Source organism: Rana temporaria, chromosome 6 (assembly GCF_905171775.1).
Source record: "Rana temporaria chromosome 6, aRanTem1.1, whole genome shotgun sequence".
Lineage (NCBI taxonomy): Eukaryota > Metazoa > Chordata > Amphibia > Anura > Ranidae > Rana > Rana temporaria.
The window spans coordinates 98,417,812-98,685,807 of record NC_053494.1 but is presented as its reverse complement, the minus strand read 5'-3'; the positions used below and the strand labels follow the sequence as shown (position 1 = coordinate 98,685,807).

At 44.2% G+C, this 267,996-nt stretch overlaps 2 protein-coding genes across 4 annotated transcripts; one reads left to right on the top strand and one right to left on the bottom strand.

The window, feature by feature from the left end:
* Nucleotides 1-65,199: 65,199 nt before the first annotated feature.
* On the bottom strand, nt 65,200-155,614 carry KPNA7 (karyopherin subunit alpha 7). 2 transcript variants are annotated; one of them, XM_040357057.1, is made up of 11 exons: nt 155,527-155,613; nt 128,141-128,243; nt 123,809-123,943; nt 116,248-116,333; nt 115,627-115,895; nt 99,521-99,603; nt 97,980-98,243; nt 79,453-79,686; nt 76,160-76,342; nt 75,889-76,038; nt 65,200-65,367 (listed from the first exon to the last, which is right to left on the bottom strand). In XM_040357057.1, exons 2-11 carry the CDS (start codon nt 128,204-128,206, stop codon nt 65,272-65,274), a joined length of 1,566 nt encoding a protein of 521 aa, XP_040212991.1. In that variant the 5' UTR covers nt 128,207-128,243; nt 155,527-155,613; the 3' UTR covers nt 65,200-65,271. The 2 variants fall into 2 exon arrangements, with proteins under 2 accessions (XP_040212991.1, XP_040212992.1); XM_040357058.1 differs by lacking the exon at nt 97,980-98,243 and having other exon boundaries at nt 155,527-155,614.
* A 244-nt stretch (nt 155,615-155,858) lies between these two features.
* ARPC1A (actin related protein 2/3 complex subunit 1A) lies at nt 155,859-213,378 on the top strand. 2 transcript variants are annotated; one of them, XM_040357059.1, is made up of 10 exons: nt 155,859-155,968; nt 168,738-168,834; nt 176,010-176,114; nt 177,426-177,648; nt 185,005-185,112; nt 188,432-188,644; nt 191,542-191,617; nt 192,346-192,539; nt 195,878-195,968; nt 213,022-213,378. In XM_040357059.1, exons 2-10 carry the CDS (start codon nt 168,771-168,773, stop codon nt 213,058-213,060), a joined length of 1,113 nt encoding a protein of 370 aa, XP_040212993.1. In that variant the 5' UTR covers nt 155,859-155,968; nt 168,738-168,770; the 3' UTR covers nt 213,061-213,378. The 2 variants fall into 2 exon arrangements, with proteins under 2 accessions (XP_040212993.1, XP_040212994.1); XM_040357060.1 differs by having other exon boundaries at nt 155,869-155,968; nt 168,744-168,834.
* Nucleotides 213,379-267,996: the final 54,618 nt, after the last annotated feature.

Below are 267,996 nucleotides of genomic sequence, written 5' to 3'. Positions count from 1 at the left end.
CTGAGCAGTTTGTCCCTCTAGATGGGCTCCCCACCCCCAGGAACTTGCGTCTGTTGTGAGGCGCCTCTCTACCGGAAAGACCCAAGGAAGGCCCCTGGTCAGATTGACAGGATTTCTCCACCACCAGAGTGCTCTTTTGACGTTTGATGTTAATCTGATACGTTTCTCTAGAGACTCCTGGTGTGACCAGGTTTGAAGGATACTCTTCTGGAGAGGACGAGAGTGAAACCTCGCCCATGGAACTGCCGGGATTGAGGATGTGAGTAGTCCCAGGACTGCCATTGCTGTCCTGACTGACATCCCCAAGTTTGTCTGGGCCTGAGCTACAGAAACCAAAACCTTGTCTATCTTTTCTTGGGGTAAAAAGACCTTCTGAAGGATAGAATTTATGGTATATCCCAGAAACCTTGTCTCCTGAGAGGGTACCAGATTTGATTTCTCCCGGTTTAGTAACCACCCTAGACCTCCGAGATGGACCTGCGACACCTGGAGATTCGTCGCAACTTGATCCCGGGAGTCCGCGAAAAAAAGCAGGTCGTCCAGATACGGGACGACCGAAATCCCTTTCAGCTTCAGCGGTTCCAAGGCTTCCGCCATGATCTTCGTAAAGATCCTGGGGGAGGAGGAAAGGCCGAAGGGGAGAGCCCTGAATTCAAGGTGCCATACCCTGGACCCCAGGTTCACCGCCAGCCTGAGAAATTGCTGGGATGCTTGGGCAATCGGGACGTGTAAATAAGCATCCCTGAGGTCCAGGGATGCCATGAAACAGCCAGGGGTCAGTAATTTTGCTATGGAGTAGATGGTATCCATGCGGAAATGTTTGTATCTGATCGACTTGTTTAACACTTTTAAGTTTAGGATCAGGCGAAATTTGCCCGAGGGCTTCTTTACTAAAAAGATGTGGGAATAGAAACCCTGGCCTTCTTGATGTTTTGGGACTTGGATTACAACCCCCTGACTCATCAGATCCTGAAGCAGGATCGTCATTGCAGAAGCTTTCTCTTTGTCCCTGGGAAGGGCTGTGATATAGAACCTTCTCGGGGGACACTCTGAAAATTCCAGACTGTACCCTTCCGTGATGATTCTCTCCACAAAGGGACTGATGGACATCTGTTTCCACTGTGGGAGAAAGGCAGACAATCTTCCTCCCACCGGAAGCCGATCGTCACTTATTTTTGGTAGTTTGTTCTGAGGGGCTTTTGAAAAGGATACCTCCTCTACCTCTACCTCTTTGGGACCCCCAACGTTTTTTTATTTTCTTCCTTGTTCTTATAGGGTTGTTGAAAAGGCCGAAAATTCTTTTTGGGGTTTTGACCCTTTTTAAGGGGAAAAGCCTTTTTCTTATCGGCCGTTCTGTCAAGAACCTTTTCCAGATCCTGACCGAACAACATATCTCCTGAAAAGGGTAGACCACAAAGTTTTACTTTAGAGGGTGTATCACCCGACCAGGTCTTTAGCCATACCGCTCTTCTGACTGAGTTTACCAAGGCTGCAGACCTTGCGGCCATTTTAATGGACTCCGCAGATGCATCTGCCATATATTTGATGGCTTTTTAAAATTAACGGAAAGGACTCTAGCAGATCCTTTCTTGGGGTGCCTGCCTCTACATGACTTTGTAGCTTTTCAACCCAGCACTCCAAATTGCGGGCAAACACTGTGGCGGCTATGGCTGGCTTCAGGCTGGTTGAAGCGGAATCCCAGGCCTTTTTTAGGAGGGAATCAGCTCTTTTATCCATCGGATCCTTCAAAACCCCCATGTCCTCAAATGCCAGATCTGTATGACGCGAAACTTGTGAAAAAGCGGCGTCTACTTTAGGTCTTTTGTTCCATAACTCGGAATCACTGTCTTCAAAAGGAAAGCTTCTTTTAAGGGTCTTGGAAAAAAAAGGAGCCCGTTCAGGGTCTTTCCATTCCTTTTTGATTGTTTCCGAGAGGACCTTGTGGACCGGGAAAACCCGATGTTTGGTTTCATCCAGTCCTTGATACATTTTATCATGTATGGATAACTGGACTTTTTCTTCCTGGATATCCAGGGTAGTGTAAATTGCCTTAAGTAACTCCTGAACCTCTTCTAAGGACAATTTAAATTTAGAAGTTTTGCTACTATCATCTTCCTCTTGTTCCTCCTCATCTGAGTCTCTGAGGGAGGCGAGAGTACTAGTTCCTTCATCTGCTGAATCCCCATCTGTTTGCCTAGACAACGGGATTTTCGGGCTAGGTGGTGGCTGCTGAGGCTCCCCCTGACTTGCGGAGCCTTGTGCAATCAGATCCTTGACCAAACCTAAAGAGCTTGCCAGTTCCTGAACTGAAGAGAATAGGTCCTTATACTGTTGTGAAGTTTCCTCTTCTACCAAATTTTTAATACAGGATCTGCACATGGGTTTTTGCCATGAATCCCTTAAAGGATTCCTGCAAGATGGGCATTTCCTTGGAGCATCCAAGTGTTTGGTTTTGCCTGCAGATTTTTCCTGCAACGAGATGACAAACCAAATTACTAACCCAGAAAAGTTTTTTTTTTTTTTTGTTTTTGTTTTTTAAACACCCAGTGCTGCCACCACCAGAAACAAAACAAGGGGAAAGTAAGTGCCACTACCCCTTACGGCTATACAGACCAAGAACATTAAAACTTGGTCTGGTAACCACAGGCTCCCTCAGGGAGGATCACAATACCACACAAATTAGCCCAACAGAGTAAGAATAAAAGGCACCATTGTACCCCTCTTACCTGGGCCTGACCGGTGCCTGCAGCGCCTGTATCCGCTGGTGCTGTCTGTCTCTCCTCCATCGTAGAGCGCAGCGAATAGTAGCTGAAAAAAGCCTCGTTTTTCAAATTTTCCCGGCGTCCCGCGTCATCATCGGGGGCCGGAAACGGAAGCGCCGGTCACCTGACCTGTCCCACAGACGCTGCGTTCCAGGCGCCGAGAACCACTGCGCCACGCCCTCCCAGGAAGCAGCGTCACCGTGCGCGACGCACTCGCCGGCCGGGACCCGGAGCTGGAATGCGGAACACCGCCGACCTGCAGCAGCTACCGCTCGGCCACCAGGCCCTACCGCAGCACCCGGGCACACGCCGCCACCTCCTGGGAGGTCGGATGCTCCACTGAACCGGCGCGTCTGGGGACTCCTGAACGTCCCCTCCCCGTGGAGGGGGGCCGGGATGGTCACTGCAAAAAACAAAACGAGGTGAGCCAACAACCCCTCCGCCTTGGAGAGAGCACAGCTCCCTGGTTCCCTATGATGCTTCCACCATGGCGGAGGAAACACAATAACTGAGGCCATGGTGGAAGAGGAGGGATCTTAAAGGATCATGTGTGTTTCCTAGAAAATGGGCGGAGCTGCGCTCTCTCCAAGGTTGTCCTGAAAGGCGATAAGAGAAATTTTACATCTGAATGAATGAATGAATGAATGAAAACTTATATAGCGCAGCACATGCGAATTTAATCGCCTCTGGGCGCTTAAATTCATCTTAAATTCATCTGACATTAGTGGGAGATGCCAACATGTACTAAGAGCACATTGTAAGATTAAATATGACAACTTACTAAGATTAGAGGTATAGAGCAAGGAAATAAGAAGCCACACATTGTTGTATAAAAACATTTTTACTCCAAGCATATTCACAGGTGCTTTAAAGGCGTTATAAATAAAAAAAAATGTTATGCTGAAATTACTGTTTACAGGGTATAGAGACATAATAGTTAACCGATTCCTTTTAAAAACGATTAAAATCAATCATATAATGTACCTGTAGTTTCTAGTTTCGTTTTTGCCGTTTCCTGCCTCTGTTGTACAGAGCCACAGAGCCAATACAGGGCAGTGATGGTTTGGAAAACGAAACTGATTGGTGCTGAGGGGTTTTAGACACACAGTAATCACACCTCCTTGATTAGTGACCACAGAGAGAAAGCTCCCAGTACTGTGGTTATCAGGAAACAGACAACCAGGAAGTGTGGAAATAAAGAAGAATTACAGAAACTTGAGAGCAAAAACGAACAATGAGGACATAAAAACAACAGTACTGCATTAAGGTAAAGGAAGCTATTAAGATAAAAAAAAATCCTTTACAAACCCTTTAACAGCGATCTTTGGGGAGAACATGTAGTTTCTTCCACATTTATCCTTGTGAAAAAACATTAGCTACACTTAAAAAAATAAAAAAAATAAGAAGTCAGTCACTTCCATCACCAAGTGGTTTTATAAAGTGAAGGGCAACAGGGACATCAGTATCCCAAAATTGGGTGGATATTGCCTTTCTCAGATGGGTTAATCTGCCATCAACTCCCAAAAACAGAAGGTACGCACACCTAGTGCCTTAGCAATGCCATTTAATACCTGTTCAAATTTTGCCTATGGTGGGTACTCCCAAACAGCAAATCTTCTAAGCCTAAAAATCATAGGGTCTAAACATGAGGAAAGGGGTGTACCCCCTGAAACGCAACAGTTTAGACCCCATGACGGGATATAGCACATGTTTAGACACTGTGTTTAAGGCTTAGAAGAGTTGCTGTTTGGGAGTACCCACTTTAAGAATTTGATCATGGATTAAAGATTAACCACTAGGTGTTTGCACCTTTAATTTTTGTCTTTTAGGTTACCAAAAACAGCAAGAAATATTTTATGTTACAACATTATGCAGACTTTGGGGCAGATCCTCATGCAATTAGATGGGCGCAGCATATGTGAGATACGCTACGCCGCTGTAACTTACTTTTGGCAGCTTTGAATCCACAAAGAATTTGCGCCATAAGTTACAGCGGCGTAGTGTATCTCTCGCGGCGTAACGTCGCCTAATTCAAATCGGCGAGTAGGGGGGCGTGTTTCATTTAAATGAAGCGCGTCCCCGCGCCTAACGAACTGCACATGCGCCGTCCCTAAATTTCCCGCTGTGCATTGCGCGAAATGACGTCGCAAGGACGTCATTGTTTTGACTTGGACGTAAATTACCTCCATCCCGCGATTCACGGACGACTTACGCAAATGGAAAAAAAAAATTCAAATTAAACGCGGGAACGACGGCCATACTTAACATAGCAGGTCTAACTATACGCCACGAAACAGCAGCTTTAACTCCGGAAAAAGCTGACTAGAGACAACATAAAATAAAGCGACGGCCGTTCGGGGATCGTCGGAAATAGCTAATTTGCATACTCGACACGGAAAACGTCAGGAACGCCACCCAGCGGACGCCGAAGAATTGCATCTTAGATCCGAAGACGTACGCCTGTCGGATCTAACCCAGATGCCGTTGTATCTTGTTTTGAGGATTCAAAACAACGATACGAGGCGGGAAATTTGAAAGTAGATACGCCGGCGTACTCTCTCTGTGGATCTGCCCCAAAGTTGTTATTGTAACATGTCAGCACTAAGCTAGATGGGAAAACAGAACTACCCAACTAACTTGCTAGTAGAATTATAAAGTGAAGAATAAGGCGCTATACATGTTCATGTGAAAAACTGGCACAAAGAAAAACACTGCATCAAAAACTTAAATGTGCACATAAATTAAAAAATAAGCCAGCATAAAGTCCATAAGTGAATAAATCCCAACTCCAAAAACGGAATTCTCTGAGATAAAACTTCTAGGTCTTCCACCACGAGTGCTCAGTATGAAGATGACCACTCACCAGAGCCGTTTGACCCTTTTATACAGGACGGTCAAAAAACGCTTTGGAAACACCAGATTGGTTCTGCTAATGGCATAAATCCACTCCAATGGCTACTCAGGAAGGGCCTAGAATGTAAAAAAGGACTCCACAGGAGACACTGAAAAGTCTCTGTAGTAATTTTTTAATAAACGAACAGCAGCAATAATAGCAGTAATGCCGCGTACACACAACAATTTTTAATGGTCTAGAAAAAACAATGTTTTTTTCAACCCGATTATTGTTATGCCGCTTACACACCATCACTTTATGTGATGGAAAAAAACGTCATTTTCTGTGAAGTAAAAAACGACGTTTTTGAAACTTCAATTTTCAAAAACGACGTTGCCTACACACCATCGTTTTTTTACAATACTCTAGCAAAGCGAGGTTACGTTCACCACTTTTTTCCATTGAAGCTCACTTCATAACTAGCTTCTGGGCATGCGTGGGTTTAAAAACGTCGTTTTTTGCTACACACGGTCAATTTTTGTGAAACAAAAAAACAACGTTTTGAAAAACGACACAAAAAATTGAAGCATGCTTCAATTTTTTTTTGTCGTTTTTCACAACACATAAAACAACGTTTTCCCCCACATATGGTCATTTAAATTGACGTTTTTAAAAATGTCGTTTTTTTTCATCGCATAAAGTGATGGTGTGTACACGGCATTAAGCCTGCCTTGCCTACACACCAACCTTAAAAAAAAAATGCTCTATCAAAGCACGGTGACGTGCAACACGTACAACGGCACTATAAAGCGGAAGTTCCATTCGGATGGCGCCACCCTTGGGGCTGCTTTTGCTGATTTTGTGTTAGTAAAAGTTTGGTGAGAGACGATTGGCACTTTTCAGTCTGTTACAGCGTGATGAATGTGCCATCTCCATTACAAATGGTAGTTTTACCAGAACGGGCGCTCCCGTCTCAGAACTTGCTTCTGAGCATGCGCGTTATTTTCACATCATTAAAGCCTACACACGACCATTTTTTAAGACGTTAAAAACGACAACGTGAAAAACGATGTGAAAATTTAGAGCATGTTCTAAATTTTTAATGGCCATTTTTAACGTCACGAAAAATTCTCTGGAGCCCACACACGATCGTTTTTAATGACATTAAAGCGGAGGTCCGGTCAAAAAAAAAAAAAAAATTAAAAGTCAGCAGCTATTAACACTGTAGCTGCTGACTTTTAATAAGGACACTTACCTGTCCTAGTCGCCAGCGATGTTGGCCCCCGCCGAGGCCAATCCTGGCAGCTCCAGGCGCCACCATCCACAGTAAGGGAAACAGGCAGTGAAGCCATGCGGCTTCACTGCCCGTTTCCTACTGAAAATGCGCGAGCAGCGCAGCGCTTTGTGAATGCGCCAGCTGCTTCCTGGTATACACAAAGTTCCCAGAATGCAGCGCGCCCCATTCACAAGAAGAAACTGAGTGTGGGAGGAGGAAGAGAATCCACCGCGGAGGATGAAGAGGCAGATTCGGCACTTCCGCATTGCAACAGCTATTTCGGGTAAGTAAAAACATTTTTTTTATTTATTTTTTTTGTAGATTTTTGCCGGAATTTTTTTTTTCACGGTGGAACTCCACTTTAAATTTTTTTTGGAATTTTTCACATCGCTAAAAACGGTCGTGTGTACGTGGCATTACACTTGCATGGTGTAGTGCCTGGCCTGGCACTAGGTGTACACAGCGTGCGTATGAGTCAGCCGATTCCCTAGGGGTGGCGTGCGTTCCACGTCTCGCTCCGAAGGGCAAAGCCTGATGTGGGGCATCAAATATGGACCTGGAAATGATGGATCCTCTGCTCCAGCATATATTTCGCCTTGATTGGCTCTTCACTTCACCTGAAGCGCCTTATTCTTCACTTTATAATTCTACACAGTTTTGCGATTTGTTCACTTTAAAGGGGGCAGCTGTTAGTTTATATGTTCTTATCCCCACAAGGCGCCTTTTTTGGTATATATTTATTTTCGCCCACCTTACTAGTGTAATTCGTTTAGAAAAGTATATCCCCACAAGTAGTCATAACTTCACTTGCACTTTCAAAAATTCACATTAGTTAGGAAAATGTTTATAAACTCCAGTCGTCAAGGCACAACACGGCATGTTTTCTTGATTTACGTTATTTAGCACATGTGATTTGAAACAGCTGTGGGAATTCTTAGGCACTGAAATTGATCAAATGTGGAAAATCCTGAAAACATGATGCGTTACTGGAGGACTGGAGTAGATAAATACTGAGGTATGGTATAAAAACTTGTACCTAAATATTTTGAAAAAACACTAAATAAACACAACAGGAACAGAAAAATAAACAAAAACAGAATAAAAGTCAAGAGGAAACTAGAATTTAGCCAGCATGTCCACGAAGTCTTGCATTCTGCGCTGTAAATCAGTACTAGCCTCCTTGAGTTGCTCCAGTTCCATGCAACATACAGTATCAGCACTCATTCTGCCTATTGTACAAAGGGGAAAAACATAACATGACCTGGGGGGAAAAAAAACACACAAACAAAAAAAAACTATTAGGGCAATGATAGGCAAGTGACTGAGGCCCTACATCAGGGGTAGGCAACCTTGGTACTCCAGCTTTGGTGAAACTACAAATCCCATCATGCCTCTGCCTCTAGGAGTCATGCCTGTGATTGTCAGGGTCTTGCAATGTCTTATGGGACTTGTAGTTTCCAAACAGCTGGAGGGCCAAGGCAACCCCTGCCCTACATACTGGTTTTTGGACAAGCCAATAGTAAACATAATGAAATACCTACCCGGTGTCTTGTTGGGTGTAGCCCGCTTGACCTTATGACACCTACACTACTATGAACGTACACACTGCAAATACTGTTATCTTGTCCCTCATGTCTTTGTAAACACAACAATGCTACCTGTCGACACAGGAAGCTCTTTCCACCTCTTCCTTCTCCATGGTAATGGAAAGGCACTACCTACTTCGCGAATGTAGTGAATGGGTGTTTAAATTGTACCGTAGCTAAAAGAAACTCGACATGTCAATACAGAATAAGCAATATTCTTCACACGCTTACTTGGGCAAAAAACAGGCTCGCAAAAACGTTGGTCTCTTACTGGCTCGCTTTGGCCCTCACTGCGAGTCATGTCTGGGGATGTTTGGCCAAGTCATGCCCCGTACACACGATCGGAATTTCCGTCGGGATAAACTTAGACAGATTTTTCTGACGGAATGCCGTTCAAGCTGTCTTGCATACACACTGTCACACCAAATTCCGACCGGCCAAAACGCGGTGACGTACAACAATACAACGAGCCAAGAAAAATTAAGTTCAATGCTTCCGAGCATGCGTCTACTCGATTCTGAGCATGCACAGCTTTTTCTCCAGATTTCCTTACAAATGGAATTACCGATAGAATTTATTTTTTTCAGCAAAAAAATATAAAAAGGAAGAACATGTTCTCCAAGTCAGTCAGAATCTCCGATGAAAAAACTCAGATGGGGCACACACACGGTCACAATATCCTTTGAAAAAAATTCCGTCTGACTTTTTCCATCGGAAATTCTGATCGTGTGGTACAAGGCATTAGACAATATCCGAGTTGGGTCCTGGTGACAGAGCCCATGGCTCCAAATTGAGAACTTGGGGGACATCTTCACTGTCAAGTTCCTCTAAAGAAGAACAATGCAAGATTTAGTAATACCCCCAAAAGCCACATCCAGGCATGGACTGACCATCGGGACTGGGAGATTTCCGGTGGGCCGATCGGATGTCCGTGGCCATCTACCCGTCAAGCGCCAGTAGCTGGCGCTTGACGGGTAGATCGAGATTTAGCCACTTAGCCAGCATGCAGAATAGCGCGGGCAGGAAGCGTGTGTAATAAGTTCTCTCTCATGTCTTGCTGCGGCGACTCCCAGCCCCCAAGCAGCCCCTCCTCTCTTCTCGTCCATCCCCATTTACTTGTGACATCATCTAGGATGACGAGAAGAGAGGAAGGGCTCCTGGGGGCTGCCGCAGCGAGACATGAGAACTTACTACACACGCTTCCTGCCTGCGCTGCTCTGCATGCTGGCTGGCAAACAATGTGCCCTGATGTGCGCCCTGTGCCCCCCCGTGTCCTGATATGCCCCCCCCCCCGTGTCTGATATGCCCATGTGCTGATGTGCCCTGAGCCCTGTGTCCTGATGTGCCCTGTGCCCCCTGACGTGCCCTGTGCCCCCTGTTTTGATATGCCCCATGCCCTGATGTGCTCTGTTTCCCCGTGCCCTGATGTGCTATGTGCCCCCTGATGTGCTATGTGCCCCGATTTGCTGTGCCTCAATGTGCTGTGATGGGCCCTAATGTACTGTGCCCTGTACCCTAATGTGCTGTGCCCTGGGCCGGTCTGGATGAAGTCCAGGGCCACATTTTTGTCCCAGTCCAGCCCTGGTCACATCCGAGGTGAAACTTTTGAAGTCTGCTTGGAGCAGTGGGGGCATATCATGCAGGTGCTGGGGACTGCAATGGGCCTGTATCTTCTGTCTAGGACACCGATGTACAGTACCACATGTGTGACTGCAAGCACTGGGCAAGTGGCAGTTCCCTGCTCTGTGTAAAATCAGCAGCTATCTCTCCATGGCTGCACTGGCAGGGCTGTATTGATGGGCACTGCTGAGCGAGGCAGCAACCAGCAAGTGAGATTTAATCCTCAACTTCGGCCTTAAAGCGGTGGTTCACCCTAAATAACAAGTTTCTACCATAAAATCCAGCATACTAGTGTGAGCTACAGTATGTCTTTATTTATTTTTTTTGCGCCGTACTCACAGTTTAATCCCGTAGTTAAGTTTCAGACTCCCCGCGGGGGAATGGGCGTTCCTATGCAGAGGAGAACATGATTGATGGCCGGCTTTGGCGCGTCACGCTTCCCGAAAATAGCCGGAGTAGGACTCGGCTCTTCACGGCCTGCGCACAGACTAGGAGCTGACTGCGCAGGCGCCGTGAAGAGCCAAGTCCTATTTCGGCCATTTTCGGGAAGCGTGACGCGCCATAGCCGGCCGTCAATCATGTTCCCCTCTGCATAGGAACGCCTACTCCTCGTGGGGAGTCTGAAACTTAATTACGGCATTAAACTGCGAGTACGGCGCAAAAAAATAAAATAAAGGCATATACTGTAGCTCGCGCTAGTATGCTGGATGACATGGTAGAACCCCCCCCCCCCCCCTGCTTTAAGCCCCTGGGCTTTCCCACCTAGCAACACCCTCTGGATTAATGATTTAGGGGTTAAAGTTTGCACTACCTGTTTATTGTGAATGTGGCCTGGCATCTGGGAGCACTTTATGGGTTTACTCTAGTGTTGGTAGATTCCCTTGCAGTGGCTTTGCTGGAGCTGCATTTATTTTCTCTTTCCTCCTTCAAGTGAGTAAATACAATAATTAAAAAAAATAGGAAAGAAATATAGCAAAACAGTAAAGCTTATATGAAGATTATTATTTGTTAGATTAGCTTCATCTGTTCATATATATATACACACACACACACACATATATACATACATACATACATACATACATACATACATACATACACACATACATACACACATACATACATATCAAAAATCGATTATGAACTTGGAATTCTCTCTGGCTACTTTTACAAAACATACTTACACAATTTACACATATACATATTGTTCAGACACAACTATTGCTTACTTTTGTGAAGAATATGATCTGTCTGGTTCCTGATGCTTGAGGTCGGACCATCTTTTTCTGATTTGGTCCTGCGATCACTCCACACCATATTTTTCCATTTAGAAATTCAATCAATCAATCACCTTCTCCAGATTTCTTTCCTTTCTGGTGTTGGGCCTTTCAAAATTTTGCAGCTTGCAGCAGTCTATTATACACATTCAATTTGCAACACCTAGGAAAAAAAATTGTTGTTTCATTGATGACCAAATTACAAAAAAGAATACTAAAGGTCACATATTCATACACAGGAAAGTGTCAATGTGAAGGAGCAATCTGGATGCACTGTGCCAGTGATGCCCACACTACCTCCTGCAGCCAAAAGAACGAACCTGGAGGATGCTGCCACCTCCTTTTTAATCCACGTCTCTACAGCCCCCCAACGTAATCCTGATGAGGCCGATTCTTTTAGATCCCTGACCGCAAACATATTGCACCAGATGGCAGAGGACCAACGGCAGCACATGTGTGAGGCCATCATACTCCAGGTGCTCAACAAGGGGATCAAAGGGCGAATGACAACACCCACTGTCAGACTTTTTAGCTACCACAACAGCAGGGCCCTCAATGGTAATATCAGCCATGTGATCCCACATTGGTCTCAAGACTATCATTATTCCCAATAATTTAGATTAATTTAGGATTTGTTCTTTTTACATTTTCTATTGTTTTTTTTTAAAACAAATTGAGCATGGAATGCAGTCAGGGGCGTTGCTAGGTGGCAAAAAGACCAGGGGCTTCAGCCCGAAGTCCAAAGCTGGAACCGGGGGGGGGGGTGTCTGTTGTCGGGGTGTGGCGGAATTGTATGTGTTGTATGTGGAGTACCATTTTTTTGGGGCTGGGCGGTGGGGTTGTGTGACTTACCAGTGCCCATCAATGCTGACCACTGACCTACCTACATTGACCTACCTGCACTGACCTACATACACTGACCAGTGACCTGCATGACCTAACACACACTGACCTGCTGAAAATGGCATAGATACACACACACACTGACTTACCTGAGCTCAGCCATGGTGTCAGTCACTCGTCACTGTCAGAGAGGAGCTGCCATGCCGAGGAGAGGAGCTGCCATGCTGAGGAGGAGAAGAGCTCCCATGCCGAGGAGGAGCTGCCATGCCAAGGAGAGGAGCTGCAATGCCGAGAAGGAGGAGAGGAGCTGCCATGCCGAGGAGGAGGAGAGGAGCTGCCGAGCCGAGGAGCAGAGGGAGGAGAGCCGCCCGCCCGAGCAGGGATATTGTTCGGCGGCTGCATTTTGAAATTTCTGCTTCTGGGGACTCTGCAGGCTATGAAGGACGCACCACGTCACACGTCCCATGGTTCTCCTGGATTGGCGCTGCAGGCTCCAGAAGGCGGGACCTATGGCACTAGGCCGAACTCTGTCACAGCCGCACTCGGTCATCAGATCGGTCCCGGGCCCCAGTGCTCTGGGCCAACAATACAAAGCATAGGTAAATAGATTTGGGTCTTTTCGAGGGCCCATTCGGGACTCCAGCCCCCCAAGCCCAGGCCTAACGACGCCCCTGAATGCAGTGTTACTGTAAAATGTGATTTTTTTATATTCTTTTATTATCCAAAAATATTACACATTTCCATGTTTAAAATCCTTGTTACATACATTTATTCTCCCCAAGTCCCCGTTCCCTCCCCCCCCCAAAAAAAACACCCTACACCCTACCACCTCCCAGACAATGTCTCACTCTCTCCCCCCTTCTCCTAAACCTCCATTATGATCCTATATCCAATATAAAAATATCAGATATAATCCTAAAATTACTCTAATCCCAGCGCTCAATGGTATAATCAAAAATGTCACAATGTTTACAAGGTATATAGCGGCTATTATAAAATCAACAATTACTAAAAAAATATGTGTTATCAGAGGTAAAAACTTAATAAAACATTAACAGCGCTTTCAAGTCACTGGCGTGACTTATGAGTTCAAAAGAATCTCATAACCTTAAATGAGATGATAAAAAAGCTCTCAGGGTCAAAACATTTGTTTGGCAGCTCCTATCAGTCTCTTTATATAAACAGCTCAGTCAAAAACCAAACTGTATGTGTGATGAAGTGTCCATTCACATATTGCTGCCAAAGCAGAAATTGTAGATAAAAACTTCTCCAAGCACTACAGGACTGTGTGCTTCACACTGATATCTTCCCCCTATAGGTAATGTACTCACCACATATTAGGTGAAAGACAGCATAATGAATCCTGGATCTCTGCTTGTTTCCTCAAAAACTCTGGATGGATGTCAGCTGTAATGGGATCCTGGTGTGGAATCACTCTTGCTGCAATTTATCTCTCTGCAGTTGTAAAGAGGTGTTTCCTTGGAACATTGGTGCAGCACAACGGTCATGCAGGGAGAAAAAGGGAGACTAGATAGTGTAAAACCCTTTTATTGTTAGTAATAAACCCCTGCTGCCCACATATGCTTACACGCTTTAAAATCATAAAAGGCTTGTCACTCAAAACTAGGTATCAGCTCACGCAGGGAGGATGTTCACAAATCTCTATCCCCTGTTTTGTAAGTCCCGGGTAAATACCAGCATCGGTGCAAGAAAGCTTGTCGTGTAGACACGCCCTGACGCGTTTCGTGATTGGCTCACGTCTTCAGAGGGCGTGGCTACACGATACGACTGCTTCTTATTTATGGGAATGGACAGGTCTAATTGCCCGCCCCTCCCTATGTGTGATACGTCCCAACATAGTCAGCTCCGCCTCTGTTGGACTCATCACGAGCTGCCGTTGCCAATCCCGAGCGTCTCAGGATCGTCAGCAACAGCATGAGTCCCGGCCAATCTGCTCCATCTCCTCGTACCCTCGTCACTGGCTCGAACGGCCAATCGCGGGTAATCCAGATATTTGCATATGTCGATGCTTGGAAGGCTAGATCAGCTGGGACGTACAATTTGTTTATAGCAGATGGTAACCTCCGATGCTACAGCGGGTCCATACTTTAATACAGATCAGCCGGCACCATTGTACCATAAGCTAAAGCGGGAAAATGAACTAAAAATACATTAACAAAGGAAATTACTTCTAACGCCATTACATAGTGATGACTGACATCCCTTTGTACAAAATCTCAGTAATATGCATTAGCAGCCAAACTAATGTGCCATATACTGGCTTATATTGCTCAATTAAAAGTTTTACTTTGACAATAACAACATATACATTTAAAATCCAACATATATATTATAAAAAAGTCTCTATGTACCTTATATTTATTAAAACAATAAAATAAAATATTCATTAAAAATTGATTACTGTATTGTATAAATATACCTAATAGAAACCACATACTGATTAATTAACCTCCTCATGCATTATTGTGGAAGATAAGATTATATAGGGTGTCATTTTCTTAGCAGTGACACATATATATATTAATTATGTCCAAACTTATTTATAGACACCATTGGGCAAGTTTGGACATTTATTAAGTGATCTCAATGGCCTGTAAGGTCAAAAACATGACCAGTGTGATCAACTTAAATTTATTATGCACATCCTTTTTGTGTATGTGTGATATACACCTCAAAGTAATGAGAATATTAATCGAATATTAATCGAATATTCTATCACACAATCAGAAATAATAATATTTACAACAGAAGAGCTCCCCTTACTCCCCTAGTGGTCACTAATGAAACAATTGAGATCTACATCTATGTTGAGGCCATTGGGACTTAAAGTATTAGTCCAATATAGCCACTGAGTCTCACGTTTAGATATCTCACGGACCATATTAGCCCCCCTCCAGTTACGATCTATACGGTCTATACCCCAAAATTTCAATCCGATGGGATTTTTATCGTGTTTGTCCCTGAAATGGAGCGAGACGCTGTGATCTTTGTAACCAATGGTGATATTATAGATGTGCTCCGATACCCTCTTGGTTAAAGTTCTTTTTGTGCGCCCAATATACATTAGGCCACAAGGGCATTCTAGAGCATATACCACATGTGTGGTTTTGCATGTGATACATTCTTTAATCTCGAATTCTTTTCCATTTGCAGTAGATGTAAATCTGGTGAGTCCTCTCAGGTGTGTGGATACTTGTTGGCATGATTTACATCTCCTGCATGCTGTAAATCCTGCTCTGTCCCAAAACATCTTGATTTTTTTGGGTGGATCCAGTACCTTTTTTGCTATTTGGTCTCCAAAAGAAGACGTTCTTCTGTATATGAAGCGTGGATTTTCGGGCAATGACGATTTTAGTGTTCTGTCCATAGTCAGAATGTTCCAGTGTTTTCTGAATATAGCTTCTATTTCATGATATTGTTCATGATAGGTAGAAATAAAGCCCCATTCATGGGCTTGATTTGGTGCACGATCTTTTGGTTCCAACATATTTTGTTGTGTGGTCTGTCCCACCTCTTTCATCCAATTATCTAAATGCTCCAAATTGTATCCTTTTTCCACGAATCGTTGTTTAATAATGGAGGCTTGGGCCCAGTAGTCATCATCTTTAGTACAGTTACGCCTGATACGTGTAAATTGGCCCTTAGGTATGTTTTTGAGCCATAGTGGGTGGTGCCCGCTTTGTATTGGTATGTAGCTGTTCCTGTCTGTTTCCTTGAAATAAGCTTTGGTGTACAGTTGTCCAAGACCCTTGATCACTGTGACGTCAAGGAAATGGATTTGTAATTGATTCCAATTAAAATCTAATTTAATGCTGTTCTTATTACTATTCAGCCAGACTGAAAATGCTATAAGGGATTCCTCCGGGCCCTGCCATATCATAAACATATCATCTATGTAGCGTTGGTAAAAAATGAGCTCCTTTTTCTTGTTATTATAGATCCACTTATCCTCCCATTCACTCATGAATAGGTTGGCTAGACTTGGCGCAAACTTTGCGCCCATAGCTACACCAATCTTCTGGGTGTAGTACTGTCCCCCATACCAGAAATAGTTATGGGTAAGACAGTAGTCTAATGCCATTTTGAGGATTTTTTTCTGGATGAATGGTAGCTCCTCCCTCTTGCTTAGTGCCCAATTAAGAGCTAAGAGGGCATCATCGTGTTGGATGTTAGTGTATAATGCTGAAACGTCAGCAGTAACTAAAAACACTTCTGATCCTACAGGGAATGTAACTTCCTTAACTTTTTGGATAAAGCTGGTGGTATCTTTCAAGAAGGCTTTTGTGGTGACAACGCTACTTTGCATAAAGTGGTCTAAGTATTGACCAATCCTAAATCGTCATTGCCCGAAAATCCACGCTTCATATACAGAAGAACGTCTTCTTTTGGAGACCAAATAGCAAAAAAGGTACTGGATCCACCCAAAAAAATCAAGATGTTTTGGGACAGAGCAAGAGGGAGGAGCTACCATTCATCCAGAAAAAAATCCTCAAAATGGCATTAGACTACTGTCTTACCCATAACTATTTCTGGTATGGGGGACAGTACTACACCCAGAAGATTGGTGTAGCTATGGGCGCAAAGTTTGCGCCAAGTCTAGCCAACCTATTCATGAGTGAATGGGAGGATAAGTGGATCTATAATAACAAGAAAAAGGAGCTCATTTTTTACCAACGCTACATAGATGATATGTTTATGATATGGCAGGGCCCGGAGGAATCCCTTATAGCATTTTCAGTCTGGCTGAATAGTAATAAGAACAGCATTAAATTAGATTTTAATTGGAATCAATTACAAATCCATTTCCTTGACGTCACAGTGATCAAGGGTCTTGGACAACTGTACACCAAAGCTTATTTCAAGGAAACAGACAGGAACAGCTACATACCAATACAAAGCGGGCACCACCCACTATGGCTCAAAAACATACCTAAGGGCCAATTTACACGTATCAGGCGTAACTGTACTAAAGATGATGACTACTGGGCCCAAGCCTCCATTATTAAACAACGATTCGTGGAAAAAGGATACAATTTGGAGCATTTAGATAATTGGATGAAAGAGGTGGGACAGACCACACAACAAAATATGTTGGAACCAAAAGATCGTGCACCAAATCAAGCCCATGAATGGGGCTTTATTTCTACCTATCATGAACAATATCATGAAATAGAAGCTATATTCAGAAAACACTGGAACATTCTGACTATGGACAGAACACTAAAATCGTCATTGCCCGAAAATCCACGCTTCATATACAGAAGAACGTCTTCTTTTGGAGACCAAATAGCAAAAAAGGTACTGGATCCACCCAAAAAAATCAAGATGTTTTGGGACAGAGCAGGATTTACAGCATGCAGGAGATGTAAATCATGCCAACAAGTATCCACACACCTGAGAGGACTCACCAGATTTACATCCACTGCAAATGGAAAAGAATTCGAGATTAAAGAATGTATCACATGCAAAACCACACATGTGGTATATGCTCTAGAATGCCCTTGTGGCCTAATGTATATTGGGCGCACAAAAAGAACTTTAACCAAGAGGGTATCGGAGCACATCTATAATATCACCATTGGTTACAAAGATCACAGCGTCTCGCTCCATTTCAGGGACAAACACGATAAAAATCCCATCGGATTGAAATTTTGGGGTATAGACCGTATAGATCGTAACTGGAGGGGGGCTAATATGGTCCGTGAGATATCTAAACGTGAGACTCAGTGGCTATATTGGACTAATACTTTAAGTCCCAATGGCCTCAACATAGATGTAGATCTCAATTGTTTCATTAGTGACCACTAGGGGAGTAAGGGGAGCTCTTCTGTTGTAAATATTATTATTTCTGATTGTGTGATAGAATATTCGATTAATATTCTCATTACTTTGAGGTGTATATCACACATACACAAAAAGGATGTGCATAATAAATTTAAGTTGATCACACTGGTCATGTTTTTGACCTTACAGGCCATTGAGATCACTTAATAAATGTCCAAACTTGCCCAATGGTGTCTATAAATAAGTTTGGACATAATTAATATATATATGTGTCACTGCTAAGAAAATGACACCCTATATAATTTTATCTTCCACAATAATGCATGAGGAGGTTAATTAATCAGTATGTGGTTTCTATTAGGTATATTTATACAATACAGTAATCAATTTTTAATGAATATTTTATTTTATTGTTTTAATAAATATAAGGTACATAGAGACTTTTTTATAATATATATGTTGGATTTTAAATGTATATGTTGTTATTGTCAAAGTAAAACTTTTAATTGAGCAATATAAGCCAGTATATGGCACATTAGTTTGGCTGCTAATGCATATTACTGAGATTTTGTACAAAGGGATGTCAGTCATCACTATGTAATGGCGTTAGAAGTAATTTCCTTTGTTAATGTATTTTTAGTTCATTTTCCCGCTTTAGCTTATGGTACAATGGTGCCGGCTGATCTGTATTAAAGTATGGACCCGCTGTAGCATCGGAGGTTACCATCTGCTATAAACAAATTGTACGTCCCAGCTGATCTAGCCTTCCAAGCATCGACATATGCAAATATCTGGATTACCCGCGATTGGCCGTTCGAGCCAGTGACGAGGGTACGAGGAGATGGAGCAGATTGGCCGGGACTCATGCTGTTGCTGACGATCCTGAGACGCTCGGGATTGGCAACGGCAGCTTGTGATGAGTCCAACAGAGGCGGAGCTGACTATGTTGGGACGTATCACACATAGGGAGGGGCGGGCAATTAGACCTGTCCATTCCCATAAATAAGAAGCAGTCGTATCGTGTAGCCACGCCCTCTGAAGACGTGAGCCAATCACGAAACGCGTCAGGGCGTGTCTACACGACAAGCTTTCTTGCACCGATGCTGGTATTTACCCGGGACTTACAAAACAGGGGATAGAGATTTGTGAACATCCTCCCTGCGTGAGCTGATACCTAGTTTTGAGTGACAAGCCTTTTATGATTTTAAAGCGTGTAAGCATATGTGGGCAGCAGGGGTTTATTACTAACAATAAAAGGGTTTTACACTATCTAGTCTCCCTTTTTCTCCCTGCATGACCGTTGTGCTGCACCAATGTTCCAAGGAAACACCTCTTTACAACTGCAGAGAGATAAATTGCAGCAAGAGTGATTCCACACCAGGATCCCATTACAGCTGACATCCATCCAGAGTTTTTGAGGAAACAAGCAGAGATCCAGGATTCATTATGCTGTCTTTCACCTAATATGTGGTGAGTACATTACCTATAGGGGGAAGATATCAGTGTGAAGCACACAGTCCTGTAGTGCTTGGAGAAGTTTTTATCTACAATTTCTGCTTTGGCAGCAATATGTGAATGGACACTTCATCACACATACAGTTTGGTTTTTGACTGAGCTGTTTATATAAAGAGACTGATAGGAGCTGCCAAACAAATGTTTTGACCCTGAGAGCTTTTTTATCATCTCATTTAAGGTTATGAGATTCTTTTGAACTCATAAGTCACGCCAGTGACTTGAAAGCGCTGTTAATGTTTTATTAAGTTTTTACCTCTGATAACACATTTTTTTAATGATCCTATATCCACAGGATATTATATACGCCATCCATTTTCCCCCATATATTCCGATATGTCTCCAATAAGTCATCAACTGTATGAATTGTTTCTTCTATGTATTCCACCCTTGTAGCCCACACCTTCATATTCAGGGCTTCTTGATTTCTCCATTGACTCAAGATCAGGCTTTTAGCTGCGTTTAAGGGGCATGGGACCAAGGTATTCTTATATTGGGAAACTGTTTTCCTCGTATCATGGAATAAACATTCCCAGGGGTCGGGTCATTCTAGATCCGTTCTGTTATTTGATAGATCACTTATACGATTCCCTCCCAATAAGGTTGTATCTTTATGCATTCTCACCACAGATGCACAAAGGTCCCCAGGGTATTGCAGACTCTCCAACAAGTTGGAGGTCTGTCTGCCCTGAGCCTATGTGCCCTCTGAATGGTCACGTACCAGCTTTCCAATAACTTATAACACATTTCCACTGTCCTAGCATCACTAGAGGAGAAACAAGCTATTCAAAGATTTTTTTCCTATGTTACTCTTAAGTGAGCCCATTTCCTCTTCCCATGTCCCCAAATAGGGTGGGAATTCGGATTCTACTTCCTTAATCAGAATTTTATATATTTTAGATATACTTTGGTTTAAGCTAAAAGGGGAGCAGAATAAATTTCTCTATTATCACGAGTCCTTTCCCCTCCGCAATGGTTGTGGTAGTGATTGTGCAAAGGCTTGTTTCCCTATGTATGTGTAATTTCAGTGTACATTTATATTCTTTTCCCTTTTCATCACATCTTGCAATAATATATCCTCTTTTTTTTAGCCCATCTAGTGAAATACACGTTCTTATTTCCCTGGTTTAAAAGTAATGTGTGCCTAGTATAGACATTAAGGGTATAATCTAGGGCTGCAACCAACGATTATTTTTATAATCGATTCGTTGGCCGATTATAGATTCGATTAATCGACTAATCGGATAATCAAAAAAAAAAAAAAAAGAAGTGTGGTGTACAATTTAGTTAATATGTAAATGAAAAGAAAAGGCAATTTATTCTTAAATATCCATATGCAGTGGTAAATATAAATAACCAACTACAGTAATTGTAATGCCTTCTATTACCTCCACTTTCTCTGGGTTCAGATGCTGATCTTCCTTGCACAGAGTCTTTAAAGTTTTATTTTTTTAAAACAAACTTGTTATACTTACCTGCTCTGTGTAATGGTTTTGTACAGAGCAGCCCAGATCCTCCACTTCTGGGGTCCCTCACCGATGCTTCTGGCTCCTCCCGCCTTCAGAGTGCCTCAATAGCAAGCTGCAAAGTATAGTATAGAGCGCCCGCTATAGCAAGGTTTAAAAAAAAAAAAAAACTTCTGCCTTTAGAACCACTCACTTCCTGCCCTGGACTACATGTCCCATGATGCATTGCTCCTCACACTTGCACATTGACCAATTCTCAGGCACTTAGTGACATGTATGGATGGTGTACTGAGCTGTATGTGTGCTGCACTGTATTTCCCGATATGTAAACAAATAATGTATTCTATATGCAGGCCAACTAATCAACTGGCCGATTAATCGATAATGAAAATGATTGTCAACTATTTTCATAATCGATTAGTTGTTTCAGCCCTAGTATAATCTCCCCAATCCATCGCATATCTTTAAAGTATTCCTAGTTAGTGGGTTTGTGCTAGTGCCTAAATATCAGTATTGCCGTGGTATCCAGACCATCTTACCTAAAATCAACTGTAGCGCTACCCCCGGAGGAGCCGCTTAATGTATGTTTGGTTCTGTACATTGCCTCTTAACCCCAAGAACACAGTCTCAACCCCTCTGGCACACCTACTTTGAAATAGTGCGAAACACAGCAAAAGAAAGGAAACGATGATAAACCATGAAGTATATTTACCGACCCTGGGTTCCGTCACGTCACAAGCTGCGGTAGTAAATAGACGCACACAAGATCACTGAAGCAAAATCAGATATATTTATTGAGATGGGGAAAAAAACACCGAAAATTGCATAAGTAACTCAGATTTAGATTAACAATGAATATGCTCCCATGTATTATGCATAACTCATAGTAAACACACTACAGAGGCCTATGTGAACAGGTGAGCAAAGGAACACCTGGCACCATTTCTCACGTGTCAGATCTCTCCCCTCTGCCTCCTCAGCACACAGACCAGCAAACTGAAATGTCAACACCACAACTCAAATAATATCTTATATGGTGGCTCCCTGTAACAGTTCATTGCAAAGGTGCGGTGGGCAGAGGATGTTGTGCACATATAAAAAATGTTAAAGCTGTAAAAAATGTTAAAGCGTCGCCTATGTACATTTTTAAGTACCGAAGTTTGGCGCCATTCCATGAGTGTGCGCAATTTTAAAACGTGACATGTTAGGTATCTATTTACTCGGCGTAACATCATCTTTCACATTATACAAAAAAATTGGGCTAAATTTACAGTTTTGTTTTTTTAATTCATAAAACGGTATATATATATATATATTTTATATTTATTAATATATATATTAATGTTTGGGGGTTCAGATTAATTTTCTAGCCAAAAAATTATGACTTTTACATGAAGGAGAGAAGTGCCAAAATAAGCCCGGTTGTAAAGTGGTTAAGGCCCGCTTCTACTTCTATCATCATCTCCAGAGTATGCATCGCGCTCATTTCACATATCCATTCTCCAGTTCAGAGCATCCCAGTTTTTCTTCCAGTTCCGGGCTATAATTGTGCGCGCTGCTACATACATGTGTCTTAGAATTCCCCTCTTTATAGTTTTTATGGACCCAGGAATCAGATGAGAAGCCAATACATCTGGTTGACTAATAATCCCTGTAATTTGATGACGTATATTGTAAATCTTCGTCCAGAATGTCAACGCTTCTGGGCAGCAATACCATATGAGACATTGTACCTTTTGCATTATGACATCTCCAGCATGTCTCGTCATTTTCACTATTAATTTTATGCATATCTACTCGGCATCTATACCATCTTGTTAAAATTCTGTAATTTCTTTCCCAAGATCTACTGTATATTGATAGCTTATGTGCCATTAGGTAAACCCTTTCCCAATCCGACCTGGGAATTATCCTTCCCAATTCTTCCTCCCATCTATTTATACATGTTCGTTCTTCTAGCCGTAATGAGGTGGAACCGAAAACCTCTAACCTCCGGATGTTTTTTGGGAGGAGGTATTGGTATATTACAGATAATACATGTGTTGGTCTTTCCTCCTGTATTAATAACTGCTCTAAGTCCGTAACTGGTCTATCTAATATCCCATTTTTTATTAGTGATTGAGTATATGTTCGAAGTTGTTGATATTGTAGCCACATGTTCCTGTATTCCAAACCAAGGGAGTCTATCGGGGGAATTTTGCCTTCAATCAGGATCTGGACCACTCTTGTATCCTCATTTCAATATCATTTTAGAAAGGTCAGGGCATTCAATGCTGGTGGAAACTCATGGTTTCCAAACAGAGGTGTCATTGGCCCAATCTGTGTGGACCACCTCTCATTTTTTAACATTGCGTCCCATGCCTTTAGTGTGGAGGATACCAACATCGGCATCTCTCTCATGGAGGGTCGTAAAATTAAGATTTATCCATAGTAGCATTTCAGCGATATCCTCCTCTAGTTTCACCCATTGGTTTTTGCACTATGAAACCAGTCTACTATTCTCCCCATGAATACGCCCGTAGATATAGTGGGAAGTCTGGGAGTGCTAGACCTCCAATTTTGGCCCTAACCAGTATATTTCTTCTGATTCAAAGCGTTTTATGAGCCCATATAAAATGCCCCCATCGTTCTTCGGAGAACCGTTCTATCGTATTTTTGAAGTGTCTTAATTATTTTTTGTATTATTGGTAGACAATTATTTTATTGAAGTTTCATTAAGTCCTTGGGAATATACCTTCCCAAGTACTTAACAGCTACCGTCTACCATTTAAAAGGATTTTTTTTTTTTTTTTTTTTTTTTAAGTTGTCAATATCTATACTTAGGAGTGTAATGTTTAAGGCTTCTGTCTTGTCATAGTTTACTTTAACTGTTTCTGTAAGATAATCAACTTTAAAAACTCTTGGATTAAGTTTGGTATGGATATTGTTGGATTTGTTATATAAAGCAGCAGATCTGCATATAGACATTTTGTATTCTATTCCTTTAACTTTTATCCCCTGTATGTCTATATTTATAGCTGTAATCAAATGCTCCATCACTAGTACATAGTGGGGATAGGGGACATCCCTGTCATGTTCCGTTCAATATTTTCACCAATTCTGAGAGGTTTCCATTTGTTCGAATTCTAGCTGTTGGATTTTGATATAGGGCCATTATTTCCCCCCTGGGCAATGGTCCCACTGATCTAGGATTTCTTCAATAAAACTCCATCCCACCTTGTCAAATGCTTTGTAGACAGGGTGGGATGGAGTTCCACTGGGCATATTCCACTAATGTCAAAGTCTTCAATGTATTGTCTCTTGCCTCTCTCCTCTTTACAAACCCTACTTGATCCATATGAACATATGTTGGCAAAATTGGAGCAAGTCTATTAGCAAGTCTATTAGCTATGATCTTTTAGCAGGGAAGATATTACTCTTTTTTTTAATCTAGGACCATGCTTTAAAAATACATATTTTAAACGCCTCCCATTGAATCTGTTCTGAGGTAGTATCTCTTGTATGATCTAGTACAAAGTTGTTAATTTAATTTCTGCTATACAGACCTCATCTTTTAACAAATTGTCATTCAATCTTCATGACCAGCTAGATATAGCCCCATTTGGTATAGCCATCTCCAAGAATATTGAAGCATGGTCCGAACAAATAAAAGCTCCCTATATCATCTGAAGATATCGCTTCCATTCCTATTTGGTTTACAGTGGGGATCAAAAGTTTGGGCACCCCAGGTAAAAAAAATTGTATTAATGTGCATAACGAAGCCAAGGAAAGATGGAAAAATCTCCAAAAGGCATCAAATTACAGATTAGACATTCTTATAATATGTCAAAAAAAAAGTTAGATTTTATTTCCATCATTTACACTTTCAAAATTACAGAAAACAAAAAAATGGTGTCTGCAAAAGTTTGGGCACCCTGCAGAATTTATAGCATGCACTGCCCCCTTTGCAAAGCTGAGACCTGCCAGTGTCATGGATTGTTCTCAATCATTGTCTGGGAAGACCAGGTGATGTCAATCTCAAAGGTTTTAAATGCCCAGACTCATCTGACCTTGCCCCAACAATCAGCACCATGGGTTCTTCTAAGCAGTTGTCTAGAAAACTGAAACTGAAAATAGTTGACGCTCACAAAGCTGGAGAAGGCTAAAAGAAGATAATTGAAATGGGGGGTAACTAGATGCGCTAACCACACTATTGGATACTAAATTACAGATGGACTACAGCAGCAGCCACAACGATTGGGTGTTCACACACTTAAAACAGTAATTAAAGGTAATGTGTTGGGGTACTCGCTAATTAAGAATATTAATAATTAGTAAAAAAATCTAAAATCCCAGAATGAAAAAATCCCATGCAATTTCCGTGCACTAAGTGCATGACAAATTACAACATCAAAAATGTGCAGCACTAAGGTGCATGATAGGTAATAAGTGCTAATCAGGTGCACCTATACATTGAAAATAAATTCAAGCAAATGGCACTGAATGTGCAAAATTTGTCCAATGTAAACAATAAAAATAATATATACCGTATTTTTCGCTCTATAAGATGCACCTGACCATAAGACGCACCTAGGTTTTAGAAGAGGAAAACAAAAAAAATATTCTTAACCAAATGGTGTACTAAAATATTTACCAGTGCCCATGAAATGCAGCCTGACCATTGCCATTAATGCAGCCTGACCATTGCCATTGGCACTGTGTAGCGCTCCTCTTACCTTAACTATGGATACTGTAGCTGTGGCTGGCTCCCGCGTCCTCTGTGGCTGGCTTGCTTCCATGTCCTCTTTGGCTGGCAGGCTCCCGCATCCTCTGTGGCTGGCAGGCTCCCGCATCCTCTGTGGCTGGCAGGCTCCCGCATCCTCTGTGGCTGGCAGGCTCCCGCATCCTCTGTGGCTGGCAGGCTCCCGCATCCTCTGTGGCTGGCAGGCTGGCTCCCGTGTCCTCTGTGGCTGGCTCCTGTGACTGGCTAGCACCCTGGCCCTGCTGTGGATGGGTCACAGTGGCTGGCTGGCTGCTGTGTGTGGCTGGCTGTTTTCCTGGTGTGGGTGAGTCACCCTGTGTGGATGGCTGGCACCCTGGCTCTGCTGTGGGTGGGTCACTGTAGGTGGCTGGCTGGCACCCTGCTGCGGGTGGCTGGCCTGGCTCCCTGCTGTGGGTCAGTGGGTGGGTGGCTGGCATGGTGCAACCTGCTGTAGGTGGCTAGTCTGGCTCCCTGCTGTAGGTCAGTGGGTAGCTGGCATGGTGCACCCTGCTGTGGGTGGCTGGTTGGCATGGTACACTCTGCTGCGGGTGGCTGGCCTGGCTCCCTACTCTGAGTCTGAGTGGGTGGCTGGCACGATGCACCCTGCTGTGGCTGACAGAGAGGGGGCGCTGATAGAGAAAGGTGGGCTGACTGACAAAGGGGGAGGGGGGCTGACAGAGGTGGGGTGGCTGACAGAGAGGGGGGAGGTGCTGACAGAGGGAGGGATGCACTAACAGAGGGGGGCTGACAGAGAGAGGTGGGCTGACTGACAGAGGAAGGGGGCTCCGACAGAGAAGGGGCGCTGACAGACAGAGAGAGAGAAGGTGCTGACAGAGAGGGGTGGCCTGACTGACAGAAGGGGAGGGGGCTCTGACAGAGAGGGGGCGCTGACAGAGAGGGAGGGGGTGTTGACAGAGAGGGGTGGGCTGATAGAGAGGGGGGCTGATAGAGATAAGTGGGCTGACTGACAGAGGGGGATGGGGGCTGACAGAGGGGTGGACTGATAGAGAGGGGAGGTGGGCTGACAGAGTGATCAGAGGGAGACCTCAAGAGACACACAGCGCGCCAGGCAGAGAGGCGGGACTCACACATGCAGCTGGTCCGGTCGTCAAATCTGACGGAACACCACGATCCCTCACAGACCAGCTCTCCTGCGGCCAATCGCAAATTACATCAAATCGGCCAATCACAAGGCGCTCGTCGACCATCGCCAAGCATGGCTCGCAGCGGAACATTTCCAACAGCACAGGTGTTCTGTAGCTTCCGGTCAGTCCGCTCCTGCAATTTCCACTACACGGAGAGGCCGTGGGAGAACGGGTGGGGGGCTCGGCAACTTTCTCATGTAAGGGAAAAAACAGCACCGAGTGGGTTGCTGGCAGTGGTGGGGGGCGTTTTGGGGGACGGCAGTGACAGGAGGCGTTGCCAGCGTCGACGGGGGGGGGGTGCCTAATGTACATTTGCTCTATAAGACAGAGATTTTCCCCCATATTTTTAAGGGGAAAAAGTGCGTCTTATAGTCCGAAAAATACGGTATATATATCTTCATGCAATTGTGCAAAAACGCATTAAAAGGTGCAAAATTCCAAAATTCCGGATCAAAAATCCAAAAAAATTAATTAGGTGCTAATCAGGTGCATCCATACATTGAAAATAAATTCAGCAAACGGCACTGGTTGTGCAAAATGAGTCCAATGTAAACAATAAAAATAAATGTCTTCATGCAATTGTGCAAAAACGCATTAAAAGTGCAAAATTCCAAAATTCCAGATCAAAATTCCAAACATGCAAAGAGATGTAAAAAGTAAAGTCCACAACGTTTTCCAAATGTGCAGTGCTCAGAACTAGCTCAGAAAGTGCTTCACTCCCCACGTGCCCAGTCTCACCAGCCTCTTACCTCTAAGAGGCTTAACCACTTGCCCACCGCAGTACGAAAATATACGTCCTCGACTTTGTGCGGCGATATCTGAATGATGCCTGCAGCTACAGGCATCATTCAGATATCACCGTCTTCAGCCGGCGATTCTGTGCACAATAAGAATGATCAAAGCGGCAGTTCTGCCGCTTGATCATTCTTATAGGCATGATTGCCATCCGGTGCTTCTCCGGGCTCTCCCGTGCCATCGGGGGCCCGGAGAGCGAATCGGCCGGCGATCGCTGAAGAACCATAGAGATGACTGGTGACCAGATGGTCACAGTCATCTCTATGACCGTCGTAGGCCCGGGCGCGACGTTATGACGTCACGCCCGGTACCCGCAAGTAAACAAAGCCACAATCGCGGCTGTCGGTGTGAGATCGGTGAATGTTTTTTCACCGATTTCAGGCTTGTAAGCCTGGAGGAGAGATGTGGGGTCTTATTGACCCCACATCTCTCCATAAAGAGGACCTGTCACTGTGATTCCTATTACTGTAAGTGTAAAAATAAAGAAATGAAGCAAAATAAAAATTAACACATTTTTTTTTTAAACGCCCCTATCCCCGGTAGCTCGCGTGCAGAATGAACACGCATGCAAGTCCCGCCCACATATGTAAACGCCGTTCAAACCCCACATATGAGGTATCATCGCGTGCGTTAGAGCGTGTGCAACAATTCTAGCACTAGACCTCCTCTGTTACTCGAAAATAGTAACCTGTAAAAAAAAATTAAAGCGTTGCCTATGGAGATTTTGAAGTACCGAAGTTTGGCGCCATTCCATGAGTGTGCGCAATTTTAAAGCGTGACATGTTAAGTATCAATTTACTCGGCGTAACATCTTTCACATTATACAAAAAAATTGGGCTAACTTTACTGTTTTGTTATTTTTTAATTCATGAAACCGTTTTTTTCCCAAAAAAAGGGGTTTGAAAAATTATTGCGCAAATACCGTGCGAGAAAAAAAAGTTGCAATGCCTGCCATTTTATTCCCTAGGATGTCTGCTAAAAAAAAAAAAAAAAAAAATAAATAAATAAATAAATAAATAAATAAATAAATAAATAAATTATATATATATATATATATATATATATATATATATATATATATATATATATATATATATATATATATATATATATATATATATATATATAATGTTTGGGGGTTCTGATTAATTTTCTAGCAAAAAAATTGTGATTTTTACATGAAGGAGAGAAGTGCCAAAATAGGCCTGGTGGTCAAGTGGTTAAAGTAAGCCTTATGTGAAATCCAAATGGCAGCTCCTCTTTCCTTCCAACTGCAGCAGCGTTTGCAGATCACCTTCACTTCACAAAGGCAGCGCTTAGCCAGTGTACAAGCCCCTTCATTTGAATCAATGACTCCCCATAAGGCACATATGGAAGGAATAACGCTCACAATAGTGTAAAAACTTCAGCATAATTTTAATATAAACATAGTATACACTCAAATTTCAGTTAAGGCTCTCAAACATTAGACATCAAAACACAGTAGTTTCTCCACTACCGGCCGAGAGCGGAGACGACGTCACCAACAGCTCACTTCCCTCACGCGCATCGTGGCTGTGCACGCCACTTCATCATAGGGTATAAGAAGATAGCAAAGCGTTGTCAGATGTCAATATCCTCTGTTCGGAACGTAATTAAGAAATGGCAGTCATCAGGAACAGTGGAAGTTAAAGCAAGATCTGGAAGACCAAGAAAAATATCAGACAGAACAGCTCGCAGGATTGTGAGAAAAGCAATTCAAAACACACGTTTGACTGCACGATCCCTCCAGAATGATCTGGCAGACACTGGAGTTGTGGTACACTATTCAACTATAAAGAGATACTTGTACAAATATGGTCTTCATGGAAGAGTCATCTGAATAAAACCTCTTCTACGTCCTCACCACAAAAATCAGCGTTTGAACTTTGCAAATGAACATATAGACAAGCCTGATGCATTTTGGAAACAAGTTCTGTGGACCGATGAGGTTAAAATATTAAAATAGAACTTTTTGCCCGGAATGAGCAAAGGTACGTTTGGAGAAGAAAGGACACAGAATTTAATGAAAAGAACCTCTGTCCAACTGTTAAGCATGGGGGTGAATCAATCATGCTTGGGGGTTGTATTGCAGCCAGTGGTACAGGGAACATTTCACGAGTAGAAGGAAAAATGGTTTCAATAAAATGTCATCAAATTTTGGATGGTAGCTTGATGCCATCTGTGAAAAAGCTGAAGTTAAAGAGAGGATGGCTTCTACAAATGGATAATGATCCATTCGGTGCGAGCGACGTGCTGAGGTCATCCCCCTCATCGCTGTACTCTCAACACGAGCGGCTTTTACCTGCAAACATCCAGCCGGCGTTACAGGCTGAAATGTTCTTTTTTATCTGCTGAAATGTGAGTTGTATTCTTACTTGCTGTCGTTTTTAATAAAATATCTCTGGTTTTATGCTATGTGGAGCATTTTGTCTTCCATATACCCATGCTAATTGAGCCCTATGTGAAGTCATACCCTGCTGTGGACACAACATTTCCAGTCCCTTGGTGCAGACATAACATCTAGCCCCTACTGTGGAGTGAAATGCTGGGTTTGGTCCATTAGGACCTTTTCATCTGGTAAGCAGATTTGGATACGGTGGCGGATTCACACGTGGTGGCTGGGATCCCTTATCAGTGACATAATCAAATAAAGGTAAATTGGTGCATTTTAATAAAACCTCATTTTGAAATCCTAGTACGGAAAGTAAAAGGAAAATGCTGGCGATATCCAAAATGTGTGTGTAAATAGCAATGCGAATAAGTGAAAACAGATGAATTAAATTGCTTGAGCAGCTGCGATAAAAACGCAGTTCCAAGTGATCCAAAAAAAACCTTTGGAGTGGATATCACTAGCCTTTGTAGCACAAGGATTTTATTAACCACTTAAGGCCCGCCTCCTGCACATATACGTCGGCAGAATGCCACGGCTGGGCACATCCACATACAGGTACATCCTGTACTAGTACCCAGTCGCGGGCGCACCGCGGGACTCGCGGACCCAATCGCCGCTGGAGTCCCGCGATCGGTCCCCCGGAGCTGAAGAACGGGGAGAGCCGTGTTTACATCGATCGTGTCATCCCTTTTATAGGGGGACACAATCGATGACATCACACCTACAGCCACACCCCCCTACAGTTGTAAACACACTTCAGGGAACACATAACCCCAACAGTGCCCCCTGTGGTTAACTCCCAAACTGCAACTGTCATTTTCACAACAATGCATTTTTTGCTGTGAAAATTACAATGGTCCCAAAAATGTGTCAAAATTGTCCGAAGTGTCCGTCATAATGTCGCAGTCATGAAAAAAAAAAAAAAAGAAAAGCCATTAGTAGTAAAAAAAATAAAAAATATTAATAAAAATGCAATAAAACTATCCCCTATTTTGTAAACACTATAAATTTTGCGCAAACCAATCGATAAACGCTTATTGCCAAAAATAGGTAGAAGAATACGTATCGGCCTAAACTGAGGAAATTTTTTTTTTTATATATTTTTGGGGGATATTTATTATAGCAAAAAGTAAAAAATATTGCATTTTTTTTCAAAATTGTCGCTCTATTTTTGTTTATAGCGCAAAAAATAAAAACTGCAGAGGTGATCAAATACCACCAAAAGAAAGCTCTATTTGTGGGAAAAAAAGGACGCCAATTTTGTTTGGGAGCCACGTCGCACGACCGCGCAATTGTCAGTTAAAGCGACGCAGTGCCGAAACGCAAAAAGGGGCCTGGTCTTTTACCTGCATTTTGGTCCAGGTCTTAAGTGGTTAAGGTGCACTATTTTTTTTATATATATATTTATATTTATTATATATATATATATATATATATATATATATATATATATATATATATATATATATATATATATATATATATTTTTTTTTTTTTTTTTTCGGATCACTTGGAACTGCATTTTTATCGCAGCTGCTCAAGCAATTTAATTAATCTATTTTCACTTAATCGCATTGCCATTTACACACACATTTTGGATATCACCAGCATTTCTTTACTTTCAGTACTAGGATTTCAAAATTAGGTTTTATTAAAATGCACCAACTTACTTGTATTTGATTATATGTCACTGCGTTTTTCACTATTAAGTACAGGCGCCTGTAACACTGTTTACCACATCAGCACTGCACTTTAAAAGCTAGCGCCATTCCTACTTCCATCCTCTCTCAAATCATTATCTCACCTAGGTGAAATAAATCAGGTAGGGGCAGCTGCTTAAAATTAAATAAGGGCGTAAAAACTCTATACTCACAGGCAATATTTGGTCCTATTGCGCGGATTCATTTTTCACTTTCATAATATATAATATGCCCGCATATATTTGGGATTAAGGAAATATCAGTATATGCAGGAATTATGAAAAAGAAAAAGTGAATAAAAAAAATCAAATAAAAAAGAAATTTAAAATTTAAAATTATAAGAATCTATAAGCCACCAATCAATTGACAATTATCAAGAAACCATTTAGATGAGGAAAATGATTGTTGGTATGAATTTTTTTTTTATATAGCATATCAAGCGCAATTGTCGCCCCCTGACAAAGCGATATAGAGCAGAATAATGGCAAAATATGAAATAAATAAAATATATTGGCAAGTAGCGGCAGCTAACAGCAGGCCACGGCAACCATAAAGAACCGTTGGATAAAGAAATATCAAGGTTATTAAAGCGGTGGTTCACCCTCAGTGACACGATTTTACCATCGAGACAGGCATTGTAGCGCGAGCTACAGTATGCCTGTCCCGATTTTTTTACCCCCGTACTCACTGTGTACTCGTACATTATAGATTTGGGCTCCCGCGGGGAATGGGCGTGCCTATGGAGAGGGAGGATGATTGACGGCCGGCCCTGGCACGTCACTCTCCCCGAAGAACGGCCGGAGTAGGTCTCGGCTCTTCACAGGCGCCGTGAAGAGCCAAGCCTATTTCGGCTATTTCCGGAGAAGCGTGACGCGCCAGAGCTGGCCGTCAATCATCCTCCGTCTCCATAGGCACGCCCATTCCCCGAGGGGAGTCGGTATCTTCGATGTACGAGTACACGGTGAGTACGGGGATAAAAAAATCGGGACAGGCATACTGTAGCTCACGCTACAATGCCTGATTTTAATGGTAGAAGAAATTTTTTTTTTTTTTTTTGGGTTTATAGGGTGAACACCCGCTTTAAATATATAGGAGGCGGCTCAGTTACTTTGCAGGTTTCAGTGGCTATCAGCAAGTTGCATCAGTCAACGGGCAACAGGAGCCATCAAAGGCAATTATCAGAATTCATCAGCAAGTGGTAGCAGTTGTCAACAGTTCTCAGCAATTAGCAACAGTTGTCAAACCTTTTTATTCTCTGGGGTACATAAATGCAATTTAGATGGATAAAAAGCTCCCTAATGCTCTCAATGCTATTTTAATATTCAATTAACAGTTCCTTTCTAATAGAACAGGTAGGTAGATTGTTTGCGCATTAATAAGTTCCTACCGCATTCCAGTCGCTATCTCCTCTTGAATGGGGCGCAGCCCCTTGGCATTCAATAGTTTGTATGGAGATCAGTGTCCAGATCCCAGTCTATACTACCTCCAAGCTAAAACTGATCCTGGCTCCAGCCGTGTTGGTGGCTTCTTCCGTTCCGTAGCCCGGTGGGGCTGAAGGATCTATATCCTCCCCACAGAGAGCCCAGTTCAGCCCGCAGCCCCAGGGTCTCTACCTTGGAGTCCTAGTCAGAGCATCCAGCAGGATGGGTCCCAGGATCTCAGCAGCCGTCAAAGCAATAGGACAGTCGGCATCAGGCGCAGCAAACAGTCACTCTAAATAAGGGCTAGATGTTAGGGTGCAGAGGTGCAAGAGTGGAAGCCATGGGCGATCATGCTTCGGATCAGGCCTCTTGCATGGCTCACTCCCACCTCCGGCATTGGTGGGAACCTTCGGGTGGAGATGGGCTCCTGGCGTCCAGCGTTAGTGTGAGCCACTACATGTCAGAGCTCCTCCCCTTCCGCGATTTCATTTCCGACAGAGGATCTGAAAGTTTGTTTATTTTTTGGACTAAAAATTGTAATTGTTGATTACTTAGCTAGGTTTTTTTTTGTTTTTTTACATATTTTGATTTTTGTCGCGAGACAAATGTTTTCTCGATTCTGATTGCTAGTTTACATGCCCAAATTCTTCTGTGTCGTTCTTTGGTTCCGATCATGCAAATTAGTATTTGACATGTGACAATTTCTGTACCGACTATCCAAAAAGCAGACGTTCTGTTGACGCAAGACAAAAAATTATAGTCTGCACATCAGGATTTTTTCCAGACGTAAAGTCTGAATCGACTGTCAAAAGGACTACACCAACCGTAAGAGGGGGAACTCAACGCCAAATTTTTTTTTCCCCCCATTTTAAAATAACGGACTTGGACATACTGGTAACTCTTTCTAGGAGTCTTCCAGGACAGCCTCTGGAGATGTATGGCTCCTCCCTCTGGGACAGGAAACACATGTACCCAATGCATAAAAGGCGGTCCTCCAGGCCTCCTCTTCAGTTTAACCAAGAATTCCTGGAAGGCTCTGAAAAGATATAACACACTAACACAACGTCAGTACACACCCCCAACTCCAGTTAATAATTTCAATACCGGGTGGGAAACCAGGCTGTCCTGAAAGACTCCTAGAAAAAGAGTTACCTGTAAGTCTAACTCCGGTTTTCCCCTTTTGTCTTCCAGGACAGCTTCTGAGATAAGCAAGGAACTTTGTCAGGGCAGGATCACTGCCTGGAGGACCTTTCGTCCAAAAGTCTGTTCCTTTTCAGATAGTAGATCCAGACGATAATGTTTGGTAAATGTAGAGTAACTGGACCATGTTTGCTGCCTTGCAGATCTCCTCCAGCGAGGCGCCAGCCCTCTCTGCCCATAAACTAGAGACTGCCCTAGTCGAGTGTGCCTTAACTAATGGAGCCTGCACACCTTCCAACATAAGTTTCTACAATTGCCATTTTAATCAATCTGGCAATGGAAGATTTCCTAAAGCTACTGGTGACTTCTAAGTAAACTAAAAGGCATCTCCTAACATCTAATAGATTCAGCGATGCTTCCTCTACTTCCGAGGTAGAACAAAAAGTTGGGGAGGACAATACCCTGCGTCCTATGAAAAGTAGATGCTACCTTGGGATGAAAACTGGGGTCTGTCTTGAGTATGACCCTGTCTTCTAAAACCAACAAAAAGGGCTCCCTAAATTAACGAAAAGAGAGTCAGTTTTTCTGAATCCACTGGTTACGTCTAAGTAAACTAAAAGGCATCTTCTGACATCTAACAAGTCCAGCGATGCTACCTCTGTATCCGAGGTGGAACAACAAGTTGGTAGGACAATGTCCTGCATCCTGTGAAAACAGGACGCCACCTTGGGGAGAAAACTGGGATCTGTTTTCAAAATAACCCTATCTTCAAAAATCAACAAAAATGGCTCCCTTATTGAGAGCCTGCAGGTTACTCACTCGTCTGGCAGAAGTGACTGCTACCAAAAGTACTGTTTTAAGTGTTAACCACTTAAAGATAGATTCCTCCAAAGGTTCAAATGGGTTGCCTGTCAGAGCTTTGAGCACCAAGGAGAGATCCCAGGAAGGACAGGTTGACACCCTCACCGGCCTAGACCTTGACAGAGCCTTGAAATTTTTTTTAATGAACTGATTCTGCTGTAGGGAACACTGAAGGAAGACACCAAGTGCAGCCACCTGTACTTTTAGGGTACTCGGGGAAAGCCCCAGCTCCACCCCTGCTTGTAAGAAATCTAGTATAGCTGGAATCCCTGACTGATTTAGCCCTTGCTCCCCCAACTAAGAATTGAACCTTTACCAAATTTTGGTATAGATCGCTCTGGTCACTGGCTTTCTACACTCTAACAGATTTTATTACCCTTTCTGAGAAACCCTGAGATCTCAACAGTTGTTCCTCAGATACCAAGCAGTCAACCCTAGTCTCTCCACCCGAGGATGAAAGATGGGGCCCTGAGAGAACAGATCTTTCCTGATGGGCAGATGAAATGGTGGGAGAATGGCCAACCTCTTTAAACTGGCGAACCAGGGTCTTTTCGGCCAAAAGGGTGTGATCAAAATCAAGTCTTCTGGAGCAGCAACATTTTTATGATTAATATCTATAACTTTTTTAGAATGAATGTTTTTTCTCTTTGTGATGTATTGACAAGTTAGACCCCGATTGCCTTAAAGCGGGGGTTCCGCGGGATATCGTTATTTTTTTTTGCTCTAATCTGCGGCTCTTACCTGTACTCGCGCACTGACGGGTGTCCCACACGTTCAGCCATCCGATGTGCTGTATTTCATTAAATTATATATTAGATTTTGCTCCGATGGATGTTTCCATCTTAGCTGTGGGCATATTGAAGCCGACAGGTCTTCTTCCGGGATCGGGCGAATGCTGGCCTCCCAGCATTCACCGCTCGATCCCGCGCATGTGCAGTGTTGACGGCGAGCGTCGCCGTCAACACTACATGGTTGCCATAACAACGGCCGGCGTAAGAAGTTCACGCCCCGTTGTGCAGACGAGATGTCGCGCGATTACAGCACAGCGCGTGGACGGAGGAGTTCCTGAATTCGATTGACAGGACGGGGGAGAATGGACGTACACGCCCATTCCCCGCGGGAGATATTGATTGACAGATGGAAACATCGACCTGCAATCGGGTAAGGAGCACGCAAAAAAAAAAACGTATGGGCATTGTTTTTGCAGAGCAGTTGAATTGATAGTAAGTTGTAAAAGAGGGTGAACCACCGCTTTAACTTGATGATATGTAGGTTTCACTCTGAGCGACCATAACCTGCCTCCAGGTAACAAAAGTGGTCCCATTATGGGTTCCTGGGGGTGGATCGTGTCCACTTACTATATCGACCTATATGTAATGTGAAATTTTGAAAACTTCCTGTTATCAGTTTTTTTAACCTGTTTGTGTTTAAGCACAGTAAAAAAGGGAAGTCGCGCTAATTGAAATTAATATAAATGAAGTGAAACACCAGTGATTAGTGAAAATAAACAGTTCGTGAGAATAAACAATTCTATGTATAGTGATAAACACCCTCAATAGGGTAGATGCATATTGTGAATAACTACTAAATGGCATAAATGTCTCTTCAGTTTAGTATGGGCAAATTGACAGTCCAGACAAGCCAAGCGGTTATAAAGCAGTCCACAGGTGTAGTGATGAAAGGAATCCTTCGATAACAGTGATAACGACCACTCTGTGTTCAGAACAAACAGGAGACCTCCACCACAAATAATACTGACTCTTACCAGAATTCAGTAAATAATAAGCATAAAGACAAATCCAGCAGCAGCCCACAAGATTATCTTCAACCAGCGGTATCCATACACTAGTAATCACCATTGGAATCCAGACTCCATAGATACAAAGGAAACACCAAGAGAGGGATATAGCGTAATACTGCGCTGGTTTATTGTAACATAGAGCAGCTAAATGCTTACTTACATTTGCAGTGATAAAATGGGCATCAAGCGGACATAAAATAGGTAGCAGAGTAAAAAAACACAGCCGGCCGGACTGTGTGTGGGCGTACGTCCGGATATCCGGATCCTTACACTCAGTAAACGCGGTAACGTCAGGGCGTCTCCTCCCGACGTTTCGTCACAATAGGGACGTGAACACGTCCCTATTGTGACGAAACGTCGGGAGGAGACGCCCTGACGTTACCGCGTTTACTGAGTGTAAGGATCCGGATATCCGGACGTACGCCCACACACAGTCCGGCCGGCTGTGTTTTTTTACTCTGCTACCTATTTTATGTCCGCTTGATGCCCATTTTATCACTGCAAATGTAAGTAAGCATTTAGCTGCTCTATGTTACAATAAACCAGCGCAGTATTACGCTATATCCCTCTCTTGGTGTTTCCTTTGTATCTATGGAGTCTGGATTCCAATGGTGATTACTAGTGTATGGATACCGCTGGTTGAAGATAATCTTGTGGGCTGCTGCTGGATTTGTCTTTATGCTTATTATTTACTGAATTCTGGTAAGAGTCAGTATTATTTGTGGTGGAGGTCTCCTGTTTGTTCTGAACACAGAGTGGTCGTTATCACTGTTATCTAAGGATTCCTTTCATCACTACACCTGTGGACTGCTTTATAACCGCTTGGCTTGTCTGGACTGTCAATTTGCCCATACTAAACTGAAGAGACATTTATGCCATTTAGTAGTTATTCACAATATGCATCTACCCTATTGAGGGTGTTTATCACTATACATAGAATTGTTTATTCTCACGAACTGTTTATTTTCACTAATCACTGGTGTTTCACTTCATTTATATTAATTTCAATTAGCGCGACTTCCCTTTTTTACTATGTTTGTTTGTGCTGTATGGCACACTTAAGACGCGGCTGATAACACATGTTTGCACTATATGTTGGGTCTGCGCAACAATATTTTCTTTTTTCTATTGTGTTTAGGCACACAATCCTGAGACGTTTGTTACCGTCTCTTAATGTATGACAACGCTATACAATGTATGTCTATATTTATCTTGTTTATGATAAACTTCAATAAAAATCTATTGTTGGGAAAATCAAGTCTGTCTTCTGTCCGAAATTTTTGAAGGACTGTCGCAATCATCCTTACTGGAGGGAAGGTGTAGCAGATGTTGAACTGCCAAGGGCTGGCGAAAGCATCTATCCTCCTGGCCCGATCCCCTGGATGGACCGAAAAGAACTGAGCTACCTTCTTGTTCTTCTCGGAGGCGAAAAGGTCCACCTCTGGCTGACCCCATTCTTGCACGATCTGTGCAAACACCTCTTCGTTGAGAGCCCACTCGTCCTGTCTCACGTGTTGACGACTCAGGAAATCTGCCAGTGAGTTTTGAGTGCCCTTTAGATGGACAGCTGTCAGCGAGGACAAGTTCGCCTCCGCCCAGGATAGGATTTTGTTGGCTATGTTCTGTAGAGCAGGGCTTCTCGTCCCTCCCTGCTTGTTGATACGCGACGGCTGCCGTGTTGTCTGTGCAAACCTGCAGATGCCGTCCTATCTTTCCGTGGAACGTCTCTATCGTCCTCAAAATTGCTAAGAGCTCTCTTTGATTTGAGGACCGACTTGCGTCCACTGGAGACCATGCCCCCTGGGCCATGGCTTCCTCCAGACAGGCTCCCCACCCCCAGGCACTGGCGTCTGTAGTCACCACCATGTCCGTAGGTAGGGTCCAGTCTAGACCTTTGTCTAAATTGTGGCGTGCTTGCCACCACCTCTTGACCCTGGATGAGATTGGCATCTGAACTTCTAGATCCCATCTCCGACCACTCCAATAAACGGAGCATAAGACCCTGTAGAGGACGTTTATGGAACCTCGCCCAGGGTACCACTGGGAAACATGCTGTCATCAATCCCAGTACCCTCATTACCTCTCTGACCGTGGCTACCTGGCTTGACTGCAACTGGGCTACTGCTTGATCCAGTTTTGCAATCTTTTCTTTGGGGAGAAAGATCTTCCTCTCTATTGAAGAGACCTTGTATCCTAGGTACAGGACTTCCTGGGATGGGGTCAGCTGTGACTTGTCCCTGTTGATTATCCATCCGAGCGAAGAGAGAAAGCTCTGCGCTTCCCGCAAATCTTTTTCCAGTTGCTGAACTGACTTTGCCACGAACAGGAGGTCGTCCAAATATGGAATCACTGTAATAGCCCTAAATCTTAACGGGGCTAGAGCTTCTGCCAGAACCTTTGTGAAGATTATTGGTGATGAGGACAGACCAAAAGGGAAGGGCTCGGAATTGGAAATGCCGGATCTCCGATTTTACCCCTACTGCCACCCTGAGGAATTTCTGAAATTCTGGGTGAATAGGGATGTGTAAATAAGAATCCCTGAGATCTAGAGTAGCCAGGTGACACCCTGGGAACAGGAACCTTGAGACTGTAAAGATCGACTCCATCCTGAATCGTTTGTATTTCACAAATTTGTTCAAGGGCCGAAGATTCAGGATTAACCTGAACTTCCCTGATGGCTTCTTTACCACAAAGACATGGGAGTACATTCCCTGTCCCTGTTCCTTTTGGGGTACCTGAATCAGAACTCTGATCCACCAATTCCCCCAGTGACAGACATAGGGCCTCTGATTTTTCTCTGTCCCTGGGAAGCTGCGTGACCAGAAAATTTAAAGGGGGCGTTGACTCGAACTCCAACTTGTACCCGTTCCTTATTATATCCAATATGAATGGGCTTAAAGGGGTTGTAAAGACAAAAATATTTTCCTCTTAAATTAAAGTCTGACAGTAGCTGATAAAGTAAAAAATAATGTTTTGCATTATAACTTGTTTGATACCTGTTGAAATCGAGCCATTTTATTCACCTCCGTCACTCCTGAATCGTTATTCTCACTGGTTTGCGGTGCGCATTAATTTTTGGTACGTCACGGCCTAATGGGAACTACAGTTCCCATTAGGCTTAGCCTCCATGCCTGTAAGGGATAAGAGCATCTTCACGCATCTGAGACGTTTTGCATGGTGGAAAGCAGTTCCACCATGCAAAACGGCTCAGATGCTGGTGGAAAGCAAGAGGAGGAGAGACAGGAAATGGCATTTTCAAACCTGGATTACTGTATTTTGGAGGTCAAAAGGAAAAACGAGGTAAGTGATATTTAAATGCTCTAGCTTATAGCAATCAATTGATCTAATAAAAAACAAACCTTTAGTGTTCCTTTAAAGTTGACGCGGTCCATTGTGGGAGAAACTGCCCTAGTCTTCCTCCCACTGGGACGTAGGCGTCATTGAGTTTTTGGGGTGACTTGGAGGATTGAATAAGATTCCTCCCCTCCCATGCCCCTTGTGACCCTTTCCAATGCTTCTTGGGCTGGCCCTCTTTTGGTTCAAGCCACCTGTACCTTGTCTATAGCCTTGAAAAAAATGTTATCCTTCCGTCTTTTTCTCAGGCAATGCTTTCTTCCTGTCCTGAGTCCGTTCCAGCGCCTCCTGGAGGCCGGGTCTGAACAAGTGGTCCCCTGAAAAAGGCAACCCACACAACTTCAACTTGGAGGCGGCATCGCCTGACCATGTTTTAAGCCACACTGATCTTCTGGCAGCATTTATCAGGGCCGCTGACCTGGCTGCTAACTTCACGGATTCCTCCGAAGCATCAGCCAGAAATCCAACAGCCTTGAACAAAATCGGGAATGATTTCAAAATCTCCTGTCTCGGAGTACCTGCCGAGATGTGTACCTGTAATTGCTGGAACCAACACTCCAGATTCCTGGCCACAGCAAGAGCAGGTTTCAAACTTATTGAAGAGGAATCCCAGGCTCTCTAACAATAAGTCCCCTCTCCTATTCATCGGATCCTTAAGGGATCCCAGATCATCGAAGGCTAAATCTGCCTTCTTTGAGACTTTGGCCAAGGGGGGATCCAACTTGGGAACCTTGTTCCAAGGATGAGACGCATCTGCTTCAAACGGGAATCTACGCTTAAAGCTGCCTGAAAAGAAGGGTCTCCTTTCAGGTTGTTCCCATTCCTGCAGAATCGCATCAATCAAAGATTTATGCACGGGAAAAACCCTGGTCTTGCTAGCACTAGACCCCTGGTACATTAGGTCGTGCTTAGAAAGTTGGACCTGGGGCATGGCCTGGACATGGCTGTGTGAAGCCGTTTCTTTCTTGAGCTCCCGGCCTTGTCCTCACCTATACCGGCTAAAACAGCAGTAAATTCGTCATGCAATCAGCCAAAAAGCATAGCATTAGAGCTACCACCCGGGTGACCAGATCTAGCACACCGGCCGGTGATTTACACCGGTACTTCAAGCTCCAACCACAGATTTCACCGGGTGCCAGACCGACGGCAGCACGAGGCGCAGTACGCGAGGATCTGGCTGAGTCCCCGGAACAGAGTGAGTGGACCCTGCAGAACCGGACTTACCTCCCGAGCCTTCGACGACACCGGGACCTGCCGACTTGATCATGGAATCCCCGTCCTTCTGCCCGGGAGGCTCCTCCGCGGAGCGGGAGATTCGGGCCCTCCCCACGCGATCAGACAGAGGCACCAATTCTAAAACTGGAAAAGACTCACCACCGCGACTTCCAAGAAGTGAAAGCGGAGGTGTCCTCCATGACAGAAAGGGTGTCGTTGGGCAGAGCATCGTTCACGACGCTGGAGCAGCGGGTATCGGGCCTGGAGAGAGCGAGAGACCAGCAGCACAGGGACACGGCGGTCGCCCTGCAGCTCCACCTGGAGATGTGGAAGACCGGAGCCGCCGCAATAACTTGCGGCTCCAGGGAGTACCTGAGGCGGTGGTTGCAGAGGCTCTGGACGAAAAGCTCCAAGAACTGTTCCGCGAGATTCTGGAGGAGCCGCTGGCGGTGGTCGAGATCGACAGGGCGCATCGAGCCCTAGGCCCCAGAGCGGCGGATCAAAACAGGCCCAGCGACGTGATCTGCAGACTGTTGAGGCATGCCCAAAAAGAGCGCATCGTACAGGGAGCATGGCGCGGTAACAGTAGATGGTGCCCATGTCACGATTCTGCCGGACCTCACCAGGGCGACGCTCTGTCGCAGAGCAATGCCAAGCCATGCTCTGGAACTAGCCAGGCAACACGGCTTCACCTACAGATGGGGTTACCCTCTTTTAGTAACCTTCAGAAAGGACGGATCGGCCTACACCCTACAGACCCCAGCGGACCTACCTGGCCTATTCCGGTTCCTGGGAGCAGAACCGGTGCCGGACTGGTTACAGATCCTACCGCGCACGCTCGGGAGATCGGGGCCCTCCAACTACAGGATCTCAGCACAACCTTGCCAACGCAGACAACGACAATGGGCGCCATCAGGAGAAGCACCGCATGGATAACGTGAGTAGGCCTTGGGCCGCAGCCCGCCGTTCGTTTCCTTTCTCCCTGATCCCGTTTTTCAGTATTTCCCTTTTTTTTTATGACGTTTTGCGGTTTTATTTTTTATCCTCCCCACATCACGTTAGCCCTGTGTTGCAGGGAGCGCCTACAGGCACTTTATAGACCCATACATGTCCCCATCCGGAACCCACACCAGTTGTTTGATATTGTGAGGGGGGTGGGGGATGGCAACCAGCCCCTTCTGGCTACCTGTGACTGCCCATACTGTGTCGGCCTTTGGCCCACTTGAAATATGCGCTCCCTGCCGGGGTGAAGGGCTCCCGCGTTGTCAGGACGCGCCCGAACATGCTAGAACAGGGATATGCAATTAGCGGACCTCCAGCTGTTGCAGAACTACAAATCCCATGAGCCATTGCAAGACTGACAGCCACAAGCATGATACCCAGAGGCATGATGGGACTTTTTTGCAACAGCTGGAGGTCCGCTAATTGCTTATCCCTGTGCTAGAACTTGCCCCGTACTCGCGCCCTGCCTTTGAGCACGCTGTGACTCGTCTCATCATTACGGGTCGTGTTGGTGCCCACCCCCCTGGTTCACCACCGTACATGGTCGCTCCCCAGGAGTGAGAGAGGGTGACAGCGGTGCCCTCCTTAACAGGTCAACAGGTTGGATACCATGACATTTTGTGCACCGGAGCCCTGGACATGGAACATATGGGGGGTGGTCGGGGGAGGAGGGGGGTCATCATTCTGGAGTGTATCCCGGGGCATGATATGGGAATGTTGAGCAGTTGCTCCAAGGAGTAGAGTTGAGCAGACATCTGGATGGTCGGGTTCGGACCCGAACCTTAAAAAAAAAAAAAAAGTAGGGTTTCGGGAACCCGAACCCCATTGAAGTCAATGGGACACGGACCTTTAGTTAAAAAAAAAAAAAAATGCGGAGGTCCCCCCAAATTCAAATAACCAGGGTCTGGTATGGATATTAAGGGGAACCCCGCCGTCAATTTAAAAAAATTACGTGGGGTTCCCCCTAAATATCCATAACCAGACCCTTCAGGTCTGGTGTGGATTTTAAGGGGAACTCCACCCCAAATTAAAAAAGAAAATGGCGTGGAGTTCCCCCTAAAATCCAAACCAGACCCCTTATCCGAGCACGTTGACCTGGCCATCCGCAGAAGAGGGGGGACAGAGTGCGGCCCCCCCTCTACTGAACCGCACCAGGCCACAAGCCCTCAACATTGGGAGGGTGCTTTGGGGTGCCCCCCAAAGCACCTTGTCCCCATGTTGATGGGGACAAGGGTCTCATCCCCACAACCCTTGCCCGGTGGTTGTGGGGGTATGCGGGCAGGGGGCTTATCAGAATCTGGAAGACCCCTTTAACAAAGGGGACCCCCCGATCCTGACCCCCCCCCCGTGTGAAATGGTAATGTACCCCTACCATTTCACGAAGGAAGTGTAAATAGTAGTTTTCAGGAAAAAAAAAAAACACACACCGTAGAACAAATTACTTTATTAAACCAAATAAAAATCCAGCGGTGAAAAAAATATAATCGATGCTGTTCCCTGCTCCAATGTTATCCTGCGCCGGGTGATCTCTCCAGCGATGGCCGATTGGTCCAGCGATGAGAACATCCATCCGTTCAGAGCACAGCCCAGCAAATGACACGCCGGAGCTTTTGACATTTTTTATTGGGGAGGCGCGCCACATGACCCCGTCCCCCTCTGACGCACACTCTGCTACGTCACTGGGACAGCCCAAACATGCCCCTTGCGTCAGAGGGGGACGGGGTCACATGACACGTGGCCCGCCTCCCCTATAAAAGAACTGTCAAAAGCTCTGGCGTGTCATTCGCTGGGCTGTGCTCTGAATGGATGGATGTTCTCATCGCTGGACCAATCGGCCGTCGCTGGAGAGATCACCCGGCGCAGGATAACGTTGGAGCAGGGAACAGCATCGATCGTATTTTTTCACCGCTGGATTTTTATTTGGTTTAATTAATAAAGTAATTTGTTCTACGGTGTGTGTGTTTTTTTCTGAAAACTACTATTTACACTTCCTTCGTGAAATGGTAGGAGTACAGTGTACCCCAATGGCGTGGCTCCCCATTGCACTAGAGGCTTGTTAGAAATACCACTAATTGCACAGGGTTTAGCAGAGGTCTCTCTTACACTCAGGGATTTCCAACACTTTATACTGAGGAATGCACTGGAGTAATCTGCTGGTTTGAATTGTTATGTGCCTTATTGTTCTGTGCTAGTTTTCTTTTTCATTATTATATTTCTTTTTGGGTGATCATTTGAATTGTAAGGTCAACTTGGGCCCCACCAACATCTGCGGCCGGGGGTGGGGGGGGGGGGGGACAACTGGGACCCGGGAGCTCGCTTTGCTAGTCCTGTCTACCCACCTACGACTGCGCTCAGTTCCCAGTTCATAACTGGAGAGCGCTTTAGCTGTTTGGGCCAATTTAGATTTCTCTTCTTCTGCCACACACTCTAGTGGTGGCCTCCTAATCTGTGCACTTTCCTGTCCTCCCCCTTTCATTTCCCTTTCATTTCCTCTCTGTTCGGTCCCACACACTTGTGAGGACTGACCTCTCCCCTTAACTCTCATACCCATCTGGACCCCTGGGGTCCGCCTTCCCCTAGTTCGCGGGCATGGACAGACTAACTGTAGTATCTCTGAACGCTAAGGGGTTGAACGTCCCAGAAAAAAAGAGGAGAATGCTCCTACATGATATGCGCCGCTTGGGTGCGGATGTGGTTCTGCTCCAGGAGACACTTTAAGGACAAAAAACTACCCATGCCGAAAAATAGGCACTATCCCACGGTGTACCACTCCAATTATACAGCAGCAAAATCCAGGGGGGTCTCCATACTTCTCTCGGCTAGGGTCCCTTGGTCTCACGGGGATGTTATGTTGGACACGGAGGGTCGCTATTTGTTTTTGAAGGGCAGTATTGGACAGACTCAGGTCACCATCGCGAATCTCTACGCCCTGAATGAGCATCAGGATAAATTCCTATCCAGACAATTAGATCAGCTATCACGCTTTGCGGAGGGCCAACTAATCGTAGGGGGTGATCACAAAATACCCCTGATTCCGACTGAGGACACTTCAACTGGGCTTTCCTCTACCTCAAGAGACTCTCGCAAGCGCATACACGCGTCGCTACACTCGGCCCAACTGGTGGACACCTGGCGTCTTTCATCCTGGAGAGAAGGACTACACCTTCTACTCCAAACCACATCTGTCCTACTCACGGATTGACTACTTCCTGATACCCCCATAGGCACCTCTCGGCGGTCGGGGACATCTCGATCGGATCAATCACATGGTCCGACCACGCTCGGGTCACGCTGGTGTATGCCTTGACAGACGCCCAGACGGCCCAAAGGCGGCCCTGGCGACTCAATGAGAGCCTGCTGCAGGACTCGGATACCATGGCGGAGGTGGTGCGGGAGGTGAGACATTACTTTGACTCCAACGTTACCCAGGATAGTGACGCGGGGGTGGTATGGGAGGCACATAAGGCGGTTGTGAGGGGGTTTCTCATCAAACATGGGGCTCGGCTGAAGAAGCTGAGGACCGAGCAACTCAATGCGCTGCTTACCAAGTTGCAGTCGCTAGAGGCCCAGCATAAACTGACCCCGACGTTACAAGTGGACGACCTGAATACCACTCGCAAACAGATTACGGATCTGCTACAGTACAAGGCCGAGGCAGCGATGCAAATCTGTAGACGAAATGTATACGAATAAGGCAACAAGTGCCGGAGGATCCTGGTGCAGGTGATTCGTTCACAAAACGTGGCATCATACATACCGCACATAGTTACACGCGAGGGGAATAAGGTCTCCGTCCCCCAGCAGAATTCCCTGGAATTTAAAAACTTTTATACTAATCTGTATAATCTTCCCTCCCCGCACCCGGACCTTGACCCAGACCAGACGTCGGAATATCTAAATACCTCTTGCATGCCGACCCTAGCAACGGACATGACATAGGCTTTGGAGGAGCCAATCACTATACCCGAGCTCCAGGCGGCACTGAAGTCCTCTAAAACTGGAAAAGCCCCTGGCCCAGACGGCCTCACCACCACATACTATAAAACCCTACTTCCATCCTTAGGGAACCACTTGGTAGGCCTGTTCAACACCTTGGGTACAGAGGGCACATTTCACATATCCACCCTACAGGCGCAGATATCGGTGATTCACAAAGAAGGTAAGGATCCTAGTCAATGCGGCAGCTACCGCCCCATTTCACTACTAAACACTGACATTAAGTTGTTTATCCATTAGCCCTCTAAAAGACTGGAAAGTGGATGCAATTTCATCTTTCACCGAAGATGACATTTGGCGACAAGCAGTCACTGAATCCTCCTTCACTAAACTGCCAACACACTCTGAGCATAGCGGCTTATCCCAACTGGAGCCTATTTTCTCCCACAAACGGCACACTTCTTTCTAGGCGGCTTGGTCTGAGTTCTGTCATGAGTCTTTACCTGTATAAAACAAACAGAAAAGAATAACCCCAGTTACTCCACAGCCCTAGCCTACCACCGCTGTGCATGGCTGCCTAGAAAGTGCTTAAACCCAACACCGAATAGTTCTCCACTTAGGGTGGGTATTTTGGGCCTAAAGTACCCTAAAAAAAACAGAGTAAGCCTAGGTCTGCCTCACCCAGCTTACCTGAGAGGCACCGGAGCTTGCAGAACTCGGATCTGTATGTGCCTCTGCACCGTCCATCGTTCCCGGTGTTTTACTCAGTCTACCTGAGTGTTTGCACACCAGCTCCACGTCCCTGACAGTCACCACCACGCCCGGAAGTAGGAACAAAACTTTTTGGTGCCCCCTGATGGCGCAGTTCCGCCGGGAGTTATATCACTTCCCATCTGTGGAATGCAGAGACTCCGCCCCGCCCTGCACCCGGAAGTTCCAATCATCGTACGGCTGGCCTGGCGCTGTCGCGTGTACACAGCCGACGTTTGCAGGGTGCCGACTGGCGACCGGCAGAGCTCCGCTGACACCTGGGGTCCCGTTCTCGCTGAGCGAAAATGACAACGGTGACTGCAGCACACTTTCTTCCCCACTGTAAGAGGAGTACTGTCAGAGGAGGTAGGTCACCAGGGGGCTCTTCCACAACAATTCCTGAGACATGGAGCCACTTCCCTAGTTCCAGTATGTGCTCCTTCCCGTCCGGCAGGAAACACAAAAAACTGAGGAGGCGGCCTGGAGGACCACCCTTTATAATTTGGGTAAATGAGTTTCCTGTCCCGGAGGGAGGAGCCATACATCTCAGGGCTGTCCTGGAAGACGAAAGTGGAAAAAACTACCCATTTTAAGAAAGCTTCCTCCAAGGGTTCAAAGGTGCTACCCGTAAGGGCTTTGAGAACTAAAGAAAGATCCCAGGTAGGACAGGTCATCATCCTCACTGGCTTAGGAAAACAAAAAAATTGATTCTGCTGCAGCGAGGTCTGAAGGAAAACACTTAATGCTGCCACTTGTACCTTTAGAGTACTAGGGGAAAGACCCAATTCTACCCCTGCTTGCAAAAAATCAAGTATAGCTGGAATCCCTGGATGATCAAACCTTTGCTCCTCCAACCAAGATTCTAATCTTTTCTAAATTTTGGCATAGATCGCCCTTGTCACTGGTTTTCGGCACTCCAGGAGAGTTTTTTATCACTGTCTGAAAAGCCTTGAGACTTCAGCAGCTGTTCCTCATATACCAAGCTGTTAAACCCAGCCCCTCTATCTGAAGGTGCAGGATAGGGCCCTGAGAAATCAGATCTTTCCTGATCAGAAAATGTAACGGTGGAAGAATGGCCAATCTCTTTAGGCTGGCAAACCAAGGTCTCCTTGGCCAAAAAGGGGTTATCAAGATGAGGTCTGTCGCTTCTGTCAAAAACGTTTGAAGGACCGCTGAAATCAATCTCACTGGAGGAAAGGCATAACAGAGGCTGAACTGCCAATGGCTGGCGAACACGTCTGTCCCTCTGGCCTGATCCCATGGATGAACTGAGAAAAACTGAGCTACCTTCTTGTTCTTCTCCGAGGCAAAGAGGTCCACCTCCGGCTGTCCCCATTTTTGCACACTCTCTCTGAACACCTCTTCGTTGAGAGCCCACTCGTCCTGCCTTACCTGCTGACGACTCAAAGTCTGCCAGCAAATTTTGTGAGCCTTTTAGATGGACCGCTGACAGAGGACAGGTTCACCTCTGCCCAGTACAGGATCTTGTTGGCTAGGCTTTGCAGAGCAGGACTTCTGGTCCCCCCTTGCTTGTTCAGATATGCGACTGCTGCCGCATTTGTCGGACAACATCTGCAGGTTTGGACATTCTATTCTTGCGTGGAACGTCTCCATCGTTCTCAGGATTGCCAGAAGTTCCCTCTGGTTTGAGGACCGACTTGCCTCTACTGGTGACCATGCTCCCTGGGCCATGGTTTCTTTCAGATGAGTGCCCCACTCCCAGGCACTGGCGTCGGTAGTCACCACTGTGGCCGTAGGTTGGATCCAAGCTAAACCCTTGTCTAGGTTGTGATGGGCCAGCCACCACCATAAAGTTCTCTTGACCCTGGATGAAAGTGGCATCTGGAGGTCTAGGTCCTGTCGCTCCAATAACGGAGCATGATACTCTGTAAAAGGACACTGATGCGGTCATCAGGCCCAGCACCCTCATTACCTCTCTGATCGTGGCTACCTGATTGGATTGCAGATGGGCTACTGCCTGATCCACCTTCGTAATTTTTTCCTTGGGGAGAAAGATCTTCCTCTCCACTGAAGAAATCCTGTACCCCAGGTACAGGACTTCCTGAGACGGATCAATTGAGATTTGTCCTGGTTGATTAGCCACCCGAGAGGAGAGGAAACTCTGTGCCTCCAACAAGTCTTTCTCCATTTGCCGAGCCGGCCACAAACAGGAGGTCTTCCAAATATGGAATTACCGTAATAGCCCTGACTCTTAATGGGGCTAGGGCTTCTGCCAGAACTTTTGTGAAGATTCTTGGCGATGACAGACCTAATGGAAGAGCTCGGAACTGGAAGTGCCGTTACTCTGAATTTACTCAGACTGCCAACCTGAGGTATTTTTGGAATTCTAGATGAATTGGGATGTGTAAATAGGCATCCCTGAGATCTAGAGTAGCCATGTGACATCCTGGGAACAGCAGCTTTGATACTGTAAAGATCGACTCCATCCTGAACCATTTGTATTTCACAAGCCTGTTCAGGGGCCGAAGGTTCTTGATTAACCTGAACTTTCCCGATGGCTTCTTTACCACAAACATGCGAGTACATTCCCTGTCCGTGCTCCTTTTGAGGGCACCTGAATCAGAACTCTCTGATCCACCAAGTCTCCCAGCAACAGACTTAGTGCCTCTGCTTTCTCTCCGTCACTGGGCAGTTGTGTAATCAGAAAATTTGAGGGGGGGGCATCGACAAACTCCAATTTGTACCCGGTTTTTATTATGTCCAATATGAACGGGCTTGGAGTTGACGTTGTCCATTGTGGGAGGAACTCTTAGTTTTCCTCCCACCGGGATGCAAGAGTCACTGAGTTTTTGGGGTGGTTTGGGGAGGATTGAATAAGATTCCTTCCCTTCCGCACCCCTTGTGACTCGCCCAATGTTTCTTGGGTTGTCCCTCCTGTTGGATCTGTTGCCTGAGACCTCGAATAAAAAAGTTTCCCATCCGCCTTTTTTTTCTTCGGGAAATGCCCTCTTCTTGAGTCCGTTCAAGTGCCTCCTGGAGGCCGGGTCCAAACAAGTGGTCCCCTGAAAAAGGAAACCCACAAAGTTTTAACTTTGAGGCAGCATCATCTGTCCAGGACTTTAGCCACACAGCTCTTCTGGCTGCATTCACCAGAGCAGCTGACCTGGCTGCCAATTTTACAGATTCTTCTGAAGCATCTGCCAGAAATCTGACCGCTTTGAATAATAGCGGGAATGATTTTAAAAGTTCTTGTCTAGGAGTGCCCACCGAGATGTGCGCCTGTAGTTGCGTGAGCCAACACTCTAAATTTGTGGCCACACAAGTCGCTGCGAGAGCAGGTTTTAAACCTATGGAAGAGGCATCCCAGGCCCTCTTTAGCAGCAAGTCCCCTCTTATCCATCGGAACCCAAGTCATTAAAAGCCAAATCTGTCTGAGACTTTGGCTAAAGGAGCATCTAGTTTAGGGACTTTATTCCAGGGGTGAGTCGCATCTGATTCAAACAAGAATCTGCGCTTGAGATTGCCTGAAAAGAATGGTCTCCTTTCAGGCTGTTCCTACTCCAGCAGAATCGATACAATCAATGATTTATGAATGGGAAAAACCCTGGTTTTACTTTTTTCCCCCTCCGAATCGGATGCTGATCCTGCCTGAGAGGATGCAACTGACCCGAGAACCCTCTCCCTGTCTTACTCTTCCTGATTCTGTGATAAGGAAGGCATACTAGATGCTCTAGGTAGGGATGAAGAGGGACCCTGCATCCTATCAATTAGTCCCTTAAATGACTTAAATGTGGATGCAATCTAATTTTTATCGGATGAGAATATCTTGTGACAAGCTGTCACTGAATCATCCTTTACCAAACTGCGGACACATTCTGGACACAATGGCTTATCCCAACCGGAGCCTAACTTTGTCCCATATATAGCACATTTTTCTAGGTGGCTGCATCCGAGTCCTGTCGTGGGCTTTAACCTGTAAGCCAAACAAAACAGAGAAACTATCCTAGTTACTCCACAGCCCTGCGCATACCACCACTGTGCATGGCTAACCTAGAAGTGCCTGACCCATCACCAAAGGTTCCCCACACAGGGAGGGTATTTGGGCCCAATAGCCCTAACCTCCCAGAGTAAGCTATGGTCTGCCCTCGCCATGCTTACCCGAGAGGCACCGGAGCCTGTTGAACTGGAGTCCGATTGTGCCGCTGCACCCTCCATGGTCCGCGGCCATTGCTCAGTCTCTGAGCCTGTCCACCAACTCTGCGTTCCTGTTGGCCACCGCCGCGCCCAGAAAACCGGAATGCTGTTTCACGGCGCCCCCGGATATAACGGTTCCGCCGGTAGTCTCGTCACTCCCTCTAGGTGGAACGCAGAAGCTCCGCCCCGCGCTGTCTGGAAGCCTTCCAATAACCGCACGGCTGGTATGGCGTCTCACCTTCCCACTGCCATCCAGATTTACCAAGGTAATCCACAGTATGGGGCGGAATCTGCCGTCACTCAGGGTCCTGCTCTCTGAGCAAATAACGGCAGCGGTGACTCAGCCACTCTCTCTTCCCCATAGGACAGAGTAGCGCTGCAGGAGAACTAGGTTCACCCAGGGGCTCTCCCAGGACAGTCCTGAGATAAGGAGCTTCCCAAACACTGTCCCTTCATGCGCTCCTTCCCGTCTGGCAGGAAACACAAAAAATTGAAGAGGAGGCCTGGAGGACCGCCTTTTATGCATTGGGTACATGCGTTTCCTGTCCCGGAGGGAGGAGCCATACATCTGAGGCTGTCCTGGAAGACGAAAGGGGAAAACGCCATGGGTTTCCCCTCCAAGAGCATACCAGGCCCTTCGGTCTGGTATGGATTTTAAGGGGAACCCCTGCGCCAAACAGGTTAGGGGGTCCCCCCAAAATCCATACCAGACCCACGCAACCTGGCCTGTCAAGAAAGGGGGAGTGGACGAGCAAGCGCCCCCCCCTTCCTGAACCGTACCAGACCGCATGCCCTCAAGATGGGGGAGTGGGTGCTTTGGGGCAAGGGGGACACCCTGCTGCCCCCCTCACCCCAAAGCACCTTGTCCCCCATGTTGATGAGCACAAGGGCCTCTTTTCGACAAGCCTGGCTGTTGGTTGTCGGGGGTCTGCAGGAGCAGGACTTATCAGAACACGCACTAGACAGGTTTTTAAAGTAATTTATTAGGCAGCTCCTGGGTCTTCTTCCAACTTCGGGGGGCTCTCCGATGCCTTCTGCCTGGCTCCTCTGCCAGCTCTTTTACTAGCATTAGCCCGGTTGTCTCCGTCTTCTTCCGATGTTGACACAACGCCCTCTCCCGCTGTAATGCCATTGCGCAACAATTTATATTAGGCGTGGGGCTTTGTCACCCGGTGACCCAGCAGCTTGTGACATCACAGTCCCACCATGCCCCGGGCGGTGACATCTTACAGGGCGGGGTCACCAGGTGACATCACCCGGTGACCACGCCATGTCACGCCCCATGCCTATATAAATCGTTGCGCACACGGCATTACATCGGGAGAGAGCGTTGTGTCAACATCGGAAGGAGAGAAGAGGTAAGAAGACGGAGAAGACCGGGCCAATGCTAGTAAAAAAGCTGGTAGAAGATAGAAAAAGGAGCCCTGCAGAAGGCACCAGAGAGTAAGAGAAGAACCGGAGAAGTCGGAAGAGACCCCTGAAGTCGGAAGAAGCCTAATGACTTTAAAAAAGTGTCTAGTGTGTTTGACACCTCCCCATGTACACCATACTCATTCACATAAAGCGGGGGCTAGGATCTCTTATTAAAAGGGGGCCCCAGGATTCCGATTAGCCCCCCGCAGACGCTGATAACCAGCGGCCAGGGTTGTCAGGAAGAGGCCCTTGTCCTAATCAACATGGGGACAGGACACTTTGGGGTGGGGGGCGCAGGACACCCCAAAGTACCCACATCCCATGTCGAGGGCATGCGGCCCGGTATTGTTCAGGAAGGGGGGCGCTCGCTCATCCCCACTCCCTTTCCTCACCGGCCGGCATGCTCGGATCAGTGTTGCCAACCGTCAGTATTTTACTGGCAGCCAGTAAAACAGGCAATTTTCTCTTGCCAGTAAAAAGGAAAATGTTGCCAGTAAAAAAATAAAATAAAAAAAATATGGCTGTGATGCTCGGCTCGATCCGAAGCCGGCCAAGACCATCTAAGTGCTTGCTACAGCGTGTTTGGGTGGCTCTGGCGGAGGTGGTGCCTGAGCATTTCGTGTGATCTCATGGTGCAATGGAGCAAAGCAGAACGGCCAGAGCCTCGTGTGCGGGTCGGGAGCAAGGCAGGCCAGAAGTGGGGCTGGCAGTGCAGTTTGGACTGGAGGGACCACCTGGCTTGGAGAGAGACCGTCACTGATGTGTCGTATCGGTGATCTGTGGTGCTGCACAGTGCGGTCATTGTGAGTCAGTTTCATGTGTGTGCTGACCCACTATTTTTTTATCCTCCTGAATCCCGTCCCTGAGCTACTTACTATATCGAAAATATTATAAGAATTATGTCTTGCTCTACCTTAAATCATATTGCTAATTGCATATTGTACTTGTAGCCCAATTACTGAAATTTGCACTTAAAACAGTAATTATTTTACTTCTGGAAATGCCAGTAAAAGCTTGTCTGTGCCAGTAAATTTTGGGTGTTGTGTCAGTAAATTTCAATCTGGTCGGTTGGCAACACTGGCTCGGATAAGGGTCTGGTATGGATTTTGGGGGGAACCCCATGCCGTTTTGGCGTGGGGTTCCCCTTAAAATCCATACCAGACCGAAGGGCCTGGTATGCTCTTGGAGGGGGAACCCATGCCGGTTTCAATTAAAAATTTGGTGTGGAGTTCCCACTCAAGATCAGCAGAGCACAAGTCGCATGCCAAAGTCCGGCGTTCCGACTTAAATGATATTCAATGGGCTGAAGTAGGATCAAAGTCGGACCAAAAGTAGTGCAGGGAGCATTTTCAAAGTCGGACCAGTTAAAGACGGCTCCTATAGGGAAATCTTGATTTTTACACGTCATGCGACATGAGCTCCCAATGTCGGAGCATTTGTCGCACCAGCGTGACCCGGGCCTAAGCCAAGGTTCAAGCCGACAGTGGAAATTAAATCGTGCAAGTTCAGCACGATTTCAGTACCGACTTCTAGGGCGATTTCGGAGACATCTATGCAGGTTACTGCACAGAGGTCAATAGAAATTGCACCACAAAGTCACCAAAAGTAGTACAGAAACTACTTTTGTGAATCTTTGTGGCACCGCACTGATTCGGACAGCGCCATTGCTGGCAATTGCTGACGATTTGGCAGGTCAAATTGCATGCCAAATCGTTTCAATGTGAACCAGGTGCTGGTTCACAAGGGGGCCGCCTGACAAGTCGCCCTCCATGCAGTGCAATGGAGCCATTCTAATGGGAGCAACTCAAGTCGGAAGACTTTGAAGCTGCCCCAGTGTGAACCAGTGTTCTGTCGAAGTGCCCGGCCACCAAATAGTGCCGGGGGGGGGGGAGGAGTGCGCATGCACCGCAGAACAACAGTTTACAATCAACTTGTCTCGTGGCCGAGGCACGTTCATGTAGGTGAGGGGCGGATATTCACTTGGAAGGGGGTCCGAATTATTCAATAATAGGCAGTACTGGGGGTGGAATTTTTATTGATGGCCAAAGAAATGTGAAAAATAAATCTTTATCTGCTATTCATTTTGAACGCTTTGCGGGGCATGTTTAGTCAAATGAAGGGCAGCTTTTTCTATATTGGATAGAGATTTCTTTAGATTTGTTTGGCCATCGTTAAAAATTCCACCCCCAGCACTGCCCATCATGTAAATATACATCCCTCTCCTACATGAATGTGCCTCAGCAACGCGAGACAACTAGGGTGACCACGTGTCCCGGATTGCCCGGGACAGTCCCGCATTTTGCAGGTCTGTCCCGGGCACCTTCATTTCAGCCAAACTAATGCCCCCCCCAAAAAAATAAAAGACCGCCACATCACCGCTTTACTTTCCTGGCTAAGAATGCCTGGAGGAGCACAATCCCTGCCCCCTGCTTGTGATAGGAGAAATCATAAATCCCACCTCTTGTATCCAATCACTGTGCTGTGATTCGTTACAGTACAAGCTGATTTTTGGGAAGGGGGGAGTGTCCCTGAATGGTAGTTTGGAAATGTGGTCACCCTAGAGACAACAACTGATGTAAACTCCGCTGTTCTGAGGGTCCGTGTGGCGTATGTGCGGTTCCGGCTGGGCATTTTTCAATAGTGGGCATTTCTCGACAGGATACTGGCACCAACTTTTACAAAGATCAAATATATAGAGTTTTTACAAAAGATATGTAGCAGTATAACTTTTGGCCAAAATGTAAAAGAAAAGTTAAATTGGCAAAATGTTTAAACCCCCCCCCCCAAAAAATAAAAAAAATAATAGGTTTACAAAATGAGTTTATAGCGCCAAAAAAAATTTTTTTTAATTAAAGTCGCATTGCTAGGTGTGCCAGAGGGGCCTGGACAGTTCATTGGGGGTGGAAAGGCAAAGTAACGGACTGAACAAAAGCAGCTCCCTTTGGGGGGTTGCTATACAAGCAGAAGGGCTGGCAGGGATTGCGAGCACTGCCTTTACAGCCCAGCTCCTTTAATGTTGAAAATTGATTTTAAAGCAGGGGTTCCACCCACGATTTTTTTATTAAGTAGCTGCTGACTTAAGGACGCTTACCTGTCATAGGCACCCGCAAAGTCGGCAGGTCCCCGTGCCGCCATCCTCACTAAGGGAAAAAGGCAGTGAAACCTGCTTGAGTCGTGGCGGCGCTTTGTGAATGGGCCGGCTGCTCTCTGGGATACACACAGTTCCCAGAAGGCAGCGCGCTCCATTGACCAGAAGATGAGTGTAGGACGAGGAAGAAGACCAGCTGCGGAGGATGAAGAGGCAGATTAGGGACTTGCGCAGTTTAGGAACACTTGAATTCCTTCAATAACTTAAAAACACAGGACCCTGCATTCACTATACCAGCTCTCCCACAGGACCCTGCGTTCACCATCTGGTCTCCCACAGTGCACAGAACATGGAAATGCAATTTTAGTAAATATAAACTGCTAAATACTACAAGTGTCTGGTTAACCGTTTTCCCGACTGCTTCATGCACATTTACGTCGGCAGAATGGCACGGGCAGGCAAATCATGCCCCTATCGGGCGCATCACCCTCCGCGACAGTGCCCGTGGGATCTGCCGACTTAATGTCCGCCGGTGTTCTGCGATTTGGTCACGGACCATCAAAACAGGGGGATGCTTTTGTAAAACAAGACATCTCCCTGTTCTGCCTGGTGACGCAGCAGATCTTCTGCTCCCTCTCATCGGGAGCAGGGATCAGTGACACATCACAGTAAGCCACGCCCCCTAGGACACACTTGACCCCTTCCCTGCCCCCAGGTGGTTAACCCCTTCACTGCCAGTCACATTTATACAGTAATCAGCATTTTTATAGCACTGATGTGAATGGTCCCAAAATAGTGTCAAAAGTGTACGTCAGAATGTCAGTGTCACGCAAATAGCAGATCACTGCCATAACAAGTAAAACAAATAAATAAATAAAAAGGTCATAAAACTACCCCCTATAAAACGTTTGCGTAAACCAATCAATATACGCTTATTGCGATTTTTTTTACCGAAAATATGTAGAATACGTATCGGCCTAAACTGAGAAAAAAAAAGTTCGGGGATAGCAAAAAGTAAAAAATATTGATTTTCTTCAAAATGTACGAGTTTTAATTTTTTGCGTTGTAAATAAAAAAATAGAGCAGGTGATCAAATGCCACTAAAAGAAAGCTATTTGTGAAAAAAAATAAAAAAAATGGATGTCAATTTTGTTATGGTCAGTTAAAGCGACGCAGTGCAAAATCACAAAAAGTGGCCCGGTAATTTGGCAGCCAAATAGTCCGGGGCTGAAGCTTGGAGTTTTCATTCTACTTTGACTGTCCTATAAGGCTGCAGGAGTCCTGACCCTCTGCTGATCACATGCACCCTCCAAGAAAAAATAAAATAAAAGCAAATGCACAGCAAACCGAGCCATTGGAGTCACTCTGCTCATGCTCACTTATCAGGAGATGAATTGTGGACAGTGAAAGCAGGGAAGGATCAGAGAAGACAGGATCAAACTGCCTTTTTTCTTCCTGTGTAAAAAAGATAAACCTTAGGTCCCACAGCGAGTATAGAAACCATGCTTTACCAATTATACAGGCAGATTGTACTGTACTGGGTTTAGCAACAAAAGGTTTGTAACAGTCTAGTCCACCCCTACAAGCTTGTAAAATTTCTTCACAGACAAAATTATAAAGACCACCTTGTGCTGCCTGCCATTACTCACATGGTAGTACATTTCCTAATGGCAGTTACGCACTTAGACGCATATATGCAGATGTCCTAAACCAAAATTATTTGTTCATTATCCCAATTTGCTATTGGGAGTCGGAAGTTGAGGATCTGCGACTTCATTATGTCAGGGCTGTGTAGACCAGTAGCTACCCATTTTTAATTCTGTCTAAATTTCCTGATTGATGCACTTGTTCCAGGCAAGGACCTGCAGGGAGGTAGCTTGGCGACCATGATTAAAAGTAGAGCAATTAAGATTTACCAAGACCTAGTTCACACCAATGTGATTTTAAGGAGACTTGAGTTGCACAGAATCACATGACAAAGGAAATCATATTCAATGGTGCACATTTACATAAATTTGACTCCGTGGTTTTGGAACAGGTTTAGGTACCTTTAGCCCTAATGGACTTTAATGTAATCTCACAGAAAAATCACCTTTGTTCAAATTCTTTGGGAGGGATTTCAGTGGGTTTTAAAAAAGCTCAACTCTCCTCCCAGGAACATCTTGCTCAATCAACTGTCTTCCTAACCACATCTTTGATTCCCCCAGCCACATGTGTTCTTCAGACTGCAAGATAGATGAGGCAAGAGATATTGCTGAGGAACAAGGGGTATGATCTCATTGTCAAGCACACCACTGGATTTATGACTTCTTAGACAACAGACAGAGCATGTTTGCTACCGCCACAACACAAGAAACAGAAGTAAAGAGGAGGAGGATTTTGGTCACAGTAGATATGGTTATTGGCCAAAACAAAAAATGCACAAAACATAAAGTTGCATCAAGTTGCACTACATAGTCGTAAATTAACCACTTGCCTACTGGGCACTTAAACCACCCCACCCCTCCTGCCAAAACCAATTTTTAGTGCTCTCACTTTAAATGACAATTAGTCATGTAATACTGTACCCAAATTTATTTTGTCCTGTTCATACAAATAGAGCTTTCTTTTGGTGGTAGTTTATCACTTCTGGGTTTTTAATTTCTTGCGCTATAAATGAAAATTTAGAAAATAACTTTGTGATAAAATTTTGCAAATAAGATTTTTCTTCATACATTTTGGCCACAATTTATACCGCTACATCTCTTTGGTAAAAATAACCCAAATAAGTGGATATTAATTTGGTCTGTATGAAAGTTTGAGTCTACAAGCTGTGGTGCAAATCATAAAAAATGATCACATCCGATGTACTGGTGGCCCATCTAAATTCTTGCAACCGCAAGCCAGGAAAGTAAACACACCCCCAAATGACCCCTTTTTTTGAAAGTAGGCATCCCAAGGTATTTAGCTAGATGCATGGTGAGGTTTTTTGAGGTTGTCATTTTTTCCCCCACAATTCTACGCAAAAACAAAAAAAAAAAAATTCACACAAAATTGCCATTGTTATCTCACATGGCATGTGTATACCACAAATGACACCCCAAAATGCATTCTGCTCCTCCTCTCGGGCATGGCAATACACGTGTGGGACTTTCACAGCCTAGCCACATAGAGGTCCAACATGCAGGGAGACCCATCAGGTGTTCTAGGAGCATAAATTACACATCCAACTTGTTGACTACCCATTACAAATTTTGAAGGCCCTGGAGCACCAGGACAATGGAAACCCCTACAAAATGACCTTATTTTGGAAAGCCAACATCCCAACGTATAATCTATGAGGCATAATGAGTCTATTTAACAGTTCATTTTTCCAGAAGTTTTGGAAAATGTGGGAACACACCCACACAAAATATATATATATATATATATATATATATATATATATATATTTTTTTTTTTTTTTTTAAACACAAAGTTGTCCATTATAACATATTTCCAACTCATAGCATGTACATACAAAAATGACACCTCAAAATACATTCTGCTACTCCGAGTATGACGATACCACATGCGAGACTTACAAAGCCTGGCCACATACAGAGGCCCAACATGCAAGGAACACCGTCAGGCATTCTAGGAGCATAAATTACACATCTCATTTCTCAACCACCTATTACACTTTTGAAGGCCCTGGAGCACCAGGACAATTGCCACATACAGAGGCTGAAAATGCAAGGTACACCGTACGGGGTTCTAGGGATACATGGCATGCACATACCAAGAATTACACCCCAAAATTCTACATTCTGCTTAGCAAAGTGTAAACAAAAGGTTACCTGTGGTTTTAGTAGCGCAGTTGTCCACAGGAGGATAGCACTGGTTCAGGCAGCAGGCAGGGACTTGGTCAGCAAAAGCGAACGCAATTGTCCAGGCAACAGGCAGGGATAATGTCCATATACAGTCCAGTGCAAGCAGAGATGGTCAGCAGTGCCAAAATATTGGTCCTGGTAGTTAGTAGGCAGGAACATGGTCCATGTGGTGTGGTCAGTTCATGTGACAGGCAGAGGCATGACGGCAGAAGTTGGGCCTCGTTCAGGACAGAATGGGAACGGGGTAGGGGCTTCTCCCACCCAAACCTCTTTGAAGCCCCCAGACCCTATTCTAGGATTGAGAAAAAAAAATAGTTTTCTTCATCAAGAAAAAAAAAATCTGGAGCCCCTCACATATGCGAGACCCGTGTTATGAATCCCACTAGTAGGGTACAAGATAAGTCAAAGAGGCAGGCAAAAGGCATGGTCAAACAGTCCAGATCAGGCAGAGGTATGGGGGGGAAAAAAACAGTATACAGAAGTGTAGTCGAACAAGCCAGGGTCAGTTGCAGAGCAAGCAGAGGCATAAGTAATGTGAAGGTAAAAAGGCAGGAAGTGAGGTGTATGGTTACCATACTGCTCTAATAAATTTACTGAAGTATGGCAATGGCAGAAACAGTCACCTATGTAGAGGCCTGGAAGGACATTGGGGACAATAAGTGGTGTCGCTTCCAACTCTTCCTCGAGCACATCTGTCATCTTTTCTGATGTTTTTGGCCTGTTGGTCTGGGAGGGATTTTATCAGGAAAGTGGCATTCAGAGAGTCGGCTAATTACATCGGATCAAATGTTTTCTGGTGGACCATTTGGGAAGATAAGGGCAGTGGCAATTTCCCCCTGGTAGCCAAGGAAGGGTTTGGGGCTTTCAGTGGAGTTGCAATAGATTATGTAGGTGTTGCATATGGCCAAATTAAACAAATAGATATTTTTATACCACTGGTATGTTCGACTTGTGGCTAGGTAGGGTTTGAGTATTTGGTCGTTGAAGTCGACACCCCCCATAAACATTGTCCTCCTGAGCGAAGGAGTATGTGTTGGCAATTGAAGGACCCCTCCTGTTTAAAATTTTGGGGAGTTAACTGTGTACTTCCCAACTGGAGAGGTTCAAATCTGGTGCGTGAAATATCCAAGCGAGAGACATGCTGGATATTTCACATGGATACATTAGTGCCCAGGGGTATGAACGTTGAATTAGACATGAACCGTTTTATAAGCGATTACTAAAAATGACTAAGATCACTAAAATTACTAAAGAGTTGCTAATATTTGCTGCTTCAATATAATGAAATTGGTTAAATTGTTGAGAGACGCACATGGTATGGCAAGAGGGAGATGAATAAGCTATGGTGTTAATCTCACTTTATTTTAATTAGTCAGTATTTTATTGTAGTATAGATTACTTTATTATCCACTCATTGTTGATTACCATATAAATCTCTGGTTGTTGGTATTTATGTATGTATTTCGTTAAGATTTGATATCCCATTCAGTTTTGCATAATATGCAAATTAGATGAAAAGTTATGAGCTTAGATTTTGCTGAATTAACAGTATGAGAATGTGCTGACTGCAGTTCTAAGTTGCTCCAATAAGGGGTATGTAAAAGGTATAACTGTTCAGCCATACATGAGTCAATAGGAGATATCAGGGCCGATGTCCACCTCTTAGTTGATTGGCTATGCGTAAAGCCCCATATAAATATGACAGTGAACGCTACTAGACCACGCCCACAGATGTCAATCAACGAAACGAAACGCGTCTGAGTTGGTGTGTAGTCAGTTGACGTCATCACGCAGATCTCGATACACGGAAGTTTGTTTGATGGTTTGGCTGGACTATGGAAGCATCGCCCTGATATGCTCCCGCTGCACCAACGTGATGTGATCTATTGCCTTTGAATTTTTTATATATTGTAAAGAGCAAATTTTAAAGGGGAGAGGTTTTAAATAAAACGTTTATACGGTATTACACTATTGTGTTTTTTTTAACCTCTATATTTAAGCACCAGTCGCTGGATGTGTTTGTGTAACCTTTAGAATCTGGAGAAGTGGAGAGGCATTTTTGAGTTCATACAATGCTGTATATACAGTACCTTTTGGCAAGAGCAATTACAACAGGGGTGTATTTAGACCCTGAATTATCTTCACGAGTGGTGGTTCTGGTGGAACTGGATGAGCATTTCAAGCCGTTGAGATCTTTCTTTTGAACATGGACTCTTGTCTCCGTTTCTTTTCCTGTTAACGACCATGACCTTCACTTTCAGATATAGTATTTATTAGAAAAAAAAAAAAAAAAATGATATATATTTTTATTTTAGGTAGCACCGCCTTGATATGTAACATGTTAATGCATTGTAGGTTATATTGCTATATATTGTATAAGTCAATGCATGTTTGCTTTTGGATTCGGCCATTCCTCGTGGTGCTCTCCACAAAGGTATTGTGGATCGAAGACAACATGTAGACATCCCTTCTGTCCCTCCATTTCCTCACATTCGCCATCTCCTCTTAAATTTTGGTTGACGAGCCTTTGAGGAAAGCTCTTCGGATTCTTCCTGCGACGGTTGCAGAACAGGGGGCAAACTTGTATAAAATGGTAGCCTCTCTCCAGGAGTGGGTTAATGAGTTCCCAAACGAATTTTCCGCTGGCTCCTATGTAGTCTGGGCAATAAGGGGATGCAGCTGGGTGTTCTTCCCTTTGTATACCATGAAGGCATATGTATACCCTGTGGCTCGGTTGAAAAATTTACACAGCTTTATGACATAGTGGGCCTTTTTGGTGGGAATAAATTGCTTAAATCCCAGCCGGTCAGTAAATTTGATAAGCGACCCACACATACGTGTTAGTCTGGAGTAAACTGGGAAAGATTTCAGAAAAATTTAGCAATGACTGAATTTTATAGAGCTTATCATAATTTGGGTAGGGCACTGGGCATTATAGTGTAGGAACCTCATGCTCATGAAATATCTGGTTTTGGGCATGTGGGGAGGGTTAACTAGTTGCCCACCATCGTTCTACATCGGCACTTTAAAGATGGATTTCTCGGTAACGGCAGCAGCTGCTGCCGTTACCGAGAAATCCATCTCTTCAGTGGGCGGTCCTGTCAACGATAACGGCAGTCTGCGCGGCGGATTCGCCACAAGATAGCCGTTATCAGGAGAGTGGGGGGCCCCCTCCCGCGCCCTCCGCCGCTTGCCGTAGCGGCAGAGGAGATCGGGTGCGCTTGGCTGCTGACTGGGGATGCGAGTGAGGGAAAAATGTCCTTTACCTGTCCCCATAGCTCTGCTGGGCGGAAGTGACGTCAAAACGTCAGTCCCGCCCAGCATTTAAGCCTAAATATGAGATGAGGTCTTTTTGACCCCAGATCTCATATTTAAGAGGACCTGCCATGCTTTTTTTTCTATTACAAGGGATGTTTACAATAATTCTAGCCCTACTCTAACTCAAAAAATGCAACCTGTAGAATTTAAACATCGCCTATCGAGATTTTTAAGGGTAAAAGTTTGACGCCATGCCATGAGCGGGCGCAATTTTTAAGCGTGACATGTTGGGTATCATTTTACTCGGCGTAACATTATCTTTCAGAATATGTAAAAAAAATTGGCCAAATTAATTGTTGTCTTATTTTTTAATTTAAAAAAGTGATTTTTTTCCAAAAAAAGTGCGCTTGTAAGACCGCTGCGCAAATACGTTGTGACAAAAAGTATTGCAATGACTGCCATTTTATTCTCTAGGGTGTTAGAAAAAAAAAATTTATATATATATATATATATATATATATATATATATATATATATATATATATATATATATATATATATATATATATATATATATATATATATATATATATATATATATATATATATATATATATATATATATATTGTTTGGGGGTTTTAAGTAATTTTATAGCAAAATAAGTTATATCTCGTAAACACCGAATCTGAAAAACAGGCCCGGGGCTTAACTAGTTAATGAATATGAATGCAATTCATTTTTTTGGTTAGTCAAACAGAATGTGAGGCCAAAAAAAATAAAAATCAGGGAAAAGATTCCGGGTCCACCTGGACTCCTGGCTGTGAAGTGAAAGAGGGGAATGTTAGCTTCTCCTGAATTAAGAGGAAGCCACAAAGGGGTTCTGAAGGGAATAGGGAAGGCTGGCATGGGACCATAACCCTTTGGAATTGAAGTGACACCCAACTGGTACGTGGCCTTGCCGAGGTACTGCAGTGCTGGTGGATGGCACTGCCTCCTCACCAGAACTCCTCACCAGAATATTGTATGCCTCCTCAGCTGAAAATTATTTTCTAGAGCAGGGATATGCAATTAGCGGAACTCCAGCTGTTGCAAAACTGAAAGTCCCATCATGCCTCTGGGTGTCATGCTTGTGGCTGTCAGAGTCACTCTTGTAGAACTACAAATCCCATGAGGCATAGCAACAGCTGAAGGTCTGCCAATTGCATATCCCTGTTCTAGACATTGTTGGTGGGCACTGGTGACACTGATGACAGAAGGCACTGATGACACGCAACACCAACAGTGAAGAGCACTTTGACACCACTGGGGGCCATTTGGGCACTGTAAATACGCGATTTACCTGTAAGACTAATTTTCTAGATGCACTCACTCTGCAGCATAGAAGCTCTCCCTCCTCACACGTGGTTTCTGTGAGGAGGGAGAGCCGGCAATGAGAGGATCTCATGTTTACACTTGAGATCATCTCTCATTGGGCATGCCGATCGAGTGGTAAATGGCCATTTACCACGATCTGTGATTGGCTGCGTCCAGGGGGACACGGGCAACACAGATTTTCCCTGATGTGTGCCCTTGGCTGCGCATGGGGAACAGGAAAAAAATATAAAGGTACAACCAATGACGCCCTCTGGGCAATTAAGCCCCACACTGTAGCTGTCTTTCGGATATAGCAGGGGAGTGGAGTGGTTAAAAAATCACACCACACACATTTTGTGTGCAGCAGCCCCCCTAATTCTTACTCGAGCCCACCTCTCCAGCGATTTACATTAGTGCCTTGGCTGTCCAGGACTCTCCCTCCTGATTGGCTGAGACAACAGCAGGAGCCAATGGCTCAAAGCAGTTAGCCAATCAGGAGAGAGGGTATGGGGCTGAACCACAGCTGTCTGAATGGACACTGAGATGTGGCTTGGCTCGGGTGCCCCCATAGCAAGCTGCTTGCTGTGGGGACACTCAACGGGAGGTAGGGGCCAGAAGCACTGGCAAGAGACCATTAAAAAAAAAAAGGTCCAGGCTGCTCTGTGCAAAACCACTGCACATGGCAGGCAAGTATAATTTATCTCAACACACAAGACTTTAGCATCACTTTAAGCATTATGAACACACACCAAGTTTTCTATACTAAACAAAATTGTTTGGCAAAGTCCACAATCTGACATCGTAAATAAGGAATGAACATGGGCAAAATTTACAAATATTGCTTTTATTGTGACCAAGTTACTATTTCCAGCTTTTGACCTTTTCCCCAGACCTGCATCAGAAATTGAAAGCCTCCTTTGTTACATTTGGTGCTTGAAATGCATATTTTTCTTTAGTGGCTTCTGGTTCCAGGACAGCAATGTCATCCGCATCCTAAAAAACAAAAAAGATATGCAAACTCATGAGAAAACTTGTTATTGTTGAATCCTTTCTAATGTGAAAAAAAAAAAAAGCCGACATTATGGATAACTGCTTTGCCAAAAATTTAGTGGTGCAGAAAGGTGCAATACTGCTGGGATATTTGTAATATTTTGCCAGGTGTAAGCAGAAAACTTGCTTTGGGAAGAAGAGTCTAATTGGGCAGTTTCAAGGCTAGCTCCCATAATGAATGTTAAGAGTACATTTTGGGCCAGGAGTGTATATGCACACCCAGTTCTAGGTAGGGAGGTCTTCACTATAGAGATGAGAAAAAAAAAAAAAAAAAAAAAAAGAAGAAGAGGGAAGGGGGGGGGGCACTCACATTTGCCACATCCGTAAATTTAGTAGACAAAACAAGGGGGACAATTAATCAAAAATATGTAAATTAATGGTCGGATTTTAGAGGCAAGACGGGAATAAAAAAAAAAAAAAAAAAGATTTTTTTTTACAAAAGACAATTATAAAACCATCTAAGATATGTAGTATAAATTGACAATATCCTCTGTACATAGTCTACGCGATTCGTAGTTGGGCTTCCTCAGGACGAGCAGAAGAGATTTAACAATGTAAGGATCCATTTCATTGTAGCGTCACAATGAATATAGCCATCTCAAAGTATTCCGATTTTTTTTTATAAAAGGGTAGTGTAGAGAGATCCAAATGTAATCAGAGTATCTCCAGGATCCGAAACAAAGATCCACTGAGCCTGATACCAACCATGGGAGGGGACACCACAGGCACATAGAAAGGCACGAGCCAGATCAAAACCTGAAAGATCTAGGCAAAGCCTAAATTCCGGGGCGGACCAATATGGTATGTAATAACCAACAGAAATATATGAAGTCTTGGCCAGGTGCATGGAAATTAAATCCAAATACTATTTGTGTTAGTAGCCAGCCAGATAGACAATAGAGTCTGTAAAGCAGAAAACATCTGGATGCCTGAACGACATAGTGTGCCCCCCGGGGTAATAGCCTGTGCTATACATTAAATTTCATATTTTGTAATATAATAAAAATTTATATATTCCCGTCTTGCCTCTAAAATCCGACCATCAATTGCCATCTTTTTGAGCAATTTCCCCCCCTTTTATGGTCTTCACTATAGTATGCAGCATATAGGGCAAGGAAAGTGAGGGCGTTTCTATGGTAGGTTTGAACTCCAGAGGTCCTTATGGACCAAGAACCTTTTAACATTTTTGACAATGCAGAAGCCCAAGGCCCCTTTCATACTGCTGGACCGTTCAGGTACACTGTCTGTTTTTTCGGCGGACCTGATCAGCCACTCCATGCTTGTCTATGGAGTGTCGGATCGGATGAGATCAGATAAAAATTGACATGCTGTCCATTTTCGTCTGATCTCTCCCATCGCAAGCAGTGGCGCTTGACAAGCCCCTCCCCGCTCAGTGAGCAGAGAGGGACTTGTCATCTGCCGGCTCAGCGGAGAGATCTCCCAAGCGGATCCGCCCCATGTAGGAAGGGGCCCAATGTAGGTGGTGGATGCAGCATATTCAATTTGGAGTTAGTATATGCAACTCGTTGCCATTGTTGCCTAGAGGGAAAACTCAGTGCTCCTACAAGTCACGTATACATGGAGGTAGCAGAAAAAGATGTATGTGGGTCTGTCGAAAATATTGGTGGGGGTTGAAGAAATAAAAACATGGATAAAACAGGATTTTAGTACTCGCTGTAAAATCCATTTCTCCAAGTTAAACTGACACCGTGCTTCCTTAATCTTGACCATTGGGTCATATCGCCTCCACGGGAGTAGGACTAGGCAGAACAACAAACACCTGGCTACGCCCATGGGCTGTCCTCAGTTAGTATAGACCCCGCCCTACTCTAGGTATTCAGTTTAGTAGCAAGCCGTAATAGAAGTATCACACTACATAGAGGGGTGGGTTCTGTGTCCATCAATGAACTCCCATTTTATTTCAGTCATCAACACAGCACCTCCATCTTTACCATTGGGACATCCACAAGAGCCCTAACCAGGTCACAGGAGCCCAATCTGAAAAAAAAAAAAATTTGAACACCCAAGAGGGAACCCCCTCTTTAAACAGCAGACTGCAAAACCTTGTGGCAAAAAGAAGCATCTGCCGATGCCAAAATATCTACTTTATAACCTTTTATGAAGGTATGCACTGTCGACCAGGTGGTCGCCTTGCAAACCTGCGATAGACACTTGATAACAGAAGGTCCAAGAAGTACAAAGCGCCCAAGTAGAATGTGCCATGACAGGGAAAGGAGGAACCCGACCCTTAATAGAATAGACCTGAGGTCAGTGTGCCTGATCTCTCTGGAGAAGGCAGCAGAGGAAGCAGCCAGCCCTTTCCTTGGTCGATTTCTAACAAAAAAAGAGAGTCTGACCTCCGGATACACCTGAACCAAGTTTAAATCCCATGGTGGCAAAAGAGACCATACAGGCGGAGCCACATGCCAGACTCCTTGAATGAAGGTATGAATTAAACAGTGAGTGGCTAGGGGGTCCCTAAAAGACTGACAAGGCAGACACCTGGCCCTTGATGGTACTTAAGGCCAACTTCTGCTCAACCCCCACGTTGAAGAAAAGCCAAGCTCTGAGCCACAGAAAAGGATCGAAGGATGAAAGCCAATCAACGCACACCAAGAAATACGCTTTCCACGTATCACTGATCCTGACAGACCTCCATCTCTCAGTACCTGTCTTTCAATGGTTAGGCCATTAAACCAGTTGCTGTAAAGCAGGATAAAAGCTCAGCCCTCGGTACAACTGGTCCTCTTTTAGCGGTAGCTTCCAAGGGATGTTTACAACCACCAGAATGACCAGAAGACTTTCACCCTCTGTCATTTGCAGGCAACACAGAAGAGGAAGGTGTTGGCCCCACAGTGGTACCAAGATGGGACCTTGCGACAGCCGGTCATTTAGTATCGGTAGACGCCAAGATGCACTAGATCAGCGTACCAAGGCCAATCTGAAGCAATTAGGATCATTGGAATCCCCTCTGCGAAGCAGATGAGGAAGGAAATTCAGAGGAGGGAAGGAATAGATTAGCTGATACTGACTGCACGGTGCCACCAACACATCTGCCCATGGGTCTCTTGACCTGGCCACAAACCTCAATACCTTCCGACTGAGTTGAGAAGCTAGGAGATCCATGTCCGGCTCGCCCCATCTTTGGCAAATGAGCTGAAACACATCTGGGTGTAGAGACCATACCCCTTGGTCCAGCATCTGGCGACTCAGGTAGTCCGCCTGCCAGTTTTCTATGCCCAGAATGCATACGGCCAACAGGGACGGTACGCTCCTTTCTGCCCACCTTAGGATGTGAGCGACCTCCGATGCTGCAGTCAAGCTTATTGTTCCTCCCTGATGGCTGACATGGACAACGCCACGGCGGTGGTGTCCAACTGGACGCCCCTGTAGCCTCTGAGACCATGTGGAGCAGCACAGCCTGATCGCCTGGAGTTCCAGGACATTGATCTGCAGGCGGGATTCCTCCGGAGTCCAGCAACCCTGGGCCGACTGAAACCCCCAGACCCCCCCAACCAGTAAGGCTGGCATCCATCGTGACCACCATCCAGTGCAAAGGAAGGAACGACTTCCCGGACAGGAGTGCCGGTGATGTCAGCCACCAAACCAGGGACGATGGGCACTTGTCCCATCTGGACAGAATTTCCTTCTGCAACACTCGAGTGTGAAATTGAACATACGGTACTACCTCAAAGGAGGCTACCATGAGACCCGCATGCAAAAGCGGAGTGACGGCCATCTTTGGGATGTCAACTGCCGCGCTGCAGCCCGAAGGGTCTGCAACTTTCCCACAGGGAGAAAAACTTTCGTTTGAGTCCAGAATCAACCTCAGATATTCTAGGCGTCGAGTCTGCACCAATACCGACTTCTGAGTGTTCAGCACACACGCCCCTCTAATTCTGAGCTTGAAGTAGCCCTCAGAAGATCGTCCAAGTAGCCCACAATAGCGATGCCACGCTGTCTTAGCAGGGCCAGAATTGGGGAGAGCACCTTGGTGAACACCCTCGGTGCCGACGCCAGGACAAAAGGACAACAGAGCGAACCGACTCAATCCAGGATCTTTGTACCTTCATAAAACAATTAAGGGCCTTGTGGTCCAGGATTGTACGAACCCCATCCTTCTTTGGTACTATGAACAGATTTGAGTAAAACCCCTGAAATCGTTCCTGTACTGGGACAGGAATAATCACCCCGCGTATCAGAAGATCCTGAACCACCCCATGCAGGGCTTCCCGACTGGTCTGCTGAAGCTGGAGTGAAAAAATCTGTTCGGTGGGCAAGAGAAACTCTTGTACCCTGAGGAAACTACTTTGCAAATCCATCGGTCGGAGATCAGAGATGTCCACCGAGTCGCGAAGACGTCCCGCCGCCCGAGAGATAGGCGGGGCAGACCTTCATGAGGACGTAGATTCGTTTGCAGGCTTGTTGGGCTTGCAAAACCTGGGACGTTTCTGTCCCTCAGCAGGCGATTTATCAGCCTGAGATAGTTTACCTGCCGCGCCAACACTTTAGCCAGAGCAGACGGCGCAACACCACTGCATAGCTTAAGGTTCTGGACAGCAAAGGAATAGTATTTAAAGCGGAGCTCCACCCTCACATTAAACTGCATCATCACTTTCAAGAAAAATTCATTAGTGGAGTAAAAAAAAAAAAAAAACACATTTTTACATACCTTAAAACGGTTGTTGCTAGGCAGACTTCCTAATCTGCCTTCTTCCTGATCCGCGGTAGTTTTCCTCTGCTTACACCGCACAGACTCCTGGGATTGTTAAGTCACCTCCCCTCCTAATCAAGCTGTAACACCCCCCTCCCCTCTGAGACTCAATAATTGTTTTAATAAAATGACACTTGCTGCTCCCGCGCGTCCACCCCCCCCCTGCTCAAGATTTTTTTAAATAAATGACTCGCGGCTCCCGCGGACTGCCCCACCCACGCTTCTCAAGAATTTTTTTCAATAAATTACACCCGCGGCTCCCGCGGACTGCCCCCCCCACCTTTCTCTAGATTTTTTTCAATAAATTACACTCGCGGCTCCCGTGGTTCAAAGTCCCCCCCCCCTTCTCAAACATTTTTTCAATAAATGCTTGTGCAGCACTGAGCATGTGCAAGGTCTGCAAAGCTAAAATCCAGGAAGTCATACAGTCTGGCTTCATATGCCCACACTTAAGATGGCCACACTTGGCCATCTTAAGATGGCCACGGCCTAATGCTAGTTTATAAAGTGTCTAAATGCTGTAACAACCTAACAAAATGGACCTTAGTTTACAGACTAACTGTAGTAGAATACATTAAGCTTGTGTATTACAGGGGTATTTATATTTAAAAAGTGAAATTGTGGCCGGAACTCCGCTTTAAGGCTGACTCGCAGACAAATTTTAGGCCCTGTACCAACTGGTCGGCCAGAACTACCTCGTCTGAGGGAGCCTGACATGCTTTTAAGCCATTGTGCAGCATATTTGTCCATTCAGTGAGAATCTGAGACACCAGGGCCTTAACCATCGTATGAACGCACAGCCGAGCCCACCACTGTGTATAGGTAGCGCGTGACCGCCTCAGCCTTCTTGTCCGCAGGGTCCTTGAAAGCAGGAGCCCCTTTTAGGGACCGAAAAAAACCTTCTGTGGTTTGTCCCACTCCTTGTACAAAAGTTTGTCTAGATAAAAACACACAAGGAAACACAAGGAAACACCTTAGCAGTGCCGGTCGGCTTACGGAACCCGAAAGGGACCGACGCCTCTGTTGATTCAGCAGACTCCTCTATCTTTAGAGTATCTAGCACTGCGGTGATAAGATCACCTACCAGAGACTTTTCGCATACTGACCCGGACCCATTTCACTGTCCGGCCGATCTCGGTCCGCATCCTCAGATACATCAGAACTATGAGCCGGAGCTGGGCCTGGCTCCGTAGCAGCTATTCCCAGAAGATGGCGGGGGCACTTTTTACCCCGTGTTCGCGCACACAGCTTCCACCTTGGCAACGAAAGTCTCCATGATCGCCGAGATAGCGTCCGATACATCGGGTGCAGGGGCACCAAATGCCAACTTAGGTGTTTCAGGGGAAGAGGCGTCCCTTTCTGATTGCATGCTGACCCACGCGCCTGACATCCACAGGGGCTCCAGGCAAGGAAACAGCCCACCCTCCTAGCTGCCACAGAGATGAGGCCCCCCCAGAGGACTCACCACCCTTGAATAGTACCGCACAGCTGCCCTCTGCTTCTACTTAAGATGCACTTCGCAGCCGCCTGTGTCAGTCTGACCCTCCGCAGCGTGTGTCTGTTGATTCGTACCAGTTAAATGCACACTAGTTACTACTTGCCCTTCCTGCATGGATTATGCTGGAAGCATCCCAGACAGACCATCTTTCACACGGTAACGGAGGTGACCGTCGGTCTGGCGTGCTGTCACTCAGCCGTCTAGACTGGTCATATGCGTGCCCCGGAGCGTGTAGCTCACCGGCCACCTGTAGAGTGATGGACATGTTGTGGATGACCCAGCGTGTAGCCAAGGTCGGCAAATGCTCGCTGGCCGAAACTGGGGAGACTACAAGGATCTGGGATCCAGCCTGTCACCCAGTCGGCAGTTGATTGCAGATCACAGGAACAAAACAGAAATAAAAATGGAAATAAACCTCCAGGCCTATGGGCCCAAAGGGAGCCATGTCCTCCTTTGCTAGGCAGAAAAAAAAAAACTGAGCTGCGAGATGCAGGGAGAAAAGTTATAACCAGAGGGACCGCCCTATGGGCAGTACTGTACAGTGTGTGATGTGATTAACACTTTCTAACAAGTTTTCTGCCTAGTCACACCTGAATGAAGGCCAATACCCATTTTGTCAACATTGCTGCTGTGTCAGTCCATGAACAAAAGGAGAAAAATGGTTTTGCCTTTAGTAAATAAACCCCTAGGTCCTGACTAGACAGAAAAAAACTAAATACTTAGGGCAGGGAGGGGGGGGGGTTATATAGTGACCGAGGACAGCCCATGGGCATACCCAGGCGTTTGTTCTAGTCCTACTCCTGCGGAGGAAATCTAACCCAGCTTGAAAAACTGACAGGCGGACCTGATCGGACCATCCGTATGAAACCAGCCTTCCACTTGAAGGTTGACATGTAAAGCCTTCAGACAGAAGAGGAGGAGACAACCACCTTTTGATTTTGTAATTGGGAAAAGGTTGGAGTATAAATTGAAACCTTTTGGTTGACAACTCTGGTTCAAAAGACCCGCCAGAGCATCCTGGAGGTTGTAAAAAGACACAGGTTAAACTTGGAAGCAGGGAGGGTGCAGAGCAGAAATCTTGTAGCCCCTAGAAACCAAGACCTTACTCCGACTAGTTTTCTGCAAAAGTTTAGAAATCCCCTGGAACATGGAATTAGGAGGCACAAGGTTTGCAGATGAACCAGTTCAGGTCTGGCTTTGAAAGTGGAAAGCTAGAATAAAAAAGGGACTCTTGGCCCCAGAGGAAGGAGGAGCTTTCCCCAACTTGAGGCCTAATCTTTTGCTGGGGCAAATTAGTACTTTTACCCTCAGTAACATCTTTTATGAGGGTGTCCAGAAGCACAAAAGATGTTCGCAATCAAATCACATGCAGAGCAAGTATTTATATTGGCTAAAGTGATCTGCGGAACACAGGGCCGTCTTTAATATGGTTTGGGCCCTGGGCAAACTTTTTTGGGCCCCCCTCCAGCTTATTTTGGGCCTGGCTGGTTCACATTTGTGCAGGCACAGCAGCCCATTGATTTGAATAGGCTGCCATGCCTTAGTTTCCTGCAGAAAAAAGGTGCATTCAGCATTTTAAAAATACAGTTGCCTTGAAATCCATTCTGCTTTTGCACACACAAACGCACTGTGTTTTTAAAAGCGTGACCTAAAACGTCTAAAAATGCAGGAACTGCAAATAAGTCACAGCAGAATGGACAGACAGTGCTGTATTTCAGTGCTTGATGGGCATAAGGGTGCCGTGTGCGCAGACTATTACACGAGGCATGCGCTTTTCTTTGCAGGAAACGCAGGCATGGCGACCCAATCAAATGAATGGGCTGCCATCTGGGGGGGTTGCCATTTGGGGCCCCCTAAACAAAACAAAAAATGTGGTCCTTTAATAAGAATTAAAAATATATTTAAAAAATATATATTTTTAATTTAAAAATTAAAAAAAAAAGGGGGGTTGCCATCTGGGGCCCTCCGGACCCCAAAAAAAAAAAAAAGAAGGGGGTTGCTTTGGGCCCCCAACAGTGACAGGGCCCTGGGCAGCTGCCCCTGTTTGTGCTATGGTAAAGACGGCCCTGGCGGAACAGCAAAGCAGTCAATGCATATTCAGGCAGGAAACATCTGCAAGGGTCAGCAATATTAGCTGATCCTTAAACATTTACTTCATTCCCCTAAGATTTGATAGGTTGGACTAAAGACTTGGTAGGTTGCATTTCATGTCCTGCTTGCCAAAAACTTCTATTGAATCCTTCCATTTTGAATCCTTCCATTTTGAATCCTTCCATTTTGAATCCTTCCATTTTGAATCCTTCCATTTTGAATCCTTCCATTTTGAATCCTTCCATTTTGAATCCTTCCATTTTGAATCCTTCCATTTTGAATCCTTCCATTTTGAATCCTTCCATTTTGAATCCTTCCATTTTGAATCCTTCCATTTTGAATCCTTCCATTTTGAATCCTTCCATTTGGAATCCTTCCATTTGGAATCCTTCCATTTGGAATCCTTCCATTTTGAATCCTTCCATTTTGAATCCTTCCATTTTGAATCCTTCCATTTTGAATCCTTCCATTTTGAATCCTTCCATTTTGAATCCTTCCATTTTGAATCCTTCCATTTTGAATCCTTCCATTTTGAATCCTTCCATTTTGAATCCTTCCATTTTGAATCCTTCCATTTTGAATCCTTCCATTTTGAATCCTTCCATTTTGAATCCTTCCATTTTGAATCCTTCCATTTTGAATCCTTCCATTTTGAATCCTTCCATTTTGAATCCTTCCATTTTGAATCCTTCCATTTTGAATCCTTCCATTTTGAATCCTTCCATTTTGAATCCTTCCATTTTGAATCCTTCCATTTTGAATCCTTCCATTTTGAATCCTTCCATTTTGAATCCTTCCATTTTGAATCCTTCCATTTTGAATCCTTCCATTTTGAATCCTTCCATTTTGAATCCTTCCATTTTGAATCCTTCTATTGAATCCTTCTATTTTGAATTTTTCTATTGAATCCTTCTATATTGAATCCTTCTATTTTGAATCCTTCTATTGAATCCTTCTATTTTGAATCCTTCTATTTTGAATCCTTCTATTGAATCCTTCTATTTTGAATTTTTCTATTGAATCCTTCTATATTGAATCCTTCTATTTTGAATCCTTCTATTGAATCCTTCGAGGAAGAACATTGCAGGCAGCCTTGGAACCATTAGTGGCTTGTAAGCTGGAGAGGCCTGACAGTGGGACAAGCACCCTTATTTTTAGGATACATGTTGCACTACTTGACAACTTGATTCAGAGGTTTTGGAGTACCAGTTACACATTGTGTACACAACCTAAATGCCTAAGGGACAAGCTTTTAGCCAGCTGTATCCGGGTCGCTGCAGGAGGCAGCAAGGGCTAACAAAAAGGCGAAAGCATTTGTCTTTTTTCAAGTAAAGCCTTTGTCCTGTGCAAGGCCATGTTTACCAGCACAGGGATGCACAGGTGTTCTGTTCATCCATGTGCTGGCAATCCCATTGTCAATTGGGATGCAGGGCTGCACAGATCCAGCCACTGCTCTCCATGCGATATTCATGCAGGTGCATGCAGAGCCATGCGCCTACACCGATAGCACATCGGGAGCAGCAGTGTCCTTGCAGATGCTGCATCCCAACAGCGTTATGGGACTGCTGCCTTAGGGGTGCATGCAACACCTGTGCATCGCTGTGCCAGTGGACAGGTCTCTGCACATGCCATTAAAATGTCCTATGTGAACGTGCCCTGAGAATGCTGTAAGATGCTACCCACAAAAAAAAAAAAAAAAAAATGCAAGCATTGGTTTCATGGGACACTGCAGTTGATGGTACAACACTTTAGTTTTCCAGAGTTGTAATCCTTTGTGGAATATGGGGAGGGAGAGATGGCACCCAGCAGTTCAATAAGGTGTAACGGCTCATAATGCTCACACATTGCAAAATCATTAAGCTCTGGACCTGTAAAGCACTCCCCAGTTAACGGTGCAAAAAGACTGGAAAGCAACATAAGCAGAGCCCAGTGTCTAAAGGTCACACTCCAGTCAAGCAGACCTTGCAGTCATCAGTAGAGTGGGGTTCATTTTATGATGCACTGATCAAGATAACTGTATAAAGAGTTGAACTATGCAGCATGTCACCACATATGGACATGAACAGGCATGCAATACAACTGCTCCTATGAAAGTTTAAAATGGCTATACATGTTACCCAACAGACAATCAGATTGCAAAATTTCGACAAACACAGCATACCTCGCCAGAGAAGTATTTTTCTATAAGAGCCAAGGCTGCATGGTAAACCATATGATTGTCATGGGTCTGCAGAGCCTCCATTTTCTCTAGGCCTCCAAGTTCTTCCACAACTAGACATAGTTTATCCAGCTCACCCAGTTTTTCTGCAGCCTAGAAGAAAAAAAAAAAAAAAAAAAAAAAGTACAAAGATAAAAGTCTTTACACAAGTTAAGTCTGCCCATTCAGCTTTAAAAAAATAAAAAACACCCCCCCCCCCCCACAGTACACTTACCATGAATATATTTGAAATGCCATCTAGGATAACCAGTATTGTTTTACTGTCCTTCACCGTTAGGAGGGTAAGCAGTGGTTCCAGCACCCCACAATGTACCAGCTGTACTATTTGCTCTACAGTACCTCCACTTGTGTAGTTTGTCACTGCCCAAGCGGCTTCTTTCTGAGCTTTAAATTCACCCTAAGTGGAAGATGAAAAGGTTTGTGCATCTACATATAGCAAATTATGAAAACACACAATTGAAAACTATAGTGAATCCTAGAATATAAAAGGCAAAATACATTCACTTATGGGGACCGACGCATTTCAGGTACATAGATATAACGAGATTGATGCATGCCAATTTGTATCTAGCATTTTACACAGGTTTTCTGTGTACCCGCAGCTGCGATTTGGGTAAAAGTAGTTTGAGTAGTTTGACTATTTACGTTGGCAGAATGGCACATGGACGTACAGACGTGTCCCCTTTAAGATGCCCAGCCGTGGTCACGAGCGTGTCGCCGCCGGCGCGCTTGCGACCTGGTCCTGTCCTCAGTGACCGCAGGACCCATAGACCTCAGTGTCCCGCGATCGGTTCACAGAGAGGAACGGGGAGAGGTGAGTGTAAACAAACCTTCACAGTTCTTCCTAGTGTGGCTGTCAGTGATCGTCTGTTCCCCTTGTTAGGGAACGACAATCAGTGATGTCACAGGCACAGCCACGCGCCCCCCCCCCCCCCACAGTAAGAACACTCCCATAGAACACACTTAACTCCTACAGCGCCCCCTCCTGGTTAACCCCTTCACTGCCAGTGTCATTTTCACAGTAAGCAGTGCACTTTTCGCTGTGAAAATGACAATGGTGTCAAAAGTGTGCCATAAAGTCGCAGTCACAGGAAAAAAAAAAAAAAAAAAGGATCGCCGCCATTAGTAGTAAAAAATAAATAAAAATGCCATAAAACTATCCCCTATTTTGTAAACGCTATATAAAAAAAAAATTACGAAAAATATGTAGAATACGTATCGGCCTAAACCGAGGACAAAAATAAAAAAAAATTTATCTTTTTTGGGGATAATCTGACAATAGCCAAAAAAAGTGGTTCATCGGGTGATCCAGCAGAGCACTCACTACAATTCAGAGGCCAAAATCTCCCCCTTTTAAAATGGGGAATACTGTAAAAATTCAAGAGCAGAATAACTCAGCTAAAGTTGGCACCATCCTGATTTGGACAGTCTGACCTCAGTTGTGATGCATTTAACCACTTACAGACAGCCCGCCGCAGGAATACATCTAGCTACCATAACCCCGGTACCCTCTTCAGTGGGCGGTCCGCTACAAGATAAAAGTGGTCTCTGCAGCGGATACGCCACAAGATCACTTAATCTGTGGCGGGAGAGGGAGCTCATCTCCCGCTGCATACCGGAGCCGTCGGATCTATTCCCTTTCTGGGTATGGAGACGAGAGGGGAAAGATGACCCTGACCAGTCTCCACATCACTGCAGGGCGGATGCAATGTCAAAAATGACACTTCCGCCCATTGCTCTTAAAAAAGGGACATTTATAGAATGAGAGTGGATACCCTGCGCTGCCAGGTGTGCGTAAATGGTAGCTGCTGACACGGCTTATTCAAAAAAGCAAAACAACCAAAAAAATACGTATGTGTAGCGCTAAAATTAATAAATGAATATCAAAATACCAAAAAATGTGTATAGTAAAAAATAAAACACATAACATTAATAAATGTTAGACACAAATTGTGAAACATGTGAGATTCCTCTGTAGCGAGGGGTGACAACAGTGCCAACTGGCACGTGAACTGATGCACCCAAGGTGGTATCAAACATAGAAACAAAGTCCAACAAAAACTCCTAAGTGTGATGATCCGAGGTATGTAGCAAAGTTCATCAACATCCACAAGTCATTCAAGTGAAAAGGTGAATAAATAGAAAAAGCGTGACTCCTTTAACGTGACAATCCCATCACCGGAAAAAGTGCAGGCTTACCGGAACTTGTTGACCACTGGTGGCATATGCCAAAAGAGGTCAGTCAAGGCTTTATATGACGGTTGTCAAACAGCAATCCTTGGCAGGAAGCGTAGGTCCAACTGGTGGGTAGGTCCTTATATGGAATAGGTCCCCAGGAGTAAGCCGGAAGCTATACTGATGTTGGTATCCCAAAACCAATTGGCTCAGTGTGTTAGTGGTGCATAGAGAAAAATAAAGAGAAGTGGCCACATAGCGCAACTCCGTATAAAAGAAAAAATACGTGTTTATTCACAGCTAACAAACTTACATTTGGCTGGAAGTAAAAGAGCTCTTGCATGTAAATGGGGCGACAGTGGAGTCCTGGGAGGACTCCACTGTCGCCCCATTTACATGCAAGAGCTCTTTTACTTCCAGCCAAATGTAAGTTTGTTAGCTGTGAATAAACACGTATTTTTTCTTTTATACGGAGTTACGCTATGTGGCCACTTCTCTTTATTTTTCTCTATGCACCACTAACACACTGAGCCAATTGGTTTTGGGATACCAACATCAGTATAGCTTCCGGCTTACTCCTGGGGACCTATTCCATATAAGGACCTACCCACCAGTTGGACCTACGCTTCCTGCCAGGGATTGCTGTTTGACAACCGTCATATAAAGCCTTGACTGACCTCTTTTGGCATATGCCACCAGTGGTCAACAAGTTCCGGTAAGCCTGCACTTTTTCCGGTGATGGGATTGTCACGTTAAAGGAGTCACGCTTTTTCTATTTATTCACCTTTTCACTTGAATGACTTGTGGATGTTGATGAACTTTGCTACATACCTCGGATCATCACACTTAGGAGTTTTTGTTGGACTTTGTTTCTATGTTTGATACCACCTTAGGTGCATCAGTTCACGTGCCAGTTGGCACTGTTGTCACCCCTCGCTACAGAGGAATCTCACATGTTTCACAATTTGTGTCTAACATTTATTAATGTTATATGTGTTTTATTTTTTACTATACACATTTTTTGGTATTTTGATATACATTTATAGAATGACAAAAAAAAAAATTAGATCTGAGGACCTGTCATGCTTTTTTTCCCTCAGATCCTTTGACAATTCTTTTGTATGAGGCCAAAATCACCATGGTATGTAAACTTTTGATCAAGGTAATTTGGGTAGTTCCTTTTATCATTATGACTCAAGAGTAAAAAAAAGTTAATAAATGGCTTCAGCCAAATACTAATCACGAGTAAAAAGAAAAAAGTTTGTGTTAAACACACACACACACACACACACACACACACACACACACACCTGAAGGCATTAAAGCATTTACCTCTTTCAGAACATCAATCAGTGGAGCAAGGAGGCCACAAGTTATCAGCTGCTGAATCTGTGGAGCGGTTCCTGCAGCAATATTACTAAGAGCCCATGCTGCCTCCCTCTGGACACTAGGCTTAGGATGACGAAGAAGCTTAGACAGGCTAGACAGGACTCCTGCATCAATGGCTACTTGGGTCTGCTTGTCTGTTCCTGTGACTATGTTTCCAATAGTACGGAGGGCTGGCGTCTGTGGGGGTGGGGGGGGGGGGAGAAAATATTTAAATTCCTAATGTACGTACAAACAAGAATTTAAAGACATTTAATCAGATTTTAGTTACATTTGTCCCCATTTAAAAATATACATTAAAAAAAAAAAAAAAAAAAAAACACAGACATAGCACAATAAAAACACATCATACAACTATATCTATATCCCCCACACATAGATATTTATATATAGTTTGTAGTTCCAATTTCCCTACTGCACCAACAGGGACATGGACTATTCATTGTGCCCAAATGGCATTAAACTTACTCATTGGAGCTTAAGATATTTATGTTTTTCAAAAGAACCAGGCCTATTGAGATCAAAAATCCAATCAGAGAGTGGGAGGATATGGAGCGGTCCACCCAATAGCTGAGCTGAAGAAAACTGGTAGGGCAAGATGGGGGAAATCAGGTAGGGCAAGATCTCCAACAATTCTTTAGCTGCATTCCATATTTTGTACATTAACACCAAGTTAGCCATAGCCCTACTTACACAGGTGTCCGTGATTAACACACGCAGTAACGTAGTGCAGGAACGAATACGTAGCACAAGACTGAAAACATGTCAGTCTCAAGAAACTAGCGAGGCTGAGCAACGAGAGGCAAATCAGGCCAATTAAAAAATGTAACACTGAAGCCTATGAACCTGAAGACATGTCTGGCCAGTGATGCAAGTAGTAAAATCGCATGCATGACGTATGGAACGTATTGACAGCCGTGAGAAGCGGATGAGGGGACTTGCCACCTCACAAGCCAATTAGAAACGAACATCTCAATCCGTCAGTACCCATAAATGTGACAGGTAACCTGCAGAAGAGTGTAGCCATAAATCTAAAAGAACACATGAACCTGACATGCATGCAAAGACAATGAAAATGAAATGTAGGTAAGTGTAGGACTAATCGTGACAGACTTGTGTGACGATTTAAACCTACAAGGTTTAAAAACCAAAACATACCGACAAAACAAAATATGGAGCAGGACTGAGAATGTGACAACCCCATGAATTTGCAAAGGCCGAGCAACCTGAGGCGTAGCAGGCAAATTAAAAACGTAAACTCAGGCCTGATAAACCTGAAGACGTGTCAGGCCATTATATGAGAAATTAAATGTCAAAATGCATGAAACGAACACAGTGCAAGCCAATTAAAAATCTCAATCCGTAAGCACCCCTAAACTTGATAGATTCATGGCGTTTCACCGCTGGGTCACCTAACAAGAACAAACCAACTTAGAAAAACATCACGACTGAGACCTGCATGAGAAACTTAATACACATGAGAAACATGAATTGCATGAGAAACGTGAACACCAAAGAACATGAGTAGAAAAAAAAAAAAAACATAAACCGCATGAGAAACAAACGCACGAAAAAAAGGAAAAAAAAAGGAAACCTGAGAAACATCACAGCATGAGAACGTGAAATGAATAGCATACCGTAACTGACTGAAAACACATACTCACTGAGCTCACTACCTGAACACACCCTCCAACCAAAATCGAGACGGGGAGATTGCACCTAGAAGCCCACTGATGTGATGAACTGGGACCCAGGTAGGAGCCTCAGTGAAATCTCTAAAAGGGAAGAAAATTGTTTTTTCTGGTACGCTTGTTAAGGTATGAGAGTGTATGGTGTTGCCTACAGTGATCAGAGACCATTTGACCAAATCCTTTTTAAAGAAACTTCCATTGTCATGGAGGGACCCATGATTCTCTTGGTTTCCAGTTCCTGTAGAGGAAGGGTTTAAACAAACAGTGTATTGGGAAGATCTTTGCAGCCGTGCTTGAGAAATGTCATATTTCCTCGATTGTGGCTCACCAATACATAGCTTGATACAAGGATGGTTTTACTTTAGGACTCCATACTATAGAAATAATGAACGGACCAGGCCCCTTCAGGAATGTGTGCCCTCTTAAGGAGATACTGTTTAAAGTTTTACGATTGGTCACCATCAGTTACTTCTTGTATAGACTACAGCCAAAAACTGCCATAATAATTGCGCACAAATCAAAATAGAACATAAAAATGGGCAATTGCACAGGAGGGGTGGACAAAGCTTTAACCCATGAATCTATAGAACACCAATGAGGACACATCTATCATATGGCTCCCAAGATCTAGGTTACATGCACTGGTTCTTTCTGGAGAGAATGAGAAACTCCTTACAAGCGTTAAAGAATGGGTCAAGGTCACCAGTTGCAGAGAGGCTGCCTTTTCATTTTTGAAAACACTTCGAACTGTGTAGCTGAATAAGCCCAGTAGGAAAGTCTTGCATACTCGAATCCCACCAGACAGTGCTAATGAAAAAATTTAAGTATATTAAAATAGTAAGAAAGGGAGGTCAGATCATATTGGTCCCATAAAGAATGATGAAGGGAATCTGGTTACCAGGGATGGAGAGATGGCAAAGGTATTGAATTTATTTTTCGCCTCAGTCTTCGAGGGAAAGGGGAGGCTTCAGTAACCAAAACTGCAAGGTTTATCCTCATGACACATCCCAGGAAGCACCCTCATGGCCAACAGAGGATAGAATTAGAAATAGACTTGAAAAACGTAACATTAATAAGTCACCGGGACCAGATGGCTTGCAGCCCGTCCTCAAGAACTCAGTCAAATAATTGCCAGACCATTTTTCCTAATTTTTACAAACAGTCCGACTGAAATGGTAGCAGATCAGAAAAAAAAAACAATGTAGTGCCAATATTAAAATGGTATGCAAGTTATTGGAGGGGATAAAAGGAAATATATTTTACACACACACACACACACACGATTTTAGTAATGAAACAGTATCATTAGCAGTAATCGGCATGTATTCATTAAGAATTTTACTTGCCAAACCAATCTATTAGCCTTCTATGAGGAGGTGAGCTGCCATCTAGATGAAGGTCCATAGACGTAGTGGATCTGGATTTTGCAAAGGCATTTGACAGCGTTCCCCATAAAACGTTGACTGTACAAACCAAGGTCTGTCGGCATAAACCATAGCGTGAGTATATGGATTGAAAACTCGCTACAGGGGAGAGTTCAGAAGGTAGTAATAAATGGGAATGGCCCGGAATGGACTGGTGTGGAAAGCAGGGTCCCCCAGGGTTCTGTCCTGGGACCAATTCCATTTAATTTATTCATAAACTACCTGGAGGATGGACTCGCTCACTCACTGCGGACATAGCTGCGTCAACAGCGAAAACAGGTGGCCACATAAAAAAAAAAAAAAACATACATACCAGCATAGGATCAAAAAAGCGATAACTTCTAAAAGAAAGCTTTAAATATCATTTAGATTTTAGATGAAACAAGGAAGCTTCCTGTTGCATGTCCACCAACCTGGTGAACGGCACCATCTGGGTCCGGTACGGCCCTCAGACTGCAGTAAGAAAAGACATATGCAATTTGTGTGCCTGCACCCTTTTAAAATCCCGGTCGGCGCATCTGCCAAAGCGAACGCTGCTGTTCAGGACCAGAAAACTACGGCTTTCTTCACAGATAAAATGGTGTACCAAGGTAAATATACACCAAGGCTACCCCCCCCCCCCTTTTCAATATACATTTTTTTTTTTAATTGGGGGCTAGAGAGGAGTTATGTCTCCCTCTATGCAAGCCCCACTGGTAGTATATTATACTTCACCACCCAACACAAATTTACTTTTTGGCATAATCATGTAAATTCAAAACTTGTGGGCCTTTATATTTTCCACATTAGGGCTACTCATTTTCTATGGTCCCCGTTTCTTGGGTGGATTGTTGGGGGGGGGGGGGGGGTAGACATACCTTGGGGATCCTTGTGAGGGCCGTACCGGACCCAGGATGGTGCTGTTCACCAGGTTGGTGGACATGCGAGTGGAAGCTTCCTTGTTCTTTCATCTAAACGATATTTAAAGCCCTCTTTTACAAGTTAGATTTTTGATCCTATGCTGGCATGTAGGTTTTGATGTGGCCATCTGTTTTATGTTGACGCAGCTCTGGATATGGTCTGAAATTGTTTTGCTCCCTTTCAGAATGTTTTTCATATTATCTTCTCAAATTCCCCTGAAGGGATAAATCCCCCAAAAACGCATCAGTCCAAAAGAAGATAAACCTTCCAACTGGAATTTAGCTTGTCACAAGCATAGCATTTTATCTACATGTTGTACTGTAAAATTTGATGTGTTTTGATATCGCAAGCACTGCATTTTAAATATACATGGTTATTTCATGATATAACGTATATCTTTAGTTCGCCCTTAAAGTCCCACTGTCCCTCTCTGTTTTGGTTTTCTACTAAATATTTTGGGATGTTGGCAACGCTCAAGTGAGAACTTATAAGTTCTCCATGGTGGTTTTCCTCCTAGAATGCCAAAAAGTTTAAAATGTATCTATTGTGGATTGAAACTTTTGAAAGCTCAGTTGTATTCAACCATTGAATGTTTGTTGCCCACAAAGGTTTCCCCTGCAGTATTTTTGTGCGGTGGACTGGTGTGGATTTGCAGAGGACAGCACAGATTGATATTGCAAAAGTTAGAAGTTTGCCAACAATCCTCTTTCAAATTTTCAGAGATAATTGGAAGAAGAAAACTAGGTTTCACCAAGTATGGTCTCAACAAATGCATCATTTGGAACAGACTTTAAAACCAGTAAATGTACCGGGGGGGAGAGCAGGGTTCCCACTACTTGTTCATTGAATTTGGTTTACACACTGTCACAGGCAACACAGTAGTTGAGCACCACCATCAGGACGTGTAGCGATAGGTGCAGAGCCAGCAAGAAAGCACTTACCTTGGGTGTCATGCAGCAGGGGGCAAGGCCAAGGTGGGAGCCCACCCCATCTTTGCATTACCTAGCTGTGTGCTACACTGCAAGACTGAGCTGTCAAACGGCCTTCAATGGTTCTTCAGATTACAGTGGCAATACCAGCATGACCTGTGGCACCAGTCTGATTACATGGAGTGTTACTGCGCAATTTTGGGAGTACATGTGAACCGTTCATGCATAATTGCAGACTTGGCCGTTACACAAATTTGCATTGCAAAGTTTGGTGCCTTTATTGCACTATTGTTTAGGTACATTGAAATGGGAGAACCCCCTGAAGCATGCTGGCATTGGTTCAACCGGTGTCAATTTACTTTTTGGCTACATGGATCTTAAGGGTGCAATCTGCCAACCCTTTATGGGCCCCGCTCTGCAAACACTCATCAAAAGTCAGAGATTACCCATTTGCCTCAGAAGTCATTACTCAAAACATGCTTGGACTTGGAACCATACCCTTCTGGGCCAATGGGAGGGGCTACCAGGATGAGCGATTTGTTGTCTGCCTGAAAGTTCCTAAACACCGCCGGAATTAAGGCCAACCATGGGGGGCACAACACAAATGGTACCTCCAAGGGAGAGTTAGAGCATCTACCCCTATGGCTCCATCCTGCCTTCAAGAAAATAACTCTTCTCATTCACCTCACTTAGAAGAAACCTTAATTGTGCAGTAAAATACTCTATAGCCAGAAGAAAGCAAGTGGAAAGACATGCAATGTCGGCACCCAAAGCCTACCCGTCCCTCTGCTTCGGGTGCAGGCACTGCCGTGCAATGATCCCTCGGACAGACTGTAGTACCGCTGCACAGTGTGTAGCGATCTTTACGCAGATACCTGCATTTGAAAAAAGGTATCTGCTCCCTCCACCAAGGTGCCAAATGCAGCACGGGGGGGGGGGTGAATCTAATCGGCAGAAGTGGGTGGAACTCGAATGAGATTTCACACATGCCAAAGTTACGTGGCCTTACACCCCAAAAACATGCTGTGGGAATACCACATGAGTCTATTCGTACGGGGCACAAATTCAATGTCCACCTTTAGACTTTCAAATAAAAAAAATAAATAACTCAATTTTCCTACTTATCCATTTCAGAGGCCCTGAAATGTCAGGATCGTACAAAACACCAATACCCCCAAAGGATCTTTTGGAAAGAAACACGTCAAGGTATTTGAGAGAATATATATATATATATATATATATATATATATATATATATATATATATATATATATATATATATATATATATATATATATATATATATATATATATATATATATAAATAAAAAAAAAAAAAAAACACACAAATTTCCCCATCTGTCTCCCACAGCCACATTTTTTGGAGTGACCTATACCCCTTTTTTTTTTACAGTTGCCATTCCCTCCAACCACTAAAACTTTGGTTTGAGAGCATTTTGCAAGACAAGCAAAAATGTAATTAATTTTTTACCTTATATACAAGCGATGTCTTGCTATGAGAGTAGCGTCATGTCACAACCGGGTATAAAAGAGGTGCCTCCAAGTGTAGCAATATGGTTACATTTAATGAAGGTACAACATTTAGCAACTCACATGGTTGATAAAAATACACATGCAAGTATGCTGGCTTCAGGGGTAAAGCTGTCCACATAGCCCATCCTCCACATTGACGTCGTCCCTTCCACGCTGCTCTCCACAAGCGCTTTAAGCCTCGCTTTTTAGGATTGCTCTTCAGCAGGGTAGTCTTCTTGGTCATGATTGCCAGCGGCGAGAGCCAGTGGTGCAGGGGATGTGGACAGCTTTACCCAAAGTATGCAGGCATCCAGATGTGCCCGTTTTAATCAACCATGCAAGTTGCCAAATGTTGTACCTTCATTAACCACTGGACACTTAAAACCCCTTCCTAACCAGACCAATTTTCAGCTTTCATTGCTCCAACACTTTGAATGACTTTGCAACACTGTACCCATATGAATTTGTCCTCCCCCACACAAAGCTTGTTGGCATTTAACCACCGTTGGGGTTTTTTTTGCACTAATACAGAAAATTCTGTTAATTTTTTTTTTTACCAAATTAGTAATTTTATATCATACATGTTGGCCAAAATTTATACGGCTACATATATTTGTCAAAAATCGAAATGGTGTATATTTGGTCGGTGTGAAAGTTAGAGTCCACAAGCTGGCAATCACTGAAAATTGATCACACCTGAAAGTAGATATGTGCATTCCCGTTCGTACGAATGTTATTTTCGTACGAAAAATGTTCATTTTCGTACCCGCAGAATAATGTGTACATACGAAAAAATTAAAGCACCAAAATACGAAAACGATGGGATTACGAATGAGCTGCATAACGAACAACCGCAAATACGAACGAACGATCCGACGAAAATACGACAAAACGAAAACTGCAAAAGAACGAAAATGACATCTATAAGAAAAGACTTGCATTCTGTATTTTGTTTGAATCCTTGTTCTGTTCGTATTTTGATTTTCAGTCGTATGTTCATATGACATCTAACAAAAGATTTTCATTCTGTATTTTGTTTGAATCCTTTTTCTGTTTGTATGTTCATATGACATCTATAACAAAAGATTTTCATTCTGTATTCTGAATTCCTTTTTTCTGTTCATAATTTGGTTTCAAAATACAGAATGCAAATCTTATGTCATTTTTGTTTTTTTGAATGGGCAGTGAGTGTAGTTAGTGAAGCAGCTTCTCTTTTGTGCCGAGTACAGTAAAGCCAAATAAACTTGTGTATTTTCGTCTGAAGGGAGATCAGTTGGCCAGACTTTTGAACCTGGAACCCAAAAATGGTTTTCTGATGGAGTTTAAAAACGATCGTTTTTATGTTTGTTGTTAAAAAAGTCTGACCAAGTGTATGGGGCTTAACAATAGTTAATATGGATGAGCCGCGTGTTGAAAGTGCCGCGAATCCAGCGATATATTTACAAAAGTACAAAATGATGAAAATTCACGAAAATTGTCTAACAAGTAACTAACATGAATTAAACAGAATAACGAACCATCCCGCATGTACGAAAATAAAACGGTAACCAAAATACGAAACGATCGGAATACGAAAAAAATCACGTCGTACGAAAAACGAACGGGAACGAACAGGAAAACGGGCGTCTTACGAAAAACGAACGGGAACGAACCTACGGAACGAAACGGAACAAAAAAAAAAAAAAACAAAAAAAAAATTCTGTGCACATGTCTACCTGAAAGTACTGACATCTCATTTGAGACACCCAACATGCCAGGAAAAGTACAAATACCCCTCAAAATGACCTTTTTGGAAAGTAGACATTCTAAAAAAGGTATTTAGAAAAGTGGCATGGCGAGTTTTTTGAAGTTGATTTTTTTTTTGAAGAATTGTGGGGAAAAATACAAGATTCCACCCCCCCCCCCCCCCTTCACAAAATTGGCATATTTCTCACACAGCATATGCATACCACAAATTACACACCCCGAGTATGGCGATACCACATTGAGACTTTTCCACAGCATGGCCACATAGAGGCCCAACATGCAGGGAGCACCAGCAAGCGTTCTAGGGGCATAAACTTAAAGTCTAAATTTGACTATTACACTTTGAGGCACTGTAGTGGCATGGATGCAAACTGATGTGGCATGGATGAGCTGTAGATGGGGATGGCTGAGCCATGAATGTGGATGGCTGGGTATGGATGGGATGGCCAAGTATGGCTGGGTGGGTATGGATGGACGGATGAGTATTGCTGAGGATGGATGAGTATTTGACGATGGATAAGTGCTGGAATGGGCACAGAGCAGCGCTGTGGGCACTACAGATCCAGCCCACAGCACTGCTGTAAAACTATCTCTCCCTTCACACTGTACAGAGGGAGAGGAACCGGACATGACGCCGGTTTACAAGCGATTGCTTCATTTGACAAAGCGATCACATGGTAAACAGCCGCTGATCACAGATATTTCCGGGTGCGTGCTCCAGGGGGCACACAGAAGCAAGATTCTTGGACGCCCTCCCAGAATAAGCCAACCACGCTGCAGCCATATTTCAGCTATGGCTCGTTCAGCATGTGGTTAAATGTAACCATATTGTTGCACTTCGAGGAGCCTCTTCTATACTCTAGCTCCTGCGGGATTTTGCTTCCAATGCTCGTGGAGGCGGCCATTTGTGGATGGACATTTTATGGCTGAGTTTCCATTAGTTCTTATGAGGAAATTCACTTTGACAGACAAGGACTTTGGATTACAAGTATGTTTCTGGAACGAATTATGCTCACAATCCAAGGTTTTACTGTACTGCGATTCTGTACTTGCCAAATATGCTGCAGAAATCTCCCTCCTCCCTCGGCACATACACTGGCCCCAGCCACTCCAACACTGTGCAAACTTTTACCTTTTATTTGGATGTGGATGTTTTCCCAATGGATTTTTATTTTGTGTATGGAATTTATTGAATACATTTTTAGCCTTTTTTTTTTCTACACTATGAGGAGGCGTTCTCCCTGTTTTTTTCTCCTATACCTGGAGCTCACCAAGTTCAGTAAACGTGGAAAATTGGTTCATTCCATCACGGCAAGTGGATCGGAACTGGTTACCTTGAGTTTGGACAACCTAGCTATTCATCGTGGAGATCTATACCCTGTCGGAAAGCGAGGAGTTTGATAACAGAATCAACTAGACCAGTCATTTGGCTGTCCATGTTCATTAGACCCACCGCTGTATGGCGTTTTGGGTCCATCAAATCCGGTAAGAGTACTAATTTTTTCTTTGATCGGATGGGGATTATGCTCATGAGGGGAATTTCTTCCACGTGGATATTGCAAGGAACCATGTCTCACTCTTAGTGTATAAATTTGATGCCTTTTATTGTCACTCCTTATGGACAATTACCTTTGTCTATTGGACACTTGCACCATTCAAGATTGGTGTATTCACACATCACTTGTTGATGGATTCATTAATGCGATACATTATTGCACATCCGATTCATTTCACCCATCCAGTACACTCCTACTACGGTGGGTGTTTTTTTTCTGTCTTAGAGGCGCTGCACTTTGTTTTTCGCTGATAATTTACACAAAACCAGAGGTGGCAGTGATCAGAAACATTGTACCAACACTGCATTTTGTGTGGGGAGGCTAAACACAAGGGCTGGCAGTGATCGGAGCCGATTCTGCCAACACTACGTTTCTGGGGACACCAATATATAGTTCTGATCTTGATCAAAATATTGATCTGTTCAGACATTACTAGCAGTGGCAGTGATCAGCAACTTGGTGTGCAAGCAATCTAGCACTAACTGACCCCAAACATTATCAGATGTTGCTAGTGACAGAAATAAATGCTGTACACTGACACTATGCCAATGCAACTGACTGGGTGACAGGGATGATCAAAGGGTTAAACGTGCCTAAAACCAAGTGTAAATGTAATACCGCTTTTCAAGAACATTGTGTTTTTACAAAGACACAGGATCATTCTGTGATAGGCTCTAGCACAAGCTTCTTATAACCAATGATTTATGGCTGGGCCCTGCTGATTTGCTATAGACAATGACAGTACAGGTCAGCAGGGGGCATGACTGTTCCCACAAACCGGGAAAGTTATATAACAATTTAAATTGACCACTAAAGAGCGTAATCAAAACATTAGTTCTTTCAACACTTTATTGGCAATCAAAGCAGGTTTATTAACTGCATGTATGTTTAACACCAAAAATCAGCATAAATGCAATTAAACATGCTTTTGAATACAAGGGAGAAGGAAGAATTTTTTTTTTTTTTTAAATATAGGTAGGCAGGAACATCTAAAAAAAAAATTTGTGACAGGGCCATGTTGTAGCATCCCCTTTAACTCTAAATGTCTGGGAACGGAGACCAGTTGCTGGAGTTTTGGGAGAGTAAGGTTGTCCCATGCTTGCCTGATTCCAACTGTTCAAACAGTGACGTGTCCGTCGTATTTATTTTAAGATGCGCCATATATTTGCAGCTGGTGAAAAGGACTGGACTGCAGGCAGACCAGTTAAGCACCCAGACTCTGCTATGAAGCCATGCTGTTAGATGCATTATGCAGATTATCCTGCTGAAATATGCAAGGCCTTACCTGAAAATAGATGACAGGATACAAGCATATTCTGCACCAAAATCTTGATTTTTCAGCATTTGTGGTGGCTTTCCAGATATGGAATGGGTAGCTTCCATACACATTAATGCACCATATACCATCAGAGGTGCAGGCTTTTCAACTGAAGGCTGAAAAGCCAGAAGGTGCCCCTTTAGTTCAGAGGACATTGTGCCAAAAAGAATGTCAAATGTTAATAAATGTTGACTACAGAACAGTTTTCCACTTTGCAATAGACCATTTTAAATGCACTTTGGCCCAGATAAGGTGGGGTTCCTGGATCATGTTCAAATATGGTTTTTGTGCGATAGAGCTTTACCTTGACATTTTTGGAGGGGGTCCAGCAAACTGTTCAGACAGTGATTATTCTAAGCATTTCTCAGCCTATGGAGAGATTTCCATCACAGAAGCGTACCTAGTTTGTAATGCAGTGCCATCTGAGGGCCCCGAAGATCACGGGCAGCCAATATCGCATGTCAGCTCTGTCCCTTGCACACAGTATTTCTCCAAATTCTCTGAACCTTTTGTTACCGTATGTACTGTAGATGGATAAAGCCTTTACTTCTGAGACAGACTCCCCAAGATACTCTTTTTATATCAGATCAGGTAAGTTAAGGTAATTGACCTGTTAATGAGTTGCAAAATGCAACAGCTCCTTGTTCGTACCACTTGGCCAGCTTTTTGTTGCACTGTCCCAACTTAGACATGTTGCTACCAATTCCAAATCTTTTACATTCTTAAAATGGTAAATTCTCATTTGATATGTTTTCTATTGTACATTCAAATATGGGTTTAAAAGATTTGCAAATATCATTGCATTCAGTGTTATGTAGATTTTGCAAAGCCCAACTTTTTTTTAAATTGGGTTGTATGCTTTAGAGACACTTAGAAGGTAACCAGTTATGTGGTCTAATTGCCTGGTTAGCATTTCCAACACCACAGCCTATCTGTACACTGCACATCATGGATGCGCCAATTACAATCTGGGGAGGTTTGAGACAGCACAGTTTTAGGGGATAGCATTTCTACCTTGAAGCACTGGGGTCGCTAGTTTGTTTTCTGTCAGGGCGCCATCTGCATGGAGATTTTTATATTCGTGGCTTTCCTCCCACACTTAAAAATGCTTAATGCAAGCGATTGTTTTTTTTAAAATTGGCCTACTTTAATGTGATTGCATAGTGTTGGTGCTATGGGATGCCTATAACAAACCCAGGTGAATGAGTATGCAAGCATCTCATGGTCATAGAAATGGAGAGCATGTTGCTTGTGAAATTTAATACAAAAATTGAAGACTGTGGGATTAAAGGGTCACTAAAGGAAAAAAATGTTTTGCCTAAAATTAATGTCTGCAAGGTAGACAGAATAGTGTAATGATTCTGTTAAAAAACGAGTAAATACCTATTAAATTCCTTAATCTATATCAGTTCCGGCGTTCTAGTTTCTGTTCTCCCATTCACTTCCTGGTTGTTCGTTCATGTAAGAACTACATTTCCCAGTATGAATTGCGGCACGCCCAGCAATTCACACCTCCTTGAAGTCTAACACGTAGAGAGCGTCCTGCCACACAGATGTAGTTCCCAGGAGGGGGTGAGCATGTTACTGACCACCGCAGTAAAGCCTCCCATAACGGTGGTCAGTAAAATAAGACAAGCAGGAAGTGAACAGAACAGAGAAGAAAGAGCAACTTCTGAGCAAAAACGAACAATGAGGAAGTGAAAAATAGGATTTTTGTACTCACCGTAAAATCTATTTCTCTGAGTTGATAGACGAACACAGCATCCTTTGACAGTAGGGTTATATCCGCTTCCCTTTAGGAGAGTTTAGGCAGAAAAAAAAAAAAGCACTTTAAGTGTTAACACCACATTCCCCAGTGCAGCTCCTCCCAGGGGGCGTGGCACCCCTGGTATAACCCACACCCTGCTCTAGCAGCCTCAGTTCGTAACAAGCAGTACAAACAGAGGGGTGGGTGCTGTGTCAGTCTATGAACTCAGAGAAATGGATTTTACGGTGAGTACAAAAATCCTATTTTTCCTTCTGTTCATAGACTGACACAGCATCCTTTGACAGTAGGGTCATCCCCAAGCAGTGTCAAAAAATTTCGAGGGGTGGGAAATCAGCAAACCAGGTTACACCCCAAACAAAACCGGAGCTGCTCAACGGAGAAACTCCAACCATAAACTGCCGCCTGTAACACCTGCAGCCGAAGAAGGCATCAGAAGATGCACACACATCCACCTTGTAAAACTTTAAAAAAAAAGTGTGGATCGACGACCAGGTCGCTGCCTTACACCCCTGTAAACACAGAGGCATGATGCCAGAAAGCCCAAGAGGCCCCGATCGCCCTGGTCGAATGCGCCATAACCCGAAAGGGGGGGCGCACGCCCCTTCAGGGCATAGGCCTGACGCACAATCCGTCGGATCCACCTGGAAATGGTGGCCGACGAGACTGACAGGCCCTCTCGTAGGACCAGCCACCGACACGAACAGTGAGGCAGACTTCCGGAATGGAACCGTAACATACAAGTACACTCGTAGGGCCCGAACCACATCCAGAGGATGTAAAGTGGCCTCCTCCTTGCATTTCGGCCGAGGACATAAGGATGGAAGAACAATGTCCACATCAATGTGAAGCGCCGAAACGACCTTGGGGAGAAAAGACGGCTGCGGGCGCAGCACCACCTAATCCTTATGGATGACCAAGTAGGGAACCTTGCAAGACAAGGCCGCCAGTTCAGACAGACACTCGTCTGATCGAGGTAATTGCTACCAGAAAAAAAAAATCACCTTTTGTGACATTCAACAAAAAACCTCCCGAATGTCCTCAAAGGGAGCATCCTGAAGCACCGAAAGGACTAAATTCAAGTCCCAGGGGGGTAGTGGAGGACGCACCGGAGGAGTGCGACGCCAAGGGTCGCTGAAAGTAAACAGCCAGAGCAGAAATCTGACTCCTAACCGTACTAAAGGCGAGAGCCTGATCCACTCCCTGCTGGAAAAACAGCCGAATCCTGTACACTGTATGTACGAGGGTGCCATTTCATCTCCTCAAACACAGAGATGTAGGCCTTCCACGTATGATGGTAAATCCTAAGTGAGGCAGACTTCCGTGCAGGTAGCACGGTAGAGACCACCGAGCCCAAAAGGCCTCGGTCCCTCAGCCCCTGGCTCTCAACAGCCACCATCGGACCCTGCAAAAGAAGATCATCTCCCAGGGGGAAGACGCTAGGGGGCGTCTGCCACCAGACGCACCAGGTCCGCGTACCAGGAGCGATGTGGCCAATCTGGGGCAATCAGGATTGATAGAATCCCTTCGGTTTCCACTCTGCGCAGCAGGCAAGGAAGAAGCTTCCGAGGAGGAAAGGTGTAAAATAGGCGATAGTGACCCCAAGGAGCCACCAACACGCCCGCCCACGGGTCTCTTGACCTGGCCACGATCGTGGCACCTGCCGGTTGAGGCGGGACGCTAGAAGGTCCACGTCTGGAGTGCCCCACTTTTGGCACAGACCCTGAAACCCCTGCGGGTGGAGAGACCACTCTCCTTGGTCTAGTGCAGTTCGACTTAGGAAGTCGGCTTGCCAATTCCGTACTCCCGGAATATACATGGCCGATAGAGCCGGAACGGACCTTTCGGCCCACCGAAGGATGTGCGCGACCTCAGTCATTGCAGCAGAACTCCGTGTGCCTCCCTGATGATTGACGTACGTCACGGCCGTGGCGTGGTCGGACTGAACCATGACCGGTCGGCCCTGTAGATCCAGGGACCACCTGGCAAGGCACAGCTTGATTGCTCGGAGCTCCAGAATATTGATCAGTAGGCGGGACTCCACCTGAGTCCAGCGCCCCTGGGCTGACTAGGTGCCCCAAACGCCCCGCCCCAACTGGAGAGGCTGGTATCCGTCGTAACCACGGTCCAGTGGCACGGCAGAAATCGACTTCCCAGCCCAAAGCACCGGAGACGCCAGCCACCACACCAGGGGAGACACGACCAGTTGACTCAATTGAATCTGGTAATCCAGAGATGACTGAAGCTTGTCCCAACGTGACAGCAGTTCCCTCTGTAGTACCCTGGTGTGGAATTGGGCATACGGAACCGCTTTGAAAGAGGCCACCAACAGATCCAGAACCCTCCTGCAGAATCGCAGAGATGACCACTTTTAAGTCGGCAACTGCTGCACAGCAGATTGCAGAGTCTGAAGTTTTTCAGATAGGAGAAAAAAAAAATCCCGCCCTGGCAGAATCCAGGACTAGTCCCAGGTATTCCAGTCCCAGAGACAGAACCAACACTGACTTCTGGACAATACAGAAGCCAGCCGAACTCTTGGAGAGTCTGACACGTGAAGACACGTCCTCCACCCATTCTGAGTTCGAAGAAGCTCGTAGAAGAATGTCGTCCAGACATCCCATAACAAACCCCTGCTGTCACAGCCTGGCCAGTATTGGGACGAGCACCTTGGTGAAAACCCATGGTGCCGACACCAAGCCGAACAGGAATGGCACCAATTGAAAATGGTCCTCCCTGACGGAAAAGCACAGAAACCTCTGGTGCCTTGAGCATATGGGAACATGCAGGTACGCGTTCATGACAGCCAAGGACGCCAGAAAATCCCCCTGATGGAGTGCCGCTATTACCGAGCAAAGCGACACCATTTTTAAATTTTGCACTTTGACAAAACAAACGAGGGCCTTGAGGTCCAGGATTGGACGGACCCCGTCCTTCTTGGGGACTACAAACAGATTGGAGTAAAACCCCTGAGATCGTTCCATCGAGGGAACTGGCACAATCACTCCCCTGACCAGAAGATCCTGGACAGCCCCTGACCGAACCAACCGGCGAACTGGAGGAAGCTGGAGGAAAAAAAAAAAAAAAAAAACACTGTTTGGTAGACAAGAGAGAAACTATCTTGTACCCCGAGGAAACCACTTGGCAACCCCAACGAACGGAGAGGAGAGACCTGAGCCACGAATTTGCGAAGCCAGTCCCCCACCCGAGACACAGGCAGGGGCAGACCTTCAGGCGGAAGCAGGTATGTCCACAGACTTGTTGGGCTTGCGGTACAAGGTGCGCAGCTGCCCCACAGCGGGGGTCTTAGCACCTTGTAAACCTTCCCCCACCGCACAGGGCGGGCGAAAAAAAAACGCTTGGGGGTAGTAAAGGAGGGTCCTTGCACATGGCGAGGTCCCTAGCCGTTCCCAGACTGTGGGAACAGCATGCTCTTACCACCCGTGGCATCAATGATGCCGTTCAGGGAAGTCCCAAAGGGACCGTTAACCCTTAAAAGCCATCCACCAAGGCCTTCTCTGAGAACTAGTCTGCGGACCAGCACATCAGCCACACAAGGCAACGCAGTACCACCGTATAGGCGGAAGCCCTGGAAAGCAAGAGCGTAACCAGGACCGACTCAGACAAATTCTAAGACCCCGAACTAATTGTTCAGCCAGGTCCTTGCAGGTCTCGGAAGCATCCTGCAGCAAAAAACGATGCCCGTACAGTCAGACCGTGATACCAGAGCTCCGGCCAAAAACGGGTCTCACAGCCGAACCCCCTACCGCGAAGATGGAGCGGGCCACAGCCTCCATTCTCCCATCCGCAGGGTCCTCAAAGGCAGGAGCCCCATCCACATGGTGGTTAGCTAAACCTGGACACTGGAGGGTCCACGGACGGAGGAGAGACCCACTTTACCAAAAAAAGGTCCTCCACAAAGGGATAACGGGTCGCAATGCAAAAACTGTCACATTCCAGCACACAAAAAGGCCCTGCAGTGAACACACACAGCCCTGCAGTGAACACACACAACCCCCGCTACGCACACAGGTCCAGGTGATAGGAGACCCCAGAAAAAAAAAACCCTCACAGCCGTCACCCAAATGGGAAAGGAGGGAGAGGAAATAAGGGAGAGAGGAAAGCAGGGCAAGCCCTCAGTCGACCTCCCAGGGGAAAATTCCAGCCAGACCACTTACCTGAGCAAGGGGCCACTACTTACCCGTCCTGCGACCAGCGGCTGGAGGTATCCCAGACAGATCCAACGTCCGCTAAAACGGCATGGCTGTTGGCCAGACACACTGACAAGGCCATAAAAGACCAGTCATATGTGTGCCCTAGAACAAAATGTTCCCCGGCCGCCCCTGGAGCAACGGGGCCTGTCGTGGACGCCCCAAAGCTGAGCTAAGGGCCGGCACACGCTCGATGACCAAACATGGGGGGACTACAAGAGTCAAGACCCAGCCTGTCACCCAGTCGGCTGTTGATAGAAGAATCACAGGATTCAAAAATGCAGGAACAAAAATAATAAAAGCGGGGGAAAAAAAATCTCCAGAGTACAGAACTCCAGAAGTGCCTGACCTCTCCTGTCATTAGGCATGAAAAAACTGGGGCTGCTAGAGCAGGGTGTGGGTTATACCCGGGGGGCCACGCCCCCTGGGAGGAGCTGCACTGAGGAATGTGTCAACACTTAAAGTGCTTTTTTTCTGCCTAAACTCTCCTAAAGGGAAGCGGATATAACCCTATTGTCAAAGGATGTTGTGTCCGTCTATGAACGGAAGAGAAAGAGGAATGTCTGCAGGTAAAGGATGCTTATTATGAAAAAAATGTATTTCCTTTACAACCCCTTTAACTAGTTTGTTACAGAAACTTTCCAGAATTTTATAGTTCTTCATTTGCCCTGCTATATATTCTACAGATGATTTCTCAGGAATTGCAGCTTGAGAGTTGAGAAGATTCTCAAATCACAGCCACCCCAAAAAGGTAAAGACAAACATCTTTGAAGTAATGCCCCTGTAGTGAAAATTCCCGCAAATGGTTAAAATCTTGTGCTTTTTGGTATGCTCATGTTTAATACCCGATTCCCAATTCTATTACCACATACACAGGTCATTCTACCTGGGTTCCTGATCAAAAAGTTTAAGCCCCCTTTCACAGAGGCGCTTCTAAACTGCCAGCGCACTTAGCTTTTTTGGCCCTGAAAAGAACCTCAATGTGAAAGGTGCCTTAAACTGCTTTAGCGACATAAAACCTTGTTCTCCCCAACGCTACTTGTATTGAAAATATTTTTTCCTTAAAAAGTAATCCGCCAATCTTTGCATCCAGCTAGGACAACCTGATTTTTTTGGGCAAGATAAAGAGGTTTATACTTCATCTTAATGTATGTTATTGCAGCAGTTGAGATTTGCAGCTGAAATTTACCTTATGGCAGATTTTTAGGGTACTGTTGTACAGCTAGATTCATACATTCAGCCTTGGTCTAGAACCACCTAGTGCATTTCCAGTTTAACATTGGTATTAAAATTGAGCCATCAGCCATGACATTGAGTTTTCTGAACGGTCCTAAAAAATGTAACTCACTGTTGAGACCATAAGTACTAGTGGCATAAGTAAATGAAGTCCAATTACTACTTACCACTATGTTAAGTTCTTGACTGTGCATTAATTTCACTATTTGGTCTACAACTCCTGATGACACAACAACATCAATCCTATCATTGGCACCATCTGAGAGATAGGACATTGCCCAACATGTATCGGACAATATGTCTTTGTCCTCATGGTAGAGAAGCTGTGTTAGCACTGGCAATATTTGCTTAACAGCCTGAATGGGCGGGTATGGGTTTTTATTACGACAAAGGTTGGACAGTGTCCATGTAATGTTCCGGAGAAAACCAATCTACAGTGATGAGAAAAAAAAAAAAAAAAAAGTTTATGTTTAAAAACAAAAATTAAATACAGATACTTAAATATTCAACAGGGTATGAAGCAAGAAGTGTTGGGTTGAATTAAATCTATTTCTCAATTAACAGTGGACTTCATATGGCATAAAATTGAGGAAATTTGATTAACAGTCCAAGTCTCAATATAAAATATTACAGAAGTTTTTGAATTTGTTGGCCTAAAATCTCTAGACAATCCTAAAACTGAATATCATGAGATATTAGCCTGCTGTGCACATCTATTGTGAAATGCAGGAGAATCTGTTGCAGCTGGGATTTACAAGATGAAGTGTGGCAATTGATCTTTGTATGCATTTTGGCAACTTACAATGACAGCTGCAGTGAGCCAGTTTGCTTTTACAGGAAAGTACTTCAGACAATTTTTTTTATCTTTGGGCCATGTCATGTTCTATTACCAGCAACAAATACCCATTATGAGAAATTTAGCGATTTAACTGACAAGTATTTTCAATTGCTAGTAAGGTAGCAACTAGGGTTGTCCCGATACCGATACTAGTATCGGTATCGATACCGAGTATTTGCGGGAGTACTTGTACTCCCGCAAATACCGCCAATGCCTAAATAGAATACTCAGCCCCCCCCACCCGCTGCTACACCGCATCTCGCCTGGTTAATACGAGCGGGTAACATTACAGCTTTCATTTGAATAGCTGTAATGTTCGCGCCGCGTATAGACACTCCCCCTTGCTCGGGTGATCTGTCCAATCCCGAGCAAGGGGGAGTGTCTATACGCAGCGCGAATCATTACAGCTATTCAAATGAAAGCGTAATGTTCCCCACCCCTATTAGCGGCGCGGCAGCATGCAGGTAAGGGGGGGGGGACATGGCTGCTTGTGGGGGGACATGGCTGCATCGGCGAGTACTTGAAAAAAAAGTATCGGTACTCGGTCCTAGAAAAGTGGTATCGGGACAACCCTAGTAGCAACAATATTTGTCCCTTTCAAGTGAGCAAACTCTAGGCTTATACAAGTTTTCCACTTATGTAAAATTGTCAAGTTTGACCGTTTCATCCATTTGATACAAGTATCAAGTCCAAGTGCTCAGAAAGCAAAGTAGTTTTGGCAGACAATGATTAGTTCAAAATATAAAATGTTTTTAGTTGGTGAGCATGCCAAGTTAGTCTGGCTACCAAAGCAAAACACTCAACTGCTAGAGCAAACCAGCAGCAATACATTGAAGACTTCAAAATATACAAAAAAAAATAAAAATGTACCGGAGTCTGTGGCGTCACCAAGACTAAAAGTGCTGAAACCACATTGCAGCTGATCAGTATGTCTCTGTAGATTGGACCATCACCTGGAAAGAGATTACACATTACCAAGCAAACTAAAAAAAAAATAAGTTTTATAATTGGGGGAAAAAAAAAAAAAAAAAAAAAAAAAAAAATTTACATTGTCAGGATTATACTATAATGTCAGACAACTGATACTCAACTCTGCCCTTCCAGTCCTGAAGACCATGGGGGATTTGTAATTTCACAGCAGTGGAGAACCACTCACTGCACCACTATAGATAACCTAAGTCAGTGAGACTAGCTCAGCCATTTAAAAATACTGGCATTATACCAATATGTAAACCCAATAAGTGGCTATGATCCCAAACATCACATGTTGTAAAATTTTAATGAGAACTTTACGCGCAACTTTTTCATAATATTGTCCAAAGGTCAAATTGCACTTTGACCTTTGGACAATATTGAGCCATCATTTAACCACTACAGGAAATGAAGAGTTTCAGGGCACAAAGCTCTTTATGGCAATTGAAGAGTAGATGTGGCACATGTTAAGGAAACCATTTATAGTGGAATATTTTGGCACAAAACCGTGAGCGTTGAATATTCATTTGGGAAAGAGGAGGTTAAGACACACCAGTAAATCAGTATGCGTTTACATTTTGAAGATCGTTCTCAAAGTAAGCCCACAAGATTTGAGTTTTTACAAGGGCCGTTTGACTATGCAGCTTAAAGTGGAGGTTCACCCGGAAATGTACATTTTTAACATTAGATTCAAGCTCATTTTGTCAAGGGGAATCAGGTAGTTTTTTTAAAAACAAAGCAGTACTTACCGTTTTAGAGAACGATCTTCTCCGCCGCTTCCGGGTATGGGCTGCGCGTTGCTATTTGATTGACAGGCTTCCGACGGTCGCATCTATTGCGTCACGATTTTCCAAAAGTAGCCGAACATCGGTGCGCAGGCGCCGTATAGAGCTGCACCGATGTTCGGCTACTCGTGACGCGATGTATGCGACCGTCAGAAGCCTGTCAATCAAAATAGGAACGCCCAGTCCCGAACGAAGACCATACCCGGAGGCGGCGGAGAAGATCGCTCTCTAAAACGGTAAGTACTGCTTCGTTTTTAAAAAAACTACCCGATTCCCCTTGACAAAATGAGCATGAATCTAATGTTAAAAATTTTTTTTTCGGGTGAACTCCTGCTTTAAAATTTGTTCAAGTTAGTCCCTTGATTTGTTTAATACATGCTACCCACATGGTTTGAATCATATCAAACCATATGGGTAGCATACCTACCAATCATATTTGCCTGTAAAATACTTTTGCGTACACCTTGGGACACAATCAGGCCAATATTCATTACCTTCTGGTTATACTTCATCAGGTGAATGGACACTGGCAGGGCTGCTTTTAGAAATCATGGGGCCCCATACAACCTGACAGCCAAAAACACACACACACACACACACACACACACACACACACACTAAAATCACTATGTAAGGGGGCACCCCACACTGATCCCCCAGTGTAACTGGTACATTTACACTCACTTCAACACATCAGGAGTATTTACAGTCAACCACTGATTTAATTGGGACATTTACACTGACCAGCAATGTAACAGGTGTATTTACAGTAAACTCTTCCATCTCTCTGCATTCCTCTCTCACTCAGTACAACTCTGCCTCCCAAACTCTTCCTCTAACCCCCAAACCCCTACTCTGCACTTCAACACTCCCTCCCCATACAACCCTGCACCTCAACCCCCCCCCCCCCTTTTAATTACCTCTACATGCCAAAAACTGGCAGTCATTAAGGGACCTATATGAGCAACAAAAGCAGCGCTCGATGGGACCAGTAACAAAAAATAACTTTTGGCAACTGTAGTGCTCAATAGTTTTTTTTATTGGATGTACACTCAAGTTAAAAAAAACACAACTGTCAGATGAAAATTATGTAATTCAGGGAGATGCATGTGCGGAGGCTAGCAGGACGGACATGTCGGGCTAGAGCTCTGCTCTGTGAGGGAGAAAAGCCGCATATCTCAGGACGCCAGTCAAATCAAAAGTGATTCAAGTTGTGGACTCATTTGCATAAGGGGGACCTTTTGAGGAAAATGGTGCTGGGGGGTGCCCAAAACAAGTCAAAAACGAACCCCAATAGTGGCAGCCAGCAGACTAAAGTACAGCAAAAAAGGTGCCAGCCCCCTCAGCTGTATTCTCAGGGAAAGAGAAAAGGAGTATGACAAAGCAGATGAAACCCACTATCTCCCTGGGAGATTTAAACTGACAGCGAAGATGACAACATTTCTCAAGCAGCACTTCAAGACACAGCTGTCCCCTCAGGATTATTAAAGCAATTTGAGAAAATACTGCATAAAGCCTTAAAGCACACCTCAGAACAAATCTCTAACCTCATAAAGGAGATTAGAGAATTGGGGCACCGGACAGAAACATTGGAAATTAAAGTTGAAGAAATTGAAGTTTTCACCCAAGAATGTGACTAAACTGGACTCATAAAGAGGAAAATATAACACTACAAAATAGGTTGGAGGATTATGAAAACCGCGCCAGAAGGTCCAATTTAAGATTCAGAGGTATTCCTGAATCAGTCTTAGACCTCCAAGCCACCATACTAACCTTATGTCAGGAATTACTGCCAGGAATAGCAGTGGAACGGATGGAAATGGACAGAGCCCACAGGGCACTTATGCCCAAAAAGACAGAGGGTCCCCCTAGGGACATTATTGCCAAGTTCCATTATTACAGAACAAAGGAGCAGATATTGGAAGCAGCCAGAGAAAAGAACAATTTACTCTTCCATGGATATAACTCAGATATTTGCAGATATCTCCCAGCTAACTATATCCAAGAGGCGGGCAATGAAACCTCTTATTGGAACTCCAACACCACAAGATTAAATATCAATGGGGATTCACCTACCAAGGAACTCAAAATTACTTGCAGAACACCTGACCAACTTCAACAAGCCTTACTAGACCTCAAGCCAATTGAAGGAGCAGCCACAGCAACCACCTCATGCAGAAGATCAGCATCAGCTTCTTCCCACAATTTACCTCAGCATGGGATGAATAATGGTACCCATCATTCACATAAACAAGGCAGATTCGCATCTCAACCCCAGGACCAAGAAGGTACAATGGACTGACCATCACAAAAGTTTCCTTATTTTTCTTTTTGCTTCAGCAACACTTTTTGGAAAAGGAAAAATACAAGCAATGACTTTTTTCCCCAAAAGGAATTAAGTGTTACACTTAAATTCCATTCTTCAAAATTTTTGTTTATACTTTTTTTTCTCAATTTAAATATGTTTTTTTATGAAATACCCGATGAACCGATCGTATATTCTAAACACACAGTAATATTCCTATCTTATCACCTGCTACTTGTGTGTAAATTCAGGGTAGTGTACTAACCCCCTATATTAATTTAGCTAGTTTGTTAATGTACTTGTGCTTTGCACCCATTTTGCTTCACAAACACTTTAAGGCTATTTGTTTACAAGTGAAGCATAGTTATCAATACACCTTAAACAAAGATAAGTGTTACATTTTTTTTTGATAAACATTCTGTAGGGGTGTTGAAAATAATCGTAGCATCGATATTCGACCACCCACGATGCTGCATCGATGCTACGACTTGCATTAATCGGATTTTTAATGACGTCACCTGCGCGCCGCTTTAAAGGCCTTTCGAGTCTCAAAGCAGAAGCCGTGGGCGTTAGCTGCATTAGCGGGGGCGGCAAAAGAGGCGCGGCTTACACCCCCAGCTAAGGGAGCCGTGGGCTTAAGCCGCGCCTCTTTTCCCGCCCCCTGTTGATGCAGCCGAAGACGCCGCGCCTCCTTTGCCGCCCCCCCCGCTGACGGAATTCCCAGCCGCCCGTCGCCATGTGAGAGACACGTGGAGCGAGGGTCCCCGGTCCCGACCCCCCGGAGCCTTCCGATTTGGCTCACCTCACGCTGTGCACACTGCACAGGCTGCTGTGGGAGACCAGACACGGCCGAGTACTGCAGGCAGCAGAACAGTGACAGGAGTCAGATCGAGATCGTCGTCAGGTACTTGGGGGAGGCACACTGGCGGTAATTTATGGGCACACCGATTGGCGGCAATTGGTGGCACACCGATTGGCGGCAATTTGGGCACACTGATGGGCAATTTGGGCACACTGGTTTATGCATGTCTTATTGTCTTAGTGATTGATTAACATCACAACTTCATTAATTTGAAATGGATACCCTTTTTGCTCATCACTGCCACACACATGCAGCCATGCATTGCACATGTGTGGCAGTAATGAGCAAAACTAAAAATCATACAAAAAAAAAAAAAAAAAAAAAAAAGGGTATCAATGAAGTTTTGATGTGAATCAATCACCAAGACAATAAGACATGCATAAACCATAATTTATGACATGGCATACATTGTCGTTTGGCAGGACTTTATGGGGACAATGTCCGCAGTCTCTGATCCTCTCTAGTATCATGTCCGCAGTCTGATCCTTTTCTAGTATCATGTCCGCAGTCTCTGATCCTTTTCTAGTATCATGTCCGCAGTCTCTGATCCTTTTCTAGTATCATGTCCGCAGTCTGTCCATCTCTTGTAGTATTTTGGGGTCAGTCTGGAGCTCCTCTTTAAGTTGGCTGCTGTGTATACAGTTTTCTACATGCAGAGAGTTTTTTTTAAGAACAGAAGAAAACCGTGCGCAGTAATCTTGATGCATCGCGGAATCGAATCGTGGACTTGATAATCGTAATCGCATCGAATCGTGAGACCAGTGAAGATGCGCAGCCCTACTATTATAGTCACAATGTTTAGTGTTCCAATAGGGGAAATTTCAATATTATTTTGAACCTTGAATAACCCTGCATTTCATTGTGGGAATATTTTAAAAGTAACCAGTATTACCCCAGTAGTTTATTCGCTATTGCATCCCCCCCAATTTCACTTGCGGCTCTCCAGAGCACAGAAAAAAACATGTGCCTCACCTCGGATCCCCATAATATTATGTGAGGATTCAGCGAGGGCCCCTTTCCCCCTGATAGGGGGACTTTATCCCCTATCACGGGTAAACCTCAAGTACTTTAATTTTCTTAAATGTATTCAGATATTCTATAATCTGTATTGTCTCATTTTCTTTTTAAGGACGATTTTGGATCCCCCTTTACTTTTTTTTCCTTTGTCTGCACGGACTAGGCCGGGAAGCCACTTCTTAATGAATAATGGTAAGATTAGCTTGATGATTAGGCTATACTGGCTCCATTGAATGTATTGACTCTTAATGTACAAGGTCTAAAATGTACCTCAGAAATAAACAAAAGCATTTAGATCGTTTCAGGCCAAGAAAGCTCACATTGTTTGCAAGAAATGCACTTCACCACAAACACGACTCCAACATTTTATAATGCCTTTTATCCACAAGTGTATACAGCATCTGCTACTACCAAGAAAAGGGGAACCCTAATAGCATTTCACCGAACTACACCATTTGTACTGCAATCAGAAATCAAAGACCCAGAGGGTCGATACCTTATTCTAACAGGCTTTATCATGGACACCGCTATTACAGTGGTCTCTTATTATGCACCCAACCTTAATCCCGTACCCTTTACGGCACATCTTTTCCAAATTATTAATACTCACAAAATGGGCTCTTTATATGTGGTGATTCCAATCAGGTCCTCCCTCATTTTTGGACAAAACCCCCATATGCTCCTCCAAGATATCAAGCCAAGTGGTCTCTCTCCAAGACAAATTCTCACCGCTCCAGGTGAGCCCCGTAGGCAATCAAGGGCTGTTGAACCACCAAGGTGCTGGCAATGCTATTAATAGCAACAATGAAAAGGACGAAGGCTGGACAGCCGCACTCCAAAATCACAAAAGAGATGTCTTTATTTTTCAACTGTACACAGTCACTGCAAACCAACAACACAGTGTGGCTGACGCGTTTCGCACTGCAGTCAGTGCTTAGTCATGACTAAGCACTGACTGCCAGTGCGAAACACGTCGGCCACACTGTATGTTGGTTTGCAGTGACTATGTACAGTTGAAAAATAAAAAGACATCTCTTTTAAGTGATTTTGGAGTGCGGCTGTCCAGCCTTCGTCCTTTTCATTGTTGCTGGTCTCTCTCTAACCTCTATCCAAATATAATTTAGCAGATTCCTGGAGAGAATCTAATCCAACGAAACGTAATTGTACCCATTTTTCTAACCCACATCAATCATTCAGTCGCATTGATCACATATTTTTAACAATTGGTATGATACCAGAAATACTCAATTCTACCATCATACCCATCCCATGGTCTGACCACAATGCAGTGTTCACCACGGTAGCATCTGCTATACCCAAAAACCATGATCCAACTTGGTATCTCCCAGATATATTGCTTAAGCATCCTTCTTACTGCTTAGTAATTGAACAAGCCCTAAAAGAATATTTAAAGCATAATACGAGTCCAGAAATATCCCCACTCTCGCTTTGGGAAGCGCACAAACCAGTATTAAGGAACATTTTAACAATTAGGGATCCTTAAAAGAGAACGTAAACAAATGGCAAGACAACTAGAAACAGAATTTAACCCATCATTCATGGCCTTCCAAAATAGTCATAGACTCCTTCCCACAAATTCAATTACCACAAATGAAGGAAACAAAAAACACAACTAGAAAAACCAATCACACAAGACGACGTAGCAGCTGCCATTAAAGAACTCAAATTAATTAAGAGGCCAGGACCCGATGGATTCTCAGCCCGATATTATAAAACCCTCATCTCCAAGGATGGCAGAAGCATTTAATGACTTCCTAAAACAAAAAAACCTTTAGGCAAGAATCATTGTTGGCCATAATATGTAGGATCCCTAAACCACATTCGGATGACACCCTTAATACAAATTATCGTCTTATTTCTGTTAAATACGGATATCAAAATACTAGCCAAAATTAGAAAATTGCCTTAATAAAATTATTGGAATGCTGATTCAGCGAGACCAAGTTGGTTTAAGGCCCCGCGACAAGCAGCCGACAATATATGAAGGGCGAGCCTATTAGCAAAAAAGCTAGGAATTACAGCGTGTTTTCTCTTTTTAGACATCAAACAAGCATTTGACTCCATTTCATGGTCATACCTAAAATACACATTACAAAAATGGGGTTTTGGCCCTGTAACAGATTATGGACTATTCTGCCTGGACATTGATAATAATTGCAGGATCTTGAGAGACTACAAGATGTTGGTTAATTGTGACCCCAACCAGTCAATATTCTATGACTCAGTCTAGTGACATGCTAATTGCGTCAGGGCCTGGGAGGCAGTCCATTGTCCTTGTATAAAGGTGTTGTAATGGACAGGTGTTAATCCCAGGTCTGCTCTCAGAACTATAATTAGGCATGCTAAAAACTGTTTATGTGTGATAACACTGTCTCTGTATGCGGAGACGAAACGTCTGCCTAGGAGACGAAGTGGGTGAAGGTTTTGTTGTTATTAATTAAAGAATGTTTAGTAATTAGCCTTAGTGTGTGATGAGGGGGGGGGAGTGTCATTTGTTTCTGTACAGTTGTAACCAGATATAAGGAGGAAAAATGTGGCAAATAAAGTCAGTCTGCTTGACCCTTCAAACGTAGCACATCTCGTTTCTTGGAAGGGCGTTCGATGGGATATACCGGCGGTACCTGCATATCGCAGCTTGCCAGGGAAAAGGACGTCTCCAACGGCTGAGACCCTCACACCAGGAGGTAGCCGTTACATTGGTTGGCAGCAGTGGGATGGTCCTTTTATCCAAAGAGCAAGTGCTGAATGGAGTCGCAGTACGCCAGGCTGAAAAGATCCACACTAAAAGATCTATTGGAGAGTCGTGGTAGGAGCGCCAGCAACAGACCACGGAGGGAGCCGATAGCTGAACTGCTGGAGATGGACGAAATGGATGGATCCATGGAAGGAACGGAGCCCCTTGCACCTGTCAGCAAAGAAGATGTAATTACTGGGATTGTACAGCGGAGATTATCCTTGTATCCAGAAACGTCCGTGGAACTAATCAACCAGCTGTTCCGGGAAGCAAGGGAAGAGATACAAACGAAGAGGGGACAAGAACTGGAACTGGTAAGAGCGAGACAGCCCATTACACCTGCAGTTCCTACGCCTGCTGCTACAGGAAAGAAAATACCATTCACTGCATTTAAAGCTTTTGTAGAAAGTGAGGAGGAAATCGATGGATATTTGGCGGACTTTGAGAGGCAGTGCTCACTACACCAGGTACCACCAGACCAATGGGTCACTATTTTGTCGGGGAAATTGTCGGGCAAAGCCAATGAAGCCTTTCGGGCTCTAGCTCCAGAGGATATTTTACAATATCAGCAAGTTAAAAAGGCGCTGCTAACCCGATATGCCGTAACGCCAGAAGCCTACCGCCGGTGCTTCCGGGAGTCCAAGAAGATGGCTGTGGACTCCCACATGGAATGGGCCAACCAGTTACAAAGGGTGGCATCCCTTTGGGTCCAAGGGTGCAAGGCCAACACCGGGGAGGAAGTATTGCAGCTGTTCCTAATGGAACATTTCTTCCAAGACCTGGCCGCAGACATACAAGACTGGGTACGAGATCGCCGGCCCGCTAACTTAAACGAGGCGGCTCGGCTAGCAGATGAGTACGCGGAGACAAGGAAAGTAAGCCAGGGTACTACACGGCTGGCTCAGAAGGTAGAACCGCGTACTCCAACCGTCACCCCATGCCCAGAGTTTCGGGCTCCAGTCCCACCACGTCCTCAGGGGCCTAGCAACTACCCCCGGGATTCGCCTAGGGCGACGTGCCATCACTGCAGTGACACTGGACATATTGCTCGTTATTGCCCTTTGAGAGCTACAAATAACAATTGGAGACGCACAACACCCAACACAGAGGTCACTTCATCACATCCCTCTGCGGACCACTGCCTGGAGACCGAAGGGGGCCCTGAGGAATGTCTGGGAATTTGGTATGAGGCAGACCCAATACAAGTGGCCTCTCCGGATAACCGTCAGCATCACCGTCAGGAGGTACGAGTGAATGGACAAGTAGCACAAGGCTTAAGAGATACCGGGACTACTATCACTCTGATTCAAAAACATCTGGTAAAGCCAGAGAACGTGTCCACTCGCACAGTGGCCGTCCGGGTCGCAGGGGGTGCTGTATTTCGCGTACCCACCACCCGGGTGCACTTAGACTGGGGAGCCGGGTCAGGAAAGACCACAGTTGGTATCATGGACAACCTACCTGCCGAGGTGGTGCTGGGCAACGACATTGGCCCTCTGACTTCGGCTTATTTACCTACACCTGCTGCTGCTTGTGCCGTGACCACCCGCGTTGCTGGAATCAACCCACTTGCTGCTGAGAACCGGGTAAGACTACCTTCCCCGACATGTACTGTAGATCCGGCACAATATCACAGTCTAAAATGGGAATGTGACAAGTTGGCCAGTGAGAAATCAGAGATGCAACGACACTATGTCACGTATTATGAGATGTCCCGTGGCTTGAACATTGAAATACACAAACAGGCGGAAATTGTCAAAAGATTAAATGGGATTTGCATCCAGGTGGTGCCGTATCTGTCCCAAGAGCATCAGCAACAGGTTTTGGGAGCCATTGAGAGAGCAAAGTGACTGTTCCAGAACTGAATTCTATTCTTCACCGTCACCATCAGCTACCGACCTGGTAAGCCAATGGGAAGGCCGACGGACTGTCCAGGCAAACGGAACTTTTACCCTAACAGCAGACCGGACATCCCCAAGTTGATCCGAAAAGGATCAATCCGGGTCTGCCGGAGTGTTCCACAAAAGGGGGGCAGTGTAACAGATTATGGACTATTCTGCCTGGACATTGATAATAATTGCAGGATCTTGAGAGACTACAAGATGTTGGTTAATTGTGACCCCAACCAGTCAATATTCTATGACTCAGTCTAGTGACATGCTAATTGCGTCAGGGCCTGGGAGGCAGTCCATTGTCCTTGTATAAAGGTGTTGTAATGGACAGGTGTTAATCCCAGGTCTGCTCTCAGAACTATAATTAGGCATGCTAAAAACTGTATGTGTGATAACACTGTCTCTGTATGCGGAGACGAAACGTCTGCCTAGGAGACGAAGTGGGTGAAGGTTTTGTTGTTATTAAAGAATGTTTAGTAATTAGCCTTAGTGTGTGATGAGGGGGGGGGGGGAGTGTCATTTGTTTCTGTACAGTTGTAACCAGATATAAGGAGGAAAAATGTGGCAAATAAAGTCAGTCTGCTTGACCCTTCAAACGTAGCACATCTCGTTTCTTGGAAGGGCGTTCGATGGGATATACCGGCGGTACCTGCATATCGCAGCTTGCCAGGGAAAAGGACGTCTCCAACGGCTGAGACCCTCACACCAGGGGGTAGCCGTTACAGGCCCCAATTTTACAAAATGGATCATGGAACTCTACAATAATCCAAAAGCATATGTCAAGTATGTAGGGTATAAGTCAGACCCTTTTAGCATAGAAAGAGGCACACGACAGGGATGCCTATTATTTGCCCTCCTTATTGAACCACTTGCGCAAAAGATCAGATCTGACCCCACTATATTAGGCATAGAATTAGGAGGAGGACACAAAACACAAAATATGCCTATTTGCTGACGATATCCTCCTATTTCTCTCGTCCCTCCCCCCCCCCCAAGTGTCTCATTACAATCCTAATCATTTTACATCAATTTCAGGCTTAGTAAACAATCCAAAAAAATGTTTAGCACTAAATATATCCCTTTCAAACATAGAACTGAGTTCGGCCAAAATAGGTCTCCCTTGAATGGCCAGAAAACTGCATCCCTTATTTAGGGATAAATCTTACTGCATCCATAATCTGATTTATTCTCACATAATTATCCCGCAATTCTAAAACAAATATCAAAATTTAATGAATTCATGGACCCATCTCCCATCATCATGGTTTGGAAGAATCATGCAGTCAAAATGACGATATTACCAAAACTTCTATACCTCTTTAGAGTGCTACTCATCCCAATACCTGAATATTACTTGAGGATAGTTAAGAGTTTCATCTTTTGTCTGGGGTTTTTCCAAACCGAGAATAAAAATACAAACTCTATACCTCCCCAAAGTAAAGGGGGGACTCGGGTATCCCAACTTTGCGCATTATTACAGAGCTGCACAAATAGCAACACTTGCTAAATATCATGCACAACAGGAAATACCTCTCTGGGTATCAATAGAAGCAATTGAATGCGACCCCATTCCACTATCCAATGTGCTGTGGGTCTCTCCCAAAGCGCGCAGAAATATAAGAAATCCCATTAAACATTTACTTTCCCTATGGGATAGATTCAAAATAAAAAACCAACTACAATCTCACAATCCATTGTTCTCACTTTATAAAAATCTGGCATTTTATCCTGCATGTGTCTCTCCCAAATCTTTTAAGGAATGGGCTTTTAGGGATATCCTGTGCATGCACAAATTTGTAGACTCCACATCTTTCATTCCTCCAGACATTATGTGAATTATATGGTATACCGCAAATTAAATTCAGATACCTCCAAATAAAAAAAAAAAAAAAAAAAAAAAAACCTTTATGCCTCTAAATAACTTGCTTCTTCACCTTTGTTAACCCGCTTGTCTATTTTAGAAAATATTTGTAAAAAAGATCCGCATGCTAGGGGTACAATATCGGCTTTATATTCGCAATCACTAATACAATTCAATATGGATAAACTATTCTATGTCCGAAAATGGGAGGAGGATCTAGAATCTGAATTAAATGCATCTGATTGGAATCAAATATGGTGTAACACAAAAAACAGCCTCCTCAAATGTACTCGCGATGGAGGCAAATTGTAAAGTGTTAACAAGATGGTACTTAGTACCGGCTAGGGTAGCAAAATATGTGCAGAACTATTCTGCGCAATGTTTTAGGGGATGTTCTGATACAGGTACATATCATATTTGGTGGTCATGTCAGAAGGCGCTGACATTGGACGGAAATTTTCAATATTGCAAGTATATTGACAAAAAAAGAAAATTCCTTTAGACCTCAAAACAGCATTGCTCAACTTGAAACCTGATAATATAACACATATGCAATTTAAACTGCTATTGCAGCTCTTCACAGCAGCGAAGCAGACATTAGCAAAGGCCTGGAAATCTCCTAATCTAATAGTGAATGAAGTTAAAGAAAGGATGAATAACTATGACCTATGCCAAGATGACAGCAATAGATACAGACACGATCACCAAGTTTGAGAGAATATGGAAACCTTGGATTACATATGCAATGCCAATATCCTTTAATAATGAAGTACTTATGCCATGATAGCCTAAGCATTACAATTACCTATTGTACTTTTTAGTCAGTGGAACTTAGTCCTGCAGACTCCTTTATTTTACCCCCGACCCCCCCCCTTTTTTTTTTCTTCTCTCTTCATCTCAGTTATTCTTTATTTTCTCCTGTGTTTGATTCACTACTAGGTTTTCGAAACCCTTATTAGCTTGATATTTATTTGTACTAGCCGAAATTCTAAATTAGTAATTAATACAAGACGTTATTGTAATGCAAGTCGCTTTATAGATTCTTGCCTATAGGTTATTGATAGTAATTCAACTTTTTTATCAAATATTGTATCTGTTAAATCTTCATTAGATTAATATACATTTGTATAAGCGCAAAGGAGTTTCTCCCCTATGTAATGTATTTGTTATATGTTACTTGTACAATTTTTTCTGAATCACATAAGATATTTTGACATGGAAAATTAAGCAATTCAAATCAAACAAAATAAAACTCACTCATGATTGAAGTACTCCGAAATGTAATATGAGTGACACCGTCTCACTTCCTGATGACAAGGGGTTAACATCAATGATATACTCCATAGTATGGATCACAGCCGGATGGCTGGATGGCTCAAAACACAGAAAACCAGAGTGGAGAGACACAGCTCTCTGAGATACAACTACTGGTATAGCGAGTGGCACTCTGTCTCGTCACTCGCTATACCAGTGCCATTTTAGATATAAATATGCATCATATGTAGGTCATTCTTAATTGAAGGACACGTTTTTCTGGACCTTGAAGCTTGTAAATCACTGATGGTACTTCCCACAATGCTGCAAAGAGCAAGAGACAGATCTAGATTTTATGTAATTCTGCCAGACAATCAAATAAGGCAACTATGTAGATACTGATAATACCAATAATCCTAGGTGTATCATCCTCTGCTGCCACGATATTCTACAGCAGCAATGGTTTTAATATCAATGGCAGGCTGTTATGCATGTTCCTTGCTGCCACTGTATTATATAAAAATAGCCTAATCCAAAGCGAGCCACTTTGTTGCTGCCACACTCTGTATAATGGTAACGTGTTGGCATTGATGCCATGCTAAACTTTCATGAATGTAATTTTGTGCTGCCACCATACTATAAATATTTGATAAAATACTTTTAAATGTCATTTTACACCGAGTATGTGCCCCTCTCTCCCCTCCATCCTGGCTTTCTCCAGTATGTCAGTCAGTCTAACAACCACATGTGACCCTCTTAGGCAAACCCAGACCTCCCTCACCTGGTGCTCGTCTGCATGGCCACTATGGAGAATTTGGTCACCATATTTTTATGATCCACTCTGGTTAAATTCTATGGTGTTCCATAGAAGGCATGTCAGTTTCATGTACCGTTTTCTCAACTCAAGCAGATATGCCTGATCAAATTAAATATAATGTACTAATAACGGTTCTTTTTTAAATACACCTTAGATGTCTATATATAACCCCCTGAAGATTGGTACAATTTAAATGATCAAAATGCGTTGGTGATCCGTATGTGGCAGCCAAATGGTTAACTGCATATGGTCATTGTGAGATATAGATGATATGTATATGTGATCATAATCACATACCAGAGCTCTTAATGTTATCCCTGTATGTATTGGATCCATTTTCCTCATCCTTTTATGTACGATACTTAATACAGTTAAAAAAAAAAAAAAAAAAAAACACTTCATTCAAGAGAGTCTACAATTTTTTCAGCTGCACATAAGCCCCTGGGAGTCTCCTTTATCCCCTTTTTTTAAGTAGTATTGGGCTAGCAGCAACAGTTTGGATATTACAAGTTGGGTACCCCATTTTTGTTAGTTATATTTGGGTGGCCAAACACCCGCTATCTCCAACCAAAATCCCCTCTTCTACAATTTTAACATTATGAGCACTGGTCTGATCATGTGTTTGTGACAATAGATTTGTTTGCTAGAGCCGAAACAACTAATCGATTACAATTTTCATAATTGATTAATTGGCCAGTATCATAATGGGGTTAAAAAAAAAAAAAAAAATTCGCCCTTTATAGTACAAAAAAGCAAATCGCTACTGTAATTACTTTCACTGTCCACAGTAAAAAAAAAAAAAATGAACCCCTTACAGTAGCGATTTTTTCTCTTTGTACTCGTTTTTTTAATCCCATTATGTTACTAAACATCTCAGGCCTGGGTTCACACCCGTTTTTTGGTGCTCTCTCAAGAAACACACTACAGTTCATTTACATGTTTCCTATGGGACACGTTCACATCCATGATTTTTTTTCAGCTGCTGCGTATTTGGAAAGGGCAAGGACTTTTAAACGCAAAACCGTGCCATTTAGGTTTTTTGGTTCAATATACTTCAATGGAGAAGCTGCAGAAAAGCATGCGATGTGTTTTTGCGGCAATTTGTGTTTTGTAATCCGCCCAACAACAAATTGGCTCAAATAAAAAATGCTAAAAAAAAAAAAAAAAATTTAATAAGCTATTATGCGATTAATCGATACAATAATCAGCCAACTAATAGATTATGAAAATAATCTTTAGTTGCAGCCCTATTGTGTGCCTTTTCAAACAGTCAAAAGGACTATTGGGGTAGGTGTTATTCACTCAACAGGGTACTGAGAAATTTGGATAAGCAGTCGTAGCCGCCTTTGTCTATGCACCAGGATAGTGCTTGGTAAAGGTGAACTGAAAAAATAGCGAGGGTATGGGAAGGCTATTCCTCCATTCTATATTTTGCTCACCATGCCTCCATTGCACGCAACTACCAAAAGTTGGGCTACAAAATGCTGTTGGAATTAGGTCCTGGCCCTGTTGTGGAAGCTCTACCCAGAAGCAGTGAACATTTGCTGGCACTGCAATGAGGAGCATTATCCTCCATGTTATCTGGTCTGCAAGAAAGGTAGCACAACTATTGGTCTCAAGTCAGAGAGACTATCAAAACATCTGACCAATTTCAACTTGGGGTAGAACCAAGCCAGATACCTACTCCACCACTCTGACCTCTCGAAAATGCTCTGGAAACAGGGGGAGACCTCCCCATCGCATTCCACATGGTTTAATAAAAAATGGTCTAAATTCACTATGAAAAGCAACAAAGCCTTGCCTCAGGGCAAAGGGGAGAAATTCAGCCATAAATGGTTCCATTGGACCCCCTTTACCTGCTTGAGGGTATAAACGATTATGCACTCCGGGGAGTCAGCATTTCCCCTCCTTCTCTTTGCTAGTTTCCTCAAATCTTTTGAAAACTTGGTCTTCTGATACTATGTTGAGAAATTGTCTTGTGTTATTTAGCTAAAAAAAAAATAGCTAGGATAAACAGTCTATAGCTTTCCGTCTATGCTCTGACTGAAGATAGACAAAAACATTCTTCCTTGTGACATGTAAAATTTATGTTATATTGCCTTGGAAATCGCTTATGTTGAATTCTGTACTGGTTCTTAAGGCAAGCCATCTGTATGTAAAATAAGAGTTAAAAGCTTTTCCGTTTGATGTATAGCAAGATATTCCCACTGGTGTTCCATCTACTGTTGTCATTTTGCCACCTGTCAGATAAGTAACTGATTGTACAGAATATAGCTCTGTTCCAAGCCATTTGAGTGCTTTCCAGTCACATTGTGCCCTGTAAACCGAGTTCAGAATGTACAAGCCAAATATTTAACTCAAGCTAGTTGAAAAGACAACAAGGCGGCAAACCACTAGTCACTACACCAGAAGAGATTTTCACAGCTTTCTAGGAAGGCAAGGAGTGATAAACTTACCAGCAATGTTCCCCAGTGCCCAAACTGCTTGTTCACTTATTTGTCCATGTGGGGAAGAGAGCAGTGAGATAAAGGATGGAATAGCATTTGCCTCTACCACAGCTTTGGTCTGGTCTGAGGTGCCAGATGCAATGTTCGTGAGGGCCCAAGCTGCTTCAAACTGTAAAACGCTGTTATCATGGTAATTCAGGAACTCCACCAGCCTTGGTATAAGTCCAGCCTCAATGATATCATTTAAGGGAGGATTCCTCTCGCGTGACAACATTTTCCTGCAAGGAGGCATATGTAGTTAGACACTTCTACCAGTAATCCTCTTAGTTTTAGATAGAGATAATAATTAAATGTTTTACACACACACACACACACACACACACACACACACACACACACACACACACCTGTCAAGAATAAAACATGTCAAATGGAACCAAAGTGATGACTTGAATAGGCTGCTAAATAAATCACAAAAACAAGTCCAGTTTGATGTGATCTACTATTACCAGCCCTGACAAACCAAATTTTTTTTTATTTCAATAGGACTAAAATATGTAATCTGCATTCACCCATGTCATCTTTCCTGGTAAAAAGTTGAGCATTTTCAGTAACCCTTTCAACATTTACCTGGTAGCCTGTGTGCATTTCAGCTCAAGACTTGAATCACCAGAATGAATACCTTCAATTATTTCTTCCAGAGATAGTGGAGGACCCTGAAAAGGTGAAATGTAATTCTGTATAATCATTTCTAGTTTAAAAAACACATTACACAACATGGGGAAAGGTCACTGAAGTGTACTTTGTTTTATGCAACAAAGAGGAACAGGTGCACAAACCTAGATCAGGTAAGATCAGGAGAGCAGCAGGAGGAGAAAAAAAAAAAAAATATAGAATGAAACCTTTCCTTCCTCTCCTTATGCTGCAATGACAGCTGTCAAATAACCAGGGGGAACTTTAGTAAATAACCCCCATTGTGCGCTACCTAAAGGCAGATCCACTTTGCACTACAAGTGCACTGCCTGTAGATCCAAGGGGGACATACAAGGAAAAAAAAACAAAAAAAAAACCAGTTAGACTTACCGGTAACAGTATTTCCAGGAACCTTCCAGGACAGCTACTTGAGTGAGTAACTTATATAGCGCTAACAAATGCAAACTGAATCGCCTCAAAGCACTTTTGTCCAAGGTCATTCAGAAGAGATGAGTCTTGAGTTTACTGAAGGCCCGATGGTTTTCTTCCATGCAGATGTCCGTTGGTAGAGCGTTCATAGCCGTGGCTCTTGGACTGCAAATCTTCGTTCTTTTGTAGCGGCACTTAGGGATGTGGAGATTTTGATTCATTGATCATAGGGCCCGATTGGGGGGCTGTAGCGTTTATTTTCTAGCATAAATATTGAGGCGCGTTTGTGTGCATTTGTGGGTGAGGCAGAGGGTCTTGAATGTAATCCGATCCTTTACGGATAGGCAATAGAGTCCTCAAGGCCGGGGTGATTGATTCCTATGTTTTTTCCCCCCGTTCTTAGTCTTGCTGCTGTTGTCTGGATGACTTGTAAACGAGAAATCTGGTATTTTGGTAGTCCTAGGTAGGAGGGAGTTTGCATAGTCGAGTATTGGAGTGTTCCAACTACTGCTGCTTTGTCCTCTTCCGGGATGAATGGGATGAGCAAGTGAAGATGGTGTGATCCACCGACTACTGATCCTATTTGGGTGCCCATAGTCATGTCTGAGTCAAAGATGACTCAGAGGCTTTTGACTTTGGTGCTTGGGGTGATAGTTTGTCCAAGAATGGTGCATGGAGTCAGTCCTGGAATTTGTCTTTCAGTTTGCGTGTAGAAAGAGAAGTTCGGTTTTGGATCCATCGAGTTTGAGGGAGCTCTGTCATCCAATTATCCATCAATGTAAGGCATTTTTCTAGTCAGTGATATTGGTCTGTTAGTGACACGCAAATAAAGTTGAGTGTCATCAGCATAGGAGTGGTAAAGCAGGTCCTGTTTGCTGATGATTTTGAGGAGTGGGCGGAAGAAGATGTTTAGGAGCAAGGGCGACAGGGGTGAACTTGAGGGACTCCGCATGCGACGATGCGCGCTTCCGATATGAAGGCTCCTAGTTTCCCCCATCTTGGATCGAGTCTTTAGGAATGATGTGAACCAGGTTAGATTTGAGTCTGCGACTCCTGTGAGATGAGTGCGCAGAATTTTGTGGTCTGTGTCAAAAAGCTGCACGGAGGTCCAGCAGCACCAGGAGACACGATTCTCCGTCTGCTGCTTCGAGGGCATCATCCCATATTTTGAGAAGTGCCGTTTGTCCCATGGCCTGGGCAGAAGCCCGATTGTAGTGGGTACAGGAGTTTGTGGGTGTCCAAGTGGAGTTGTAGCTGTTGCACTACTGCTTTCCCAATGATCTTGGAGATGGTGCTAAGGCTTGTTACCAGTTTGCGGTAGTTTGGGTCCTTAGGGTCGAGGTTGGGTTTCTTTAGGAGGGGTTTAATTTTGCCCTGCTTGAAGGAAGTCAGAACAATCCCTTCTCTAACGAATGATTTACGAGATGTGCAATAGTCTGCTGAATTATTAGCCAAATGTTTAATTTTGTAGACCAAACAAAAAAAAAACAGATAGCTCATTGCAGAATTCTTGTGTTTCGTTTGCCAGAGGCTCTAGGGCAGGTGGGGTTCATAGTCTGAGCGACTATTTTGAACAGTTTGCAGGGACGGTTTAGGCTTTTGAGATGGTGTTGGCGAAGTGTTTTTTTTGCTTTGAAAATTGCTTTGTGGCATTTCTTGGTGAGTAATTTGTAGTATGTGGGTTTTTCTGTGTTGAGTTTCTTCTCCAGGCTCCTTCGGCTCGTCTACGTTCTTGCTTCAGTAGTGAGAGTGCATCATTGAACCAGTGCAAATTTTGCAGATGCGTGCTCTGCATCTTAGGGTGACCAAGATGATTGGCTCCGCCCTCCACAGGAAACAATCAGATACAATTTAAAAGGTCCCTCCCTTTTCCCTGTTGCTAGAAGATAAAATAAACCTCCACCAAAAGTGTACTCTGCAGAGGAAAAAAAAAAGCTAATAAAACCACCACCAGGTAAACAAGGTCAACCAGTGAAAAACAGAATAGGGTGGGGATATAGACGACATCCTGGAAATACTGTTACCAGTAAGTCCAACGGGGGTTTTCCCCCTCTCCCCTTCCAGGACAGCTACTTGAGGTATAGAATCTTGCTTATCCTCTCAGGGAGGCATGGTAGCCTGAAGCACTTTCCTACCAAACGAGAGGTCCTGGCTGAAAAGGATCTGAATGCTATAATGATTGACAAATGCATGAGAGGACCAGACGGCAGCTTTAGAAATTACTTCCCATGATGCCAATAGTTGAGAGGAACTCCTAAAACCACTGGACTTTTCTAGATAAAAGCAGGACATCTTTTCACATCTAAAAGACTAAACCTTTCCTCCATATTCTTGGGAGAGGAACAGAAACTAGGAGGAACTACCTCCTTAGACCTATGAAAGTTTGAAGATACTTTGAGCAAATAGAAAGGATCAGGTCTAATCACTATCCTGTCCTCCAGAAACCTCAGGAAGGGGTCTCTACAGGAAAGACTCAAGATCAGAAATTCTTCTCCGACGTAATAGCCAAAAGGAAAGAAATCTTTAAAATAAAAAATTCAGGGATGCCTCATGCAAAGGCTCAAAAGGAGCCCTTGCAAGAGCATTTAATACCAACCACAGATCCCAGGGAAGAATCTGTTTTACAACCTTGGGAGCATGGCTTAAAGGAAACCTCCTGATTAAAGGATCTTCCGCTAGTCTTCTTTCTGTAAACAAGAAAAGGGCAGTAGTAGAGTCCTTTTTCTACTCCTTTGCAGAACCCTCCCACACCACACACACAGGGAGTCTAATAAGAATCTAAACAGTTTTTCTTTTGCCAGGAAATTTTTTACAAACTTTCCCATAGATTCTTCTTGTGACTAACTTACGGCTGTCCAGGCTAGTTTGAATAACCCTCTCTGAACACCCCCTCAACTGCAGGATGAGCCACTCAGCCTCCAGGCCGTCAAATGGAAGGTCTGAGGGTTTGGATGCAACACCGGACCCCGATGGAGCAGATCCTTCCCATCCGATAGGGTCCTCAGAGGAAAACCAACTCCTCCTGGGCCACCAGGGTGCAATCAGAAAAATCTTCTGACTGGTCCTGAATAATTTTCCCAACTACTAGAGGCAAGAGTGAAAAAAGGAGGGAAGGCGTAGGCCAGAGCAACATCCTACAGGAAGGAGAGAGCATCCATCCCCAAGGACTCCGTCTCTCTCCAGTGAGAACAGCAGTTTTCTGTTGACTGAAGGCAAAAAGATCCACTGTGGGGAGACCCCATCTTAGCACAACCTCCTGGAATGTGCCTTGATGTAGCTCACAACCGCTGGAACTGATGCTCACCCTCAGTCAGCCGGCACATTCTGACCCCCTGATGTGGACTGCCCTGACTAAAGGGACATTGATCTCTGCCCAGGTCAGAATCTGCCGTGATAACATTAGTGAGTGCACTCTTGCTTGTTTAGCTACACCATAGTTGTGGCATTGTCTTTTGAATTTGTCTCTGGAAGAGAGGCTCCAAGAACTTTCCCCACAGCTAGTAGTTCCCTGAAATTTAAGGAGTGGTCTGCCTCCTCTGGCAACCAGGCTCCCTGTGAGAGAGCACCCCAGCCCAACAGACTGGAGTCTGTGGTAATTTTTACCAGAGCATGTTGTGCCCAGTTCTTCCCTCCCTGAAGATGTTCCCACTGCTCCCTCTAGGAGAGAACGAGAAAAACCTTTTGGCAGCTGTACCAGCTGACCTAGAGAATTCTTCCTGCAATCCCAATTGAATAAAAGAAATGTCTGAAGTGTAATTGGGGCCCAAGGCACACCTGGGATGCCGCAGTCATTAACCCCAATTAACTGCATGATCCCCCGAAGAGAGGTCTGCAGCACCAACTTGAAGGCCTGCACGGAGAGAAGAATCTTTTTTTCTTCCCGAAGAGAAGTTTTTAATATTTTGGACAACAGTCTATTAGATCACCCAGGAAAAGTATGCTCTGGGAGGGCACCAGGCAATACTTCCGCTGGTTGAGTCTCCACCCCAACCTCTGAAAGGTCCATAAAAACCAACTGCAAATCCTGAACAAATGGACTCCTTTGTTTCAAGCACAGATCAAAAAATAGTCTCGATATGGGATACACTCTTTATCCGAAAAATAGCCATGATTTTTGAAAAAATTATGGGTGCTGCCGAGAGACTAAATAGAAGGGCATAGAACTGCCAATGACTTAGCCCGTTTTCTATTAGAACCATAAATCTAAGGAACCTTCGGTGACTGTGGCAGAATGGTACATGAAGTTAAGGGTACATGAAATTAAGGGTTCTGAAGATCCAGGGTTATCATGAAGACTCCTGGCAACAACAGATTGCTACAAAATAAAGGTTATCTATCCGAAAACGTCTGTAGACCGAATTTGTTCAGGACGCTTAAAATTGACCATACGAAAGCCACCGGATGCTTTGACCAGAAAGACACGATTAAAATCCCGCAATTTTTGAATTTCGGGAAAAAGAATAACTCCCTCTGTTTACCACACATAAATTAAATTAGATTCATCATGGCTTGCCGTCTCTCGGCAGATGGGTAGGAAAAAATCTTGAATTTCTGTAAAATCTGTAACTCTTTCCCAATGTTTGGAGAATAAAGGAATTGTTGGAATTCTCTGCCCATTCTCTGATGAAATGGGATAACCTTCCCTCCATCCATGTACATTATAAAAGCAAAACAGTTACATAGAAGAATGTCCTCTCATAACCGAGTACATTTGTCACTGGGGATTTTTGGAAGGGGCAAAGAGAGCCCCCCCTTTTTGCTTGGTCTTTGTTAAAGGCCACATCTTAGTTGCCTGCAGGTTTTAAAATTAACCTTGTTATGAAAGCCGCGAAAAGGCCTCTCATTCTGGGGCTTATTTCTTTGGGAAGGGAACAGTTTACTCTTCTCGGAGGAACGTGTTAGGACCTCCACTAAGGAGGAACCGAATAAGAGCTTGCCTTCATAGGGTATGCCGCAGAGTTTATTCTTGGAGGCAAGATCCCCTTTCCAAGATTTAAGCCAGATAGCTCGCCTAGCTGAATTAATGGGAGCAGAAGACCTGGCTGCAGATTTTACAGAATCTGCTGCTGCATCAGCTAAAAAGGCAACCGACCTGGCAATGAGTGAGAGACTCCCTAATCTCCTCTTTGGGGGGTGTCGGATAAAAAAAGATCAACCAGACGCTGAACCCTGACCTCTTGGACACCTGGGACATAGGGGCATCTAATCTAGGACACTTAAAGAAAACTTCCTCGAACTCCGACTAAAAGGAAACTGGAACAACCTTTTTCAGGTTCTTTGAACTCAGAATCATTTCCTTACGTGACTGGTGCACCGGAAAAGCTCTCGATTTCCGCACCTGTAGACCCCTATACATACTATCCTGTACAGATTGGGCTTGCTGTGGCATCACAATCTGCTCTGAGGAATATATACTGACTTTAGTGGTGGATCAACATCTTAGACTGGAAAAAATACTTAGCATTGTGTGAACTAATGGTCTCAGATACTAACAGAGGGATCTAGCCGAGGCTGAAGGCTTTTGAGCTATGGATCTGGACGAGGAAGGTCCTAGTCCAGCTACCCTGTCTTTAAAAAAACAGACCAAAAGGAGGCCACTACCTCCTTCATAGAAGACATTAACTCCATAAAAGAGGAAGTCTCTGAACTAGCTCTGGATGGAATACAAACCTCACAAAATAGTTTATAACTATCAGAAAGCCTGGCCCTACAGTTCCCACATTTCTTCACCGGTTTGGCCTAGAAAAAAGCAGAAACAAGAACCAAACACAAATAAGTCCATACAAAAAAGCCTTGGAGCAGTATGGGACCCGGATGCTGCCACTGGTTCAATTCGAGCGGGCGCTCCATCCCCAATCTCCATGAGGCAAGTGGAGACCGGCCGGACAAATAGACCGTTGCTGTACTGCTAAATGCGCCTGTCTGGTATTCAGCAGACTGATCCAAGCAGCATGTCTTCAGTGTATCCACGCCATGCTTCCTTATGAAAAAAAAAAAAAAAGGCACCCGGAGGCACATCATATGATCTTCGGTTCCGGCACCATCTTGCCGCGTCACCAGAAGTCCTCCGACGCCCTCTTGGTACACTGCGTTGAAGCACAAGGAGGATAGTTCAACACAGCCAGAGGTGGGGGGAAAAATGGAAGGTAGTTGCCACCACTCAAACCACCAGGTAGGCAAGTTTACCTTGGAAATAGAGAACCCTTCTGGTCAGAAAGTACAGGACTCTCACCCAGGACTTGGCCACAACTAGTCCTGGATGATACCAGATCTTCCCCTCAGATCTACAGCAACTGCCAAGTGCAGTTGTAATGCAAAGTGAATTAGCCTTCAGAAAATAAACCCCAAATTGTGTTCCCTGGCAACATCACAATCACAGGTCCCAATTTACAGGGGGGAAGGAGGACCGCTTGGCTACTGCTCAGGCAAAACAGTCCTGCTAGCCCTGTCTACCAGACCCAGGGAAATAAAAAAACATGAGGCCAAGACATAACACCCTGACGGCCCTGCCTCACCGACTAAACACCTGAACTCTGTCCCTTTAAGCGACAGACCATTTTCAGCACAATGAAAACCACACCCATATTCGAATTTAGTGTCTCACTTCTCCGACAGGAGGGTCCAATATATAATCTTGCACACAGGCCCACTTTTCATAAATATTGGCCAGATAGCTGCTGTGTAGAAACTAGCTAAAAACAACATTTTTAAAGTCTTGATAACATCACTAAAGAAAACACCTAGCTAAAGCTGAATGATGGCATCAAAAACTGGGGAGGTACTACAGTTAGAGGCAGGGCTATACAAAATAATGTATTGTTTGCCAGTGTCCCTGCCTCCTGTAGGTAGCAGTACAATCCAAATATGATTTTTCTAGAATGCATTCATTTTTGTTTTTTTAATCACTGGAAAGCATAATTTGTATATTGATAAAGTCTGTCTTTTCCTAATGTACACAATTACAGGCAGAAAGTCTGTCAAAATAGTCAAGCACACAAAACTATGCTGTTTACAAAGGGGGAAGCAAAAGTATGAGATGCTATCCCATAGCCATTTGAAAATTAAGTACCTGATGAATCTTTTGTTCAGGAGAGTCAAGCAACTCTTGTGGAAATGAGGACACATTTCTCCTTTTTAGAATCTGCTCATCTTTCCTGGCTTTTCTAAGCTCCACATTGACTTCAGCTCTTCGTCGCCTTAGTTCCTAGAGAATAAAATAGATGGACAATTGAACTCCTCAAATGGCCCCAAACATCCCCCTTCCCACACAAGACCCAAATATGCAACTACACAACCTCCTGCTGTCATCCAAAATACAACGCATTCTTAAAGAGTGAAGTGTTGCACAACTACAAGATAACCCCATTCTTCCTGCATGCAAGAATCATCTGATCCAGTTAGGGTCTCTGAAATACTAGACCGCTTGAAACTAGCCATCTTCAGACCCCCTGGATGACAAGTCAACCCGGGTGAATGTTAATTTACCAAGATAAAACTGGTGACAGAGGTTCTATTCATTGAAAACTTATGTGTAAAAGACCCATTACATATGTATACAGGAGATATCTATCCTAACACACAGTGGGTATGAAAGTATTCAGACCCCCTTAAATTGTTAACGGTTAGATTGCAGCCATTTGCTAAAGTCATTTAAAGTTCTTTTCCCTCTTTTTATGCCACAATGTAGAAAATAAGATTTCCCATCATCTGTGCCCAGTCTTGCCACAAAGTTAAGCCAGCTCTGAGCAATCCTCTTTATTGTTCAGGGAAATAAAACAGACTTCCAGATATAAAAAAAATAAAAATAAAAAAAAAGTCCTTGCTTGAGTGACAGGTCATTTACATATCGTGCACTGCTTGCAGACATACACAGCTTCTGTAAAAAGTGCTCAATTCACATCCCCCTCCCCTCTTCCCTGAAGCTCTATGTATATTCTGATGGCTGTTGCATTTTCTCATGGCACTGAACTGACTCATCCCATATTTTGAAAACATTTAATCAAAACACAGGGGAGGCGATGTGAATTGTGCACTTTTTTTCAGAAGCAAGGACTTTGGTTTTTATCTGGAAGTAAGTTTTATTTTACTGAATAAAATAGGATTGCTCAGAGCTGGATTAACTGTGTGGCAAGACTGGGCACAGATAAGAAATATTATATTCTACATCAGGGGTCTCCAAACTTTTTAAACAAAGGGCCAGTTTAAGGCCTTTTATACTTTAGGAGGACTAGATTGTGGCCAGCAGGGGCAAAACAATTTGGCATCATTAATAAATATGGCCTCAGGATTGGTGGTCAATAGGAGGGGTAGTGCCCCTATTAATAGGAGGAATAGTATCCCATCATTGGTATTCGTGAGAAAGAGTGCCCCATTGTTGCCATCATTTGAAGGAATTAAATATCCTTCATATCAGTGGAAGGCATAGTGCCCCAAGGGCCGGATAGAAGCTAGCCAAGGGCCACATCTGGCCCACGGGCCGCAGTTTGGAGACCCCTGCTCTACATTGTGACAAAAAAAAAAAAATCCACTCATACAGCACCCCATATTGACAGAAAAACACAGAATTGACATTTTTGCAGATTAAAAAAAATATAAAAAAACTGAATTATCACATGGTCCCAAGTATTCAGAACCTTTGCTGCGACACTCATATTTAACTCAGGTGCTGTCCATTTCTTCTGATCATCCTTGAGATGGTTCTACACCGAGTCCAGCTGTGTTCAATTATACTGATTAAACTTGATTAGGAAAGCCACACACCTGTCTATATAAAAGACCTTACAGCTCACAGTGCATGTCAGAGCAAATGAGAATCATGAGGTCAAAAAGGAACTGCCTGAAGTGCTCAGACAGAATTGTGGCAAGGCAGAGATCTGGCCAAGGTTACAAAAAAAAAAAAAAAAAAAAAAAATAATATTCTCCTAAGAGCACAGTGGCCTCCATAATCCTTAAATGGAAGACGTTTGGGACGACCAGAACCCTTCCTAGTGCTGGCCATCTGGCCAAACTGAGCTATTGAGGGAGAAGAGCCTTGGTGAGAGGTAAAGGAGAACCCAAAGATCACTGACTGAGCTCCAGAGATGCAGGTCGGGAGAAAGTTGTAGAACGTCAACTAGGGTTGTCCCGATACCGATACTAGTATCGGTATCGGGACCGATTCCGAGTTTTTTCGGCGGTAGTCAGACGCCGATACACAAATAGAATACTTAACCCCCCCCCCGCGCCGCCGCCGACACCGGAGCCGCAAATTGGCCGCTGCGATCCGCCGCCGTTACGCCGCTGACTGTGTAATACGGGCGGGAACATTACAGCTTTGAATAGCTGTAATGATTTGCGCCACGCATAGACACTCCCCCTTGCTCGGGTGAACTGTCCAATCCCGAGCGAGGGGGAGTGTCTATACACGCAGCGTGGCGCCAATCATTACAAAGCTATTCAAAGCTGTAATGTTCCTGGCCGGCCGTAGTACTTTACCCAGTGGTCTCCAACCCCCAGGCCGTGGCCCACTACCGGGCCGTTGCGTCTCTGCAGCCGGGCCGCGGGTGAGGGAGCCCGGTGCTTCACAAGAGTGGGCAGGTGAGAGCCTGGGGGATCAGAGGCATGTGGATGAGAGAAGCCACCCGCTTCTCTGCGCCTGCCCCACATCACAGCTCTTTCGTCCTTACAGCGCTGGTATCAGAGGCAAAGGGATGACATCATCTCTGAGTCCACACCGCATAACAGCTCTTCCACCCTCAAAGCACTGGGAATGAATGAGACGCTGAGAGCTCATTGGCCGAGATCGGCTATCCCACGGGGAGGGATACAAGCAGCGCAAGTCCATTCTGCAGGGTATGTGCATTGTGGCAAGTTGGCAGGGTTTTGCAAGTTTCCGGGAGCTATTAGTGTGCAGCAACTTGAGGAAGAGTGTTGAGATGCCGGGGGTGAGAGAAATGTCTGCAGGGAGGTGCGAGGCCAGTTCTGGTGGTGTGTGTGTGTGTGTGTGTGTGTGTGTTTCACTTTCTCAGTGCATAGTAGTGGTCTCTGCAGTGCTGGAGCAATGCATTAGGGCTTGTTCACACTATATACTTTCAACCCATCTGCACCCCTCTCCTGCACATACCACCCACCCCCATTCACTCCGTGCCCCCCTTCTGAACATACCACCCACCCCCATTCACTCTGTGCCCCCCTTCTGCACATATCACCCACCCCCATTCACTCCATGCCCCCCACCTGCACGTATCGCCCACTGCCATACAATCTGTGCCCCTCTCCTGCACATACCACCCACCGCCATACACTCTGTGCCCCTCCTGTACATACCACCCACCGCCATACACTCTGTGCCCCTCCTGTACATACCACCCACCGCCATACTCTCTTTCTTTCCCCCTCCCTGCCAGCCTATTTGCTTGTATTATACTATGGCTATTTCTCACCAACCAACAGTATTCCCCATCCCGCACCAGTCCCATTGACATCCATATATTCCCCTCCCCCATGCCAGCACAAATCCTCCTTTTTTATCCCTATACAGACCAGGATCCCCCAGTTTCACTCCAGTTCTCCTCTACCCATCACTCATCTCATATTCACTCCCCCTTTTTACCCCCTCCTTCTCCCCTAACCCATTGTTCCCAGTCCCATCCCCACCCCCATTTGTTCAGGAAGGACCCTGAGAGGCAGAGCATCTTACTACTGCTGCTTGTGATGTGTACTGTGCCAATCCTTGCTGACCCTCCTCTCCTATTCATCCCATGTGATTGGTGCAATACACATCCCACCCACACAAGCAGCAGCAGTAGTAATAAGATGTTCCACCCTGGGGTTCTTCCTTAACCCCTGCAAAGGATGTGACATTTGAGTAGGGCCTCATGTCTATAATTTTTGCCTAAGGCCTCACAAAACCTAGAAGTGTCAACACCAGCTGTTGCTCCGATAAATTGCCCGTGAAAAATCGCTTACCCCCGTGCACGCCCCCAACCCAAACCCCCCCGGGCCTTGACACAATTTTCATGGCTGGATGGGGGGGGGGTGGAGACAATGGCTGGATGGGGGGGGAGACAATGGCTGGATACCGCTGCATTTGGGGACACATTTTAAAAAAAGTATCGGTATTCGGTATCGGCGACTACTTGAAAAAAAGTATCGGTACTTGTACTCAGTCCTAAAAAAGTGGTATCGGGACAACCCTAACGTCAACCATCACTGCATCCCTCCACCAGTTGGGGCCTTATGGCAGAGTGGCTTGATGGAAGCCTCTCAGTGCAAAACACATGAAAGCCTGCATGAGTTTGCTAAACACAAAAAAACAAAAACAAATACATAATCCCCACGTGTGTGAACTTCTGGTAGGGGTGCACACACCCAATGCAATAGGCTGCACACACTTATGAGTAAAATGAACACGTAAACTTACCGTTACATCTTTGCCTTTATTCTTAAACTTTTTCATACGGTCATCCGTTTCATTTGTGGTAGGCATTCTTGCAGAAAAGTGCTTACTTTAATCCTGTGACAATCTGCAATGACAATTTTTAATTGAATGCACAACGTTCCTTTAGAGTTTTTAAAAGCTTAAACTTCCACAACCATTAAAATATTGGCTTGTTGATAAAACTATTAGGCTGCATTCACACCCGAGCGCATTTTCAGGCAGAAAGTCACTATTTTGTACAGGCCAAAAATATAAAAGCAGAAACTCCTGTAATCTGCCAAAAAAGCTGAGTTAGGCTTACCGGTAACTCCTTTTCTGAGAGTCTTCCAGGACAGCCCATGAGACCTAGGGCTCCTCCTACCAGGACAGGAAACACGTTAACCCCCACCAGATAAAAGGGCGGTCCTCCAGGCCCCATGCCAGTCTTCTCGAGAACCGTAGGACTACCCTGAAAAACATATGCATTAATAACACATAACTTCCATACAACAAAACCGGGTGGGAATCCGGCTGTCCTGGAAGACTCTCAGAAAAGGAGTTACCGGTAAGCCTAACTCAGCTTTTCTCTCAAGCGTCTTCCAGGACAGCCCATGAGACGATGAGCCAGAACTTACCAGTCTAGGGTGGGACAACTGCCTGAAGGACCTTTCGACCAAACGCCTGATCTTGAGCTGATAGCAGATCCAGGCGATAATGCTTAATAAAGGTCGAGTAACTGGACCATGTGGCAGCTTTACAGATTTGTTCCGGTGAAGCACCAGCCCTCTCAGCCCAAGACGCAGCCAAAGCCCTTGTTGAATGCGCTGTAACAAAAGGTGTGGGAACTTCTCTGATTTTATAGGATTCTGAGATTGCCTGCTTGATCCATCTAGCCAATGTGGCTTTAGATGCACCTTTACCTTTGTGTGTACCTGAAAATAGTACAAATAAAGCGTCTGTCTTCCTGAAGGTCTTGGTGACCTCTAAATATGCAAGAAGGGTTCTTCTTGCATCCAAAAAACTAAATTTCTTTTCCTGATCACCCTGTGGTGAACTACAAAAGGATGGCAGTACAATGTCCTGTGATCTGTGAAATGTACTAGCTACCTTAGGCAAAAAACCTGGATCAGTTTTTAATACAACTCGATCCTCTAGAATCGTGAGGAAAGGCTCCCTCACTGATAAGGCCTGTAACTCGCTTACTCTACGAGCTGAGGTAATAGCTACTAAAAAAAATTGTTTTTAAGGTAAGTAGCTTAACAGAAATATCCTCTAAAGGTTCAAAAGGAAACTCTACCAGAGTTTGAAGTACCAGGGACAGGTCCCAAGTTGGACAACTTCTTACCACTACCGGCCTGGCCCTTGAAATGGATTTAAAGAATCTAGCTACCGTGGGATTTTCCAAAAGAGAAAACTGGAGGAAAACGCTGATAGCTGCCGCCTGTACCTTCAAGGTACTAACTGAAAGACCCTTGTCGACACCCTCTTGAAAAAATTCCAAAATAGAAGGAACATCATGCGTTGATCTTTGGTTTTCAGACAACCATGAATTAAACTTTTTCCAAACTTTGGAATAAATGGCTCTAGTGACTGGTTTTCTGCAATTTACCAAGGTTTTAATCACCTTGTCCGAAAACCCCTGAGCCTTCAGTATCTTCTCTTCAGATACCAAGCTGTTAAGCTTAATGAAACCACCTGTGGGTGTGACACTGGACCCTGCGACAGCAAGTCCTCTCTGTTCTGAAATCTCAGTGGAGGCTCCGAGACCAGAGACTGTAGCAGGGAAAACCATGGCCTCTTGGGCCAGAAGGGGGCGATCAAAATAAGGTCTGTCTCTTCTAGGAGAAACTTCCGGAGTACTTCCGGAATGAGTCTGATCGGCGGAAAGGCATAGCAAAGGTTGAAGGGCCATGGATTTGCTAGGGCATCTATCCCCAGAGATCGATCCCCTGGGTTTAGAGAAAAGAACTCCTCTGTCTTGCTGTTTTCCTGATTCGCGAACAAATCTGCTTCGGGATAACCCCATTTGTTGGTGACCTCCGCAAAGACTTCTGGATGAAGTGACCAATTGTCTCGCTCCACCCTGTGGCGACTGAGGTAGTCTGCCAGACTGTTTTGTGTCCCCTTCAGGTGCACTGCTGAAATTGAGCCTAGATTTACTTCTGCCCAGGACAACATTTCTTGTGCTATTCCTTGAAGAATTCGACTCCTCGTGCCTCCTTGTTTGTTGAGGTACGCCACTGTCGCAATGTTGTCTGACAGAATCTGGAGATTGTGACCCCTGATCTCCGATTGAAAGGCTTGCAGGGCTCTGAACCGCTAGCAGTTCCCTCTGGTTCGATGAAGCTCTTGCTTCCTTCAAGGACCATTTTCCCTGTGCGACCTGATCTTTGAGGTGGGCTCCCCATCCCCAGGCGCTTGCATCTGTCGTGATCCTCTTGGATATCGAGATGGACCATGGCAGGCCTTTTGTTAGGTGCAGATTCTTTCTCCACCACCACAAACTTCTCTTTACCTTGGTAGGTAACCAAACTTTTGACTCTAGGGACCTGGCGTCCCCATCCCAATTTTCCAGAAGGAATCTCTGCAATGGTCTCTGATGGAACCTTGCCCATGGTACCGCAGGGAAACACGAGGTCATGAGACCTACCGTCCTTGAAATTTCCCTCAGCGAGACCAACTGATTGGTCTGTAAGGCTGACACTGCTTGCACCATCTTGGAGAAAAACTTTTTGGACTACTGAGCAAAAGTCGTAACCCAGGTACTTCACCCTCTGGGCTGGAACTAGGGAAGATTTTTCCCTGTTTATCAGCCAGCCCAGGGACTGAAGAAAGTCTAGCACAGTCTGGAGATCTGCTAGTAATTTTTGGTGAGATTCTGCCACTATTAATAGGTCGTCCAGGTAAGGGATTATAGTTATCGCCTTTAACCTTAGTGGAGCCAGCGCCTCCCCCAATACCTTTGTGAAGATACGAGGGGATGAGGACAGACCGAAGGGGAGGGCCTGAAATTGAAAGTGCCTGATTTCCGTTCCCATTTTTACCGCTATTCTCAGGAATTTCTGGAAAGCTGGGTGGATCGGGACATGTAGGTAAGCATCCCTTAGATCCAATGTGGCCATTAAACAGTTTGGGTAAAGCAGATTCTTGATAGAGAACACTGTCTCCATCCTGAAGTGCTTGTACCTGATCGATCGATTTAGAGATCGAAGGTTCAGAATGAGCCGATACTTCCCTGACGGCTTTCTGATGACAAAAATGTGGGAATAAAACCCTTTGTTCTGATCTGACCGGGGAACAGGAATCAGGACTTTTTGGTCTAACAATTCTCCTACTTGGAGACCCAGAGCTCTTGCTTTCTCCCGATCTTTGGGAGGAGAGGTGATCAAAAGACGTTCTGGTGGCTGGCAGGAAAACTCTAGCCTGTACCCATTTGCCACCAGATCCAGGATGAAGGGACTTGAGGTGACAGCTGCCCATTGTGGGAGAAAGGCCTTCAATCTTCCCCCCACTGGCAGAAGCTGGTCATTGTGGTTTGGCGGGTTGCTGAGGTGTGTTAAATAAAACACCTCCTCTACCTTTGCCTTTGTATCCGGTCCAATGTTTCTTGGGCCTATTGTCCTTTTCTTTAGGACCCTGTTGCCATGGCAGGCCTTTGTTTTGGCCACGAAAAATTTTTCTTCCAGTCTGTTTTTTCTTTTCTGGAAAGGCCTTTTTCCTATCGGCCGTACGTTCCAGAGCTTCCTGCAGACCTGGGCCAAAAAGATGCTCCCCTGTCAGCGGCAGCGCGCATAATCTTAATTTAGATGCTGCATCCCCAGACCATGTTTTAAGCCAAACACTTCTTCTGGCTGAGTTCACCAAAGCTGAAGTCCTGGCTGTCATCCTTACTGATTCTGCCGAAGAATCAGCCAAAAGCCCCACAGCACTAAACAGGAGAGGAAAGGATTTTAAAATCTCTTCCCTAGAAGTACCTGCCAAAAGATGGGTTTGGATTTGTGTAAGCCATTCCTCCAAATTCCTGGCTACACAAGTGGAAGCTAAAGCTGGTTTGAGATTCCCCATAGTTGAATCCCAAGCTCTATGAAGAAGGACGTCACATTTTTTGTCCATAGGATCCTTAAGCGTACCCATGTCATCAAACGCCAGGTCCGAATTTTTTGAAACCTTTGAAAGAGGAGCATCTAACTTAAGGGTTTTTGTTCCACGGTAGCGCTGCGTCCTCATCAAATGGAAACCGTCTTTTTAGGTTACCAGAAAAGAAAGGTTTTCTCTCTGGATTCTCCCACTCCAGTTTGATCGTATCAAGGAGGGAATCGTGCACTGGAAAGTTTTTACTTCTCTTTTTGTGCAACCCTTTGTACATAAGGTCATGTTTGGACATTTGTACCTCCTCCATTTCAAGGGTAGTATAGATGGCTTTTAACAAGTTATCCACATCTTCTAAAGACAGTTTAAACCTTGAGCCCTTAGAGGATACTCTATCCCTAGTCTCTGTATCTGACCCTGAGTCTTCCTGAGAAGAATGGGTAGATTTGGCTTCAGCCTCAGAGTCTTCACTCTCTACGCTCACCTGTGGGGTGCTAGCCACTGAAGCCTTTCTTTTTGAAGATGTACCCTGTTGGGGAGCCTGCATTTTGTCAATTAGATTTCTAAATGAACCAAAAGTAGAAACAAGCTCATCCCTGACCGAAGTCAACATTTTTTGACATGAGGTCACCCTTCACTAAAGCATCTATACATGTGCGACAAACTGCTTTGTTCCAAGTGGAGCTCAGTTTGTTACCGCACACTTTCTCTTATGTGGCTGCGCTTGGGATTTTTCCTGGGTCTTGCCCTGGAAGACATAAAATAAATAACCCCCATAAGTAACAAACCACAAATAAATACTCCATCACCACGTGCAGGAGAAGGGAAAGTGTGTCCCCTAACACCAAATCCTATGATTGGGAGGGGGGGGGGGGGAAGAACACTCATCAGGATAGCAAAAAAAGTCCATACTTAAAGCTTACCTGAGAGGTGCTGGTGTTGGAGGCTGCATCTGCCTGAGAAGGAACTGCAGGAGAATCCATGCCGCCCGACTGGTATTCTAACAGCCTGTGCTGCTTCTACCAGCGATCACCAGCCAGCCATTTAAAGCTACTTTTTCGCGCCGTTTTGGAGACTGGAACCGCGTCTCCGGCGCCCGATGATGACGTCATATGACCCGGAAGCGACCCCTCCGGATCTTCCTGTGGGCCAGCTTGGAGCGCAGAAGCCCCGCCCCTCCAGCGCCAGTGACTTCCTGGAATCCTAGCACGAGACAGCCATGCTGTGTGCGGGACCCGTCACCACCAAACGGCTGCAGCGTTTGCCAAGACGCTAGGGACCCGACGCCATCCCGGTCCTGGCCCTCTCCAGGCACAGAAAAAAAGAGCCGCAGATTACCACCTCTCCAGTGGACACTGCACATGGCACGGAGGTTAGGTTTTAAAAATGAGCACATACCCCATAACAGCCGTTAGAGCCTCTGCTCATGAGACCTAGGGGACCAGGTTCCTTGAAACATGTTACCCCCCGTCCGGAGGAAACACTAATACTGGCATGGGGCCTGGAGGACCGCCCTTTTATCTGGTGGGGGTTAACGTGTTTCCTGTCCTGGTAGGAGGAGCCCTAGGTCTCATGGGCTGTCCTGGAAGACGCTTGAGAGAAAAAAAGCTTTTTTTTTGAGCTTCAGGTGCTTTGCTTCAGACAGAACGCTCAGATGTGAACAGGTGCCATTTAAATGAATGGGATTTTTCTTGGGCCCTTAGAGGAAGCTTTCAGAAACTCAGCAGTTCGACTTTAATACAATTTGTTAGGAGAGCAAATAGAGAATTATATACAGACACCCCTCGCTTAAAAGTACCATTCTTATGACAAGGTCAATATCTTAAATTGGCAGCAGGTACCAAGTAAGTTTTTTTTAACTACTTCAATACCAGGCACTCGGAAACCCCCCCCCCCCCACCCCCGTTCCTGCCCAAGCCAATTTCGGTCATGCAAGCATCTTTTGGTGGCATTTGATCACTTCTGGGTTTTTCCTAAACAAATAAAGACCGAAAAAAGAAAAAAAAAAATCGTTAAAGTTTCCTGCCTCACTGATTAGGTGGCACTGGCAGGCATTACTGATGTGCACCCCTGATGGGGGCAGCGCCGATAATCAGCACAGACCGCACCCCCCCTCGTCAGGAGAGCCGATCAGCTCTACTCCTCGCGTCTGTCAGACACGAGTGAGGAAAAGCAGATACACTGCTCTTCCTGTTTAACACATGATCAGCTGTGTCCAATCGCGGTGTAAAGTCAGACTCTTTACCGAGATAAGTGTTGCTGTGCGTCAGACGGACACGCCGCAGCACTGATCGCCACAGGCACGCACTTGCCGTTATCCTGAAAGATGTCATATGATCAGTCAGGATAAAAACTGAACCACTGCCCAGCTATCATTTTGCTATAGGCCAGGCAGGAAGGGGTTAAAAAACAAATTGTGCCAAATTCATAAAGGCTGGAAAAAGGAAAAGCTGTGTTGCTCCTAGTAAGCAATTTGATTTTCTCAGATCCTCTTGAAACTGATTTGTTAACCCAGAATACCAGACAACAGAAGTTGTACTGTGCAGAGTTCATACATGCCTCAACTGTCAAGCTTGAGAATGAGGGGCATGACACCAGCAGTGCAAAAACCCGTTAGCCTTATCGGTAACGGTATTTCCAGCACAGCTACTTGAGATTGGCTCCACCCTCTACAGGAAACAAATCAGATACAATTTAAAAGGCACCTCCCTTTCCTCTGACCCTCAGTTGTTAGATCAAGTAAACCTCCACTAAAAAGTACACTCGGCAAAAAAAAAAAAAAAAAAAAAAAAAAACCCCACACCACACAAAAGCTCACAAAAAAACACCAGTAGGGATGAGCTTAGTGTTTGACTCACACATCGTATGTTCGACCGTTCGAATTACGAACGTTATGGGCCATTCGAACCAAATTCGAGTGGAGTGTCACAGCCCATAATTCACTGCGGCAGTGCATTGCTGGCTGATGATTGGCCAAGCATACACTATGACCCGCATGCTTGGCCAATCACAGCTTGCAAAAAAACGGAGAGCCATAATTGGCCAAAGCCAGGGTGGCTTTGGCCAATCATGGCTCAGGGGGTTTAGTACACGCCCCACACCTGGAAGTCGGCCTTGTGTAGTGTGTTGCGATGGTTACAGAGAAAGTCATTTTTTGGAGTTAGATAGAGCAGGCAGGCTAGTCAGTTAGAGTTACAGTGTGTAGAGGATATATTTGCATCCCAGGTGGTGTGTGTGTGTGTGTGTGTGTATATATAATATATATATACACACACACACACACCAGCAAGTATTGTCAGTATTTATGCAGCTACATCTCCCTGCAGGCCATTAGTATGAGAGCGGAGAGTCACGAGCCGATTAAAGAGGGCAAGCTGACTGTCTAGAGGCAACAGTGCTGGTCGTGGTTACGGTGTATCCTCATTAGCATGTGGCCGTGGGACACGCTCATCCTTTTTTCGGCAGCTGGCTGTGTTGAGCCGCAACATGCCGAACACTTGGTAGAGTGGATGACCAAGCCGTCATACTCTTACCCAGGCTCAGGGTACTTTGGCAAAGCAGCTGCCAACGCGACCTCCTCCCTCTGCTCAATGGCATCAGTCACTTCTTCCCTAGCCCCACCATGTCCTCCTGAGGAGTCCCCCGAACTGTTTGACCAGTGTTGGGTACATGCTGCAGAAGGATGTGCAGCGTTTTGAAGGCTCCGATGATGGTACACAGCTAGAGGAAGGCAGTAACGTGAGCCCAGAGAGAGAGGGGGTACCCAAGAAGGACAGCAATCTGGCAGTCATGTTCCCCCAGCTGCAGCATACTGCCAGGTTTGCTCCAGTGATGGGAGGGGATGATGAGGTCACTGACTCGGAGGAGAAGGCACATCTCCAACGAGGCAGGATGCCCTCCAGGGGCCAGCTTAAGGGCAGCACACTGCATCACAACGCAGAGCCAAAAGTACTTTGGCGTGGGCTTTGAGAAGAGTGCATCAGATCGCACCACTGCCATTTGCAACATATGGCAAAAGTATCTTGCGTGGCCAAAACATCACCAGCTTGGGCACCACATGCTTGACCAGACATATGCCGACCTTGCTTGCAGTTTGTTGGCAAGCGTACCTCAAAGACCCACACCAAAGTACAAAGCGGACCTCTCCTTGCTCCTCATCAGCTGGGATCTCCAACCCCACTATACCCTCAGTCCTTTCTGAAGCCTGCACTGATGGGACTGAAGGTGTAGCATTAGGTGTGTCACAGCCGAGTACTTGCGGGCAATCTACTATCGGTAAACCGACAGATTGTACCAGGAAAATTTGCCTGCTATATCGCCGAAAGAAGTTCTCTCCCAGCCATCCACATGCGCAGCGGTTAAATGCTAGCTTAGCTAAATTGCTAGCACTTCAACTGCTGCCTTTTCAGGTGGTAGATTCTGCCCCCTTCCGTGAGTTTGTGGAATGTGCAGTACCTCAGTGGCAAGTTCCCAAACACCACTTATTCTCACGGAAGGCAATTACGGCTCTCTACCGGCATGTGGGAGGCAATGTCCATGCCTTGCTGGACAGGGTGGTCAGTGGTAAGGTGCATATTGCCGCCGACTCATGGTCCAGCAGGCATGGACAGGGACGTTACCCATCTTTTACGATGCATTGGGTGACTCTGCTGGCAGCTGGGAAGGATGCGGGATAAGGTACAGTAGTGTTGGCGGTTGTTCCGCCACCAAAATGCTACTACTGGTTGCGACACACCTCTATCTTCCACCCCCTCCTTCCTTTGTGGCCTGTTCCTGTGCCGATGTGTCCTCGGAACCAGCGGTGCTCCGTAGGCGTTCAAGGGGGTACGCAGGCAAACAGATGCCATGCGGTGCTTGAGCTGGTGTGCTTGGGGTACAGGAGCCACACTGGGGCAGAGGGTCTGTCAGCTCTGCAGGGGCAGGCTCAGAGGTGGTTGACACCACGCCAGTTTAAGCCAGGAATGGTGGTTTGCGACATGGGCACCAACCTCCTCTCCGCCCTCAGAGGGAAAAACTGACCCATGTGCCTTGTTTTGCTCATGTCCTTAACTTGGTGGTGCAGCGGTTCTTGGGCAAGTACCCGGGCTTACAGGATGTCCTGAAGCAGGCCAGGAAACTGTGCCTTTCCGACGGTCATATAATGCCAGTGCTTGGCTGGCAGACCTCCAAAATTAATACAACCTGCCCAAGAACCGCCTAATCTGTGACATGCCCACCAGGTGGAACTCTACGTTGGCCATGCTGCAGCGGCTGCACACACACAGCAGAGGGCCATCAATGAGCATCTGTGCCAATATGGCACCAGGACAGGGTAGCTTGAGTTTCCCCCCACGCCAGTGGGCCATGATCAGGGATGCATGCACTGTCCTGTCACCATTTGAGGAGGCCGTGAGGATGGCGAGCAGTGACATAGCATGCATCAGTGACACTGTCCCTCTTATCCACCTGTTGGAGCACACGCTGTGTGGAATAATGGACAGGGCCCTTGAAGCAGAACAGAGGAAGGAAGAGGACTTCCTTACCTCTCAAGGCCCCCCCTTTATCCAGACAGTGTTCCTGGAGGAGGATTGTGTCAGCATGGAGGTTGAGCCTAGCACTCAGCATCAGGTCTTCAAGGGATCAATTACAGTGCCAAGAAACCCATGGACTTGTACGTGGCTGGGACAAGGTGGTTTCGGATCCTGTCCTCCTCAGTGACCCAAAGGACTCTGCACCAAATGCCTCAGCAAACCTACGCTGTATGGCCTCCCTGATCCTGCAAAGCCTGCGGAAAGATCCTTGTATTCGTGCTATCAAGGAGAGGGATCATTACTGGCAACCCTCCTTGATCCACGTTACAAGGGTAAGGTTGCGAACCTTATCTTGCCGGCACAGAGGGAGCAGAAGATGAAACATCTTCGAGAGGCCTTGCAGAAAGGTCTTTGCAACGCTTTCCCAGAGACTGGGAGGTTACAAAATCCTGGAGGCTTCGATGCGTTCAGACAATTTTAGTCCACAGCCCCAAGGTATGACCGGTTCCAGCAGCCATTGCCAGAGTCTGTTTTACATGGTGCAGGAATACCTAGGGGCAAGATCAGACTTGGACACCTTTGTTGTAATATTAATATGTGTAGGTATTTAAAATAACCTTTCCCATCAAAAATCCTCTGGGTTACTGGGTCTTGATGGATCACTGGCCAGAGCTTGCACAGTATGCAGTTGAGCTACTGGCCTGTCCTGCATCCTTTCGGAATGCACATTCAGTGATGCTGGAGGCTTTGTAACCAATCACAGGGTACGCCTCTCCACCTACTCGGTCGATCAGCTGACCTTCATAAAAATGAATCAGGCTTGGATCACCACCAGCTACCAAAAGATTTTTTTAAATGTCAGATCCCTTCAAGACTGCTGATACCGAGTTACTATCCTTTTCCTTCTCAATGATCATGCTGATAGCTTGCAAGAACATTTTTGGTTCTGGGAACCGCCACCACCAGTGGCTAAGGCCCAATTTTTCTGCCCCTGTTTAACAGGGGCGTGAAATTACAATTCTTTATCTAATTTCACAGCAAGGCCCATTCCTGCGCCCACCAAGTAACTGAGGGCTTACAGTGTTGTGGCATCAGCACCACCACATGCTTAAATGTTTCTGCCCAACAATGGCATGCAATTACAATTCTTGATATAATAGTTCACAGCAGGGCGTTCCAGCGCCCACCAAGACTAACTGAGGGCTTACAGTGTTGTGGCAATACCAACACCTAGGGCCCAAATTTCTGCAGGAGTATATACGGCAGGTCCCTACTTTCAACTTACAAACGACTCCTGCTTTATCACCAATCCTTGTTTCACTAAAAAAAAAACTAAAAAAAAAAAACCTTAGTTAGACGTAACGGTATTTCTACGAGTCTTTCAGGACAGCACTTGGAGAGAGCGCAGCTCCACCCACTTCCCAGGAAACACTGCAGCTATAGCTTTAAATTCCGCCCACTTCCACCATGACCTCAGTTGTTAACGAGTACCTCCGGCCATGCTGAAATTAGATAAGCAGAACATAGCAACAATACATGTTAGCATTTATACATTCACCTTTATAATACCAAGGGAGGGTTATCGGTGCTGTCCTGAAAGACTTGTAGAAATACCGTTACCGGTAAGTCTAACTAAGGTTTTCTCGCCTCGTCTTTCAGGACAGCACTTTGAGATGATAACTGAGTACTTACTCTAGGGTGGGACCACCGCTTGCAGGACTTTCCTGCCAAAAGATTGCTCCGCTGCTGCGAGCAAATCCATTCTGTAATGGCGAGTGAATGTAGAGAAACTCGTCCACGTGGCCACTTTACAGATATTTTCTGGTGAAGCTCCGGCTCTTTCCGCCCAGGATGTTGCCATTGCCCTTGTAGAATGAGCCACCACTCCCGTGGGAAGTTCTATATCCATGGCTTTGTAAGCCTCATGGGATAGCCATACGAAGCCACCTAGCTAAAGTGTTTTTGGAAGCTCCATAGCCTTTCCGAGCTCCCGAGAACACCACAAAGAGAATTTGCTTTCCTAAATTCACTAGTGATCTCTAGATAGTGTACTAAACACCTTCTTACATCTAAAGTATGAAAGTCTCTTTTTTGGACCAGATGGATTTGGACAGAATGTAGGAAGAACTATTTGTGTTCTATGAAATGCTGATGCTACCTTAGGTAGGAAACCCGGATCTGTCCTTAACACAACCCTATCCTGGAAGATAGTCAAAAAGGGTTCAATAATTGACAAGGCTTGAAGTTCACTGACTCGCCTAGCTGAAGTGACTGCTACTAGCAAAACCAACTTCAATGTCCAAAACTTGAGTGAAGTCTCTACAGGTGGTTCAAAGGGTCTTTTAGTCAGACCTCTTAGAACAACTGATAAATCCCATTTGGGCAAAAATTTTAATGGTACAGGCCTAGCCCTGGCTAGGGCCTTAAAAAAATCTGATAATATAGGGATCCAGAGATAACCTTCTCTCTAGAAAAACCGAAAGTGCAGCAACCTGAGATTTTAGGGTGCTGGCTGCCAGACCCTTGTCCATCCCGTCCTGTAAAAACTCCAGGGCCGACAAAATACTTAGAGGACAATCCTTGGATTTACACCAAAAATTTTAAATTTTCCAGGTTTTAAAATAAATAGCCCTGGTAACTTCTTTCCTGCTACTAAGCAAGGTACTAACTAAACGTTTGGACAAACCCTTACTCTCTAGGATTTGTTCCTCAGTAGCCAAACCGCAAGCTTTAAATAACTTGCGCCTGGATGTAGAAGGGGACCCTGGAACAGCAAGTCCTACCTGACTGGAAGCAGCCAATGAGCCTCTATTGCTAGGTCCAAAAGGGCTGAAAACCAGGGCCTCTTGGGCCAATAAGGGGCTACTAAAATTAGAGTCGTCTTCTCCTCCTGCAATTTTCTGAGAACTAGCGGTATCAATTGAACCGGGGGAAAAGCGTAGCACAAGTGGAAGGACCAACGTTGGGCTAACGCATCCAGTCCCTCTGCTTGGTCCCGCCTGTTGAGGGAGAAAAAAAACGTGGGACCTTTGTGTTGGCTTGAGATGCGAACAGGTCTATTTGGGGGGAGTTCCCCACCTGTCCACTATTTCCTGAAACACCTCTTGGTTTAGGCTCCATTCGGATTCCAGAACCCTCTGCCTGCTCAAAAAATCCGCCAGATGGTTCAGGTCGCCCTTCAGGTGTACCGCAGACAAGGATGCCACATTTACTTCTGCCCAATACATAATTTGCCAGGCCAGATTCAGTAGGCACCTGCTTCTCGTGCCCCCCTGCCTTGAGATGTATGCCACTGCCGTGGCATTGTCCGACAGGACTTGGACATGTTGACTCTGGAGAACTTGACTGAAGGCCCCTAGTCCCATGAAAATGGCTCTCAACTCCCTCCAATTGGAGGATCTCCTGGAATCCTCCCTTGACCAGGATCCGTGGGCCATCTGGCCCTCGAGATGGGCGCCCCACCCCCAGGAACTTGCATCCGTGGTTAGGATCTTTGTCGTGGGGAAGGTCCATAATAGACCCAAACTCAGATTTGCCCGAGTCCTCCACCATCAAAGATTTCTTTTTACCTGAGGTGGGATCAAAAACTTTCCAGGGATTCCCCGAACGACCAGTTTTGGAGTATCGCCCGCTGGAGATCTCTTGCATGGAGACGGGCCCACTGAACTGCCGGGATAGAGGCTGTGAGGAGACCCAGAGTGGACATAGCTGTCCGGACAGTCACCGGGAGGTTTGTCTGTACTGCCTTTACTGCTGCCTGTACTTTGACAATCTTTTCTTCCGGAAGGAAGATCTTTTCCTGAACCGAGTCTATGGAATACCCCAGAAAGACTATCACCTGAGAAGGAATCAAGTTCGATTTTTCTCTGTTTAAAATCCAACCTAATTCCTCCAGATGGGCCTGAGTCCTCCTCAGGTCCCTGTGAAAACGATCCTCTGATTTGGCAAACAGCAGGAGGTCGTCCAGGTATGGGATCACAGATACTCCCTCCATCCTGAGTGGTGCTAGTGCTTCTGCCACTACCTTCGTGAATACTCTGGGGGAGGAGGAGAGCCCGAAGGGGAGGGCTCTGAACTGAAAATGTTTCACCTCCTTCCCCGTCCTGATCGCCAAGCGAAGGAAGCGTTGCAATGAGGCTCTTATTGGGACATGCAGGTATGCATCCATCAGATCTATTGAAGCAAGAAAGCATCCTGAAGGGAGAAGCTTCCTTACTGAATAGATGGAGTCCATCCTGATTTTTTTGTAACGGATTGACTTGTTCAGGATTTTTAAATTCAGAATCAATCTGAAATTTCCTGATGGCTTCCTCACTAAGAACACGTGGGAGTAACACCCCAACCCCTCCTCGTGCTGGGGTACAGGAGTGATAACCCTTTGCTGAAGAAATTCTTCTATTAGTGTCATCATTGCCTGAGATTTCTCCTGATCATTTGGCAACTGAGTCACATAAAACCGGGACGGTGGATTCTCCGAAAATTCCAGTGCGTAGCCCTCTGCGATCACCTTGAGGATGAACGCACTGGAAGTCGCTACTTCCCACTGTGGGAGAAAGGACTGAAGACGCCCTCCCACAGCCGGAAGACCGTCATTGGGGTTTTGAGGGCTGACTGGGGGAATGAAACAACACCCCCGGCTTGCCTCGGCCCCTCGGGGGCCGCCAGGACTTACCACCTCTCTGTGCCTCCTTTGAATTTTGGGACTGGAGAAAAGAACGAAAATTCTTCTTGGTTTGTGGCACTACTTTCTTTAAAGGGAAAGCTTTCTTCCTATCTGCTGTTCTGTCTAGGACTGCCTCTAGACCAGAACCAAACACTAAGTCCCCCTCAAAAGGCAGACCACATAGCTTCACCTTTGAAGCTGCGTCCCCTGACCAAGTCTTAACCCACAAGGCTCTCCTAGCCGAGTTAATTAAGGCCGAGGACCTAGCCGACATCCTTATTGACTCAGCTGAGGCATCCGCCATGTACCCTACAGCATTGACCAATACTGGTAGGGACTCTAGAAGTTCTCTGCGAGGGGTACCTGCCTCAAATATGGCTTTTTAATTTATCCAGCCAATGTTCCAGGTTCCTGGCTACTACTGTAGACGCCATAGCAGGCTTGAGGTTGGCTAGTGTGGAATCCCACGCCTTTTTAAGAAGAGCATCAGCTCTCTTGTCCATGTTATCCTTTAAGGCACCCATGTCCTCAAAAGCTAAATCTGTTACGTGACACTTTTGAAAAAGCTGCGTCAAGTTTGGGTTTCTTATTCCAGACCTGCGCTTCGTCTTCAAACGGGAACCTTCTTTTCAAAGATTTAGAGAAGGGGGCCCTCTCTGGATCCTTCCATTCTCTTCTGACAGCATCCGATAAAACTTTGTGTACTGGAAAGGTCTTGTGTTTAACCTCATCTAACCCCTGGTACATTTTGTCGTGTGACAACTGGGCCTTGTCTTTCTTAATATTAAGGGTAGCATGAATTGTTTTTAGGAGATCTTCTACCTCCTCCAATGACAATTTGTAATGAGAAGAGGATTTATCTCCATCATCGTCCTCCTCTGCATCAGATCCTGAAACCACACTCTTAGGTTCCTCATCCTCAGACTCACTAGCTGCCCCCCCCCCCCTGGGAACTAGTGGAAGCCCTAGGGGTTGAATGTGAAACCGGACGTTTTTCTAGGAAGGAACGGAACGATGAAAAAGTCTGTTCCAATTCCTTCCTAAAGGAGGAAAGCATCTCCTTTGGTTGTTCAGAGGGTGCACTGGCGGAGGCTTCCTCTCTAACCAAATCCACAATGCAGGTTTTGCATAATGGCTTATGCCATGAGCCCTTAAGGGAATCTTTGCAAACGGCACACTCTTTTAGGTGGTGGCAATGCATGCTTAAGCTTTTCTTTACATTTCTGAAAAACATTAAAAGACAACAACACTATGCTTACTTTTTGTATCAGACCATTAGCAAATAAATATGCCACCCACAGCAGTGAACAAAACACCCATTCCCCATCACCGCTGTGCAAACACAAACAAGCATTTCTCCCAAAGACATTTACCAGGGATAGTGCTGCAGGCTCCCCTCCCCCTTAAGGGGCAACAGGAGGGACACAGAACCCAGGAGAGTGGAAACCGCTGTTCCTACCTGGGCCAGGCTGGTGCTTGTGGCTACCGCTCCCGCCACCTCCGCTGCTTCAGCTGGCTCCATGTCTCCCAGCGTATAGCAGCCATCCGGTTCTTCCACGCCACGAGGACCAGAAGTGCACCGCCAAGGCCGCCTCCCCTTCTGCGCTCCAGCAGCTGGAACCGGAAGCTGCCGCGCACCTCCGGAAGTTCCGCCCCCGCGGAAATGACGTCGCCCACCATCCGGAACGGCTCCACGTGAACCCGGAACAGGCACCTGACCTGTTCCTTTAGCCCACGCTAGCCGCCTATGGGGGCAGACACCTCCAGCAGCCTTCGCCCTCACTGGGCTCGAGAAAGGGGAGAGTACCGGAGCATCCCCCACCCGTCAGAGGGGATGCTGGGTCCGCCTAAAATTGAACAAAACCGACCGCAGGTATGCTTTTTGCCATCTCCACATGGAGAGAGTACAGCACACCCCTGGTTCCCTGCAGCGCTTCCACCATGGCCGGAGGAAACACAACAACTGAGGTCATGGTGGAAGTGGGCGGAATTTAAAGCTATAGCTGCAGTGTTTCCTGGGAAGTGGGTGGAGCTGCGCTCTCTCCAAGTGCTGTCCTGAAAGACGAGGCGAGAAAAATACATTTGTCATTGGGACAGAAAGTGAGGTGCAATCTTCTGAACAGATGTGCACAGACAGCAAAACAAATGTTACAGGGGTGATAACCCAACCCTTCCCTCAGTTTTCCGAAAAAAAACTTTAAAGTACCAGTTCAAAATTACAAACAAACAGATTCTACTTAACAAACCTACATTCCCTGTCTTGTTTGCACCGCCTGTATAATGCTGTTCAAAAGTATAGGGCCAAAGGGGCTGGTAATGACCTGGGGGGGGGAAAGGGGGGACCCATGCCATGTTTCTCAATGATTTTCATCCATATTGCAGGGACCAGACATTACATTAAAGCCGCAGTTTTAAATTACTTTTTTCCCCCTTCTAGTAATGTCATTTTGTGCAGGGACAGTTCTAAACACAGGAAACACGTGCCACTTCACAGGCATACTATAGGACACCCAGCAGGTACAATATTAAAAGGAATTTTTCAAAAAAAAAAAAAAAAAAACATTTTCACTTTAAGCATCATTAAAATCACTGCTCCCGAAAAAACGTGAGTTTGTAAAACGTTTTTTTTGCATTGATTCCTGTTCCCTGGGGCAAGACCCGGGTCCCCAAACCCGTTTTAGGACAACAACTTGCATATTAGCCTTTAAAATTAGCACTTGATTGCGAACGGTTGAGTCCCATAGACTTCAATGGGGTTCTAAAGTTTGCACGAACGTTCGGTCCATTCTAAGGTTCTGGTGCGATCTGAACGGGGGGGGGGGGGGTGTTCGTCTCATCCATAGGGTGGGAATATAGGCACTGGGGTTTGCAGCCCAAACATGCCATTTCATCTAAAGAAGTTCTGTTAATCATAACTCTTGACTCAGGAACTTCCCTAAACTTTAAAAGGAAGATCCTTTAACGGTAGAGATCGAAGAGGGGTTCAACTAAGTATTTTGTTCTTCCGGCGGTCCTTAGAAAATCATCATGTTCATGTTATGTCTGACAACATGAATGAATTGTAAGAGTGCAGGTATGGTGCTGTTCTATTAAAGAACAAAGGTGCTTTAAAAAGATGTATAAAGTGACTAGTGCCAAGTATGTTGGTTAATGACTGTGCATAGAAGTGTTTATTGGGATAAATTTACTGTGTTGCACCCTCAGAGTATCTTCTGTGTGTATGGTAAAACATATGGTGTGTGTGTGTGTGTGTGTGTGTGTGTTTAACATTCACATGCGTTTAGTGTTGCTATCTAATGTGCAAAACAAATTGCTTAATACTATGCGATTAATTTATCTGTGAGAATAAAATGCAAACCAGAAAATTTTAGGTAAGAATTTTTGAATAAAAATTCATATGTGAAGTCCTTTTCCACTTTAAATGGTATAATAAACAATACAAACAGTGACTTGTGCTTGTAAAGATTGCTTGTCCTTTTTATTCTCAATCGAGTGATAACAGAGCAAGTGACTGATCCGTGGTCTTATTGTAAATGCACTCACCAGAGATTTCTTACCCCCTACCTGGGGTGTTGCATGGCCACAGTATTTGCCACTGTGTAGCACTCTGGAGGGTGGTCAATCCGTGGTGTTGGCTTTTCTCCAAGTTAATTGTATCGAGAAGAATGCCTGATGTGATACTGTTTAAAAATATTTTATCCCAATAAAAATTGGAAATATACTCACATTACAAAACGATGTAAGACGTGTAATGCAGGCACTGAAAAATCCTATCTGCAGCCCTGACCTGAAGTGATGCGAAGACGTGAAACTCCTCCCTACTCGTTTTGTCACTGACGTCATCTGGAGCGTGCTGACATGTCAGATTTTATATCTGACACAACTGAGAAAGGCGACTGATGGACCTGGCACATCGGATCCTATCCTGGGCAAAATATTTAATTTTTCCTCTTTGGCTCACAAATAGGACTCCATTTCCCCCCCTGTCTTACCCGTGTCTCCCCCCCCCCCTGTATAACTGATCCTGCAGATGCTAGCACAGTTCATAGTTGAATCCACAGATCTATTTTTTTTAAGATTAAAGCGGGAGTTCACCCATTTATAAAAAAAAAAAAATTCTCCCCTTAGCTTCCTGCTCGTTCGGTCTAGGGGAATCGGCTATTTGTATTAAAATATGAGCAGTACTTACCCGTTTTCGAGCTGCATCTTCTTCCGTCGCTTCCGGGTATGGGTCTTCGGGAGCGGGCGTTCCTTCTTGATTGACAGCCTTCCGAGAGGCTTCCGACGGTCGCATCCATCGCGTCACTCGTAGCTGAAAGAAGCCGAACGTCGGTGCGGCTCTATACTGCGCCTGCGCACCGACGTTCGGCTTCTTTCGGAAAATCGTGACGCGATTGATGCGACCGTCGGAAGCCTCTCGGAAGACTGTCAATCAAGAAGGAACGCCCATTCCCGAAGCCCATACCCGGAAGCGACGGAGAGGATGCATCTCGTAAACGGGTAAGTACTGCACATATTTTAAAATAAATAGCCGATTCCCCTAGTAAAAACGAGCAGGAATCTAAGGGGGAAAAGTGCCCTCTAAGGGTGAACCCCCGCTTTAACAATCGGGACGGACTTGGTGTCAAGGGTCCGTCATTCATCTCAACCCAGCATATCTCGACCTGGCGGTCTGTTTTCTCTTGAGGACCTACTAAGACGAAGAGGTCTGTTACAAAAGCTTTTCAATACCCCTTTTATCAAGCAGGAAAAAGGTAACCAGGACAATTTATTCCAAAGTTTTCTAAACTCCTGGTGGTCCAGAATTTTTTTATATATATTTTTTCCAATAGTTTTAATTTATGTTTTACCCGAATGACAACCCCCCTTTTTTTATAAAAATTATTTATTAATATATATATATATATATATATATATATATATATATATATATATATATATATATATATATATATATATATATATATATATATATATATATATATATATATATATATATATACATATACACTGTCAAACGATTAAAAATTTTAATCGCGATTAATCGCATTAATGTCATAGTTAACTCACGATTAATCTATCTAATTTATGACGAATTTCCCCACAAATATCGCACAATTCTGAAAGTGATTAAAATTTATGATCGCTGTTTTCTAGCTGATCTAAAACCATTTTTGACATAAAGGGACACTTTTGGACAATCTACAGTTTTCAGGCAGAAAGAATAGTTTTTATTTTATAAAAGTACATGTAGGACACTGGGCAGACCACTAGGGACAAGGGGGGGGTGTATTTTTTACATACAGTACTGTAATCTATAAGATTACAGTATACTGTGTGTATTGTGTTTGTTTACTTTTTTGAATTTGGCGCCGTTCTCCGCTCCCGTGCGTCGTAACGTCGCAGGGAACGGAGATCGGCGGCACACAGACACTGAATCGCGCTAGGAGGACCCGCCGAGTGAGGAGGACCCGCTCGATCACACAGCGGGGTGGCATCGCTGGATCCAGGGACCAGTAACTTGCCTGTGAATCCAGCGAGAAGGTAAGCCGCGCCGCTGCACACTCTGCACGTCCACCCCGAGCGCTCCCGCGTTAATCGCGCGATAAAAATATTGACGGCGTTAACGCCGTTAATATCGCGTTTAACGCACAGTATAATTATATATATATATATATATATATATATATATATAATTAAAGGACCTTTTTCTTTTTATTAAAGGGCCCAGAGGTCCCCAGGGCCCCGGATGGCTACACCCCTTTTTTTAATATATATTTTTCTTTATTTCTTTTTTGTAAAAGACCCCCCGCTTCTAAATTTGCGGCGGCAGCCCCCCCCCCCGCTTCTCAATTTCAGGCAGCAGCAACCATCCCCCCCCCCCCCCCCCATCTTGGTTCTCTGCTCCAGGGGGCCCATGCCTGAAGCTGTGTAAGTGGCCCCATAATTCTTGATGGTGGCCCTGCCACCCGTTAAGCCCCTGTGCTGCCCACAAATCAGGCTGAAAATCATCAGCGGCAAGCAGCCAGTGACAGTACTGCTTCCCTTCCCAGTGTTTTAAAATGTACAGCACCCCTGGCTTCCCTTTAGACGTGCACTTCTCCCTTCCTGCCACTGGGTGCTGCTTGTATATAAAAGTGAACTAGAATGTGATTTTATAACATCTTCATGTTCTGCTCCTCAAGGTATGTCACTGTTTGCTAATCTATATTGTAAATAGAAGTTTTCTGTAGAATGTGCCCAAAGTCTTTATAATATTTCATGATTCACTGCAGGCCTGGTCAGTGTTTTAAAAAGTTCCTCTATTTTACACATGGCATGGGGTCACAGCACCATCTGTCCATTCTGCTTTACCACCATGGAACGCCATGTGTAAAATAGAGGAACTCTTTAAATCACAGACCAGACCTGCAGTCCAGGCCAGTGTTTCTCAACTCCAGTCCTCAAGGCGCACCAACAGGTCATGTTTTCAGGCTTTTCATTATTTTGCACAGGTGATTTTATCAGTTTCACTGCCTTAGTAATTACCACAGCAGTTTCATCTGAGGGAAATCCTGAAAACATGACCTGTTGAGGACTGGAGTTGAGAAACACTGGTCCAGGCCGAGTAAGGCCTCAGAGCACATGGCATTACTGTCTGTATTTAACTGCTTGATGGGCTTATTTTTGGCCTGGCTGGTTCACATGTATGTGTTTTGGCAGCCCACATTTGCGCAGGCACAGCAGCCCATTCATTTGAATGGGCCGCCATGCCTGCGTTTCCTGCAAAGAAAAGCACATGCCTCATGCAATAGGCTGCGCACACGGCACACCTATGCCCATCAAGCACTGAAATACAGCACTGTGTCCATTCTGCTGTCTGCTGTGACTTATCTGCAGTTCCCGCACCGTCATACTTGCTGCATTTTTAGACGTTTAGGTCACGCTTTTAAAAACAGTGCGTTTGTGTGTGCAAGAACTGCAGGTAAGTAGCATGGTGCAAAAGCAGAATGGATTTCAAGGCAACTGTATTTTTAAAATGCTGAATGCACCTTTTTTCTGCAGGAAACAAAGGCATGACAGCCCATTCAAATCAATGGGCTGCTGTACCTGCACAAATGAGGACCGCCAAAACATACATGTAACCAGCCAGGCCCAAAATAAGCTGGAGGGGGGGCCCAAATAAAGAAAAATGTTTGCCCAGGGCCCAAACCATATTAAAGACGGCCCTGGACGATGTCAGTGGTGACCATGCCCGCTGACGTCTGATATTGGCTAAAAATCAGACGTATAGCGATACATTTGCCATCTGTCCTGGCGGATCGGGTGAGATCTGATAACGGACATGCTATCCGTTTTCCTATGGAGAGATCAGACGATTCGGCAGTGCTCGACATGCCCCTCCCTGCTCAGTGAGGAGAGAAGGACCTGTCATCCACCGGATCAGAGGAGAGCTCCCCCGCTGAGTTGGCAGACTGCAATTCAACAGATCCGCCCCGTGTGAAAGGGGCCTTAGTCAAAAAAGACTAAAACATTGTCAAAATTAACACTTTGTGGAGTCCATGACTAATAGGTGTCCTGTGGACAGATTCTGCCACCGGAGCTGTGGATCTATGCAGCTCCTCCAGAGTTGCCATGGGCCTCTTGGCTGCTTCCGATTAATGCCCTTCTTGCCCTGGCCTGTCAGTTTAGGTGGAGGGCCATGTCTTGGCAGGTTTGGAGTTGTGCCACAGTCTTTCCATTTTTGGATGATAGATTGAACAGAGCTCTGTGAGATGTTCAAAGCTTTTTCCTTTGCCTTCATGATGCAGTTTGCCCACTAAGGTTCTTTAACAAACCTATGAGGGCTTCACAGAACAGCTGTATTTATACTGAGATAAAGTTACACAGATGGACTATTCACCAATTAGGTGACTTCTGAAGGCAATAGGTTCCACTAGATTTTAGTTGGCGGTATAAGAGTAAAGGGGGAGGGGAGCAAATACAAGCCACACTTTTCAGAAAAAAATTTGAAAACCCATTTCCACTTCACAATTATGTGCCACTGTGTCGGTCCATCACATAAAATCCCAATAAAGTACATTTACGTTTTTGGTTGTACAATGACAATGTGAATAAGTATGAATACTTTTTCAAGGCACAGCAAGCGCAAGCCAAGGTTTGGCTTCAATCGCGTTAGTACAGCCAACGCTCCCCTCCCCCCAGACTGACTATGCTGCTGTCCAAATGTGTCCCTGTGCTCCTTCATCTAGAGTGTAGGCACTGCAATATAGGTGGTGTTACAAGCGAGGTCAGCAGGTGAAACAAAAGGGAAGAAAAAAAATAAATAAAAATAATGCAGTCACACCCAAGTGTTGGTAAACTGCAATACAATACATTTGAGTTTTTACATTTTGTTTGAGTTTAAAAAGTATAACACCTTTTAGTTTTGGATAGAGCGGAGAGAAATTAAAACCTGTTAGTTTTGCTTGCCGTCTGTTCCTATTTTTTATTGTCTTGTTTAATTTCACTTTCAATGATTATGGTAAAGTAGGAGAAAACTTCCATCTCCGACCTATAGGTACTGTAAATATCTGCTAAACGTGCACATTTAGATCTTTACTGTACATGTAGCTGTTGACATCACTGGTGCATGCACTCTGAAGCAACGCCCACCTGGGTCGTTCCTTCAGAGTACTATGCCGTAAACAGTGACCTCATTGCGGCTCCTGCCAGTCACAGTGCCAAAGTCCGTGGACCAGATGAAGATGGAAGTGCCTGCAATGCTGACAGCTCGGCACTGGAAAGCAAGGTTTTTTTTAGGCAAGTTTAACATAATGTGCCAATATGCATTACCTTACTGGCAACATCTTTTACCCGGAGTCTCAGGACAGCTACCAAGGATCCTTTCTTCTAAGGAAACACTGCCCAGACTAGATTTAAAAAGGCCTGCCAGCTCCTCAGTTCTTAAAGAGCAACTCCGGCCAGCTGGGGAGACACAAGAACACATCATACACCATAAAATACGTTTATGGTTCCCAAGTCAGGGTGGGTACATGGGGCTTTCCTGAAAAACTCCTTTAAAAATCTATTACCAGTAAGCAACACATTTTCCCATAGCGTCTTTCAGGACAACCACCTATGAGAGGATAAGCAAGCACTAACCCTTATGCCGCGTACAGACGGTCGTTTTTTGTGATGAAAAAAAACAAAGTTTTAAAAAACGTCATTTAAAATGACCGTGTGTGGGCAAAATGTCGTTTTATGTCTTCAAAAAAAACGACCAAAAAAAAAAATTCTAACATGCTCGAATTTTTTGTGTCGTTTTTCAAAACGTCGTTTTTTGTTTCACAGAAATTGACCGTGTGTAGCAAAAAACGACGTTTAAAAACCTGCACATGCCCAGAAGCTAGTTATGAAGTGAGCTTCAATGGAAAAAAGTGGTGAAACGTAACCTCGCTTTGCTAGAGCATTGTGAAAAAACGATGGTGTGTAGGCAACATCGTTTTTAAAAATGATGTTTCAAAAACGTTGTTTTATTTCATGATTTAAAACGTTGTTTTGTTTTATTTCATCACAAAAAACGACCGTCTGTACGCGGCATTAGAGTGGGACTACAGCTTACAGGACTGTGTCCAAAGAGCCTGATCCTTTGCTGACAAGCTCGGCCTCTAGTGTCAGGTAAAAGGTGGGTGAGCAGAATCACGTTGCCGCTGCACAGATCTGGCGCTGAGTAGCATCAGCCTCAGAGATCTCCCTACATATAGGCTTGTCCGATTGTTGGCTTATGCCATCTTGTCCAGGTACTGCTAGAGATTTTAACCCTTACTTTTGTCCCTGCAATAGAACAAGGAAGGAATCCCCTTATCGACACATGAAACAAAGTTTGAAGGAAAGTCCCACAAGGGCTTGCAATAAGTAAAGTTTGGTCCTACTTTGGACCTCAAACTGGTCCAGCTGCCGCAACACCTCAAATATCAGGTACGTGAAGCATAAAATATCTTCAGTGATCCCTCTTAGTAGCCAGACCACCAGGTGCCCAGAGCCCTCAGGACAGAGACATTTAGTCCTTTAAGCCAGTGTGATACAATGACAGTAGTGTTCTTTGCCCACCGGAAAGACTGCGGGTGGGCGAGATGGCATAGCACCTGGGGAAACACCAGCTCTCAGCGACGACATCTACCCAGGAGTGCCAACCCTATACCAGTTCAGGTATAAAGAGGAAGTTTGTGAGGAAACAGTTCCCGGAGGAAACTCAAGACCCCAGGGTTAACCACCCTATAGACAGTCAAGATGGAAGAGCCCACAACTGCAAGAGGGTGGCTCCACTGAGAAATTTTGTAACAAGGAGGCTTACTAGATTCCCCATCCAGGCCTTCTCCCACTTGAAATCTGTGCATCTTACTAGGGTCTGGTCACCTGAAGGCCTTTAACCCTCTGATGCCATACCCTTATATTGGACCCTGTTCACCAGAGGTCCCTTGTTTAGTTTCCTATATCGGGTGCATACAGGTGATGTGGCTTCAGGCATCATCTGGCCGGCAACCCTGCAATTTCAAAAACTAGTGAAACATGCAGGGTGCTAGCTTGGTTTAGATTGCATCTCAAGACCTCAACACTCCTGGATCATGAGTGCACACCACCCAGCCAATGTGCCAGGTATATCAAATGCCAGCATGCATTTGGGGCATGCAAGATACCTCACGCAAACACCAGGAGAACCCACAACTTGATGCATGCACTAGAATGTTGGAGATCTGGACTAGCCACACCAATGTTGCCAGGCAGAAGTGTCAGCCACCCAGGCCTTCTCCCATGGATAGCCTCACCAGAGTCACCAGGGGACCACTCAGAGAACCGACTCTCAGCCTCATCAAATCAGGTCACCGCAGAGCTGAAGTGTTAACCGCTGAGCCACTGCATAGTGACTTGTCAAAAAGGTCAGAAGGAGCCGACATTAGGTTAAGAACCTATGCCTCCCCAGCAAGACTCCTATGGCTGCACGGGTTGTGAGCCATGACTGCCTTACCATTGTTGCCTTTCGGCAGCCAGCCTCGTGTTTTACCACAGTGTAATTTCAGCCATACACCTCATGCAGGAGGGAGGAAAAGGTTTCCCCTTCACCTAGTCCCTACTGGTTATAAGGGGAAAATTAAAAATAAAGGGATGTGCATGGAAGCAAACACTTCAGGCTTGCCTGTGAGGTGCTGGGGCATGCTTCCGCTGCCTGCACAGGTGTCAGAGGAGTCCATTTCACCCCTTTGATGGTCCACAGCCTTTTGAACACCAGCATCCCTGAAACATTGCCCACTGCTCTGTTCCACCAGGAGGTGCATGTACTGTGTAATACCTAGGACACGCACGGCTTTCCCTCATTGGGATTTGAACTTGGGTCCCCAGCAAACCAGTCAGAGCCCTTAGCATCTGTATACAAGTAAAAATGCGCAAGAAGCCAGAACAACAAGTATCAAATCAGTATTGAGATTACTATATGTACAGTAAAAAACAGTGAGAGTCCAAACTGATAATGTAAGGAGTCCAGGGGCGAGAAAAGGATGGTGTAGCAGGGGTAAGGGCTACACTCTCGGCTGTAACCAGAGGGAAAAGGAAACCATGTTCCAGTTCTACAGGAAAAACACAAGGGGAGAGGCGCCTCTGGGTGTAGGAGTTTTAAAACAATTTAATAGAAAAGCAGTAAACATAGGCCACTCACATTTTCGTGGTAAAAATTAGGCATAGAAATTCCCAAAACAAGGGAGGGAGATCATCAGGTCCGTCAATCCATTCTTGGCCCTGCTGGGGCGCTGTGTTCTGGGCACAGAGTGTATTCCTTCACCGCAGCCGGCTTCATCTATCAGCGGCGTGATCCAACTTCATGCAGCATAGCACCCAAGCAGGACCAAGAAAGGATTGATGGACCCGGTGACCTCCCTCCCTTGTTTTGGGAGGGAGGTCTTCCCTTGTGTTTTTGTCTTTAGCCTCTAAACCACCATCCATGCTTTCTGTTTGCACCATATGGATACTGCAACCAGCATGCCCCATAAGTGACCCTGCTGGATGGTTCCAGTGGGCTAGCATAGAGCGCAATAGCTACGCCCCCTAATGCGCTGCAGCTTCCTCTTTCCCTTACACATACTAGCCATGCTGTCAGCAGGGAAAGCATGCCAACTATGCAACCCGTGCTTAAGGGGCCAACAGTACTGCAGTCCTGGCTATCCCCAGGTACTGGGGGACAGCATTACTCACCCACTCGGCAGGTGGAGGCTCTGGTGCCTTTGGCATGTAAATAAAAAGGGGTGACCAGCAGGAAAGGGTACAGTACCCTACTACCACCACTGGTGAGGCACAGTATGGGTCTGTAGGATTTACCACCTGCCAGGCAACCCCATTTCTGTGAGGGAGTCCAAGCCCTGGGACCTCCCTCCCAGACCTGTAGGGAACCACCCAGCCATAAAAAAGAGGGAATCCCACCTGTGGATCTGCAGGTGACAGACATGTGAATACACCGCTCCTAAAGCACCCCTTTCCCATTGAAATCAATGGAAACTGCAAAGCGCCTTGGCAGCAGTGATTTGTGGGCACTTTTAACCCTTTATTCAGCCACTAGCAGGAGTTAAAAGCACCCCTCTAGCAACTGAAAAACACCAGTAAAGCACAGCTAGTTTAGCAGCGCTTTACCAGCATCTTTCAGGCACTGGCAGCATGAAAGGGTTCTCACTTTTGTGCAAACCAATACATACACGCTTTTTGGGATATTGCATAAATCAATTAAATTTGATATATTTTAGAGTATAAAGAAATTGTTCCATCTTGGAGAATATATATATATATATATATATATATCAATTTTATATCAGGTAAAGTAATGCAGTGCCATATCACAAAAGCTAAGCTAAAGCTTCCAGAGCCAAAGTGGTTAGTTTGCAGGGATCTCCTCACTTCCTGGTTGGTTTTGGAGACCAGAAGTGAAGGAAAATCTCCAAAAAGGAGACACAATCCAAAGAGGGCGGGGATTTTTTGCCTTTCGTTCCACTTTAACATCACTTGAGCCACGAACACCCAAGGACTACCATTTGTGTTCTTGTTGGTTTAGCGATATTCTAAGGATTTATAATAAAACAAGCTAAACAATCCAAACAGTGTCCACTAGGTCTCCTCTGCGCTCTTACCGAACACAAGCTTCTCTGCAGCCGCCCTCACCACACACTGTCTGTGCTCGTTTTATAACACCTGGCTGGGCGCGGCCGCCATCTAATCAGCAATGTTTCAATTGACATAAACTAATGGCGGCTCTTATAAAGTCAGGAGCCTGGAATCAAGGAGCGCTGTGAGGGAACCGTATAACGTGTATAGTTCCCCTCCCTTCCATGACGGTGTGACTAATATGCCAGGTTTATGACAACACTTCCATCACTGACTCCACTTCTACACACTAACACCAATGACACGTGACGTCATTGGGCCGCGCATGGGCTCCAGTCTTGTGTGGTTTGGGAGGTGGCCGGGTTGTGCACTGAGCATGCGCACTGCCATTTCGCTTCCTGTTCCAGACTCCATTGTATCGGTGGATTCGCGTTGACTGACCAGAGTCCGCGAACCTTTCTATCCCCGGTGAGTGACGGTCAGTGGTGTAGACTGGGAATAGGTAGAGATGTGAAGGGGCGGACATTTCTGGCGATAGCCGGCAGCAGGCGGGCAAGTGAGGGGAAGGGGATGTGGGAGAGGTCAGGTCTCCTGTGAGGTGTCCTTCCATTACCTGGCAGCCAATCATTGTATGCTGCATGCCATTTCTTCATGGCTGCTTCTTTACAGCATTGTGAATTGGTTGGCATTGTTGTGGGTTTACTAGTGAATAGATGCTTTGCCCATGCAGAACAGACGACAGGTTCACTTTAGGAGCTCCAGTCTCCTGTGTAACAATAAAACGTCTGCAGCTACAAAATGTGTATAACTATACAGCCACAATCCAGGGATGTGCTCACCCCAGCCGTTTTCACCAATCATCTTGTCTTCCGTGCCAGCATCTTAACTGTGGGCACCTGCTTGTGGCAGCTTGTCAATGGCCCCAGTCTTCTGGGACTCCTACAGGGAGAACTTCTGATCGCCTAGGTGATCGGAGCGCAAAGTGGGAGCAGCTGCCTGTCAAAAATCGTGTACCCAACCCCACACTCCTCAGCCTTAAAGCGGAGTTCCACCCATATAAAAGTCAGCAGCTACAAAAAGTGTGACTTTTAATAATCGGACACTCGCCTGTCCCACTGTCCAGTGATGTAGGCGCGCGTGGTGGCTTCACAGCTGGGCCCACACTGCGCATGCGCTGTGATTGGCCCTGGCAATCTTCTGGGACCTGTGATGTGTCCCAGAAGATTGCACGGAAGGAGGGGGGAGTGGTTAACTTCCTTTTGGCGCCGCGTAACCCCGCAAGAAAGTGGGAGCTGGCTGCCTCTAAAAAGAGAGTATCTGCCCCCCCCCCCCCCCTCAAAAAAAGACATGCCAAATTTGGCATGTAAGGGGGTCATCTTCACTTAAAGCAGAAGTTCAATTTTGGGTGGAACTCCGCTTTAAAGAAGAACTTCCCCTCTTGGGTGGTTTTTTTTTTTTTTTTTTTTACCCCAATTTATTCTCTGCATTGGGGTAAAAACTTTCTGTATATAGGATCCCTCAGCCCCACCATCCTTTTACTTATCTGAGCCTGATCTTGATCCAGTGCTCTGCACGAGAGCAGCAGCGATATCTGCTCTTTCCCCCCTCACAGGACAGGTTGATGGCAGTGGGAGCCATTGGCTCCTGCTCTTGTCAAATAAATCCTATGATGAGGGCATTGGGGTCAGTGCCAAGTTACATCTATAGATGCACACAGTGCGACTTGGCCCCATCCCCCACTCACTCGTAATTGAGTTCAAGCCTACATGAGTGACCCCATATGGAACGACTTTCTATGGTGCACACTTGCAGAAGAGGAGGAGCCCGGAGCATCGGCGGGGGACCCCAGAATAGGAGGATCGGGGCTTCTCTGTGCAAAACTACTCCATAGAGCAAGTATGTATATTATTATTATAGAGAAAGTATGTATATTATTATTATTATTATTATTATTATAAAGTATGTATATATATATATATATATATATATAGATATATGTGTGTATATATATATATATATATATATATATATATACACATATACACACTTTAACAATCACTTTGTCCATACTTCTTCTTTTGTGGGTCACAGGAGTACACTTGTGCTTTCCTGTGACCCAAATGTAACTAATATCAGGCTGTTGCTTGCTTTCAGCTGACGTCACAGAGCTGCTCTAGGAAGGAACCCAACTATATTCTCAGGATCCACCCAGATACCTGATTGACAAGCTAGCTATGGCTCTCTGCGACCTGTTTTGGCCATACTTCTCCTATGGATCACAAAAGTGCAGTTCTTCAGTTGACAGCAGGCTTAAAGGGGTTGTAAAGGTAAAAAGAAATTCCCTAAATGGCTTCCTTTACCTTAGTGCAGTCCTCCTTCACTTACCTCATCCTTCAATTTTGCTTTTAAATGTCCTTATTTCTTCTGAGAAATCCTCACTTCCTGTTCTTCTGTCTGTAACTACACACCGTAATGCGAGGCTTTCTCTCTGGTGTGGAGAAAGCCTCTTGAGGGGGCGAGTAGGAGAGTCAGGACGCTCTCTACTTTGCAGATAGAGAAAGGAGCTGCTTGCCCCCTCCCCCCCTCAAGAGGCTTTCTCCACACCAGGGCGAAAACCTCGCATTACTGTGTAGAGTTACAGACAGAAGAACAGGAAGTGAGGATTTCTCAGAAGAAATAAGGACATTTAAAAGCAAAATCGAAGATTGAGGTAAGTGAAGGAGGACTGCACTAAGGTAAAGGAAGCTATTTAGGGGAATTTTTTTATTTATTTTTTCCCTTTACAACCCCTTTAAGCCCACTGACTTTATGGTCAGGATCTACCCAGATGCCTGGACCAGCAGCTGGCTCCACCTCTCAACAAGCTACTGGGAGACAGAGCCAGCCCCTCCTGCCCACTCCCCAGCCCACCGCTCCAGTGAGCATGGGAGGGGAAGAGCGGAGGGCAGTGACTGAGAGTCACCACACTCCACTCTGGATCAGCGGTGATCAGCAGTCATGTGATGGCTCTGTTCGTGGCCTTAGAACCAATGTGGGGAGGATTCAGCATTGAGGCAAGTATGGATGTGTTTGTTTGCCCCCCCCCCCCCATACTTTAAAGCGGTACTAAAGTTCAGTTTTCAAATACTGTCAGCAGACACATTCTTTACTGCAGAAGAAACATGCAGTGTTCTGCAAAAAAAAAAAGAAGCTAGCTACCTGCTTTGGAATGTACGCTGAGCTATGCAAACATAGCTCAGTTTACATTCTGACAGCAACTGTGTGCTGGGATGACGTTTGCAGTCCGGTACCCAGAAGATGCCAGTCAGAGATGTTGGGTCATTGAATAAGTAAATATCATGGAATTTAGCTCCTAGGTGTTGCATTAACCCACTGTAAAGCACACATTTTTAGCATGCATTACTGCAACATTTTGAAAGACACGCCAGACACGTCCAATGCACCACATTTGGTGGTATTCTTCTTTTTTTTTTTTTTTTTATAATTGTTTATTTAAGGCTTATGAGACGTGTCCATCAATAATAATCAGATCAGTAGTGAAAAATACAGGTAAGGTAGACATAGGCCTATTCAAGCACACTCATACTTACCGTATGCGTGTGCTTGAATAGGCCTATGTCTACCTTACCTGTATTTTTCACTACTGATCTGATTATTATTGATGGACACGTCTCATAAGCCTTAAATAAAGAATTGTAAAAAAAAAGAAGAATCGCTTGTATATCAAAGCGAACCTTGGTTTGAGAGTAACTTTGGGAGCGTTTTGCAAGACAAGCAAAATTTTTAAAATAAATTTTTCCTTGATATACAAGCGATGTCTTGATATAAGAGTAGCGTCTTGTAACAACTGAGTATAAAAGAGAAGAGAGGCGCCTCTAAGTCTAGCAATATGGTTACATTTATTGAAGGCTACACTTAGAGGCGCCTCTCTTCTCTTTTATACTCTGTAGCTCCTGCTGGATTTTGCTTCTAATCCCCTTGTGGAGGCTTCACATTTGTGGATGGACATTTTATGGTTACACCAATTGCTATAATCTTTTTATATGGACTATAAACTGAAGGGCCTATGAATAAATGGTTGCGGAACAAATCATCTGCGTTTCCATTATTTCTTATGGAGAAATTTGCTTTGATATATGAGTGCTTTGGATTACAAGCATGTTTACAGAGCGAATTATGCTCGCAATCCAAGGTTTTACTGTATAGAGAAATGCCGTCTTATACATGGTGCAGGCCTCTAGCATAAAGGGATATTATGTACATATGCAAGAGAATGACCTGACAGGACGTGGAATGCCTTAGGGTCTCATGCACGCTAGACATTTGGCCATCTCTACTGGACACCTTTCCTCCTGGCAGCAGTGTTTTGGCAGAAAAAACTCTTGCCCCTTGTAAACGCGTGTAATGCTCTTTGGAGTTGATTAATTTCATTAGCCAGAATAATAATTTATTGTGGCCATTGAAATTAATGCTAAACATGCCTAGACTTAAAGGAGTTCTCTGACCTAAAACTTTTAACCCCCGCTGTGCCCAGGCTGTAAAAATATACAAAATAAACTGTCACTTACCTGCCTACGATCCCCCGTTGTTCCGATATCGCCGTCCCGTTCTCCGGTCCCGGTCTCTTCCGCTTCCTGTGTGTCGGTGACTCATAGTGCGCTCAGCCTATCAGCGGCCGCGACGGGACATTGCTGCGGCCGCTGATAGGCTGAGCGCACTATGAGTCACCGACCCCCAGGAAGCGGAAGGGGCCCGGGACCGGAGAACGGGACGGCGATATCGGAACAACGGGGGATCGTAGGCAGGTAAGTGACAGTTTATTTTGTATATTTTTACAGCCCGGGCACAGCGGGGGTTAAAAGTTTTAGGTCAGAGAACTCCTTTAATGCACACTTACAAGCGTCAATTGTTTTATTTTTTTTCTGCCAAAATGCTGCTGCTCCTGGACACTATGGCAGTGTGTTTTTTATTTAAAATTAACATTGGATGTACAATGTACGAAGTTTAAAAAGTAACAAAGAACTGTCACTCGAGTGTGTTTTCATAAACTAGAAGCAAAAGCCAGAAACTGGCTTGGACGCCAACACTCGTGGAAGTAGATGGGGGGTAAAGTGCAGGAAGGCGGGGTTCCAGGGAGAGGAAAGGAATGAAACTAAGAGGGGGAAGGAACAATGCCCAGGAACAGACTACTATCTTCTGGAGGTAGTATAGGAATACCTCCACACACTTGGTATTCTATGAATAAAAACAAAGCTTCTTACTCAGCCAATCAGAGGAAGCTTTGTATTCATTCATAAAATACAAAGATCTCTGTGAAAGGCTGAGCACCACCACCACAGCCTCACTCAATTTTGTTCCTGGAGTGGCAAGGGAATTTCCCATCCCACAGCCGGAACACATCATTGTATATTGTATGTAGCTGAGGCTAAATGCAGTCTATAGAAAGCTGAGAGCCACTGTGTTCTAGGACTCCTTCACACATGTGTCAATACCTGGTGTCTATGTAGCATGTATTTAGCATTTTTAAAGCCTCATAACCACCCTTCAACACCTGCCAGTAATATTACAATGGCACCACACAGTGGTTTTCACACATGAGCAGTAGCATTGTGTTAAAAAATTAAGCAGCAAGTCGCTTTCATGAGGCATTGACGCTTGTCAGCCGCTTCCATTGATTTGAATGGTAATGCTCTGTAACGGCACGCATTATAAAGTGTTAGCTGGGCGCTGGGAAAGTGGCTCTGGAGGTTCCTGTATCCCAGAATGCACTGGGAAATAGAGAACTAGGACAGAGCAGCTCCAGGACACTTCCTGGTAATACAGAGCAGCTGTGTGGTGACACCATTTGCTTTTGTGTGCAGATAAAAGCATCAAGAAAGCCAGAAATACTGTCCGTCACTAAGTGGCACACTTCAATTAAGTAAAACGCATTGCTTTATTGAAAAATAAAAATTCAATCCCTTCACCAACACGGCAAACAGATCAAAGTGTATGAATCCATCTTGTGGAGAATTTGCAGTCTAAATGTCTATCAGACCGCAATCTAACCACACCTCAAAGGAGAGCATCTCCTCTAAATCACCTCTTTTTAGGCAATTCCCACTAGAAAAGTAACACTTTTATGGGCATCTATTGAGCATTCTTGAAGCTTTTTCAGTGTAAATGGTATTATATAGGTGCTTTAAATGATCATTACGTTGTTCCTCATAATCCACACTCATGTGAATGAGCCCTTATGCCATTTTCACACTTAGGCGCTATAGCCAAGGGCTTTCCCACTGGAGCGGTGCGCTTGCGGGATGTTAAAAGTTCTGCGAGCAGCATCTTTGCCGTGCTTTAGGAGCGGTGTATACTGTACACCGCTCCTAAAGCGCCCTGCACATTAAAAACTGTGGGCAGAGCCTGCAAAGCGCAGCTAAGATGACGGTAAAGCACCGCTAAAAATAGCGATGCTTTACCGCCCCCAGTGTGAAAGTGCCCATAGTGAAGTAAATAGTTTGAACCACCTTGGTCAAAATGAACTACCGTATTTATCGGCGTATACCGCGCACTTTTTTGCCCTGAAAATCAGGGCAAAATCGTGGGTGCGCGGTATACGCCAATAACCGCTTTCCCACGCCGATTTTGAATACTGCGCGGGCATATACCGAGCGCAGTACACTCGTGTATAGTCGGGCAGGCTCGGCTCCTCTCGCGCTCACGTCCTGGACGTACAGGACGTGAGCGCGAGAGTAGCCGAGCCTGCCCGACTATACACGAGTGTACTGCGCTCGGTATATGCCCGCGCAGTATTCAAAATCGGAGCGAGGAGGACGCCGGACCCGACGAAGAGGACACCCGATGCCGCAGATGGACGCCGCGCAAGACACCAAAACTGTAAGTACTAAAATCTTTTTTTACAGGAATGTCGGGTCCACTTTAGGGGTGCGCGCTATACGCCGGAGCGCGCAATACCCCGATAAATACGGTATTTAAACTTCACCAAAAGCTGGATATCAGCTTTTGCATATTCAGGAACAAGTGTCAGATTCTCTTGATATCCCACCGCTTTTACCCCTAATTTTTAAAATGGTATTTAACCCTCATGGTTTTTTGTTTTGTTTTTAGCTTAACACATTAAAGGGTCACTAAAGGAAATATATTTTTTAGCTAAATAGCTTCCTTTACCTTACTGCAGTCCTGGTTGTATGTCCTCATTGTTCGTTTTTGCTCTGATGTTGCTGTAATTCTTCTCTGTTCTGAACACTTCCTGGTTGTCTGTTTCCTGATGAAAAAAGTCATGGGAGCTTTCTCTCTGTGGTCACTAATCAAGGAGGTGTGATTGCTGTGTGTCTAAAATCCCTCAGCACCAATCAGTTTCGTTTTACAAACCATCACTGCCCTGTATTGGCTCCTTGTCTCTGTACATCACAGAAGCAGGAAACAGCATGCAAAAATGAAACTGTAGGTACATTATATGATTGATTTTTATCTATTTTTAATCATTTTTAAAAGGAATCAGTTAACTATTATGTCTCTATACCCTGTAAACAGTCATTTCATCAAAACAAATTGTTTCCTTTACAACTCCTTTTAAGCAAAATAAACATTCCTAAGTAATCTATTTGTTAAATTCTTATCCCAGCATATCCAGTTTACAACTTTAATTGTTGTTGGCTCCTGCTCTTGAATGCTGTTTTCCTGAACTTCCAGTCTTCACAGTAAAAAAAGTAAGAGTAGGAGTAAACACTGGATAGTCCAGTCTCAAGCAAATCCTAATCCTATCCTAAACTACATGGCTGTGTGCTTCTGTTGATGTACACAGTGTAGGGAGATGCATCGCTAGTCCCCATATGCAAGGGTGACTCCATAGGACGCTGCAAGTAAAAGGAACCACGATGTAACAGGAAATCTGGGGCAGTGAGCATGGCACCAGCTTAAACTGGAACATATGCAAGGTTTAGGACCTCATGCACACAGGGTGTCTGTTTAAGGGCTCTTTCACACGTCCGTTCCGTTCGTCCGTTTTTTGGACGTCCGTTAACGGACCGCAATGCTTTCCTATGGGTTAGCATCCGTTAGCGGATGAGCATCTGCTAACGTCCGTTAACATCCGTCTCCTCTAAGCTTCGTTTTTTTGAACGGAAGAAAACCCTATTTTTCTTCCGTCAAAAAAACGGAACGGACGAAAAACGGACGTTAGCGGACGATCCGTTTACCATCCGATCCGCTAACATCCATTTTTCATAAAAATATGTAAAAAGCCCAAATAAAAAAATAACGGATGGAAAAACGGACGTTAACGGACGAAAAACGGATGTAAACGGACGGAAAACAAATGAAAAAACGGATCAACTGATGAAAAAAAAAATGATCTAAAAAACTGAGCGGACGTGTGAAAGAGCCCTAAGCCCCTGTGAACACCAGAACTCATGGTGTGAAAATGCTGCTTTAAACATGTTCTAAAAGCCATGTATTGCACATGCATTTAGATGTGACTAGTGTTTGAGCATTAATGCATTTTATTGGCCAGAATGTTCATTGGAGCCCATGTTCACACTGGGTACGATCTGGTTCGATTTGAGATGCGATTTCACTTGTGAAATCGCATCTCAAATCGGCGGCAATTGTCGGCAATGGCGCTGCACCGGTTTCAAAAAGTAGTTCCTGTACTACTTTTTGCGATTTAGGGCCGCGATTTACATAGACATCTGTGCAGAAACCTGCACAGATGTCTCTTAAATCGCGGCCGAAATCAGGACTGCCAGCGGGAGTGAAATCATGCGAGTTCAGCTGAACTCGCACGGCTTCACTCCCGCAGCCCAGTGTGAACCAGGGCTTACTCTCCAGTTTTAGTAAATCAACTCCTTTGTATTTATTTCTGCACTGAGAACATCCTTTTTTGTTTGAATGCTGCCATATATTGGGACACTGGGGGAGATTTACTAAAACTAGAGCACTCAGAATCATGCAGCTGTGCATGGTAGCCAATTGGCTTCTAACTTGATGTTCACATCGTGCCATTTTGACATGTCAACTCGCCTACTATTGCTGGCAACGGCACCGTCCAAATCAGTGGGACGCCGCACTGATTCCCAAAAGTAGTTCCTGTACTACTTTTGGTGACTTCAGGGGCGATTTGAATAGACATCTGTGCAGGAACACGCACAGATGTCTCTCAAATCTGAAATGCCGGTTTGAAATTGTGCGAGTTCAGCTGAATTCCCACGATTTCAAACGAGGGCTAAAAACTGGAAGCTGATTGGTTTCTATGCACAGCTGCACCAGATTTAGCTTGCTCCAGTTTTAGTAACTCAACCCCTTTGTATTTGTTTTCACAGACAGCTTGAAACCCTAGTGTGTGTGTGTGTGTGTGTGTGTGTGTGTGTGTGTATATATATAGCAGCCCTCAAAATTTCCACTCGCCTACTAGCATTTGGCAAGTGGATTTAAGCTGGGGGTGAGTGATGACAGGGCTGCATGACCAATCTCCTTCCAATCTGTGCCTACACTTAGAGTCCCGATGAGATTGGCGGCCGAAGAGGAAAGGTGCATGCTCGGGAAAAGTAGTCTGTTGAGCCACGCACAGGCAGAGCAGTACACAGGTGCTCTCCTTACAATTCTCATTTAGACACGGGACCTAACAGTATGACCTCTCTGAGCCTGCCCTCCTCCCCCGGGCCCCCGACCAATGTAGATGGAGAGCAGAAAGTAATGAGTGAGGTGGAGGATTGCAAAAATTACCACTCCGGTGCAGCGCTCACTGAAAGTTGCCCTGACATGAGAGCGGCAGCCTTCTAGTTTGTGCAGTTTTCTTCTCCTTGTGCTCTATGTAAGTGTCCAACAGTTTAGCCTGAGCACTGTGAACAGACTGGTCTCAATGTGTGCTGTGCTCTGTCAGTGTGCGCTGTGCTATGGTGTCAATGGCTGTGCAGTTGTGTGGATCTCAGCGCTGGATTGTACTTCCTCCCGCTGTGCTGCAGCTCCTCTCCTCTCTGCCAGCCTGAACAAAAGGGGGAAGTGGGGACATGCAACGCGGAGCCGCACACACAGGCTCCTGGTGATGAGATGAATGGGAGAGAGAGAGAGAGGATGGATGGGAGTTGCAGAGGAGACAGCAAGAGAATGGGGAAGAGACTCAGTTATAGTGCCCTGTCCCTCTGGTCTGCCCCCAGTGCCCTGTCCCTCTGGTCTGCCCCCAGTGCCCTGTCCCTCTGGTCTGCCCCCAGTGCCCTGTCCCATTTTGTTAAAGTTGTTGTTGGTAATATTTAATTTTGTAACTTGATTCTGCATAAAACATTGTCATTCCATGAGATAATCTACGAGGGCGTGTTTACGGGTGCAATTAGGCGCAGGGCAGTGTATGAATTAGGTGGGGCAACTGGCGGCGAGTAACTCTTGAGGCCTGGCTAGTAGCTCAGGACTTGAAATTTTGAGCCCTGGTATATAGTATATATATAATTATTTTTAAAGATAAGTATCCTTGGGGGCGTGGCCTGGACGGCATGGTGTGAGGAGTGTGGTACGGGAGCTCCGCTCGCCAAAGATCCGTAACTAACTATCCTGGGGCTCTAATTGCCTGCTAAATCGCTCACAATCGAGTGCACTCATACTCTCATCAACGGGGACCATGTCGCCGCCAAGGAAAACTTCAGATGCGGTCGCAAAGCTTGCCAAATACCGGCTTACAGAGAAGGAGGCTGGGGAGGAAGATGGCGCCGGCTCCTCTACTCCTACAGACTCGGCGGTGGAGAACACGGCGCGGGTGCTGGAGGTGATTTCTGACTGCAAAAGCTCCCTGTCATGCAAAATCGAGGAAGTAAAAATTGATGTCTCGCTTATTCGTCAAGACCTGCAAAAACTCAGGGAGCGGGTCACTGAAACGGAGACCCGAATTAGCCACGTGGAGGACGAGATGCCGCCATTGCAGGTCGCGGCTGAGCGCCTGCAGCACCAACTTACCATGGTCCTGGCGAAGCAGGACGATATGGAAAATCCTCTCAGGAGATGCAACCTAAGATTTGTGGGCCTGTCCGAGGGTGTGGAGGGCTCGGACCCCCCCTCGTTCCTTGAAAATTAGCTGATTACCACCTTTGGGCATGCTGAGTTCTCTGTCTCCTTCGTGGTGGAAAGGGCCCACTGACTGGCTGCTAAGCCTCCCCCCCAGGGCGCACCGCCGCGGACTTTCATTGCCAAAATGCTCAACTTCCGTGACCGGGATGCTGTGCTACGTCTCACCAGGCTGAAGGGTAACATCCCCTGGTGGGTTTCCTTTGCCCTGCCCAGATCAGTGTTTTACCATCCCTACCCACTTGCCCCCTTTGCTACCCATCTCATTCTTATCCCCGGTTTTTGTGACACTCTGGATGCTCTCCTCCGTGGTTTCTTCTCCTGCCCATCCTGTCCTGTCTGTGAAGGAACACAGACTATAGCCCCGAACAGTGGTTTTATGGTGGCGAGTTGCTACCCGACATGGCGCCTGTGACATCTCGCATCTCCATATCCTCAGGTTCTCCCCTTATATGTTATCCTGGAGATCCTAGACCGGAGGCCTCACTCCTTGTTCTGCTGCTCGTTTTACAGCGGATAATCGTCCCTCTTTCATTTTATGCAATGTTTTTTGGTTCTATGGTATATGCCTGGTTTCCTTGGTCTGGTCGGCCTCGGTGGGCTGGTCTGGCTTGTTGCTTGCTTGGCGTCCCGCCGACCGACACCCCAGTGTATTAGTTTTTGTTTTTTTCTTGTATGGTTAATTTCTGAGTTTTTATTGTGTGGAATGTGCGAGGCCTCAGGGCTCGTCCGAAGCGTAATGCAGTCCTGTCTTTTTTTTTTTTTTTTTAAAGCACAGCGGGCGGACGTTATGGTACTAGTGGAGACTCACTTAACGGGCCAGCTTATGATGGCGCTTAAAAAAAACGTTGGTGGGATGGGTGTATCAGGCTCCACATACTGCAAATTCCAGGGGGGTTGCCTTACTGGTGGCTAAAACTTCACAGTTTGTGCTGCTTCTGCTCCAGTCTGATCCTCAGGGTAGATTCTTATTTTTACATACTAGGGTGAATGGTCTGGATATATATATATATATATATATATATATATATATATATATATATATATATATATATATATATATATATATATATTACACACACCCCCTCCTTTTCAATTTACAGTCCTGACTGAAGGCCTGGCGTTTGTCTCGATTCCCCAGTGTGCCTGCAATTTTGGTTAGGGGACTTTAATCATATTGCACACAGACACTTAGGTTATCCATGACGTCCCCTGCGGACACTTCCCATGCACAGACTCAATACGGTAAACTCCTTATTGACCTGGATCTTTAAGACACGTGGCGGTATCGTTATGCGACGGATAGGACTTTTCCGTGCTTCTCGACGACGCATGACGCTATGTCGCGCATTGATCTAATAGTGACGTCCCAAACTCTTTTTCCTAGTCCGGGTAATGTTGGTTTTAATTTGCGTGTCCTTTCTGACCATGCCTCCTACTGGATTGAGCTTCGGATTGACTCTCCCCCCCCCCCCCCCTTCAACTTATGTATTTTTCTTAAAGGAGTTGTAAAGGGAAAAAAAAATTTCACCTTAATGCAATCTATGCATTAAGGTGAAAAAACATCTGATACTGCCGGCCCCCCTTATACTTGCCTGACCCCTCGAAAGTCCCGCGATTCTCTTCGCCGCTCAGCCTGGCCGCTGATTGGCTAGAGCGGATGGATTGAGAGCAGCGCAGCCATTGGCTGGCACTTCTGTCAATCGCATCCAGTGACACGGCGTGCCGAGGGGAGGGGCCGAGTGATACAGTGAGCGGCTATGGCCGCTCGCTGTATCACGGGAGCGCGGCCGCAATTGGTGACCACCATGCGAGCTCTCGCATGACTGTGGTGACTAATTGCGGGGCGGACCAGAGACAGCCGCCGAGGGACCCCAGAAGACGTGGATCGGGGGCACTCTGTGCAAAACTAACTGCACAGTGGAGGCAAGTATGACATGTTTTGTTATTTAAAAAAATAAAATAATTTCCTTTAGTAACGCTTTAACTTTTCTGCAAGGAAATCATATAACAGTATTCCAATGTTAGACTATTTTGAAGTTATCTGCACCTTACTGTATACTCTGCTGAGCATGCCATAATCAAAGCTGTAATCATATTTGTGTTATTATCTTAACATTTTTGTGACTGCCTCTTCAGAATTTTAGATTCAGATTTGTTCTAAATTATGTTTTTTCTCTTTTAAAAGTTGTAGAGCTCATTAAGGAGAAACACATTCAGAATGTCATTATACCAGTTCTTACTTGAACCTATCAGTTGCCACGCCTGGAATAAAGACCGCACACGTAAGCCACTTTTGTTTTTTTAACTCTATAAATAAAAATTTTTTTTTTTTTGTATGCAATCACTTCCAGGGCGATGTATGCTCAAACAAATGTAATCAAAGCACACATTCCTTACATAGCACTCGCAATTCCTGCATTCCCGTGTTAACACTGCTCAGAGCAGTGTTGTGTTTTCATTCATAACAATATTAAAGGGTAACTATGTTTGTGGGTAAAATTATAAAAAATAAATCATTAAATCAAAACAATTGCTAAACAAGCCATACTGTAATTTAAAGTTATTAAAAATTACCTTTCATTTTCAATCTACAGTTTTGAAATTTGCTGTAATATTCAATGCAATATAGCAACCTGTAGGCATTCTGTAGTGTACACAGTTCCCCAGAAATGTTATTTCCTGCTTGTGTAACTGGCTCACTGATTTTCCTAGGAGTCTGGTCTAAGATACAAGTCAAATTTTAGGCATCCTCTGCAACAAAAATGTTGTTTTTGGCAAGATGCAGTACTGTGCAAAAGTTTTAGGCAGGTGTGGAGAAATGCTGAAAAGTAAAGTGGCGATACCTTACATGTGGTTTGAACACCGTTTACATATGCGGGCGTGACTTGAGTATGCGCTTTTCTTTGCTCTGTGAGCTCGTGGGGACAGGGGCGATTTAAAAAAAAAAAACGATTTTCATTTTTTTAATTTCAATACTTTTTTTTATTGTTTCCATACAAATACAAAACAGAAAATATAAATCCATATTTTACACTCAGTGCATTTTATGTTTATACCAAAAAAAAAATCAAATAAATAGCAAAGGCTAAAAATATCCATCAAACCCCATCCCCCCTCCCGCCCTCCTATCTCTCTTTTAAAGTGCATACACGTTTTTAAACCTATTATTTTCCTTAGATTAAATTGTTATTTACCGATCTTTCCTTGATTAAAGTGAACGGCCTACTTTACATAACCAGTTCTCCCATATTGCATGAATTTTTTTAAGGTTACCACGTCTAATCCATATTCCCCTTTCCTTCCCTATTGTGCTGTTCATTACATTGAGCCATTCCGCTACTGTGGGTGGATTTTGTGCTTGCCATTTAAGTGCTATCAATTTCCTCACCTGAAACAGGCATCTTATAACTGCTTCTAATGTATCCCTCTGCCCCATTCTCTCCTCAATACATCCTAATAGGCAAACCCTGGCTTCAAGTTCCAGAGTGATTCCAAAGGTTGCATTTATAATGTCCAAAATCTTAACCCAATATCTATGCAGTTTTGGGCATTTCCACATCATGTGGATGAGGTCCCCTGTATTTTGACATCTGGGACATTTATCATCTGACTTCCATCCAAATCCATATAATTTCTTGGGAGTATAATAAACCCTATGGAGGAGGAACAAATGGGAAACCCGTTGTGACGGGGCTAGTGAGACTACTGTCCCCAGTTCCAATATCCTGTCCCATTGGTCGTTCGTTATGAGGCCTATGTCCTCCTCCCACCTCTGTTTATTCCTGCTCAGCTTCTCTTTTCCTATTAACTGATCGCTAATCCGTTCATATAGTTCTGAGATAAGACCTTTCATGACCCCCGTCTTAATTAGTCTTTGAAGATGCGTAAGCTTTTGCCATCTTACCGGCTGTTCCTTAAATTGGGCTTGTAGTGCGTGTCTGACCTGTAAATAGGTAAAAAAACATGGAGTTTGGAATGCTATATTCACTACTTAGCTCGGAAAAGGGTTTTAGTGTGCAATCTGTATACAGTTGTGCCACTCTGGTTACCCCACGTTTATCCCATTCTTTTAGTTTCCCCATAGCCAAAATTTCTTTTAAGTTATTATTCTCCCATAATGGAGAGTATTCTGTTAATCCTTTATAGCCCAAAGCTAGTTTTCCCGCTTGCCATATTCTTACCACCATTTTTGCTGTTGGGCTTTTTACCAGAAAAGAGTTGGCCTCTAAAGTCTCTATTACAGATCTATGTGGTGACCCTCTTAACATCATTTTCCCGCTTGCATTTCCTCCCCCCTCTATGCTACACCCCCCCAAGTGCTGCAATTGTGCTGCCAAGAAGTAACTGTAGGGGTGTGGGACCGCCAACCCTCCCCTATTTGTTGGTAGTTGCAACGTTCGAAGACTAATCCTTGCTTTTCCCTTTTTCCAGATTAAGGTTCTAAAGAGGGTCTCTATCTTTTGGAACCATCGGTTATCAATCCACACTGGGGAATTGTGAAGTATATAGAGCAATTGTGGCATCCAGATCATTTTAATAAGATTGCTGCGGCCGGCTACTGACAGTGGCAAATGTCCCCATATATCTGCTTTACGTTTAAACTTACCCAGCAGTGGCACTAGATTATTATTTATAAATTGTTCTGGGTTACGTGTTACCACAATTCCCAGATACTCCATCTTCTCCCCAATTTTTAATTGAGGGATTCCTATCCCATCCATATTGCTTACCGGGTCCACTGGTAAGAGTGTCGATTTTTCCCAGTTTATTACCAGGCCCGAGAATCGTCCGAACTCTTCTACCGTTTGAACTGCAATTTTAAGGGAGGTTGTAGAATTGCCCAAAAAAAGGAGGATATCGTCTGCATAAAGCGCCACTTTTTCCTCCTCTACTCCTCTCTGGAACCCCTGTATTTCCTGTCTAGCTCTGATTGCAATCGCCAAGGGCTCAATTGCCAGGGCGAAAAGGAGGGGGGACAGTGGACATCCCTGTCTCGTTCCCCTCTCCAATTCAAACGACTGTGAAACTTCATTATTTATTTTTATTTTGGCCCTTGGGGAATTATACAATAGCTTTATCCATTTAATAAGAGATGGACCAAACCCAAACTTCTCCAGAGCGTACCAGAGATAGTCCCACTCCAGACTATCAAAGGCCTTAGTAGCATCCAATGATAGGATAGATCTATCTCCCGCATTCTCCGCCGGGGTCTGTAAATTTAGGTACAACCTTCTTATGTTTATACTCGTAGACCGATTTGGAATAAATCCAGATTGATCTGGATGTATTAGTTTCTGAATATATTTGTTTATTCTCGTTGCCAGTACCTTGGCCAAAATTTTTACATCTGAGCAGAGCAGAGATATTGGTCTATACGATGATGTGTCTAATTGGTCCTTCCCTTCCTTCTGGAGCACTATAATGATTGCTTCTAACATTGAGGGGGGTAGCTTTCCTCCTTCTATTGCCCAGTTCAGCGTTTTTAATAATTCCGGGAGCAGCACCTCACTGTACTGCTTATAAATCTCTGCTGGTAGGCCATCTGGCCCTGGGGACTTTTGATTGGAAAGCCCTTTGACTGCCTGCTGTAGTTCCAGTAATGTAATTGGAGATTCCATAGCATTTCTGTCCTCCTCTGATAGAGCTGGGGTTCCTATTTCTCTGAAGAATTCTTCCATTTGCACCTTAGCTTCCCCCTTTTTTGTTCTATATAGATCTTTATAATATGCCGCAAATGTGTCTACTATTACAGATGTTTCAGATGATATCCCACCTCCTACCATCCTAACTGCGGGAACATTAGAGGGCGCCATATTAGTTTTTGCTAGGAGGGCCAAAGTGTGACCTACACTTTCTCCCTCCGAAAAAGCACTCTGCTCCTGAAATAGGCGCTTATTTTCAACTTTCTTATTTACCACCAGCTTATATTCCTGTTGCTTCTCCAACCATAGCCTTTGTTTTGTCAGTGTTGGATTTTCCACATATTGCTTTTCAGCCTCTAAAACCTCTTCCCTAAGAGTTCCTCTTAATCTTCGCTACCTGCTGGATCAATATACCCCTGGGGAATGCCTTAAGGGCGTCCCACACCACCCCCTCTGATGCTGTCCCTGTGTTGAAATCCAAAAATTCCCTTAATTTGATGCCAATTTCTTCTGGCTTCCCTATCACTTCTAGCCAGAAGGGACTTATCTTCCAATTACCTGAAGGACATTTTTTACCTGTGCTCAGTGACAGCACCAGAGGAGAGTGATCAGAGACCCCTCTCGGATAGTAAGATATTTTGCTGACTGCCCGTAGACTTGCACAGTTTCCCAGTGCCATGTCTATTCTTGATAGTGTAGAGTATGTACTTGAAAAACAGGAGTACTGCCGCAGATCTGGATGTTTCACCCTCCAAATGTCCCACCAACCAACCTCTTCCAAAAATTGACTTAGATGCCCTTCTCCTATCCCTGGGCTCCGCGTCCCTGGTGGAAATCTATCCATCGTTCTATTTAGTACGTTATTTAAATCTCCAACCACTAATACCGGGATATTTACCTTATTTACCACAAATTCTGTCAATTTATATAAGACCTCCATCTTGAAGGGTGGGGGTATATAAATATTGGCCAATACATATGGTGCATTTTCTATCAGACAGTGCAGAAAAATATAGCGACCCAGTTCGTCTATTCTTGACTCTATACATGCAAATGATATTCCTGTTTTTACCATTATGCTCACTCCCCTAGAATACGAAGAGTGGACAGAATGGTACTGGCTTTGATATTTTTTTTTGTTGGTCAATTTTAACTTTGTTTCTTTGGTCAAGTGGGTCTCTTGGATACATATCACCTCCACCCCATAACACTCCAGGGTAGTGAAAATAGCAGCTTTTTTCGCTGGGTCCCCCATCCCCCGGACATTCCAGGAGCCTATATTTATCATTTTAGGTCTCATACCCAGCCTCATAAGCAAGATCTACACGGATATAAAGCTTCCCAATTAAAACTTGGGTTTCCCAAACTATCAGAAAAAATAATCGACTGAAGCCGTAAATACATTTTAACATTGTGGCCGGAAAGAGAGCATATCGATCACTCAAAAAAATAAAAATAAATAAAAAAAACTCTAAAGAGCAAAAAATATATACCATTTTGAGTATACCTAAAAAAGAAAAACATTTAAATGTGCATTCCAATACATTCCCTTCACTTGTGCTTAATAAATGATACGTGATACACGTGTTCGAATACAACTTTACTTTAGTCTATTCTTGTGCTTTGTTCTCTTCCAGCCACTGTGCTGCTTTTCCTGGTGAGTCAAAGATTTGGGGGCCTTCTGCTGTCATTATTCTCAGACGCGCTGGATACAGTAGTGCATATTTAATTTTATTCTTTAAAAGATTACGTTTAATAGGTGTAAACTCTGATCTACGTTTACTGAGTTCTGGAGAAAAATCTGGAAATAAAGAGATTCTTGAGCCGTTATAAAAAATGTCCCCCTTCTCTCTTGCTTTTTGCAGAACTGCTGCCTTATCGGCAAAATTAAGAAACTTCAAGAGTAAGGGCCGAGGGTGTCCATCCTTAAGATGTAATCTAAACGGGACTCTATGGGCCCTTTCTATTGAAAAAAGCAATGAGAAGGCATTTTCCCCAAATATATCTCTGAACCATTTCTCAAAAAACTTTATGGGGTCGGTGCCCTCACTGCGTTCCGGAAGACCCACCACCCGGATGTTATTTCTGCGCAGCCTGTTTTCAATTTCATCAAGTTTAGATGCCTGCCATCCATTTTGTTCCTTTAATTCTTGCATCTGTTGTTTTAGTGAGTACACCTCATCCTCCACTTGGCTCACTCTTTCCTCTGCTGATGTTATCCTTTGTACTGTCTTTTGCACTTCCTGGCCCATTGTCACAAGTTCTTCCCTTATTTCTTTTATCTGATCAGTTAAATTGTTCAATGACCCCCTACATGCATTTATAGCATTTAATATCTCCTTAAGTGATGGCTCTTCCTCCCGCCTGGGGTCATCAGTTATATTCATTAAGGGGGCCTCTGTAGAAGTTTTTACTGATGCTGTTGCCCCCCCCCCACTTGGGGTACTACCAGATGGTTGTTTTTTTTTATTTTTTTTTAATTTTGGGAGCTGATGCGCCTTGCCCACTGCTTTTCCTGTCTGTCCCGGTTTGATTTTTAACCTGCGATTGTATTTGCGGGTGCTGAGCTATTTTTCCAGGCGAGTTTGCTGGTGTATGTGACGACTGTTCCACTTTGGCTGCCGCTGCCGCAGCTGCTGCTGCTTGTGCTAGCTTCTCCTTATCCTTTGCTGCTCGTGTTGTTTGGAGACCACCACTTTCCTGATTAGACTGTCCCTTTTTTATGACTGCTGCCATTATTGCGAAGAAATTCAACCGAAAAAGGGACACTTTAAGAGTATACTTAGTAATTATTTCTGAGAGGGTCAGTACACTAACAGTCACTATTCAGACAGTACCCGGTCTATACCCCAGCAAAATACGCTCGTGGCTCCCACACAGCCTCTACTGCACCTCTTAGAACGGGTCTTAAGCCTCACATCCAAGGGGAGAAGAATACGTAGAACTTGCGTCAGGCTATGTGCCAGACGTCACAATCAGTACAAAGGATATATGAGCAATAAGCCTGATGTGGAACAAAACATTAAAAAGAAGCCAACAGGCTATTCACTTTACAGATTTGATGAATTTTAGCAGATTGCTTCTACTCAGCTCCATACGGCCAAGAACAAGGAGGGAGAAGGAAAAGAAATTTCATAAGGGGTATCCTTAAATTTATTTATTTTTTACATTGTGTTTAAAAAAAAAAATGTTTGATCAGTTTTATTGCTGTCACAAGGAATATAAACATCCCTTGTGACAGTAATAGTTGGTGACAGGTACTCTTTATGGAGGGATCTGGGGTCTAAAAGACTCCAAATTCCTCCTTTGCACTTAAAAGTATTCAGATCCCCAAAAACTGCATATTTTTTTTTTTTCTTTTTTTTTTTTAAACTGGCGTTGGCAGTCGACCCAGAAGTGATGTCGTGACGCTGATGCTTCGTTCCAGTCTGTCTCTAGTGGCCGGAAGTAGCGGCTCGTGGATCGGGTCTCCCGGTGGGACAGGAGGCCCGGTGAGAGCGGCGATGTCCCCTCCTGCTCCTGTAGGATAACAACCAAGCAGCTTTTAGCCACATCGGTTGTTATCACTGGAAAGCTGACCACACGCTCTAAAAACGGTACCGGGATGATGCCTGCAGCTGCGGGCATCATCCCGGTAATCGATTTTTCCGGTCTCATGCATCAATGCCGCTTCGGGGACACCCGAATCGCAATGCAGCAATTACATTTTCGGCACCCCTATTGCAAAATATAGTGTTTTTTGTATGAAATGATTACCCTTTTTCAAAATATGTTTTTGAAGAAAAGTCATGTGTTGATATTCTTTTGTTTTACAGAGATTGCAATAAGCCCCAATAACCATGAGGTACACATCTACAAGCAAAATGGGAACCAGTGGGTGAAGGTTCATGAGCTGAAGGAGCACAATGGGTACATTACAGGTATAACATGGAGGAATCAAAGTGTATTTTTACTTTTGCAGCCAACTTGGGATAACACCTGCTACTGTGTTACATGCTCTCACTCGCATAGCATGAATATTTAGGGATTTCTGCTTACTTTTTTTTAACAGGGTTGATATTGGTAAGATACATAGACATTATATGTGCTGCAATGAAACCATAAACATGAAACCCATAGTAAAAGCAGTTGCTGTTCACATATTTTACATGTACCAAGAGGTAGCATTGTCCACAGAAGTCAAACTTTAGTTTCATTAAAAGGCCCACACTTTATTACGTTTTTTTTTTTTCTGGAAAATTTTTGATAAAGTACTGTGCAAAAGTTTTAGGCAGGTGTGACAAAATTGTGAGAAAAACAATCAGCGCCACAATGCTAATAAATTGCTCCTATAATGACGTGAAAAAAATCAAATATACCCCTCTGAGTGTCTACACAGCTGCTGACCACTTATAGTGATACACCACACCTATATACATTTTGTGAAAATAGTGCAGCGCTGCGTATCTATAAATCTTGTATAATAAATAATTATACATTCCATAAAACAATTTAAAATATTTAAAAAAAAAAAACGTTCATATGTAGCTGTTTCCAAAGCTGTCACCGCTGTGTAAAATCCTATTTAAATGGATCCAATATTCAGTGCACACCACCACCTGCTAAAATGAGGATGAGTATAAAACTCATAGACAGATCACTCCTTGTGTCCACCACGATCCATCCACTTTACCAATGGTAGCAATTCCTACAGTCCCCAGACTGCACCTCTGTGTGGGTAATCAACGTTTGAATTGTCTCCAAACACCACCTTCCTCCATTCGCTTTTTAATAATAAATTCCACTTATATTTCCAGGGGGTTAAGGACATGAAACAAAAAACACAAGTACCATAGTGTTCTCTGCTTTTAAAGGGGAGGGGAGGAGTCGAATCTTTGATGTCAGGCAAAGCACCATGAGTTTAGACCTGCGGTGAATGAGCTGGTGATTTGACACATGCTGTTTTTATTGTTATTTCTTGTAAGTGTAACTTTTTGGGGGGGCTTTTTTTAATACATTTTCTTTTATTTATACATTTTTCATTAGTCAAAGCAGCCCGCTCCCAGGAGCTGCAATCTGCTGTGTCTGCTGGTGGTGGTGGTGGTGGGGGCACACTGCAATCGCTTTAAACTGGAGTGCGCGATTGTGCCTGCATGTGCCGCCCACCCACAGTAAATAACTGGGCAGTCAGCAAGTGGTAAAATGTATTTTCAAAAATTCATCATTTTTTCTTTTTTTTCCTATTTTTAAAGGCATAGACTGGGCTCCAAAAAGTGATCGTATTGTGACCTGTGGAGCTGATCGGAATGCTTATGTGTGGAGCCAAAAAGATGGAGTATGGAAACCTACATTGGTTATCTTGCGTATAAATCGAGCAGCAACCTTTGTCAAGTGGTCACCTTTGGAAAATAAGTTTGCAGTGGGGAGCGGAGCAAGACTTATATCCGTGTGCTACTTTGAGTCAGAAAACGACTGGTGAGCATTACTCCTAGAATTCCGGATAGACATATGCAGAAATTGTATTATGAGATTAGCTGTTTGATTAAGTGGTTGTAAACCACAAACCTGAAATATGAACAAAGAATATCCCTCTATAGTGTGTACTTCAGTTAAGAGCATTTTTTTTGTCTGCTGCCTCCTTTCTCTGCTATCAGCATGAATCATTTGTCAATTTTTTTCCTGATACTGAGAGAAAAATTGGTAACAAGATGGACCTCCCGCTGATTGACAGCCTGTGCTGTGTGAAGGAGGGTGTGTCCCTTCCCTCCAGTCAGCTGTCGGAGTTCTCCTCACTGAGCTCTGCAGAGTGTAACTTCAGAAATCCAACCCCCTTTTTTCTGAACAAGCTTTAAATGAATGTAGAGAAGGGAAGAACTACAGTCTTCCCCTCACTTGGTATATGAGAGAGTTTACAACTACTTTAAGTTTGAATTTTGTCTTTTGAAAACTGCAGTAATAAAAAAACGACAAAATAAATGTGGTAGAGGGAGGGAGTTAAAGGGTTTAAGGCCTCTTTCACATGGGGCGGATCAGTGATGATCCACCCTGTGTGATCCCCACTGAGCCCACGGATGACAGGGACCGCCCTGTCTTTTCTCCACTCTCCCCTATGGGGGGTCGGATGAACACGGACCATCTGCAGAATCTGAGGATTACGGAACTGGGTGAGATCGGGTGATTACTGATCCGCTCCGTGTGAAAGGGCCCTAAAGATGATGGTCACTGAAGTTCAACTCTCTGTATAGTGTTACCAGGTTCTCAAGTGATTCCAGCAGGGATCAGGAGATTGGTCAGCCAAATCCATTCATACAATTATTACTCTAGGATGGTACTTGGGCCCTGTGATGATGGATATTAAAGGTTTACGGGGGATTGCCCTTAACGGGGCGCCATAATCCTTTGTAATAAGAATTTTACTTGCCTGGTGGAAAATGTCCAGGTTTTTAACCACTTCACATCCCGCATATTGTAATACGACATCCACAAGGTGGCTCTGCCATGCTGGTTGGATGTCTTATGACGGCCTCGGGGGCGCATACACTGTCCGCCATCGGCAGTTACAGAGCCAGGGACGTGGATCTCTGTGTGTGTAAACACAGAGGTCCACGTCCTGTCAGGGAGAGGAGACCGATGGTGTGTGTGCCTTGTACATAGGGACACCGATCGGTCACCACCCCCAGTCAGTCCCCCCCCACAGTAAGAATGGCTCCCTAGGGAACACATTTAACCCCATGATTGCCCCCTAGTGTTAACCCCTTCCCTGCCAGTCACATTTATACAGAAATCGGTGCAAATTTATAGCACTGTTCGCTGTATAAATGTGAGTGGTCCCAAAATAGTGTCAAAAGTGTCCGAACTGTCCGCCACAATATCGCAGTCCTGACAAAAATTGCGGATAACCGCCATTACTAGTATAACATTTTTTTTTTTTTTTAAATGTCCTAAATCTATCCCGTATTTTGTAGGCGCTATAACTTTTGCACAAACCAATCAATTATTGCGTTTTTTTTTTTTTTAAATATGTAGAATACATATTGGCATAAACTGAGAAAAAAAATAGTTAAAAAAAACAAAATTGGGATATTTATTAAAAAATCAAAAAATAATATATATATATTTTTTTTTTCAAAATTGTCAGTCTTTTTTTGTTTATAGCGCAAAAAATAAAAACCGCAGAGATGATCAAATATGCCCAAAAGAAATTATATTTGTGGGAAAAAAAAGGACGTCAATTTTGTTTGAGAGTCACATCGCACGACCACGTAATTGTCATTCAAAGCGTGACAGTGCTGAAATCTGAAAATTGGGCAGGAAGGGGGGTGAAAATGCCCGGTATGTAAGTGGTTAAAGACCCGGCTGACAAAAGGTTGAAGACTCTGTTGAAGGCCTCCTTTACATTGGCAGACTCTGCTATTTAGCCTGCAGTAGCAACCATTTGCCAAAGCTTTAAAGATTGCATTAAGCAGTTGGTAAGAAAGGAATGGTCCCATGTGGAGGCAGACACTGGTGAAAGGGTTAGCAGAGCTGCCCCTGACTGTGTGTTTTGCGATACATGCCCTGAAATACTCTATCGAGCAGATTTCTTGTTTTGCTCTGGTGTCTGCTCACATGTGGAGGGTTCTTTGGTTGAAAAGCTGGTCTGCAGAACTGCCCTGTAAAAAGCTGCCTAGAGGTTTTCCCTTTCATATGGAATGTCTGTTCAGGGAGGATAAATGCATAAAAAAGATCTAGGGCTTCCTCTTGCCACTCAAGAAAAAGGACAGGCATCCAGCTTATGGTGGTTCCTCCTTTTCTAGGCATTTTTCAGGGCTCCCTGGCAATCGGGTTCGGGCAGAAAGTTTCCAAGTCCACTTCATTATGAAGGGGTGTCACCACTCATGCGGGTGAGGGGGAGGCTGCTGTGTTTTGCAGAATGCAGTCTCGGACATTTCCCACGACGGAGGTTGGATAATACCTCTTTTCTCCACGGTTTATGAGATTGATTATACTGGTGACCAAAAGATTCCTCGACTTCTACTCCAATCTCTTCATGATCCCAAAGCCAGACAGCGATGTGTGGCTGATCCTGAACTTCAAGAATCAAAATAGGTTTCTCACAGTGCAGTCTTTTCACATTTAATTGATGCATTCAGTGGTGGCCTCACTCCAGCAGGGGTATTTTTTTTTTTTTTTTTTGCATCAGTGGGCATAAGGGATACTTTTCTCCATGTGCCCATTTTTCCTACGCACTAGAGAACCAGCCCCTTGGGTATTAATGAAGGTGCTGGACTTGTTGAGAGGTCAGGTTGTTGGCTTCCTGGAATATTTGGGTGACCTGTTGCTCAGAGACCTATCAGTGCTCTGAGGAAAAACCTCTCTCACAATTCATACACTGGAGAGTCTGGGCTGGATTCTGAGGCAGGAGATGTCAGCGTTCGAGCCAATGTAGAGCCCGATTCTGGACACGGTGCAGGCAAAGATCTTTTTACCAAAGCAGAGAATGTTTTCTCTGAGAAATCAGACGGTCATTCTAAGGAGACTCGGGTTTCTGTCTATTTGTCTTTGCATGAGACTGCTGGGGAAGATGGTGGCCACATTCGAGGCGGTGCTGTGCACACGCTTCCGTTCCAGGACTCTACAGAGGAAAATCCTTTTGGATTGGAACAGGAGAATTCATTGAAGTCATTGGACTGCTGAATGTCCCTTAAAACCCCATTGTGCTCTGGCTATCTAACTGGTGGATGGTCCCTCAGAATCTGGAGAGAGGGAATATCAACTATTGGCGCCTCAGGTGTCCGCCTGTCCAGATGAAAGCGGATCATTTTGTTTGGATAGAACATCATGTTCCTGCCTTATTGGCAGTTCATATCCCAGGTGTAAAGAACTTGGCTGGTGGACTTACTCAGCTGTCAACAGTTGGTCCCAGTGGAGTGGTTTCATCCCAAGGTGTTTACTGCAATTTGTCAGCATTGAGGAACCCCCGACAGATTTTCTAGCGTCCAGATTCAGTATGAAACCTGGACAGATTTGTCTCCAGAACGGAGATGCACAGGTGATAGGGGTGGATGCTCGTTTATAATTTATGCCGTCCCACCAGTTCAGCTACTTCCACGTCATATGCAGGATCCGGGAGGAGAACATTTTTTAGGAGCACCAGCTTGTCCCAGAAGTGCATGCTATGCCAACATTGCGAACTTGGCTTTGGATGGCCCTTGGACAACGCTGGCCTGGCCACATCTCCTGTACTGGGGCCAATATTGCAACTTTAAAGTTGCTGCGTTTTGACAGCTTGGCTATTGAGACCCTGGTTTTAAGGGGTCAGATGGGTCTCTGGTGTTATAGCTACTTTTCTGAAGTCCAGAAAGATTTATATTTGTATAGCCTGGTGTGAAGCCAGATAGTTTTATCCCATTTTGGCTTTCCTCCAAATGGTGGAAATGAATCAGGCCTTGGGTACCATTAAGCCCAGGTTTGTTGCAGTAGTGAAGCCGTGCGAGTTCACTCCCGCTTGTCGGTCCCGATTTCGGCCATGATTACAGAGACATCTGTGCAGGAGCAGTACAGAAACTACTTTTTGAAATCGGTGCGGCGTCGCACCGATTAGGACAGTGCCTTTCCCGGCAATTGCAGCCGATTTGTCATGTCAAATCGCACCAGTGTGAACCAGGGCTAAAGGCCAGATATCTGCCTAAGCAATTTATTTCCAGAGATCAATTGCCTCACATTCATTAATACACACTTTTGTGCAGGGTGTAACCCGTGTGGTTTCACCTGTTAAAGGGGTTGTAAAGGTTCGTCTTTTATTTTCTAAATTGGTTCCTTTTAAGCTAGTGCATTGTTGGTTCACTTACCTTTTCCTTCGATTTCCCTTCTAAATGTTTTTTTTCTTTGTTTGAATTTCTCACTTCCTGTTTCTCCTCAGTAAGCTTTCCACCATCATCCGAGCAAAAGAAAGTCATTTAGAACAGCTTACTAAACACCTTACTGAGGAGGAACAGGAAGTGAGAAATTCAGACAAAGAAAACAAAGAAAAAAAACCTTTAGAAGGGAAATTGAAGGAAATGGTAAGTGAACCAACAATGCACTAGCTTAAAGTAACCTATTTAGAAAATAAAAAACAAACCTTTACAACCCTTTTAACTGCTAGCCCACCGTCGTTTCACGGCAGCAAGTCTGCTCCCCTGCGCGAGAGCACATTGTATAACGTCGGCTCTCGCGCAGACCACTAGGGGCGCGCTCGCCCCCAACTCGCGCGCCCGATCGCCGCCGGGCACACGCAATTGCTCGTTACAGAGCGAGAACCGGGAGCTGTGTGTGTAAACACACAGCTTCCGGTCCTATCAGGGGGGGAAATACTGATCCTCTGTTCATACAATGTATGAACAGAAGATCAGTGATTTCCCCTAGTGAGTCCACCCCCCACAGTTAGAACACACCCAGGGAACATACTTAACCCCTTCCCCGCCCCCTAGTGTTAACCCCTTCATTGCCAATGTCATTTTTATAGTAATCAATGCATTTTTATAGAACTGATCGCTATAAAAATGACAGTGGTCCCAAAAATGTGTCAAAAGTGTCCGAAGTGTCTGCCATAATGTCGCAGTACCGAAAAAAAAAACGCTGATCGCCGCCATTACTAGTAAAAAATAAAATATTAATAAAAATGCCATAAATATACCCCCTATTTTGTAAACGCTATAACTTTTGCACAAACCAATCAAACGCTTATTGCGATTTTTTTATTTTATTTTTTTAACGAAAAATATGTAGAAGAATACGTATCGGCCTAAACTGAGGAAAAAAGTTTTTTTATATATATTTTTGGGGCATATTTATTATAGCAAAAAGTAAAAAATATAATTTTTTGTTGCTCTATTTTTGTTTATAGCACAAAAACTAAAAACCGCAGAGGTGATCAAATACCACCAAAAGAAAACTCTATTTGTGGAAAAAAAAGGACGCCAATTTTGTTTGGGAGCCACGTCGCACGACTGCGCAATTGTCAGTTAAAGCGAAGCAGTGCCGAATCGCAAAAAGTGCTCTCGTCTTTGGGCAGCAATATGGTTCGGGGGTTAAGTGGTTAAGTTTCCCCTTTGTCCATGTGACTTGAATTGCTGTTGTCTGTTTTGCAGAAAACGCCTTTTGAACCAAATCGGAAGGTTTTATTTTATTTTTTTATGGCAACTGGTGGCTCAGTCCTGTAAAGAGCCCTTTTTAGGTCTCCATCATGACAAGGTGGTCTTTGTCCTCACCTGTCATTCTTGCTGAAGGTGGTTTTGAGTTTTCATATGAATGAGAATATTGTCATACCTTCCTTTTTTTTTTATTTTTTTTTTCCTAGTCCTCAATCACTGGTGGAGAAAGCCCTGCACACATTGAATGTGGCTCGGGCTGTGCAAACTTTATTTGACAATGTCTGCAGCAGTCACGGAGTTGGATACATTATTTATTCTGCCTGAGGGTTCTAGGAAAGGCCAGGCAGCTTCTAACTTGACCATTTTGCAGTGGATTCTTCAGCTTATTGCCCAAGCCTATGGCTTGAAGGGTAAGACTTTGCATTTTCAAGGCTCACTTGACTAGGAATATGGGCACCCCTTGGACTATCCAACATCAAGCGTCAGTTGCTCAGGTCTGCAAGGCTGCAGCTTGGTCTTCGGTACCTAACTTTACAAAGTTTTATCAAGCTAACATAAGGGCTGCTGAGGATACCACATTTGGCTAGTGTTTTGTTTTCGGTTGCTTCTGTGTCTCCCTTCAAAGTACATTGCTTTGGGACATCCCAGGTAGTCATGATTATATCCTGCTTATATCTGTGTCTCGTGATGTACGATAAAGAAAATATTATATATTTTTTTTGTAATTGCCTGTAAAATATATATTTTTTGAGTAAATCACAGGACATAGAGGTTCATTGCTTGCTACAAAACTGAGAAGCTTCCTGACTAGGAGGGGAGGATTTCCTGTCTGTTGTCCATTTACCCATTTAAGGGCCTTTCACACTGATACGTTTTTACCTCGCAAGAAAAAATGCAATCCTATGGGACTCTTCACGCCACTTCATTACAGGTGCAGTGCGTTTTGAAAAGTCCTGCTTGCTGCATCCTTGGTGTGGTTTTAAAAAGTGCACAAAAAAATGCAGCTTCCCATTTGAAATGAATGAAACCGTAATAAAAACATGATGTGTGTGTTTGGTGACTTTTTGAGTCGCATGTCCATTTTTTACAGGTGTGTGTAGTCCAAAAAAGCACCAGAAACGCAGCAAAATCACAGTAAAAACTCCAGTTTTTACTGTGATTTTGCTACAGAGCAGTGTGAAGGGGCCCTAATGGTGTGTCCCTCGATGTACTCCAAGGAATGGATTGTACTGGCAAGTACAAAGATCCAGTGTAATAATAATAATATTATTATTATTAATAATATTATTATTATTATTTATTAAATATTGCCTCTTTTTAAAAAGCTGGGCTGTGAAGCACCTGATTTTAGAAGGTAGTTTTATTATGCTTTTACAATTTATTTGTACAATTAAATGTGTGTAATGCTTGCAAAAGATTATTATTATTTTTCCATTTTAACTGCATCTTTTTTTTCTGGTGCCTCAATTTCAACTTTAAACTGAACTTGTAGTCAGACTATGGATATTGAAATATTTACAATTTCTTAACAAACTGTAAAATGGGCATTTAAAACAAGCCCCACTGATCTCTTTAGCTGCTGGGACCATGGAACGGCGTGTTCTATTTAGAATCTGTAGAGGTGTGCGAAATTTTTTTTTTTTTTGTATTGGCTTTTAAATCTGTCACACTCAAGGGTATTGGAACAAATATTCTAAATGTGTCTAATCTTTATCAGGTGGGTGAGCAAACACATCAAGAAACCGATTCGTTCTACTGTGCTAAGCCTGGACTGGCACCCAAATAATGTACTTTTGGCTGCAGGATCTTGTGATTTCAAGACTAGGTACAATGTTTATTTTTTATTTGGTTACATTGACATAATTTGATCTTTGTTCTGTTTCTAGATACTAGTTAAAAAATCTGAATCGGAAGCTGTCTGCGAGCATATTAAAGTATATAGTATAGTATGTTAACCTTTTTTTTTTATAAGTTTTGAATAGCGTGAGAAAGGGTTTGAACTTATGGTAGGTTTTTTCCTCTATCTGGGATTCCATTACAGAGATTTTTCCTCACTCAAGTGGTGAAGGAAAATCTCCCCCAACAGCAACTAACAAAAGAATAAATAAAATCAATATACAACACTGGCAAAAAGTATGGAATCGCCACACTTGGAAAATGTTCATTTAATTGTGTAGCAAAAAAAAAAAAAAAAAAGGCCTCAAAACTGTTTTCATTCAACATTCCAACCGTCTGGCTAAGAAACAGTTAAAAAAATATTAGTAATTTGCATAGATTCATTGCTGTATTTTTTCACAGGATGACATCTATACCTGCGGTGCAGTGTATATCTTTTTGTTTTATATCTTGGTTTTAGTGTTTAAATAAACAAAAACCAAAAGGTTGACGCTGCGCTAAATTAAATATTGAATTATAAATGTAAATAGCTGCTAGCACTAAATTGTGTACAACAACTTGGTAACATAAAAAAGAAAAAAACAGTGCAGCGCTAGTGAGTGATATTGTGCTCATATAAATTAATAATAAACAAAAAAAGTCATTCTGGAATAAACTGAAAATTTAGCCAGAATAGGAAAAAACATAAAAATGCAGATGGATATATGAAGAAAAAGTCTTAAAAAGCCACGAAACAAAGTTCATATGACTCTATCCAGTAATTTTCCTTGTGAAAGAGAAGTGGATTGTGCAGACAATGTGAAAGACTCTTGATTGATGTGAGGTAAGCTGTCACCAATACACCCGTGAGGAAGGATAAGATTGCCTGCTTACCAGATGAAAAGACTGTTTTGCATCAGTCTAATAGGGCCTGTGGGAAGTCTGGTCTCCCAATACCTTAGCCGTCAAGATAGCCACGGTATAGCTCAGCATACAATCCGAAGAGTCATAAACCAAAAAAAAGAGAAGAAGGACCTCTCATAGCGTATAACGTTTAAAAATAGAAGAGGGTTTAATAAAAATTGCACTTACAATTAGGCAATATAAATACAGCATGGATAGCAAAACGTCTCCGATCTCTTGTTCCGATGCTTCTCGCTACTCGGTCAGGAAAACACAGCCGGCGTTCAGGACGGAACGCGATGACGTCACGGCACCCGGGTGCCGTGACGTCATCGCGTTCCGTCCTGAACGCCGGCTGTGTTTTCCTGACCGAGTAGCGAGAAGCATCGGAACAAGAGATCGGAGACGTTTTGCTATCCATGCTGTATTTATATTGCCTAATTGTAAGTGCAATTTTTATTAAACCCTCTTCTATTTTTAAACGTTATACGCTATGAGAGGTCCTTCTTCTCTTTTTTTTGGTTTATGACTCTTCGGATTGTATGCTGAGCTATACCGTGGCTATCTTGACGGCTAAGGTATTGGGAGACCAGACTTCCCACAGGCCCTATTAGACTGATGCAAAACAGTCTTTTCATCTGGTAAGCAGGCAATCTTATCCTTCCTCACGGGTGTATTGGTGACAGCTTACCTCACATCAATCAAGAGTCTTTCACATTGTCTGCACAATCCACTTCTCTTTCACAAGGAAAATTACTGGATAGAGTCATATGAACTTTGTTTCGTGGCTTTTTAAGACTTTTTCTTCATATATCCATCTGCATTTTTATGTTTTTTCCTATTCTGGCTAAATTTTCAGTTTATTCCAGAATGACTTTTTTTGTTTATTATTAATTTATATGAGCACAATATCACTCACTAGCGCTGCACTGTTTTTTTCTTTTTTAGTGTTTAAATACCATAAATATTATTTATATCTATATAATGGTTTTTAAAATGGCTCCCTAAGGCAAACTTAAAATTCCAGTTAAAAACAATAAAATACCCTTTATTTATATGAATAAGAAATAAAACTTTTATTTTATGCACTATAAGAATTGCTAAGACCTCTTTCGCACTGAGGCGTTTTTTTCAGGCACTTTTAAGCTTAAAATAGCACCTGAAATACACCTCCCCTGCAGCCCCAGTGTGAGAGCCGGAGTGCTTTCATGCTGGGGCGGTGCGCTTGCAGGACTTTGGAAAAGGTATTGAAAGCAGCGTCTTTGGGGCAGCGAAGGAGCAGTGTATACACCACTCCTCCCCTGCCCATGGAAATGAATTGGCACCGCTGCCAAAGGGCTATAGGAGCTGCGTTTTTCGAGCAGTATTAACCCTTTCCTCCACCGCTAGCGGGGGTTAAAGGCGTCCCGCTAGCAGCTGTAAAGCGCAGCTAAAACTAGCGTCTCTCTATCGCTAATGCAGCTGTGCTAGTCGTGTAAAAGGGCTCTAAATGTCTGATTAGAAACTGCAGCCTAATCAAAACATTCCACAATCCTCTCGGTCACCAACAACGTGCTGCCCATGCAGCTGAATGTGGCTGCTGACATGCACTTCCTTGTGCCATTGTCTGCGTAAGTAACAGCACATACCTATCTGGCCCTACCCCTGTTCTGCCTGGCCTTGCCCCCATTGCACCTAGCATTGCAAAAAAAATCAACATGTCTTAGTTTTTTTTTTTTTTAACCCTGTGACATCATCTTGCTGGGGGGAAAAAATCCCTGCTTCCACTCTGTGAGAGGAAGACTTTCTGCATTGCCCTGCTTTGGGTGGAGGTGAGGTTGAGAGGAGAGCAAGGCTAAGTTTGAGCTGAGGGCAGAGCTGTGCTCTGATGCTTATGAGAGGAAGGTACAGCCCAGGAGTCTAATACTCCCAAGACCCGCCTATTACACACTCACAGGACTACAATGGGAAACTTACAAGAGCGGCGTCTGTGGGGATATAGGGAACAGCACCTACGGTCTTGCAGAACAGAAATCACAGGGAATGAAGCCTGTGATTTAAATAATGCACATTAATTTTCTGTTTAAACTACAGCCTGGAGAAACAAAGCCATACATATCTGTTCAAAGTGGCAAAGCACCAGCAACAACATGGAAAAATATTTCTGCCCAGAGTTCAGCTTTAAGCTACATCAGATGTATGTGGACAGGCCTGTTAAGAGAATAAAGTGTGTTCTTACTAGAAAATCTCATGTACTATGTTGTAAATTCAGGGGGCTTATAGAGGGGGACTCGTAAGAATAGTGTTTTTTTTTGTGTGTGTATGTGTTGTATATAATAATTCAATTTTTTTTGTTTTTATTTTATTTATTTATTTTCTGCTTGCAGGGTGTTCTCAGCATATATTAAGGAAGTTGACGAGAAGCCAGCTAGCACTCCTTGGGGATCCAAAATGCCTTTTGGACAGCTAATGTCAGAGTTTGGAGGTGCTGGCAGTGGTGGCTGGGTCCACAGTGTAAGCTTTTCCGCTAGTGGAAATCGTTTGGTCTGGGTCAGTCATGACAGTATTGTGTCTGTGGTTGATGCATCTAAAAACACAAGGTATTTTATTGTCTTGTTGCCTTTATGAATATTGTCACAAACGTGTAAATATTTTGTGGCTGACAATAACATTAAGGGGTTGATTTACAAAAGTTATAATTTTCACCTTGGGCTCTGATCTTTCTAATTACCCTCTTAAGTTCAAAGCAAGTATGTTGCCTAAAACTGTAATAAACCCAAAACCGTTCTTAAATTGCAGTTTACCAATTCTTACATGTGATGGCTGCATTGGTTTTCTTGTTTAGGCATTCTTTCCTTTTATTTTCACCTGGTGATCTGGCTAGTAAGTCTGTTTTTCAACCGAACAAACTCTCCTACAAATGTATCAGTTAAGAGTGTTGAGACAAACCATTCAACATTGAAAGGGGTGCTTACACTTTTATCCTAATAAAAAACTGTTTGCTGTAACTGCAGTGTGAGCTGCATCTTGGTTTATTAGTGTATCAAAATCTGCTAGAGGGGCACTCTAATAGAGAGGAAAAAGCCTTAAAAAGAAACAAATGCAGCCACCACATCTTATGATTGGTGAGCTGCAATATATTATGTTTTTGGTTGTGAGTTTAATACTTTTTTAACCTCTTCCCGTCCATGCTATAGCTGACTGACGGCTACAGCGCGGACCTACATTGGCGGGAGGCTGTAATTAGACGTTCTCCCCTTTGCACGCTCCCGGCGCACTCTGTGATTACTGAGTCAATGAGACTCAGGTGGTCACAGATCGGAGTAAGGGGCCAATCCCAGCCCCTTACCATGTGATCAGCTGTCAGCCAATGACCGCTTTTGTGCAAACCAATCAATATACGCTTATTGCGATTTTTTTTTTTTGTTTTTTACCAAAAATATGTAGAAGAATAAGTATCGGCCTAAGTAATGGCGGCGATCTGCGATTTTTATTGTGACCGTGACATTGCGACGGACATATCGGAAACCTTTGGGACCATTCACATTTATACAGCGATTAGTGCTATAAAACTGCACTGATTACTTTATAAATGTGACTGGCAGGGAAGGTGTTAACACTAGGGGGGCGCTGAAGGGGTTAAATGTATTACCTAACTGTAGGGGGAGGGGACTCACAAGGGAAGGAGACCGATGTGTGTTCCTCTGTTCTGGGAACACACATCGGTCTCCTCACCTGACAGGACCGTGGATCTGTGTGTTTACACACACGGATCCATAGTCCTGCCGTGATTGTGTGCAATCGCGGGTGCCCGGCGGACATTGTGGACGCCGGGCACACGTGATGCCCCCCAGACGGCTGTCATATGATGTCCACCCAGGATGGGAGATCCCATCTGTGGACGTAGTATGACAATAGCCGGTAGGGAAAATGGTTAAGTGCCATTTACGGTAACCAAAGTATATGTAAACCCAGTCAAAGTATATAAAGTTTACCGTGTTCATGTTATTTCATCAGGTCTTATTTAAATCTGCAGCTTTAATAAAAAAAAAAACACCTTGTGATCCTGCCTGATTCATTTTACAAGCAGCGGGGTCCCATTCCTGCCTGATTCATTTTACAAGCAGCGGGGTCCCATTCCTGCCTGATTCATTTTACAAGCAGCGGGGTCCCATTCTAATAGACTCCAGAGCTTTCCATAAAAAGAGGTGTCATGTCAGGTCCCATGCTCTCACAAGGGATGTTGTTCATCTCCTGTGATAGCAATAAAGTTAAAAAAAAAATTAATGAGACAGAGTTAAAAAAATAAAGCTCCCCCATACTCTCTAGCAAACACACATGTAGGTACTGCATGCATACATAAATGATGATCACACCACACGTGAGGTATCTCCGCAAACATTATAGCCAGAGCAATAATTCAAGCTCTAGACCTCCTTGTAACCCGAAACTGGTAACCTATAAAAAAAAGTTTTGCTTTTTAAGTATCAATTTTGTCACTGTTGGGGAGATTCACCCTCTCTATTGGTCATGGTGACGGTTCTAATCAAAATTAAAATAAACTAAAACAAAAAAAACAGGAAAAAGGGAAATCTTTCATTGGGGACACTAGTTCTGGTGACTACCAGGTATTCATAAATTTATACAGTAGTATAGTAGTAGTTTTGCATTTAGTTCTACTGCTTAACCCAATAAAAGTAAAAAATCTCCTATATGAAATATAATATGAGATCCAGCACAAAAACTCCACCCATACGCTGTCTCCAAAAAAAAAAAAAACTATTGTGTTTTCTGTCATATCAGACCAAACTGCTGCTTGACTTCCAAGTTTTTCTGTTTTTAGAAGAGGGAATGTTCAGTACTTGCCTCTGTAGCTCTGTGAGGGGCATTGACAGAGAGGAAATAGCCACTGATAGTGTAAGATATATTTCAGAAATCACTTAATTCACTGTTGGAAATGTCTGACCATGCTCCCTTTCTCATCTATAAACACGTACACTTGGGCATTCCAGGCATGCTGGGTGCCCCACTGCATTAAATTCTTAGTGTCCAGGAAATAACCCCCATTTCCCATCAAGAGATTCTGTTTAGGCATAGTGTTTGAACCATTTTCCCTAGTTAACCTGTTTAATACCAGACTTTTAAAGTATCTAAACCCAAAAACAAAAATGTAATTTTAGTGCAGCTTACCAGTCCTTTGGTGTGGCTGGTTCATAAAAAAAAATTCACTTACCGAAATCTGTAGTTATGTGACGCTGAGGTCCTGGGGTGCCCTTTTGGGTGTCCACATCACTGCCTGCGTGATGTGTACACTTTCTATAGACTGTCCAGTGGCGGGGTCCGCTCAGTATAAAGAGGACAACTCATGTCATTGCACCCAGAAACGGTGAGCCTATCGGGATGGATTTAGTGAAAAGGAGGGAGGGTGAATTTAGAGTTCATATAATGAAGCTTTAAATACCATAAATATATTTATAATGTTGTGTTCACTTTGTAGCTTTTCACAGCTGAAGACGGAATTCTTGCCTCTCCTGAGTGCCACCTTTGTGTCGGAGAACAGCGTGATAGCAGCTGTAAGTTAATTCAGAAATGTTTTTCCCTGCAGCATCACTACAGCGTTGCAATCAGACTAGGAGATAAAACTGAAATGAGGTTGGATTTTACAAGACAATCCAAATTCTACCTCAAAGTTTCCCTGAACTACTTCAAGAAAAATGTTTTGGAATGGCCTTTCCATTTCTCTGTCTTTATTCATGTTAAAATAATATGAATTAATCTCGGCCATACAATCTATTCAGACAAATATTTCTCAACTAAAAGTATTCAAGGAAAAAGGGAGGTAAACATTTGAAGCTTGTGATTCCTAAGCTCTTGCTGGGAGGAAGCTAAAGATGTTCATGCCACAACTTCCCCCAAACTTACATTTTGCTAAATAGGCATTTTGCATGAAAATGTTCAGAAAAGTCACGCTAAACTTCATTTTCTGTGGAAGTTATATTATCTGTATAAAGATCTATAATGGGCAGGTATACTACCAATTTTTGAAAGTACACGTCCTGTTACAGGGTGACAGCTGTGCCATTTGTGCTTTTGCATGGTCATCCTGTCACATGTGGTAGAGACCAAAAGTGTACATTTAGAATAAAGGTTACATAGTTAGGTTGAAAAAAAACACAAGTCCATCTAGTAAGATCAAATTTCCCATATCTGAAAGGTCTTTCTTAAATACCAGTGATGCTTATAAAATAACCTGATTATTGCATGTTTGTAAAAGATGTGTAATTCCAATTCCCTCCTTTAGGGGCATGACTGTTGTCCTATGCTCTTCACATTGGATGATCATGGCTCATTGACATTTGTGTCTAAACTGGACATTCCAAAGCAAAGCACTCAGCGTAACATTTCGGCTATGGAACGCTTTAGAAACATGGATAAGAGAGCAACCACTGAGGACCGCATGACTACATTGGACACTCTTCATCAGAACAGCATCACGTAAGCATAAGCTAGGCACTGTTGGGAAATAGAGAGTGCTTTTTTTTGTGTAATTATGCCATTTGTTATTGTGTCCTTGAGGCAAGTCTGGCATTGAGGAAGGCTACTGAGCACACAAATGCACTTGTCCAGGCAACACAACTATGGTTGTTTTAAAACAAACCAGTCTAAAGAGAAGCACTTAAATCTGAAAATCGAAGCACCACAACAAAGTGTTTAAGTCCAAAATTAGGTTTGTTTGAAACATAGGGGCTACAGTCAATGGGTTTCAGGAACTTTGTCCCCTTAATAAGGGCTTAAAATATACAGTATACTCTCTATTGAAAGCGCTCAGCAATGTGTAGCTGCTATTATACGTTTAGAACAAAATCGCATATTGGGTTCAAACGCTTTAGTGTGGCGCTTCAATTTTCAGACTCAAATGTTACTTCAGTATTACGAGGTTACTGTTCTAGTATTTAATTTCACAAGAGCAGCCCACTTAGATACATAGACGCCCCACTGGGATACCGCCAATACATTTTTGTCAACTATATTAATAGCACTATAAGATAATGTAATAGATGCTGATAATGTAATAGATGAGTATATGTATAATAATTTTCTTCTGTTGGGCAACATGCATGTTTCCTAAAAGTGTATGTCTGGGATAAAAAAAATATTTTGACATACCTGTAAAATCTTGGAGTACAGTATAGGACACAGGCTTGATATTCATAGCCCTGTGGTTATAGGCAGGTGCCTATATGTGATTGGACATTGGCAAAGTTTTGAACACATGCTCCCAGGGTTGTTTTCTTTGATCTCAAGGTTTGGACATGAGATCTGAGAGAGATCAATTTGTTTTCTGGGCTTTTACCTGGGTTTTTATCTAAAATGAGGCCCAAGTACTCCAGGCAAAGGGGATGTTCCATTTGATTACCCAACCAAAGGCCTGAAGAATCTGTATAGTCCCAAGAATGCAGATAACCAGAAGGGGAGATGAGTCCCGCAGAAGAAGGTCATCAAAAGTCCTGTAACTTGAATGTCCTAAGTTCTTAAGGGGGAAAAAGGGGTGCAAGTACCTTTGTGAATATTCTGGGGGCAGACAATGGACCAAAAGGCAGTTCACCCATTAAAGTATTTCTCTTCTAATGCGAAGAGCAGAAAGCTTTGATAAGATTGGTAAATGGGAATGTGCAGATGGGCATCTTGGATGTCTATGGATGCTAGATATTCCCCTTCTCTTGGAGAGGCAATAACGGACCCTGCATATTCCATACAACATTTTGGAACTTGACAGTGCTTGTTTAGGGATTTTAGGTCCAGGATAGGACAAATGCCCTTCTAGGTTTTGGTACCACAAACTGGTTTTAAATAGAATCCTTTGTATCTGTCCTCCAAAGGTTATGGAACGACCACTTCTTGAAACAAGAGGTGGTTTTGGGTATTCTGCAAATCTGGCTGTTCTTGAAAAGATTTTGGTTGATCGGAAAGAAGAAAGCGATGAGGGAGTAGAGTTTTGAACTCTATTTTGCATCCCTTTGAAACTAACAATTGAACCCACAGCACTGGGGTGGCTGTGTTTCAAAGAATGGCAAAGGGCTTTAAAGAGGGCTTTGGGGTAGTCTTGGTGGACTTTTGTGCCAAAGGGGAAGGCTGAATTTTGGCATAACAGTTGAAGTCTAAGTAAAGGGTTGAGGTTGCTCTGCATTTTGAGCCGGTAGAAGCTTCTAAGAAGTGAGACTTTATGGCCCTTTGCTGAAAAAAGTATCTTTCTTACTGTGACATCTTGGAGTTTTATAGGAGAAATCCAGCCAAAGCTTGTATGGCTGAGCTTCTCCTCTGGATCACAGAAGTGCAATTTGTTTTGCACTCCTGTAACCCGTTTTCAGCAGAGAACGGACTGAAGTTTGCTCTCTGCTGATGTCACAGAAATCAGTCCAGGTACCGCATGGTCCCGACAATGGAAGTCTGGATCCGCCAGGTGCCTGGACTGACGCTCTTCTCAGCGAGCCATTGAGAGCCTGAGATGGCCGCTCCCTTGCCCATCCACAGCTCAGTGCTCCAGTGAGCGAAGAGGAGCAGAGTGAAGAGCTGCCGATTGACCGTCAGCAGCTCTTTGCTCGGGGAGCTCTGAAAACCGAGCCATCAGTAATGTTCGATCACTTGGTTCTCAGTGTAGAGGCACCAGGGGACAGATGCAGCATCGTTCGGATGCTCTATCCACCTAGGTAGGTATGAATATGGAAACACCCCCAAACCCTTCTTTTAAATGCCTCATCCAAGTGATGTCTTCCTTTTAAAGGGCATACATGTTAGACGTGAGGTTGGCATCCCTGGTGGGCATCCTTGATGGGTATGCACTGATAATTGAGTTGCTGATTATTAGTGCATACCTCCACCTGTAAGGAGAGCCGATAAACGGCTCTCCTCTAGTCGCTCTTTGTCAGCGTGAATAAAGTAAAAGCCAATAAACTGCACTTCCTTGTTACGATTTGACCAGCTGTGATTGAACATTCTGTACTGAGATCGGAGATGCGCTGTGTCAAAGCGACACACCGCACTACCGATCGCCAGGCTGCGTGCCCTCAGCTTATCCTGCTGGACGTCCTATGATGCCCAGTCAGGATAACTGGTCCCGAGCTCGGAAATCATTCTGCTAAAGGCCAGGCGGGATGTGGTTAAATTTGGTGTCCGTGTCAGTGTTGGTGTGTTTTAGGTAGGGTAAAAATAAAACGCAAAATGAGTGCTACGGGTACAAACTACCAACATACACATATGTGGTATCGCTGCAATCATCAGGAGCAGGAGAATTTATTTTAACTTGTTCTTTTGGTGAAAGGTTATGGTAGTAGCAAGAAATATATACGATATCTAAAAAAAAAAAATTCTATTTCGGGCCAGTTTTCCTTAGATAATAAAAAAAAAAAAATCAGGAGGTATTCATTACCCGTATAATTCACCTGGATGCATAAAGTAGTTGGGATGCTATGTAAAATTTTACTAACGCAAGTCCAAGTTTGCAAAATTGTGTCTAGGCATTTAGATTTGTTTTTCCCTTAGGAAAAAAGGGATTAAAAAAGCTCCTAAAGAGACAAAACATAGGGAATTGTGCATGTATTGTAGATACTGTATGTGCTCCCTCTTCTTCTTCTTTTTTTTTTTTTTTTCTCCGGCAGGCTTTCCACGTTAGCAAGCAGGTCCCTTGCTGGTGTTAAAAGGTTCCTGTTATCTTTGGACCACATTAGAATTCCTATATAGTGGCTGAATTATATGTTATATTCTAATGCAGTGACACTAATCTATTTCCAGAGTGCTATGACTGCTGTCTTGTAATTTATTTTCCTGTCCTACAGCCAGGTGTCTATTTATGAGGGGGACAAAACTGATTGTCGCAAGTTCTGTACTACCGGAATCGATGGTGCAATGACTATCTGGGACTTTAAGGTCAGTTTTAATGATTTATGTTCATTTTTGTGTATATATGTTGGCTGTTTTCAACAGTGGGCATATAGACTACTCCTGTGACATGCTTAGGTCCATTGTTAAAGGGGTTGTAAAGTCTCCAGGTTTTTCACCTTAATGCATTCCATGCATTAAGGTGAGAAACGTTCTGTGCCGCAACTGACTCCAGAGCCCCCCCCCCCCCTTTTCTTACCTGAGCTTGTCCGTTCCAGTGATGCAGCGACTCCAGCCGATATCTCCGTTCTCATTGGATAGATTGATAGCAGCGGGAGCTGTCAATTAAATTCAATGACGCAGGGGGCTGGGCCGAGTCCTGCTGTCTGTGTCAATGGACGCAGCAGTGGGACTCGTGAGCATGCCTGCACGGGTTGTCCCCATGTAAAGGCTCTCGTGGGGGCACCCAATGAAGAGGAGGAGAACCTCAGAGTAGGAGGATCGGGGCTGCTCTGTGCAAAACCCTTGTACAGAGCAGGTAAGTATAACATGAAAAAATAAACAAACCTTTACAACCCCTTTAAAGGCATCCCTATACTGAGAGGAATACAGAACTGTTCTTTTTCTGAAAATGCTAGCTGAAAGTCAAAACTTCTGAGCTGCACATACGTTCCAGGTCAGTAATTCAAAGCATTGAAGCTTTTGAATCAACTTATCCAGGCCTCTAGCCTTTTTGGAAATAAAGTGAGTCTTCTCATTCCTTTAAGCACAGATTTTCTTTAACACAATTACTCTGAGCCATATTTAAGATCTGTAAAAAGCCAAATTGAAGCTTTAGTACATTGGCTAAATACATTCCAGGTGTATCAAAAAAAAAACATGTCCAGCTGTTTGTTTTCTTTAGAAAGCATCTATAGCCTGAGTAGATGCCTCCTGCCATTTTGTTGCAGAGTGTGACCCTTGTTCTCTGTGGAGAATTAGTGGTCTCTCTGCAGTAGTTCAGTACATTTTGAAAATACACTTTGCAGAGACCACTGCTTTCACACATTGAACAAGGGTCCCACTCTCTAGCTATTGTTATTGGACAGGCTTGTGTTTTTGTCTATGGAGGGATAGAGAGAGCCTTAGAGCCGGTTCACACTGGGGCGACTTGGGATCCGACTTGAAGTCGTTTCAAGTCGTCCCAAGTCACGCTGTCGAGAAAAACAATGCAAGTGAATGGGAGCGGTGTTAATACACACTACTCAAGTCGCTCCGACTTCAGAAGAAGTTCCTGTACTACTTCAATCCGACTTGTAGGCGATTTGTACCCATTGATTTCAATGGAAGTCGCCTCCAAGTCTGATCCAAGTCTGATCACTGTCTTAACTGAAGCGACTTTCCAGGAAGATAACATACATTTCTCAGGCAAACCTCTCCCTCCCTCCCCTAGAGCTGATTGTTGTTTGGCCACTGGAAAGTCTCCTGTCCTGGAGACGACTTCAAGTCGTGTTGTAAATCGCCCCAGATCGCACTGTGGTTCATGCTCAAGTCGTGTCGGAGTCGCCTCTGAAAGTCGCGCTGGAAGTCGTGTCGCCCTAGTGTGAACCGACTCTTAGACTTTTAAAAGTGATTTTGAAATAGAGATGAAAAGCAAAACATTTGTTTATAGATATGAAATATATATATATATATATATATATATATATATATATATATATATATATATATATATATATATATATATATATATATATAGTCCTGATCAAAAGTTTAAGACCACTTGAAAAATGGCAAAAAATCATATTTTAGATTTTGGATCTTAATGGATCTTAACAAGGTTCCAAGTAGAGCTTCAATATGCAAGAAGAAGAAATGAGAGTGAGACAAAACATTTTATGAGCATTCAATTAATTGAAAATAACGATTAAACTGAAACAGGCTGTTTTTCAGCTGATCAAAAGTTTAGGACCACATGCCTTTAAAAGGCTAAATCTGTGCAAAGATGTGGATTCATTGTCATTCTCTGTTAGGTAGTCACACGTTGTGATGGCAAAGGCAAAAAAACTCTCCCTTTTTGAACGTGGTCGGGTTGCTGAACTGCATAAGCAGGGTCTCTCATCAAGACACTTGACAATCCTCGACCAAATTAAGGCCCTTACTGGTGCTGACTGCAGGCCCATAACCATTAGACGGCATCTGCGACTGAAGGGCTTCAAAAACAAAAAACTTCTTCAAAAACCTTGTCTCCTTGAACGCAACAGAACTGCTCGTTTGGACTTTGCAAGAGAGCACCAAACATGGGACATTCAAAGGTGGAAGAAAGTTTTATTCTCTGATGAGAACAAATTTAACCTTGATGGTCCTGATGGTTTCCAACGTTACTGGCATGACAAGCAGATCCCACCTGAGATGTTTTCTACGCGCCACAATGGAGGGGGCGCCATAATGGTCTGGGGGGCTTTTTCCTTCAGTGGAACAATGGAGTTTCAGGGAGTGCAGGGGCATCAAACGGCCGCTGGCTATGTTCAGGTGTTGCAGAGAGGATTCCTCATGACTGAGGGCCCTCGTCTGTGTGGTAACGACTGGGTTTTTTAACAGAACAACGCTACAGTACACAATGCCCGCAGGACTGCGTGTTCCCCTGATCTAAATCCAATTGAGAACCTTTGGGGATGGATGGCAAGGGAAGTTTACAAAAATGGAAAATGGTTCCAGACAGTAGATGGCCTTCATGCGGCTGTCTTCACCACTTGGAGAAATGTTCCCACTCCCCTCATGGAAACGCTTGCATCGAGCATGCCCAAACAAATTTTAGAAGTAATCAACAATAAAGGCGGAGCTACTCATTACTGAGTTCATGTTTGGAAGTTGGATTTCTGTTTTGGGGGGTTTAGTTTTTTTTTTGGAGGTGTGGTCCTAAACGTTTGATCAGCTGAAAAACAGCCTGTTTCTGTTTATTCATTGTTTTCATTAAATTGAATGCTCAAAAAATGTTTTGTCTCACTCTCATTACTTCTTGTTGCATGTTGAAGCTCTACTTGGAACCTTGAAATATGATTTTTTGCCATTTTTCAAGTGGTCTTAAATTTTTGATCAGGACTGTATGTATGTATGTATGTATGTATGTATATATGTGTGTGTATGTGTGTGTGTGTGTGTGTGTGTGTGTGTATGTATATATATATATATATATATATATATATATAGCCTTGCGAAAGTATTTGGCCCCCTTGAACTTTGCGACCTTATGCCACATTTCAGGCTTCAAACATAAAGATATAAAACTGTAATTTTTTTTTGAAAAATCAACAAGTGGGACACAATCATGAAGTGGAAGGAAATTTATTGGATATTTCAAACTTTTTTTAACAAATAAAAAACTGAAAAATTGGGCGTGCACAATTATTCAGCCCCCTTAAATTAATACTTTGTAGCGCCACCTTTTGCTGCGATTACAACTGTAAGTCGCTTGGGGTATGTCTCTCAGTTTTGCACATCGAGAGACTTGAATTTTTGCCCATTCCTCCTTGCAAAACAGGTGTTGCAGAGAGTTGCAGGTGTTGCAGTGAGGTTGGATGGAGAGCGTTTGTGAATAGCAGTTTTCAGTTCTTTCCACTGATTATCGATTGGATTCAGGTCTGGACTTTGACTTGGCCATTCTAACACATTGATATGTTTATTTGTGAACCATTCCATTGTTGCTTTTGCTTTATGTTTTGGATCATTGTCTTGTTGGAAGACAAATCTCCGTCCCAGTCTCAGGTCTTTTGCAGACTCCATCAGGTTTTCTTCCAGAATGGCCCTGTATTTGGCTCCATCCATCTTCCCATCAATTTTAACCATCTTCCCTGTCCCTGCTGAAGAAAAGCAGGCCCAAACCCGTGATGCTGCCACCACCATGTTTGACAGTGGGGATGGTGTGTTCAGGGTGATGAGCTGTGTTGCTTTTACGCCAAACATAACGTTTTGCATTGTTGCCAAAAAGTTCGATTTTGGTTTCATCTGACCAGAGCACCTTCTTCCACATGTTTGTGTCTCCCAGGTAGGTGGCTTGTGGCAAACTTTAAACGACACTTTTTATGGATATATTTAAGAAATGGCTTTCTTCTTGCCACTCTTCCATAAAGGCCAGATTTGTGCAGTATACGACTGATTGTTGTCCTAAGGACAGAGTCTACCACCTCAGCTGTAGATCTCTGCAGTTCATCCAGAGTGATCATGGGCCTCTTGGCTGCATCTCTGATCAGTCTTCTCCTTGTATGAGCTGAAAGTTTAGAGGGACGGCCAGGTCTTCGTAGATTTGCAGTGGTCTGATACTCCTTCCATTTCAATATTATCGCTTGCACAGTGCTCCTTGGGATGTTTAAAGCTTGGGAAATCTTTTTGTATCCAAATACGGCTTTAAACTTCTCCACAACAGTATCTTGGACCTGCCTGGTGTGTTCCTTGTTCTTCATGATGCTCTCTGCGCTTTAAACGGACCTCTGAGACTATCACAGTGCAGGTGCATTTATACGGAGACTTGATTACACACAGGTGGATTCTATTTATCATCATTAGTCATTTAGGTCAACATTGGATCATTCAGAGATCCTCACTGAACTTCTGGAGAGAGTTTGCTGCACTGAAAGTAAAGGGGCTGAATAATTTTGCACGCCCAATTTTTCAGTCTTTTATTTGTTAAAAAAGTTTGAAATATCCAATAAATTCTGTTCCACTTCATGATTGTGTCCCACTTGTTGTTGATTCTTCAAAAAAAATTACAGTTTTATATCTTTATGTTTGAAGCCTGAAATGTGGCAAAAGTTCGCAAAGTTCAAGGGGGCTGAATACTTTTGCAAGGCACTGTGTGTGTGTGTGTGTGTGTGTGTGTGTGTATATATATGTATATATATATGTATGTATATATATATATATATATATATATATATATATATATATTTACAATTTTCTCAATTTAAGTGATCACATTCCCCATCTTCTCAGCTGCATAAGAGCTGGATGGGAGAAGCAACAGGACACTGATCTTTCCAGTGAAAGGCTTTGTAGGGAGGGGCGTGTCAGGACAAATCTGATCATTGGAGGAGAGCCCACTGAGTTCTCAGCATAGCTAGATAACTGGCCACGGTGTGTTCTGCTTAGTGTGGTCGGTTTTTAATAGGAGAGCAGAGGGACTGGGATTTCACACAAAGGAAGCAATACAAAGAGGACAGGATACTTTTTCATACAAGTACATGGTACAGCAGGAATATGAAATGTTGGGGTAACAAACACTTTTACCACATGAGCTCCTAAGGTTTTTTATTTTTTACTTTACATACCAGAAATTATGGGGGCGGGGGAACGACACACGTTTCTCAGTTTCTGTTAAAACATTTTGCAAATAAAAAATCTTTTTTTTCCATCAATTTAGACCAAAATGTATTCTGCTACATTTCCTGGGTATAAATAACCCAAATCATTGTATAATATTTAGCTTCTGTGAAATGTATAGTCTACAGACTATGTGTGTGTGTGTGTGTGTGTGTGTGTGTGTGTGTATATATATATATTTGAACATTGATCAATACTGATGGCCTGTTGTAAGGATGATCTCATTTGTTGAAGCCCTTAAATGGTTGGACAGTACAAAAAAAACAAATGGCCCCTTTTTGGAAAGTAGACATTTTAAAGTATTTAATAGGAGGCAATGGCATGACACGTTTTTTGAAGTTGTAATTTTCTGGAAAATTAAGACATTAAATGCATTTTCTACATTTTTTTTCATACTGTCGCCTGTGCAGTTGTAGAGTCCTCATGAATGGCGTGGCAGTATATATAAAAAAAAAAAAAACGTTTTTTTTTTTTTACTTTTTGTTAACATGTACATACTTTGTTTACTATTGTAATGGTGTGATTTGCTACAGCTAATTACATGGTACAGTGTGCTGTGATTGGCCCAGGTACCATGTGATAGCTGTGGACCAATCGCAGCATCACAAGTAAACAAGCCATCATGATTGGCAGCCATTCATGACTGTTTTGTTTGCATCTAATCATGTGCTTGCTATGATTGGTCATAGGGATCACATGAGCTACAAACGGTGGGTCTACTCCAGTGTATGCCACATCCCTAATAGATCAATTTTAGCAAAAAAATCTCCCCTGAGTGGGACTTTTTAGGCAATATAAATCACAAAATGTTAAGACATATAGTCAAATTTTATTGTAGTACAAGACAAAAAATTATACACATTGATACAACTTAATTTAGGAAATTTTACAATGTCTAAAATCAAAATATGATGAAAACGTATATTTCTCTTATCGTCCATGGACGGACACAGCTCCTTAAATCTTGACTGTTTACTGGAGAGGACTAAGCAGAAACATGTTCGATAATTAAATACATGTTACTTTAACAGAGTTGAACAGCCCCGCCCAGGGGGCGGTCCCTCCAGGCATAACCCTCCTCCCTGCAGTATGCAGCCTCAGTTTCGTTCTGCCTAGCAAAGGACGACGACGTATGGCTCCCTTTTATTAAATTTTTTCTTGAAAGAATCTTCTATCAACTGTCGTCTGAGAGACAGGCTGGATATATAGATCCTTGTAGTCTACTCAGTCCGGCCAGCGAGCGTGAGCACACCTTTGCAAAGAGGCTGGGTCTGCTACGACATACCCCATTACTCCTGGGGTGGCAGGTGAGCTTTGCTCCGAGATCCACACATGACTGGGCTGTGGTGTTCTCACTCACAGTGGACCGGGCCGACGGCTACCTCCATTGCGGTTGTAGGCCTGTCAGGAATGCGTCAGTGAGTCCTCGCTTGGACATGTAAGCACAGTCCCTCCCACTTCGGTGGGTTGGTACGGCTGGGCATTCCTGGGGTTTGGGGGTCCTCCTATCCTCCCTTCCCTGCTCCTTTTCCCTCTGCTGCATTACATTACTGAGGGGGGGGCACCTTACTGAGGGGACTGCGGTGTGTTTCTTTTTACTGTTGGGGTCTTTTTAAAAAGCCCTCTTTGGGCTTTCACTGTTCAAAATGCTGCATTTTGCCGCAGCGCTGTCGCCATTTTTTGGGTGATTTTCAGTTACTATTGAAAATCCCATTGGCGGCCATTTTGTTGTAGCCACGTTATGGCGCAGTTTACTATTGCGGTCGGCCATCTTCTGCTGGTCCTTACGGCACGCAGCACAGTTTTACCTCAGTTTTTCCTCCTCTCACACACGCTGTGTACTGAGGGTGGGCAGCGGTGCTGTGCAGTCTTTTCCTGTGATGGTGAGTCCCCTGGGACCCCCTGTTTAGCGCAGCAAGAGGACGGGTTTTGAAATGGGGTCAGTCTCTTCCCCAATCATGCCTGAAGTGGCAGTTGGTGCTCCTGCACCTGGGATTCCCACAGATACTTTGTCAGTAGTCCTGGAATCCTTAATTGCCAGAGTAGAAGCGGATGTGAGGGGGGGGTACAAGGCGCCCCTCCCCCCGCTTTCCCCTGGGGAAGGATCTATATCAGACCAGGACCTGGCTGCAGCTCAGGTCCCCCGGTTCTGTTTTATATGGAGACGTGAACGGTGGTGTGGTGGTTCACTCCCTCACCTGGCAGCAAGAGAGTCATGGGTTTAAATCTGGACTCCAACACAAACTGCCTGGAGATTGCATGCTCTCTCCCTATGTTTGCGTGGGTTTTCTCCGCTTAGTCCGGTTTCCTCCCACCTCCTATGACGTGTGTAGAGCACTTGTCAGTGCGCTGTATGGAACCCCCCCCTCGTTTACCCGTCAATTGGGTCATCGAACAGTATTATGGTAATAGGGCAATAATCCTCCACCCCAACTGGAGGTGAATTTGGGATACCTTTGGGGTCTCACCCAGGGGTCCGCTTGGAGTCCAAGCCAGACAGAAAACATTCCTAAGATAACAGAGCCTGCCTTAACACATCCAATGCATTCTAAGTGCAAATGATGGAGCACCAGAAGACACACAGGCTTTGCACTAAATCTGCTCAACAGTAAGTTGCAATAAATTACACAGTAAAGAAAGACCCATCACATGTTATTGGCAAGTTTCTGTAAATGTAATGGAAAAGCCCCCCCCCCCCAGGATGCAATATTGGCCTCCACGATTTGTGGATTGTATCAGAGGTGAAGCAGTCCAGGGTGATGGTCAATCCCATTGAGGCTGTATTCATTACTGAGTGTAAGCTGAACACGTAGCTCTGAACGAAGCATGTCAGCATGGGACTTTGAGGTTTCCCTATAAGGCCAAGCATTGTAGTTGTGTCTATGTCTGTCTTCTGGAGCTCGGACCAGAGGGTCCTTTGGTAGTAGCAGGGGGAAGCGGAGGGAAACTTCCTACCTGTTGAATAGCTGCGGGAGGTGCCGCGTTGTCCCTTTTGGTGTTCTGTGTTTCTGGGGTGAAGTAGTGCTGGATGTCAGCAGGATGCGTTCCTCGGAGGTCTCCGTGTTTAGGGCCCTTTCTGGACATGGACATCTCAGGAAAGAGCAGGTGAGAAACTCTTCCTTGCAGGCATGTGGTGTGGAGCTCACAGTGCAGTTTCACGCTGTCATATCGTATCCCCTTCCCCAATCTCTGTAGATTTAGATGGGGATAGTGTTCTGGCAGGCCAGGACGTTGTGGTGACCTAGTGGGGCCACATCGAGCAGGGGAGGAGCGCCGCTGCGTTTAGGCCTCGTCCAGCCAAAATGTTGGAGCCGGATCGGGAGGTGCAGAGGGTCCCAGGGAGATCTCTCAGGTCGTGGTTCGGCGCTGGAAAGCCTGCAATTCCAGGGATTTGGACGGAGCTAAGGGCATCCACGTCTTGCTCCCTGTTGCGTTAGGCCACGCCCCCGCGCAAGAATAGTGAGCTTTATTCTAAGCAGAAAATTGTTAGTCTCATTTTATCCAGAATCGTGCAGCTCTAGAACTCTTCGCTGCAATTACAGCTGCAAGTCTTTTTGGGTATGTCGCTACCAGATTTGCACATAGAGTGAAATTTTTGCCCATTCTTCTTTGCAAAATAGCTCAAGCTATTTGAGTGTCTGTAAACAGCGATTTTCAAATCTTGCCACAGATTCTCAATTTGGTTTTAGGTCTGGACTTTGACTGGGCCATTCTAACGCATGAATATGCTTTGATCTAAATCAGGGGTCTCCAAACGATGTCCCTCTAGTTGTTCAGGAACTAAAATTCCCCTTCATGCCTAGTCATGTCTGAACGTCATAGTGTGTGTTGGATACAGACATACCTAAGACGCCTACTCACAATCTAGCTGTGCAGATTAGCAGGCATTGTTTTTATGCTAGACTAAGTTCAGCTGTTGATGCACCTGTGTTAAGTTCCTGCTTTTAGCTTAGGACGTTGTCTCCTTGTAGAAAGGGTTCAGGGCAGGAATATAAAAGGGCACCAGGGTATCGCCACCTGAATCTGCTGGCCCTAATCATGCTTGCATGATACCATCCTCCCGTGTAGAGACTTGAGGCAGCCCACAGGTTGAGCCATTGGCTTTGTCAGGCATTGCAGCCTCTCCCAACATTGCAGCCACTCTGCATATGTCTGGACGTTTTTTTGCATTACATAACAGAGGTTAACTTATATTCGCAGCATCCTCACATGAAGCAGAAACCGGGGTATGCCCCTTTCCCTGCTCTAAATCCTCAAACAAAAGGATTAAAAGACCTGAGGATGAAAGTTCACCTTCAGAGGACAGGGAACAGGTGCAGTCTAACGAGGCAGAGGTATCAGAATCCTTACAAGTTCTGGAGTTGCAGCTGCAGTCTTTTTCAGAGATTCATGCTGCATATGCTAGAAAAACCTCCACAGGGTCCTCATCCCGGGGCTGGCTTCAGACTAGCCAAACGCACAACTGTAGGATGCACAGTTGCTGGTGCTCTTTGCTAATGCACAACAGCTATATCGCATGATTGCAGAAACGCACGTCTGCAAAGGATTACTTCCTCTTTACCAGTCCACATGTTTGTATAAAATACATGAGTTTGGAATGTTCAAAATGCATGTGGGGTAAAAACAAGTAACAGAACATGTTTATTGTTGATCACATAAAAATACATGTTTCTGTTTGTATGGCTTTACATGTTTTTGTTACATAGTCGCATGAGGATGCTTGGTCACACTAAAGTGCTTAAGTTGCACAGAGAGGCTTATTTGCAAAGAAATGCATGAAAATGCTTGATTACATAAAGATTCTGGATCATACAAGGTTGCCTGATCACACGAGTCCTTTATTACCCAAGGATACTTGGTCACACACAGAGGCTTGTTTTAACAGAAATGCCTAAAATCGCATAAAAATGCTTGATTGCATAAAGATGTTGGATCGCACAGGGGTGCTTGATCACACAAGAGTCCTTGGTCACACAAGGGTACTTGTCCGCACACTAGTGCTTAAAATGCATAAGATGTTTGATTGCATGAAAAATGCTGAATCACATAAGGATGCATGATCGCTTAAAGTTGCATGTTTGCCTACATTTTGCATGGTTGCATAATGAGGCATAATAATTTAAGTTTCCTTAATTGTACAGGAATCTTTGTGTTCACGTAGGAATACGTGTCTGCATAGGTACATGTTGCGCAATGTTGCAAAACATGTTTGCTTGCTTGCTTGCAAGATGCCCGTTCAATAGCACGCATGCTATATGTACAGTGAGGAAAATAAGTATTTGAACACCCTGCTATTTTGCAAGTTCTCCCACTTGGAAATCATGGAGGGGTCTGAAATTGTCATCGTAGGTGCATGTCCACTGTGAGAGACCTAATCAAAAAAAAAAAATTCCAGAAATCACAATTTATGATTTTTTAACTATTTATTTGTATGATACAGCTGCAAATAAGTATTTGAACACCTGTCTATCAGCTAGAATTCTGACCCTCAAAGACCTGTTAGTCTGCCTTTAAAATGTCCACCTCCACTACATTTATTATCCTAAATTAGATGCACCTGTTTGAGGTCATTAGCTGCATAAAGACACCTGTCCACCCCATACAATCAGTAAGAATCCAACTACTAACATGGCCAAGACCAAAGAGCTGTCCAAAGACACTAGAGACAAAATTGTCCACCTCCACAAGGCTGGAAAGGGCTACGGGGAAATTGCCAAGCAGCTTGGTGAAAAAAGGTCCACTGTTGGAGCAATCATTAGAAAATGGAAGAAGCTAAACATGACTGTCAATCTCCCTCGGACTGGGGCTCCATGCAAAATCTCACCTCGTGGGGTCTCAATGATCCTAAGAAACGTGAGAAATCAGCCCAGGACTACACGGGAGGAGCTGGTCAATGACCTGAAAAGAGCTGGGACCACCGTTTCCAAGGTTACTGTTGGTAATACACTAAGACGTCATGGTTTGAAATCATGCATGGCACGGAAGGTTCCCCTGCTTAAACCAGCACATGTCAAGGCCCGTCTTAAGTTTGCCAATGACCATTTGGATGATCCAGAGGAGTCATGGGAGAAAGTCATGTGGTCAGATGAGACCAAAATAGAACTTTTTGGTCATAATTCCACTAACCGTGTTTGGAGGAAGAAGAATGATGAGTACCATCCCAAGAACACCATCCCTACTGTGAAGCATGGGGGTGGTAGCATCATGCTTTGGGGGTGTTTTTCTGCACATGGGACAGGGCGACTGCACTGTATTAAGGAGAGGATGACCGGGGCCATGTATTGCGAGATTTTGGGCAACAACCTCCTTCCCTCAGTTAGAGCTTTGAAGATGGGTCGAGGCTGGGTCTTCCAACATGACAATGACCCGAAGCACACAGCCAGGATAACCAAGGAGTGGCTCTGTAAGAAGCATATCAAGGTTCTGGAGTGGCCTAGCCAGTCTCCAGACCTAAACCCAATAGAGAATCTTTGGAGGGAGCTCAAACTCCGTGTTTCTCAGCGACAGCCCAGAAACCTGACTGATCTAGAGAAGATCTGTGTGGAGGAGTGGGCCAAAATCCCTCCTCCAGTGTGCAAACCTGGTGAAAAACTACAAGAAACGTTTGACCTCTGTAATTGCAAACAAAGGCTACTGTACCAAATATTAACATTGATTTTCTCAGGTGTTCAAATACTTATTTGCAGCTGTATCATACAAATAAATAGTTTAAAAAAATCATACATTGTGATTTCTGGATTTTTTTTTTGATTATGTCTCTCACAGTGGACATGCACCTACGATAACAATTTCAGACCCCTCCATGATTTCCAAGTGGGAGAACTTGCAAAATAGCAGGGTGTTCAAATACTTATTTTCATCACTGTATGCGTGTATACAGCGCGCCCTTTTTTATGTTTTGCCTAAAACATATTTGTATGAATTCATGCTTCCATGAACACACATTTCCATAGAGGCATATGGCTTTAACACTTGCCACATATGCAAATGGCTCTCCATATGTGTATGTGTTTGTTTACATGGGACTGCAGAGGTTGTTTGCGTTTTGCAGGGGAACAGCACCTTCTCCAGTCGGTGGTCTTGCCCTTTGGGTTAGCCACCGTGCCCGGGTTTACGGGGTGCTAGGGCCTGCCTCTAGCAGGTCTAAAGGCCCAGGGTATAGCAGTAATGGCATACCGAGGCGATCTGCTGCTGATCCATCAGTCAGTAGCATGGCTGGACCTAAGTGTGTCCAGCATGGTCAAGTATCTGGAACTCCTGGGTTAGGATCCCAGTCTAAAGGTACATTCTTTTGTTTGGTAAAAAGCCTAGAATGTTTGGGACACGAGCGTGTTTTTTTTTTTTTTTTTGCCTCAGACAAAATCAGCGCTATGAGAAAGCTGGTCTATGGTTAAGGCAAGGAATAGTTCCTTACATTTTGCCTTTTTCTTAAAGCGGGAGTTCACCCATAAAACATTTTTTTCAAAGAATCCCCTTAGATGGATGCTCGTTTTGTCTAGGGGAATCGGCTAGTTGTTTTAAAATATGATCTGTACTTACCGTTTTCGAGATGCATCTTCTCCGTTGCTTCCGGGTATAGGTCTTCGGGAGCGGGCGTTCCTTCTTGATTGACAGTCTTCCGAGAGGCTTCCGACGGTCGCATCCATCACGTCACTAGTAGCCGAAAGAAGCCGAACGTCGGTGCGGCTCTGTACTGCGCCTGCGCACCGACGTTCGGCTTCTTTCGGAAAATCGTGACGCGATGGATGCGACCGTTGGAAGCCTGTCAATCAAAATAGGAACGCCCATACCCGGAAGCGGCGGAGAAGATGCATCTCGTAAACGGTAAGTACAGCTCATATTTTAAAACAACTAGCCGATTCCCCTAGACAAAAGGAGCATGAAGCTAAGGGAAAAAATTGTTATGTACGGGTGAACCCCTGCTTTAAGTTGCTAGGGAAGATGGTGGCTTCATTCAAAGCTGTTCCCTAACAACCTAATTACAAATGTAACTGGGCAGGGATGCCCATTATCCCCCTTGTTGTATATATTTGTGATGGAACATCTTATACAAGCAATTAGAAAAAACAAAGACATACAAGGAATTGCCATTAAAGATAAAGAATATAAGGCGGCAGTTTATGCAGATGGCTTACTAATATATGTAACAAATCCCATTATAACAATACCAAACCTAATAAGTGAATTTAAAAGATTTGGGGAACTGAGTAATTTTAACGTTAATTATGACATCTGAAATGCTAAAAATACAGGGACTACTACAAAAGGATTTTCCATTTTAGATGGCAGCAAGTGGCAATTAACTATTTGGGAATATATAAAAAAGCTACAAGAATTAAATCATAAAACAACAGTAAAGTAATACAAATATTACAAAAATATGAAAAAAAGATATTCATGGATCGGAAGAATTAATATAATAAAAATGGATATATTACCAAAATTGCTATATGTATTTCAAACAGTCCCCCTGACCGTTCCAAAGAAACTCCTAATGGAATTAAGGAGGACAATAGGGAGTTTAATATGGGCCCATAAAACACCACGAATTAAAAGGGAAACCCTAATTAGAACTAAGGAAAAGGGAGGTTTAGCATTACCCGATTTCTCGAAATTAATTAATTAATTAGGATTGTAGACTGGTATCATAGTATGGAGGATAAGCAATGGGTTAAATTAGAAGAAGATATTACAGGTATTCAACTTAAAGCTCTTCCATGGATAAAGCCTCAGTTAAGACCTGGAAATAACATATTACCAATATTTGTAAGCGCTACATTAAAAATATGGGATGCAGAACTAAAAAAAGGAAACCTATCCACTAGGGTGGGACCACTGACCTTTTTGTTCTCCAATCCAGAATTTTTGCCAGCATTAACAACTACAAAATATTTAAAATGGAATATATTGGAGAACGCAAGGGTGGCCCAGATCCTGGTGGAGGGGAAAGTACCAAAAATGCAAGATCTTGGACCCGAATATAAACATAAATGGTTGCAATATCAACAATTTAAAAACATTTATTGAAACAAAGATAGTAATTTCATTAATAAATAGACCAAAAAATAAATTTGAACAAATATTAATAGATGAACAAAAACCAACAAAAAAATATTTATGGTATATATTCCCTCTGGACCAATTTAGAGAAATAACGGGAATAAAAAAATGGTAAAAAGAAATAGGAAGACCAATATCAGAGATGGAATGGGAGAAAATATTTCTAATAATCCATAAAACACCCCTAGCAATTAAATCCCAAGAGAGAAACTATAAAATAGCTATGAGGTGGTATTGGAGCCCAGTAGCATTTAACAAAATAAATGATGGACAAACAGACATCTGTTGGAGATACAAGGTGGAAAGGGGAACTATGAAACACATATCGTATAGCTGTTACTTGGTTAGAAACTTTTGGACAAAGATTTATAAAATATATCAGAAAATATCGGGAGTAGATAAGAACCTGAATATAGAGTCCTCCATGTTATCTTCAACTCTAGATAATTTAAAGAGCATTTAAGAAAGATATTTTTCATTATATGACAACAGCAGCCAGAACAATAATCGCACGTAACTGGAGAAATAACAAAGAACCAAATATAGCAGAGTGGATGTGTGAAATGAACGAAATACAATGTATGGAAAGGCAGATAAGAGATGGATATATAGATAATTAAATGCCAATAATATGGCAAAATGGGATGGATTTCGGCACTCAGAAGGAATGAAACAATACATATAAAGGAAAAATAGATAAAAAAATAACTGAGGGAGAATGAGTGTCTTCTTAGTGTGAATGAGTATGAATGTTGAAAATGTTTATGATAATTTTATGTATTTATTAAAACTCGATAGACTGAAGAGAATATGTGAATAATGTAAACGAGTTATGTTTTAAATGTGAAAAAAAATTGTATTTGGAAAATTATCAATAAAAAGAAATTGGAAAACAGATTGGTCTGGCAAGAAGTACCGTTTGTAGAACCATGCTGATAACTACTGATATTTTTTTTCTTCCGTACATTTTTGGATATAGTCCCTTTTTTGAATATTGGTACCTCATTGGCTTTTCTCCAATCCGCTGGTACAATTTATGTCAGTATGCTGTCCACAAAGATTAGGAACAATGGTCTAGCTATAATGTAAACAAAAGGACTCCCGTGCTGTCAGTAAACTAAGCTAGGGGGGGCACTGGTGCAGACACCTGGTGATCTGTCCTAACCAGAAAAAAAGTGTCCGTGAATAAATGATGATGTCTGCGCTGTGTGACTCAAAGGGTGAAGGAACAGTGCGACTGATGGGCACACTAAATATATAAAACACACTAGGACTGTGAAAATCCCAATATAAAGCAATAATAGATCCAAAAAGTCAGATCAAAAATCTTCAGTAACATACAATGAATAAAAGCAACATACATGAAACAAATGCAATGAATCAAACGTGAAACTGAAAATGGCAGAAAATCCACTGAAAATCCACTGAATGTGTAATGATACACAGAAAAAGTCTCTGTATGGTGATCCCAAAGCCAAACACGAGTGTTGAATGGAGAGAAACTTCTAGTGCAAACACCTCTTGTGCTCCCTAGCAGCTCACCTTCCAGCTGTAGCACGGACAGCCCAAAACAATCCTCAGGTGTGTACTGAATGGATGATGTAGTTAGAGTAAAATGTAGCTGAAGGACTCATAGCCAGATGTTGCATGTAGAAAGACAACAAAACAAAGGAATATATAGCGTAACTCTGTGAGGGACAATACTGTGATAAAAATCGCACTCAGACAGATGATAGTGGGCGTATCTCCAACAAACGCCGAGTTCGTAAAGCTCTCCTGTGTGCCTCTTCTTATTTCTCCCTGCCCTCCAGTGACTTCAGATGTATAGCTCAGAAGGTGGTGGTAAAATAGAAAGAAGGAAGACGCAACGCATAATCCTGCAAAATGGAGCGCATTTAATAGTAAAATACAGTATAAAAACTCACATTTAAAATGACAGATCTATTAACATCCACGAGCAACAAGCTCGTCTCCTACCGACAGATAATGCTCAATCAAGTGCTCCAATCCAATCGTCTGCTCGGTACATCCATATAATGGATGTACTGAGCAGACTATTGGATTGGAGCACTAGAAGTTTCTCTCCTTTCAACACTTGTGTTTTGGCTTTGGGATCACCATACAGAGACTTTTTCTGTGTATCATTACACATTCAGTGGATTTTCTGCCATTTCTTTGGCTCTTGCATTTCATTACATTGGTCATTTTTATGTTTCACTTTGATTCATTGCATTGGTTTCACGTATGTTGCTCTTATTCACATTGTGTGTTACTGAAGATTTTTGATCTGACTTTTTGGATCTATTATTGCTTTATATTGTGATTTTCACAGTCCTAGTGTGTTTTATATATTTAGTGTGCCCATCAGTCGCACTGTTCCTTCACCCTTTGAGTCACACAGCGCAGACATCATCATTTATTCAATGGTCTGGCTATAACCTTTCTGAGTTCTCTGAGGACTCTCGGGTGTAAGCCATCTGGTACTGGTGATTTATTTGTATTAAGTTTATTAATGATGATAATAATGAGCTGAAAATATCCTCTAATATCAGTGTGTGAGAAGAGGTACACTTATGAGGTTATTAGCGGGAGTCTAAATTCTATCAGATGGAAAACCCCTTTTTAGTTTTGTTTCAGTAATGACATTCTTTCTAATTACTAAACATTTGTATTTTTAATCTTTCAGACTCTGGAATCTTGTATTCAAGGCCTGCGCATTATGTAACTGAAGAGCAACTGCACAAGCAAGACAAATGAGCAAAGCTGCAAATCTCCTAAGATGTTCTGTGACTTTTTGCTGACCTGTTGTACACTTGAAATAAAAGTAAAGAAGGTTATTAAGTACAGCGTGTAATGAGATCCAGTTCCAAAAATATCTAATAGTTTTTTTAAGCACAATGCATCAATACAAATGAGTCAGCTTTTTTGGTCTTGAAATTATATTACTTAACAAGCATTGTGCGAGGACCAGAAATACATTAATAAAAGCATCAGTAATTTTGTGAATTGTCTTCTAGAAAATAAAAAAAATTTAATGTGGAAATTTTGGCTTCTAAAATTACTTGTCTTGTTCGAAATACTTTTTATTTATTTTTAATGGAATGGTTTTACAATACTCAACTACTTCAGCTCCAGAACGTTTACCTTCCTTCGTGACCAGGCTATTTTTTGCGACACGGCACTGAGTTATTTTAACTGACAATTGCGCAGTCGTGCAACGATGTACCCAAATAAAATCAAATAAAATGTATGTCCTTTTTTCCCACAAATTGAGCTTTCTTATGGTGGTATTTTAACACCACCTGCAGTTTTTAGTTTTGCGCTATAAACAAAAAAAGACTGCCAATTTTGAAAAAAAAATTTACTTTCTGCTATAAAACATATCCAATAAAAAAAATTACAAAAGTTTTTTTTCATAAATTTAGGCCAGTATATACACAAGAAAAAAAACAAAACTGCGCTACTATACAAACAGTTGCACACACTAAAGGCAGCAGCTAGCGTGCGATACACAAATGGCCCCAGATGAAGACACGTGACACGTGTCGTAACGCGTAGGGATTGGACGGGAGGACGTACACCTGGAGTGACGTATACAGGCGCCTGAAACGCCGCTCGTTTTTTAAAAGTTCCTTGCTGTATAATTTTTTGAACACCTGTAAGCGCAGCTTTTTTCCCTCTTTAATAAATAATCAGCTTGTGCTTACTACTTCACGATTGGAGTCCCCTCCTTTGTTTTTGTTTCTCCTGTTTCCTCTCCTGGGCACACTAACTGTTTGGATGGATAAGAGGACCCTGTCATGGAGATCTAAGGAGGATTAGTAGATCGTATACACGGAGGTCTGGTCGAGATAATTACAGTGATACCTCGGTTCACGAACTTAATTCGTGAACTGACTCTGGTCGCGAACCGAATTGGTCGTGAACCGAAGGCACATTTTCCCATAGGGTTCAATGTAAATCCAGTTAATCCGTGCTGACCTTTTTTTGGGGGTTTTTGAAGCACAAAAATATGAAACAAATTACAATACACATTAGTACAGTATAGTAATGTATAAAGAGAGGACACTAACCTTGCTTGAGATGACTTCTGGCATGGAGGAAGGCAGGTGGGAGGCAGTTATTGTTTGGAGGGAGAGTCCCCCTCCATAAGGACATCAGGGGGATCTCCTTCAGTGAACTGTACAATACAGCAAGGACAGTACTGTATGTGCTAAAAAGCACACCAAAAATCAAAAAATCACTCAAAATGTTTGCAGAGTACTCACAGTACTTCTTTCTGTGTGTCTTCTTCTCTCCACGGTCTTCCTACAGAAAGTCACGACCATGTGACAGCCGGGAAATAGCATTAAAATGGCCGCGGCTCCTGTTCGTGAACCGAGGCGGAGTTCGTGAACCGGAGCATATTTTTATGAACTTTCCTGTTCGTGAACCGAGTTGTTCGTGAACAGAAGCGTTCGTGAACCGAGGTATCACTGTATAGTGGATGCACTTGATTATCTGTGCGGAGGTAAGAGTCCCGGGAGCTCGGGGAGGGATTATTACACCCATCTATCAACACTATCTATTGGATTACCTTGTGATCACATCAGCCACATCTCTTCTGGCAGCTTTTGCTTATTTGAAGCATCAATATTAGCACGGGATCACCAGATTGATTTATTGATTCATATATTTATTTATTTCTCATCTTATGAATGGACACTCTTTCACGGCTAGAGACTTCACTATATACATTTATATATTGATTTTTATATGTATATATTTATTATTTTTATATATTCACTGCATGTTATATTTTACATTTTATGCACATTGTATATATAGAACGAGTATTTTCCGTTTGGACACTTACACTCCTTCACTGGATTGGATTGAGCTGTTTTTTGCTCGTGTTTGTGGTAACATTGATCAGTATTTATTTATATTTATTTATTTATTTATACTTAGCACTTTCACTATGTCCGCGTGCTAGGTTGCGCGGAACCCTTCACCTTTTTCATTTATATATTTGTGTATTGTAAACACTTTAGGTTTTGCAGCAATTTATTGATACACTTTGTTTAGGGTTTATTCATTGAGTGTCTATAGTAGCGCATAAGCACTGTCACTTTATTTTGATACACAAATGGCAATACAAGAAAAAATCCGCTCCACAGATTTTAAAACATTAATGATAACAAACTCTGAAAGTATGATAAATGAAAGAAGTCCATATATATCATATAGTGACCTTATCCCCTAAATAACTGGACTGTAATCTTGAGGGTTAATAAACTGCAGGGATAAATCTTGCGATCCACACCACCAGGTGATATATAGGCAATGTAAGTGAACCCTCCACCGTAATATTAAGCAGCTTACCAGAGGGCAAGCAATACGATCAGTTGGCTGTAACCCAGCCACGGCCTTTGGCTCCTCAGAGATCCCGGATGGAGCAAGTTAGTTCCAGGTGTACGATAACAGCCAAATCCGACAGGTACAATTCAAAATGAAAAGAGAGGCGCACATAGCGTAGCTCCATAAAGTAACAATTTATTTAAAAAGATGAGATATACTCACAATAAGGATGATTTAAAACAGCGTGTACAATTTACAAACAAATGCTGGCCGGCATGTAAGGAGCCCTACTCCTCAGCGTGGTGACGTCACTGACGTAGCCAACCAGACGCGTTTTGTCATTCACAGGACGTTATCAATGGGGGTGGGGTGGGCGCAACATGCTCCAATAAAAGTTACTACAGACGCCAGTCTGTGGGGCTGGGGTGTGCATTCTCAGGGCTGGCAGGTCCAGGGAGCCTGGTTGCCAGAGACGGCAGGCCGCTCCTCAAATTTCAGGGAACTACTAGGTGTGGGGAAAGCTCTCTTGGCTCTGCAAGAAGAGGGTCTGTTCAAAAGACCTATTGGTTTTCTCAGACAATGCCACAATGGTGGTGTACCTGAACAAGCAAGGGGGCACTTGTTCGGAGTCACTTCTAACGCTGACACAGCAGATTCTGTCCTGGGCAGAAATCGATGTCACTTCCAATCAGGGAATCAGAGAATACACTGGCTGACTAGCTGAGCAGAGTGAGCGTCAGTCCCAGCTGCTGGGAGCTGCATCAAGGCACGTTACAGAAGATTGTGCCAAGATGGGGTCTTCCTGCAGTGGATCTTTTTGCCTCCAGTCTCAACAGAAAACTGCTGGCGTTCTCACTGGAGAGAGAGACAGGGTCCTTGGGGACGGATGCTCTCTCCTTTCCCGTGGGATTTCGCTCTGGCCTACACCTTCCCTCCTTTCTCTTTCGTTCATGGACCGACACAGCAGCATTGACCTTAGGGTTATGTACTTTTTCTCTAGGCAGAAAAAAACAGCACTTTAAGTGTTAAAAACACTTCTCAGTACAGCACCTCCCATGGGGGCGTGTCCCCCGAGTATATCTCACTCTTTGGAAGCATCCAGCCTCAGTTTTCATCTGCCTAGCGTCAGGAGAGCATGGCTTTTCTGGAGCTCATTGCTCTGGAATTTTTTTGCGATTTTTTTTTTTTTATTTATTTTTTTTCGCCTTTTTATTTTTTTTCTGTTCCTGCTTTTTGGATCCTCAACTGCCGACTGGGTGACCGGCTGGATTTTAAATCCTTGTAGTCGTCCCACGTTCGGCCATCGAGTGTGTGCCGGTCTTTAACTAGGCCGTCCACGACATGCCCTGTTGCTCCAGGGGCGGCCGGTGAACTACATGTTCCAGGGCACACATATGACCAGTCTCTATGGCTGTGTCACAGTGTGCCGGGCCGACAGCCATGCCGCAAGCGGACGTTGGTTCTGTCTGGAATGCCTCCAGCCGGTGGTCGTAGGACGGGTAAGTAGTGTCCCCTTGCCTCGGCAGGGTGATTTCGGCTGGTGCATTCCTAGGGAGGTCGCCTGAGGGTCTGCCCTGCTTTCCTCTCTCCCTTTTCCCTCTCCCTCCTTCCCCGTTTCTGGGTGGCGGCTGTGAGCTGGGGGTCCACCTGAGGGGGGCTCTGCTACTGCCTGGGGGGGGGGGGCTGTGCTGCTGTGGGGTGCTATGTTTTTTACTGCACTGGGCTGAAATTTATTATTGTGGGGTGCTCTGTCTGTGTGGGGCTGTGTTTTTTACAGTGTGTTTTCACATGTACAGCCGCCATTTTGCCTGAGCCGTGGCTCCATATACTCGGCGGCTATTTTCTTGTAGCCCGCATGCTGTTTTATGCATGTCCGCTGCCATTTTCGAAATTCTTTGGCCTCGTGCCTGTAATAACGGCGCGCACACCGCAGCTTCTTCTCTGGAGGAAACGACACAGCACAGACAGCATTTTTTCTCAGCTCTGCGCAGCGGTACAGCCGGTCCTGGGTGGTGAGTCCTTGGGGGTCCCTGCTCTTTGGATCAGCCATGAGGGTGGCCGGTGGGTCCGTTTTGGAGTCTGCAGACTAAGGTGGCAAATTTTTTTGTGGTGGACAGCATGGAGTCTGAACCACTAGGGCCCCTCATGTGAGTTTTTTTCCCCAATCATGCCAGACTTAACCCTTAGTGCCCCTGCTCCTGTGGCCTAGCTGGATGCTGTGACAGCAGTCCTGGAGGCATTTGTTGCCAGGATGGAGCGGCTAGTGGCCAGAAGGGGGGTTAAAAAGCGCCCCCTCCCTGAGCCCTGCTTATGGGGGTGTCTCTGACGCAGAATCAGGTACTGCTTCTGCTCTTGACCACACTTCTCATGTCAGAGGATGCAGACTTAACCCACGCAGACAGGGAGATGATTCTGCTTCAGGGTCAAAGCAGGATGAGGAATTTATTGGAGCTTTTATCACTGCGGTGCGGGATACTCTAAAACTTGAGGATTTGGCGGAGGCATCAGACATGCCGGTCCCTTTTAGGTTCCGCAAGCCAGCCCGCACCGCAAAAGTGTTTCCTTGTGTTCCGTATCCGGACGACTTGTTATATAAGGAATGTAATCGGCCGCAGAAAGCTGTTGCTGTACTAAAGTACTTTGCGGTCCGTTACCCTTTTGGGGAGGATTTCCAAAAACAGTGGGTATCTCCTCCGTCAGTGGACCCCCTTGTGTCCAGGCTTAATAAAGCTACCACGTTGCCTGTGGAAGGGGCTCCCGCCTTTAAGGACCCCGCAGACAGGAGAGCTGAGGTTGTGGCCCGCTCTTTATTCACAGTGGTGGGGCCGGCATTGAGACACGTTTTTGGCTGGGGCTCTGGTGTCACAGACTTTTACTGAACGGGCTAAGTCCCTGGTGCAGGAGCTGGAGGCGCAGAATGCTTCGGAGACCTGCGTTGACCTGGCCGACCAGTTGGTCCAAGGTCTCAAATTTTGTCTGTGAGCTGGCCCTGGATACGCTTCCCTTGCTTTCCAGGGCCTACGCGGTGGTACTACGCCGCCTTGTGTGGCTAAAATGTTGGTCTGCGGACCAGTCCTCTAAGAAGTCCCTGTTGGACTTACCCTTTAAGGGTGAACGGCTTTTTTGGGACTTCCTTGGATGACATCATAAAGGATGCCACAGGCGGTAGAGCACTCTGCTCCTGCAGTCTGGGAAGGGAAAGGAGCCTCACCGTAGGCAAGGGCCCTCATTTACTACCCCCAAGCGATCTTTTCGCTCGCCAAGTGCGACAGGAAAACATTTTCAGAGTGCTATAGCATCCACTGAAGAACAAAAGCGCACTTGGTACCGCAAGCCTGCGGACAAGCCTGCCTCCGCCTGAAGGTTTGCACCCACCCACAACTCGGGTGGGGGGGGCGGCTCGCGAATTCGCAGCTCAGTGGAGGTCTCTTCTTTCCGACCGGTGGGTCTGTGAAGTAGTTTCCTCGGAGTACAAGATAGAATTTCTCTCTTGTCCGCCAAACAGATTTTTTTTCCCTCCAACCTCCGGGTCGCCTGAAAGATCGGTCAAGGGCTGTCAAGGATCTGCTGGTCAGAGGAGTGGTTGTGTCGGTTCCCTCGCAGGAATGTTTTCAGCGGTTTTACTCCAATCTGTTTGTATCCCCAAGAAGGACGGGGTCCATCCAGTTCTGGACCTCAAGGCCCTCAATTGCTTTGTAAAGGTACAAAAGCTCAGGATGGAGTCGATACGCTCAGTAATAGCAGCGCTCCGTCGGGGATTTCCTAGCGTCCTGGGATATCAAAAACGCGTACCTTGCAATCGGAGAGGACCACTTTCAAACTGGCCTTGGCACCACAGGTTTTCACCAAGGTGCTCGCCCCGATTCTGGCCCTGCTGAGGCAGCGCGGGATCGATATCATGGGATAACTGGACGACCTTCTTCCGAGAGCTTCCTCAAGCTCAGAGTTAGAAGAGGACGTGTCTATCACCTGTCAGACCCTCCGGGAAATCGGTTGGCTACTGAATATACAGAAGTCAGTACTAGTACCATCTGAGCGGCTGGAGTATCTGGGGTTGGTCCTGGATTCTTCGGAGGCAAAAGTTTTCCTCTCAGCGGAGAAGCTGCAGACTCTGCGGTGCGGCGGTTGGTGGCCCAGAAATGGGCGTCGCTTCGCCTTTGCATGAGAGTACTGGGTCTGATGGTGGCCTCTTTCGAGGCAGTCCCGTTTGCCCAATTCCACACTCGAGTGTTACAGAACAAGATTCTGTCACGTTGGAACAAGCTTCCTTCGTCTCTGAATAACCAGTTTCGGGTGAGTCGACTGACCAAGTCCTCCCTAGGGGAGGGGATACCAACAATCCTGATCGCCCCGGATTGGCCTCGCCGTCCCTGGTAAGTGGGCCTGGTGCGTCTGGAGGTAGACGTTCCCTGGCGTCTACCCCTGGGAGAAGACCTGCTGCCGCACGGTCCTATTTTTCACCCTGCTTTACAGTCGCTGTCTTTGACGGCGTGGCTCTTGAGAGCCAGGTGTTGAAGGACCGAGGCCTGTCGGGTCCGGTGATTTCTACCATGCTACGGGCATGGAAGTCCGCTTCACGAAAGATTTACCATTATACATGGAGGGCCTACATCTCGATGTGTAAAGAGATGAAGTGGCATCCCCGTACATACGAGATGTCCCGAATTCTGCTGTTTTTACAGCGTGGAGTGGTTCAGGCTCTAGCCTTGAGTACGGTGAAGAGTCAGATCTCGGCCCTAGCTGTCTACTTTCAGCGACCCTTGGCGTCGCACTCACTGGTGCGTACGTTTGTGCAGGGGGTCCGGCATATGGCCCCTCCTGTGCGGCCTCCGCTACCTCCATGGGACTTGAATTTAGTTCTTTCGGCGCTTCAAGAAGCTCCGTTGGAGGACATTCGGAAGATCCCCTTGTTGACTCTGTCTCAGAAAGTGGTGTTTCTGGTGGCTATAACTTTGGTCTGACGAGTATCTGAACTGGCGGTCTTGTCTTGCAAGGCTCCCTATTTAGTCTTCCATAAGGATAAGGTGGTGCTGCGACCGCAGCCATCATTCCTTCCAAAGGTTGTTTCGGTTTTCACATTAATGAGGTCATGGTTCTTCCATCCTTATGCCCTCAGCCGAAAAACTCGAAGGAGACCACTTTACTTTCCTTGGACGTGGTTCGAGCCCTACGGGTGTACTTGTCTGCTACGGCTCCGTTTCGGAGGTCGGACTCACTGTTCGTGTCGGTGACTGGTCCTAAAAAAGGTCTGGCGGTCTCGTCGGCCACCAATTCTAGGTGGACCAGACAGGTCGTGCTTCAGGCCCCCCTTCCCGGTTACGGCGCATTCGACCAGGGCGATTGGTGCCTATTGGGCTTTTCGTCATCAAGCGCCTGTCTTACAGATATGTAAGGCGGCAATTTGGTCGTCAATCCACACTACATCAAAATGTTATAAGGTGGATGTGAGTGCATCTTCGGATGCCTCCTTTGGCTGCAAGGTTTTACAGGCGGCAGTTTAAGATTGAAGTTCCTCTGGTTTGCTGTGTTTTTCCTACCCCTCGAAATTTTATGACTAAGCATTGGTTATCAATGTGAAACTAGTTAGCTCTATTACCCCACTGTTTGCTGTTTTTTTCTTGCTTTTGTAGTATTTTTTTTACCAGAATAAAAGGCACCACCTTTTTACCTTTTATTGGAGTGCGGCTGTCCAAAATGTATTTTCTCCCATTTATGCTCTGTGCATTGCCTGCACCCACTGGATTTTGGGCTATTGTATTTACCACTGAGGTACATCATCTGGAGCGGCGGTTCCTTTTTTCGAAATTTTTGACACTGCTTAGGGACGTCCCTAAGGTCAATGCTGCTGTGTCCGTCCATGAACGAAAGAGAAAATAGGATTTTTGTACTGACCGTAAAATCCATTTCTCTGAGTTCATGGACGGACACAGCACCCACCCCTCTTTTGTTTGTACTGCTTGTCTACGAACTGAGGCTGGATGCTTCCAGAGAGTGGGATGTACCCAGGGGACACGCCCCCATGGGAGGTGCTGTACTGAGAAGTGTTTTTAACACTTAAAGTGCTGTTTTTTTCTGCCTAGTCTCTCCTAGAGAAAAGGTACATAACCCTAAGGTCAAAGCTGCTGTTTCCGTCCATGAACTCAGAGAAATGGATTTTAAGGTGAGTACAAAAATCCTATTTTTCCCCTCTTACCTCTGGTAGTTAGGAAATGTATTCAGGATCAGGTAGAAGTGGTTCTGATTGCCCCCTGGTGGCCCAGGAGGAGTTGGTTTCCTCTCTGAAGGCCGTCTGTGGATCTTCCCAGGTCCCTATCAGATCTAAAGGATCTACTAAGGGATCAGTGTTGCATCCAAGCCCTCAGACCTTCCATTTGACGGTCTGGAGGCTGAGCGCCGCATCTTAGGCCCGGTACACACGGGCAAACATGTACGATGAAACCGGTCCGTCGGACCGTTTTCACCGTACATGCCTGCCAGAGGGCTTCGGTACGATGGCTGTACTAACCATCGTACAGAAGTCCGCGCGTAAACAAAACGCGGGGCGTGTCCGCGTCGTCGACGTGGGCGGGCCTGCCATTTAAAGGCTTCCACACATGCGTCGAAGTCATTCAACGCATGCGAGGGACGGCGGGCGCTCGGACATGTACGGTAGGTCTGTACTGACGACCGTACATGTCCGAGCGGGCAGGATTCCAGCGGACGGTTTTAAAACACGTCCAGGAATATTTGTCTGCTGGGAAAAGGCCCGGCGGGCAAATGTTTGCTGGAATTCCGCCCGCTCGCGCCTACACACGACCGAACATGTATGCTGAAACTGGTCTGCGGATCATTTTCATCATACATGTTTGGTCGTGTGTACGGGGCCTTACAGTTGAGAGGGTGTTCAGAGAAAGTTATTCAAACTATCCTGGACAGCCGCAAGTTGGTCACAAGGTGAATCTATGGGAACGTTTGGAAAACTTTTTTACTCTTTTGTTCATGGACGGACACAGCAGCATAATCTTGACATTAGGGTATTCGCCTTCTATCAGTAGAGGACTAGGCAGAAACATGTTAAAGTGTTAAAACAACCTCAAACTGTACAGTACCACCCAGGGGGTGTTCCCTCTGGGTACAACCCCTCTCCCTGCAACCAGCAGCTCCGTTTTTTCTGCCTATCATAGGAGAAGGACCTGGCTCATTGGTCTTGGAGATTTTTTTCTACTTTTTGGTCCTGAGGTCTACTATCAACTGCCGACTTGGTGACAGGCTGGATATCCTAGATCCTTGTAGTCTCCCCAGTTCGGCCATCGAGCGTGTGCAGACCTTTAGCTACGCTCTGGGCCAGCCACGACATGCCTTGTTGCTCCAGGGGTGGCCGGTGAGCTACATGCTCCGGGTGTGGCAGGCGCAGCACTATGAAGTGCCTTATGCGCTGTGGCATTAGAAGAATTGTGAGATCTCTGACTTTTCAGTCCAACAAGACTGTCTATTACTCTGAAATTTCTCTAGCGCCGTTCGTTCCATGGAAGCAGTAGGTTTAAAGAGCACACCAAATGCTTAAAATAACTTCTTTATTAACTTCACTTTTCTTCATATGTAACACTGCTGCTTTGCAGCAGACAGTCCATGTACAACAACGTGTTGAATAAAGTATAACAAAAATGGCGGTTCAAATATTCAATCTCGTCATTTAACATAAAATGGTGGATATATTTATTTCTTCAGTATTTATACTCTCTCTCTCTCTCTCTGTAAGTTATTAAAGCATTCTCTAGTTTCTCTGAAAGGTATAACTCTGTGGTTTGCAACTTGGTTTGGTTTGATGAAAGTTTGTTCGTGAATTAGGTCTGGTTTAGTTTGGTTAGGTGGAACTACAAGTGAACACATAACTAGTTCAGTATACAGTTCTAATCACATTATTTACAATAGGAACATATATATAACTGTATTAAATACCTATTTGGCCCCTTGCTTCCATAAAACTGGACTCTGGATCTGTGTGTCTGTTCTCTGTGGTGGAATGATTTTCCAGCCAGTGTGCTGGGGGATTTCCCAGACAGAATGGATGCAAGGCTGTCTGTGATTGGTCAAGACTCCTGATGAGTCACAAAGACTTAACTCTAAACTTTCTGGTATACATTATACTGTATTATTGAGCTTACCTTTACTGTCCTATAAATAAATGATTCTTAAAGGCATATTTTTTTATTTGCTTCTGTGAACACAACATACAACTGTTAGATGACATCCAAGCATAAAATCACAGTGAATAACTCTGGCTGGGGGCTGCGCTGGGCTTGGGTGGTCCGCTCTCCATAGGGGGTGTCTCGGTGTGTTCAGGGGTGAAGACCTCCGCGTGGTGTGTCAGCGTGCTGCTGCCATTTTATTTTACCACAGAGATGTTAGCCGCGCTTGTCTTTACTGTGGACGAACGGCAAACATTTTCTTGTGGTTGCGCCTGTTTTTCCTGAGGCACCCGGTGGCCATTTTCTTGTAGCCGCGCTTGTTTACGGAGGTGGCCGGCCGCCATTTTCTTGTAGCCCTGTTTAATCTTTGTCTCTAGCGCTGGGAATGTTCCTCCTGAATGGCGCACATGGCTCAGAACACCTCACGGCTGACAGGGGAGATCGGATGACAGCTCGGCAGCGCTATGCCAGGGTCAGAGTGGTGAGTCCTGCGGGGGGTGGGCTGGGTCTGTGGCAGCTAGGAGGGTGGACGTTGTGCGCCCTAACTTGTCCCAGAAGGATGTCAGGTGAGCACAGGTCAGCATGGTGTCAGAAACTGTCGCTTCTTCTCCAGAATCCCTGTGATGGCAACCAGTTCCCTTGCACTTTAGTACCTATGGACGTTTTGTGGGGACATCCCCGGTGGTCCTGGTTGCCAGGGTGGAGGGGCCTTGTGGGCACGAAGGGGGTTATGATACGCCCCCTCCCCCAACCTTCCTCTGGGGAATTTCTCTGATTCAGACACGGGCCTTGCGGTGGCAAACAGCCCCTGTTCTGATGTGTCAGAATATGCAGACCAGGACCATTCGGACAATGCGGGTGAGTCCGGGTCAGCGCAGAGGTGCGATTGCTGAAACTCTTGTCACCGGGGGCGGGATCCCCAAACAAAGATGGAGGATACGGCGAGCGCATCTACTGAGGTGTCGGTACCTTCTGGGTGCCATAAGCCGGCTTGCACCCCTAGGGTTTTTTTCCCTACCTAGCCTATTTTGATATATGGTTTAGGTAGGTTTATATATAAGGAATGGGAACGGTCGCAGCCCGTAACGCATTGCAGTCCGTTATCCCTTTTGAGGAGGGTTTTCTGAAAAATGGACATCTCCCCCAATTGTGGGTCCCCCGGTATCCCGGTTTGATAAGATTGCCACGATTCCAGTGCCTTGCCTTTTGAGGACCTGCAGACAGGATGGCTGAGGCGGTGGCCTGGCCCATAGTCACGGGAATTGGGGTCAGCATTGGGACCACTGTTGGCCACGACCCTGGTGTCACTGACGCTTCCTGAATGGGAAAAAGTTTGCTGCACTGTGGGCAAGGAAGCACCAGGCTTCCCCGATCTGCGTGAGACTGGCAGACCGGTTGGTGCATGACATGTCTGCAATACGGTCTTAGATACCGCTCCCTTGCTGTCCAGAGCCTCAGTGTCTGCTGTGGGGCTACGATGCCTAATTGGCTGGCATGCTGGTTTGTGGACCAGACGTCCAAGGAGACTCTGGCGGATTGCCCTTCCAGGCTTGAAGGTTATTTGGAGCCTCGCTGGAGGACATTCTTGAAAATGTCATTTGGGCTAAGAGCACGCTGCTCCCACAATCCAAAATAGGTAAGGAGCCACACCGTAGGCCAGGGCCGCCCTCTTCCGCTCACAAGCATTTTCACGTCCACCCGGGCCCGCAGGTAAAAGTTCCCAGGCCTACAAGGTGCTTGATATGGGACAAAAACATCCCTGTTTTTTTTCGCTAGCCGAACAAGCCAGCGAGCCAGTTTGGTGGGGGTCTCCTTTGAGAGGTTGCACCTCGGTGGACCTCCTTACTTTCGGCCAGTGGGTCCATGAAGTGATCTCTTTGAAATACAAGTTGGAGTTTCTCTCTTGTCCACCAAACAGATTTCTCCCTCCGGCCTTCATCATCTTCATCAGCTCGCCAGGGCGCCTTGTTTAGGGCAGTGCAGGACCTGCTGATGCGCAGGGTGATAGTGCCTGGGCTGACGCTGAAAAGGTTTTCAGGGATTCTACTCCAATCTGTTTGTAGTCCCTAAAAAAGGGAGGGGTCAGTCCGGTCCTGGATCTCCAGACCCTCAACAGCCTTGTGAAGGTACAAAGGTTCAGGATGGAATCAGTTTGCTCTGTGGTCGCTGCACTCCATCTGGGGGATTTTCTGGCATCCGGGACGCATACTTGCATGTCCCCATATATGTCAGGCTTCAGAGTTTTCTGCGCCTTGCAGTCGGGGACGATCACTACCAATTTGTGGCTCTCCCTTTTGTCCTGGCATCAGCACCAATGGTTTTCACCAAGGTGCTCGCCCCAATCCTGGCCTTGCTAAGACAGCGAAAATTCGCTATCATGTGCTACCTGGACGACCTCCATCTGAGAGCTGCTTCAGACTCAGAATTAGAGGAGGATGTGACGATTGCCAGTCAGACCTGTGAAGGACTTTTTACCTATATGCTTCAGTTTAATCCTCCCTGCTTGTTTAAGGCTGTTAATGGTATTTACCCTTCTGCAGCCAGTCCTGTTTCAAATGTTAATTGCTCTAGCCCTGTGTTTACTGGTTACTGTGATTAGACAAGTGGCTCATGTTAATTATGCTGATTGCTTCATTGTGGTAATTATCTCTCTATATGCGGAGCCGAACCGGCTAGATACTGATTAGTTCAAAGAAATATCCCTATTTCAAAGGATCTGTATTGAAGACCCCCCACTGTGTAAGGGGGGGGCGGAGATTTGTCATTGTAACAGTTGTAACCACATATAAGCTCTGTTTTTTTTACCATTAAAGGTCTGTGTTGTTCCAGCATTAAGCCTTGGCTCATGTATGGATGCTTCTGTGATTTCTTTTATGGGAAGAAGGGACTGTTTGACGGGGATATCATACCAATACCGTTACAATTGGTTGGAAGCAGCGGGATTTTCCCTTCTACTCTCCCTTACACCAGGATTCCAAGCAGACACTGGGAACAGTGAATGGAAGGCTGCTACACCCTGCTTAAAAGAAATACACTGAAAGAACTACTGGAAGTTCGTGGAAGGATTGCTAGCAACAAAACCAAGCGGGTCATCATAGCAGAATTAATGGAGCTAGACTAGGAGAACGGGATTGCCGCAACGCCAGCAGTACAAGAGATGGAGACACCAGTGATTCAGGAGGAGTCACCAACCAACAAGCTAATGAGAGAGAAGCTAGCGTGGTTCGGTGCTGAAAGTGATGGACCTGTTAGCGGAGGAGGCTAAACAAATAAGAGACGCAGAACTACAGAAGGATAAACACATAAGAGACGCAGAGCTACAGTTAAAACTGGCAGCAGTCCAACAAGCAGCCGCACATTCTCCGAACAGTGAGTACAGCACAGCGGACACAAGGAAGATTCCGTTTAGCGCTTTTAAAGCTTTTGATGAAAAGGACTGTGAAATTGATAACTATGAAACATATAAAATATAGATGCGCTAATATTAACTTAAAAGGTGATATAAACGTACAAAAAAAACTAATCAGGGAAAACACTCCATAAACTGTGAATTGCTAATATGTCCTTAATTAGTGCACAGTGATTAGCAGGATTCCATGCAGGGAAAAAAAATCACTCTCTTCAATCTGAATGCTAATCCAGCCCTCCACCACTGTGATCAGATGATACAGGCAGAATCCCCGCTTTCAGTAAAGCATGAAAACGCCACTCAGTATGTTGTTTCCTCAGCTCGATCCGATGCACTCGGATTCGATCGCAGGCTCCTCCCTACGCGTTACGTCACAGGCACGCGACTTACTCATGGGTTCATACCCATATGAACCCATGAGTAAGTCGCGTGCCTGTGACGTAACGTGTAGGGAGGAGCCTGCGATCGAATCCGAGTGCATCGGATCGAGCTGAGGAAACAACATACTGAGTGGCGTTTTCATGCTTTACTGAAAGCGGGGATTCTGCCTGTATCATCTGATCACAGTGGTGGAGGGCTGGATTAGCATTCAGATTGAAGAGAGTGATTTTTTTTCCCTGCATGGAATCCTGCTAATCAATGTGCACTAATTAAGGACATATTAGTAATTCACAGTTTATGGAGTGTTTTCCCTGATTAGTTTTTTTTTGTACGTTTATATCACCTTTTAAGTTAATATTAGCGCATCTATATTTTATATGTTTCACTGTTTGGATTTGGTATCACTCAAGATAGCAGCTATATTATTTGGTTTTTTATTTAGGTGCACGTGGAATTGATTATTTAATTAGCGCTGTAGTATATTTTTCACACGAAATTGATAACTACCTGGCAGATTTTGAGCGACAATGTAACCTGCACCGAATAGCTAGAGGAGAGTGGGTTTCAATATTGTCAGGCAAACTGTCAGGCAAAGCTTCTGATGCTTTCCGTACCATACCAGTTCAGAATATCCATAGCTAAGCCCGGGTTAAAGAAGCGCTCCTGGCTCGTTATGCAGTAACCCCAGAGTCCCACCGACAGAAGTTCAGGGACTCACGCAAAACCACGAAAGACTCTTACGCGGAATGGGCATGCCAGTTGTCCCTGTCGGCCTCTAACTGAGTTAACAGCAGCCAGGCCACCACCGCAGAGGACATTTTGCAACTAATGCTCCTGGAGCAATTTTACAATCACATCCAGACGGATGTCAAAGATTGGGTGAGGGATCGCAGGCCCATGACTCTACCAAAGGCCGCGAAGTTGGCGGATGAATATGCGGATACTCGCAAGACAAACCAGGTCACACCACGGGTACAACCTCCACGACCAACGGTGCCCTCACACCCACCAGCCGCTAGATACCAACCGCCTAACAGACCAATGACATCTAGCCCTCGCTATCCACGCCAGGAGGACAACGAACAACGCTGCTTCCGGTGCAAACAGCTGTGTCACTTCAAGCAGAATTGCCCCATGAACGACAACACCAGGTCAAATTGGTCTCAACCTGGGTACCGCCCACCAGCAGCAGCCCATTGTGTAGACTCGGCTTAGGATTCCCAGGAGCTGGGTCAGGAAGAACCATTGGGCCCCCTTTACGAAGCCCTCACGGTACAATCTGTTATTACGGACAACCGGAAACACCATTGTCAGCTGGTCATGGTTAACGGAAAAACCGCCCGAGGATTAAGAGACAGTGGGGCGACCATCACGTTGGTACAAAGACACCTTATTACTGCATCAGAGAAACCGGGGAAATCAATTGCTGTGAAAGTGGCAGGGGGGGCAGTATACCGTATTCCTACTGCACAGGTACACCTGGACTGGGGTGCGGGAGCTGGCGATGTTCATGTGGGCGTCATGAAAGACTTACCTTCTGAAGTCATCTTGGGCAATGACATTGGGCCCCTGACTTCGGCGTTCGCCTCTACCACCGCTCAGGAGGCCCACGCAGTAACCACCAGAGCACAAAGTCGCGCTGCCGAGAGCCATCCGCTTCCTACTGAGACCCAGGTAAGCCAACCCAACCTACCTTTGACTGTGGAACCCCTACCCTGGGACACCCCAGAGGACTTTGGGCGGGAGGTGACCGGAGACCCTTCCCTCAGAAAGTATCGAGAGAAAGCCAGGAGGGGCCAAGGGGGGTTAGAGAAGGAGCAATTTATCTGGGAGGAAGGCCGCTTGTACAGGCTCACCGAGACCCGGGGTAATGCCCCAGGGCCTAAGCAAAAACGCCAGCTGGTAGTTCCCCGGAAGTACCGGCAGGAGTTATTGAGGATTGGGCACGACGTACCCTTGGCAGGCCATTTGGGAATACGCAAGACAGGGTATCGGATAACCCAGAACTTCTTCTGGCCTGGGGTATCCGACGACGTCAGGGCGTATTGTCAAACGTGCGAGGTATGCCAACGTATAGGTAAAAAGGGAGACCACCCAAAGGCTAAACTAGTTTCCATGCCCATTATTGAAGAACCGTTCACAAGGGTAGCCGTGGACATTATAGGGCCCCTGGCCCAACCTAGCCGTTCCGGCAAGCGGTATATACTCACCGTAGTAGACTACGCCACCCGTTACCCCGAAGCGGTAGCTCTCTCTAACATACAGGCTGAGACTGTTGCAGAGGCCCTAGTTAAAGTATTTTCCCGAGTAGGCTTTCCCAAGGAGGTTCTGTCCGACCAAGGTACCCAATTCACGGCCGAGGTAACCCAGCAGATATGGAAAACCTGTGGAGTTAAATCCCTGACTAGCTCCCCATACCACCCCCAGACTAACGGTCTGTGCGAGCGCTTCAATGGAACGCTAAAGCAAATGTTGAAATCGTTCACAGGGGCGTACAAGGATTGGGAGCGATTCCTGCCGCACCTTCTCTTTGCCTACCGAGAGGTACCGCAGGAATCGACCGGATTCTCACCCTTTGAACTTCTCTATGGGAGGCGGGTGAGGGGGCCCTTAGATCTCATCAAGGATCACTGGGAGTGGCAAACAGAAATTGAGGGGACCCCGGTTGTACCTTATGTCCTGGAGCTGAGGGACCGCATGGAGGAATTAGCCCAGACAGTGCGAGAGAACCTCCAGGCGGCCCAACAGCGCCAGAAAGTATGGTATGACCGACGGGCTAGGCACCGGAGCTTTCAGATAGGCCAAAAGGTCCTGGTATTAAGGCCGGTCCGAACAGACAAGCTCCAGGCCGCCTGGCAGGGCCCCTATAAAGTTATAGGACAGATATGCGACACTACCTACACGATAGCCAGCTGCGAGGATGAATATGTGAAACGAACCTTTCACATCAACATGCTCAAGGCCTATCAGGAACGGGCAGAGGAGGTAGCCGCTATCTGTGCACCAGCAGGAGAAGACACAGAGACCCTACCCCTTCCCGACCTATTGGGCAGTAGCGAAGGGATGACCCAGATAGAGAAAGTCCAGCTAGGTGAACAGCTGGAGCCGCAAGAGCGGGCTCAAGCTGGCCGCTTACTAGAAGAAAAACAGGCCACATTCTCTCAGGAGCCTGGATACACACACCTAGCCGTACACAAGGTGGAGACTCCAGGACAGACACCCCTGAGACAGCCTCCTTACCGTATCCCCGAAGCAGTCCAGGACGGGATGCGGAAGGAAATAGATGAGATGCTTCGGCTAGGCGTAATCGAACCCTCAGACAGTCCTTGGGCCTCGCCGGTAGTCTTAGTGCCAAAGAAGGATGGGACAACCCGCTTCTGTGTAGATTACCGGCGCCTCAATGACAAGACAGTTACGGACGCCTATCCGATGCCACGGATGGACGAGCTGCTTGACCGTATCTCTGCAGGGAAGTATCTGACCACAATAGACCTATGCAAGGGATATTGGCAGATTCCCCTAGCAGAAGATGCCAGACTCAAGTCGGCCTTCATCACCCCGTTCGGCCTATACCAATTCCGGGTTATGCCGTTCGGGATGAAGAACGCCCCGGCCACCTTCCAACGGATGGTGGATCAGTTACTTGGGGGCCTCCAGAGCTTCGCCTGCGCTTATCTGGATGACATCGCCATCTACAGCGATACATGGGAAGCGCACCTAGAGCACGTAGGGGTAGTATTGGATAGGGTCAAGGGGGCCGGGCTGACCCTGAAACCCGACAAATGTCATTTGGGTATGGGGAGGTACAATATTTGGGCCACCGAGTAGGATGTGGTAAGCAACGGCCGGAGCCGGCCAAGATCGAGGCCGTTGCCAATTGGCCCACTCCCCACACCAAGACACAAGTCATGGCTTTCTTGGGCACAGCCGGCTATTACAGACGCTTTGTACCCGACTATAGCGCCCTGGCCAAACCCCTGACCGACTTGACCAAAAAGAAGCTACCCCGACAAGTCCTGTGGTCCCCGGAATGCGAGGTGGCTTTCCAAACCCTAAAGACTGCTCTGGTTAATGCTCCGGTGTTGGTTACCCCAGATCCTAACAAAAGATTTATTGTCCACACAGATGCTTCAATGTTTGGACTGGGGGCAGTACTAAGCCAGATCGGGGAGGATGGAGGAGAGCACCCGGTGGCATACCTGAGTCGGAAGCTGTTGCCAAGGGAGGTCAGTTACGCCACCATTGAAAAAGAGTGTTTGGCCTTGGTATGGGCACTCAAAAAGCTCACACCTTACCTTTATGGCCGGGCTTTCACTCTCATCACCGATCACAACCCCTTGGTGTGGCTTAACCGGGTTTCAGGGGACAACGCCCGTTTGCTACGCTGGAGCTTGGCCTTACAGCCCTATGACTTTACGATTCATTATCGCCCAGGCAAGCAAAACGGGAATGCTGATGGATTGTCACGCCAAACGGAGTTAACCTCGGACTAAAAGCTCTGAACCCGTCAACCCTACTGGACCAGGGAAGGTCCAACCGGGTTTGCCGGAGCAGGGAGAAAAAGGGGGCCATTGTGAAGGACTTTTTACCTATATGCTTCAGTTTAATCCTCCCTGCTTGTTTAAGGCTGTTAATGGTATTTACCCTTCTGCAGCCAGTCCTGTTTCAAATGTTAATTGCTCTAGCCCTGTGTTTACTGGTTACCATGATTAGACAAGTGGCTCATGTTAATTATGCTGATTGCTTCATTGTGGTAATTATCTCTCTATATGCGGAGCCGAACCGGCTAGATACTGATTAGTTCAAAGAAATATCCCTATTTCAAAGGATCTGTATTGAAGACCCCCCACTGTGTAAGGGGGGCGGAGATTTGTCATTGTAACAGTTGTAACCACATATAAGCTCTGTTTTTTTTACCATTAAAGGTCTGTGTTGTTCCAGCATTAAGCCTTGGCTCATGTATGGATGCTTCTGTGATTTCTTTTATGGGAAGAAGGGACTGTTTGACGGGGATATCATACCAATACCGTTACAAGACCCTTCAAGACTTTGGATGGGTACTGAACCTCCAGAAGTCGGTGGTGGTGCCGACTCACTGCCTGGAATACCTTGGCTTGATTCTGGAGGACAGAGGCAAAAGTTTTTCTCCCTTGGGAACAATTGCAAACTCTTCAGGCGGCGGTGAAGCTGTTGGCATCCCGCAGGTGGTTGTCACTGCGCTTTTGCATGCAAGTCCTGGGTCTCATGGTAGCCTCCTCATGGTACCGTATGCTCAATGCCACACTCGAGTCTTGCAGACGGAGATCCCGTCCAAGTGGGACAAGTCTCTGTTGTCCCTGGATTGTCAAATCCGGTGAGCCAATTAGTCAGGGCTTCCCTGGTCTGGTGGCAGCCCTCCAGTCCGGAAAGTCATTCCTCTCCTTTCACGGGACGGTGATCACGACGGTCAGGTTCTAGTCGGACAACGCCATGTTGGTGGTGTATGTCAACCATCAAGGAGGAGCAAGAAACTCGGCTGCAGCATCAGAGGTCGCTCACATCCTGCGGTGGGCATTCCTCACATCCTTCGGTCGCATTCCTTTCCGGGCGTAAAAAACTGGCAAGCAAACTACCTAAGTCGCCAGATACTGGACCAAGGAGAATGGTCGCTACACCCGGATGCGTTTTGACTCCCTTGCCTGAGATGGGGCACGCCAGACGTGGATCTCCTGGCTTCTCGACTCAATCGGAAGGTATTGAGGTTTGTCAAAAGATCCCTGGGGGGGACGCGACAGATGCGTTGGTGGCTCAGTGGGGGCAGTATCGGATAATTTAATCCCTCCCCCTGCTAAAGCTTCTACTACGTCTACTTTGCAGGGTGCAAACCGTGGGGATTCCGATGATTCTAATTGCTCCAGATTGGCCTTGGCGTCCCTGGTACGCCAACCTAGTGCGGCTGCTGGCAGATGTTCCTTGGCATCTACCGATGCGTGAGGACCTTCTATCGCAAGGTCCCATACTTCATTCTGCTTTACAGTCTCTGGCTTTTACAGCATTGCTATTGAAAGCCAGGTGTTAAGGGACCGAGGCCTGTCTGATTCGGTAATTCCTACCATGCTGAGTGCACGGAAGTCATCCTCTCGGAAGATTTATCATCACACGTGGAAGGCTTACATCTCTATGTGTGAGGAGATGAAGTGGAATCCGCATGCCTATTTGATTTCCAGGGTCCTGCTGTTTCTACAGCGTGGAGTGGACCAAAAACTTGCCTTAAGTTCGACATGTGGCCCCACCGGTCCGTCCACTGCTACCTCCATGGGACTTGAATCTGGTCTCCCTCTGTAGTTCAGAAACCACTGTTTGAGAACTGAAATAGCAATAGTCCTGCGAGCCACCACTCCTATAGGCTTAAATGTAATAAATAAAGCTGCTAGCATGAAACACCTCTCATAAATTTGTGCCAAATTAAATGAATAAACAACACAGCGCTCACCACTACAAAAAAAAAAACTGGTGAGTGTCCAGTAAGTGATACAAAATGATAAAAATACCAGAAAATGTAATGTACAGTGCAAATCACATAATCATGTGACACAATGCAAATCGCATAATCGTGCAACACGGTGCAAAAACATGCATAAATATCACAAAATGGTAATAAACAATAAATCCTAAAGAATTTATATATATTGACACATAAGTCCTTGTATAAATATTCTTTAAGTGCTCCAGTGCATTTAATGAATACTCCAAAGTGCTTCAGTGCATGTAATATTCAAATAGCAGCATTCCTGAAATGATAAGTAAGGTTGCACGCTCTGAGGTGAGCATCCATTACCTTGGGGAAGCACCTGTGTGACAACACTCTGATACAATTTTTTGGATCACTCACTGGGCTGTGTGGTTTTATGAACTGTAATACTTATCATTCCAGGAATGCTGCTATTTGAATATCACATGCACTGAAGCACTTTGGAGTATTCATTATAGACTTAAAGAATATTTATACAGGGACTTGTGTGTCAATCTATATTCATTCTTTAGGATTTATTGTTTATCCCCATTTTGTGATATTTATGCATGTTTTTGCACTGTGTTGCACAATTATGCAATTTGCACCATTTGAGAACATTAGAGAGATTCCCCTATTGACTCTCTCTCTCAGAAGGTGTCCTTTTTTGGTGGCTATTACGTCAGTCAGAGCTGACGGCCTTGTCTTGCAATGCTCCCTATCTGATCCTCCATAAGGATATGGCAGTGCTACGCCCGCAGCCTTCCTTTCTTCCTAAGGTCGTTTTGGCTTTACATCTCAATGAGGACATTGTACTTCCGCCCTTGTGTCCTCGACCGTCGCATCCAAAAGAGGCTGCGTTACATTCCTTTGTCCAAGCTCTGCGGGTGTACCTGTCTGCTTCTGCTTCATTCCAGAGATCGGACTCGCTGCTTGTTTCCATGGTTGGTCCTAAGAAGGGCCTGTCAGTCTTGTCGGCCACCATCTCTAGGTGGTTCAGACAGATTGTGATTCAGATATATAAAAAATAATACTGCGCAGGTCTCTGGTAATGAATAAAAATTATATAAATAAATCGTGTAAAACAAGCTGCTGCAACAAAAAAATTTCAGATAAAACATCAATAGCATAGAAATAAAAAATTAAGCTGCGTGATTATTAAATAAATAATTATGTGATATAATATTTGTAGACATATAATTTGTGCATATAGTGCACCATGCAACAAAAAGAACACTGTGACTGTGGGTAATGATAAAATTAGTCCATAAAGTCCAGTTCTGTGAAAATCCAAATAAATCTTAAACAGCAGTGACAGATAGATCCAAGAGAAGACCGCGCCAAGGGGGGAAATAGATGAAACCTCCACCTCTAATTTCTCAAACAAAGATATAAAAGCAGTTTAGCAGCAAACTTTGTGAAAACTAATATTTGTGTCATTCTCCAAATTTTTGGCCACAACTGTGGAAACTACAAGTTTTGTCTGTCACTGCAGCAGACAGACTTGTAGTTTAAATGAACTGCAAGCGCACTGATCAGCACACCGTATTTCATTCACACTGCCTATAGCTCTGCAATGGCAGCCTGTACAAAGGTATGTGCACAGAGCTTTAGGCAGTGTGTGCAGGAGCCCGACATTGCACAAGCAGTCTGCTGATCATGGGTGCAATACTTTGTAGGCTACTGTTTTAAAAAATAATAAATGCACATATTTTTGCCAGTAAAAAATTTGCCTTTCTACAAGCACATTTGTTGCATTATTATTTCAAAGTGCCTCCAATAAAAATATATATAGCTAAAATGTGTGAGTGAACGACATTGATTCTTTCTTAAAAATGGGGGGAGGGGGGGCGCAGTTTGCCCTGGGCACCAAATGGCCTTGTCCCAGCACTGAGCTGAAGTCTTCCCCCCACCTGGCTGAGTGGGGGTGAACCTTCATAATGCTGACTAATGCCGCATACACACCATCACTGTATGTGATGAAAAAAACGACATTTTCTCTGAAGTAAAAAACGACGTTTTTGAAACTTCAATTTTCAAAGACGAAGTTGCCTACACACCATCGTTTTTTCACAATGCTCTAGCAAAGCGAGGTTACGTTCACCACGTTTTTCCATTGAAGCTTGCTTCATAACTAGCTTCTGGGCATGCGCGGGTGTAAAAACGTCGTTTTAAACAACGTTTTTTGCTACACACGGTCAATTTCTGTGAAGTAAAAAACAATGTTTTGAAAAACGACACATAAAATTGAAGCATGCTTCAATTATTTTTTTGTCGTTTTTCACAAGACATAAAACGACGTTTTCCCCCACACATGGTAATTTAAAGTGACGTTTTTAAAAACGTTGTTTTTTTTCATCACATAAAGTGATGGTGTGTACGCGGCATTAGACGCAGGCTTGGCCGGCTTACGGTTCCAGGGTTTCTTGGGAGCCTGAGATTGCCCTTGAGGTTTTCCTGCTGCATTAAACCTTCCGGGAGGCCGTCGGGACTGCCTGGAGGCAGAAGGCCCAGGAACTGGAGAGGAGGGCCTCTTAAAGGAGGGGGGACCCCTAAACCTCTTTTTAACTGGCAACAGCGTGCTTTTGCCACTGGAAATTTTATGGATATACCTATCCAGATCTTGCCCAAACAAACGCTCTCTGTGGAAGGGAAACCCGGCTAGAAGCTTCTTGCAAGGGGTTTCAGCAGACCAGCTTTTCAACCAGAGCAGCCTACGCATATGTACTAAAAGTAGCGTAAGGCGGGAGGACTGTTGTATAGAGTCCTTGATGGCATCTACTGCAAAGCATAATGCCTTGGGAAAGTCGGCCAACTCCCGAGCTTGCTGAGTCGGGACATCTTTCAAGACCTGCTTCATCTGGTCTTTTAAGGCTTGGCTTACCAATAGCTGCTACTGCAGGTTGGGTTACCCCTCTGGCTGTAGCGAATGATGTTTTTAACAACTTTTGAACTTTTTATTGGATGAAATAACATTTTTAATTTAATTTTTAACAAATTATCTCATATTTGTGTCCACTTGAAGGGTGGTCTTTAACAACCAGATGATGAATCTGCACTTAGTTTCCCATAAAGCCAAACGCTGGTACAAAAAAGTGTCTGTATATTTATTTTAAATTGCCACGTACATTGCTTTTGTGCTTTACCTAAAATTTTAGAAAGCGATCATCACGGCCCTTTTGTATCCAGAAAGTGCTGTGGCCCAAACTCCTAGTCCAGATGCAGTTATCTGGCTGCATTAGAGGCATTTTTCTGATGCCCTGGCTTCCTGACCCAAAAGTCACCCCAATAAAGATGTTGTGTCTGTAACAAATGCGGAATTAGGCATTACACCCCCTTCTTTGTCCCTCTTGTGCTGGCCAACCTGGTCTCTGCTTCAAGGACTGCTTCCGTCGCTACCATACACTAGTGGAGTATTAGTTATTGGGTACAGCACGGCACAGTCTAGGGCACACAATTTATACACAAGGGTCTCAAAAGGTGTTAGTCAGGAAACTGGATATCGCATTTTGAGAGACCCTAAAAATCACAGCCTAGAAAGTTTACAGTTACAGTTTTTATAAGTTACAAAAAAAGTAAAAAAAAAAACATAAATAAATAAAAAAGTAAAGAAAAAAAAGTAAAAAAAGTTGTTTTGCTGAGCTAATGTTATATTGTTACTGTTTTTTTATTGTTAACCGTTGTTTTTCTTTGCAGAAACGCCAGTCAGCTGCAGCACTGATATGTTTATTCTAACAACAACAGGGTGTTGCTCTCAGAATACATACTGTATGTCAGTGCTTGCATTGCTGCTTGAGGAGATTTATTATCTGCAGTTAAAAAAAAGAACGTACAGTTGTGCTCATAAGTTTACATACCATTGCAGACTTTATGATTTCTTGGCCATTTTTCAGAGAATATGAATAACATAAAAACATTTCTTTCACTCATGTTTAGTGTTTGGCTGAAGCCATTTATTATCAATCAATTGTGTTTACTCTTTTTAAATCATAATCACAACAGAAACCACCCAAATAACCCTGATCAAAAGTTTACATACCCTGGTGACTTTGGCCAGATAACATGCACACATGTTGACATAAAGGGTTTGAATGGCTATTAGAGGTAACCATCCTCACCTGTGATCTGTTTTCTTGTAATTAGTGTGTGTGTATAAAAGGTCAATGAGTTTCTGGACCCCTGACAGACCCTTATACCTTTCATCCAGTGCTGCACTAACTTTTCTGGCTTCATCTGGTCTTTTAAGGCTTGGCTTACCAATAGCTGCTACTGCAGGTTGGGTTACCCCTCTGGCTGTAGCGAATGATGTTTTTAACAACATTTCCAGTCGCTTATCTGTCGGGTCTTTAAACATCTGCATGTTGTCCACTGGACAGGTCAGAGTCTTGTTCACACAGGAGATAGCTGCGTCCACTGCAAGGACACTCCATTTTTTAGTAAACTTCTCCTCCATGGGATATAAAATAGATTTTTTTTTAGGAGGCAGAAACAATCTATCTGGATGTTCCCAATCTTGATAGATAAGACCTTCTAGTAGCGGATGAGCCGGAAAGGAATAATCTGCCTGAGGGGCTTTCAAAGAGCCCAAAGAAGAGACAGAGCTAGAAGCTGGCTCTAATAGAGGTAACTTGAAGGCCGAACGGACCATCTCAGTAAGGGACTGTACTAACAACCTTTCGGACTGAGAAGCCGAAAACGGTTCCTCCAGGGTAGAATCCTCAGAGTCAGAGACATCTGACTGACCCTCTGCCTGATCCCCTGAGAGTAAATCAACCTCTTCCAGGGATAGTTGTTCCGTCAAAAGGAACTCTGCAGGGGGAGAGGGAGACCTGGTACGTTTATCTCCAGTCCACCCATGGCTGAGGCCAGAGCCTCCTCTGTTACAAACACTGGAGCAGGCGGGGCAAGGGCAGCTGAGGCACCTAATAGCTCCGATGGATCACCCTGGGCCACCTCTAATTTGTCAGGAGAGAAAATAGCCACAAGAGCATACCCGAGATCCTCTGAGTCTGATGGCGAACCCTTTGTCTTTTTTGCATTTTTAGTCCCTGAGCCCTTTGCCATAGTAAAGCCGAGGTACTCACAGCCAGGAATTGCATCCACTTGCAGACCTATAGACCAGCACTGACGCTGCCATTTGATGGTCAGCGAGATGCAGAGCACACTATGCGCCTTAAGAAAATGCCACTGTCAATTTATGCACAAAAAAACTCTCTGTGTCCACCGTCAGCCAGGAGGGGTGAGGTAGACTGAGCTTTTTGGACTAGGTGCAAGTCATCTGACCTGCTCTGCCCTGCAATTTCAGGCTCATAGAGAGCAGCTGAAACAAATCCTCTCGCGCATGCGTGCACGCGTCGCCGCCGTGCGCGCCTATTACAAGGCCGTGCACATGCGTGCGCGCGTGTTCCGCCTATTCCGAGGCCGCGCGCACCGGGAACGCATTAAAAGTAGGCTATTGAGCGAGCGTGCACCTATGATGACTATTGCGCGCCCATGCACGAGGTTGCTGTCAGCCGAAGCCAGCATGTGAGGACCAAAAACAAACACTTCTGTAGCCAGGAACCAACTACCAGCAGGTGGAGGCTAAATGACGCACTCAGGCAAGTACTCATTATAGATAAACCTCACAATCACTGCTACACCAGGACAATGAAAGGAGAGAGAGGCACAGGCAGGCAAACTGGCATAATGGCTCAAAAGAAGGAAACTTTCAGAACCAAGTTCTGAAAGACCCTTCACTTACCTTATCCAACGCTGCAGGACAAAATACAGGCAGTTCAATATTCGCCCATCACGGAGAGCTGAGTCTGCAAACCTTCAGGGACCGGGGTCCATGGACAGGAACACCACACCCCTGGGCCCATATCGCACCCTGTCAGTAAGCTTTTGGTATTGGGAAACTGACCAAAGCACTGAAACCCAGGATCCAGCCCTCAAAAGAGGAGCATTACAGGTCAAACCCCGTTCTTCTCAACCGGGGCCCGGGTACTGTCCACTTTGGCTAAGAAGCACTTTGGACGGATATCTATGGAGGCTTTTTAAATCCAGCATGGATCCCTCCAGTGGAGCTCCTCAGAGCAGATGTTCACTTGTGACCAACACCTTAGACACTGGCGAAAAAACTGAGGTACTCCAGGTATGGGAGGGGTTATATAGGGGAGGGAACTTCCTGCCTTAAGGGCGTGCCAGTGTCCATCACCTGAAGGTAGACTCTATAACCCACATAGTAATCACTATGCTTCTCTGTGTCCCGTGATGTACTCCAACAAAAGGATTTTACAGGTAAGCTGTTATAAAAATCCTATTATTGGATGCTTCCACAAAATGCATCGACCTAAGTTCCTAATCTCAGAAAGACAACCATGCTATGCATTTTTCATCCCCCTAGTGGATGGTGATTGGTAGTATCAATGTCCATGCATGTATAACACATGTTTTTATTGAACTTTTTATTGGATGAAATAACATTTTTAATTTAATTTTTAACAAATTATCTCATATTTGTGTCCACTTGAAGGGTGGTCTTTAACAACCAGATGATGAATCTGCACTTAGTTTCCCATAAAGCCAAACGCTGGTACAAAAAAGTGTCTGTATATTTATTTTAAATTGCCACGTACATTGCTTTTGTGCTTTACCTAAAATTTTAGAAAGCGATCATCACGGCCCTTTTGTATCCAGAAAGTGCTGTGGCCCAAACTCCTAGTCCAGATGCAGTTATCTGGCTGCATTAGAGGCATTTTTCTGATGCCCTTGCTTCCTGACCCAAAAGTCACCCCAATAAAGATGTTGTGTCTGTAGCAAATGCGGAATTAGGCATTACACCCCCTTCTTGTCCCTCTTGTGCTGGCCAACCTGGTCTCTGCTTCAAGGACTGCTTCCGTCGCTACCATACACTAGTGGAGTATTAGTTATTGGGTACAGCACGGCACAGTCTAGGGCACACAATTTATACACAAGGGTCTCAAAAGGTGTTAGTCAGGAAACTGGATATCGCATTTTGAGAGACCCTAAAAATCACAGCCTAGAAAGTTTACAGTTACAGTTTTTATAAGTTACAAAAAAAGTAAAAAAAAAAACATAAATAAATAAAAAAGTAAAGAAAAAAAAGTAAAAAAAGTTGTTTTGTTGAGCTAATGTTATATTGTTACTGTTTTTTTATTGTTAACCGTTGTTTTTCTTTGCAGAAACGCCAGTCAGCTGCAGCACTGATATGTTTATTCTAACAACAACAGGGTGTTGCTCTCAGAATACATACTGTATGTCAGTGCTTGCATTGCTGCTTGAGGAGATTTATTATCTGCAGTTAAAAAAAAGAACGTACAGTTGTGCTCATAAGTTTACATACCATTGCAGACTTTATGATTTCTTGGCCATTTTTCAGAGAATATGAATAACATAAAAACATTTCTTTCACTCATGTTTAGTGTTTGGCTGAAGCCATTTATTATCAATCAATTGTGTTTACTCTTTTTAAATCATAATCACAACAGAAACCACCCAAATAACCCTGATCAAAAGTTTACATACCCTGGTGACTTTGGCCAGATAACATGCACACATGTTGACATAAAGGGTTTGAATGGCTATTAGAGGTAACCATCCTCACCTGTGATCTGTTTTCTTGTAATTAGTGTGTGTGTATAAAAGGTCAATGAGTTTCTGGACCCCTGACAGACCCTTATACCTTTCATCCAGTGCTGCACTAACTTTTCTGGATTCGAGTCATGGGAAAGCAAAATAATTGTCAAAGGATCTGTGGGAAAAGGTAGTTGAACTGTATAAAACAGAAATGGGGTATTTAAAGATATCCACGGAATTGAGAATGCCAATCAGCAGTGTTCAAACTCTAATCAAGAAGTGGAAAATTAGGGGTTCTGTTAAAAACCAAACCTCCGTCAGGTAGACCAACTAAATTTTCAGCCACAACTGCCAGGAAAATTGTTCGGGATTCAAAGAAAAAAAAACAAATAGCTTCAGGTGAAATACAGGACTCTCTGAAAACATGTGGTGTGGCTGTTTCAAGATGCACAATAAGAAGGCACTTGAAGAAAGATGAGCTGCATGGTCGAGTCGCCAGAAGAAAGCCATTACTACGCAAATTCCACAAAGTATCCCACTTACAACATGCCAAGCCTCAAACCTTCTGGCACAAAGTCATTTGGAGTGATGAGACCAAAATTTTGCATTTTGGCCACAACCATAAATGCTTAATTTCAGTCAACTAGGCCTATGATGAAAGGTACACCATTCCTACTTTGAAACACGGAGATGAATCGCTGATGTTTTCGGGATGTGTGAGCTACAAAGGCACAGGTAATTTGGTCAAAATTGTTGGCAAGATGAATGCAGCGTGTTATCAAAAAATACTGGAGGAACATTTGCAAATTTATCAGCCAGGAAGCTGCGCATGAGACATTCCATCATGACAATGATCCAAAATACAAGGCCAAGTCGACCTGTCATTGGCTACAGCAGAATAAATTAAAGGTTCTGGAGTAGCCATCTGTCTCCTGACCTCAATATCATTGAGCCACTCAAACGTGGTCTCAAACGTGCAGTTCATGCAAGACAGCCCAAGAATTTACAGGAACTGGAGGCTTTTTGCCAATAGGAATGGGCGGCTTTATGTAAGAAAGTAGTGCTGAGCTGTTGGTAAAATCAATACATAGGAGTATAATACAATAGCATAAAAACAAATGGTAATACGTACAAAGTACAAGATATTGTGCAAGTGGCAAGCAAAATAAAGTGCCAAAAACGATGAAATATCCAAATAAACCTCCAGTGCTGGAGAAGTGTGTTGCGCAGTGAAAAAATCCTCATAGGAAAACTGCAATTGATATAAGTGAAAATAATGATATCTACTGTAAAACAATCACATCTGCTACGGAACAATCGAGATAGCATAAAATAGGATGCAAAGGTGCATTAGTGAACGTGATAAATCACAAAGTGTGATACTAATGAGAAAAGTCCAAAATGTTCAATTGCACATATAAAGTAATATGTGCACAGTGATTTTGTACCTTCTACTAAAGTGAAGTGTGCAGAGTGGTGGCTCTTCAGTGCCTTCTGCTGGTGTAAATGGATGGCCCCTTACCTCACTGCTGTGAGGTCACAGCATATAAGTAAAGCCTGAGGGTATCAAGCGTGGTCCAGCCTACTCAGGTGGTCCCTTGGAGGATGTAGGCATGGTCCCTGGATATGGGGAGAGGCTAATCACGTCCGTGATGTATGGGGTCTCCGAGTGCCGTACATATATAATAAAACGGAACAAAGAACCCTAAGGTTGGCGCTGCGCTGAATTAATTGAGTGATTAAAAAAGTATAGAATATAAAAATTATGATAGTAGTGAGCTGCTAGCATTAAATTGTGTACAACAATCTTACAAACATAAAAAACAAAAAGAGAATGCAGCGCTAATAAGTGACAAATCAACACTATAAGTGAATAATTAGTGATAATAACAAAAAAAATCAATGGTTAAAAAGATCATTCCAAGAGATGGATAGTTCAAAAATGAGAAGAGAAAAACCCCAAAGCTATAAATAGTCCAGAGATTAGTGAGTGATCGCACTTAATTTTCTCTTAATTTTCTCACAAGCAAAAAGTGAAAAAACTAAAAAAGAGGGGGGTTACACAGAAAATCCATATAAAAAAGATCCATAAAGGCTTCCAAGATGGTGAAGATAGAGTGATGAGAGATGAAATTCCACACTGCACCCGTGCTTATAAATTGCCTGCTTACCGCAGTTAAAGACTGTATCTCACCAGTCTCATAAAGCCTATGGGAATTGAGGTATCCCACAACCCATCCACCTGGATGATCAGAGGGCTCAGCATAGGATCCGAACGGAACCGTGGATGATAAAAGAGAAAAGGATTCTCATAGCGTATAACGTTTAAAATCGATGAATATTTAATAGGACTTGCACTTATAATTAAGTAGTGAATAACAGACAGTAATCGAAACAATCACAGGAGGGATTCCTTCTCCGATGCTCCAATGCTACGATGCTCCTCGCTACCAGGACTCACACACTGCCGGCGTTCAGGACGGAAACGCGATGACGTCACGGCGACCCGACGATCGTTTCGTCTCAATAGGACATCTACGGGGGTTTGGCCGGATGACGACGTCAGCGCGTGCAGTGTATAAATAGCAGAAGACTCCATCTTTAAAATGGGAAAGCCATGCAGGAGCCCTCATATTCAACTGAGGGCAACATAATATAATTGGTAGCGGGAGAGAAAAATAAAAAATATATTCAGATCTTTGCATGAAGCTAATCGATCGACATAGTAAACATAAATTCTTATAACATATAAGAAGCGGAACGCAGGAGTGTGTTGTCAACCAGTAGGGTAGCATCAAATAGCAGCAACTTAGTGTGATCGGAGAGGATCAATAATATGTCATAAATTAATACAGTGTAAACAATTGATATGCATTCTGGTTTTCAAATTAAATATGCTTAAATCACAAAATACATTTTAAAATTAAAAATTATGTAGTTAATACAACATTATACTAACATGTCCATATGGGACTGCATACAGACATGCATGCCAGTGGTCAATTACTGGAATGCATATAGCAGTCAATACGGCGTCATGTTTACTTTAACCATACTGGAGTGCAATGCATGCCAGTAATTAGCATGCCAGTGGTCAATCCCTGGAATGCATATAGCAATCAATACGGCGTCATGTTTAGTGTAACCATATTAGAGTGCAATGCATGCCAATGATTAGCAACAATACACACAAGTATAATAAAAATTATTATTATTAAAACGATATAAGACTAACCCTATATTGATCGTGGGTCACAAGAGTTTTAAATAATAATTTGTTTAAATAAAATAAAATTTATATTAGGAGTTATTAAGGAAACAGTTAATATCCCAATCGACATTTAGTCCAAAGGGAATAAAAGATTTTAAACAAAAAATCCAGCGAGTTTCCAGCCTCGATATGGCACGAACCATATTAGTGCCTCTCCAATGGGGGCGGATGTTGTCAATAGCAAAAAAGCTGGTCCCCTTTAAATCTCTCCCATGATGTTTATCATAGTGTTTAGAAAGATTATGCTTAGGGAACCCGCTCTTAATCCTACCTATGTGTTCACTGAGGCGAATATGTAGTTCACGTTTAGTGCGACCCACATATTGCTTCGAACATGGGCACTGTATCATGTACACCACATACTTTGTCGAACAGGTAATAAATGATTCGATCTCATGTGTTTTACCAGTAACTGAAGATTGGAAATTCGTGCATTTTCTTTCCTTAAAGGAGTTTACCTTACATACACTACATTTACGGCATGGAAAAAAACCCTTAAGAGATTGAAAGAAAACTAGGTTTTTAGGAGGGTCGATGACATTGGGTGCTAGGTTCTGCCGTAATGAGGGTGCCCCTTTAAAAATCAACACTGGATTCTCAGGGATATGTGCCCCCAAGATCCTGTCACTTCTAAGTATATCCCAATGTTTCCTCAGGATTTTTTTAATTGAAAAGTGCTGATTAGAGTATCTCGTAGTCAGCGACCAACTAAATTTATCCGAGGGGATAGCATTTGTTCTATTGTTCCTTATCAGAAGAGAATCTCGGTCCATCTGTTCCACTGTAGTGATCGTCTCGTTAATCTTCTCCTCTTGATATCCTTTATTTAAAAATCTTGACTTTAGAGTATTAGATTGTTCCTGGTAATCAACAATTTCTGTACAGTTCCGCCTTATACGCTGAAACTGACCTTTAGGTATTGCTGTGAGCCAGGAGCTATGATGACAGCTCGTAGTAGGGATGAAGGCGTTCCGATCGGTTGCTTTAAAAAAGGTATTGGTACTTAATCTTCCATTTTTTACAAATATATTTAAATCCAAAAAATTGATTTGGGAGATACTGATGTCATGTTGGAGGGAAATCCCTTTGTCATTAGAGTTGAGTCTAGAGAAAAATTCCTCCAAGGATGTGACGTCACCCTCCCATATCACTATCACGTCATCTATGTAGTGTTTCCAGAGACGCAATTGTGGCGGGGCCTGCACATCAATCACATCTCGCTCCCAGTAGGCCATAAAGAGATTGGCTAAGCTGGGGGCAAATTTTGCCCCCATCGCTACACCACAAATTTGAAGAAAGAAAGTGCTTCCAAACCAAAAATAATTATGGGTAGCTGCAAAATGTAATAATTCCAAAATAAACTCTTTTTGTAGACGCGGTATATCAGATTCCTGATGAAGATAAAAGCTAACTGCCTCTAGACCTTGTTGATGGGAGATAACAGTGTAAAGAGAGGCTACATCCGCCATGGCCAGAATATAGCCTTCCTTCCACTCAAAGTCTTTCAAAAGATTCAAAACTTCAGTGGTGTCACATAAGTAGGCAGGAGTAGATTTCACCAACGGTTGTAGAAAATGATCTACATATTTGCCTATTCTGGCAGTGACGGAATCAATGCCGCTAATAATTGGACGGCCGGGGGGTTTAACCAAACTTTTGTGAATTTTGGGTAAATAATATATCACAGGTACATGTGGTGTAATTGGTATAAGATGGGCATGCTCTTTTTTATTAAGAATCCCCTTTTGGAGGCCCTGATCAATGATGGTAGATAATGCCTTCCTATATTTAGCTGTTGGATTGGAGGGCAGAACTGCGTAGGTTAAAACATCTGACAATTGACGGTTCATTTCTTCTATATATTGGGACTTATCCAATATAACAATGCCACCGCCTTTGTCGGCTGGTCTAATTATTACATCATTCCGCTGACAGATCTTTTTAATATTAGTTTCAATTGAGAAAGCGCTCCTGGGTTTAGTGACTTTCAAGGACAGGAGGTCCTTAGTAACGAGTTCCTTGAATACTTGTATAGCTGGAGCCACAAAACCAGGAGGGTTAAACAAGGATGCATTCCTCAAATTGGTATGCTGGATAGGAACATTGGTAATTGGTGTGCCGTCATCCACAGAGGCTTCAGAGCGTCGCATCAATGATGGAGGAATCTTGTGAATAATTTGAGTCCCATTCCCAATCGGATTTAAAATAAAATGTCTCTTTATATTCATTTTTCTAATAAATTTGTTAACATCAATAAAAGTTTCAAATTTATTGAGTTGCCGTGGGGGGGCGAATTTGAGGCCCTGACTCAAAATGTTCTGTTCGCCCACTGTTAAGGAAGCTGAACTAAGATTGAAGATACCAGCTAAGTCCGTTGGTTTCCTCTCTTTGACCCGGATTCGCCTCCCCCTCTGAGGCCTCTCTGTCGTCGTACTCTTTCTTGCTTTGGCTCCGTGTCATGGGAAAAAAACGTAGTGGATTAATATTATCAGATTCACACGGCGAGTCTACATAATAATCTCTTTGAAAAGGTAGCTCATTTGGGTACTGTAAAGTAACCCCATTCTCTTCCCAGGGATCTAAGTGATAATTGGAAAGGGGAGCAAAACGATTGTCTAGGGAAATGTAACTAGGAGTGTGATTACTCGCCTCCCCTTTTTGCTCTCTGTAATTCTGTGTTGCTGGTTGTAAATGCCAACGATCTCGTGGATCTATGCGAGTATCTCTAGAGTCATTGGTATAATTGGCCACCCTTTGTTGATAAGGCCTGAAATGCCAACTCCCTTTAACTTCTCTCCTTTGGTCCATTGAGCTCATAGGTGGTTGAGGTTCTCTGGATGGTTGAGAATCTCTAGGGACATAGTAGCCATTTTGTACATTATCTCTATAAAAAGAATCCCTTACAAGAGATGGTACTTTGGGACGTGCTCCTTTGGGAGGACCCTGGGAGTAGACCTTTTTGACTGGTTTATGTGATTTAGGTGGAGCTGGGACATTATTGATGTATTGACTCCTGATATTAGCTGGACCTTGTGGTGGCAGCTGTGGGGGGGCCCGGTTGGAATTGGAAGGGATGGGTTGTGAGATTGGGGCTGTGGTAACAGTTTTGATGCTATCAGTGTTCTCCAAAGTTGTTTGCCATTTAAAAACTACTTTGTTGGAATAGTCCGAAAGATCACGATTAAATTTTTTCTTTTTCTTATTTTTTTGATCCAAACCTTCCTTTTCAATAATTTCTTTTAATTGCTCGGATTTGGGTGAATATACCTCCTGTTCTTTGAATATATTGAGTTTAGTTCGTACTAGCCCAATTTCTTCATTTAATGATTTTAATTTGGTCTGTTTCTTATCTAAGAGAAACTGGAGAAATTTGACCCCTATCTCATTAAAGTAGGTATACCAGCCCTCAAGATCAGTTTCTCCTTTTTGGGGAGCCACTTCCCACCTAAGGCTGCGGGGTACCATTTCTTTTTCAACATAATGTTCAAGATACGCGATATCCCAAATAGTATGCAGCTCAGATATGAGGAGATTTTTAAGCCTCAAAAACAAGCCACCCAAAGCATCTGTTTGTTCAGTGTTTCCATCAAACACACCATCTAAATTTATGCTATATTGTGATCTAAAATCAAAAATATCCATAATAAGTGCTGAGCAGCAGCGTCTAAGTACAAATACAAGTAAAACGGAACAAAGAACCCTAAGGTTGGCGCTGCGCTGAATTAATTGAGTGATTAAAAAAGTATAGAATATAAAAATTATGATAGTAGTGAGCTGCTAGCATTAAATTGTGTACAACAATCTTACAAACATAAAAAGCAAAAAGAGAATGCAGCGCTAATAAGTGACAAATCAACACTATAAGTGAATAATTAGTGATAATAACAAAAAAAATCAATGGTTAAAAAGATCATTCCAAGAGATGGATAGTTCAAAAATGAGAAGAGAAAAACCCCAAAGCTATAAATAGTCCAGAGATTAGTGAGTGATCGCACTTAATTTTCTCTTAATTTTCTCACAAGCAAAAAGTGAAAAAACTAAAAAAGAGGGGGGTTACACAGAAAATCCATATAAAAAAGATCCATAAAGGCTTCCAAGATGGTGAAGATAGAGTGATGAGAAATGAAATTCCACACTGCACCCGTGCTTATAAATTGCCTGCTTACCGCAGTTAAAGACTGTATCTCACCAGTCTCATAAAGCCTATGGGAATTGAGGTATCCCACAACCCATCCACCTGGATGATCAGAGGGCTCAGCATAGGATCCGAACGGAACCGTGGATGATAAAAGAGAAAAGGATTCTCATAGCGTATAACGTTTAAAATCGATGAATATTTAATAGGACTTGCACTTACAATTAAGTAGTGAATAACAGACAGTAATCGAAACAATCACAGGAGGGATTCCTTCTCCGATGCTCCAATGCTACGATGCTCCTCGCTACCAGGACTCACACACTGCCGGCGTTCAGGACGGAAACGCGATGACGTCACGGCGACCCGACGATCGTTTCGTCTCAATAGGACATCTACGGGGGTTTGGCCGGATGACGACGTCAGCGCGCGCAGTGTATAAATAGCAGAAGACTCCATCTTTAAAATGGGAAAGCCATGCAGGAGCCCTCATATTCAACTGAGGGCAACATAATATAATTGGTAGTGGGAGAGAAAAATAAAAAATATATTCAGATCTTTGCATGAAGCTAATCGATCGACATAGTAAACATAAATTCTTATAACATATAAGAAGCGGAACGCAGGAGTGTGTTGTCAACCAGTAGGGTAGCATCAAATAGCAGCAACTTAGTGTGATCGGAGAGGATCAATAATATGTCATAAATTAATACAGTGTAAACAATTGATATGCATTCTGGTTTTCAAATTAAATATGCTTAAATCACAAAATACATTTTAAAATTAAAAATTATGTAGTTAATACAACATTATACTAACATGTCCATATGGGACTGCATACAGACATGCATGCCAGTGGTCAATTACTGGAATGCATATAGCAGTCAATACGGCGTCATGTTTACTTTAACCATACTGGAGTGCAATGCATGCCAGTAATTAGCATGCCAGTGGTCAATCCCTGAAATGCATATAGCAATCAATACGGCGTCATGTTTAGTGTAACCATATTAGAGTGCAATGCATGCCAATGATTAGCAACAATACACACAAGTATAATAAAAATTATTATTATTAAAACCATATAAGACTAACCCTATATTGATCGTGGGTCACAAGAGTTTTAAATAATAATTTGTTTAAATAAAATAAAATTTATATTAGGAGTTATTAAGGAAACAGTTAATATCCCAATCGACATTTAGTCCAAAGGGAATAAAAGATTTTAAACAAAAAATCCAGCAAGTTTCCAGCCTCGATATGGCACGAACCATATTAGTGCCTCTCCAATGGGGGCGGATGTTGTCAATAGCAAAAAAGCTGGTCCCCTTTAAATCTCTCCCATGATGTTTATCATAGTGTTTAGAAAGATTATGCTTAGGGAACCCGCTCTTAATCCTACCTATGTGTTCACTGAGGCGAATATGTAGTTCACGTATTATTGATCCTCTCCGATCACACTAAGTTGCTGCTATTTGATGCTACCCTACTGGTTGACAACACACTCCTGCGTTCCGCTTCTTATATGTTATAAGAATTTATGTTTACTATGTCGATCGATTAGCTTCATGCAAAGATCTGAATATATTTTTTATTTTTCTCTCCCGCTACCAATTATATTATGTTGCCCTCAGTTGAATATGAGGGCTCCTGCATGGCTTTCCCATTTTAAAGATGGAGTCTTCTGCTATTTATACACTGCGCGCACTGACGTCGTCATCCGGCCAAACCCCCGTAGATGTCCTATTGAGACGAAACGATCGTCGGGTCGCCGTGACGTCATCGCGTTTCCGTCCTGAACGCCGGCAGTGTGTGAGTCCTGGTAGCGAGGAGCATCGTAGCATTGGAGCATCGGAGAAGGAATCCCTCCTGTGATTGTTTCGATTACTGTCTGTTATTCACTACTTAATTATAAGTGCAAGTCCTATTAAATATTCATCGATTTTAAACGTTATACGCTATGAGAATCCTTTTCTCTTTTATCATCCACGGTTCCGTTCGGATCCTATGCTGAGCCCTCTGATCATCCAGGTGGATGGGTTGTGGGATACCTCAATTCCCATAGGCTTTATGAGACTGGTGAGATACAGTCTTTAACTGCGGTAAGCAGGCAATTTATAAGCACGGGTGCAGTGTGGAATTTCATCTCTCATCACTCTATCTTCACCATCTTGGAAGCCTTTATGGATCTTTTTTATATGGATCTTCTGTGTAACCCCCCTCTTTTTTAGTTTTTTCACTTTTTGCTTGTGAGAAAGTTAAGAGAAAATTAAGTGCGATCACTCACTAATCTCTGGACTATTTATAGCTTTGGGGGTTTTTCTCTTCTCATTTTTGAACTATCCATCTCTTGGAATGATCTTTTTAACCATTGATTTTTTTTGTTATTATCACTAATTATTCACTTATAGTGTTGATTTGTCACTTATTAGCGCTGCATTCTCTTTTTGTTTTTTATGTTTGTAAGATTGTTGTACACAATTTAATGCTAGCAGCTCACTACTATCATAATTTTTATATTCTATACTTTTTTAATCACTCAATTAATTCAGCGCAGCGCCAACCTTAGGGTTCTTTGTTCCGTTTTACTTGTATTTGTACTTAGACGCTGCTGCTCAGCACTTATTATGGATATTTTTGATTTTAGATCACAATATAGCATAAATTTAGATGGTGTGTTTGATGGAAACACTGAACAAACAGATGCTTTGGGTGGCTTGTTTTTGAGGCTTAAAAATCTCCTCATATCTGAGCTGCATACTATTTGGGATATCGCGTATCTTGAACATTATGTTGAAAAAGAAATGGTACCCCGCAGCCTTAGGTGGGAAGTGGCTCCCCAAAAAGGAGAAACTGATCTTGAGGGCTGGTATACCTACTTTAATGAGATAGGGGTCAAATTTCTCCAGTTTCTCTTAGATAAGAAACAGACCAAATTAAAATCATTAAATTAAGAAATTGGGCTAGTACGAACTAAACTCAATATATTCAAAGAACAGGAGGTATATTCACCCAAATCCGAGCAATTAAAAGAAATTATTGAAAAGGAAGGTTTGGATCAAAAAAATAAGAAAAAGAAAAAATTTAATCGTGATCTTTCGGACTATTCCAACAAAGTAGTTTTTAAATGGCAAACAACTTTGGAGAACACTGATAGCATCAAAACTGTTACCACAGCCCCAATCTCACAACCCATCCCTTCCAATTCCAACCGGGCCCCCCCACAGCTGCCACCACAAGGTCCAGCTAATATCAGGAGTCAATACATCAATAATGTCCCAGCTCCACCTAAATCACATAAACCAGTCAAAAAGGTCTACTCCCAGGGTCCTCCCAAAGGAGCACGTCCCAAAGTACCATCTCTTGTAAGGGATTCTTTTTATAGAGATAATGTACAAAATGGCTACTATGTCCCTAGAGATTCTCAACCATCCAGAGAACCTCAACCACCTATGAGCTCAATGGACCAAAGGAGAGAAGTTAAAGGGAGTTGGCATTTCAGGCCTTATCAACAAAGGGTGGCCAATTATACCAATGACTCTAGAGATACTCGCATAGATCCACGAGATCGTTGGCATTTACAACCAGCAACACAGAATTACAGAGAGCAAAAAGGGGAGGCGAGTAATCACACTCCTAGTTACATTTCCCTAAGACAATCGTTTTGCTCCCCTTTCCAATTATCACTTAGATCCCTGGGAAGAGAATGGGGTTACTTTACAGTACCCAAATGAGCTACCTTTTCAAAGAGATTATTATGTAGACTCGCCGTGTGAATCTGATAATATTAATCCACCACGTTTTTTTCCCATGACACGGAGCCAAAGCAAGAAAGAGTACGACGACAGAGAGGCCTCAGAGGGGGAGGCGAATCCGGGCCAAAGAGAGGAAACCAACGGACTTAGCTGGTATCTTCAATCTTAGTTCAGCTTCCTTAACAGTGGGCGAACAGAACATTTTGAGTCAGGGCCTCAAATTCGCCCCCCCACGGCAACTCAATAAATTTGAAACTTTTATTGATGTTAACAAATTTATTAGAAAAATGAATATAAAGAGACATTTTATTTTAAATCCGATTGGGAATGGGACTCAAATTATTCACAAGATTCCTCCATCATTGATGCGACGCTCTGAAGCCTCTGTGGATGGCGGCACACCAATTACCAATGTTCCTATCCAGCATACCAATTTGAGGAATGCATCCTTGTTTAACCCTCCTGGTTTTGTGGCTCCAGTTATACAAGTATTCAAGGAACTCGTTACTAAGGACCTCCTGTCCTTGAAAGTCACTAAACCCAGGAGCGCTTTCTCAATTGAAACTAATATTAAAAAGATCTGTCAGCGGAATGATGTAATAATTAGACCAGCCGACAAAGGCGGTGGCATTGTTATATTGGATAAGTCCCAATATATAGAAGAAATGAACCGTCAATTGTCAGATGTTTTAACCTACGCAGTTCTGCCCTCCAATCCAACAGCTAAATATAGGAAGGCATTATCTACCATCATTGATCAGGGCCTCCAAAAGGGGATTCTTAATAAAAAAGAGCATGCCCATCTTATACCAATTACACCACGTGTACCTGTGATATATTATTTACCCAAAATTCACAAAAGTTTGGTTAAACCCCCCGGCCGTCCAATTATTAGCGGCATTGATTCCGTCACTGCCAGAATAGGCAAATATGTAGATCATTTTCTACAACCGTTGGTGAAATCTACTCCTGCCTACTTATGTGACACCACTGAAGTTTTGAATCTTTTGAAAGACTTTGAGTGGAAGGAAGGCTATATTCTGGCCACGGCGGATGTAGCCTCTCTTTACACTGTTATCTCCCATCAACAAGGTCTAGAGGCAGTTAGCTTTTATCTTCATCAGGAATCTGATATACCGCGTCTACAAAAAGAGTTTATTTTGGAATTATTACATTTTGCAGCTACCCATAATTATTTTTGGTTTGGAAGCACTTTCTTTCTTCAAATTTGTGGTGTAGCGATGGGGGCAAAATTTGCCCCCAGCTTAGCCAATCTCTTTATGGCCTACTGGGAGCGAGATGTGATTGATGTGCAGGCCCCGCCACAATTGCGTCTCTGGAAACGCTACATAGATGACGTGATAGTGATATGGGAGGGTGACGTCACATCCTTGGAGGAATTTTTCTCTAGACTCAACTCTAATGACAAAGGGATTTCCCTCCAACATGACATCAGTATCTCCCAAATCAATTTTTTGGATTTAAATATATTTGTAAAAAATGGAAGATTAAGTACCAATACCTTTTTTAAAGCAACCGATCGGAACGCCTTCATCCCTACTACGAGCTGTCATCATAGCTCCTGGCTCACAGCAATACCTAAAGGTCAGTTTCAGCGTATAAGGCGGAACTGTACAGAAATTGTTGATTACCAGGAACAATCTAATACTCTAAAGTCAAGATTTTTAAATAAAGGATATCAAGAGGAGAAGATTAACGAGACGATCACTACAGTGGAACAGATGGACCGAGATTCTCTTCTGATAAGGAACAATAGAACAAATGCTATCCCCTCGGATAAATTTAGTTGGTCGCTGACTACGAGATACTCTAATCAGCACTTTTCAATTAAAAAAATCCTGAGGAAACATTGGGATATACTTAGAAGTGACAGGATCTTGGGGGCACATATCCCTGAGAATCCAGTGTTGATTTTTAAAGGGGCACCCTCATTACGGCAGAACCTAGCACCCAATGTCATCGACCCTCCTAAAAACCTAGTTTTCTTTCAATCTCTTAAGGGTTTTTTTCCATGCCGTAAATGTAGTGTATGTAAGGTAAACTCCTTTAAGGAAAGAAAATGCACGAATTTCCAATCTTCAGTTACTGGTAAAACACATGAGATCGAATCATTTATTACCTGTTCGACAAAGTATGTGGTGTACATGATACAGTGCCCATGTTCGAAGCAATATGTGGGTCGCACTAAACGTGAACTACATATTCGCCTCAGTGAACACATAGGTAGGATTAAGAGCGGGTTCCCTAAGCATAATCTTTCTAAACACTATGATAAACATCATGGGAGAGATTTAAAGGGGACCAGCTTTTTTGCTATTGACAACATCCGCCCCCATTGGAGAGGCACTAATATGGTTCGTGCCATATCGAGGCTGGAAACTCGCTGGATTTTTTGTTTAAAATCTTTTATTCCCTTTGGACTAAATGTCGATTGGGATATTAACTGTTTCCTTAATAACTCCTAATATAAATTTTATTTTATTTAAACAAATTATTATTTAAAACTCTTGTGACCCACGATCAATATAGGGTTAGTCTTATATCGTTTTAATAATAATAATTTTTATTATACTTGTGTGTATTGTTGCTAATCATTGGCATGCATTGCACTCTAATATGGTTACACTAAACATGACGCCGTATTGATTGCTATATGCATTCCAGGGATTGACCACTGGCATGCTAATTACTGGAATGCATTGCACTCCAGTATGGTTAAAGTAAACATGACGCCGTATTGACTGCTATATGCATTCCAGTAATTGACCACTGGCATGCATGTCTGTATGCAGTCCCATATGGACATGTTAGTATAATGTTGTATTAACTACATAATTTTTAATTTTAAAATTTATTTTGTGATTTAAGCATATTTAATTTGAAAACCAGAATGCATATCAATTGTTTACACTGTATTAATTTATGACATATTATTGATCCTCTCCGATCACACTAAGTTGCTGCTATTTGATGCTACCCTACTGGTTGACAACACACTCCTGCGTTCCGCTTCTTATATGTTATAAGAATTTATGTTTACTATGTCGATCGATTAGCTTCATGCAAAGATCTGAATATATTTTTTATTTTTCTCTCCCGCTACCAATTATATTATGTTGCCCTCAGTTGAATATGAGGGCTCCTGCATGGCTTTCCCATTTTAAAGATGGAGTCTTCTGCTATTTATACACTGCGCGCGCTGACGTCGTCATCCGGCCAAACCCCTGTAGATGTCCTATTGAGACGAAACGATCGTCGGGTCGCCGTGACGTCATCGCGTTTCCGTCCTGAACGCCGGCAGTGTGTGAGTCCTGGTAGCGAGGAGCATCGTAGCATTGGAGCATCGGAGAAGGAATCCCTCCTGTGATTGTTTCGATTACTGTCTGTTATTCACTACTTAATTGTAAGTGCAAGTCCTATTAAATATTCATCGATTTTAAACGTTATACGCTATGAGAATCCTTTTCTCTTTTATCATCCACGGTTCCTTTCGGATCCTATGCTGAGCCCTCTGATCATCCAGGTGGATGGGTTGTGGGATACCTCAATTCCCATAGGCTTTATGAGACTGGTGAGATACAGTCTTTAACTGCGGTAAGCAGGCAATTTATAAGCACGGGTGCAGTGTGGAATTTCATCTCTCATCACTCTATCTTCACCATCTTGGAAGCCTTTATGGATCTTTTTTATATGGATTTTCTGTGTAACCCCCCTCTTTTTTAGTTTTTTCACTTTTTGCTTGTGAGAAAATTAAGAGAAAATTAAGTGCGATCACTCACTAATCTCTGGACTATTTATAGCTTTGGGGTTTTTCTCTTCTCATTTTTGAACTATCCATCTCTTGGAATGATCTTTTTAACCATTGATTTTTTTTGTTATTATCACTAATTATTCACTTATAGTGTTGATTTGTCACTTATTAGCGCTGCATTCTCTTTTTGTTTTGTACATATATAATAGCATGGAAGGTAGAAGGAATCCCAGGATAGTGTAGTATATTTGAATAAGATTATGTTTATTGAATAAAAATAGTACAAGGTACTCACATAAAAAAATTAAACAGAACATGTATATCCACAAGCAAAAGCTCACGCGCTTTGCCTCTACGTCCCGACGCGTATCGTCACGATCACGTGACTTCATCAGGGGATCAATGGGCAGCTTTACTATCTGAGAAGATAAAGAGCCTCATCCACAAATACCACAAAAGAATTCAAGCTGTCATTGATGTTAAAGGAAGCAATACATGGTTAAAATAACTGGGGTATGTAAGCTTTTGATCAGGGTCATTTGTGTAGTTTCTGTTGCCATTATGATGCAAAAAGAGTAAACACAGTTGATTGATAATAAATGACTTCAGCCAAACACTAACCATGAGAGAAAAAAAGTTTTTGTGTTATCATTCATATTCTCAAAAAAATGGCCAGAAATCATAAATTCTGTCAGGGTAAACTTATGTAAACTTATGAGCACAACTGTATGTGGAATTACACCCCAAAACACATTCTGCTACTTCTCCCGAGTATGGGGATACCACATGTAAGAGACTTTTTGGCAGTCTAGCCACGTACAGGATCCCAAAATCCAATAAATGCCTTCATGCTTTCATATTCATTAAATTCAGTTTTTTACTTGGCATTAGATCATGTTTTTTTTTAGTTCATGTTCATCTCCCTGTATTCATTAATGGAGACTATGGCAATATGGCCGTGATTGGATATTTTCCTTTGGCCTATAGTGATTGTGGCAGAGGCTATGGAAATATGGCCACGGTTGCTTAGTAACTTGTATACTATGGGTGGGTATAAAAGAGTCGTGAGACATCTGGTTGGGTTTGTCTATGAGGAAGTCACTGTATCATGTGACAAAATACGTCAGTAGGCAAAGCCACATGCAGAGGCGTAACTAGAACCTTCAGGGCCCCAGTGCAAGAAACCATGATGGCCCCCCTGCCCCCCTAACATTCAAGCCCCGGTCAGGGCCGGCGCTATCACTAGGCGACAGCGGACTAGGCAGCCGCCTAGGGTGCACTGCCACCTAGGGCGCCCAGCCTCTGGTTATACTACAACTGCACTGTCAGTCCACAGAGCTTAGAACTAATTCCAAGCAGCCAGCCGCTATGACATGTGTGAAGCAGCACCACCACCCCCATCTCCGCTCTAACAGTGTGACATGTGTCCACTGTACAGTCCAGCACTCCCCGGGCCCCGCCGCTCTGACTTGTTTCCACTGCAAAACCCATGGAAAACAACCCCCCCCGCGCCAGCCCGCTCTGTGCTCTGTAACACTAGACAGTGTCCATGCCCAACCCCCCCCCCCCAGGGCGCTCTCCACTATGATATTATGTTTATGTACAGCGCTCAGCTCAGCACACGCAGCCCCCCCGAGGATGTTCTCTTGTCCCTGTCACACTCACACCGCTGGAGCGGAGTAAATAATGATGGGACAACAGCTGGATGGGCACAGTTGAGACTGTATTTGATGGGCACAGGTGAGGCAGAATGGATGGGCACAGCTGAGACTGGATTTGATGGGCGCTGGTGAGGCGGAATTTGATGGGTGCTTCATTAAAAAGGTAGGGTATACATAAGCAGGGCAAAGGGGTGGAGTCTGGGGTGGAGCTAGGGGGGGTGGCAAAATTAGGTTTTGCCTAGGGTGTCAAAAATCCTTGCACCAGCCCTGGCCCCGGGCTTCAAATTTTGGGTGGGTGTCTATGGATATCCTCCCAAAACCGTGCTTCCTGCATACCCCCTGGGACTTGCATCCAGCGCAATCACAGCAGCCCTTGACCATGTGATCAGCTGATCACATGTAAATAGACTTGCCAGTTATCTGCAGCCCTTTCCTACCACACTGTGTCTGTGTTAGGAAAGGACTGACGTTACCTGTCAAGAATGTCAGTAAATTGTTTACACTGATAATCAGTGCCCCAATCATCAATGCCACCTATTAGTGCCCATCAATGCTGCCTATCAGTGCTCAACAATGCCGACTATCAGTGCCCATAAATTACGCCTACAAGTGTTACCTATCAGTGCTCATTAATGCTGCCTATTAGTGCCCATAAATTCTACCTATCAGCACCACCTATCAGTTCTCATTAATCCCGCCTAACAGCGTCCATCAGTGCCACCTATCAGCAGGGCCGGATTAACAAGGGGGATGATGGAGCTGCAGCTCCAGGCCCCTTTCTCAAGATAGGCCCATTTGCCCAAAGAAAAAAAAAAGAAGAAAAGAAGATCGACTTCGGGGGTTGTAGCTCGACGACCAGAGGACGCAGAAACCCCACAACTGGTGAAAATATGGGACGGCTATCATTTATGGTTCCGGAGATACAGGCCTGCTTGCACAGCCTGTCAGAAGCTACATTCAGAGCGGCCAATATAAATACAAGCTGACACACTGCAGCAGACTGATAGGATCACAGTGCTTATAATAATTATTTGTATATTACTTATGGTAATTAACCCCTTGCCACCCAGGCCAATTCTGACACTTCTCTTCTACATGTAAAAATCATCATTTGTTTTTTGCTAGAAAATTACTCTATGGTGGTCTTTGCACTTTTTATGTTGCACGGTATAGAGCTGCACGATTCTGGCTAAAATGAGAATTGCAATTTTTTTGCTTAGAAGATAGATCATGATTCTCTCACAATTCTTGCAGGGTAACATCTTTCACATTAAAACAAACAAAAAAAAATGGGCTAACTTTACTGTTTTGTTTTTATGGTGTTTTTATTATTCATTGAAGTGAGCAAATGCAGTGTGACATAAAATATTGCAGCAATAGCCATTGTATTCCTTAGAGTCTCTGCTAAAATATATATAATGTTTGGCAGTTCCAAGTAATTTTCTAGCAAATAATATTGCTTTTTTGTTTTCAAAAAGGCTTTATTAAGAGTATACAAAGCATTACAAGTAAGGTTCAGGCAAACATATCGCCAAAAATGTATAAACGTTCGTTACAGGTATCAATAGTAACAAAAGCACCCCAAAAAGTGAACATAGAAAGAGGATACTATATAATGATTCAAGAACCAATTGAAATAACCTGTAACCTGCGAGGTGTACATAGATTGCAAGGGTTATAGACCGACAGGAAACCGAAGGTACGGCCTTCCCGGGTATTCAAAAAGTAGGTAGAGAGCTAGAAAAAAAGAGGAAAGAGAAAGAGAGAAAAAGAGGAAAGAAAGAGAAAGGAAAAAAAAAAAAAAGAGATATCAGTCCTGGAGTCTGAAAAGAAACCATGGATTCCATTTGGCATCAAATTTAGGTAACGAGTCATATAAAGTATGATATATTTTTTCAGACAACATCATCTGGTCCAATCTGTTTGGTATTAATGAGAAAGGCACAGTATCTTTCTTCCAGCTAAGGGCAATAGCCCAAGACATGGCCAGGCAAACTGCATGAATCAACCTGGTCATAGGCCCTCGTACCTCCCCGACCTTATCAAAGAGAAGACATTGTGTGACCTGAAGTTCTACATGCTCGCCTGCTAGAGTGTCAATCAGTTTCAGTACTTCAGTCCATGTGGGTTTAAGTTTGGGACAGTCCCAAAACAGGTGGACATAAGAGCCTGGTATCCCACAACCCCTAAAACATAGGTGGGAAACCTGCGGGAACATGCTGTGGAGGCGAGCAGGGGTGTAGTACCAACGGGTCATTAGCTTAATTGCCGTTTCTCTAATAGAAAGGGAAAGCGTACATTTTCGCATATTGGACCAGCAGGACCGCCAATCCAAATCACCAGCGGCCAACTGCAATTCCAATTCCCATTGGGATCTATATCTCAAGCTAGCGGGTCGGAGAGCCGCTACCATCAGAGAATATATCACAGATATTAGTCCCCTGCCCCTAGGAGTAGAGTTACATATGACCTCAAAGCCTGAAGGATGGTCTGGAGGGGGGGTGCCATAATGCGTTTGGAAAAAGTGACGAATCTGGAGGTAGTGAAGAAATTCCCCCTCCAGTATCCCGAACCTTAACTGTAGAGTGGCAAAGGGTATGAACTTGGAGTTGTGTAGGAAATCCCGAAGGCTAACCAGACCCAGATCCACCCAGGGCTGAAAAGCCTCAGGGTTGGAGTAGGCTGGGGGGAATAATATTGCTTTTTAACTTAACAAGTGTTGGACTTTAAGTGGTTAAATTTCCTGCATTTACACACAGAAGTTTGATCTAAGAAGGAAGTTAGTTACAATGGGCCAGATTCACAAAAGGGATACGACGGCGTATCTGCTGATACGCCGTCGTATCCCTGTTTCTATCTATGCGACTGATTCATAGAATCAGTTACGCATAGATATCCCTAAGATCCGACAGGTGTAATAGTTTTACACTGTCAGATCTTAGGATGCAGTACCGCGGGGGGATTTTGCGTTGTAAACCAGCGTCGGGTATGCAAATTAGCAGTTAGGGCGATCCACAATTTTTTTTCCCGTCGTTACGTCACCGCAAGTGTTAGTTTGCCGTCGCAAAGATAGGGCTGCTTTTACAAAGTGTAAACTTAGTACACCATGTAAAAGTATACCTGTCTTTCCCACGTCGCTTTCAATTTTTTTTTAAATATTATTTTTTTCCCGGCGCAAGTCTTTTTTACCCGTCGCGATTCACAAAACGTCGGCGCGTCGTAACTTCGCGCAAAGCACGTCGGGAAATTTGCGACGGGAGCAGGCGCAGTACGTCCGGCGCGGGAGCGCGCCTAATTTAAATGGGACTCGCCCCATTCGATTGGGCACGCCTTGCGCCGGACGGGTTTAGGATACACCGCCGCAAATTTCCAGGTAAGTGCTTTGTGGATCGGACACTAACTTGGAAAAATTGCGGCGGTGTAACTTAAACCAGTTACGTTACGCTGCGCCCGGGCTATGTGAATCTGGCCCAATGTTTCATGTTGTTTACAAACTTGGCAGACTGCCCAGATTTTTTCTTTACACAGTTTATCCCTTTGATCTAAGAAGAAAGCGTTCGTTACAATGTTTCCTGTTAAAAACTTGGCAGACTGCCCAGATATTTTCTTTTGATAGCTGAAAGTCTTTCCACTTGTTATATGAAAGAATCGGCAAACTCTGCATTGGAGATCGTCAGGGGGGGTTGAATCGAGATCACAATTTTTTTCAACGATTAATTGTGCAGCTCTAGCACGGTATCCTAAACGATGCTTCAATTTTTTTTTAGGTTACATGTTTAGAGTTAGAGGAGGTCTAGTACTAGAATTATTGTTCTCGCTCTAACGATCGTGGCGTATGTAACCTGTGTGTATCTGGCTCTGATACTACCAGTGCCTACCCAGTCACTGACTAGTATCTCTCCCCAGCCTGTCCCCACACACCCTCTCACCTGCTGACCTGTGGATGGGGGAATCACTCCTGCAGTGTTATTGTGTTCTGCCAGTGAGTACAATGATCAGTGTTGCTAACTATAGCTGGCAGCACTGATTGTTTTGGGAAAAACCTAACAGGCTGGTTGTACTCAAGTCGATTAATAGATTGACTTGTGTAAAACCAGCTAGCCCATACATAGATCGACTATGGCTGGTCTCTGCATAATTGGCGTAATTTCAATCCATGTATGACCCGCTTAATCACTATGCAGTCCCTAAATATCCTTCCACTCCTGTACATAGAGCATCCCTGTCATACTCTCCACACTCCTCTCCTGTACATAGTGCCCACTGTCATAGTGCCCACTGTCATACTCTCCACACTCCTCTCCTGTATATAGTGCCCACTGTCATACTCTCCACACTTCTCTCCTATAAATAGTGCTCACTGTCATACCCTACACACTCCTCTCCTGTACATAGTGCCCACTGTCAAACCCTCCACACTCCTCTCCTATACAGAGCGCCCACTGTCATACCTTTCACACTCCTCTCCTGTACATAGTGCCCACTGTCAAACCCTCCACACTCCTCTCCTATACAGAGCGCCCACTGTCATACCCTTCATACTCCTCTCCTGTCCATAGTGCCTGCTGTCATACACTTCTCTCCTGTACATAGTGCCCACTGTCGCACCCTCCACACTAATCTCCTGTACATACTGCTCACTGTCCTACCCTCCACACTCCTCTCCTATACATAGTGCCCACTGTCATACCCTCCACACTCCTCTCCTATACATAGCGTTCACTGTCATACCCTCCACACTCCTCTCCTATACATGTTGCCCACTATCATACCGTCCACATTCCTCTCCTGTACATACTGCCCACTGTCATACCCTCCACACTCCTCTCCTGTACATAGTACCCTCTGTCATACCCCCACACTCTTCCTGTACATACTGCCCATTGTCATACCCTTCACACTCCTCTCCTGTACATAGTGCCTTTTGCCATACCCTTTGCACTCCTCTCCTGTACATAGTGCCCACTGTTAGACCCTCCACATTCCTCTCCCTCACCTGCACATACTTCCCACTTATATACCATCCATACTCCTCCCCTATGTCGCTTACCCACAAAAACAGTTCTTTAAAATTATACTGAATATCCTCAATGTTACCAGCTCTAGAATGGACACACTTGTTAGTTCAACTAAAGGAAATCTCAGTTCTCATATTTGTTCTGCCCCATTATTAGTACTCATTTAATTTTCTGATTACTACTATGATGTATAGAGGAACATCGGGGATCTCAGCTACTCTAAATATAGCACTTGTAAAAAGAAAAGTGTCCCTGAAAATATTTTTTAAATGTTGGCAACTGTGCACTTAGGCACTGCCCAAGGGCCACTGGGTCAGTAGGGGCCCCATGAGAGGCTCCTGGGATCCTGTGATATTAAAGTGGTAGTAAACTTTCCTGACATTACTACTTTTTAGAGGCCCTGGGGTAGGTTATGCCACAATGTACAAGTATGCACAGCATATTAGCACATTAGTGTACACTTAAATGTTCAGACTGAGCCCTCCAGTGCTGCGCTGTGATGAATCAGGCGGGGCCCGGGCACTTCCATCTTCACCCGGTCTTCCTTCTGGGTTCTGTGCCTTTGGTCACTTGCCTTGGCCGGGCTGCGTTCATGTCATTCCCACGCATTTTTTTTATTATTTATAAAAGGCCCCACCAAAATCCTCAGCACCAGGCCCATGATGTTCTTAATCTGGCCCTGCCTATCAGTACTCTTCAATGCTGCCCATCAATACTGCCTGAGTTCTGCCTATCAGTATTCCTCAGTGCCTATCAGTGCCACCTATCAGTGCCCATCAATGCCTCCTATCAGTGCCCATTAGTGCCTCCTACCATTGCCCATTGGTGCCTCCTATCAGTGCCCCTTGGTGCCTTCTGTTAGTGCTTATCAATGCCTCCTATCAGTGCTCATCGGTGTCTTCTATCAGTGCCCTCTATCAGTGCCTCCTATCAGGGCCCATCAGTGCCTCCTATCAGTGGCCATCAGTGCCTTCTGTCAGTGCCCATTAGTGCCTTCTATCAGTGCCCATCAGTGCCTTCTATCAGTGCCCATTAGTGCCTTCTATCAGTACCCATTAGTGCCTTCTATCAGTGCTCATCAGTTCCTTCTATCAGTGCTCATCGGTGTCCTCTGCCTTCTCAGACAGCACGGCTCTGAGCGGAGAGCGTGTCTCTCATGGAACAGCACAGATACAGCAGAGATACCGGCATTGACATTCTATCGCTCCCTCCGTCCGTCCGTCCGTCCGTCCGTCCTCTCTTGCACGGGATGGGAGAGGACACAGCTGATCTGACTGATCCCCCTTCTCCCTCCCTCCCCTCTTCTGTGTGTGCTCCGCAGGCAGTCAAGTGTGAAGCTAACAAGCTCACATTTCCTACAGAGCACACATAGGAGGGGAGAAGGGGGAGCAGTCAGATCAGCTGTGTCCTCTCCCATCCCGTGCGAGAAAGAACGGAGGGGTAAATAGAACGTCTATTTTGCACGGTCATGCAACACTGTACCCAAACCACATTTTTTATAATTTTTTTCCCCACAAATTGAGCTTTCTTTTGGTGGTATTTGATCACCACTCAAGCGCTGTCAGATTGGAGAGCATCTGTGAACAGCAATTTTCAAGTCTTGCCACAGATTCTCAATTGGATTTAGGTCTGGACTTTGACATTCAAACACATGAATATGCTTTGATCTAAACCATTCCATTGTAGCTCTGGCTGTATGTTTAGGGCCTTTGTCCTGCTGGAAGGTGAATCTCCGCCCCAGTCTTAAGTTTTTGCAGAGAGATTTTCTTCCAAGATTTCCCTGTATTTTGCTCCATCCATCTTCCCATCAACTCTGACTAGCTTCCCTCTCCCTGCTGAAGAAAAGTATCCCCATAACATGATGCTGCCACCACCAGGTTTCAGGGTGGGGATGGTGTCTTCAGGGTGATGTGCAGTGTTAGTTTTCCAACACACATAGCGTTTGGCTTTTAAGCCAAAAGGTTCCATTTTGGTCTCATCTGACAAGAGCACCTTCTTCCACATGTTGGATGTGCCCCTCACATGGCTTCTCGCAAACTGCAAACAGGACTTCTTATGGCTTTCTTTTAGCAATGGCTTCTTCTTGCCACTCTTCCATAAAGGCCAGATCTGTGTAGTGCACATCTAATAGTAGTCCCGTGAACAAATTCTCCCACCTGAGCTGTGGATCTCTGCAGCTTCTTCAGAGTTACCATGGGCCTCTTGGCTGCTTCCCTGATTAATCAAGGGGGGTGCAATGGCGCTTGCTAATAATTAAAAAGTATATTTAAATAAGCGTGATAACCACATCCTGATTAATGCTTTCTGTGCCCGGCCGGTCAGTTTAGTTGGGTGGCCATGGTACGTTTGAAGTTGTGCCATACTCTTTCCATTTTCAGATGATGGATTGAACAGTGCTCCATGAGATGGTCAAATCTTGGGATATTTGTTTATATATAAATAGTATTTTAACCTCTACCTAAATAGTAAATGTAAAAATAGTGGCGCTAATATCAAAAAATTATAGTGAATACTCGAATGAAAAATAAATTGATTACATTAACACCATGTGACGAGTGAAAAAAAATAACTTTAAAGGGGTGGTTCCCCTAAAAATAAACTTTTAACATTGCATTTCCCACATTAATGACAATTAGAATCGGCTGGTTTTATTAAAAAAAAACGGCATCCGACCGACGCATACATCGCGTCACGAGATGCCGAAAAAAGCCGAACGTCGATGCGGCTCTATACGGCGCATGCGCATCGACGTTCGGCTTCTTTCGGCATCTCGTGACGCGATGTCGGATGCCTGTCCATCAATTAGGAACGCCCATCCCCACCATCGTACCCGTAAGCGGCGGTGAGAACGCATATAGCAAACGGTACGTACGGACGTTTTTTTTTAATAAAACCAGCCGATTCTAATGGTCATTAGTGTGGGAAATGCAATGTTAAAAGTTTATTTTTAGGGGAACCACCCCTTTAATGTCCGTAAAAAGAATGCAGTAAATTTACTCAGTGACAGTTCTTTCTTTAGTTGTAATCCTATATTAGCTCTTCCACCACACCGTATGTGACAGTGATTCTGCTCCCCTTTAGAAAACACACTGACCAACTCACCAACTCAAGCTCGAAATAAACGCTTTAAACCACAAAGGGTTAAAAATGCCTCCGATATCCAACTCACTCATCAAATTCGGAACGTCACTTCCGGTTTAACATCCATATCACAGATGGTTGCCTTACAGCCACACCCGATGCGTTTTGTCATCACGACTTACCCATGGGATATGAGTGTAATGGTTAAATATTTTGTTTTTTATTATTAAATAGATTTTATGTTATCACACTATTGGAGCACTCATTTTATTTACATGCACAGTTGGATATCGGAGGCATTTTTAACCCTTTGTGGTTTAAAGAGTTTATGCCGAGTTGATATTAGCGCCACTATTTTTTCATTTACTATTTAGGTAGAGGTTAAAATACTATTTACATTTCTGAATCACATTAAGTGGCAGCTTTATTTAAAACTATTTATTCTAGGGATGCAGTGGTGGGGCTTCAAGTGTGGGCGTCTTAGGCTTGCTGACTATCAGTTAGATTTTTTTTATAACCTAACCATGCTTTAAACTTCTCCACAATGTTATCTCTGACCTGTCTGGTGTGTTTCTTGGCCTTCATGGTGCTGTTTGTTTACTAAGATTCTGTAACAAACCTCTGAGGGCTTCACAGAACAGCTGTATTTATACCGAGATTAAATAACACACAGGTGGACTCTATTTAGTAAATAGGTGACTTCTGAAGGCAATTGGTTCCACTAGATTTTGGTTATCAGAGTAAAGGGGGCTGAATACAAATGCACGCCACACTTTTCAGATATATATTTGTAAAAAATTTCAAAAATCATTTATCATTTTCCTTCCACTTCCCAATTATATGCAATTTTGTATTGGTCTATCACATAAAATACATTTACGTTTTTGGTTGTAACATGACAAAATGTGGAAATTTTTTAAAGGGTATGAATACCTTTTCAAGGCACTGTATATGGTTTTGGTTGCGCTGCACTAATAGTTGATATTATTTTATTGGATGTGGGAATACATGTCAGGGATGAGCAGCAAGCGAACATTCCTTTTTACATATTAGTATCACTCTATATATATATATATATATATATATATATAAATATATATATATATATAAATACACACACACACACACAGCAGGGCTCAAAATTTCAAGTCCTGAGCTACTAGCCAGGCCTCAAGGCGTACTCGCCACCAGTTGCCCCGCCCAACCCCTACCATGTCCCGCCCCCTAATCCCACCCCTGGACACTCCCTCATAAATTATCTCATGAAATGACACTTAAATGTTTCATGCAGAATTAAGTTATAAAAATAAATATTAACAACAACTTTATCCGTGCCCAAAAATGCAGCCTGCCCATGTCTACCAATGCAGCATGTGTCCCCAGTGCAGCCGCGTAACCCAAGTGCAGCCACGTGTCCCCAATGCAGCAAAATGTCCCCATTGGAGCCAGTATCCCCATTGCAGCCAGTGTCCCCATTGTAACAAAATGTCCCCATTGCAGCCAGTGTCCCCAATGCACCAAAATGTCCCCACATTGCAGCCACATGTCCCCACATTGCAGGCACATGTCCCCATATCGCAGCCTACCTGTGCTGGGTAA

Coding starts and splice junctions, on each gene's coding strand:
- KPNA7 (XM_040357057.1), bottom strand. CDS start 128,206: ATGCCTACCACAAATGAAACGGATGACCGTATGAAAAAGTTTAAGAAT. Junction 123,944..128,140: donor ATAAAGGCAAAGATGTAACG/GTAAGTTTACGT, acceptor TTTATTCTCTAG/GAACTAAGGCGACGAAGAGC. Junction 115,896..116,247: donor AAATGCACACAGGCTACCAG/GTAAATGTTGAA, acceptor GCCTCCTTGCAG/GAAAATGTTGTCACGCGAGA.
- ARPC1A (XM_040357059.1), top strand. CDS start 168,771: ATGTCATTATACCAGTTCTTACTTGAACCTATCAGTTGCCACGCCTGG. Junction 185,113..188,431: donor TCTTGTGATTTCAAGACTAG/GTACAATGTTTA, acceptor TTCTGCTTGCAG/GGTGTTCTCAGCATATATTA. Junction 188,645..191,541: donor GATGCATCTAAAAACACAAG/GTATTTTATTGT, acceptor TTCACTTTGTAG/CTTTTCACAGCTGAAGACGG.